Below are 288,358 nucleotides of genomic sequence, written 5' to 3' on the forward strand. Positions count from 1 at the left end.
TCGGGGCACACATTTTCAGCTGTCCACATCAAGGTATATCAACAACACTTGAGGTCGTCAGTTAGTCATCATTTATTCCAGGGAAAAGCTTCACGGTCATCAACAGTAACTGTTCTTTCGAGAACAAGTTACTGTCTTCGTATACAAACTGCAGAATTTTGAGAGTAAAATTTGCTACACACAGTAAGTTTTCTCAAAAGTCTTTGCTGATTTAATGGAAGCCACTATCTTAATGTATCATAAAAATAACACTATTTCATCAGAAGATGAATTCAATGGGAAAAACAGTACAATGACAAGGCAACAGAATAGCTGGCCAGTACTTACCTCCAAGAGACAAAATTTCTTTTACTCTTTAGCTTTACAAGTACAAAAATAGCTATTATCTATCTTGTGGAACTGTTACTTGCTTCCTCATGAAGGAAGGATGAATAGGTTTGAGAAGGTTTGGAAGGAGTGACTAGTTACTCAAATCACCAGTTGAGAGTGATTCACTTGTTGTGAGGTGCAATACAACAAAGAGGAAATGGAGAACAAGGCTGGGTAAAGGATACAGGAAGTGACAGATGAAGACCAGAAGTGTAACCCAGAATATGTAAGGGCAGTGACTTATTCAGAAAACAAGTTGGCATATCTTCCAAAAATGTCTCCCTTCCACTCACAGCACAGCAATGCCACATTTCTGAACCAACAACTGCAGTTCATCAGATTTCTGTGGGATAAAACATCTACTTGGAACAAATGTTTCTGTTATTACATACACATCATACGATATGATATATATAACAACTGCAAAATTGAAAATTGTGAGAATCTCCTTTAAAAGAATAATAATTTACAAATGCATTTTTCCTTGATGATCAAATTCAGTGCTGGTATGGATAATTACAAGGTTACTGAAAAAGGAAGAATGACTTTCATGAAAGTGTGCATTCTTAAGAAAAAGAGCTACACAATACAAGTCAAATTGTATGCATTCTACAGATACTTAAATTTTTTCCCTGTCCTACAAATGTTTTACATTGCTCAGATAGTGACCCCTCCTTCACAGTTGTAGAGAGACTGCTGTTGCAAGATACATTATAATGCACAAAATGCAATATTCCATAACAAACTGTCGGTGTTCTCAAATTTGCATCAGTTAGTTATGCTGTCGCAGTACTTGGTAATTTTTGAAGAAGATTTTAACAAATACATAGATCTCAAGAACATCTTTACAGGGCCAGTTCAAGGACCAAGCAACACAAGTGGCTGGTTGGGGTACCAGAGGTGCACAAGTGAAAAATCTGTATAATAATAATTAGAAGTGAAACGTGGCATTGGTAAAAGTATGTTAATGAAGGGGGCCAAATGATATGTAGCTTGAGTGGACAAATGGATGGGGTGGGGGGGAGGACTGCCCTGTAGTAAGCTGCTTATGTGGAAAAACATTCTCAAACCAGTCCTGCAACTGTAAGATGTTATGATAATTGCAGGTCATTGTGAATCAGCATACAAGCAGTATTATAAAAAGGATAGGTTCTGCTCACTGTAAAGATGACATGTTGACTTGCAGACAGGCACAATGAAAAGATTGTTGTGTGTTCAGCTTTTGGCCAAAGCCTTCTTCAAAACATTAAAAATTTACACACACTCAAACAAGCAAGTACACTTCATGTATACAGACTTTCCACTCTCTGTATTTCAATTTCCATCATTTGTGTACAAGAAGTCATGGACAATTGCTTATTTCTAGGGAAGACAAGGGGATAATCATTCAAGCATGCTTTCAGCAAAGTCCATAGAAGTCCTGAAGTCCTTATTTGAAGTTAGCTGTTATATTTTGATCTCTCAGGGTGTTCTATGTCTCATTGTGCTTCTTCAGTGCTTAGCCGTAATGACGCAAGGAGTGGCCATAAGGTTTTGAAGCTATGAAAGAGTTTATGGAATATGTTGATATCATCCTTTCGTGTGCAGGCGTTCCACCAGAGCAGCCATGTGTTCATTTGAGAAACAGACTGGCCTCATGAATGATTTGACCTCTGACGAGACCTCCCTATGATGAACACCTTGTGTGGTGTGTGATTACAGAGCTTAATTTTTGTTTTAAGAAGACAGTGTTACAGGACAAGCCTTGCACAACGAGTAAAGAACTAGATTCTTCCTTTCACTGCAAGCACACTCATATCACTTCATTCTCCACCACAATGGAGTACTGCCACATTAACATAATACAGCTGTTGAATTACACTCTACCTCAGTGACAGATTGGTCAAAATGGGACTCAGAATCTCACTTTCTGTGCATGGAAGCCGATATCCTTATGTTTGCAATGTCTTCAAGTTAGCACAGACCAAGGAGGATATTTCTGTTTAACCTTTACCCAATAAACAAGGAAAATCAAAAAACTGAGTCATCAGAGCAATGAGAAAAATTATCCTACTATATTGATATCAACATCTTCATCATCATAGATAGTCCACAAGTCACCATATGGTACATTGCTGAGGGTACTGTGTACCACTAATAGTCACTTCCTTTCCTGTTCCACTTCCAAACAGAGTGAGGGAAAAACAACTGTTTGTAGGCTTCCGTAAGAACCCTAATTCTCTTATCTTCATGGTCCTTAAGCGAAATGTTCATTGGTGGTGGCAGAATCATTCTGCAGTCAACTTGAGATGTCAGTTTTCTAAATTTTCTCAATAAAGTTTTGCAAAAAGAACGTCGCCTTCCCTCCAGAGACTCCCATTTGAGTTCCTGAAGCATATTCAAGTACTTGCATGTTGATCAAACTTACTAACAACAAATCTAGCAGCCTGCATCTAAATTGCTTCAATGCCTTCCCTTATTCCACCCTAGGGGGATCCCAAACAACCAAGCAGTACACAAGAATGAGTTGCATTAATTTTCTATACACGGTCTCCTATACAGATGAACTACACTTTCCTAAAATCCTCCCAATAAACCAAATTCAACCATTTGCCTTCCCCACCATTGTCTGTTCGTTCCATTTCAAATCGCTTTGTAACATTATGCCTAGGTATCAAACCGACATGACGGTGTCAAGCAGCACACTATTACTGCTTTGTTTGAACATTAAAAGATGGTTTTTCCTATTCATCTGCATTAACCTACTTGTCTACATTAAGAGCAAACTGCCATTCATCACAACAACAACAAATTTTGTTTACGTCACCTTGTATCCTCCCATAGTTACTTAATGATGACATCTTCCCATACACTACAGCATCATGCATTATCTGCAAAAACAGTCGCAGATTTCTGCTCACCCTGTCCATCAGATCATTTATTATACAGAGCACTAGTAGTCAACCTGGCTGGCACTGCTCACTACTGGACATTCCTGCTTCTATGGTGTATGGTAGGCAATAGGGACTTTAAAAACTTTCTCATTAGGTTCTACAAAATTTTTAACATAAAGTATTTGGTAAGTAATTATTATTAGATGGTTTAGGTTTCTGTAACTCTGCTTTATAAACTTTATAAAGTATAGTTACTTCCCTACTAAATGTGGAACTAGTGGGTGGTTGGAAAATTTTACTGATAACAGAGATGCAAAAGTGGGCGCTAGGTAAAAATGGTTGATTACCTCTAGTATACAGAATAAGAGTGGTCCTATCTCACTACCCTGGGACACTCCTGGTGATACCCGTGTCTCTTATCAACACTCACCATCGAGGACTATTTACTTAGTTCTTTACTTACGAAGTCTTTGACCCACTCATATCTGGGAATTTATTCTGCAATGCTCATACCTTTGTTAGGAACTAAACTGCTCATTATGGCTATGCAGAACACTTATGGGGACATGTTAACAGATTCTTCCTTCAGTTCTTGGTGGAAGCATTTCATATATAAGGTTGTAAACAACAACAAAAAATCTTTTATTGCACTAATATTTGCTTATCAATAATTGGGTTTTGGCTTATAAGGCCACGACCACATATCAACTCATTGGTAAAGCCTGTGGCACTCATTCCATAAACGGGCTTATAGCCTAACAGCAGGTAGTGTGTAGCCTTTAGTTCGGTGTGGTACGAGATGGTGTGTAGAGTGGGGAGCCCATCATCCTCGTCACTATTTAATGCGACGCTGACTGCAGCCTAAGTGGACTTGGGGCTGTTTTGGAGACTGGAAAGGGGAAAAATCCCCACTCTATTTGGGTCCTCCAGGACTGGAGTCTAGTGCTCTACCCACTACATCAACATGGCCACAACTTATAGGAATGCATATAAAATATATCAGTGGAATTGTGTGCTATAGATAATGCTTTATATGAGGGTTGGAACTTTAATAGTGGCAACTATTTTTTTACAGCTCGTACAAAATAGATACATGTTTCAAAATGAGATTTTCACTCTGCAGCGGAGTGTGCGCTGATATGAAACTTCCTGGCAGATTAAAACTGTGTGCCCGACCGAGACTCGAACTTGGGACCTGTTTCAAAGTTTTACTGACCTTAATAGTAGTCACCAGCATTGTGTATAACCCGTTGCCAGCGATATGGAAGTCGTAGGATAGTCTTAGCAGTGCCAGTTGTGTTGACAGTTCGAGCGGCGTGGTCTATTGCCTGACGAATTTGTTGCAGTTCTGAAGCGAATGCCATGAAGTGTTTCCTGCAGTTTAAAAATCGAGTTGAACTCATGAGGGCTTAAGTCAGGGGAGTGCAGTAAGTGGTACAGCACTTAGCAGCCCCATCAGTCAAACAAATCAGTAACAGCTTGCACCGTATGTGCTTGAGCATTTTCCTGCAAAATGATGGTGAGGTCCTAAAGAAAGTGTCATCAGTTCTGTCTGTAAGCTGGTCGTAGGTTGTGTTCCAAAAATGACTTCATAGAGACAGAAGTGATGACACTTTCTGCAGGACCTGACCATCATTTTGCAGGACAATGCTCAAGCACATACAGTGCAAGCTGTTACTGATCTGTCTGTCTGATGGGGCTGATAAGTGCTATACCACCTACTGCTCTCCCCTGACTTAAGCCCTCATAAGTTCAACTCGATTTCCAAACTGAAGGAAACACTCCATGGCATTCACTTCAGAACTGCAACAAATTCGTCAGGCAATAGACCACACTGCTCGAACTGTCAACACAACTGGCACTGCTAAGAGTATCCTACGACTTCCACATCGCTAGCAACGGGTTATACACAATGCTGGTGACTACTTTGAAGGTCAGTAAAACTTTGAAACATGTATCTATTTTGTACGAGCTATAAATAAATAGTTGCCACTGTTAAAGTTCCAACCCTCGTAATACTTTCATTGTTTTTAAATAACAGTGCAAAACAAACTGCACAACCTTGATTCAAATTCACAACCACATCTTACCAGTCTGAAGAAAGTGGCTGTATCTGCACTGAATGGGCATGCCTCAAGAGAGCATACTGAATGGACAATACAGGAACTGATATGGCAACAGATGAATCAACCATGAGCTGATAACAGTGCACAAGGAATCAAAATAGATGACGAAACATTGGTCATTTTGCGAACACTGGAATGCCCTGTTGAGACAAAAGTTAGGTTATGTTTAGTGTAAAATTTCAGTTTTCTGTTATATGATAGAACTACTACTATCCTGTTTATTTTCATTGTGACACACAGTTATCTCATCTCCCTTCTTTTTAACCTCATTCTCCATTCATACATAATCTCCTCCTCCTTACCCAACTTTCTATTCTCTTATTACAGTACTCACACTTCATCTCATCATCTTTCCTTCCTTTTTAATTATTAACTCTTCGTAAATTCACACCATTTTACCTGTATTACTACAGTCTACTGACTCACCCATCTCATAACATGTAAGCTACACTCTCAGAAATGCTTACCATTACACTGTCATTCTGTCTCACAATAACATGTTGAGACAGATGTGCAGTAGATTATGGCTCTAATAATAAAAATAAAATACGTAACATACCTATGTGAAACACTTTTTTAATCATTTGAATTTTCTATTAAATAATGCGTTATGCAGAAGTTTTAGTATCATACGAAGGCTGCTGAGGTTTGCTTTCCAGTGATGATGTTCACTATTCCCAGCTGTACATTGAAATTTCTAAAACATAACTGAAATTTACACTAAAGCTTCAAAAAACATCACTGACTGCTATATATGTAAAGAGTAACTGGCAAAACACACTCACAGGCACAAAGGTGAGAAAAGGAGTGGAAGAAACAATGGTAGCACACAAGAGGTACAGTTACTTTTTACAGCTTATGCACCTGACAAGAATGTGCAAAACTATAGGTTCTGTGATTATTGTAACCCCAACAGCCAACAAACGGAATTAATTGTGCCTATATACAATAAGTCATAAAATTGTAAAGTCTTGATAGGGTGTGTAAATTAGATTAAACGAGCTAAGCCTCAATTCTTTAAAGAATTGAACTCCCATGTATAAAACAGCTTCAAGCAACTGATTACTTTACAAATGAATTAATGCATTAAATATTTGATTTTAAGCATATAAGAAAGAAAATGTTTGGATTAAGTTTGAAATTATACTTAAAAAGTCTGCTGGAAGTTGCTAAGTACTCTCTTTATGAAACACTGAATGAACATAGTAATTTGTGCTCCACTTTATGCTAAAGCTAGTTTTTCAGGCAAATCAATGTTTATGACATCATAAATCATGAATTATGTTCTACAATGATTTATTTTTGCAGGTACATTCAGTGATATATGTAGATACTGCCTGCAAACTGTGTTTCAAATAGAATCGATAGTACAGCAGAAATAAAACAAAAAATCATGTCTAACATAACAATGAAAAAAATCAATTGATACAATTATTGAATTGGATAGATAAAAAATCTACTCACCAAGAAGCGGCAGAACAAACACATAAAAGACTATTGCGATTGGTGTGTTTTCTGCCACCGCTTGGTGAGTAGATTTTTTATCTATCCAATTAAATAGAAACATTGTGTCTGAACTTACGTTTGACTGAATGAACAGCGAAAATGTAGTATGTGGTAAACTCTTTTCATTTCATCATTTTGTGTGTGTGTGGGGGGGGGGGGGGGTGTCAGCAAGAAAAAGTTTTGTAAAGTTTGTTGGAGATGACTAAGTGCTCCAATTCTCAACCACACACACACACACACACACACACACACACACACACAAACTTCTAACTGTAGTAACTGCATTATTGTGTTAACCTTTAACATAAGATTGTATCTCTAAACAAGCAGATTATGGTAGCTTTTTAAATTTGATCACTAATCACATAAAATGTTGAAAACCAAATTTTGCTACCTCTAGGAACAGTCAGATAGGCAACCTATAACTAGTACCACATTAAAGATTTAGTAATATAGACTATTAGTAAAATACATGAGTGAATAAAAAGAATACATCACAGATACATCACACAACAATATTAACAGTTCACATAATTTTGGGCTTCATTTCGCAATGCCTAGTGTCAGTCTAAATGCTTGTGGGATGGGGGCAGAGGAGGGGATGGCAGTGTTCAAAGACACAAAAATTCAACTGTGCTTTTAACCTCAACACTGAAAATTATGACTGTTATGGTTCATGCCCAAGTTTATGTCTGTTTGCTCTGTGTACCTTCTGCAAAATGAGCCCTTTGACAGCAAGAGTTTCAATCAAATTACTGTTTAACTCGCCGACCCCTTTCTACTTTAGGAGATTTCAACACACACACACAAAGAGAGAGAGAAAGAGAAAACTCTGAGGTGACAAGTCTTGGAACACCTCTTAATATCAAGTTGGACCCCCTTTCGCCTGGCATAGTGCAGCAACTCAGCATAGCACAGACTCAACAAGTCACTGGAAGGCCCCTGCTGCCTTTATAATCATCCATAACTAGTGTTGCTGGTGCAGGATTTTATGGAACGTCCCATAAATGTTCAGTGGAATTCATGTTGGGTAATTTGGGTGGCCAAAGCATTCGCTCGAATTTTTCAGAATGTTTTTCAAGCGAATCATGAACAATTGTGGCCCCGTGATGTGGCACATCGTTGTTTGGGAACATGAATGAGTGCAAATGGCCTCCAGGCAGCCAAACACAACCATTTCCAGTCAATGATCCATTTAGTTGGCCCAGAGGACCCAGTCCATTCCACGTAAACACATACCACCACACCATTATGGGGCCACCACCAGCTTGCACAGTGCCTTGTTGACAACTTGGGTCCATGGCTTTGTGGGGTCTGTGCCACACTCAAATACTACCATCAGCTCTTGCCAACTGAAACTGAGACTGATCTGACTAGGTTTTACAGTTGTTTAAGGTCCAAACTGACACAGTTACTAGCCCCAGAGAGGCACTCCAGGTGCATGCTGTTAGCAAAGGCATTTTTATAAGTTGTCTGCTGCCACAGCCCATTAATGAAAAATTTTTTCGCAGTGTCCTAATGGATCTGTTCGTCATACGTTCCACATTGATTTTTGTGATTATTTCAAGTGATGTTGCTTGTCTGCTCTCACTGACAATGCTACACAAACACCACTTCTCTTGGTCATTAAGTGAAGGCCATTGGCTACTGAGTTGTCTGTGGCAAGAGGTAATACCTGAAATTGGTGTTCTTGGCACACTCGTGACACTGTGGATCTTGAAATATTAAATTCCATAATGATTTTTGAAATGGAGTGTCCCACAAATCTAGCTCCAACTACCACTCTGCATTCAAAGCCCATCAATTCCCTTCGTGCAGTCACAATCACATACAAATGACAGCTCCGCCAATGCACTGCCCTTTCATACCTTGTGTATGTGATACCGCCACCATCTGTATATATGCATATCACTATCCCATGACTTCTGTCACCTCACTGTATTGCTATGTGGTTCTACCACTAACTGCTCCTTGGTTCAAGTAATTTACTGACTCACACAAACCGAGTTCATCCTATTAAGAAATGGGATATGTTATTCATTAAAGTACTGCTACATAGTTTTATACGGCTAAATACCTTTCATTCTGCTCAATTGCCCTTGCAGACACTGTTCAGTGGGAAATGGATCACAGCTTGCACGAAAGTGCCACCCCCTCCCTGTCCCATCAGATGAAGCACATCATGACTGGAATGCCATTCTAAATTCAAGGATACATTGTACAGCTATGCACAGGTTCAAGCAGTGCCCCACAGCCAAAGAAATTGTAACTGTTTTACTGGCTGAGTGGCAATTAGAATAATTCGAGAGAGTAATGGAAGCTCTGGCAAGTGATCTTTAACTTCATCAGTACATCAGCTTCTCGAATTTAAGTACGTGAATTCATCAGACGATTTCCAGATGCTATCCAAGTTTACTATCAGCAGCTGCACAAGATCATGCTTGTCTTCTAACATCACCAGGGTAAATCACCTGGACTATGGTTGAATTTTATAAGAACATTATGGCTAGCTTCAGCCAGGACCTGGCTTTCACTCATTATCAGGTGATCACGTTAGCTGTTCAGTGATACAGATTGGTATCAGTAGTGTGTAACTGTAATGTTCACTTTATTTAATTTTAATACACACATTTAATCCTATCAGAAGCACCACTTTATCAGTTTGTACCTGTGGCTGCAATTTCTGTACCACCAGACACTGAGGAATAAAGATGCTTCTCCACACTATGGCATCTGAAATATGCATTGTCTGTATCTTGTGACACTATACCTGCTACAGCTCAATAAGGTACAGGGTAAAGTTGTCATCAACTTGAAGGTTGGTTTCAACAATGCAGTGCTGTACAACACATTGTCCAATGTCCAATTAGAGATAGTATTCCATTACCCTCCTCTGAACTGACTGACCAAGGGGGATCTACAGTTCAACATGGATTCTCAATTAGGTGCAACTCAACATTTTACACATTAACAAATGTTGTCAGAAGTGGCAGACAAAAATCCTAGGACACACTGGGGATAAAACCTGAGAAAGTAGGATCTGATTTCTTCGTAACAGTTGAATCAGCAATCGAAGGAAACCTTTCTTCAGCTTTTTATTGGAATTTGGCTAGCAGGAATATTTCCTTGACTACTGGAAAGAGACTATTTTAATCCCCTTTCAAAATTCTTAAAAGACAACCCTGACCCAACAGCTACTGTAGCAATGCTCTGACTAGCTGTGTAGAAAAGACATGTAGTGAATCGTCATCTAGTGTCTAATGTGATTTCTCATATCACGATCACTATTAAGTTGCTTCCAGTGTGAGTTCAGGAAGAATCATTGCACAACTGATAACTTTGCACAGCTGGGAGTGTAAATTCAATAGGCTTCCCTATTGTTTCTGTGGTCTTCAATCCACAGACTAGTTTGATGCTGCTCTCCACGTTTGTCAATCCTGTGCAAACCTCCTCTTCTTTGAATGACTACTGCATCCCACATCCATTTGTATCTGCTTACTGTATTCATGCCTAAGTCTCCCTCTGTAATTCTTATCTCCCACACTTTTCTCTATTACAATTCCTTGACAGCACAAGATGTGCCTTGTCAACTGATTCCTTCTTTTAGTGAAGTCGTGGCATAAATTTTCTTTCCTCCCCAGTTTCATTCAGTACCTTCACACTAATTATTTGATCTATCTATCTTATATTCAGTTTTCTTCTATAGCACCACATTTCAAAAGCTTCTATTCTCTTGTCATCTGAACTGGTTATTGCCCATGCTTCACTTCCATACAAGGCTACAGTCCACAGAAATACCTTCAAATTCCTATTTTTTCATAAATGCTTTTCTTATCACTTCCAGTCTCTATTTTAATCCTCTACTTTGGCCCTTATCAGTTATTTTGCTGCCCAAATAGATAATCTCATCTACTACTCTTATTGTCTCATTTTGTACTTTAATTTCCCAAGTATCACCAGTTTTAATCCAACTACATTTCATTAACCTTGTTCTACTTTTGTTGATGTTTATCTTATAATCTCTTTTCAGATGCTATCTGTCCCATTCAACAAGCCCTTTGCACATGTCAGAATTACAAAAACATTAGCAAACCTGACTTACGTTTGCTTCCAAAATTTTTTTCGTTTCCTTTGCTGTTTTCTCAGTGTACAGAATAACTAACATCAGGGATAGTGCACCTTCAGCTGCCACATACTGTGGTCATGTGTGTGTGTGTGGGGGTGGGGGGGGGGGGGGGGTGGGGGGGGGGGGTGTTTTCTATTTTTGACAAAGGCCTTGTTGGCCGAAAGCTTATTTTGAGAGAGTCTTTTGTTGTGCCTATCTGCGACTCAGCATCTCTGTGAAGTATTTTTGTTGTGCCTACCTGCAACTCAGCATCTCTGCTATATTGTGAGTGGCAACTATCCTTTTCATAACTGTTACATTCCACCCTGGATTTCACATTGTTTGTTAATTTACATTTGCTTTTCTTCAATCTATCTTCTAGGATAAAACCTAGGGTCAGTACTGCCTCACATGTTGCTATATTTCTCCAAAACCCACCTTCCCTGAGATAGGATTCAATAAATTTTTCCATATTTCTGTAAATAATCCATGTCAACACTTTTCTACCATAAACCAATAGTTCTGTAGTATTCACATCTGTCTTCATTGGAATTGGTACTATTGTATTATATATTAAATCTCATCTACTCCAGGAGACTTGTTTCTACTAAGGTCTTTCAGTGCTCTGCCAGGTTCTTCTAGCAGTATCACATCTCCCATCTCATTTTCTCCTATTTCTCCTCTCTTTGTATAATGTTGTTCTCATATTTACTTCCATCTTTTAATTCTTTGCTTAGTACTGTCTAGGCATCTTCTCTTCTCTTCCCATAATATTGTTCTCATATTTACTTCCCTATACATTCCTTCCATCTTTCCATTCTTTGCTTAGTACTGTCTTGCCATCTGAGCTTTTGATATTCATATAGCTGCTTTTCTTTTCTCCAAGGTCTCTCTAATTTTTCTATACGTGGCATCTACCTTTGCTCCAATCACGCATGTCTATACACCTTGGATTGGTTCTCCAGTTACTTCTACTTAGTCGTTTCATTTTTTGTCGGTTTCATTTGTTAGATGTATGTGTTTCCTTTTGCCTGCTTCACTTCTGTATTTTTCACCTTTTGTAATTTAAATTCAGTATGTGCCAGTGCTATCCAAGGATTCCTACTAGGCTTTGGCTTCTTAGCTATGTGATTCTTACTATTTCTTCTAATCAAACATACCCATTTGTCTTCTACTAAAATCCTCTCCCCTGCTTCAGTCTACATTGGCTACAGTTATGTCTGAAAATCCAAAGCTATGTTTCTTTCAATTTATCCAGGTTTCATCTCCTTAATTTTCTACCTTTCTGCAAATTCTTTAATTTTAATCTGAAGTTCATGGTCAATAAATCATGGTCAGAATACACATCTGTTCCTAGAAATGTCTTAGTTTGAAACCTGGTCTCAAAATCACTGTCTTACCATAATATAATCAACCTTAAACCTTCCAGTTGTCCCAGATATTTTCCATATCTTCATCTTTCATGGTACTAAAACCAAGTATTAACAATTATTAAATTATACTATGTGCAATACTCTATCCAGCAGCTTCCACTTTCCTTCCATCCTCCCAGTCCATGTTCTACTACTCTTCCTTTTCCTACTACTGAATTCTAGTCAACCATCACAGTTACTATCATTTACCTCATTATACAGTCTTTCAATTTCTTCATCGCATGTAGGGCTAGTTTGCATATAAACTTGTACTATTGTGGTGGGTGTTGGCTTTGTGTCTACCTTGGCTACAATAATGCCTTTATTATGCTGTTCACAGCAGCTTACCCCTATTCCTATTTTCTTATTATTTAAGCCTAGTCCTGTAGTGCCTCTATTTCATGTAACCTTGTACTCTTCTGCCCCAAGTCCTGTTCTTACAGCCAACACACTTCACTATTTCCCACTTCTATATCTACTTTTAAATGATTCATTTTCCTTCTGAAAGTGTCTGACCTACAATTCTAAAATACTGTTCACCCCAAACCCATAGAATGCCAGTTCTGTATTATCTTGATGATGAAATATTTCTGCATAATCCCCAACTGGAAATTTGAATGGGGAAGTATTTTATCTCCAAAACTTTTTATCCAAGAGGACGCCATCATCATTAAGCTGTACATTAGAGATGCATGCCCTTGACAAAAAAAAAATGGTTGTAGTTTCCCCTTGCTTTCAGCCATTTTCAGTAACAGCACAGCAAGACCTTGTCGGCTATGTAACAAGGCCAGATCAGTCAGTCGCCCAGATTGTTGCCCAAGTAACTACTGAAAAGGCTGCTGCCTCTCTTCAGGATCAAGGGTTGGTCTGACCTCATCAGAGCTAAGCTTCCATTGTGGTTGCACTTACAGCACAAGCTCTCTGCATTGTTGAGATACGCAAGTCATCCCATCCAGACAAGGTCCATGGCTCATGGAGGGCAGGCTTTCCTGTGCAAGCACAACCTTATAGGTTTATTCTTTGATCAGGAGAAGGCTTTTATATTACCTGGAGGCATATCATTCTGCTGCAGCTCTGCAGGTGGAGCCTCTGTAGGTGTCTACCCATCTTCATTTTGGTCGGTTGACTTTAATGAGTTACAAGGTTGCTCATGTCACCCAACCCCAATAAATTGGTCCATTTTTAAATGTATCTGTCCACCCATTTTATAATAGATTTTATCAACAGTTACTCTATGTTGTATTGCCTGTGTGTTGTGCAACTAGTTTTAGTGTCCTCCTTTAGGTCAGTATTGTATTTTTAAACCCTGTTTGGTTTTTAGATATTTTTATTGCCTCAAAGAATTTTAACCACACTGTCCTATATTTATTTTATGTAAGGGTACCAGTAATCCTGCTGTAAAACACAAAATGAACTGTGTGAGGAAACACACTCACATCACTAAGGTTCTGGAGCCACATCTCACTACTGTCATGTATGCCAAACAATGCACAGCCACTCCATTTATGTACTTCTGTGCTGTCAGGTCCCAGCCACTGGGCTTCTTGTAGCATTCTAAATTATCAGGTGCTATTTGTCAGTGACTGGCAAGAATAATATTTCTCTGTTCCCACACAAAGCATGCTGTTAATTCCGGCACTAAAACTATGGTTTTGGTATGGTGTCATAAATGAGGAGTTGTGGACTGCTGATCATTAAGTGCTGCATTAATTTCAGAGACAGCTCTTCTTTCAGCATAGCACACATGATGAGCACTGCTGAGTATCTTGACACTTACTTCTCATGGGACAGGTTAAACCTCTCACCAACAACTCTGTCCATATGTAAAATGTGTGTGGACACCTTGCACTAGGCTAAGGTACTCTTGTGATCAGTAAAATATATCATTTTTCTCTTGGTGGAACATGTATTTGATCAGCTCAAATGTTAAGTCTCATCCATTGTCAGACACCATGGTATTGCCCTAACTGTGACAGCTATGAATCATGTTTTGGCATAGGACGCAACACTTTTTCAGTGCCATTCTGAACCATACTGGACCATGTAATCAAGTCTGATAAAATGCCACATGGCAGTAACTTGATACAAACATGGTATTTGTTAATTCCAGGAGTCAGTCTTACATCTGATGTCATTCTATAGAAATTGTTACACTAACATAACCTACCTTCCAAAAAATATCTCTACTGATAAAGCAACACTTTGTACAATTTAAAATACAATGAAACAGTTCTCTATTAGTCACACAACTCTGTAATTAGGCAGGACAAGTGTCTATGTGTAACATGGTCTTCTCCTGACATATCTATTACTTTACCAACTTGTTTGTGTCTGTCCCCTTCAGTTTAAGCAAACAGACTCATTGTGGTGTAAAACTTGTGGAAACTCTCCTCAACTTATAAAGGCACATTCTATAATACTCCATATCCATTGTCAGAAAGGTAAAGACAAAATGGTATCTAGTACATAAAAGCCCTGAAGTTATGTAAACATTTTACAAAGGATTGTGGGAATGCAATATTTGTGAGACTGGAAAAAAACTGAAAATAATGAATTATCTCTGTATTAAGCTACAATCGAAAATTGCAAACTCATCACAAATAATTTACAGGCATGTATGTATCTTCACGCAGTTTCCTCGTAGTATGGATCAAACAAATTTATGTAACACTCTTCCTGATTGAGAGGGCTACGTAAAATATATGTAGCATCATCTATCTGTACACCAACAAAAGCATACTCAAATTAACTGGAGAGGCCCTTACAGTTCATCATGGCCAGATAGATATACATTAAGAGATAGTGAAATCAAAATTTTCTTTCGACATTTGCGAATTATATGTGGACACATCAGCTAACTCTACCAAAACTGGAAACCGTAACCTTGCAAAGAGATAAAACCTAAAAATAACCACACTTGCAACAAAAATGAAAGTTTTACACAAAATCTTGGGAATATATTGTTATAATTAGGAAAACTACATTTATGAAATATCTTGAAGTTTATATATGTCGTTATAAAGGTGCTGTTCATCACTATATGAAAAACAAATACTTAATATATTTAGAAAACAAATCTTCCACAAGTATTTCAAGCCATCCAAGTTATGAAGTAAAGGGATGTAGGGATTAAGTAACATGCAACCACAAACACAGACCCCTGCCATTGCTGTGAATGCTGCTACTAATCCTGAAAAATAAGATCTAACACGAATCTTGTAAAGTCACATTAACCACACGTGATTATTTGAAAAACAATTTTCGTTTACAGAGTCCAAACAAGTCTTAGATGGAAAAACAAACTGAGATATGGACCTTAAATCAATTTCACAATTGAAGCATCTGTACTACCAAATAACATGAAGACTGGCAAAACTGCCAATAAGACAAACACAGACTATGGGAAAAGGTATAAGGACTGAAACCCAGCACATACTAATTTGAAACTTGGTCCAGAAGTAGAATATTTGGACTCTGTGATCCTCAGCAGAAGGACAATGAAAACAAAACTCTTGTACATTACTGATGTGCATGAGTAAACAAAATCAGAAACAACATTGTAATCCTTGCACATGAAAACACAGATGCATACAACAGCAGATATGAGGTGGCATCCAAAATTTTTGGGACTGGTGCTGCCATCTGGAAAGTAGGAGTAGGAGATCTTTGCAACGCTAAGTGGCGAGAGCTGCATATCTGATGTGTCAGTGTGCGGACTGGCATTCAACTGGGGGGACGTGTTGCGTGTCCACAATGATTTCCGTAATACTCTGTGTCTGGTGTGTGGTGATTTTACAATGGATCCGCGAACAGAACAGCGCGTGTGTATCAAATTCTGTGCAAATCTTGGGAAAAGTGCTACAGAGACCCTCGCAATGATTCAACAAGTGTTTTGGAGAACATAGCGTGAGCTGTACACGTATGTTTGAGAGGCATGCTCAGTTCAGCACTGGCCGTACAGACATCGAAGATGATGCTCACACTGGAAGGCCAGTTAGCCGCACAGCGCCAGACACTGTTGCCAAACTTCAATTGGTTCGTGCAGATCAACGTCAAACCATTCAAGACCTTGTGGATGAAGTGGGTATTGGTTATGCGACATATCAACGAATGTTGACTGATGAATTGGGCATGCATCATGTCGCTGCAAAATTTGGGCCAAGGATCTTAACTGCCAATCAGAAGGCACAGCGTGTTGATGTGTGCATGGACCTTCGTCAGACCGCATCTAATGATCCAACCTTCTTGTCATGGGTTAGCACCGGCGACGAGAGCTGGATTTATGGTTATGGCTCAGAGACAAAGCAACAATCATCCCAGTGGAAGAGCCCGGGCTCTCCAAGACCCAAAAAGTGAGACAGGTGAAGAGCATGATCATCGTTTTCTTTGATACCAAGGGAATTGTGCACAAAGAATACGCCCCACCCAACCAAACAGTGAATTCCGCGTACTAATGTGACATTTTGCGATGGCTCCATGAAAACAAGCAGCAATGATGGCCCGAACTTTGGCATCAAGGGAACTGGCTGCTGCATCACGACAATGCGCTCTGTCACACGTCCTTGCTCACCAGGACCTTTTTGGCAAAAAACAACATGGCGGTTGTACCCAACCCACCGTACTCGACAGATTTGGCACCTTGTGACTTCACGCTATTCCCAAAACTGTAACTCAAGTTGAAAAGCCGTCGGTTTGACACTCTAGAGAGGATTCAAGAAGCATTGCTGGCGGTGATAAACACCCTCAAAGAACAAGACTTCCAGAAAACGTTTGACCAGTGGCAGATGCGCTGGGACCGGTGTGTACGTGCGGATGGGAACTACTTTTGGGGTGATGGTGACCACTAGCCCAAAGGTAAGGTTTTCAACAGATGGCAGCACCAGCCTCGAAAATTTCGGATAGCACCTCGTACAAGCAGTACAAGGTGGCTGTTTGTAGTTATTGGATGTTCAATTGAATTTGAATAGCAGTGTAAAACATGAATGTTCTGTAAATAACTGTGCATACAAATGCTTACTTCTTCACTTTTTTTTCCCGAACACATTCAAGATCACAGTGTCATTATGTGATATTAAAGCACTATTGCTGAATGTTTTCCATTTCCTTTAGGTAAATAAATTATGTATGCACTGACTGACTTACAGGAAAATATCTGGGCTTAATCAACTTTAGTGATGATAGTTGCCATCATACCTTCCTTGCTCTTATCACTGCAAATGAGGAAACACTCATAAGTGTGATCTTTACTGAGCAGATATCTCATTTTCCTGACTGTAAGCTACACTGTTGTGTTTTACTTCAATATTAGTATGCCAGTCTACCAACATGAGATACTTAAAGAGGTAAACTCTCACAAATATTAGCATTCTAACCACAATGTTTCCTTTAAGTACTGCTCATTATAAAAATCATGGAAGAAACACAATTTCATTTTGATAAGCATTTTGCCACACAGACAACATTATGTGCATATTAAGTGCTTTTCTAGAAGTGAATCAAATGCTTGGGTAGTGGACTTTTCTACTGTGCACAAACAAATGCATTTAAATGAGTATGTGGAGATTATAGGAAAATGAGATGACATTGGATGAAGGCTGATCACAGTTACTGTAAAATGAACAGCTTTTATTTCAGGTGTCAGTTATGACACTTTTCTAGTTGGCAATTCAACAAGCTCAATTATGTTTTTTTAGAAATTCATGCGAATGAGTTCTACATCAAATTAAACACCAATGATTTTTAAATGTTATCTTTTCAGTCAGTATTATTACTGTACCAAATGTAATAAGCCATAATCCATACAGCTAATGTAATACTTAAAATTATAGGGAATGAAACAATGGAAAATCCATTATGGAATAATGATAGTATTATGAAAAGGATAGACTGTTACTCACCATATAGTGTAGACATTGGGCCACAGACCAGGCAGGCACAACAAAAAGATTACTAAAACACGTATGTTTTCGGCCAGAAGGCTGCCTCCTAACACACACACACACACACACACACACACACACACATACACACACACACATTCACGCGAAAACAGCTCACACAAATGACCATTGTCTCCGGCTGCTGATGTCTCAGCAGCCAGAGACAGTGGTCAAGAGAGTGTTTAGTAGTCTTTTTGCTGTGTCTGTCTGTGATTCAACATTTTCACTATATGATGAGTAGCAACGTAATCCTTTTCACAATATTGTCAATATAAGAAATGAACTTACAGAGGGAGAATACAGATTTGTTAAGTGTTTGTCAGCACAGTAAATTAAGCACATATTAGACAAAGTGACAAAGAACTGTGCTATCCTTTTCAAGTAATTTTTTTTATTACTAGTACCTTATTTGTTGGATCAACAACGGATTTACACTGTCTTCTTAGAAAAAGTCATTAGCACAGGATAAACAAACAAGAATCAAATTGCGCATTACCACACAGAAACATCTAGATTAAAGTTTGGGCACTTTTCCTTAAAATTTACTCCCAAATTGTCAGTTATACACAAAAATGAAACTAGTTTACCTAACTCATTACAGTGTAACGTTACTGGTGGTCTGTCTGCCAAATTACAGACCAAGAGCTTTAATTTGAGTCTGCTGCAAGATTCTTGAGCATATTCTAAGATCAAACATAATGAGTCTTGTAAACAAATGAAAACTATTGTCCACAATCAGGGTGGATTAGAAAGCACCACTTGCGGAAAACACAGTTCGCTCCTTTTCACAAACAATATCTTGCAACTATTGGTCAGTCAACACGCACATTCTATAGTCCTAGATTTAAGAGAAGCATTTAACACTGTGCCACAGTATAGACAAAGCTCAACATGCATAGCAGATTCTCAGATACGTGACTAGCTCGGAAACATTGAGTAATAGAACTTAATGAATCACACTTGTTGTTGAGGATTCATCAGAGAGAAAAATATTGTCAAGAGTGTCAGAAATAAGCACAACAACAGTGCACCTGTTCAACAACATATATAAATGTATCGCCAATCAGATAGCACTGACAGGAATCTGAGACTGCTGATGATGCTATTGTACATGGGAAAGTGTTGTTTAGAGATTGTTGGGAGATTTAGGAAGACTTGGATGCAATTTCTATTCCATGTGACTAATGGAAAATTTCATTAAGTGTGGACAAATATAAGTCCATACAGATGGGAAGCAGAATAATTCAAATACAATATTACTTGTGTGCTGTTTGGCTAAGCCATATAGTTAGTCAATATTTAGACACAACATTGTGAAACAAGAACATAGGGTCTGTTGTACAAAAGCCAAATACTCAATTCTTTACTGGGAGAGTTCAGGGAAAGTGTGGCGCACCTTTAAAGGAGATGGAATGTTGATTGCTTGTGTGACCCATTCTTGTGTAGTGCTTAAGTGCTGCGGATCCTCACCAGGTTGTATTAAAGGGACACATCTGGAAAGGAAAATACAATCTCTTTTCAAAAGACTATTGAAGAAGTTTAGATCTTGAGCATTTGCAATAGACACGGCAATTCTAGAGCCTCCAATGTTCATCTCATGTAATAACAGGCTCTCGCAGAGGCATACAGGAAATCGTTTACAAGGAGTGACAAGCAAGCTGACTATGAGCTGTTATTTCATAACATGCGATTATTAAAAACACAGGTTTATACGTGATAGTTACATGGGCCACGAGAATAGTAGTTATTGATGGTACCCATCTTTTTGGCAAAGATTCGAGGTAAATGCTCAAGCTATTTTTCTTCCAAAGATTTTGTGAACCTGTACAGAGATTAAAAACACTGCTGCTAAAAGTGCAATCTATAATACTAAATGGCAAACCACGTTCATAGTTCAAAGCACAGATTTTCAGTTGCAAGTTGTCTAACAGTTTCCAGGGGCTACAAAAATTTGATTTTCAATGTGCCATGTAATTATTGACCAAATCTAAAAATTTAAAATACTGTCATAGTCTATTCATTAACTTTTGACACAGTAAGACAAGTGTTACAGTTAAAAACAGTGTAAATCTTCAGGCAGTGTAAATTATGGTGCACAAATACCCAGACTATACTCAACAAATATTTGAGAATGAGAGCTCTTGGTGAGTTGCACAAAGTTTACACATAATTTCAAACCTTTACAAAACTTTTTTTTTGTTGACAGCTGCCCCCCCCCCCCCTCCTTCCAACAAATTGAAAGAAAAAAAGTTTATCACTTATAACGTGTTCATTGTTTGTGCAGTGAAACTGCTGCATCAGGCATAACATTTTAATTTATTACCTCGTTACTACTAATTCTATTCAAAACACATTTTACAGACAGCATCCACATACATCTGTGATTGTACCTGCAAAATTACATCATTGTATGACATATAATTCGAAAGATATGATGTTATATATAAAAACAAAGATGAGGTGACTTACCGAACCAAAGCGCTGGCAGGTCGATAGACACACAAACAAACACAAACATACACACAAAATTCAAGCTTTCGCAACAAACTGTTGCCTCATCAGGAAAGAGGGAAGGAGAGGGGAAGACGAAAGGAAGTGGGTTTTAAGGGAGAGGGTAAGGAGTCATTCCAATCCCGGGAGCGGAAAGACTTACCTTAGGGGGAAAAAAGGACAGGTATACACTCGCACACACGCACATATCCATTCACACATACAGACACAAGCAGACATATTTTGTTTGTGTTTGTTTGTGTGTCTATCGACCTGCCAGCGCTTTTGTTCGGTAAGTCAGCTCATCTTTGTTTTTATATATTGATATATTGAAAGATATGATGTCATCAACATTGAGATGTTTGAATAACTAGCTTCTGCTACAAACAGAGCACAAATTTCCTATACTGTACTTGCCCCAGTGTTTGATACTGAAATCATTTTCAACAAACTTTAAACACAGTTTCAAACCTTTTCTAAACCACTACTCACTCACATGCTTAACATCAACATCTAATATTTAACACATTAACTCCTCTGTAAGGTAATCACAAGTCTGAAGCTGTTTTATAAATACATGGAATCAAAGTGTTTACTGGTAACCAACCAACTGATCACACTGGATGAGACTGAGTGTGGTATATTATATAAGCTGAGGAGGAGCAGTAGGGTTTCATTCTTAAGCCAAAGGAGAACAGCCCTGGATAACTCTTTATAATATTCAACCTTAGTCCGCTACTTGTTTGTAGTCATGTTCTTTCCAACATCTTTTTCAGGATTCTTATGGAACACCGTATTTGAAACCAAAAACAACACTGCATTTCAGTAATGATATATAACAACACATACTTGTTGAGAATACTGCATTATTTCCTGTATGAGCAAGAAGAGGGATACCCCATTTCATAAACAAGATCGAAAACTGTTAAACATCTTTCATTGCAAGGAGACTTTCCCCAAGAGATAAGAAAACGCCATTGGCACTACATGCAGTACACTTCCACAAACTTGATTACATCCATATCCATATCACTAATGTTCCCTCGTCATCCAAAAAACACCACAGATACAGCAACAATGGTGCATGATCTCTTTAGCTTAGTCAATTTTTTTTTTTTTTTTTTTTTTTTTTTTTTTTTTTTTTTTTTTTTTAATGGAATCAATATTAAACACAGTTTAGTCATGCTGGTAATGCCATTGCAAAAGCTGCAACCCTGTATGCATAAGAGTTTTATGGTTACAATACCTTTCAACCAGATTACACTTTGCTTGTGAACAGCTACAACCATGTTTCCAAACTGTATCACAATATTACTGACTATGTCATATTTATTTCATTTATTAACAATTCAGTTCTTCTAACTACGGAAAATATTTGTCTTCTTGACCAGATGAAATAATAAACATTACCAGAGCAGTGATGGAACTGATTGCTGGTAAAGATGTCCAGACTGACTGAAAGGTTTATGCTGTAAAAATTAATGCATGCATAACTACAGCTGCACAGCCCTGGCCTTCGACAAAAAGCAGCTCTCTTCTTTAAGTTTAAATGCATATAAGGCAACCAGAAACTCCCTATCCATCAAGACGCAGCTATCCTAGAAATAAACCAGCTTTGATCGACAAAACCATCCATGGAACTGTACATCTCAGACCAACTTCAGTGACTTACGGAAACGAAACTGAACAGTGGTTTCCCTTTCGTATTGTCAGAATTTTCCTAGAAAAGTGGACTCTCTTTTTAGATGGGATACGGCTTAATCTCCAAAATGTGAGTGTGAAGCAACTATGCAAACCATTTGCCACACTGTTATATAATTTCCCAGCAGGACACATCATGGAACTTTCAATGATTTCCTGATGGCAATGAATGACACAACTTACTATATTTAAAATTTGTGTCTGTTCATAAATTACATGTGATACTGTTTGTATTTTATTTACTATTATGCTTAAGAACCAAATGATACATAAATAAAAGTATTCAAATCAGCCATGTAAGAAGATTGGGACCATTCAGATTACTCCAAGTTATGGTTCTATTAATACAAGTTGTTATGATGAGAGAAACTTAATTGTAATTTAGTGGTTATAAACTGCTCGATAACTATATTTTCTTTTTTTTCCAGACATGGAACTGTTCTGACTTTAGATGAGCAGATAAACATTCAATAATTGTTGTGGTCTTCAGTCCAAAGACTGGTTTGAAGCAGCTCTCCATGAAACTCTGTACTGTGGGAGCCTCATCACTACCGAGTAACTACTGCAACCTACATACTTCTGAATCTGCTTACTGTATTCATCTCTAGGTCTCCCTCTATGATTTTTACAACCCACACTTCCCTTCATTGGTGATCCCTTGATGCCTCAGAATGCCCTACCAACCGATCCCTTCTTCTAGTTGGGTTGTACCACAAATTTCTCTTCTCCCCAATTCTCTTCAGTAACTCCTCACTAGTTACATGATCTACCCTTCTAATCTTCTGCAGCACTGTATTTTGAAAGTTTCTATTCTCTTCTTGTCTAAACTATTTATCGTCTATGTTTCACTTCCACACATGGTTACACCCCATACAAATACTTTCAGAAAGGACTTTCTGACACTTAAATCTGTACTCAATGTTAACAAATTTCTCTTCTTCAGATATGCTTTTCTTGCCAATGCCAGTCTACATTTTATATCCTCTCTACTTCGATCATCATAAGTTATTTTGCTTACAAAACACCAAAACTGATCTCATTTCCTAATGTAATTTCATCAGCATCACCTGATTTAATTCAATCCATTATCCTCGTTTTGCTTTTGTTTATGTTCATCTTATATCCAGCTTTCAAGACACTGTCCATTCCGTCCAACGGATCTTCCAAGTCCTTTGCAGTCTCTGACAGAATTACAATGTAATCAGCAAACCTCAAAGTTTTTATTTCTTCTCCCTAGACTTTAATTCCTACTCCGAATTTTTCTTTTGTTTCCTTTACTGCTTTCTCAATACACAGATTGAATGACATCGGGGGTATGCTACAACCCTGTCTCACTCCCAACTCAACCACTGCTTCACTTTTGTGCCCCTCGTCTCTTATAACTGCCATCTCTGGTTTCTATACAAATTGTAAACAGCCTTTTGCTCCCTGTATTTTACCCCTGCAAGCTTTAGAACTTGAAAGAGAGGATTTCAGTCAACATTTTCAAAAGCTTTCTCTAAGTCTACAAATGCTATAAATGTAGGTTTGCCTTTCCTTAACCTATCTTCTATGAGAAGCCACAGGGGTCAGTATTGCCTCACGTGTGCCTACATTTACTGATCTTCCCCAAGGTTGGCTTCTACCAGTTATTCCATTCTTCTGTAAAGGATTTGTGTTAGTATTTTGCAACGATGACTTATTAAACTGATAATTCAATAATTTTTACACCTGTCACCACTGCTTTCTTTGGAATTAGAATTATTATACTTTTCTTGAAGTCTGAGGGTATTTCGTCTCTCTCATACATCTTGGTCACCAGATGGAAGAGTTTTGTCATGGCTGGCTCTCCCAAGGCTATCAGCTGCCTACTCCTGGGGCTTTGTTTCGACTTAAGTCTCTCAGTGCTTTGTCAAATTCTTCACACAGTATTGTATCTCCCTTCTCATCTTCATCTATATCCTCTTCATTTCCATAATATTGCCCTCAAGTACATCTCCCTTGTACAGACCCTCTGTATACTCCTTCTATTTCTGCTCTCCCTTCTCTCCTTAGGACTGTTTCCCAACTGAGCCTTAGATATTAATACAGGTGGTTCTCTTTTCTCCAAAGATCTCCTTAATTTTCATGAAGGCAGTATCTATCTTACTCCTAGTGATGTATGCTTCCACATCCTTACATTTGTCCTCTAGCCATACCTGTTTAGCCATTTTGCACTTCCTGTCAATCTCATTTTTTAGACATTTGTATTTCCTTTTGCCTGCTTCATTTATTGCATTTTTATATTTTCCCCTTACATCAATTAAATACAGTATCTCGTGTTACCCAAGGATTTCTACTACTCCTCATCTTTTTACCTACATGGTCCTCTGCTGCCTTCACTATTTCATCTACATCTACATCTACATGATTACTCTGCAATTCACATTTAAGTGCTTGGCAGAGGGTTCATCGAACCACAATCATACTATCTCTCTACCATTCCACTCCCGAACAGCGCACGGGAGAAACGAACAGCGCACGGGAGAAACGAACACCTAAACCTTTCTGTTCAAGCTCTGATTTCTCTTATTTTGATGATGGTTCCTACCTATGTAGGTTGGGCTCAACAAAATATTTTCACATTCAGAAGAGAAAGTTGGTGACTGAAATTTCGTAAACAGATCTCACCGCGACGGAAAACATCTTTGCTTTAATGACTTCAGTCCCAACTCGCGTATCATATCTGCCACACTCTCTCCCCTATTACGTGATAATACAAAACGAGCTGCCCTTTTTTGCACCCTTTCGATGTCCTCCGTCAATCCCACCTGGTAAGGATCCCACACCGCGCAGCAATATTCTAACAGAGGACGAACGAGTGTAGTGTAAGCTGCCTCTTTAGTGGACTTGTTACATCTTCTAAGTGTCCTGCCAATGAAACGCAACCTTTGGCTCGCCTTCCCCACAATATTATCTCTGTGGTCTTTCCAGCTGCAGATGTTCATAATTTTAACACACAGGTACTTAGTTGAATTGACAGCCTTGAGAATTGTACTATTTATCGAGTAATCGAATTCCAACGGATTTCTTTTGGAACTCATGTGGATCACCCCAAACTTTTTGTCATTTAGCATCAACTGCCACCTGCCACACCATACAGCAATCTTTTCTAAGTCGCTTTGCAACTGATACTGGTCTTCGGATGACCTTACTAGACGGTAAATTACAGCATCATCTGCGAACAACCTAAGAGAACTGCTCAGATTGTCACCCAGGTCATTTATATAGATCAGGAACAGCAGAGGTCCCAGGACGCTTCCCTGGGGAACACCTGAGATCACTTCAGTTTTACTCGATGATTTGCCGTCCATTACTACGAACTGCGACCTTCCTGGCAGGAAATCACGAAACCAGTCGCACAACTGAGACGATACCCCATAGGCCCACAGCTTGATTAGAAGTCGCTTGTGAGGAACGGTGTCAAAAGCTTTCCGGAAATCTAGAAATACGGAATCAACTTGAGATCCCCTGTCGATAGCGGCCATTACTTCATGAGAATAAAGAGCTAGCTGCGTTGCACAAGAATGATGTTTTCTGAAACCATGCTGATTACGTATCAATAGATCGTTCCCTTCGAGGTGATCATAATGTTTGAAAACAGTATATGCTCCAAAACCCTACTGCAAACCGACGTCAATGATATATGTCTGTAGTTCGATGGATTACCCCTACTACCCTTCTTAAACACTAGTGCGACCTGCGCAATTTTCCAATCTGTAGGTACAAATCTATCGGTGAGCGAGCGGTTGTATATGATTGCTAAGTAGTGAGCTATTGTATCAGTGTAATCTTAAAGGAACCTAATCGGTATACAATCTGGACCTGAAGACTGCCCGTATCAAGCGATTTGAGTTGCTTCGCAACCCCTAAGGTATCTACTTCTAAGAAACTCATGCTAGCAGCTGTTCGTGTTTCAAATTCTGGAATATTCCATTCGTCTTCCCTGGTGAAGGAATTTCGGAAAACTGCGTTCAATAACTCCGCTTTAGCGGCACAGTCGTCGGTAACAGTACCATCGGCACTGCGCAGCGAAGGTATTGACTGCGTTTTGCCGTTGGTGTACTTTACATACGACCAGAATTTCTTCGGATTTTCTACCAAATTTCGAGACAATGTTTCGTTGTGGAAACTATTAAAGGCATCTCGCATTGAAGTCCGTGCCAAATTTCGCACGTCTGTAAATTTTAGCCAATCTTCGGGATTTCGCATTCTTCTAAACTTCGCATGCTTTTTCCGTTGCCTCTGCAACAGCGTTCAGACCTGTTTTGTGTACCATGGGGGATCAGTTCCATCTCTTACCAATTTATGAGGTATGAATCTCAATTGCTGTTGCTACTATATCTTTGAATTTGAGCCACATCTTGTCTACATTTGCATAGTCATCTCTCAAAGCTACCCATTTATCTTCCACCGTATTCCTTTCCTCTGTTTTTGACAATCGTTCCCTAACGCTCCCTCTGAAACTCTCTACAACCTCTGGTTCTTTCAGTTTATCCAGGTCCCATGTCCTTAAATTCCTGCCTTTTTGCAGTTCCTTCAGTTTTAATCTGCAATTCATACACAATAAATTGTGGTCAGAGTCCACATCTGCTCCTGGAAATAACTTACAATTTAAAACCTGCTTCCAAAATTTTGTCCATTACGTAATCAATCTGAAACCTTCAAGTGTATCCAGGTCTCTTCCACGTATACAACCTTCTTTCATGATTTTTAAACATGATTAAATTATGCTCTGTGCAAAATTCTACCAAGCGGCTTCTTTCATTCCTTTCCCCCAGTCCATATTCACCTACTACTTTTCCTTCTCTTCCTTTTCCTATTACAGAATTCAATTATAAAAAATGACATGAGCCTATGAACATCGACAAAAATGGTACCAACTGCTCATTCACAGTGGAAGAAAACAATAAGAAATAATACGGCAAGGAAAAAAAAAAAAAGCATACCAATATGTCAATTGTCACGAAAAAGTCACAATTTATGCACATTGATGAAAATTAATTAGAATCAGCAAGGTTCCAAACTCTCTCCAAAGCTGATGATAATTACCAGTGAACAATAGTAAATATACTTTTCCCCTACAGTGAATTACATGAAACTTCTAACCTAGTGCAAAAGTCGTAAAAAAGATGATCATACTAGCTACTAGACAAACAGAAGTTGTGAATTTCATTTATTTGTGACAAATTAGTGCGAATACAAGTTTCAGAATTGTATACCACCTTACTTTTCACAGCACTGCGAAGCACTACAGAGTATCAAAAGCTGCCAGAAACATAAAACAGTTTTACGACCCACCAAACAAAATGAAAATAGATCATTCTGTAGCCTATCTGCATATCAAGACATTCATGTTATCATAGAAGTCCAGAACAAAACATAATCATTGGAATATGCAGACAAATTAACCATTCTTACACACATCTGATATAATTGTTTGTTAACAGCTTTTAGAAACAGGATTCACTTATTTAAAAGCTTAAAACAAGAGGGGCACAGGACACACTCGTAGAAATGGTGACAGGAAGAACAAATTTAGAGTCAAGACTTCCCAAATAATTCACTTTACAATACTTTTGCCTCCCCTCACACAAAATCATTCTCTTTTTAGACCTTTCTACACTTCCCTGTCTTATTCCCACCTGACTCTGTTGTTTCGCTTCTTTACGAACCAACCTTTTACATGTTATCCTAACTGTGCATCGTTTAATATGCCATTCAGTGTAATTTGGATTTTCTTTTGAAAACCTGCATTTCAATTCCTTTTCCTGTATGGCTTCCAAGAAGGTAACCCTTAATAACATAAGTTTAATGCCATTTATTATGCATGGTTATTAGTCAAGTTCCAGTCCTTATACTCTTTTGCAAATGCAATACTTTTCCAATTTTCCAAAGAGCTTATGCCAAATTAAATATTTTATTGTTTTAATATTTTCATTTCAGCTGAAATAGTGTTTTGTTAATTTGCAAGGGCAGAAAATCACATAATAAAAGACTTCTGGAAACAATGCCAAAATAAAAATTTGTTTACTGCATATTAGGTGGTGTATTGCACAAATGTTACAGGACATGTTGAAATATCTTTTTTCCCCTTTTTTCTTTCTTCATGTGGATGTATGTAAAATCATGAACATGGGACTTGTTGTTTCAGGTCTAAGGGAAACAAAACATAATACCATATGCCAAATACCTATTGTATTGGATATTAACAATTTTTTACAAAGTACATATAATTGACACACATGTACAAAATCACTGATAAAATCACTCACTCAAATACCAAGTATGCAACTCAGTGGTGACAACATTTTATGTATCTTACTTATTATATGAAGCTATGATACTTTATGTGCATACTTGCATCCATTCTTTTCATTCCTGTCAGCACAAAAAGACATTCACATTACATTCAAACATGTATACAAAATGGTCAGGCACCTCATATTCATATAACCTCTGTCTTATGCACATACACATGAACACACACATACAAATGTATATATATCATAGTTACCTTTTTTAATAAAATATGTTCACCATTCAATATTTTCAGCCTACACTGAAATTAATAATTTCATATTTACAACAGTCATAAAATAATAAAAATTTCATAAAAATGTTCCTATAGGATTTGATATAAAACAAAATCTGACACTATTCTGATATCTGACAGGAGACATATTTACAGAGAGATTCTAATATACAACACAATAAAAGAAAACCACAGTCTTACTGATTACTGTCACACCCTTTGGGTACAAAGTAAGAAATTTTCTTGTTTCATTTTACAAACTCAAATTTCATTAATAACAAGACATATATCAGCTGGGTGAATGAAAGATGTGTGGAGACTAAGCACTGTTACCTCATTTTTGAAAGTGCTCCTCACCTACGAACTACTATGGTACCCAAACAATATCTATAATAAAAATCCTTTAAAACTACGCAGCAATGCTACATGAACAATACAAATCTACATACAAGTAACACCACTTTAATGTATGAAAAGTAAAGGAGTCTCTCAATTTTGAGCTCAATTTAGTTCTCTCATGTAACTTATAGCATAAGTAATTTAACTTCAAAACAATTTTAAGTTTGATGAGATCTCAAACTCATGTTCGAATACTAAAATCAAGTAAAAGACGAATAAAAATATTTAAAAAGTTTCCATGTACATTATGCTGGTATTTGTGTGCAGTTTTGAATTATCAACTAAAATCTTTCCCACTTACTGCAGCTGCACTCTCTCTATTTTTGAATGACAGCTTGCAATTTACTTAAAATCATGTCATTACCTTTCACTTTCTTCTTTTGCTGGAGCAGTTTCTGAATTATTCCCACTTTCGGCCCACACTGATGATACGATTTGGTGACCTCCGATAACTGCAGTGGAACTGGAATTTGTCTCCTCAGGTATGCCTGAGGTGCTTTCTGCATCTTCGATAGCAGCCAATTGATGAGTTGACACATTCGCATCCATTAACATGTTTTCTGATGTGCTTTCTACACAGTTCACAGATGACTGGTCTTCATGATGTGGTGATTGTTCTTCCTCAGCAGCTGCAGTATCTGAAGCTTTTCTAGCAATTGCTTCTGAAGTGCTCTCTAGCTGATGTGAAAATACCACTGGAGTGCTGGTTATGTGGACAGAAGAACCTATCCCATCAGAACTATCTTTAACATCTGTGACATATGATGTAGAGACAGCTTGGTCAGTCAGCTTTTTTGTACAACACGGTGTTTCTGATGTGCTCTCTGGCATCTGCTGAAATTCTGGCTGGATGCTGTTGAAATTGACTGTATTTTCCTGAGGAGATGATATTTCAGGGACTTGTGCAGATGCTGCTTCACCAAGAGAACTGTACTTTGAACACGAATTTCCAGCAACCTCTGAACTTGTGACTCCCTCAGAAATGTTCTCAAAAGAAGGTAACACTTTATCTTTTTTTTGTGAAGCTTCAGCTGAGCTAGAAGGGGGAACAACTGTATCTCCAATTTTATCTTGCATTTGTGATGATTCACTGACCTCTTCAGAGACATATTGCACAGGTAGCTGCAAACTGGGCAAGGCTTTCATCACTGTCGAGCTGGAAACAGGAGACTCTGTTGATGGTGCTGTTTCTGGGGCATAATTTATTGATGAAAATGCAGAAGTAGGAATAACAAGAGATGACTGAGTCAACTGCATTGATGTGGAGGGCGGTGGTGGTGGTGGACTTTCAAGATGAGTGACAGCTGATGGTACTTCCAATGGAGTCATTATTGGCTGGTTGAGTGTCAGCGATGTCTCTAAAACACCTGGAGCTGCAGGAGGCAGCCCAGCAGTTGTGACTGACGGAAGCAGCATAGCAGCTTGATGCAATGTTGTGGATGAAACAGTTAAGAGTGAGGACGACTCCAAAAGTCTTCCAGGACTTCCAGGGTGGTTGATAGTCAAAGCATCACCTACAACATTAGTGGATTCTGGCTGGAAAACATCAGTATTGGCCAAAGCAGCTGCTAATATGTCCTGATTGCAGGCACCTGGAGCAGCTGTCTGGCTATTATTAGCAATACTGAAGACAGTGCACTGCTGATCGTGTGAAACTGAAGGAGAGTGCTGTTCCATATTTACAACACCACTTGTAGTAGCAGCTTGATTATTTATCGTTAATATCAATTTATCGAGATCATTCTGAGATCCCAAAGTTGATGAATCAATATACAGAGCATTGGCTGCTTTAGAATCTGGTGCAGCTGATGTATCGTATGCCACCAGTGTTGAATTGTCAAAGGGTTGTAAATTACCTGATTCATTTATTGTAACAAGTACCAAAGTGCCAGAGTCTGTAGCAATTTGTCCTGATGTCCCCATCATTTGAGCCAGTTGTTCTGATGTCAATATGGATCCAGACGATGGTGAATGTTGGATGTTTACTGTCGTACCAGATGATGCCGATGACGGAATAAGAATATTGGTTCCACTTACGGGGTGTTCAGCAGCTTCAGCTGGCACTGCTGCTTGAAGAACTTGGACAGATTGCAGTGACTGTGATACACTTGCAGGCTGTAAAATTTTTGCTGGTAATTTCTGTTTTGCATTTTGTATTGCCAGTACTCTTCCTTTTGGGTGTATTGTCTGAATGGTACCTTTCTGCTGTGTGTGAGGTAATATTTTTGAAGTATTTGGCACCTGACCTGTACTAATACCTGATGTTGTCTTTTTAATACTGTCAGTAGAGACAACAACAGTTGCTGATTTTGGAACTTGTAGCCTTTGCACAAGCATTCTCTGCTGTGAAGAAGGTTTTGTCATTATTGGTCTCTGCTGTTGTGGTTGGAGTGAAGACTGTGTCCCAGTAGTCAGAAGAACACGCTGTAATGATGTTCCAGGCGAAGGGATTTGTTTACCTCTTACTAACTGTGGTTTCAGGCTTACTTGAGGGACACTCTGAGTGGAGTGACTACTCGAGATGATGCCTTGTTTAGATTGCACAGATGATGTAACCTGTGGTGAATGAATCAATATTGTACTGCTCTTTGATTTACTGGTAGTACCCACAATTCTCCCAGTCGAAGTCTGTAGCACATTAACTTTCTGAAGACTCTGCATAGAGGGTAAGGAGACTTTAGCCTTGGTGCTCTGCATAGCTAATTTGGGTGCAACAATTTGTTTCTGTTTTCCAGTACTTGTAAAAACTTTTAATTGCTGTTGAGGCATGGGCACTATCTTTGCACCTTTTGGTAAAACTGCTTTACCAGAAGGAACTGCAGTGACAATTGCACCTGAGCTTGTGATCACTCGCTGCCCAAATGTTGGAATCTTACTGCTCGTTGTAAGTACCGACTGGACCTCTGAAGAGCCAGTGCTCTGTGAAGTCTTCATTATCAATAATTTCTTTGTTGAACCATTGTTTCCCTGTTGCTGGTTTATAGTTTTTAGGGTAACACATTGCTGAAGAGGTTTTCCAGGATATCGCACTTGTTGACCAGGGCTCTGCTGTATAATTACATACTTACTACCTGGTTTATGTGGTAGTACTGACTTTAAACCACTAACATTTGTACCTTGAGCAGGAGAAGATTTTATAATCTTCAAAACTGTGTTACCACCATGCGCTGTTTTCACCGAAGAAACAGGTGTCATTAAAGATCCACTTTCAGCAGAAGCTGGAACTAACACTGATGCAGAAGACAACTGTCCATCAATATTTGCTGCACTAACGACAACTGGCTGTATAGCAGAAAATTGTTTAATGGTGTCTTTCACATCTAACTCCTCCTTAATAACAGCATCAGTCATTACTACAGGCATGGAGTTTATATCAAGTTCATCATCATCATCAATCGTATCAGTTTCCTGGAGAGAGAGCTTTTCACTGTCACACACAAATTTCTCTTCTGTCGTTTCAGAAGAATCTTTCCCAACATCTGGTTCGACTTTGTCCACAATATCAACATCAGAAACTTGATTATCTATTACTGGACATGACACTGGCTTTGAAATTTCTTCTTCTGATAATCCAGCAAGCACTTTGCTGCCAGAATTTCCTTGATTCTCACTTTCCAATTTGTCAGTAGTTTCTTTTATTTGCAAAGACAGTAACTCATTCTGCTCTGTAGATTCAGGGATCTCTTCAGGATTTTCAGAATCAACCTGATCATCAGTATTTATATCTGATGTTACTTCTCTTTCATCAGTTGGCAGAAAATTTTGCATATTTGAACTATTTTCTGATACAGGGAGTACAGAGTTTTTATCTGGAGAAGATTCCTCATTTGCAGCCAAGTTTTGAACATCTTCATTTTCACTTGTATGACACATCTGATCTGTCACATTTGGCTCTTTAAACTGTTTCTCACTGCTCTCAGCAGGGTGGTCTTTCACTACTTCCAGATTTGATAACTCATTTTTCTCAACATAAGTTTCTGATTCAAAGTTTGATTCCAGTAAATTTTTCTCCTCCTCAGTTTCTGAAAATTCTGTCTTCAAGGTGAGAGATTCATCTTTATAATCTTTTTGTTCAGATAAAAAACTTTCATTTTTTTGCTCATGCTGAGGAGAATCGTCAGGTTTTGTACTATAATCACAATCATCACCTCTGCCATCTAAGGATTCAGTAATTCCTTCATCTAGCTCAGATACAGAAAGAGATTTTCTTTCTGAAAGGAGTCTATTTTCTGGCACTGTTGGCAGATCAGGAATAACTGTTTCTGCCATAACAGTTTCAAATTCTGATTTCAAATCTTCCAACTCATTTGAGTCTTCTGTCTTAACTTTTATGCCAGAGTCCTCACCACTACTTGGGTTTTGTGGCACATCCATTCCTGTGTTTTCCAGAAATTTATGGTCAATGTTCTCTCCGTATGTATTTGTGAAGCTCATTACTTCTGAGGGCTTTTCTTCCGTTTCTGTACCATTGCCACTCACCCTTTCATGTGTGCCAGTCATTATTTCCTGCACATCTTCATTTGCCAATATAGAAGATGATTCACAGTCCTCTGTACTCACTGTTTCCTTGTGGTGTCGCTCATGCAACAAAGATTCATTATTGTCCACAGCTTCTGCAGTTTCCTGTGACCACGTATCAACCTCTCTAGTGACAGCAAATGAAGACTGATGTTGTTTCACTTCAGGGTTCTTTTGTTTCTGTACCGAATCTCTGTCCTCTGTGACTCTGGGGAACCTGAGGTTCTCTGCAAACTTTTTAGCTCTCTCTTCAAGCTCTACATCCAACATTGAGTCTGCACTCTCATCAAAGTCAAAGCACGACATCTCTTTAGCTCTTGTTGTATTTTCTGGTTTGGAGCTCTTGTTTAATACTTGTTTTAATAGCTCAATTTCTTGTTCTTCCTGTTCATCATCATCATCATCTTCCCAATCTGCCAACAATTTCTCTCTGATTTCTTCATTTGTCTTCTTTTTCTTTGGTGGTATTTCTTTTTTCTTTGAACCCTTTCTCTTTCCAAATATAGGTTTCCTTTCCATTTTTTTTTCTGACGGCTTATCAGCTTGTGGTTCAGTTCTTTCATTAAGCTTGTCACAAGCTGAACTGTCTGGACTTATATCCATTTTGATAACTTTGTCTTTAGTTCGAACTATTTTTATAGGAGGTTCACTGTCTGAATGATAATCTCTTTCCTTCGACCCATCCGTAGATACGTTGCTCTGACTCTGCTTCATTCGACCTTTAGCAGTTCCTCTCCCTGCTGGGGATCCTAATGAAATGTCTGCTTTTAAAGAAACTTTTCCTTTACCTCGACCACGGTTAGCTAGTGGCATATTTGAGTGATACTTGTTATGAAGTATGATTACATTCAGACGGTTACTAGTGAAATCACATGTTGGGCAATGGTAGGGTGCACTCTTCTCTGAAGCACTATTGTTAACAGAGGGCTGCGGCCTGATCCGTACTTCATGATCTGCCTCCTCACCTCTCAGTATTCTGAGAAGACGTGGGTGGGTTATACGACGACGAACAGTAGGCTTATGGCTTTGCACTTCTGGAGTAACTGCTGAATTCTTATTCATTTTTGCTGGCTTTGGAAACCACTCAGTGGGAGAAACAGGTTTCTTATCTTCACAAAATATTGTCTTCCAAGTTGTTTTCTCCTTTGGAGCAAACTCACTGTCTGACAGAATCTGTGGATCACCACCTGTCATAGACTCAGCCTTTTCTACATCAGCAGGAAATTTATCCATAAAGGCCGAGCCTTCTTTCTTCTTGGTACGGTACATATCTGTAACACCAGAAATATTCCTATTTAGGTTAGGAAATTTGTGAATGCACAATTATAACTAATTCTCACATTGGTAATGTATTAACTTTATAGAATGTTAAAGAATTTTTTAGAGTTACCATAATAAGCAGTTGCAATATTTAAACATACATATTATGAATACGTTTCTTAATACAATACTGGAAAGTTCAGGGTAGAATATAAAGTAATGGAAGGAGTAGAGATAACTACTCATGATACTGAGGAGATATTGAGCAGTCAATATTTGAATGTGCAGATATAATCAACATCATAAATACAGTAATGGAAAGTCACTGGTAAAATATAAATAGTTTTAGGGGTAAAAGTAACAACTGGCTGAATAATTAAGGGGCTGACTCATCAATTGGCACACAAAGAAGAGTGAATATTTGTAGCTTTTGGGCAAATCCTATTTAAGAGCTTTAGGGTATAAGTTCATGCGCGCGTGCGTCCACACACACACACACACACACACACACACACACACACACACACACACACACACCTCTAAGGCTACACTGTTCCTGCTGACTACATTGCGCCAGCACTCCAGCTGCACTAGGTTGAGAGGTTGTGTCGAATGGAGTGGGTAAGGGAAGAAAGCAGATAGAAAGTGCAAGGGAGGGTTGGGAATGTGGCCGACAGCCAAGAGGTAGAGGCAGGAGATGCATGGGCTGGAAATGTTACACCAGTGAACTCGTTCTGCCTACAGGTATGGGGAGTTGTCCACAGTCTGCAATGGTGTATAGGACTGGATCGAGAGGAGGAAATAGAACAGAGGTAGAGGGAGACTGCAGAGAAGAGGGTGTGAGTGCAGGATGAATGAAGATGGGTCATGGGGCAGGGATGGATGCGAGTGTGAGGCAGACACTAGCAGAGACTGAGGCCAGGAGGGTTACAGGATCGAATCCCCCATCTCATTGCGTGCTGTACACAACTCCCCCCAGCCTGAAACCAGTGAAAAGCTCTTTGGTGTCAAATTTATATTTTGTGTGGCTGCTGGTCGTGATCAGCAACCCTTCCTCAACCCTCCCTCCCACTACCAGTGGCCTTTCTTCGTTCCGCCATTCCACTCGACACAACCTGTTACCCTAGTCAACTTGCAGTGTTGGCACAACACGGTCACAGTACAGGTGTACGTATGTGTGTATGTATACTATACAGCTCTGAAGAATGATTTTTCTGGCAGCTAGCAACATCCCCAGTTTGTTTAATGTGCCTTCAACTGTTTGCTGAGTTGTTACCATTAGTCTTTACACAAATCAATGTCATAAATATTTAAAGAGTTATGATAGCTTCTCTCACCATAATATGCAAGTAGTTATAATGAATAACCTGCGACATCACAGTTATTGGTTTCGTACAAAACACAGTGACCAATCATCAGACAATAGAAAATGCCAAGGAAATGTTTCTGAAAAGAAACTGGGGTGATGTTCACAATGTCTCAGAAGATAACTTTATCTTGCAACTCTTCCACTTGGTCTGTGTTTGCGCAGAAAAACCACAATATGGGAATTGTGAGTCTGTCTTGATGCAAAACACTTTGTTTACTTATTTATTCCCCAAACTAGTTTCAGTGACAAATATCGCCATCAGCGGTGGGTTCTTTAAATCTAAAACATGCAGAAAATTGAATAGTTATACAAACACTGTAACATATTATTACATTTTAACCATTTGGTTTTTGAAATATAGTTTTATGTGGATATTTTCATACTACCTTATTTATTGTACATTATGGCATGTTTTCTGTGCTTTTTCTGTTGCTGTTTCTCTCAGCATACATCAGGTCATTTGCAACTGTGTGAGCAGCTGTTAGTAAACAAATACTAAAAGGTGAACATACTTATGTCAGCATTATACACTTGGTGTGCAGTAGTGCTATGGATAAGGTTTTGACGTGTACTGGGCTGTTACTTAGTTTGTCGTGTACTCACATTTGTTAGAGGGCATGTAGCTAATTCTATACACAGAAAAGCAAAACTTTTGCACTTTGTTTACAATCCAAAACATTATGCCATCTTGCTGTTCACACATGTGTCGCAAGAAATGTATCGCATGTTGTGAGAAGGCTATGAAAACTATAGTGGGAGTTTTGATGACCTTCGTTCCTTATTTATGTCTCTGTGTGTGATGGGGAAGTGGTTCTTTTGTGTGTGTGTGTGTGTGTGTGTGTGTGTGTGTGTGTGCGCGCGCGCTTGTGTGTGTGTGTGTGTGTGTGCTTTCTGTTCTGTGTCCTGGGTCAGTTCTCTCAGAGCAGTAAAGAATGTGTTGTTGCAAAATGTTGTGTTTTCGTTTATTATATTTTTCCTTTCCACTATAGCCTTTTGTATGCAGTAATTTTCTTCTGTTGTTACTTGATCGGCATAGACTGTTGCTGTGTTTCAGAACGTGTAGATCACTTTCAATATTAGTGGCGTTATGGTTTTTGTATACAAGAAATTATTCAGGTAGTGAAGGGAGACGAAAATTTAATAGTCATGGGTGACTGGAATTCGACAGTAGGAAAAGGGAGAGAAGGAAACATAGTAGGTGAATATGGATTGGGGCTCAGAAATGAAAGAGGAAGCCGTCTGGTAGAATTTTGCACAGAGCATAACTTAATCATAGCTAACACTTGGTTCAAGAATCATAAAAGAAGGTTGTATACATGGAAGAATCCTGGAGATACTAAAAGGTATCAGATAGATTATATAATGTTAAGACAGAGATTTAGGAACCAGGTTTTAAATTGTAGGACATTTCCAGGGGCAGATGTGGACTCTGACCACAATCTATTGGTTATGAACTGTAGATTAAAACTGAAGAAATTGCAAAAAGGTGGGAATTTAAGGAGATGGGACCTGGGTGAACTGAAAGAACCAGAGGTTGTACAGAGTTTCAAGGAGAGCGTAAGGGAACAACTGACAGGAATTGGGGCAAGAAATACAGTAGAAGATGAATGGGTAGCTCTGAGAGATGAAGCAGTGAAGGCAGCAGAGGATCAAGTAGGTAAAAAGACGAGGGCTAGTAGAAATCCCTGGGTAACAGAAGAAATATTGAATTTAATTGATGAAAGGAGAAAATATAAAAATGCAGTAAATGAAGCAGGCAAAAAGGAATACAAAGTCTAAAAAATGAGATCGACAGTTAGTGCAAAATGGCTAAGCAGGCATGGATAGAGGACAAATGTAAGGATGTAGAGGCGTATCTCACTAGGGGTAACAAAGATACAGCCTACAGAAAAATTAAAGAGACCTTTGGAGAAAAGAGAGCCACTTGTATGAATATCAAGAGCTCAGATGGAAACCCAGTTCTAAGCAAGGCGGGGAAAGCAGAAAGGTGGAAGGAGTATACAGAGGGTCTATAGAAGGGCGATGTACTTGAGGAAAATATTATGGAAATGGAAGAGGATGTAGATGAAGATGAAATGGGAGATACGATACTGCGTGAAGAGTTTGACAGAGCACTGAATGACCTAAGTCGAAACAAGGCCCCGGGAGTAGACAACATTCCATTAGAACTACTGACGGCCTTGCGAGAGCCAGTACTGACAAAACTCTACCATCTGGTGAGCAAGATGTATGAGACAGGCGAAATTCCCTCAGACTTCAAGAAGAATATAACAATTCCAATCCCAAAGAAAGCAGGTGTTGACAGATGTGAAAATTACCGAACTATCAGTTAGTAAGTCACAGCTGCAAAATACTAACGCGAATTATTTACAGACAAATGGAAAAACTGATAGAATCCAACCTCGGCAAAGATCAGTTTGGATTCCATAGAAATGTTGGAACACGTGAGGCAATACTGACCTTACGACTTATCGTAGAAGGAAGATTAAGGAAAGGCAAACCTACGTTTCTAGCATTTGTAGACTTAGAGAAAGCTTTTGACACTGTTGACTAGAATACTCTCTTTCAAATTCTAAAGGTGGCAGGGGTGAAATACAGGGAGAGAAAGGCTATTTACAATTTTTACAGAAACCAGATGGCAGTTATAAGAGTTGAGGGGCATGAAAGGGAAGCAGTGGTTGGGAAGGGAGTGAGACAGGGTTGTAGCCTCTCCCCGATGTTATTCAATCTGTATATTGAGCAGGCAGTAAAGGAAATAAAAGAAAAATTTGGAGTAGGTATTATAACCCAGGGAGAAGAAATAAAAACTTTGAGGTTCGCCGATGACATTGTAATTCTGTCAGAGACAGCAAAGGACTTGGAAGAGCAGTTGAACGGAATGGACAGTCTCTTGGAAGGAGGATATAAGATGAACATAAACAAAAGCAAAATGAGCATAATGGAATGTAGTCGAAGTAAGTCGGGTGATGCTGAGGGAATTAGATTAGGAAATGAGACACTTAAAGTAGTAAAGGAGTTTTGCTATTTGGGGAGCAAAATAACTGATGATGGTCGAAGTAGAGAGGATATAAAATGTAGACTGGCAGTGGCAAGGAAAGCGTTTCTGAAGAAGAGAAATTTGTTAACATCGAGTACAGATTTAAGTGTCAGGAAGTCGTTTCTGAAAGTATTTGTATGGAGTGTAGTCATGTATGGAAGTGAAACATGGACGATAAATAGTTTGGACAAGAAGAGAATAGAAGCCTTCGAAATGTGGTGCTACAGAAGAATGCTGAAGATTAGGTGGGTACATCACGTAACTAATGAGGAGGTATTGAATAGGATTGGGGAGAAGAGAAGTTTGTGGCACAACTTGACTAGAAGAAGGGATCGGTTGGTAGGACATGTCCTGTGGCATCAAGGGATCACAAATTTAGCATTTGAGGGCAGTGTGGAGGGTAAAAATCGTAGAGGGAGACCAAGAGATGAATACACTATGCAGATTCAGAAGGATGCAGGTTGCAGTAGGTACTGGGAGATGAAGGAGCTCGCACAGGATAGATTAGCGTGGAGAGCTGCATCAAACCAGTCTCAGGACTGAAGACCACAACAACAACAACAACAACAACAACAACATGGTTTTTGTTCATTAGGTGTTCTGTGAAAGCTGAATGTGTGCTGTCACTATTTAAAGCTGTCATGTGCTCTGTGTATCTCGTTCAGAAATTTCTGCTTCTTTGTCCTATGTGTGTTTGGGGAATAAATATGTAAACAAATGAAGTGTTTTGCATCAAGGCAGACTTACAATTCCCATATTGTTGTTTTCTCTATGCAAACACAGACCAAATGGAAGAGTTCCAAGATAAAGTTGTTGTTTCGACGCCATGCGAGGTTTTTACAGTAAAGCTCTTCAACAAACTTAAAAAAATGAGGGTGAAACTACATCAAACAAACATGAATCTCAAGTACAACAAAATCTTCTCACTCAACATCATCATTCCTAATTATATTAAAATTAATGTAAACAACATGTCACCTGCAGCACAAATGCCAAACAAACAGCTGAAAGAGCTTAGCTGAAATATGAAATTTTCTCCCTACACTCAACGAAACAAGAACTGAACATTAGCTTATACAAATTACACGTAGAATTAGCAAACAAAATCACCAGTCCCTCAATACTGTATGACATAATGGTAAGAATAAATCACCACTCACAGTCAACAATGGAAAAGAAATGGCAGCAACAGGAACAAAAATTAAATGGAATTAAGAACAAAAACAGCTCTAAAACCGCTCGTTCGTTCGTTCGCTCACTTGTGCGCGCGCACGCGCGCGCGCGCGCGCGCGCGCGCCCACACACACACACACACACACACACACACACACACACACACACACACACACACACATGAATACTTGATTAATTTTACTGACATAACATTCACAAAAGAAGATCAGCAGCTACTTGAGAAAGGCCCCAAATACAATTTGAACGCTCACATAACACATAGAAAATCATATTATTGATACTGAATACATCATAGGACAACATGAAAAAACTCTCACACCAGACTTCAACTCAGGCCTAAACAAGAGAACTAGTGACAGAGGAAATGAAACAAATCATCAGAAAGAATAAACCATCCATAACCACAAATACAATAACATCTGATGAGAAAACCATAAACAGTATACATAAAAAATTAAAACAAGATAACACACTCACCACCAATGTGGACAAAGGGAATGCTCTAGTTTAATAACACACACAAAATACATTGAGAAAACAGAAAAAATTCTGGAAGAGAATAAAATAAGCAAGCTAACCAGTGACCCAACACAAACATACCGAAGGACAGAATATAATCTGTCTTGTAGATGAAACACAAAAAAGTATAAAGAGCTACACAGTAACATCAACACAGTACACCCACAAATCCACTTGACAATGGAAATAGAATAAAACAGAAATTAAATTTCTTGGATCTTACAATCACAAGAAACAACACCAACATGAATTCTCCAGCTACAGAAAACCCACATCCACAATCACTGTTATCCATAGCTCATCTAACCACCCGACAGTGCATAAATATGCGAGTTTCAGACACATGCTCCACAGGATAAACACGACAACTCTTAAACTAGAAAACTACACACAGGAACTAAATACAATCAAACAAATTGCTGTTGAAAATGACTACAAAACAGACATCATAAACAAACTCGACAACAAGATAAAAATGAAACATAAAAATAAGTACTGAAAACCCAGAGGCAGAGCACACAGAACCCAGCAGACCACACCACATCAGGAAAAAGAGACAGATGGTACACATTAACATACAACAACAACAAAATCACAAAGAATTGGAAACATGTTGAAAGAGCAAGGGAGCCCACTAACATTCAGAAGAAACAACACAGTTCAATAAAAGGCTTAAGATCAGATAAAAAAAAAAAACCTCTGACTAATTCAGCAATGCTGGAATATATCAACTAACATGTAACTCCTGTCAGGCCCAATACAAAGGACAACCAAGCAGACATTTCTGAACGAGATACACGGAGCACATGAGAGCTCTAAAGAGTAACAGCACCCATTCAACTTTCGCAGAACACCTAGTGGACAAAAATCATAACCCCACTAATATCTAAAGTGATCCACACATTCTGCAACACAGATACAGACTATACTGATCAAGTAACAATAGGAGAAAATTATTGCATACAAAAGGTTATAATGGAAGGGAAAAATGTAATAAACGAAAACACAACCTTTTTGCAACAACACTCTCTTTGCCACTCAGAGAAAACTGACCCAGGACACAGAACAGAACGTACACACACACACACACACACACACACACACACACACACACACACACAAAAGAACCACTTACCTATCACACACAGAGACATAAATAAGGAACAGAGGTTATCAAAACTCCCATTATAGTTTTTATAGCCTTCTCACAACATGCGATACATTTCTTGCGACACACGTGAACAGCAAGATGGCATAACGTTTTGGATCATAAACAACATGCAAAAGTTTTGCATTTCTGTATATAGAATTAGCTGCATGCCCTCCAACAAATGTGAGTACACTACAAACTAACAGCCCAGTACACACCAAAACTGTATCCACAACACTACTGCACCACAAGTGTGTAACACTGACATATGTAAGTTCACCTTTTATTATTTTTTTTACTAACAGCCACTCACACAGTTGTAGATGACATGATGTATGTCATGTATGCTGAAAGAAATGCCGCAAGCAGCAACAACAATTTTTAAGAACATAATGTACAATAAATAAGGTAGTATGAAAGTATACACAGGAAACTATATTTCAAAAAATGAACAGTTAAAATGGAATAATAGGTTACAATGCTTGTATAAGTATGCTATTTTCAGCATGTTTTCAATTTACAGAACCCACTGATGTGGCGATATTTGTAGCTGAAAACTAGTTTGGGGAATCAATTATTATTATTATTATTTTGAGCTTTTCCTCATTACAGAGGCTTATCTCCAACATAATAATTTACTTGGAAATTACAATACAAACAATAAACGTTCTTAAACTATATTTTCAAAATATTCTTCCAGGTGTTTCGATCTTGTGTGTCCTCTTCCTCTGCGCCCATTCTCCTCATTGTGTGCTGTACATTTTCGGAGCCAAGTGGTCATAGGTCGTCGTCTTCTTCTTCTCCCCTCCGGTTCCCACTCCAGTATCAATTTTAGTATTCTGGTTTTCTCCATTCGTCATACATGCCCACATCCCTGTAATTTCTTCCTATCTATTACGTCATATATTCTTTCTTTTATTTCCATTCTCCTTATTATTTCGGTGTTCCTTATCTTTTCTTTCCTGGAGATTCTTGCCAATCTTCTCCAGAAGTCCATCTCTAGAGCTTGTAATTTTTTAATGTGCTTCATGTTAATTGTCCAGGTCTCCGTTCCATACAGAACCACACTCTCTAATATGGATTTGTATATTAATTTTTTAGTTCTGCTCATTACATTCCTGCTCCATAAGACTGAGTTAAGCATCCCAATGACCCTCCGTCCACTACTAATTCTTTTATTGATTTCTGACTCTGGTTTTCCCTCGATTTCTAAAATGGATCCCAAATAACAGAAAGTGTTTATCTTTTTGATTTTTTTTCCTTCAATGTACAGCTCATCTGAATCATTATTCAAGTATTCTGTTTTTTGGTAATTAATCTTCAAACCCCAAGTTTTGTATGCTACTGCTAGTTGATTGCACATATAGTTAGCATCTTCCCCATCTTGTGCTACGACTACTTGATCATCAGCAAACAATAAATGATGTAGGTAAACTCCATCTCTTATTTCTAATCCCATACTATTACATTTACGAGACCATGTTCTAAGGCTAATATCTACATAGATTTTAAATAATGATGGTGACATGGGACAGCCCTGTAAAGGGCCTTTGCTTGTTATAAATTTCTGTGAATGTTTATTACCAACTTTCACTTGGCAAATGTTATCTTTATACATCTGTTGTATTATTTTAATCAAGGAAGGGTTTATGTTTGCCATATGTAGTGCTCTCCAAAGAAATTTTCTTGGAACAGTATCATACGCTTTTTCTAGATTTATGAAAATTAATCCTATATTTTTTGATTTTTCCCTATGTTTCACCAAAATCTGTCTTAATCTGAAAATATGGTCTACACATGATCTCCCAGCCGTGAATCCACATTGTTCTTCTTGGGTTCTAAAATTTTTTTCCAGTTTATTTTTAATTACTTTCGCAAAAATTCTCATTAATGTGTTTGTAACACAAATTCCTCGATAGTTTGAACAAATTTTCCGATCCCCTTTCTTAAATATTGTATTAATGTAAGCTAGCTTCATCTCATTGGGTATTGAATCTCCATGTATCATTTTGTTGAAGAGCTGTGTTATCAGTTTCACAATTTTGTCACCACCATATTTCAGACACTCCAGATTGGTATTGCCTGGTCCTGGTGATTTACCATTCTTTCCTGTTCTCAACGCCTGAAGTACTTCACTTTCTAAAATTTGGATCTCATCATCTTCATGTCCTTTTTCTTCCACCGTTCCTTCATCTAGATATTCTTCTCTGTCCTCATTTAATAATTTTTGGAAATACTCTTCCCATTCCTTTTGTGTCATCAGTTGGAGATTAGTTTTGCTTTTTGTATCCTGTCGGAGCCCTTTTAATACTGACCATGCTTCTTTTGCTCTCCCAAATCCAAATTTGCTATTCACCTTGGCACATGTTCTTTCCCATTTTTCATTTTTTGCCATCCTTATTTTTTTCATCACTTCATTCTTCTTTTCCTTGTATATTGATCTTGTTTCTTCTGATTTATCATTCAACCACTGAAGGAACGCATTTCGTTTTGTTCTAACGAGGACCTCTAGTTCCTCTGACCACCACTCTGCTGCACGGTTGTGGTTGCTATCTTTTTTACCCAACACCTCTGTTGCTATGATTTTCACATTAGCTTTTATATAGTCATATATTTCCTCTGTACTTCCTTCAAATGATTCAACCAGTTTCCTTTCCATCCTGGCCGCAAAGAGTGTTCTGATACTTTCGTCTTGTAGGCTGTCAATATTAAAAGGTAAATTTTCATCTTTCTCAGTCTGGTTCATTTTATTTATGTTACTTGTATCGTTCCTTGCAATCTTCCATGGCCAAAAAGACTTCATTTTTACTAGACAGTGGTCTGATCCACACTGGGCTCCTCTATAAGATCTGACGTCTACTGCCTTGAAACTACTTGTTTGCCTAATGATAATATAATCTATTATAGAACGAAGTTCTTTAGTGTTCTGTTGCCAATTATATTTATGAATGTCCTTATGTTTGAAAAATGTATTGCTAATTTTTAGATCAAATTGTTCACAAATTGCAATCAATCATTCCCCATTGTCATTATATTCGTCCTCTCCATGTTTTCCTACTATTCTACAGGATTCTCTAATTCCTACCCTTCCATTCAGATCAATAAGTAAACAAATAAATAAGTAAACAAATAAAAAAGTGTTTTGCATGAAGTTGGACTCACAATGCCGATATTGTTGGATGTCTCAGACTTTAATTGAAGTTTTAATGTTTTGGTAGATAAATTTTATTTGTCTTTAATAGGTGTTTCCAATTGAATGAAAATACTACTAAAACACAAAAGAAGTTATGGGTTACATTATGAATCAAAATACTGAGAGACAGAAAACAGGATTTGTAAGAAATACTGAGGATTAGAAAATATGCAGGACTGATTTCATTTCATTAAAAAGACAATGTTCTGTACTTGTATATACAATAAAAAAATCACGGAGCTTGAAACAAACAATTCTAAAAATGAAATTAAAGGTATGCAACTAACCAAAAGAAAATGATTCCTGACAGGTCAATAAAATTTGAAGTACAAAACTGTACTTTTGTCCTAATCATTACACTCGCTTGGAAATAAAATCGAAACATGGTTTGATTTCTTTTCCCCTGTTAGTTAGCTTAGCAAAAATACTACATGCAAAAGTTCAGCTGCCAACATGAACTGGAAGTTACTCACTCAAAAATAATGATGAAGTATAACATTTTTCTAAACAGGTTCTATATCTGTAACTATATCATGTACTGCCCTGAATTCCTTTACTATGTGACATGGCCTTCTCTTGTCACTTCGTCCACTGAACTGCACTGAACTGCTGACTGAAAGGCGTCACAAGTTAATAGTCTTAGCTCCACCTTATATTTTGTTCGTTAGGCTCATTGCAAACTGATGAAGAATATATGGTAATAAATACAAGATACCACCACCACCACCACCACCACCACCACCACCACCACCGCCGCCGCCGCCCAAAATGGCAAAATTAATTTTATTTCTCATAAATAATACAAAAATATGAAGTAATGATACAATTCACCAAGTGTATTTTTATTTGTGCACCATGAACTTAAGTTAAGGATGACTTTTGACAGCTTGTGAATCACAGAGACTTCATATTTTGGTACAAAACTACACTGGAGTCGATCATTGTTATATTTTGAGGATTGTTACACATATTTAAACAGATTTTGAAACCCGAGAAGAGGAAGACTGAGAGTGCACTACTGATTACTTATTGAGGATATTATCATGATGGTGGAATGAAAATCATATTGCTCAATCCACCGTAATTTTCTCCATTAATGATCTGTAAAATTCCTTCACGTAACAGAAAAATTCTGTGTAACAGTTGAAGAACATTTGCTGTAGTAGAAGGAGTCTGATGAATCTGTATTTGTTTCTCAGTGTGATCGATAAAACCAGCTGATGATGGGAGAGAACTCATATGACCTAAGCAATACCAAGAAAGAGAAATAATTAATTTCCTTTCTAATTTTTCCAGGTTTCTATGAGTCTCAGACTTTACAAACATACTATGTGATCAAAAGCATCCGGACACCCCCCAAAAACGTAAGTTTTTCATAGTAGGTAGAGATGGGTCATTCATGAACTAACGGCTCCAAAGAAACGGTTTACCAAGATGAACGGAACGAGCAAGGAATGAATTCTAAGGAACGGCCTTTCATGGTTCACTTCGCTTATAGTTCCTGGGAATGGGAAACGGTCGGTCTTGTTCCTGCAATGGCACGTCGGCCGGTTTCGTTCCAGCCTCAGTCCTGTTCCCGTCTGTCTCAGTCGTGGTCTCGCTCGGCCGGACTCATCCTTTTTCGCGTGACCACTCATCGCAGTTCCACTGCCGACTGCTCATAGTTAGTTCAGTATCGAGTTGTTCATTTCGATCACTTCGCACACCCATTCTAGATCTGTTTCAAGCCTGTTTTGAACTCTGAACTTCTGGTTCTTTTCGTATTCTATTCAGCATCCATGACCGGTAATTAAATTGTATTTTATAATTACGTGTTATGTAATACATGCATCTTTCGAGGTAACAAAACTGCGTATCTGCTTACTTCTCTATTTTGATAAAAATCAGAAGAAATATTTGTAAAAAGGCGAGATTTTTTGTTATTACACATGCAAAGAATGTTGGCACAGCACACACGAGTGGCCATTTTCTGTCCTTTTTTGATCCAAGGTAAAAGAGCATGTTCATTGTTATGAAAGCCAGACTGACTTACAACCAAATGAAGCCTGTGCTTTGTAATCGAGTGTATGGTGTCACATTATGTAAAGAGAATATGATAACTCCTACAATATTATTTCAGTGCTACAGGGGGCGCGAGAAAACTCGGCCGCAAGTACTAGACTGCTCACTGTCACCCACCAATCGTCATCTATTGTTTCAAAGTTGTTTGCATTAGCTTATTTGTTACTTCTTCACTGCCTAATTATTACACGTTTATCTATTCTGCTCGTAGCAGTCATCAAATCGTGCGTAATTGGCAAGCAGTCTGTACTCAGGGCCAGGTTTCCATTCGCCACCTTAAGTTATTTCACTGCGATCAGCCACATAACGCTACAGGTGGCTAAACGAGATGTTTTGCAGAATGACAAAAATTACAGGTGTGTGAGAATTCTGTTATGAATAAAAACTCTGTACTCTAGGGGGGAGGCAAGTGCCCCCTCTTGGTACCTTCCATTTTCAGTCACCTATGCTACTAATTTTCAATTTTTCATAAGAACCATACACCAAGCACAATGGACGGTGAACGAGTAAAAATGAACAGTTCCCAAAAAAGAGCGATCACCAGTGAACTAGTTCTCAAGGATGAACATCTTTGCCCATCTCTAATATTAGGTGCACTGTGCTGCCACCTACTGCCAAGTACTCCATATCAGCAACCTCGGAAGTCATCAGACATGGTGAGAGAGCAGAATGGGGCACTCTGCAGAACTCGCGGACTTCGAACATGTTCAAGTGACTGGGTGTCACTTGTGTCATACATCCGTAAGCGAGATTTCCACACTCCTAAACATCCCCAGGTCCTTGTTTCCGATGTGATAGTGAAGTGGAAACGTGAAGGTACACGTACAGCACAAAAGTGTGCAGGCCAACCTCGTCTGTTGACTGACAGAGACCACCAACAGTTGAAGAGGGTCGTAATGTGTAATAGGCAGACATCTATCTAGACCATCACACAGGAATCCCAAACTGCATCAGGATCCACTGCAAGTACTATGACAGTCAGGCAGAGGTGAGAAAACTTGGATTTCATGGTCAAGTGGCTGCTAATAAGCCGCACATCGCACCGGTAAATGCCAAACTACACTTCGCTTGGTGTAAGGTGTGTAAACATTGGACGATTGAACAGTGGAAAAACGTTGTGCGGAGGGACAAATCATGGTACACAATGTGGCGATCCAATGGTAGGGTGTGAGTATGGCGAATGCCTGGTGAACGTCATCTGCCAGCGTGTGTAGTGCCAACTGTAAAATTCGGAGGCGGTGGTATTATGGTGTGGTCATGTTTTTCATGCAGGGGACTTGCACCCCCTGTTGTTTTGCGAGGTACTATCGCAGAACAGGCCTACAATGATGTTTTAAGCACATTCTTGCTTCCCACTGTTGAAGAGCAATTTGGGGATGGTGATTGCAGCTTTCAACACAATCGAGCACTTGTTCACAATACACGGCCTGTGGCAGAGTGGTTAACCTTAGGCCTACTGATGCAAAGGCGTTTCTTACCATTTTCGTTGATTCAATACACCACCACTTTTTCTTTAAGGAAATTTTAGTTTTTGACTTTTCTCTTGGAGACAGTTATTTATCGAATGTGGTACTATGATTTGCAGAATCTTCATAGAAATAATTATCTTCAGCTTCCTCATGGCTGTGTACCCACAGCCTGTCTTATTACAATATTTAAATATCATTCTAACAGTTTAACCACCATTTCATACAAAACAATCTTTGCATGTTTCTTGTTGATGGCTTCAGTTGGTGTCTGTTGTACATCTCCACATCAATTATCAAAACATTCCCAGGTTCCTTATGACTTGAAAGGAGAGACTGAATGTACAGAATAATTTTTGGAGTGTGGATTATGAACAAAATGATATATTTCCTAACATTTATCAGACATTTAAAACAAAGAGCTACAAAAAATAAATATAACTTTTGTTTTTAACAAAGCATTGAAGCAAAATTCCCCTTCAACAAACACTGTCCCACGATAACATGACTGCATTTCCCCAACCCTGTGCAGTACCAGTCACTGTGACAAATGGTAAAAAATCCAGGGCTGTCCATCTCTTAGTTGCAGGTGTCACAACAGGAAATATCAATCTATGAAATTATTTTAGATAAGTTGAAATTTATTGACAGATGAAACATGATGCAAGGATTTTAAATGTTGACTGTAAATGGTAAAAAATCCACAGGAGGTTTTGACAAGCAAGTCTGCTCATTCTCTTGTTAGTCACATACGAAATACTTTTTCACTCAGAAGTTAATGTTCACATAGACTTAGGAGATAGTTAATAGAACAGACAAATCTTAACTAGATCCACTGCTCACCGCCTTTCCTGATGCAAATCACTTCCAAATAGGATACTTAATTTTAATTTGGAATTCTGAAGGGTATTTCTACATTTACATGACTACTCTGCAATTCATGCTTAAGTGATTGGAAGAGGATTCATATAACCACTTTCAGATTATTTCTTGACCATTCCATTCTTGAAATGCATGTGGGAAAAATTAACACATAAATCTTTCAGTGCCAGCTCTGATTATTATTTTATTGCAATGATCATTTTTCCTTACGCAGATGGAAGTCAACAAATTATTTTCACATTCACAGGCAAAAACTGATGGTTGAAATTTTGTGAAATCTTACGACAATGAAATAAGTGTTCATTTTAATGATTGCCACCTTAGCTCACATGTTGGAATCAATTACGCATGCTCTCCTCCCCCCCCCCCCCCCCCCCCCCTCTTTCCCTATTTCACAATGATACAAAATGAGCTGCACATCTCTGAACTTTTTTCAATGTCTTCTGTCAATCCTAACCAGTAAGAACCTCACAATTAACGGCAATACTCAAGATGAGATGAGCAAATGTAGTGTAAGAAGTCTCTTACCCCCCCTCCCCCCCCCCACATGTGGAGGACCTTACATTTCTTATGGTGTTTGTGGTCAATTGCCAATCTTGGATAAATTATTTTAAAACTGGTTTTTTATCTTCTGATGACTTTACTAGATGGTAAATGATAGCATCAGCTGTAAAAAAAAAAAAAAAAAAAAAAAAAAAAAAAAAAAAAAAAAAAAAAAAAAAAAAATAAGAGGGCAGCTCATATTGTTTCCTAAATCGTTTGGATTAGGAACAGCAGAAGGCCTATAGCACTTCCTTGAGGAACTCTACTTACCGTTTCTGTTTCACTTGATGAATTTCCATCAATTATTTCAAACTGTGATTTCTCTGAGAGGGAATTCATTGCACAACAAAATCTGATTAGAAGCTGCTTACAGTGGAACAATGTCAAAGGCCTTCTGAATATCTAGAAATACTGAATGAATTTGAGGTCATCTGTCGATAGCACTCATTACTTTATGTGAATTAAAAGACACTTGTGTTTCAAGAGAATGATATTTTATAAATCCGTGATGGTTGGGTGTCACCAAACTGTTTTCTTTGAGATATTTCATAATGCTCAAAAACAGTACATATTCTAAAGTCAAAGAGCAAATCAATGTCAATTATATGGGTCCACAATTCAGCAAATATTTCTATTGCACAGAATATGGTACTGTTCAATTCCTTGTCCACATAATACAATGCTGAAATGACATAACACAAAACCTGATATATCCTGTGATTTATTTTAATTATATGATTGCTCCATTCACAGCATTCTTTTAGGGCAACATATAGCAAATACATCAGGGATGTAGTGAGTATTGGATATCAACTCACTTATCTAACAGAATCCCAATAAGAAATTTACACTGAAATCTTTTTGTTGACACTGTGGGCCTTGCACTGTTAACAGCCACAAACAAAAGACTTGTTTTGTTGCACTATACATTTTGCTGTTTTTGTGAGAATGTATACCAAAGAGTTCATATTTGGCATGCTAGTGTAGAAAGTGTCATGAAACTAGCTATGTGCAAAATCTGTGCATTTAGCAAGTTTGTTTACCTATATCTATGTATACAGGCTGCACTGGGAGAATTTCTGAGAACCCTGTACTAAAAATCCCAAAGGTACCTCAAGTGCTATCCTCTCCTGTGGATCCTGTCTCCTCTACAGGAAGTATGGGATCTGTCAATACTTGTTCACTTGACAGTGAATGGCATATCAGTGATACAGCTACGCACCCATACATGGCGTGGTTGGAGGAGGGGGGAGGGGGGGACATGGTTTGTGGATAACTCAAGGTGTTACACCCAGTTGTGGCAAAACAAGCACCTTATCATTTGAGAGATACAGAGGCGTGCGAGTGTGCCGGGACTTATCCCAGTCCACTACTAGTAGCAAAACGTCACCAGAACGCACGTATCTCTAACAGACTGCATCATAATTGAGAATGAAATTAAAAGTTAAAGTTGCTTTTTCAAACTTTTTCAACATACGATTTAGTGTAATAATGTTTGAACTGTCAAGTATCAGATTGATTAGGTCAATATTTTACCTAAATACATCATTTTAAGAAAAAAATAAGTGGCACTAAATAATAAATCTAGGAAGCCAGAAATTGGTCGTAATTTGCTGATGTCTGCTAAACGTGATTAAAGCAATATTTTGGTCAGATTCCACGGTTTTAAGAAAAATTGAAGGTGCTAAATATTAGACTTAGAAATATGTAAATTTGTATGACGCTTCATTTCAACATAAAAATAGTAACTATGTGACCCCATTAAAGCACTCTGTCTTCAGGCCACAAGTGGCCCATCTGGACCATCCAACCGCCGTGTCATCCTCAGCTGAGGATGTGGATAGGAGGGGCGCGTGGTCAGAACACCGCTCTCCCGATCATTATTATGGTTTTCTTTGACCGGAGACAGTACTATTCGGTCAAGTAGCTCCCCAATTGGCATCACAAGGCTGAGTGCACCCTGAAAAATGGCAACAGCGCATGGCGGCCCGGGTGGTCACCCATCCAAGTGCCAGCCACGCCTGACAGCACTTAACTTCGGTGATCTGACAGGAACCGGTGTACCCACTGCAAGAAGACCGTTGCCACATGACCCCGTTAAGCCGGCTCTAATAGTTTTTGAGTAATTAGCTGAAAACTAAATTTGGAACAAAAAGTCCTTATTTGTAGTAGATCAAGTATCTGTTATATTAATGCTAGAAAGGTTATAACACGTGATGAAACCTATTAAATAATACAGCTATAACAAGTTTTAGGATCTTGATGTTAATAAAAACCAATACAAGGTCTCTTAAAATTGTAGTTCAGAGGTCATGTTCTACAGTCAGTTCGGTTCTAAAAATTCTAGAAGGCAAAGTTTTAATGCAGGTGAGCTAAAGCTTTTTCTGTGATTTTAAGCATGCATGCAAAAATTATGAAGAGACTAAATTGTTTCATAACATTGTTACAAATTGTGTGTCTGAGAAAGCAGCCATTAGAGACAACCACTGTGTGCATATAGCGGATGACAGCAGGTGTTCCCTTGGCTGTTCACTGCAGCACATGTATAAATACAGCCTGAGAGGCAATACTAGGTTTCACTTCACACCCAGCAACTGTAAGATCCACGTCAGACAAATACCAGACTGTGCTCTGCCTCGGATGACGTCAGGGACAGACTGTTAAAAAATGCTTATTTTCAGTAATAATAGAAAGTGAACTCGCAAGGACTGTACACTATACTGGATCGCATAGATTTCACAAAAGTACCCGTTAGTGTGCCGCCCGTAATGTTAACAGATCCACGTGGCAAGAGATTGTAATTATTTTCCCCTTTTGTGATGAGCATTTATTTTGATCATCAGTAGTCAGGGCGAAAGACAATTTGGTAGGAACTTACCGCAGAGGTCGCCTCTGAACTGCTCATAGTGCTGTTTAGGATAGAAAGATTTCCTGTCAGTATGAACACAATGAATATTACAATGTTGTGCATGTTCAACTTTAGCAAATATATGTATCAATTAGAACTCAAAGTCTTCATTTATAATCATAGTCCTGATCCCGCTGACCATAGAGAAAATAGAAACATTTCTTTCAGTGGGCTGGACAAGAATGTGGACTTGCAGACTGGGAACTATGGTCAGTATGTTCTCCATCGCTTTCTGGCTGACCACAGAAATAGTTGCCAGGCTCTCGTAAAAGATGACGATCAATAATTACATCTATTCCAATTTCTTCCTATGACTTATGATTATTATCATTTTTCTCATCAACCGGCCACACACAGTCTACTAACTCAAGTCCTGTTATGTATTGTGTCAAAGGAAGACAAATGCAAAAGGATAGGGGTCTATTATTAGTCAGCAGTTCAAACATTCAATGAATGATGGTACCCCTTGAGAATTGGCAGCAAGAGATGGGAAGGAAAACAAAGTGCACTTAGTGTGTATTTACAGCAGTGTCCCTAGAACTGATTGTGGCGTCCTTGTTCTGAGATGAGTGGAAGGTCTGAATCGCAGATCTTGAAGCTTCTGTGACAAACTATGCTGTGTCTCTCCAGAAGATGTTCACTACACATCAGAGGTTGCTACACAAGTAGCTAACTTATGTGTGGAGAACACACAGGTCTTTATTTTATTTTTTTATTGTTTTTTAGATTTGGCAACTCTCCATTCAGTCAGATAACAATAGCTATAAGAGATCAAGAAATATTATGAGTAAGATCTAAAGAAATGACCCGCACGTGGAAATATTAAAATTCTAGTGATTAGCTGCCAAATCAATAACAACAAAGTGCTAGAGGTTGAAGTGCTCCTAAAAAGCAATGGAGCTCACATAATTCTAGGTACAGAGAGCTGGCTGAAACTCAAAATTGATAGTAGTGAGTTTTCAAGGAAAATTTATGACTATATCAAAAGGGTAGACTTAGGGATGAGTGAGTGCTGTATTTATAGACAATATAATCAAAACCACCAAGACAGTAATTGAAGGTACACATGAGATCGTTTGGACAAGATTCAGTACGAAGGGTGAGCACAAATTAGATCATTCTATTGACCACCAGACATCCCTCCAGAAGTGACCAGAAAGTTCAGAGAAAATTTCTCAGGGTGTATACGGGGACAATGAAAAAAAGTTCCCGGATATGCTTTTTCCGGGTGAAAATACACTTTTTCTGTGCTAAGTTAATGGTTAATGTTTTATACACTCGCATAGAACTTCCTGCAAAGGGGAGGGGGGGGGGGGGAATTCTGGAAAGACTTTTAATGGAAAAAAGGAGAGAAGCTTTGGAAAGACCTTTGATTTGTAGTACGAAAGTATAAATTCGAATTGCACCAAACACAGCGCGTTTGTTTCTGGAGCGTTGAAACCGAAGTTGCGATGTCCTTTTGTAAGCCAATCATATGCCCCGTGATCTCGCCAGCCCATGACAGCAGATATTCAGAGCATAGGACACGTGTTATAGTCAGCTAATAGCAAGATCACTGGTTATGTAGCACAAAGACACAAAGAGGAAAAATTAATGGTTTACATTAATGTACATGGTATAGCAACAAGAAAAGTTTTCATATATAATATTGGTCTCTAAGATTAACAAGCTATAACAGAAGCTAAGCTTCCACGTGTAATATCGATGTTTTTTTGCGTGTGTTATACTTTAATATACATCACACAAATGTGCCAGTAAATTTAAAATTATGGCATAAATGTCTGGGCTCAAAATTCTTGTAAGTGGCTTGCCCTCAAACTGTTCAGTTTTAAACGCTCTGTGATCTAGAAATCCATCCCACTTTCTCACACGTAACATGATTCATCTTGCGTAAAAAGAAATTTACTTTGAAAGTAACGCTTTTTGAACCACCGTTCACAATACTATCCGGAGTCTGTTAGAAATAGGTTCGATTTACCAGTTGCCAGACAGCACCAGAAAACAGGCATTATTTCGCATGCGCAGCTGCAGTGGTGTAGGAAGCCTGTATGTTCGTACGTATAAAGCACTAAGAGAGCTTACATTACACCATAAAAGAAACAGGACATCGGAGGATACTCCCAACAGCATCAGAATTTTGTAAACCATACTAAAATGCATAATTCTGCTTGAAGTGCACATTGATTTTTTCCAGATTCACAATGAAGTAGGTCCCATCTGATATTAAGCTTTTCACTGTGGTTTTTGGGATGTGAACTTTCTTGGAGTACCAGTACTCTACAATCTCATTTTTGGTACTTTATTATGGCATAATGCCATACATGGCAGAAGATCATTATGTGCACTTGAAATTCAACGAACAGTTGGAACTAGCCAATACTGCGGAATGAAACACTTCATTTCAAATAAAATTATTGCCTCAGCAGAAAGATTAATAAAGCAAAATTTCTTTAGCAAACTTGCAAGAATAGCTTCATTGTTCTGCAAGGCGATTAATGCTTGACGGCCAATAACTTGTAAATAAAATAAAATCAGAAAACTGAAACTAATAACATATTTTTGCCCTCCATATTTACGTGAATGTATTTTAATTCACTTGATAGCTCCCGGCCACAAAAATCCATTTGTTTTCATTTGACGTGGGAGCTGTAAACGAAGAGAAGCAGTGAAATCACTTAACATAAACACGGGTCACGTGGAGACTAACCCCCTCCCCATTACAACTCAGTGCATGCACGAATCTGGCAGCTAGGACGCGAGAGAAAAATTTTTCTTGTTTGCATCTGGCAGCTTGCTGCTACTGCCAATACAGCTAACAGCCACACTTCAAGTAGCGGGAAGTGGGAGAAGGCGCTGCGAGTAAACTGCGCATGTGCATCAGCCCGCTGGCAACTGGTCAAACCTAATGTGAACAGTTCTGACGTCATGCTCGTAGCAAACAGTTTATTGTTATGAAGAATTACATAATCTTCACCCTACAGCCTTTGACATATTTTTGCTATTTGCGGACACTTGTGCGTGCATGCTGTTCTGTTGTTGTAAATTGACATTTCCTTTGCCACTGAAGTTTTATTTTTTTCCCCTTTCGTTTATATTTTATTGCTGCAGCATCATTCTCCAGTAGCAGGATACAGTAACATTCTTTGGTAGAGAATCAATTATTACCAGTCAAAATTACAAAAATTTAACTGAAAGCTAAAACAATGAAAAATTCCTGGAATTCTGGAAAATTCCCGGGTTCCCCGGTTTTCTTCCAGATGAAAAAATTCCCGGGTTTTTACCAGATTTCCTGGGTCGTATACAACCTGTTTCTGTTCACTAGTAGCTAAATTCCCCAATTTTATCATAATCGCCAGAGCAGATTTAAATTATCCAACAATCAATTTGTTAAATTACATGGTTGTAAGTGGTGGGCATGACTAGTCATCATGTAAACATAACTAAAAGCTTTTCTTTAAACTATCTGTAACAGCTAGTTTTCAAGAACACTCATGCTAAATGGAATGCTTTTGGCTGTCAAGAGAGCAAAGTGTAAAGCATTCAAGACTACTGTAGTAGAATATTATCAAAAGATGTCTCATAAAATCTAAAGATGTTATTGTCATATGTAAAGGCTGTTCATGGCATGCAAGTAAATGGCCAGATACTTAAAGATGAGAAATGAACTGAAATTAAGGGTAGCAAAGCAAAAACAGAAACGCTTATCCTTGCTCCTCTGCAAAGATGAGTGAAATTGGTATTAGTGTCAGCAGTGTTGAGAATCAGCTGAAATTACTAAACTGAACAGAGCTCCAAGACCCAAATGAATCCCTATCAGATTTTATACAAAATATGCAGCTCAGTAAGCCCCTCTTTTAAAAATAACCTTCCACAGATCCCTCAACAAAAAAACCATAACCCAATAGTTGGAAGAAAGCACAGGTCACGTCCATCTACAAGGAGAGAAACAAATGTGATACAAAAAACTACTGTCAAATATCCTTAACATCCATTTGTTGTAAAACCTTGCAACATATCCTGGCTCAAATGTAATGAAGTATGTCGAACAGAATGAACTCCTTCATGTCAGCCAGCCTGGTTCCCACTAATATCAATTATGTGAAACCCAATGCTCTTTTCTCACACAACATCCTGAGCATCATGGATCAAAACAGTCAAGCAGATACAGTATTGCTTGACTAATGAAAATCATTTGACTGAGTGCCACACCTAAAAATCAAAAGTACAATTGTGTGGGGTATCAAGCAAAAATTGTGACTGGATTGAAGATTTCTTGGTGCGAAGAATCCAACAAGATGGACGTGACACATACTTTGCAAATAATATTCATAGTAACCTCAGTCATTTTGCAGATGATGCAGATATACAGTAGGATCTTGAAAAGATTTCAGAGTGGTTCAAAGATTGGCAACTCTCTTTAAATGTTCAGAAATGAAAAACTGCGCACTTCACCAAATTGGAAAAAGAGTCCTATGACAACAATATCAATAAATCACAATTAGAAACAGTCAACTAATACAAATACCACAATGTAACAATTTGTAGGAACATGAAATGGAGGAATTATCACACATGCTTAGTAGTAGGTAAAGCAGGTGGAAGACTTTCTGCTTCATTGGCGGAATATTAGGGAAATCCAATCGGTCTAATAGGGGACTATTTACAAAACATTTGCACGACTGGTCTTAAAATACTGCTTAAGTGTGTGGGACCCATACCAAACAGTATTAACTGGGTACGAACACATACAGAGAAGGGCAGTACGAAGGTCACAAGCCTCAGCAGCCAGAGGCAGTGGTCAGGGGTGTGTGTGTGTGTGTGTGTGTGTGTGTGTGTGTGTGTGTTGTCTATTTCTGAGGAAGGGTTTGTTGGCTGAAAGCTCACTTTCTGACAGTCTTTTTGTTGTGCCTATCTGTGACTCAGCATCTCCACTATCAGGTGAGTGACAACTATCCTTTTCATAATATTGTTACATATCATTCTGGATTTTCCATTGTTTAACTTATTTTGTCTATCTTCATTATATAATGTCTTACAGGATAATATATTGTGGAAACTCTACATTAAACAGTCCACCGCTGTAGCAGAATGGTCAGTGTGACTGACTACCATGTGTGAGACCTGGATTCGATTCCCTATACCTGAAGGGATTTTCCCTTGGTGGGAGGACATGTATGGTGTGTACTTTCAGCATCGTCCGGTCAGCAGAAGAGATACTTGATCAATTAGTAATGGTTCCACGGTAAAGAAACCCATCAAAGACAAGAAAGTAGTATGCTGACCACCTGCCCTTCAATACCAAATCCAATGGCACCAATGGCAGAGGATGACACAGCAGTCGGTAGGGCCCGTTTGGCCCATCTACCGCCATAATGTGGAACTTTACCTTACCTTATCTTCATTAAAGAAGTAAATACTCAACACTCAATAACATGTAACAAAGGTAACACATGGGTTTATGTAGACAACAGTGTGTTTATTATTTTATCAAGTTTGCTAATCACAATGCACAAAAGAAGTAACATGTATAAATAATGACATGTAAGATGATTTATGCTATCCATTATTTAGTATCAGCATGATGGGAGTAATATCTCAATTCTGAACAGACTAACATAAAATTTTAAATTCCTGAGCATTTGGTAATGTGCCATTATATCTACTATTTTGTAAAGTTAAACTAAAAATTAACACTACTTATTACTATCAACTGCTAAAAAGGTTTGAAGATAATTATATAAATGACCAGCATCTATCTGTAACACATCCTTTTGTTCTACGATCCTTGTGGCTTCAAGAGGACCCTGTTCTACATCAATACCTGTCCCATTCCCAAACCACCTTAAGCTTAATTCACTGTGTTGTTCTATTCCCATGAGTTACATTTGCTCACTTTATGAAAGACTCTTGGCAATTTGGCTGATGGCAGGAACTGAACTGACATAAGGAAAGATTATGTCTAATATACCATGGATGTAATCAGAGATCCAACACAAGCTCAGACTGCAGAGAACTGGAAAGGAAATCAAATGTGTACTAGTTACAGGAACCATCACAACATTCAGGGAAATCGTGGAAACCTTAAATCTGGATGGATGGACAGGGAATTCCCTGCTCAATCCGAACACGATAAACCAATATAAATCAAATGAGGTTGACTGGTATTGATTTTTCCTGGTCATTATCAACTTAGCAAGCAGACGACACCATGTTTAATTCAACTACATTGTCTATAAATATTGCCACAAGCTGTGGTGTATGCACTGTGACATGGTGGTTAGTGTCGTTGGCTTGCGTGCTGCAGGTTGCCAGCTTAAAATCCAACCACCACCAATTATTTTTTATTATACAGCTCAGTCACATTAATATGACCCAGTTTGACATCAACATTGAATAACCACTCACACACAGTGCAGGTGGCACCCCTGGCAGTGGAGGGCATACAAAGCATGTTGGCACGTGACCGGGGGGGGGGGGGGGGGGGGGGGGGGGGGGGGGGGGGGGGGGGGGGGGGGAGTAAGCAGTGCAGTCATTGTTGTAATGCAGAAACAGAGCGATTTTGTTGTGACAGTGCCACGACATTTAACGGTGCCGCCATGACAGTACGCGCAAACGGTGATAGAGGCACTCTGCAACTCGGATGAGCGTGGGAGCACCACCTAGCTACGAACGGCGCCGGCCGCATGTCACGGCACGGCAGTCAAATAAGAGATGCTGAGTTGTTATCATGTAACGAGCTATTGTTTCTAAGTGAGTGTGTTTGAACATCCACGCAATTATTGGTGATTAAAGGTTATAATACTTTTTGGCGACGAGGATGGGATATTTTCACTGCATTGTGGATTTGTGTGTTCGTGACGGGGCAGACATGGAACAGCTTATGCAAGCGCTCATTGAACAACAAACACAGCTGACGGCTGCTATTCAGGCACAACAAACACAGCTGACGGCTGCTATTCAGGTGTTGTCAACGTCGCTTACTCATCGCCTGTCTTCCTCTTCTCCGCCTCCATTCCCTCCTAACGACGACACCGCTGAAGATTGGGAGGATGATGAGAAGCGTTTGTGGCAACACTTCTTGGCTTTCGGCATTGTCGACGCTCCTATGTGTAAGTCGTTATTTCTATCTTGGATTTCCCCACGGATCTATCAGCTGCTATCTCAGTTAGCCTCTCTGCGGGAACCTGCCTCTCTGTCCTTCCAAGAAATGTGTGACTTATTGTCTAACTATTACCGAAAAAACACCCACATTGTTGCCGCCCGCGTGACGTTCTACCGGTGTCGTAAACAGCCCCATCGATCTTACCGGGCTTGGGCGCGGAACTACACGGTCTGAGTAGGAAATGTCAGTTTGTCACGGACACTCATCATGAGTCTTATGCTGATTCAATGGTTAGGGATGCTATTCTACGGCTTGCTCCTGATAAAGAAGTTCGGCAACGTGCCCTACAACTGCCAAACCCGTCGCTGTCGGAAGTTCTAAGCATCGCTCAATCCTTTGAAGTGTCTCACGCTGCTGGCGCGCAAATAGATGCGTGGTGTGATGTAGACGCTGTACAGTCAACTTTCGACACGGACAATTTGCCTGTTTCACAGGAGAACGAAGATGTGGTAGCGGTTCACTCACGTAAACAACACCACAGAAGCAGGTTCGTTCCGCACTTCCTTCTTGTCCACGTTGTTTCGTACAGCATGACAGGGTCGCGTGTCCAAAACGTTGGGCCATGTGTAATTCATGTAGGAAAAAAGGCCACATTGTTTCTTTGTGTCAGTCCCCTAAAGTTCCTGTCGACGAGGACGAAGCATCGGACATGGGTGTTAACTGTGTGCTTTCTCAAACACATAAGTTGTTTGTTACTGTTTGTGTTCTGGATAAAGACATTCGCATGCAAGTGGACACTGGCTCTGCAGTAACTCTCATTAATTCTCGCACGTATTTGGAGTTGGGCTTCCCTCCCTTGTCTCCAGTTACGCGAAATCTGAGAACTTATAATAAACAGAAAATTCCTATCATTGGCCAGTTTGATGCTTCCACTGCCTACAAGTCTGTTGTTGGGCCCCTCACGTTTTATGTGGTGGATCATGCGGGCACTGAAAATCTGTTCGGTTATGATGCTTTCCAGTTGTTCGGGTTCTCCATTGATGATGATGTGCACCTCATATCTGAGGATATTCCGTATCAACAGCTGGATGGATTGTGTTCTGAATTTTCATCCGTGTTCTCTGCTGGTCTGGGTCGTGCCAAGGATTTTGAAGCCCACATTACTCTTAAACCTACAGCTCGCCCTAAGTTTTTCCGAGCACGCCCTATTCTGGTGGCGTTGCATAAACCTGTCAAGGCTGAGATAGACAGGCTAACAGCACCTGGGATTCTCCTTCCTGTTACCTCCAGCGAATGGGCATCACCAATCGTGGTGGTTTCTAAACCAAACAGGAGTCTGCGATTGTGTGGTGATTTTACAGCCACTGTCAACGCTCAGAGCCTCATTGACACTTATCCTCTTCCCCGTCCTGAGGAGTTATTTACCAAGCTCGCTGGGGGCCAGTTCTTTTCCAAACTTGACTTATTGGAGGCGTACCATCAGTTGCTGTTGGATGCTTCTTCCACGGAATTTCTCGTCATCAACACTCGTTGTGGGTTGTATCAGTACCAGCGGTTACCTTTTGGCGTCACTAGTGCGCCGGCCATTTTTCAGCGGTTTTTGGAACAGCTCATGGCTTCCATTCCCGGCTGCATAAACTATCTGGATGACATTGTTGTCACGGGGGCCTCCACTGAGGAGCACCTTCGCAATTTGTGTTCACTGTTTCGGGTTTTGCATTCGGCTGGGTTGAGTTGCAATATGGACAAGTCACAGTTCTTCCAACCCTCCATTGTGTATCTTGGTTTCCACTTTCCCGTGAGGGTATACGTCCTCTACGTCAGCACGTTGCGGCCATTAATGCTCTACCCCGGCCGTCTACGGTCAAAGAACTTCAGGTGTTTCTAGGCAAGACTGCTTATTATCACAAATTCATTCCATCCGCGGCGGCGGTAGCTCATCCTCTGCATCAACTGTTACGCAAAAACGTCCCTTTCTGTTGGTCCGATGAGTGTGAGCAGGCTTTTGTCCACCTGAAGGCTCATTTGCAGTCGGCACCTTGTCTTGCCACATTCCGTCCGGGTCAGCACTTGGTTCTGGCGACTGACACGTCACAGTATGGCCTAGGGGCTGTTCTCGCCCATTGGTATGAGGATGGGTCGGAATGACCCATCGCCTATGCTTCCAAGACCCTCAATGATGCGCAACGGCGTTACTCTCAAATCGAAAAGGAGGCGCTCGCTATCATTTATGCTCTAAAAAAGTTCAGCGTTTTTTTGTATGGTTCTAAGTTTCACCTAATCACCGACCACAGGCCGCTGGTCTCTCTGTTCAGCCCATCGGTGTCGCTTCCAGATAAGGCAGCTCACCGCCTGGAATGTTGGGCCTTATACTTGTCTCGTTTTCACTATGAGATTCACTATCGCCCCACGGCCCAGCACGCCAACGCTGACGCATTGTCGCGATTGCCGATGGGCCCCGACCCGGTTTTCGATCTTGATGAACTACTCTGTTTCCACATTGATGAGGAAGACCGTCGTGCGGTCGAGGGTTTTCCACTTACAGGTTCGCAGGTCACGTCAGCTACTGCGCGGGACCCAGTCTTGCATCAGGCGATCAGTTTTGTTCAATGGTGTTGGCCGGACAGGACCAAGGGCCAGGCATCGGATCCCCTTCGCAACTACCATGCCCTGCACCTTCGTCTGTCTGCTCGTGATGGTGGTGTTCTTCTGGCCACGGATGGCGCATCTCCACGGGCCGTGGTGCCAGACTCTCTTCGCAAAGATGTTCTCAAACTGTTGCATGAAGGCCATTGGGGTATTTCTCGGACTAAGTCCCTGGCCCGCAGGCACGTTTATTGGCCTGGTATTGATTCGGACATCGCCCACATGGTTGCTGCGTATGGTCGGTGTGCTCAACAACTGACTGCACCTCATACTATGCACTCTCCGTGGCCTGATCCGGCGCAGCCATGGGAACGGGTGCACGCTGACTTTGCCGGCAACTTTCTCGGTACTTATTGGCTACTGTTGACTGACGCCTTCTCAAAGTTTCCGTTTGTTGTTCAATGTCCGTCGCCCACCACTGCGGCGACGACGCTGGCTTTGTCCAAAATCTTTGCGCTAGAAGGTCTTCCATCCACGATCGTCATGGACAATGGCCCTCAGTTCTCTTCGCAGGCCTTCCGTGATTTTTGTACTGGACAAGGGATTCATCATGTTACAGCACCGCCCTTCCATCCGCAATCAAATGGGGAGGTCGAGCGTCTTGTCCGCACTTTCAAAAGCCAGATGAAACAATTCCTCAGTGATTTTTCCACAGATGACGCTCTGCTGCAATTCCTGAGTTCTTATCGCTTCACACCTCTGGGTGATCGCAGCCCTGCTGAACTCTTGCATGGCCACCAACCGCGCACTCTACTGCACCTGCTTCACCCCTTCAGGCCTTGTGCTGTGTCCCCTAGTGTGGGAAAATACTCGGTGGGCGCCGACGTGTGGGCACGAGGGTATGGATCTCGCCCTAAATGGATTCCAGGGGTGGTCCAGGCTCTTTGCGGCCGCCGGCTTTGTGAAATATGTACGGACGACGGCATGGTTGTTCGCCATTACGACCAGATGTGCCCACGAGTGGTGGCCGCGCCGGTGCCACCGCCCCTTCCTTCGCCTCCACCAGCCCGAGAAGCCAGTCCTGTCGCTGCTGCCGATCTACCGTACGTGTTGATGCAGACGACGTCGCTACGACTTCCGAGTACGCCGGAACCGGCCCCAGTCGCGACGCCGCCTTCTCCGGGACCCATCTCGCTGGAACACACCCCCAGGTCCACGACACCTATGGATGCTGCTCCGGAATTTTCACCCATCATCTCGTCCAGGAGGCACGTTCGACGCACAAACTTCTGTCCTGGACATTTTCAACCATACTCTCGTGTCTCTCCACAGGATCTTCTCGGGGCCTCACAAGGGGGGTAAAGTGTTGTGACAGTGCCATGACATTTAACAGTGCCGCCACGACAGTACGCGCAAACGGCGATAGAGGCGCTCCGCAACTCGGCTGAGCGCGGGAGCACCATCTAGCTACGAACGGCGCCAGCCCCATGTCACAGCACGGCAGTCGAATAAGAGATGCTGAGCTGTTATCATGTAATGAGCTATTGTTTCTAAGTGAGTGTGTTTGAACATCCACGCAATTATTGGTGATTAAAGGTTATAATACTTTTATCTGCCATTAAAAAAAAGAGCACGATCCTTGGCGTTTAGACAAAGAGTGGAAGCATTCCCAAAACTGCTGAGTTTGTACACTGCTCATGTGCCGCCCTGGTTAAAGTATCAAACATGGCAAAATGGCACTATCCAAAACTGGCGCAAAGGCAACTGTGGTGTACCATGTGCCACAGATGACATGGTTGAATGACGGCTGCAGAGATGTGTACCGGTGAACAGGCATGCAACTGCTGAGCAACTAAGCACCAAGATGAACCATGGGGCTACCAATAGTGTCTCCTCAATGACTGTTCAGTGACTGTTACTGCGTATTGGCATCTGCAGTAGGCACTTGGTTCATGCACCCTTGCTGACTGCTATTCACCAACGACAAAGGCTGGAATTATACCACAACTGGATATCCACTGAGTGGCGACAGTCGGCCTTTTCAGATGAATCACATTTTGAGCTCCATCGAACAGACGGTCTTTGCCTTGTACAGCAAGAAATGTCTGAAAGCAAACTCCCTGCGACAATCGTTATGGTCTGGGGAATATTTACGTGGTGTTCCTTAGTGATCTCATTCTTGTAGAAGGCATAAAGGATCAACAGAAGTATGCATCTATATTTGGAGACCACGTATGTGCAGTTTGTTTTCCTTGGCAGAATGGCATTTACCAGGCAGACAGTGTAACATGTCATAGAGCTTGCAGCGTTCGTGCATGGTTCGAAGACCACCAGGATGAGTTTACGATAGACCCCTGGCCACCAACCTCACTCGGGCTGTTCGTGCTACTGGTCCTCAACCAACAAACCTAGCGCAGATGGCCACAATACTGGAGTTTCCATGGCTTCACATCCCTGTCAGTACCTTCCAGAGCCTCACCGACTCTCTTCCTGCACATCTTACAGTGGTCTCCACTGCAAAAGTTGGAATCTCAGGACTTTAACAGGTGGTTATATTAATTTGACTTGACAGTGTAGTATTTGTCATATATGGAAGGTTCTTGAAACACATTATATTTGTAATGTTTGTATATTCTAGAACATTCCATGTTCATATAAATAACAGCACTCTGGATATTCGATAATTATATAAAGGCCGAACTATCCAGGCAGAAGCCGAGTTCTATTCAGGCTGTATAATGGTGGTCATAATAAACATGCTTTTAGTGTTAATTTCCCTGATGGTCCTGTTTTCAGGTTTGGACTTCAGTGTGGTTACAAAGCAACACTGGTGGAGATGCTGGGTACTTCAAAACATTTACATCACCATCGCTCAAATTAGGCAATGAAAAAGCCATCACATAGACAAGAACCAACATAAACACATTCCATTGTCTCCATAGTCCGTATGTACAGGAAATGGATGCTTGAATGAAGCAAGGCATTTCTGTAGTATGGATATGCACACAGGTTTTGGGCAAATCGAGGCTGATGAGGCTGACCAGGAAAAGATTGCCTTCATTATTGCTGATGAGATTTATAAGTTTAAAGTTATGCTATTTGGGCTGTGTAATGTTCCAGTTGACTTTGAACATATTAAGAACAATGTCACCTGGCAACTGTGTCGAAGCGTGTTCAGACTGCAGGCCTCCACCTGAACCCAGAAAAGTGACTCTTCACCACCCAAGAAACAAAAATCTTGGAGTATCTAGTGAATTGCATCAGAGTTCATCTTGATCCAGAGAAAATAAAAGTTGTCACAGATGTCCCAACTCCTTGGCATGTTCATGATGTAAGACGTTTTCTTAGAATGTGCTTGTATTACAGGAAATTCATAAAGGACGTCTTTACCAGACACATCCCTTGCAAGAATCACTGCATGGCGATGAAAAATTTTCCTGGTATTAGGTGCAAGGAAGATTTTTTTCCCTCATCTTTAAGGAGGCTCTAACATCTTTTCTAGCACTAGCATTGTATAACAAGAGAGGAGAGAGAGAAGTTTCCACTGACATTAGCAGTTATGGGATAGGTGCAGTTCTAGTGCGAATTCAGGAAAGTACTGAAAAAGAGTTATGATAGAGAATGTCTTGCATCTGTTTGAGTCATGATCAAGTTCTGCCCATATTTATTCAACAAATCATTCACCACTGTGATGGACACTATTCTCTAGCCAACTGACAAGCCTGCAGGATCCGTCAGGCCAACTGCCAAGGTGGGCACTTAGGCTTCAGAGAGTACAAAGTCACGATGGTATACAAAAACGGATACAAACACAAGGATGTTAACTGTCTTTCAAGGAATTCTTTGATGGAACACTGCAGCATGTAGGAATCTCCGTCACCTGGGATTAATGAGGACTATAAACAGAATGAGATGCAGGTATCACTGGCCAGGGCACTACGAATCCATTAGACACTACATGAACCACTGCAAGGAATGCCAATGATTGAGTTAGATGTCACCTTCTGGGTATCTGGTACCTATTCCCCCTGTAGCAGTGCAATTCCACTGAATTGGATCTGGCATTTTGGAGAAATTACCAAAGTTAACAAACAGGAATCAATGGATAACAGTTTGCATGGACCACCTCACCCACTACACTGTCACCAAATCTGTGCCAACTGCCAAAGGACCAAAGAAATTGCAAAGTATCTTGCAGAAGACATCATTCTGAAACACACAGCACCCCTTTCATGATCTCTGCTTGTGGACTAGTTTCAGAGGTAATTTCACAGTGTGATATCACTGACAGGACGAGAACTGCCTACCATCCACAGAAGAATGACCTCAAAGAATGCTTTAATACAATGTTGTGCTCTCATTGTACATTGATGCCAAACAAAGGGATTGGACAATATTACCCATCCTCCTGACTTCACATAGAACACAGTGAAACAAAACACTACAAGCTTCACACTGTTCTTCTGCTCCACATGAAAATGATACTGGAGACATTGTTCATGTTTCAAGCACACAATAGATTTCTCATTTCCGGGCACGATGAGAAGTAGTTGAAACCTGGCCAAAGAAGAAGACTCAGTTGCTCCACCGCTGGGTGGTACACACTCTTCTCCCCTCCCTCTCAGCACAATTTCTCGATGCTGCAACTTGTAGCCCACTATCCTGTCTCCACCACATACTTGCATACTCTCAAAGGAAACACTAGTGTCTTCCCATATCCCTACCCTGCCATCCCTCCTCTAAACCACCATCCAGCCCAGTAAACAACTTGCTCACCAAACATGGAGTCAGGCCTTAGCGTCCACAAATGACAGTGGTCATGTGTAAGTTATGCATATGTGAATGTGTGATGTGTGGTTCCCCCCCCCCCCCCCCCTCCCCCCACATGTGATGAAGGATTTAGTCCGATAGCTACTAAAATATCTAGCAGTCTTTTTTCATTTGTCTTGTAATGGTGCAAATGTTCATGACAGTCAATGAGAGCAGCTGATATGCACCCTTACTGTTGAATTGAGATTGCGAGATTGTGTGTGCGTGTGTGTGTGTATGTGTGTGTGTGTTTTTTTTTTTTTTTAATGAAATATATATAAAGCTGATAACTGAATTGTGCACGATTATGTTTAAGTCATAATAATTACAGGTAGAAGGATATTAGGTTCTGTTTGGACTGAAGTGATTTATTCTGGAGATATTCGGGGGGGGGGGGGGGGGGCAGATGGCTGCTCATGATGTCAGAGCAGGCTGGGGCTCAAGAGTCTACACAGCAGTGTGGTACTGCCATGGAGTTCCACCCATGGTGAAGATCTGCAATCATGGTACTTGGTAATTATGTGTAACACAGAACCAAATTTGACTCTGAATCATAATGAGAGGCCGTTATTGTCATTGGTTGTATGAATTTGTCAATCAGAAGTTAAACCGATTTGTAATTGGGATAAAAAAACTTTGTTTGTGAATCTACCAGCACTTGTTACTGCATAATAGTAGTCACTTCACAGGAAAAGTCTGGTGGAAGGTGGCCAGTAAATGCAGTGAATGACCTGTTTGACTTCACCTAGGCCACTCACACACATCCTGGTATGTTCAAAGTTAGACTGAATTTCGAAATCAATAGACAAGTTGTTCCACTAACTTCTATTATACACTTTTATTTGTTAGCAAATCGTAATGTCTTTTAGTTCTGCTGCACATTCTATTTTTTTCCATCCCCTGTTCCCCATACCCCCTCCCACTCTTGTGTGGCTGAGGGTCTATAAGCACTCTTACAAGATTCTCGACAGGGTGACCAGCAAAAGTAACAGAATTGAAGCAAATCAAATTTCACTAATCAGTACTGACTGCTTTCTTGTCACTCCCAAATTTAGTTCAGAAATAACATTGTGGTTAGTGCATCTACGTCAATGAAATGAAAAGTAACATGCGGAGTTAATGATTGTTGAAATGTTACATATAACTGGGTTTGAAATCATCATATTTATGGACATCTTAGATGCTCTATGGGAGACATTTGTGTAGAACAGAGGTACTGTCAGTGGTCTGTACGCCAGATAAGGACAGAGCTTTCTACGTCGGTGTTGGAGAGGTGAGGGTTAATTCTGGAAAGGAAGGTTATCAAGCAGAAGATAACCACATGAAATGGAGACATTCAAGACAGAGCACAATTTAAGACTGTGAAAGGTTGGGCAACAAAGTTGGACATGTCCTCTTTAAAGAAGCCATTCCAGCATTTACATTAAGTGATTTACTGGGCAGGGTGCGAAGGTACTACCAAATGTGAGCTCACTGCCTTAACCCCAGTATAACTTCACTCATTCCAAGTGAAATTGATAGGAGGAAAGATGTTAACACTTTGACTGCCAATCCCATCAACTGTGGGGATGTGAAAATTCTGGTAGCTGCTGTGCCAGTTATTTGACAGGGTACAGTTGCTCCCAGTTTCAAATAAAAAATCATGTATATTGATGTGGTTGATCAGTCTTCATTGTGTTGCAACAGACATGTTTCTCTAAAGCAGACATTTATTATATAAAGTGAAGCTGCTGGAGGATGGTAGCTATTTGTTCAGTCAGTAAAAAAAAACAAAAATCATGGCTTCATATTTTCTTATGGATGATGAAATTTTGTGAGAATTGGGACAAGATTCTATTGACAATGACAATGAGGGTGACACTATTGATGATTCAGATGATGACCACAACTTTGCGCAAGAAGAAATGCATCAAAGTTCAAGTGAGCATTTCTCATTTTGATCTCATAAAATGTTCAATGAAACATTGTGTTCTTTTCTGATGTGATGAGCAAAGAGCCTTGTTTCAAAGTGTGTCACGTAAAAAGCTATGCTGCTTGAAAAAATTTGAACAATTTATAAATATGTTTTTGGGTTGTAAGATTTTAATTACTGAAAGCAGATTAGTGGACTAGAATGATAAATAAAAACTACTTTGACTTTGCTAAATCTTTATATTGCTTGCTAAACCTAACATTCACTTAAAAAAACTACACATTCAAAAAAGCTGGAAGTATATAATCTAGGAGCAGTAGTTTCAGGTTTAATAAAAGGTTAGCATCACAGTTAAATGATAGCTAGCGCTCTTAATAAAAAATATTGAAAAACCAGAGGAAAGAGATCAGAATATACTGGAACTGGGTCCAGCTTTTGGTGAAGAATGGTTCCTCTAGCAAGCTCACATACATATTGGTACATGACAGAGGCATGTGCATGAGCTTGGTTCATGTTTCATGATCACATCCTCGACACAGAGGTCTTGCGAAGTGAAACTAACCAGAAAAATACATATACTGCATTTCCTTAGCTTACCTGTTGGACCAAGACATGCCACCTGGCTCTGGAGCCAGCAGAAGTCAGAACAAATAAACACATGAAGCATCTCTCTTTGTGCAATCATAAGAGGCCAGCCCATGTGATCTACCAACATCACCAGGCTTTAATGTTGTACTTGGAGCCGCTCGAAAATAGCTTTTACGAAAACGTTTACATCATTATGGTCATATTTTTGGAAAAAAAAGGAAAAAATTTGTAAGAAAATAAACTGAACCAGCATTTACAGAGTTGACTGATCATAATGCAGATCTACATCTACATTTATACTCCGCAAGCCACCCAACGGTGTGTGGCGGAGGGCACTTTATGTGCCACTGTCATTACCACCCATTTCTGTTCCAGCTGCGTATGGTTCACGGGAAGAACGACTGTCTGAAAGCCTCAGTGCGTGCTCGAATCTCTCTAATTTTACATTCGTGATCTTCTCGGGAGGTACAAGTAGGGGGAAGCAATATATTCGATACCTCATCCAGAAACACACACTCTTGAAACCTGACGAGCAAGCTACACCGCGATGCAGAGCGCCTCCGTTGCAGAGTCTGCCACTTGAGTTTGCTAAACATCTCCATAACGCTATCACGGTTACCAAATAACCCGTGACGTAACGCGCCGCTCTTCTTTGGATCTTCTCTATCTCCTCTGTCAACCCGATCTGGTACGGATCCCACACTGATGAGCAATACTCAAGTATAGGTCAAACGAGTGTTTTGTAAGCCACCTCCTTTGTTGATGGACTACATTTTCTAAGGACTCTCCCAATGAATCTCAACCTGGTACCCGACTTATCAACAATTAATTTTATATGATCATTTCACTTCAAATCATTCCGCGCGCATACTCCCAGATATTTTACAGAAGTAACTGCTACCAGTGTTTGTTCCGCTATCATATAATCATACAATAAAGGATCCTTCTTTCTATGTATTCACAATACATTACATTTGTCTATGTTAAGGGTCAGTTGCCACTCCCTGCACCAAGTGCCTATCCGCTGCAGATCTTCCTGCATTTCACTACAATTTTCTAATGCTGCAAATTCTCTGTATACTACAGCATCATCCGCGAAAAGCCGCATGGAACTTCCGACACTATCTACTAGGTCATTTATATATATTGTGAAAAGCAATGGCCCCATAACACTCCCCTGTGGCACGCCAGAGTTTACTTTAACGTCTGTAGATGTCTCTCCATTGATAACAACATGCTGTGTTCTGTTTGCTAAAAACTCTTCAATCCAGCCACACAGCTGGTCTAATATTCCGTAGGCTCTTACTTTGTTTATCAGGCGACAGTGTGGAACTGTATCAAACGCCTACCGGAAGTCAAGGAAAATAGCATCTACCTGGGAGCCTCTATCTAATATTTTCTGGGTCTCATGAACAAATAAAGCGAGTTGAGTCTCACACGATTGCTGTTTCCGGAATCCATGTTGATTCCTACAGAGTGGATTCTGGGTTTCCAGAAACGACATGATACGCGAGCAAAAAACATGTTCTAAAATTCTGCAACAGATCGACGTCAGAGATATAGGTCTATAGTTTTGCACATCAGCTCAATGACCCTTCTTGAAGACTGGGACTACCTGTGCTCTTTTCCAATCATTTGGAACCTTTCGTTCCTCTAGAGACTTGCGGTACACAGCTGTCAGAAGGGGGGCAAGTTCTTTCGCGTACTCTGTGTAGAATCGAATTGGTATCCCGTCAGGTCCAGTGGACTTTCCTCTGTTGAGTGATTCCAGTTGCTTTTCTATTCCTTGGGCACTTATTTCGATGTCAGCCATGTTTTCGTTTGTGCGAGGATTTAGAGAAGGAACTGCAGTGCGGTCTTCCTCTGTGAAACAGCTTTGATTCAAATGGCTCTGAGCACTATGGGACTTAACATCTATAGTCATCAGTCCCCTAGAACTTAGAACTACTTAAACCTAACTAACTTAGGAAAAAGGTGTTTAGTATTTCAGCTTTATGCGTGTCATCCTCTGTTTCAATGCCATGATCAATCCGGAGTGTCTGGATATGCTGTTTCGAGCCACTTACTGATTTAACATAAGACCAGAACTTCCTAGGATTTTCTGTCAAGTCGATACATAGAATTTTACTTTTGAATTCACTGAACGCTTCACACATAGCCCTCCTTACACTAACTTTGACATTGTTTAGCTTCTGTTTGTCTGAGAGGTTTTGACTGTGTTTAAACTTGCAGTGAAGCTCTCTTTGCTTTTGCAGTAGTTTCCTAACTTTGTTGTTGAACCACGGTGGGTTTTTCCTGTCCCTCACAGTTTTACTCGGCACGTACCTGTCTAAAACGCATTTTAAGATTGCCTTGAACTTTTTCCATAAACACTCAACATTGTCAGTGTCAGAACAGAAATTTTTGTTCTGATCTGTTAGGTAGTCTGAAATCTGCCTTCTATTACTCTTGATAAACAGATAAACCTTCCTCCCTTTTTTTATATTCCTATTTACTTCCATATTCAGGGATGCTGCAATGGCCTTATGATAATCGATTCCCTGTTCTGCGCTTACAGAGTCGAAAAATTCGGGTCTGTTTGTTATCAGTAAGTCCAAGATGTTAATTGCTCGAAGTAATTTTCGGATAGTGCACTCAGTATAATGTCACTCGATGCTCTGTACCTACCACCCGTCCTAAACATCTGAGTGTCCCAGTGTATATCTGGTAAATTGAAATCTCCACCTAAGACTATAACATGCTGAGAAAATTTATGTAAAATGTATTCCAGATTTTCTCTCAGTTGTTCTGCCACTAATGCTGCTGAGTCGGGAGGTCGGTAAAAGGAGCCAATTATTAACCTAGCTCGGTTGTTGAGTGTAACCTCCATCCACAATAATTCACAGGAACTATCCACTTCTACTTCACTACAGGATAAACTACTACTAACAGCGACAAACACGCCACCACCGGTTGCATGCAACCTATCCTTTCTAAACACCGTCTGTGCCTTTGTAAAACAGGATGACTCCATCCAACAGCATTCCTGGGAATTTTGACTTTATGGCATGTCACAGTTTCTGTAGTGTCTTCATAGCACTAAGCATTTATTGGGGTTCCACACTCGAGAAACCCGACGAGCAGAGGTGATCTACAATCAAAGACGAGGGTCATCATGGCCTTATCAGAACTTGTGTGAACAGCTTTGGATTTCTTTGATGGAAGAAGCATGGGATGTTTCCACTGCTGTTTTTGCCGTTTGTCCGCAGGCCTTCACAATGCTGTTGGATGGGATCACCTTATTGCAAAACACCCACCCCCCACACCTCAAATCAGATGAAGGCTACACTTCAGCAATTTGTTTTGGGAAACACTGCAACATCCTCCATACAGCCCTTATCTTTCTCTCTGTGATTTTCACATATTTGGTGCCAAAGACAGACATGCATGGACATCTGTTTCAGTAGGATGAGGAAGTGCAATAGTGAGTGCAACTGTGGATCTGCTGGCAGCAGACTATGTTCTATGAAACAGGAATTGGTCGTCTTGTCTCCCACTGGAATACATGTCTCAAGGCATGTGGTGATTACTTTTGAATGTAACCATTGCATGGTCCCATTGTGGCGGGTGTTCCGTTCTCATTTACATGTGATACAGTACAGCATATACATTTAAAATGATACATCAATGATGAATTATAAGATGCAATACAAAAAAATGTTTTCTACTCATACAATTTGTATGATCTGTACATCAGTTCCTAGCATACTGTTTGATAATGACCTGTGGAGGAAATTGCAATAGTGGTGGAAAATAAGGCAGAATAACATGTTAGTCTTAATAAAATACTGAAAGATTGTGAAAAGTTAATCATAAGTAGGTGAAATACAACACTTAATTAAAATAGCTGTATAAATCAAAAGTCTCAATCATTTAATATATTTGTTGCATCATTTAGTAGATTTTTTACATGTCATACTTATATTATCGACTTCTGATGCTTCCTACAATGTAAGAAACAAAAAAAAAAAAAGAGTAAAATGGACTCCAGTATTTTTGTTAAACATGGTTTTCGGAAGTATGTCTCTAATGCATCCAAACTGGAAAATTCACAATCATTAAAGCATCCATTTTGACTTATGGCAGTGAGACACTGACTTTTAATGCAAAAAAAAGTTGACAAACAGTGAGCTTCTCAATGAGCAATGGAGAGATGCATGAAGGAGTTACGAGGAGAGAGAGGAAATCACACAAATACAACAGTTAAGAGACTGGAATGAAATACATAATTATTTCATTTATTTATTATTGCATCAGCAATATAAAGTATATAATCAATGAAAGGAAATTGATTATTGACATTAGTTTGTACATTGATTGACCAGAAATTGGGCACGTCGAGGGCATTAAGTGTCACCCTCATCAGGTCTCTCAAGGTGCATTTGTCTAGAGATGAAGAACATTGCAGTAGATGGTTATTAGTCTGCACAGCACCACACTTGCAAAAACTTGATTCTAAAAAAATGCCCCACTTCCATTACTGCAAGTTGGTCTTGCATCTCTTGATACTACTACAGCGTAGTCTGTTGAGAGCCTTCCATGTTGTTCACAACTCTGAACGGCCAGTGAACTTCTGTGTTCTCCATCTGCTTCTATGCCCTTGAAATCCCACAAAGGACCTCAGGTTCTGGAGAAGGTTTCTGATATTGAAGTTTTTGATGAGGTCATACACATTTGTGAAAAGAAATTGATGACTGACTGTGTCATACGCTGCAGTGAGATCAATGCATACAGTGCCAGTGACAAGCCATTTCTCGAAGACATCCTCGATGTGCCATTTCAAGTCTAATATCTGTGATGCATAGCTTTTTCTTTCTCTGAAGCCAGCTTGCTTGCAATCCCTGAAAAACAAGCCTTTCCAGGACATTGTACAGGTGACAGAACAGGGAAATAGGTCTTTAGCTTTTAGGATCCAGGCAATCTTTGTGCGATTTAGGGATAGTAGTAACTCAAACCTTCCACCAGACTTTGGGGATATTGCAATTCTGGAAACAGTTGTTTGTTACATCTAGCATCCAACACATTTTAACAGGATCAAATTTCTTAATTTCTCTACTCATATGTCATATAATCCAGCTACTTTACCCCAATTTGCATTTACTCAGCTTCAGTAAATGGTGGAGACAAGATGTTACTTTCTTGGTCATACTGCTGTGTTATTGGTTCTCACTTATCTTTCTGTATTGAGTTAGTTTTCCATTTACTAGCAGCTGATGGACAATCATATCAGCTTGCTAGCTTCGGTGTTATCATTACCGAGGTGGCATAATAGTTTCTAGGCCTTCTGATTGCTCTTACTCATGTCACAATCCGCTATTAACTGAAACCACTCAACTATCTTAGCCACAGATATGAAGGAAAGAACACTTTGTGTGAAAGTTTTGCAGATCCTCTGAATAGACACCCTTAAAGAAGCCTGGACGCTGTCAAGAAAATTGTTGTACTCTTCAGGAATTAGAACAATGCTCAGAATTTTCTCATCCAGTATATCAGACAATTTCATCCAGTCAGCCTTCTTGAAGATGCATCTCCACTTATAACAGACTTCCTGGGGTCTTAGTGATGGCAAAATTTACACATGATTGGCCTGTGTCATTTGTTTGGTATTGGACATATAGCTTTGGAACATTTATGTGCAAAAATTTCATTAACAAAAAGAAAGTCTGGGTTACAACCTCATCCTCATCTTTCACAGCTAAAAGAAGGAGGAAATTTGCTATTGTGGATGAAGGTAAGTTGAAAAGTTTCAGCCCATGACTGAACTCCTCCTTTACTTTTGTCGTCATGTGCATAAGCCCAAATATGACTGTGGCTGTTGAAGTCACCTATCACAGAGGCGGCTTTACCTTTAGGAAAGTTTCTGGTGTGGAACAAAGGAAAATTTTGTTGCAGGAGGTTTATAAACTGAGGTAACTACACCGCTACTTAATTGCACAGAGATAATTTCAATATTGTTTTCATCTGATTGGCAAACACTGCAGATTTTCAAACTGGGCTTTACCAAGACATTGCTTCCATACCATGCATGTGATCTTTCAGCAACCAGTTCATGCTGGGAACAAATGTGTGTCACTGCTGCATATCTCAGTGTGTTTTCCTACCACACAGAACATCACACTGCAAGTCACGACAAAAATTCGTGCAAATGCTGTTTCTTGCACGATGATGTAATTATACATATTTTGCATATGAAATGGAGATGGGCAGATGAATGGACCAAGGAAATTCGTTGCAGGCTTCTAAGGGCTAAGAAAAGTTCAAGGTGACAACAACAGAACATATATAGCATTAGAAACCATGAACACGGATATGTGGAACTCAACCCTTAAAAGGCACGGAAGAATCAGAGGAGTCCACCAACCAACAGTGGATTTGGAATGGTTACTGAAATTGCTGACTGTGATGGTATGAAAGGATTGCCAATGTGAGTGTTAAAATTAAATGTGCATCTGCATACAGTGTTCCCTAGATGCAACAGTTATAAGCACTGACTCCATACGATGACCATAAAAACCAGAGAATTCACACAAGTTTTATAACTATCCCACCAAATAATCAATACATACAGTGAAACTCATAGCTATTCCTTTCAAGGAGATTAGTGTGAAAAAATTATCATCAAGGCTTCAATAATATATCACAAACTTTTTACCAGAAAAGTCCTATTGTTGCTTTCCTTTTATCATGCCATACTTTTCCAACACACAGTGAGACAGGAAAAAAAAAATATTGTTAATGCTTTAAGAAGGAAAATCAGAGTTTTAACTATCACCTCAAATAAACAAACTTATGTCATTATTATTTTGTTTGTAGGTAAGTACACACACACACACACACACACACACACACACACAAAAGCGCTCGCGCAGGCATGCACGCACACGCGCAGGCATGCACGCACGGGCGCAAAATCCTCATGCCACAGTACCAGAGCAAGCCACTAGAGGAGCCACAAAATAGTGCAGCCCATTGATAAAGTGGAGTATCAGGCAGTCATTTATTTTCAGCAGTAGTGAAAATGCTGCAGCTGTGTCAGGCCAATCTAGACTGCTAAACAAGTAACATGAATTGGCCTGAAATTATTGTAACATTTCTGCAACTGCCAAAAATGGATTACTGCATGACACTCCACTTTATCAATGGGCTGCATCATTATGTGGCTCCTTTAATGGCTTGTTCCATTACTGTAGCATGGTGATTTCAATGTGTACCAAGGCTGTAGATAGGTATCTGAAAATTAACTATGTAACTTTCTTTTTTCAAGGTGATACCTAAAACTTCATGACTTCTTCTCACAAACCTCCAATAAAGTTATAAGATATGCTGAATTAGAAGAGTGTGTGCATATCAACCATGCAGAACACACAACAGTGTCAAAGGCACATTCGTAAAAGATTAATGGTAGTTGCAGACAGGCAAAGTAAAAAGACTGTTAAACAAGTTAGCTTTCGGGCAAAGGCCTTCTTTAGAATTAAACTCTCTCTCTCTCTCTCTCTCTCTCTCTCTCTCTCACACACACACACACACACACACACACACACACACACACACACACACACGTACGCAAACAGAACTCACAGAGTGGCCTCTGCCAGCCAGTGGTCATGTGTGTGTGTGTGTGTGTGTGTGTGTGTGTGTGTGTGCGTGCGCGTGCTCGCGCACACATGGAGAAAATCCTTTTGGCCACAACTAACTTGTTTAATAGTCTGTTTGTTGTGCCTGTCCGCAATTCAACATCTCTGCTATATGGTGAGTAACAATCTATTGCTTTCATAATACTGTCATTATTCCATCCTGGATTTTCCATTGTTTAATAGCAGTTGTACATTTACAATACAGCAATACAGATGTGCCACGTACCTCTTTCCTCACTTCCTCTTTTCAACAAGATTTAAGACTGGGAAATCTCTAAAATTTCCAAAACACTGTCTTGTATCTGACATGCAGTTTGCTGAGCAAATTGTGGGGAAACTAAAGCAATGAGATTGATGAAATGAGGTAAGAAATGGGTTATATTACAGATCAAATCTTGCAATGATAAGCATCAGAGAAATGACAATTGAAAAGTATTCCAAATGCCATTTCACTGTATTCTAACTTAATTCCAGGATATGTGCTTGACAACTACAATGTGGACAATTACATACCAAATCTGATAAGCTACTGTTACAGGTAATGCGCCGCATCACTTTTTAATTTTGCTATTAAAGGTTGTACAGTCAACATTAAACTGGATTTTTGACATTTTTGAAATAATGTGATAAAAACATCTATGTACCTATGTCTGTTGTATAAAGTCACAAGTTCTATGCACACCTTTACCAAAGCAGTTTCAGATACCACACTCAAATTCTAAGTGCTAAAAGGTAATGCAACTATATTCAGTTGGAAAGTCATGAAGCTGTAACTGAAAATAAATTGGGAAAAAATGTAAGCATTTGGGATGATTTTGTTCAACAGAATCACATACAACAGTGTGTGTTGCAAAATGTATTCCTAAGAAATTCTAGCATATTAATATTATTCACTCTGTGGCTGACAGGTAATAGTACTCCTAAGGAAAATTACAACACTTCATAGGTAAACAAGGAAATACTGATATACTACATTTTTTTAAATATATACCACTTACCCAAACCTCTCTTGATAAACTCCATTTTCCGCCTGCAGTTGTACATGCAAATGTGATCCAGTTTATGTACATATTCACTGGAATGAAAATAAACAACAAAAATTACAGCATTATCTGATGGAGTAACAAGGTGGTTTTGAAGAAATGGTATAGGGTTAAGATCAACTGTGGTAAATGAAAAATTTGAATAGTGACATAACAAGGAGACATTAAAAACATATATCGAAGTGGTTAACAAAGACAAATAGCAGTTTTCCACTTGTACACAATTTCACCTAATTAAGTGAGGAGAAATCATTCACATAACGTAAATGAAATTATCATTGGTACAAGCAATAAAAAATGGTGGACTAGGTTAGAATGGTTAATTTTTGTGAAACATAGTCAATTTATACAATTAAAAACAGACACAGTCATAAGGTCAGCCCTTTCAGTAAACTGTGAAGAGGGTTAGGGGTTGAAAAGAAAGAACACAGAAACTGAAAGCAACCAATTCTTAGTGGCAGCCCACAGTTTTAGCTCTTGTGATCAGCACATTTTCACTGGTAATCAAAGCATGACAACTAGTTACACCTATTCAATTTAATCAAATGAAAATATATTAACTGTCTACTTATAATGAAAAGGATGCTAGTAGGTCCAGAAGGACAAACTGATTAACACACAGAATGAGCAACTTTATTTTTTGGGTATCAGGAGAACTTAACAGTTATTGCTCTTTCATCTCTGCTGGACTAGACCTTTTTATTACTTTATCCTGAATAGTTATTAAAGAAAGGACAAGAAACATAAAGACATTAATTAGCTTTTGACGAATTTACACAACAAAAAGGTCCAAGATTAAAACATATTGGTATATGAAAGATTATTTAAAATTTATTAACCATGCCAATAGAAACTTACTATTTATCTTCATCAAAGAATTTGACAGCTGCAATAAGATCTCTCCGCAAATCTTCTCGCACCTCTTCTGGTAGTTTTGTAATATCCTGTACCTCACCAGGCCACCAACATGAACCCAATTTCACCCACACAACATCACCTTCTAAGTACTGTACCTCTGTTTGCTCACACATGCCCACCCTATATACAAAAGGAAAAAAATGGTAACAGTAACACATTTTTAGAACATTATTTCAAATGTATTTTATGATAAAGCCATTACTTATAAGTTTACTCTCTAACAACTGCTGTATTTCAAAGTAAGGTTACAGAATTTTAGCTCTAATAGAGATATATTTATTTTTCCACATACAATACATATCAACAGCACCATAAAAATGTAATATCTAATACGTGAAAAGTAATTTTCAATGCACCAAAACACAAATAAGATAGAGACCTTTGATAAAAAATTATACTGACAAAATAGGCAAATGGATATACAACATAGTCTTCAAATAGCTTCAAAGTATACAGGGGGTAATAGAATATTTTATAGTGTTTCTAAAGAAAAGACTAAATTCTTTACAATTTGAATAACAGCACAATGGTGACATATTGTGATAGTAAAAATAAGAAAAGATTTAGACACATCAGGTCATATTCACATGACAAAAACAATAATGAAAAATCCAGGTTCAAACAGGCACACTACAATGAGTTAAGTATAGTGGAGACATTACGCAGAAAGAAGCCACATAAAAAAAAGTTTTATATCATAGCTCAGATTTGGACTTGCATTCCTCATGTGGTTTTAGCAACCAAAAAAATTAAAAGGTAGTTAATAACATCAGTAAAACATTTAGACATAAGAAAATAAATGGATAAATTATACAAGTGATGAGATCTGATCTAACAATGTCACTTAAGAGTGAAACATGTTGACATATTTCAGTACCCACTGCTTCAGTTAAATGGAAGTGCAAATGAAACCTCATGCATGCGAAGCTGTTAGGTATAGAGAAACAGCAGAGAGACCATCCAAAGCTTCCCAGATGTTTAAAAGCATATAAGATTTTAGATCAATCCTAGCTCATTAGATAGGGCATTATATAACCTTTCGCAAATTATGGACCATTTAGTGACGAGGTAAAAACTGTAGCTGTGGTACTCGGAATAACTATGCACAAAGTGCACTACTGAAGTTGCAAGGTAGGCAAATGATGCATCATGCACATGAAGAGAAAGAAATACTTTGTGACAACACCAGTATGATTTCTGCTGCATGCCACATGCTCCAGCTGTTTTCTACTCTGGCAACTAGAAAGTCGATGTATTCTCTATATTTATACAGCATGATTTTTTCCACCGTGTACAAACTCTAGAGACTGATCACTGAGAGGATAAAGAACAAAAAAGTTATAACGAACTTACATCCGGAAACGTGTGGTTTCCTTGCTAGCCACAGTTACAGTATGCGTGGTTTGCTCCTAGAGGGTGGTAATGTTCCTCATATGTCATGCCCTAACCCCTTCTCCTGCCAGTCATTGGTAATGTGTCTGATTCACATCTCTTGCTGACTCACCTTATAATAGATGTGATACAGCGTTGTACACAATGATTCTGTATTCGAATCGAGAACTTGCCAACACGGTATTTACTTATGAAAAGGCAAGTGGCAACAGGCAGCAAGGTTGTGTCAGGAGACTTATCCCTGCCAACAACAAGCACAGCACTCAATGTTTGCAACAGTGTTTCGCCATTGGTCTGAGACAGGGTCATTTCAGGAAATCATGAAGGACATACCCTAAACGTTTGGACACCAGACATGGAGGAAAATGTGATTACACTGTGAAGGCGACCGCTGTGTCAGTAACGGGCAGCTGGTCCGTCAGTACAGGGTAAGCCAGGTGACCATGCGGAACATTCCCCATGGCAATTGTTACTACCCTTATCATTTACAGTGTGTGTAGGGCTTACTAGCTACAGACTTTCCACTCTGGGAGCAGTTTTGTCACTGTTTCCTTTACCAGGCAGTTAGGATTATGATATTTGTGTCATCCAACCTACTCACAGATAGGCCACCTTTACGCGGAGTGTTATCTTCAACTATCTGTTATCTTCAACTATCTTTTGTCTTCAACTATCTTTTGTCTTCAACTATCTGTGGGATAGTATGCAGAGCCCCCACGGTATGGTGACAGCAAATCGTCAGCATTGGTGCAGCAGGAATGTGTGGGCCAGGATAACTGATGACCGCATTTTGGGACCAGTCTTCCTTCCACATCACCTAACAGGGTGAGGCTAATGGTGTTTCTTGTGGGTGACTTTGGGTCCCCTGCTGGAAGAAGTGCCATTGATGAGTCAAATGGTTATGTGAGTGCTATATGATGGTGCTCCAGCCCACTTCGCCAGTAACCTTTAATGTCCGGACGCATCTCAATTGTGTCTTCTCTGGTCAACGGATCAGACGATGGAGTCCAATTGCATGGCCTGCTCGTTCATTGGCTCTCAACCCGTGTGATTTCTGGTAGTGGGGCCGTCCAAAAGAGTCATGTCTGCAGAGCCCATTCCAGGTGTGGAGACAATGGAGCAGTGTATTCAAGCTGCCTCTGACATTATTCGGATGCAGCCTGGCCAATGTGATCATGAGAGACACAACATTCTAAGGCGTATACACGCATGTACAGAGGCACGTGAAGCCATTTTCGACACACACTGTAACTGTGACCACATGGTACAGTGCATATTAGACCACAATCTCTAAAGCAATGTGTGATTGAAGAAATGTTCTCTAGCACGGGAACCATTCATTTCCAAACATAATTTCATTAGACCTTTTTTATTCCTCTCATCAATCAATCCCTAGGCCACTAGAGTTTGTACATGGTGGAAAAATCACCTCTATACTTGGTAAATTATTGCTATTATTTACTGACATAATACTTGTATTTTATGTCACAGCAGTAATCAAGTCAGCCATGACTAAAAAGCCTCATTATATCTAAATTAATACAAAAACCAATGCTAATCGCTGTAAATTAAGACCACGGCTCAAGCTACTACAGATAGACACCGTAGACTAATGCCATTCGTGAGTGAGTCACATGGTATGTTGGTCCCCTGCTATTGTGCATATTTTACTATACCTAATATAATTTAAAAATAATCATAAGTTAAGCAGCATATATTGGTTATAAATCATGGAAGTTCAGTGGTTGATGAGAATTTAAAGATCAATTAAGAAGAACAGATTTTTTACATGATACAACTCTACCACATACAAACCACCTCCTCACTATAGTCCTTAAGATGAAAGAACAGCCCTGACAGTCACAGTGGGATTGGCACAGTTGTGTCATGCATCTGTCACAACCATTCATGTATCGCAATTTTGTATACATCTCTTCAGCAATGTACCAGTGTTGTTCCAGCTGTCTGGATGAGTACTGTTTTTAGTCACATAGCTTTGGTGCTGACAGCAGCCTTTCGCACTTTGCATCGGAAAGCTGACAACAGGACTGATAACTGTCAGGGTTCTTCTTTTTACTATATAAAGTGTAGAGCTCATGCCAACGAAGTACTATTGTTCTAAGAATCTAAAAAGTTTGTTCTTAGACAAATGATTCACAAAGGAACCAAGTGTCAAAAACATTTTGAGGGGCTTATTCAGGGCGATGTCAAACTTCTATGAAAGCATCATGAATTTAAAAATATACTGTAGAAATAAGTATAACTCTCTACTATGATAATTAATGTCTTACTCTTCTGGAGTCTGTTGTAGGAAGTATCAGTATAAGAGCTAATAAACTGAAAGGGTCATTCCAATGTGAGTACAGGATGGTTTCTTCTAGGCATAGGCTGACATGTTCCTAACATGATCACCATCATCCTCGTTTCCTGGCCATTGTTAAGAACTGAAAATGAGTACCATTTACAGTGATACTGTTGTTATTATTTCTTACTGATTCAGTGAACTTAGTTATAAAGCACTTAATGAACTGACATGTTACATGGCCCTACACGAATGTTACAATGGTCACGTAGAATAATACACAATATGAATAAAGAGCTTAGTTAATACAAACAATGGTCACAAGGAATAATACACAATATGAATAATTAACTTAGCTAACACAAAGTTATCAGAGGCTGAGAAAAATATATAAAGCTATAAATATTGGATACATTGTACGCAAAATCATGGTTGAGTGCTTAGCATTCACTGGTGATTTATGAATCAATATTATCACTAGGATCCAGTAAGCTCTAAAACAGGAATTAATTATGAACCTTGAAGCTTTCTCCAGTGTTCTGAACACTCAATGACATTCTGGGAGTGCAGCCAGTCGACATTTATTAAGACACACAATATTTTGTCTGCATTCCTGCCAGACATCTTCAGGTGGGTCATCAAAAACACAATGAATGTCTATGTCACACAATTATTTACAGTGTTGTACATGTTTTGTTAATGCATCAAGATTGTAATTGCAAGACTGATTGTACTGCTAGCAGGCAGCATTTTTTATGTTGAAAATGTGATACTGTTTTCTGATGGATTACCACAACCCTTAGTGTACTCCATTATTTTTGTTCAGAGCATATTGTGGAAATAAGGGGATTCCACATGTTATCCAATTGATAACCGCTTTTCCAAATAATACAGTTTTCTGCCATGTGTATCTCATGAGACTCTTTAATAACAGAATCCCAAAATTAATAGGCAGTAGACAAAATCAGTGTTGTATCATATTTCATTGTATGCCACATGGATATACAATGATCAGCAAGGGAAGATTTTATGGCATGAAAAAGGCAAGTACATCTTCATCTATACTCTGTAAACCACTGCACCAGTTATTAGGGCTTTCCCCCTTTCCATTCACATACGGAGTGTGGGAAGAATGATTGTTTAAATGCCTCCGTGCATCCTGTAATTAATATATTCTTGTCCTCACAATCCCTACAGAAGCAATGTGTACGTGGTAGCAGCATACTCGTAAAGCCATAATTTAAAGCCAGTTCTTGGAACTTTGCAAGTAGGTTTTCTCGGGATAGTTTATGGCTATCTTCAAGAGTCTGCCAGTTCAGTTTCTTCTCTCTATCACAGGTCAAACAAACCTGTGACTATTTTTGCTGCCCTTCTCTGTATATGTTCAATATCCCCTGTTAGTACTATTTTGTACAGGTCTCACACACTTGAGCAGTACCCTAGGATGGATTGCACGAGTGATTTGAATGCAATCTCCTTTGTAGATTGATTGTACTTCCCCAGTATTCTACAAATAAACAGAAGTCTGCCAGCAGTGGTGATGTTGGGACTGCTGAAGCCCAGGCTATCCGTGATCTGAAGGCTGACCGGTCCATCATCATTCTTCCGGCAGACAAGAGTTCCATGACCGTGGTACTTGATCGTCGGGAGTATGTGGCTGAGGGACTGCGTCAGCTCTCAGACAACACCACATACAAAGTTTGCCAAGGTAATCCCATTCCTGATGTCCAGGTGGAGCTTCAAGGAATCCTCAGAACCTTAGGCCCCCTTCAAAACCTTTCACCTGACTCCATCAACCTCCTGACCCCACCGACACCCCGCACCCCTACCTTCTACCTTCTTCCTAAAATTCACAAACCCAATCATCCCGGCCCCCCCATTGTAGCTGGTTACCAAGCCCCCACAGAACGTATCTCTGCCTACGTAGATCAACACCTTCAACCCATTACGTGCAGTCTCCCATCCTTCATCAAAGACACCAACCACTTTCTCGAACGCCTGGAATCCTTACCCAATCCTTTACCCCCAGAAACCATCCTTGTAACCATTGATGCCACTTCCTTATACACAAATATCCCGCACGTCCAGGGCCTCGCTGCGATGGAGCACTTCCTTTCACGCCGATCACCTGCCACCCTACCTAAAACCACTTTCCTCATTACCTTAGCCAGCTTCATCCTGACCCACAACTTCTTCACTTTTGAAGGCCAGACATACCAACAATTAAAGGGAACAGCCATGGGTACCAGGATGGCCCCTTCGTACGCCAACCTATTCATGGGTCGCTTAGAGGAAGCCTTCTTGGTTACCCAGGCCTGCCAACCCAAAGTTTGGTACAGATTTATTGATGACATCTTCATGATCTGGACTCACAGTGAAGAAGAACTCCAGAATTTCCTCTCCAACCTCAACTCCTTTGGTTCCATCAGATTCACCTGGTCCTACTCCAAATCCCATGCCACTTTCCTTGATGTTGACCTCCACCTGTCCAATGGCCAGCTTCACACGTCCGTCCACATCAAACCCACCAACAAGCAGCAGTACCTCCATTACGACAGCTGCCACCCATTCCACATCAAACGGTCCCTTCCCTACAGCCTAGGTCTTCGTGGCAAATGAATCTGCTCCAGTCCGGAATCCCTGAAGCATTACACCAACAACCTGACAACAGCTTTCACATCCCGCAACTACCCTCCCGACCTGGTACAGAAGCAAATAGCCAGAGCCACTTCCTCATCCTCTCAAACCCAGAACCTCCAACAGAAGAACCACAAAAGTGCCCCACTTGTGACAGGATACTTTCCGGGACTGGATCAGATTCTGAATGTGGCTCTCCAGCAGGGATACGACTTCCTCAAATCCTGCCCAGAAATGAGATCCATCCTTCATGAAATCCTCCCCACTCCACCAAGAGTGTCTTTCCGCCGTCCACCTAACCTTCGTAACCTCTTAGTTCATCCCTATGAAATCCCCAAACCACCTTCCCTACCCTCTGGCTCCTACCCTTGTAACCGCCCCCGGTGTAAAACCTGTCCCATGCACCCTCCCACCACCACCTACTCCAGTCCTGTAGCCCAGAAGGTGTACACGATCAAAGGCAGAGCCACGTGTGAAAGCACCCACGTGATCTACCAACTGACCTGCCTACACTGTGACACATTCTATGTGGGAATGACCAGCAACAAACTGTCCATTCGCATGAATGGACACAGGCAGACAGTGTTTGTTGGTAATGAGGATCACCCTGTGGCTAAACATGCCTTGGTGCACGGCCAGCACATCTTGGCACAGCGTTACACCGTCCGGGTTATCTGGATACTTCCCACTAACACCAACCTATCCGAACTCCGGAGATGGGAACTTGCTCTTCAATATATCCTCTCTTCCCGTTATCCACCAGGCCTCAATCTCCGCTAATTTCAAGTTGCCGCCACTCATACCTCACCTGTCATTCAACAACATCTTTGCCTCTGCACTTCTGCCTCGACTGACATCTCTGCCCAAACTCTTTGTCTTTAAATATGTCTGCTTGTGTCTGTATATGTGTGGATGGATATGTGTGTGTGTGCGCGCGAGTGTATACCCGTCCTTTTTTCCCCCTAAGGTAAGTCTTTCCGCTCCCGGGATTGGAATGACTCCTTACCCTCTCCCTTAAAACCCACATCCTTTCATCTTTCCCTCTCCTTCCCTCTTTCCTGATGAGGCAACAGTTTGTTGCGAAAGCTTGAATTTTGTGTGTATGTTTGTGTTTGTTTGTGTGTCTGTCGACCTGCCAGCACTTTCATTTGGTAAGTCACATCATCTTTGTTTTTAGATATATATTTCCTACGTGGAATGTTTCCCTCTATTATATATATATATATATATATATATATATATATATATATATATATATATATATATATATATATATAGCGAACGATCCATCAGATATGGTGGACAGCTGCGAATAAGGGGAAACCCAAATAAGCAGTCCCGGACCGAGGCGGCAGCATCACGAGGGTGTGGGAGGGTGACTTTTGGCAAGGGTCACACTCATTCAAAAACCACAGAACCCGAAGACGTTGCTGTGTCATGGCGAGTAAGTGCCGCCATTACAATAAGCACTGTCAACACCCAAATCCAGGACGCGTCTGAAGTGGGAACCATCGGCATCCTGGTCAGCGTCTGTTCACACAATGTGCGGCTGGTCATAATGCGCCAGGAACTAACAATCCCTGGTTCTAAACACCCAGTGGAAACACTGGACCAACTTGATTACAAGCAAGTATGACTCGTGCAAGTAATAACAACATTACCCCAGGTGGTAACCAATCCACCCATCAACAGATGGCAACCAGGAATTCGGATTCTGGGGAACCTGGACTTACACGATTACATCAGAGAAAGTCGGAGCTCTCTGGCAAACTTCCACTTAAAACACCTACATACATTGGAACCTTTAACATAAATACATTAATCCAACCAGGAAAACTTCTAAACCTTACAACAGAACTTGAAAAGCAAAAGATAGTAATACTAGCTTTACAGGAGACACGTTTTACAGATGAAGAAACATCAGATTATGGCAACTATCGCATCTTTAAGAGCAAGACGGATAAACGAATCGGAAGAGGAGCCCCCCATCTCGGGATGGCGTTTATCATACACAAGAGCGTGCTCAGCTCCATCAAGGAAGTTACTCCCGTAAATAATAGGATAATGACGATGCGCTTACAATGTGCCAACAAAACATACACAATGGTTAATGTTCATGCTCCCACATACGGAGACAACAAGAAAAACCCCATAGAAACAGAAAAGTTCTGGGAAAATTTGGAGAATATAATGGCCAAGATTCCAAAAGATGATACAAAAGTTCTACTCGGCGATTTTAATGCCCAAATTGGTAGAGAGAAAACCCACCAAAAAACCGTAGGCAAATATCCTGCACATAAATTTACCAATAAAAATGGTACAAGGCTCGTCGAACTATGTAAGCAGAATAACCTGAAGATAATGTCAACATCTCTAAGAAAATGTCCAAGAAAACAAAAGACATGGAGATCTCCTATACAACAAATTGGCGAGTTTCAAATAGATCATGTGGCGATTTCATACCCAGTACAAAAAGAAATTTACGACGTCCAAGTACGCAGAGGAGCAAACATTGATTCAGACTATTACCTAACTAGAATTAAAATCAAGTTTACAGCACGAAGAAGTCATCAGAAGAAAACAGAAATACAGAAATATGACACCAAGAAGATTAAAGAATCTAAAGTAAAAGAAGAATGGGAGAAGGAAAAGGCAAACACATGGGAAGAATTTCATTCTAAAATCACGCGAATAGCTAAGGAAACTATTCCCTTGAAAAAGATATTCAAACACCCTTGGTGGGATTCAGACTGTGAAAATGCATTAGAAAGGAGAAAAAAGGCATTTCAAGAATATAACAGTAAAAAATCACAAGAAAGTCTACATTTATTTAATGAGGTTAGAAAACAGGTTTCAAAATCTATTAGGCAAGCAAAAAGGAAGTACACAAAGGCACAACTGGATGCCATAGAAGAAAATTTCCAAAACTATAATACAAGAGACTTCTACAGAACTTTCGCAGATAAAATACGAGGATATATCCCTCAAAATTTATGTTTCAGAAAAGCAGATGGTAAATTAGCCCTAACAAACCAGGAAAACTGTCAAGTATTGGCTCAATATTTTTCTAACCTACAAAATTGCCCAGAACCTAGTTTAAGGTTTCCCAAAGAAATCAGTGCCAACGCTCAACCAGATTCATTACCACCAACACAGGAAGAAATCAAATGTCACATTAAAAACTTAAAAAATAATAGAACATCTGGCGAAGATGGCATTGTTGCAGAGCTATTAAAAAACCTAGGACCAAAGACATTGCAAGAGCTCACAAAAATAATAACAAAAATATGGGAAACAGAAAAATTACCAGAGGATTGGAAATGTGCCCTTATTCACCCGTTACATAAAAAAGGAGACAGAACAAATGTCAATAACTACAGGGGAATCTCACCTACAAAATTCTCTCAACATGCCTGCTGAAAAGAACACAAGAGCAGCTGGAACGCCAAATTGGTGATTATCAAGCAAGCTTCCGCCCCGGTCGCTCATGCATAGAACAAATATTTAATTTAAAGACAATATCAAAACACAAAGCAATTAGAAATGGCCCCATAATTTGTACATTTGTAGATTTTAAGAAAGCCTATGACTCAATTGACCGGCAATCTTTGTTTAACATTTTAGAGGAACTTGGACTTGACTCCAAAACACTAAGGCTTATCAAAGAATCACTGACAGACACTGTATCTAAAGTTAAATTCAGGGGAGAAATCTCTGAACCTTTTCTCATAAAAACTGGAGTACGTCAAGGTGACGGGCTATCTCCACTTCTGTTTAATATAGTCCTGGATAAAGTCATTAAGGAATGGGAAAAAGAATTAAAAAATCAATCCTACTGGAAACCAATCCATCTTGGTAGAACCAAAGACAACGTGGAGATATCTTGTTTAGCATTCGCGGACGACTTGGCCATACTTGCAGATGATGAAGAAATCGCCACCAAACAAATAGAGATCTTTAAGGAATGCGCGGATAAAGTAGGTTTACAAATTTTGTTTCAAAAGACAGAATTTTTCTGTACGAAATTCCATTTACACAGTTTGAACACACAATATGGAAAAATAAATAGAGTAAAACATTTTAAATACCTAGGTGAAATTTTGGAGCCAACCGGAGGAGAGAAAGTTGCACAGAAGATCAGACAACAGAAAATGAAGAGAGCATATGGTATGACACATTAAATATACAATAAAAAATGCATGTCCTCGAACACAAAAATCAGACACTACTGCGCAGTAATTAAGCCAGCAGCACTATATGCTAGTGAAACGCTCACACTCCACACAAAATGTGATTTAGAAAAAATACTAAAAGAAGAACGCAAAATTATGAGAAAGATTTTAGGTCCAAAATTAACAGAAGGAGGATACCGGATACAATCAAGAAGAACCACAGAAACTATATCAAACCTGGCAGCAGACATAAGAAGGCGAAGATTAAAATTTTATGGACATGTCACTAGACTTCCCCCCACATGACTCACCAACAAAATTCTCACTTACATAGAAAAAGTCAAATCAACAACACCATGGATTAGCCAAGTAAAATTAGATTTACAAAAAGCAAATATTGAACTTAAAGATGTCAAAGATAGAAAAACTTTTAGAAATAAGGTGGAAATGTGGATTGTATTGTCAGAAAAGGAAGCACTAAAGAGACCAGGAACAAAATGGACAGAAGAAAGAAAAAGAAAACATGGAGAACGAATGAAAGAAGTATGGAAGAAACGACGTCAGAAAGCTTTGTGTGATCCTTCTGGGTCCATTCGCGATAAGTATATATTTGAAACGAGTTGCCTATCTTTGAACCATTCTGAAATCTTATCAAGATCTGACTGAATATTTATGTAGCTTCTTTTTGACAGTATATACTGCAGATAGCTGCACTGCCTGTTAAAAGTCTGAGGTTACTATTGATATTGTCTGCAAGGTCATTAATGTACAACATGAACAGCAACGGTGCCAACACATTTCCATGGGGCACAGCACAAGTTACTTCTACATCTGTTGATGACTCTCCATCAAAGATAACTCGCTGCATCCTTCCTACCACAGAACCCTCAACTGTCGCAAATAATGCTTGATACCATATACAGTCATACTTTAGTAATCAGCATAGATATATTAGTGAGTCAAATGCTTTTTGCAAATCGAGAAATACTGCATCTTGATCAATGTTTTCAGAATTCAAGTTTGTTGGCATGGAGGAGATCATTCTATTAAAGATATCTCATTACATTTGAGCTCAGAATATGTTCCAAGATTCTACAACCAATTGATGGCAAGGATATTGGACAGGAGTTTTGAGGATTAGTTCTACTACCCTGCTCGCAGATGTGTGTGACCCGTATTTTCTTTTCAATTACAAGGCAAAGGTTTTCTTTATCCCTATCTACAATACAATATAGTTAAAAGAGGGGCTAACTTGGATCCAAATTCAGTATAATACCTGACAGGGATTCCATCGCGCCCTGGAGGTTATTCAATTTTAACGATTTAAGCTCTTTCTCAGGACCACTGCCAGTAATATCTATTTCATTCACGTTTTCAATGGCACTAGAATTAAATTGGGACAATACCCCTCAGTTTTCCTATGTAAAGGAACATTGAAAAATACCAGAGTGCATTTGTGCTTTTACTTTGCTTCCCTCTTAATTTCAGTTTCTGTCTCAACCATGAGTGGATGTGGACTTTGGTGGCACAACAGTCTACATACATCAAAAATTTCTTTGGGTTTTGTGAAAGATCATTTGACAATATTCTGCTACAACAGACACTGAAGGCTTCATTCATTGCTGTCTAGACAGCCAAAGACATTCCATTCAGCATCTCTCTCTCTCTCTCTCCCTCTCTCTCTCTCTCTCTCGTTCTGCTGGGTACATATCTCTCCAGAGTGAGGTTAACTACTCTTTTTATCTTGAGCCACTGTTCCCCTACATGCTCCTGCCCTATGCTAAAAATTTACATGTCGTCATTGCAGTGTAACACTACTCCTTTTGTTATTTAGTTTACTGAACATGCAACACTTTCTACTTGTTTTAGTTGCCCTTTGCACTTTGATAACCACATCACGGTCACTCACAACCACCTTATGGTCACTGATATTAGTTATGAAGTGGACATCCTTATAGAGATGAAGTCTATTTGTTGCCATTCGGTATAATACAAGTTTATCATGAGTGAAGCTCTGAACTATCTGTTCTAAGCAGTTTTCAGAGAACGCATTTAGTATGGTTTCACAGGATATCTTGTCATGCTCACCATGAACAAAACTAATTTTCCCAACTGGCTGATGAATGGTAAAGTCTACAATAAGTCTTGTCCATATAATCTTGCATGTAGTTTAAATTTCTATTTCAGTGCAGCATTGATGTTCTATGCAACATCCTTTCATGGTTTGCATATGTAGTCTGATCTATGTAAGCCACATTACTCTTCACAAGGAATTTGATATACCATAACAACAACTTATACTTCAAGAAATGGAAAAACCAGGAAGGAATGTAACAACATTAGAGAAGGAAAGTTGCTACTCACCATATAGTGGAGATGCTGAGCTGCATACTACTCAGCATCTCTGCTATATGGTGAGCAGCAACTTTCCAACTTATACTTCAGCAATCCAATATCTAAAATCTTATATAGAGGACAGAAAACCACTTGAACTTGAAGTTTAAAGAGAATGATGCTATATCCAACAAAACATTAACAATAAATAGAAGAAAAGCTGTCGATTTTGCAGGTGTACTATTCTTCTTGTTCGATTGCTGGTTTTTTGCTTCAACAGCTACTGCCCTGTTGATTCACTTAAGAACTTGAAGACTGTAAATATAAGTCCGCAAGAGTGGGCTTCCGGTAAACTGAATGACACAGAGCATCACCACTCTTACAAATATCCAAAACATCAAAGAGTGTCAGACAACCATTTATTTCTGTTTCTATGGTGAAAACAACGCTCTTACTAGTGGAGTTGAGATGGTGCAAAAATTTCATTACTTCGCCACTCCTGGGGTCCTACAATGAAAGTATCAACAACATACCACCAAAAAACAACATACCACCACAAAAAGGCCGCTTAGTCCAGAACCAGACACTACAGTGAATCTACACAAAAACAAACCTCCAAATACTTTGCAATGAAACATTTTATGTTGAAAACCTGAAATAGTACACTTAGAAATGTGACGCATGAGTCTTCCATAAAATATCTTCGAGATATGCTGGTAACAGATTTCGAACAGAGTGCAAACTTAAAATGAGTCTCAGAACTCCAAAAAGCACAAAGGCTGCTGCAGAATTACTAGAGCAACATTACATTATGCAACACAGTTGCATATGATGTGTGCTCTAAAAGGGAATGCAAAATCACAAATTGGGCTATCATTTTCAAGTGCCTACTTAAATGCCTTATGGATGGTTATCATTAATCTGTTCACTGTCTTGCCATCACAAGATGTTCGTTTCACCATAAAAACTCCAAACAACTCATAAATACTGAAGGTCACTCTAATTTTGTAGGCACTGAAAAGCAAGAACTGTAAATTATACAAGGTGTACAATTTTGCTTCCACCGCTTGCCGATAGGTGGCAACAGTGGGAAGTAGCAGTCAAAAGAAACAGATTGCACACACCACGCAGTTAGTTTGGATCTCGGTCAACATAGCCTCATTCAAACATTAGTTGATTTGTGTCAGCATCATAAAGTTGTTCTTGATTGAAAATGTCGGTTTACGAGCCGAATTCTCGTCATTTGCGGGAGGTGTTACTGTTTTGTTTCAATATGAAGAAAACAGCAGCCAAGTCTCACTGAATGGTCTCAAGTACGTATGGTAAGGACACTATTAGTGAAAGAACGTGTCACGAGTGGTTTCAACGCTTCAGGAATGGTAATTTTAACATCCTAGACCAGCATATCAGGAGAAAGAAAACTGGCATTCTACGGATCGGAGCGTGGAATGTCAGATCCCTTAATCGGGCAGGTAGGTTAGAAAATTTAAAAAGGGAAATGGACAGGTTAAAGTTAGATATAGTGGGAATTAGTGAAGTTTGGTGGCAGGAGGAACAAGACTTTTGGTCAGGTGATTACAGGGTTATAAATACAAAATAAAATAGGGGTAATGCAGGAGTAGGTTTAATAATGAATAAAAAAATAGGAGTGCGGGTAAGCTACTACAAACAGCATAGTGAACGAATTATTGTGGCCAAGATAGACACAAAGCCCATGCCTACTACAGTAATACAAGTTTATATGCCAACTAGCTCGGCAGATGATGAAGAAATTGATGAAATGTATGACGAGATAAAAGAAATTATTCAGGTAGTGAAGGGAGACGAAAATTTAATAGTCATGGGTGACTGGAATTCAAGAGTAGGAAAAGGGAGAGAAGGAAACATAGTAGGTGAATATGGACTGGGGGGAAGAAATGAAAGAGGAAGCCGCCTTGTAGAATTTTGCACAGAGCATAACTTAATCATAGCTAACACTTCGTTCAAGAATCATAAAAGAAGGTTGTATACCTGGAAGAATCCTGGAGATACTAAAAGGTATCAGATAGATTATATAATGGAAAGACAGAGATTTAGGAACCAGGTTTTAAATTGTAAGACATTTCCAGGGGCAGATGTGGATTCTGACCACAATCTATTGGTTATGAACTGCAGATTGAAACTGAAGAAACTGCAAAAAGGTGGGAATTTAAGGAGATGGGACCTGGATAAACTGAAAGAACCAGAGTTTGTAGAGAGTTTCAGGGAGAGCATAAGGAAACAATTGACAGGAATGGGGGAAAGAAATACAGTAGAAGAAGAATGGGTAGCTCTGAGGGATGAAGTAGTGAAGGCAGCAGAGGCTCAAGTAGGTAAAAAGACAAGGGCTAATAGAAATCCTTGGGTAACAGAAGAAATATTGAATTTAATTGATGAAAGGAGAAAATATAAAAATGCAGTAAATGAAGCAGGCAAAAAGGAATACAAACGTCTCAAAAATGAGATCGACAGGAAGTGCAAAATGGCTAAGCAGGGATGGCTAGAGGACAAATGTAAGGATGTAGAGGCTTGTCTCACTAGGGGTAAGATAGATACTGCCTACAGGAAAATTAAAGAGACCTTTGGAGAGAAGAGAACCACTTGTATGAATATCAAGAGCTCAGATGGCAACCCAGTTCTAAGCAAAGAAGGGAAGGCAGAAAGGTGGAAGGAGTATATAGAGGGTTTATACAAGGGCGATGTACTTGAGGACAATATTATGGAAATGGAAGAGGATGTAGATGAAGATGAAATGGGAGATACGATACTGCGTGAAGAGTTTGACAGAGCACTGAAAGACCTAAGTCGAAACAAGGCCCCAGGAGTAGACAACATTCCATTAGAACTACTGATGGCCTTGGGAGAGCCAGTCATGACAAAACTCTACCATCTGGTGAGCAAGATGTATGAGACAGGCAAAATACCCACAGACTTCAAGAAGAATATAATAATTCCAATCCCAAAGAAAGCAGGTGTTGACAGATGTGAAAATTACCGAACTATCAGTTTAATAAATCACAGCTGCAAAATACTAAGTGAATTCTTTACAGACGAATGGAAAAACTGGTAGAAGCGGACCTCGGGGAAGATCAGTTTGGATTCCGTAGAAATGTTGGAACACGTGAGGCAATACTAACCTTACAACTTGTCTTAGAAGAAAGATTAAGGAAAGGCAAACCTACGTTTCTAGCATTTGTAGACTTAGAGAAAGCTTTTGACAACGTTAACTGGAATACTCTCTTTCAAATTCTGAAGGTGGCAGGGGTAAAATACAGGGAGCGAAAGGCTATTTACAATTTGTACAGAAACCAGATGGCAGTTATAAGAGTCGAGGGGCATGAAAGGGAAGCAGTGGTTGGGAAGGGAGTGAGACAGGGTTATAGCCTCTCCCCGATGTTATTCAATCTGTATATTGAGCAAGTAGTAAAGGAAACAAAAGAAAAATTCGGAGTAGGTATTAAAATTCATGGAGAAGAAGTAAAAACTTTGAGGTTCACCGATGACATTGTAATTCTGTCAGAGACAGCAAAGGACTAGGAAGAGCAGTTGAACGGAACGGACAGTGTCTTGAAAGGAGGATATAAGATGAACATCAACAAAAGCAAAACGAGGATAATGGAATGTAGTCAAATTAAATCGGGTGATGCTGAGGGGATTAGATTAGGAAATGAGACACTTAAAGTAGAAAAGGAGTTTTGCTATTTAGGGAGCAAAATAACTGATGATGGTCAAAGTAGAGAGGATATAAAATGTAGACTGGCAATGGCAAAGAAATCGTTTCTGAAGAAGAGAAATTTGTTAACATCGAGTATAGATTTAAGTGTCAGGAAGTCGTTTCTGAAAGTATTTGTATGGAGTGTAGCCATGTATGGAAGTGAAACATGGACGATAACCAGTTTGGACAAGAAGAGAATAGAAGCTTTCGAAATGTGGTGCTACAGAAGAATGCTGAAGATAAGGTAGGTAGATCACGTAACTAATGAGGAGGTATTGAATAGGATTGGAGAGAAGAGAAGTTTGTGGCACAACTTGACTAGAAGAAGGGATCAGTTGGTAGGACATGTTTTGAGGCATCAAGGGATCACAAATTTGGCATTGGAGGGCAGCGTGGAGGGTAAAAATCGTAGAGGGAGACCAAGAGATGAATACACTAAGCAGATTCAGAAGGATGTAGGTTGCAGTGGGTACTGGGAGATGAAGAAGCTTGCACAGGATAGAGTAGCATGGAGAGCTGCATCAAACCAGTCTCAGGACTGAAGACCACAACAACAACAGACCAGCATAGTGGTGGAAGAGAGAGTGTTTTCGAAAATGCAGAATTTGAGACATTTCTGAGGGAAGACTCGCATCAAACTCAAGAAGAATTGGCGAGATGAGTGGGAATGACACAGCAAGCGATTTCAAAATGTCTCAAAGCTATGGGCGTGATTCAGAAAGAAGTAACTTGGGTCTTGTGTGAGCTGAAACCAAGAGACGTTAAACAGCATTTGTGTGTTTATGAACAGTTGCTTCAGAGGTAAAAATGGAAGGGTTGTCTTTATCACATTGTGATGGGGGATGAACAATGGGTTCATTACATTAACCCTAAATTCAAAAAATCATGGGGATACCCCGTCCATGCTTCCACATCAACAGCCGAATCAAATATTCACGGTTCGAAGAATCATGCTCTGCATTTGGTGGGACCAGCTCAGCATTGTGTACTATGAGGTGTTAAAACAAAGTGAAACAATCACAGGTGCTCGTTATCAAACGAAATTAATGCATTTGAGCAGAGCACTGAAAGACAAATGGCTGCAATACAGCGAGAGGCACGATAAAGTGATTTTGCAGCACGACAACGTTCGATCCAACGTTGCAGAAGAGGTCAAAAAATACTTGGAAAAGTCCTACCCCACCCGCCGTATTCTCCAGACATTGCTCCCTCTGACAATCACCTACTTAGATCAATGGCCCAAGGGCTGCCTGACCAACACTTCCGATCTCATGGAGAAGTCATAAATTTGATCGATCCGTGGATCCCTTCAAAAGATAAACAATTTCTTTGACGGGGGATTCGTACACTGCCCAGAAGATGTAAGAAAGTATGGCCAGCGATGGAAAATACTTTGAGTGATACACATGTAACAAATTTGTTTCATTAAAGCCTAAAATGTTGGGGAAAAATGGAGGAAGCAAAGTTGTACACCATATATATATATATATATATATATATATATATATATATATATATATATATATATATATATATATATATGCTGTCGACCTGCCAGCACTTTCATTTGGTAAGTCACATCATCTTTGTTATATATATATATATATATATATATATATATACAAAGATGATGTGACTTACCAAATGAAAGTGCTGGCAGGTCGACAGACACACAAACAAACACAAACATACACACAAAATTCAAGCTTTCGCAACAAACTCCTTCCCTCTTTCCTGATGAGGCAACAGTTTGTTGCGAAAGCTTGAATTTTGTGTGTAAGTTTGTGTTTGTTTGTGTGTCTGTCGACCTGCCAGCACTTTCATTTGGTAAGTCACATCATCTTTGTTTTTAGATATATATTTCCTACGTGGAATGTTTCCCTCTATTATATATATATATATATATATATATATATATATATATATATATACAAAGATGATGTGACTTACCAAACGAAAGCGCTGGCACGCTGATAGACACACAAACAAACACAAATATACACACAAAATTCTAGCTTTCGCAACCAACGGTTGCCTCATCAGGAAAGAGGGAAGGAGAGGGAAAGACGAAAGGATTTGGGTTTTAAGGGAGAGGGTAAGGAGTCATTCCAATCCCGGGAGCGGAAAGACTTACCTTGGGTGGAAAAAAGGACGGGTATACACTCGCGCACACACACATATCCATCCACACACACACACACACACACACACATATATATATATATATATATATATATATATATATATGTGTGTGTGTGTGTGTGCAAGTGTATACCCGTCCTTTGTTCCCCCTAAGGTAAGTCTTTCCGCTCCCGGGATTGGAATGACTCCTTACCCTCTCCCTTAAAACCCACATCCTTTCGTCTTTCCCTCTCCTTCCCTCTTTCCTGATGAGGCAACAGTTTGTTGCGAAAGCTTGAATTTTGTGTGTAATTTTGTGTGTATGTTTGTGTTTGTTTGTGTGTCTATCAACGTGCCAGTGCTTTCGTTTGGTAAGTCACATCATCTTTGTTTTTAGATATATTTTTCCCACGTGGAATGTTTCCCTCTATTAATATATATGCCACAGCAAGTCAAACACTGTTGTGTTAAAATCTGCAGTTAAACCGCTAAACATTTTTCATATTTTTTCTTGGATGATGGTTTTGCTTTCCATTTTCCACAAACAAGAATGCCAGAAATCAATGAATTTTTTTTAAAGATAGAAAAAACACACAAAAAAGGAAGCAAGAAGGTGTCTAACAATTATCATGGCATATGTTCATTTAGCAGGGTGTACGAGAGGATTTTAAAATCAAGAATAGAGAAGTTTGTAAATGAAGTGGAAGAACAAAATAGCTTTAGAAGAGGCAGGTCATGTGCAAATAACATCTTTACCTTAAGACAAATCATGGAGAAGAGAATGGAAAGAAATGTAAGCAGTTATTTGGTCTTCATAGGTCTTGAGAAAGGAAATGACACATTGCCACTAAAGCTATTATTGGAGGTGCTGTGGCCAGGGGAACTACCAAAAATTTATGTAAAAAGTATTATAAATTTCTACAAGTTAGCACAATGTGTCATTAAAATGTGGAACAAAATTTCTAGAAAGGCCTTCATCCACCCTCATCATCTGCTTCTATCGCTGATGATAATGGTGCCTGAAGGTGTGAACAGCTTAGGTTTCACCTGTAATATATGATATGCTTTAGATGCCAAACTTTTATCCATGAGGTCAAATGGTTAAATGGTTTTAAATACAAACTACCTTCTCGACAAGTAATTAACATAAAAAGTAAAGACAACAACTCAATGAACAGTTGTGGCATTGATAGCCATATGAACAAGACTGAGAATGTTGCTAGCTTTTGGATGAATCATGAATCATCCTTCAGATCTAGTAATCCCCCCCCCCCCTCCTCCTCCCAAATAGCATAATACACCTGTCCTGTGACACTGTTAGCCAGCCAGGAAAAACTAGCTATGTACATACCCTACAAGCCACTATATGGTGCATGGCGGAGAAGACCTTGTACCACCACGTCATTACAAATGGAGTAAGTGAAAAACGAGCTACTATATGTTTCTATACACAATGATTTCCCTTCTCCTGTCTTGGTAACCCTTATGTGAGATGTACATTGGCGCAGTAGAATTGTTCTGCAGTCTGTCCCGAATGCAAGTTCTGTTAATTCCCTCAATAGTGTTTTGTGAAAAGAACATCGTCACCCTTCCAGACATTCCCATTTGAGTTTCTGGAACATTTCTCTCATACATGTTGATCAAACCTACTAGTAACATATCTAGCAGTACACTTCTGAATTCCTTTAATGTCTTCCTCTAATTCAAATTGGTGGGTATACAAAACATTTCAGTAGTACTCAAGGATGGTTCTCACATGTGTTACATGTGTAACCTCATTTATAAGTGAGCTACGCTTTTCTAGAATTCTTCTGATAAACCAAAGTCAACCATTCACTTTCCCTACAACCAATCTTAAAATACTAAATAAATTTCATGTCAGTCTACATTGTTATGCCTAAAATTTAATGGACATTGTGGTTCAAGCAGCACACCACTGACACAATGACCAAACATTACAGGATTGTATTTCTTGTTCATTTGAGTTAGATTACAATTTTTCACATTTAGGGCAAGTTGTCCTTCACATCACCAAACAGAAATTCTACCAAAGTTATCCTGTATCCCCCAACAGCCATTCAATGCCAACATTTTTCCATACACCACATCAACAGCAGCAGCAGCAGCAGCAGCAAACAGTTGTAGAGTGCTGCGCACCCTATCTGTCACATTGTTCACATACATAAGAAACAACAGAGTTCATATCGCGCTTCCCTGGGGCACTACTGCACACTAAGTTCTATTACTTAAAAAGTCTTTAAGCCACTCAAATAGCTGAGTACCTATTCTGTATCCTCAGAACTATGTCAACAGTCTTCAAATGGCTCCGTGTCAAACACTTTCCATAAATCTAGGAATCTGCCTGTTGCTCTTCATTCATGGTCTGCAGGATACCGTGCCAGAAAAGGGCAAGCTAAGTTTCGCATTAGTGATACTTTCTAAATAATTTTTGATTTGTGGATAGAAGTTTTTCTTTCTTATAGACACTTATGATAGTCAAACTTAAAATATGCTCGAGAATTCTACAACAAGTTTACATTAAGAATATTGGTACACAATTTTGTGGAACCGTGTTTTTACACTCTTATTTAAGGGAGGCATCTGCCTTATATCCAGTCACCAGTGATAAATTACATTTCAGTCTAATGGATAAGAACCGTGATTTGATGTGAAACAACTCTGCACTTCAACATGTAAACCTTTCTCAGTTATAATATATAGATCTTCTTGTGACAAATATTACACAGTGATCTTTTGTACTAGTGTGAGATGTGTTGAATAATTATAATTGTAAGTAGGAATAACTTGAAACTGCAAAACAAAAAACACGATAATAAATAGCTACATTTACTGCAGTTCTGATGCGCAACACACAGTGTTATGGGAGGAAAGGGGTGCTGGATTGATGTCGTCATGACAGTGTTAAGCTATGATTATATCACACATGATGTGCAGTACCACTATATGTCTGTGAAACTCAGTCTAATGATATTTTAAAATATAATCTGAACTCGATTAAGTCAAATTAAGGGATGACAGGCTGCCATCTAAATTTTTTTTCGATCTCTTGTGCTACCTTGAACATCAATATTAATGCAAGCATTTGCAGCTAAGAGATTTGAGGAAGTGCGAAGAGAAGCTTGTTAAAGTAAAGTAAACATAAGAGAGAAAAGACATGTTTCCTGCATATTAAAGTTTTCTTTCACCACTAGAAATACGCAATGTACAAACCTTTTACTATTTGACAAAATAAAGAATTGTGCTGCAAAATCATGTAAGAAACTAGAGATAAAAGTTATGAACAATTAAAACTGGAACTATCACTTAGAAAAGGTTGTGAGGAAGGCAAACCATCAATGAGATTTTTAAGCAAAACACTTATAATGTGCAATAAATCTACTAAGTGACAGCCTACACTACCGTTGTCTATCCTCTTCTGGAGTATTGAGGTGTGGTATGTGATCCTTACCCGACACGATTGTCAGAGGGCATTGAAACTGTTAAAAAAAAGGGCAGCTTGTTTTGTTTAGTCATGAAATACAGAAGACAGTGTCACAGATATGATAAATGAGCTGGGGTGACAATCATTAAAACAATGTTGTTTTTCATATTGGCTAGATCTTTCATGAAATTTTAAATCAATATACTCCTCCAAATGCCGTAATATTTTGTTTACTCTCACCTTCACTGGGAGAAATCACCATCACAATAACATAAGACAAATCAAATCTTTCATGGAAAGATTTAGGCGGACAGATTAGATGACAAATTTCAGTCAAGAAATGTAGATTACACTGAATGTAATATGGCAGATAACCTGTTGCATCCTGGAACTTTCATATGCTCAGACTGAATTTTAAATGTGATAAAGTGGTACCGTTATTGGATTAGAAAAGACATCATCACTTACTCTGAATTTCGAAACGAGTTACGTTGCATCACAATTACCTAATTGTTGAACGTTACAGTCTCAATTTCTTTCCAAACTTCCAAACTCTTCACTATCACACTATAAATTTTTTTAGAGATAACACACAAGAAGCACACTTCATGTGCAGCATTTCACTGAATTTGCCATCAGTGAATATTTAGCCCTTCCTTAAAACTTCAAAATTAGGCACACAAAACCCGTTCCATGGTCAAAACATGAATTTTCATTAAAATTAATTCATATTAAGGTAAATCAGGTCTGATTTTGTTACCTTATTGGTCTCAATAAATTAAAAGTTTTATTGTACGCACATGTTTTCTTTGGCACTAGTTGAATTGAGAAGTGGGGGCAGAAGATGTTTAAGCTGCCTTACTCCTGTGGAGCTGCCAACAAAAGAAATTGAATTGTTTTATTTATTTTTCACAAATTATCTTTGGGATTTATTTCCCATAGACCTTCAGCAAAACTGAATCCCTAGAGTTGTGGTGAGTCACTGTGATTACAATTGCCTTTTCAGTCTTTATAATGTAATGTGTGAAACAAAGAAGAAAATGCAAAGCACAATGCTTTAAAAGATTCTGCCAAACTATCTTGCATCAACACAAATATCACCAGTACATCTCTAATGTTTTCTGAGTTCAGTCAATTCAATTCTGTGTAAACAAATAAAACAGATTTAAAACAGACAGGTTAATATGAATTTTGTGTAACCTGTTTGCAAAGAAATTATATTTTTTTGTTAACAAGAATGTCACAAAAGTCATCAAGTTGTATAAGAAAACTAGCAAATAAGGACTCATGTACATTGCAAATAGCACAAAAATTGTATGTATACAACACAAACACCAGGACTAAATGCCTTTTAAAATCACTCCTCCATTACTAATTACAAGACAAAAACAGGAGCTAGGAAAATATGTGGTAAGGAAACAGAAATAATATGGCCCAAGGGAAAATGATTCAGATCTGAGTTGAGGAGCAGAGGGGGGGGGGGGGGGATATTTATGGAGTATGAAGAAGAGACCCACAGCTAGGCCTATATAGGCCTATTTCTGTTACCTATTTGTATTTAACTTCTCTCTTTTTTATGTTTTAAATTCTTGGTGAAGGGGTGAAACTCAGCTATGTATTTAAAAAAGGGTACTATTAATTAATTACTAATATACTAGTTATTTGGATAGCTCAACACATGAAAGACATTGCTACTAATTATGCATTTCTGAGAAATGTGAAATGAACTTCTGAACTGTACACACAAAGCTGCCCAGTTTTACAACCAAGAAAGGTGCCTCCTTTGGGACAACCATATACCACAAAAGGCAAATCTAACCAGCCTTAATCACTGGATACCTGTGCACTGAAAGAGAGGACAACCAAATCCAAGCTGCTGAAATGAAGTTTGCTGAGGCGAATAAAAAGGATATGGTAACGACTCAAAACAGGATGGATGCATGTGTCATAGTGTACTGGAAAAGCTCCATTAATCTAGATTAGGAGGGTATGGTCATGAGAAACAGATAGAAGAAACTAGGATAGACAAAGAAATGACTATAAATGGCAAAAGACATGTTTGTTAGCCAAGGAGGAGGTGGATCAATACAGTTAAGAAAAGTGTCGCCAACACTTGTCTCCTTTGGAATAGGATCTCTCTCTTTTTTTTCTTCTTTTGGGAAAATCACATTGAAATTACTTCTTTATATACAGGGTGTTTCTGTAAGAGTATGCAAAGATTTAACAGGACATAAAGGATGCTCCACTGAGCAGTTTGAGGCAGGGAACCTAGGGTCGGAGAATCCAGCTTAAGAAGATAATAGAACTAAAATCACATGACTGTGTACCTTTTTATTTACATTAGTTACAGTTAACTGCTAATACTATCACTGACACAATTAACATACCATCTGTGCTGTATCTTAAAAAATGTGCTGAAACCTCAATGCAAGCATGACATCAGTGAACAAGATTCTGACACACTCTGACAAACATCCCTCATGTGGTCCTCTAATTGCTGAGTCCCTCGTTTCTTCTTCCTAATGAACCAGTGACCCATATTTGTCAATTGAGAGAAATAAACACTCGCCGTGACGGATGATGCCTGATAGGAAATCGTTCCCTGCACAGCCTTTCAGCAGCAAGAGCATTGCAACAAACATGGGCCTGTCATTGATTCATAGCACATTCTGTCATGGGACAATGTAAATATGATACAACAGAGCCACCTTATGGACAAGTAAAGTAAACAAGATCTGCATCGCGACTTCCTAATAATCAGGCTTGTCCTCGTTGTTCCTTGTAGAAAATAAGCAGCATAGTATGAGTAAACTTGTACGCATGTTAGCTGGAAATAACCTGGGGAACAACAATGCTAGACAAAGCAGTAGATAAGTTTATTTCCATATCTCCTTAAGCTGGCTTTTCCAAACCCAGGTTTCCTACCTCAAATTGTTCATGGAGCCTTCTCTCTGTCACATGGGAAAAATATATCTAAAAACACAGATGATGTGACTTACCGAACGAAAGTGCTGGTGGGTCGATAGGCACACAAACAAACACAAACATACACATGAAATGCAAGCTTTCGCAACAAACTGTTGCCTCATCAGGAAAGAGGGAAGGAGAGGGAAAGACGAAAGGATGTGGGTTTTAAGGGAGAGGGTAAGGAGTCATTCCAATCCCGGGAGCGGAAAGACTTACCTTAGGGGGAAAAAGAACAGGTATACACTCTAACAACACACCCATATCCATCCGCACATACATAGACACAAGCAGACATTTGTAAAGGCAAAGAGTTTGGGCAGAGTTTTGTGTGTATGTTTGTGTGTCTATCAACCTGCCAGCGCTTTCGTTTGGTAAGTCACATCATCTTTGTTTTTAGATATATTTTTCCCATGTGGAATGTTTCCCTCTATTATATCCATACATACATGTATACACAACACATACACACATATATAGGCCTACATAAATTAGCAAAAAGTCTATAATCACTGCATGGAAAGTAATTTGAGTGTTGCTGACACAAAAAGCCCAACTGTGGTCATATAGTAAAACCTGTACAAAAGGCAGTTACTGAACAGATTAAATGAAATCCACATGATTTGTGTATTAATAATATGTTACACCACAACTTAAATAAAAAGCTATATTTTAATCATAATTAAAAAAGCAGTGACGTACAAACAATGTTCAATAAAAAGATGAAAAGCAGTCTTGATTACATAAACAGATTTATTTAAAAGTGGCAACAGGTTTCAATCTGATTTAGACCCTCAACAGCAGGAGTTGACATCCATGTCTCGTACACACAGTGCTAGTTGCTGGTCCGAGTCACCGCCTCTGCCTACCACCTTTGGAGTATATTCTGATGATAGTCTTAAACAGATTCAAATTGGTCACAATTTTTAAATAGCCTAAATGTGTTTATTCACCCAAGATTGCTGCTTAATTTTTATTAATTTCAAGAAAAAAGTTCAGTAGGCTACTGGGGGAGCATGCAATACATACAAACAAATTTACTTAATGAAGAGGCATTATCACACACACATCTTTATACAATAATACCGAACTGTGTGAACTATCCTGCATTGTTACAAGCAACGAAAGCTACAGTTATCCATCCGTTACCCAAACTGGAAGAAGAAGAAACTTTCATTAAAGAAAAATTTAGCTTCGCACCACAAAATAAAGTAGGTCCATGAATAAGAACAAATTGAGTAGTTTTACCTACTCCTCCTACTTCATTCAGAAGTAGTAGGAATCAAAGTCTTCAACAACCTACAGAAATAGCTTGTGTTTTACATACATACCTTGTTGTCACACGAACTGGAGTATAGTACAATGTGTTTTATTGTAGTACGGGTCAATATTGTATCTGAGGTTCTGTATAGCAGTTAGCATACAATTTCACACAAAAAAATATCATCTGTCAAAGTGAACAACTCAGATGGTCAATAGTTAAATATGCAACTCGTAACCATACCCATTCAATCCTGAAAAATTTATTTCCTTAGTGACTAAAGTTGTCAATACAGTTGTCAAACTATAATGTACAGGCAAATGAATATTTTGTAGGCAAATTAACCACTCCTAGACCATCACATATTTGTCCTGTATTTTAGTGCATTGTCTACTTTCTCTGCCCAGGAGAAATAAACAAGTACACATTATTATGTCGTTCTGAAACATAAAATATTGTGATGAGCATATTTTATGCAATTTTTTTTCCTTTCATGGGTACGCCTACCAGTGGTAAAACATGGACTGGTAACATAAGAATATTCAAAATTCGTTTCTCTCTTAATACAAGACTGTGGCATTACCAGGCAAGAAATGGCAGGTGCAATAACTGCATACAGTTTTTGGTATGATGATGTGAAATATATTTAAAATAGCAAATATTGACATCAAGTTGTCTGTGCGATCCCCACACTAAATTGCAAAGAATGAACTGTAGTTGCAAATAAAAGGCGTTTACATGATGCAGCTGATTATCCAAAACATGAGAAAAAAACTATCTGCAGCGTTAATCTACCCTAACACTTAAGCACAAAATGTGCAAACCTGATACCACATAAAGTAATCAGCAAACATTTCAATAGATGTATCATGGTACTCATAGAGAAGTCTCAAGAAAAGTCACACAGATTTTCATGGCAAAAGATGACGCAGATGTGTTACTGGTGCTAAACCGACTGTGGTGAGCTTCCCATTACGTCTCAGAAAACAAAAAAAAATATGACGTTTACCACAAACAAAATAGCTACGTTACGTATGAAATTACTTAATTTCCTTAACTTAGCACTGACGCTAGCTTCACATAGGTGACACACAATTTAAGCCTGCCGCACATCTTTGGCGCAAACACACATTATTTACATACAAAAATTGTAGCCGTTCTCTGGCAGTGACGCTTATAATATTGTATTACTTCCGACACAAGCAAAAATTATTCAAGGGTTTAAATGATACTCAGACATCACACCAAGCTCTAATTCTCTGGCAGCACACAAATATAACAACAAAACGAACTTACACACTGACACACACGCGCGCTTCGTATCTAATACACCGCTTTACAAGTTGGTGGACATATTCCTTTACCCACAATGCATTGTAGGTTACAGAAGCCTACCCATAATGCCCTAGGAAAAAACAGTAACGATAATAGTGTAGTGGTGCGACCTGTGTTGCGCTTGTTGTGACAGCTCGAGGCGGAAGTTTCATTGAAGTGTTGTTTGCTTGTGTTTCTCATAAGTGTACTTACATTGCTGAGAAATTTAACCCTTTTAAAACTGAGTCTGATTTGTTACTTGATACACCATGGCGACGGCAGTTGCTTCACGATTTGCTGTTCTTACTGTGGAAGGCGAAGATGATTATCCGAAGAAGAGTCAACAGAAGAAAAAGACTGACAATAAAAAGTCAGCTTCGGGCACCCAGAAGTCGGATGCAAATCAGAAAAAGAAAAATAAGAAACAAGAAAATGGAAAGGTAATCATTCAATAATTTTTATTGTATCAGTATTGTTGTTTCTGCAGCGAAACGATAATACATTTCCATAACTATTATTTCATGCATAGATTGGCATGCATTTATCGTGATATTCATTTAAAGCTAAAATATTATATTAAAAGAAGCCAGTATCCTAGAGTTTTCTATTGTGATACCATTTTCAGCTATGTTATGAAATATCGCTCATACCATGATATAACTAAAATCAACCAAATAGTATAAAGAGCGGGTCAGATGTGTGAATTGCATGTGTGAGAAATTAGTTCGCGATATTCACTACAGGCGTAACACTAAAGAAAAAGGCATTTACGAGTCAATTTTCGATTTCTGTGCCAGATACACATTGTACTACTTAGTCTTGAAATGCTATTTATGGTCATAAGATAATCAAACTTTTAATTCATCTCTTATCCTATCATTCACATTGTACACAGCCTACCGTTCTCCACCCAGCAGTGGTGCATGTAATACAGTGTGATGTGCCTGTAAACCTGATGGAACAATTGCATTGAGTGCTTGATGCTAATCGCCTTGGAGAGTTTCTTCATGGGTCAAAACAATTAGGAGCTTAATCAAGTTATCCTAATACTTTCTGGGTAAAATGTATTCGAAACAATTTGGAGTACAAAGATTCAGTATTAGGGCTAATACAAGAAGAGGGGGAAGAAAAGCTCAACCATTCTGTTCACTGAATAATATAAGCAAGAAAGTGTCTATTACTCAAGAGTTGATAATCTGGGCCTCACAAGTGTTAAGCACTAGTTTTCATTTCAGTAGGAGTACAGATGATCCACTTCTAAACTAATGTTACTGGAATATGTCAGCAGTTTAGTCGAGGTGGACGCACTGGTTCCCATCAGGTAACCAAAGTTAAGCACCATTGGGCATGGGCAGTATTGGGACGTGTATCCATGTGAGTATGCCGCATGCTGTTGTTACTTTTCCCTTTGCCTTTATGGCAGTAGGGACAGGAGTGGTGGTGGTGGTGTAAAGTCCCTTATCACCAGTCTTTGCATCAGTCTCCTGGATTCAGTTCCAAACCTCTCCACTGTCTTTCATGAAGTGAGAACATGTGTCACTGTTGCTGGCGATATATCTGTTAGATGAGGCTGTTAAGTACGGTGGCCACCTTGGTGCTGTTTGAAGGGAGTAGGCTAAATGCAGCACCGTGATTCACCCTCTGCCTTTTCTCATCATCTCCAACATGAATATGGCACTACACTACACACACCATTACAGTTGCCTACATGTAACAGATATATATTGTAGCACAGAGCTCTTATACTCCATGAAGGAATGGTGCCTGCTGGCACAGGGGATACGGAAAAACTTACCAAGTAGGCAGACCATTTTGGGGGCTTCCAGTCATTCATGTCTTATGACATAACTGCTCTTTACTAGAATATTAGGCATGATTATCTGGCAGAATGATTTACACTAGAAGGTTACATTCAGAGGTAGCAAAAGCCTTGTCCTTAACGTGTAATCTTGCAACTGTCACATCTTATTTTTAAATAAAAGGAGTCTAACCATATTCTGTCCTATGTCACAGAATCCCAAGAAGCTTTACAAGTTCTTTCATTGTTCTTGCAGCAGATACAGCCCCACTAAGTAATTTCATCCTGCTGGAATTGCCAAGACAATAGTCTTCTATCTCAGTAACCTTAACACTGAGCAGAAACTGAACTTCATGCGTTAACTATTATCCCAGAAATGCTAGTTCCAAAATTCTGTGAGGGGCATGTGGAGTTTGTAGGGTATAAATCTTAACAAGGTATGCTCAAGTAATGTGCAGGCTACAAAAGACAAGCAATTGGAATTAGAGTCCAAGTGTGCTCCACTACTTTAACCTCTCATTGAATAATTCAGTAATTATTTGGAGGGTGTCATAAAACAGCAATTTAATGTGCCATTATAGAAATAATCACAAAGCCTAACAACATTGGTTTGAAGTGGCCAGCTTTGACTTGTAGTGTGATAGACAATGACATATGTAATATAGTACCATGAGCATTGTGAATATCCTTAAGAAATAGAGCTACATCTTGCGTAGATGCAGTAACTAAGGTGGGTCAATGCTGTGCTGAAGCCTATACAAGATTATGAACATTCTTCCCCTTCCTGAAAATTTGTGATGCTTTTTGCAGTTGTCTAGACTTGAACCATTGTAGGACTGTGTACCTGTCTTTAATTGACTGCTGCTAAAAGCATCAAAGCTTTTCAGGTAGGCCTAGTTAGGATGAATAAGTACCAGATTTTTAAAGAGAACAAGAATTATCATAATCTTGTATAGGCTTCATCACAGTGGACTCCCAAGCAAAGAAACACTTCTTTCCATTTGATAACTGACTACTTTCACAGTTGTGCTAAAGACTTGAATACAACCACATCAGTAACATGATTTACTGAGCTAATACTGTGATTCCTTATTCCTGAAGTCTAATATGGTATCCTGCTTCTCAACACTGCCTTGATACTTTAACACAGACGTGTACCTATGCAGTGTCCAATTTACCTTATCAATGCTAATTACTTTTTGATGAATACGTATTGGGAAGGGGTTACAGGGCTGCTCAATTGCTCTGAGGCTGGAAGAGTATGGATCAGCAGAGGCAGCCATTGTTGTTAACACAAAGAATCAGAACCTCATGTAAAAGGAAATAGATCTGATTCTGAGGTCTACCTACAATAAATCATTAGAGGTAATGCAGTAAGACTTAAGAAGATGTGTTACTGAAGTAGATAAAAGAATAAGCTTTTCAAGAAGGATACATGTGCCTCAGAATAAAATTAAAACAATGTGAAGTATATTGAGAACAGCTTCAGAGAAGCAACAGAAAGATTCAGTTCTAAGTTTACCAAAATGAGAGGATTAAGATGAATACTGACTTTCATGAAACATGAAAAATCTTGTTTATTCTGGGTGAACTGAACAATACTTTTTACACACTCATTCGATATATTTCTCATACGAACCTCTTTAAAAAGCACATCAGAAGATGTGTTTACTGGAGACTAATAGAAAAGAAAATATGGCTATGATTAAGTCTCTGAATAGTGAGAATTCCCAAAGTGTAATACTTAATTATTTATTAAGAATATGTTAACATGGATAGTACACCACATTGAATAAGGCAGTAATGATTCCTGTATAAGAACCTGTCAACTACTCCACCAGTCCGGACATTTGAGTGTTGACCTCACCAGTTGCATAGGAAAATTCTTTGGGAAATAGTGGACCATGGCTTTGTGGGTATTCTCAGATCCCAAAACATAAATTTGTAGTTGCTGTATGTTAGTATTAATAGACTGCATATTTTGTTGAAAAACTGATAATTCTATTTTTCTATGTAGGATTGGTAAGGGTATCTATATTTCTGTTGAGTTTATAATTAAGATTTCTTAACCATTAATGGTGTGTGTGTCTTGCACTATGGTACAGTGTATTGTCTCTGTACCTGTTGAAGAAATCTCTGAACTGGTTGAGACACATTTTAGGTAGAGGGACCTTTTATTATGACCTATTGTAAAAAAAGTCCTATTTCTTGTACCCATGGCAATGGGGATTTTAGCTCCAGCAACTTTTACTCTCCAGTCCTAATGTGGTGCAGGCCACTCCTAGTGAAACCTCATCACCTGGTACGCCCAACCAACACCAATGCAATGTGCACCATTTCTAGCTCCACATTAACTCACCATACAGCGAAGCCAGCTACGGCAATGGAACAGCTGAATAATCAAACAATGGAAAATCCAGGATGGAATGTAACAATACCAGAGAAGGAAAGTTGCTACTCACCATATAGCGGAGATGCTGAGTGGCGATATGCACTACAAAAAGATTCACGCAATTATAGCCTTCGGCCATTAAGGCCTGTGTCAACAGCGGGCACACATACACACACGCGCACACACACACACACGCACACACACACTTACGCAAACACAACTTGCACACATGTCTGCAGTCTCAGAGAACTGAGTGTGGTTTCAGTTCTCTGAGACTGCAGACGTGTGTGCAAGTTGCGTTTGCGTGAGTTTGTGTATGTGTGTATGTACGTGTGTCTACTGGTGACAAAGGCCTTAATGGTCGAAAGCTATAATTGTGTGAATCTTTTTGTTGTGCCTATCGCGACTCAGCATCTCCGCTATATGAACAGCTGAATAAGGTACACATGTGTGCCACCAGTTGAGAAGGCTTTGATACTCAAGTTACATGCCCTGTCTCTCTCCAACCTGTTCCTTGCCCCAACCACTATTACTACCTGATTATCTTTAGTGCGTTCTTTACGCAAAAGACCTTATGTCCGCTATCTCCTTTGAGCCCAGCACTTGACTTGAGAAACTGGTGACCTTACACACCAATCCTAACTTCTCCTGTAACTGACACCTTACACCTCTGGCATAACCACTACCTAACAGCAGTACTTCTGTCTTCCTGACATTAGTGATATTCTGAGTTCTTGAGCATGGACAACATCTGATGCTTATTTCTCATGTCTACTCTTGCGTGATGCTCCTCTCCATTCAACTCTGGCAGCTGAAACCTTCTTCTGGTGCTTCCAACAATCTGTCAGACTGCATCCTTCCCCTTCCAGCCTTCGTACCAGCTGCCAATTCCAATCACCTTCAAAATTATTGTCAAAGTAATTAACTATAGCAATAGAATAATCCAAAGTTTGTTAAAATGATTGAATGTTCTGAAATTTGCTGTGTTTATTCAGCTATAAAAATATGTCATCTCAAGGGAATGTGCTACATTTGTTCGAGTGCAAGTTTGGGTACATCAGCCATACGTATGCAAACAAAATGCAAGGCCCACATCGCACCTAACTGAAATTCAAATGGCACAGCATATTTAATGAAAAAACAAACAAAAAATCAGCAGAATGTCAAATTTTAACTTGTTTGGCAAAAAATGACACTTGTGCATATATTCATGACAGTGCATATATTCATTACAAGTGTACACAAAAATATGTGAGAATCTGCAAAGTTTATTATTATGAGTGTGTGTCAGTATGCTGGCCGTACATAAACAGATCTCAGTCAAATCTAATGCAATTTCAGTATATAATATTAAAACTATTACAATACTAAAGAAATTATCTACAACGTGAAGCATGTAAAATAACAAATAAAACACAATTAAAAACTCACACTTTAATGAGCTCAAAATGTAAGCCAGCTCCTGAGTTTCTATTTGTGCCCACATGATCAAGATAAATCAGCCATTACTATTAATTCTGCAGTTTTGTCTACTGTACATTTGCACTTGGTTACATTGTTTGCATGCAGCTCTTGTGGTTGTTTAGTTTTCCCATAAGGTTATAGGAACATTCCTGAAAAGTGATGTTTGTGCACCAAGTTTCATCGATTGTGGACTATGTTGTGAGGATTGTGACTGCTAATTAAATTAAGATTCTGGTGATTGACACAGATTTATTTATTTTCAATTGGCTATCATGATACAGCAAAAAATCTTAGAGATATGACACATCTTTCATTTAAACAGCAACAGAACCAGCAGAAAGTGAATGCAAAACCAAAAGCTAAGTCTTCTACCAAGGGGGACGGAAACAAGCAAGCAAGTTCCACAAACAAAAAGAAATCTGCTACACAAGACAATCAGTGGGATCAGTGGAAACAAAAAGATTCAGAGGTAAGTGTATAATGAAGCAGAATGAATTCATTAGTCCATAAAGGGACTGTCAAGGGGGAAAAAAATTAATTTTTGTTAAATATCTTACTACACTTGTTGCTTCACTGTCATATTAAAAAAGTTAGTCACAAGCTTAAGCTTGTGGCCTTTATTGCCTAAGTGTCTATCATCTAGTCATGTTTTTCTTTGCAAGGCCATAATATTTGCATGATAGTGGCGGAGTGTATGCAGGTCAGCATCTTCATAAAAAGGGGAAAAATGAGGGGAGGATTGTGTTTTGTCATAGGTTTAGTTCAGTTGCTTCCCACCAGTGACAAAATAATTGGAAATTAAGAATACTTAATAATAATTTAAGAAGGGGAAATTTGTGAAGTTTTGGTTATTACAGCATGGGAGACAATTTATTGTAGAAGTACTAACAAACCAAGTCAAGTAATTAAATGTGGAACAGGTAGAGGATACACTGGTTGTGTAATGGGTGTTAAAATAAATTGATGGAGTTTGAGACGGGCAATACGTAAAAAGAAAACAGAAATGGTTAATTGCAATAGATGTAATCTTTCCTACTTTCTCAGCGAAATTGATGGTTTACAAGTTGTGGGTTGGCGGCTGAGTTGTCAGATGTCATCTCTACACCGTATTATAACTACTTCCATGCTTGTCTTTACCAGGTGTTGAGTAGTTTTCATTACTCACTGTTTTGCCTCAACCAAATTGTGAACATTACTCACTGTGAGCTACGCAGAAATTTTTTCCTGGTACTATTAAACAGTAAACTTTCTATACATTTATTATGTTGTGATAATACTTACATTAATAGAAGGTGAAATATTTTTGACTATACAAAACTGGATGAGCTGAGTTGTTTCACAGTTTCAAGCTACTCCAGATGTGCATATATGCTCCCACATAGGCCTATAATAACTTTACTGTAATGCAAGCAAGCAAAAATTTGTCATTACATGCATTTCTTGTTGTGTACATACTGGAAAATGTGAATGTAATTTTACGTATGAAATTTTGCATGACAGAAAGGCAATTAACTTGACAGAAATAAAAATTACATTCATAAATATTAAAACTGCCACTACAACTTACACACAAAGATAAATGAAAATACTACTAGATTTCAGTTCCATGGGTTTCATTTGGAAGGGGAGCGTAGATGGTAAATTTGATAGGCTGAGACCGCTTTTTTTTTTTTTTTTTTTTTTGGGGGGGGGGGGGGGGGAGGCAGGCAGGCAGGCAACCCACCCACCATACATGAGAAGGAAGTGAGAAATGTGTGGCATACTCATACTTCTGAATCATGACTTAAATAGTCACTTAGTAACTTCCCAACTCCTGACATAACTTCGTAGGCTTCCCATCTCCTCATTTGCTGACGAACTGAAATGAAGATGTCCTCTGAATAATAAAGTGCATTCACTCACTCCTATGGTGAGCTAATTGCACTTAACAAAAGATGCGCGTTACTCTTATATATTTATTAAAATTACAGTTTACACAGAATTGCCCAAAGAAACGATAGTATTATGTATCCTAATGACTGGTGTAGATGTTGGTGTCATCTTATCTAGGTAGTCCTTCAAAACTGGAGTCAGGTTTCTTAACTAGCTGGAAAAAGTCCTGTCATGTATCATAAGGTTGCAGTTTAAGTAATGAATCAATTTAAAAATGTTATTTCATGGTTTAAAATTTTACTATCTCCACTTTCCTCTCAAAACTCCATACAGATTGTATTGTAACTGTACTCAACTGCTATTGATTGTACAGCACTCACTGCCTTACATCAGTCTTTTAGTTCATGTTATATGCATTTTCATAGAATGTTGTTCACTGTGTAACAGGTGGTGGCGTTGTGTTGTACAGTGTTTAGTAAGAACGTACAAATTTGGCTGGTACTCTTGGCCGTAGAGGCAGTATTGAAGTTCGCTTGATTTACTGCTGATACAATGTGAAAACGGACAATTTATATTATGAATCATGTAAAACTATTTCAATTGTTCAGGGATATATAAACAAACAATATTTTCCCAGAAAACAGCCATTTTCATAGTTGAATAAAGATTTGTATTTTGACAAAATCATCTGACCCCTTGCAGTGCCCAATTGAAATATATGGTACAAGTAATTTATGAATTCAGTTATAAATTCAGTTTTCACAAAACATATTAGAAAATCAACACACGTAACTCTACTGTTACAACACTTAATATCAGTGTTATCCAAAATGTCTTACTTGTGATTTGTAGTACAGTATGTTTCAAATGACATAAACAAAATAATTTCCAGAATAAAAATACAAGGTTCTGAAGCAAATTTTATTGTAAACAGAACCTTATATCCGAAGTACTGCGTCTTTATAATGTTAAATCAGTGCAAAAACATTTTGAAAATATATCATAATTGAATAGATAGAAAAACCTAAACACCAAGCAGCAGGGGGAGGACTGGTGAAATTTGGCAAGTGGAGAAGGTTCAGAAAAGTCTCCCAGGCCCTGGGCCAGGGTAGATTTACTGGATGCGATGAGAAGGAAAGAAGTCTTTCCTTCTGTTCCTGTCTGATAAGTCTCCCCTGTCTCGGGTTGTGGGCAATTTTCACAAACTCACTCCATTTCCTAAATCTCACCAGTCTTTTTCCTTCACCCCTCTTCCTTCCCCTTCAACGCTTCTGCCAGGAGAAGGAGCCACTGGCTCTGAAAGTTTGCAAATTTTAAATACCTTTATATGTGTGTTATCCTGCCACCACTTATTTATAATGTTAGTTATTCTTCATCTGAGTCTACGTACATACTCTGAAAATGACTGGGAAGTGCATGGCAGAGGGTACTTGGCAGGCTAGCATAAGTTGTGGTTTCTTCTTGTTCCAATCATGTGTAGAGGGTGGGAAGAATTTCTTTAGTGGTTACAGGACCGAGAAACAGATGCAGTTTATGGACAGAGAATTCAAGTATTTATTTAGTCTGCAACTAATGTTAACAGTAGACTTGAAAGTTGAGGTATATACAGATACAGAGGTTTAAAGTTCATTCATCTTCAATACAATGACTATTCCATAGAGAATGAACCCTGATTGCTCTGAAAGTCCGTATATGTTATGAGATGGCAAACACACAAAATGGGCTCTGTGGAATGATGATTGAACTTCAGTAGACCCACCGCTAAAGCTCCAGAGAGGGGACACTGGCATATCATTGGTAGCAGCATAAGCATTCGTGGCAACGCTCTCATGCCACACTGGAGGCTGTAGGAAACACAGCAGTATGATTGGCGGCATGTGTATTTTAAAGTGCGGCCGACCGGATGGCAGCCAAAACTGCAGAAACTTTGTAAGTGGGCTTTCTGTGAGATATTTTACATCTATCTTTAATAGCTTCTGTCCAGTGAGTCAGACAAACCAACGACCATTTGTGCTTCCCTTATATTTATAAATTCAGTTAGTCATATTTATTTTGAGTCCCATACAGTTAAGCAGTATTCCAACATGGGATAAATAACTGATTACTTTATAATGTTACTAGCAAACCCAGCAATGCTTCACATATGCTGAGTATTTATGGAAATCGTATATACATCCCAGCCTCCTATCCCCTCTCCCCCTGTCGTGTCAGGGGCTAGAATAGACCCATGGCCCTTCATTGCCTTTCATAAGAGGTGACTAATAGCAGACATTTTTATTGGATCAATTTTTTTTAAGTGTGGGCCATTTGAGGAAGGATGCCTTACTATGGTGCATTACTTCTCCACTGTGCACTGTTACCTTCTGCACCAACCGATCCAGTTCAGTAGCCGGTCCGTCACGGTGAGATTGTCATGTACCTTCTCAGTGTTAGCCCCCTGACAACGCAGGTATCGCACTGCTGATGCCTGAGCTGTGACCTCCCCATGTCAGCCTCTCCACTTTGGGGTACCAGGACTCCGTACAGCATCTACTGTGCCAGGTGGCCTTTGCCTGGGTGGGGTGGTGCCCGTGGGGAGGGCCTCCAGTCGGAGTGAGTGGCATTGGTGCAGATGATCTGCAATGAAACGGATCAAACTTAATAGTGGGCTTGTCAACACGGCCATCTCATCAGTCAGGATCAGTGATTTTAATGCAGAAGTTTATAATCCTACAGCGTTTTCATCATTGACCATGACTCAAGACGAGAATCAGCTATGAGAAATGGACATGGACAGTTTGCCAAGTTCTTGGTTTGTTCCTGCACTGACAGCGGCCATTTCACTTCAATAAAGCCAATGTTTTTCATTGAAAATATTGAAGATCGATTTGGGGAGGTTGTGGCAATAGAGGTGAGAAATGAATCTTTGCTGATCAAAACACCACACGACAACCAATCAAGAGCACTTCAGGCCTGGGTCAAGTTAGGAGATGTACCAGTCACCATTTCTCCTCATAACAAGCTCAGTGGATCCAGGGTATTATCTTCCATTGGGATCTAATGCTACAAACCAGTGAAGAGATGCTTACTAACCTGGCGTGGCATGGAGTCCATTTTGTTCACTGCATCCAGAAGGGACTGGTGACAAACAGACCCGAACTATTTGAACCAGTTAACACAGAACAGGGAATCAGCGATCATAAAGCGGTTGCTGCGTCGATGATTTCAGCCGTAAATAGAAATATTAAAAAAGGTTGGAAGATTTTCTGTTTAGCACAAGTGACAAAAAGCAGATTTCAGAGTACTTGATGGCTCAACACAAAAGTTTTGTCTCAAGTACAGATAGTGTTGAGGATCAGTGGACAAAGTTCCAAACCATCGTATAATATGCATTAGATTACATCGTAGGAGATGGGTGGTACAACAACCGAGTCAGAAAACTGCTGCGGAAGCAGAGGGAACTTCACAGCAAACATAAACATAGCCAAAGCCTTGCAGACAAACAAAAATTATGTGAAGCGAAATGTAGTGTGAGGAGGGCTATGCGAGAGGCGTTCAATGAATTTGAAAGTAAAGTTCTATGTACTGATTCGGCAGAAAATCCTAAGAAATTTTGGTCTTATGTCAAAGCGGTAGGTGGATCAAAACGAAATGTCCAGACACTCTGTGACCAAAATCGTACTGAAACAGAGGATGACAGACTAAAGGCCGAAATACTAAATGTCTTTTGCAAAGCTGTTTCACAGAGGAAGACTGCCTTGTAGTTCCTTCTCTAGATTGTCGCACAGATGACAAAATGGTAGATATCAAAATAGATGACAGTTGGATAGAAAAACAATTAAAATCGCTCAAAAGAGGAAAGGCCGCTGGACGTGATGGAATATCAGTTCGATTTTACACAGAGTACATGAAGGAACTCCCCCCCCCCCCCTTCTTGCAGCGGTGTACCGTAGGTCTCTAGAAGAGTGTAGCTTTCCAAAGGATTGGAAAAGGGCACAGGTCATCCCCGTTTTCAAGAAGGGACGTCGAACAGATGTGCAGAACTATATCTCTAACGTCGATCGGTTGTAAAATTTTGGAACACGTATTATGTTTAAGTATAATGACTTTTCTGGAGGCTAGAAATCTACTCTATAGGAATCAACATGGGTTTCGAAAAAGACAATCGCGTGAAAACCAGCTTACATTATTCGTCCATGAGACTCAGGGGGCCATAGACACGGGTTCCCGGGTGGATGCCGTGTTTCTTGACTTCTGCAAGGTGTTCAATACAGTTCCCTACAGTCGTTTAATGTACAAAGTAAGAGCATATGGACTATCAGACCAATTGTGTGATTGGATTGAAGAGTTCCTAGATAACAGAACGCAGCATGTCATTCTCAATAGAGAGAAGTCTTCCGAAGTAAGAGTGATTTCAGGTGTGCCGCAGGGGAGTGTCGTAGGATTGTTGCTATTCACAATATACATAAATGACCTTGTGGATAACATCGGAAGTACACTGAGGCTTTTTCCGGATGATGCTGTGGTATATCGAGAGGTTGTAACAATGGAAAATTGTACTGAAATGCAGGAGGTTCTCAACGAATTGACGCATTGTGCAGGGAATGGCAATTGAATGTCAATGTAGACAAGTGCAATGTGCTGCGAATACATAGAAAGAAAGATCCTTTATCATTTAGCTGCAATATAGCAGGTCAGCAACTAGATACAGTTATTTCCATAAATTATCTGGGAGTAGGCATTAGGAGTGATTTAAAGTGGAATGATCATATAAAATTGATCGTCGGTAAAGTAGATGCCAGACTGAGATTCATTGGAAGAATTCTAAGGAAATGCAATCCGAAAACAAAGGAAGTAGGTTACGGTACACTTTTTCGCCCATTGCTTGAATGTTGCTCACCAGTGTGGGATCTATACCAGATAGGGTTGATAGAAGAGATAGAGAAGATCCAACGGAGATCAGCGCTCTTCGTTACAGGATCATTTAGTAATTGCGAAAGTGTTACGGAGATGATAGATAAACTCCAGTGGAAGACTCTGCAGGAGAGATGCTCAGTACGGGCTTTTGTTGAAGTTTCGAGAACATACCTTCACCGAGGAATCAAGCAGTATATTGCTCCCTCCTACATATATCTTGCGAAGAGACCATGAGGATAAAATCGGAGAGATTAGAGCCCACACAGAGGCATGCCGACAATCTTTCTTTCCACGATCAATATGAGACTGGAACAGAAGGGAGAACCAATAGAGTTACTCAAAGTACCCTCCGGCACACACCGTCAGGTGGCTTGCGGAGTATGGATGTAGATGTAGATAATAGAGTAGACGATGGAGCTTTTATCCTACCCGTCAATGGCAACATTTTGCCTGAGAAGGTTAAGGTCATGGCTTATAGGTGTGACGTGAGGCCTTACTTTCCTCCTCCGATGAGATGTTTTAATTGCCTAAGGTTTGGACACATGTCCGCCTACTGTTCTAATGAGGCTATCTGTAGGGCATGTGGACAGGTGTCCCATAAAATCAGGCCTTGTGACCAACTCCTTCAATGTGTCAACTGTCTGGAACTGCACCCTCCCCGATCACCACAATGCTTATTGTTCAAGAGGGAGAAGGAAATTCAAGAGCATAAAACCCTTGACCACCTGTCTTACCAAGATGCAAGGAAAAAGTTTGAAAGACTTCATCCAACCAATATGGTCTCTGATTTTGCAACTGTCGTGTCACAGTCCACACCTCACACGATGAGTATGTGTCACATGACACCTCCAGGCCTTGGTCATATTCCAGGACCTGCCCTGCAGTTGTGGCAAGTAGCGTCAGCTCCCTCATACCCTACACCTATAGCACCAGTGGTTCCTTCTCCATTGGGGTGGCCAGAGGTACCTAGTCATTCTCTGCCATCAGGGATGAAGACACCTGTTAAGGTGGCCCCCTCTGAAGACAAGGACCAACAGCTACAAGCTGGGACCAAAGAAAAGTACAGTCCTCTTCGCTTCCAGAAAATAAAAGGGGGAAATCTTCACAGAAATTGAAGTCTTAGAAGGATAAGCAGAAAGGTAAACTACTTTCTGAAGCTTCGAATGTTCTGCTCCCCAGCCCTGCAGCAGTCTAGCCTGTCCACATGGATGATCGATTGCGCTGTCAGGTGGACTACAACCTGGTAGCAAAGTAATCACACCCATATTTTCCATTCGCCACTTTCACAGTCCTGACACCAATGCTCCTTCAGTCGAACTGTAATGGCTACTAGCACCATTTGACCAAACTCTGTCATTTAATGGCTACTTACTCCGTAATTGGCATAATGCTTCAGGAAACACAGTTTATGCCAACACACCTCCCAGCTCTGAAGAACTACCAACCCCACTGTACTAATCACATTAATGTCAAGAGGCTGTCTACTGGGGTCATATGCTCTGATATTTTCAGTGAGCAGGTGCCACTTACTGCTGCACTAGAGGCTGTGACCGTTAGTGTCTACCTGTCAGTTTGGATGACAGTATGTAATGTTTAACTACCCCCAGAAGACGTTTCCATTATTGCGAGCTGTTACAGATAGTAGCACTGCTCCCCACCCCTTTCCTCTTATTGGGGTACGTTAATGCCCATAATCCTCTGTGGAGAGGTGACACTATATCAAACAGGGGCCAAGTACTAAGTCACCTCCTTTCGGAATTGGATGTCTGCCTACTCAATGCTAGAGCTGCACCCCATTTCAGTGCAGCCCACAAAGCATTTTCAGCTATTGATCTCGCAGTTTGCAGCCCCATTATCTTACCTCTGATCCAGTGGTGCACCTATGGTGATCTTTGTGACAGTGACCATTTTCCTATCATTCTCTCCCTCTCCGCTCACAGACATCTAGAACATGCTCCATGTTGGTCACTTTAGAAAGCCATTTGGCAGGCTTTCTCCTCTGCAGCCACTTTTGCAACCAGTCATGTGATGGATATCAACAAATTGGCACAGGATACTATTAATACTATTACTCATGCTGCAGCAGAACCAACACCCTACTCCTCTGGCTCATCCTGACGACCACCAGTGCAATGGTGGTCTGAAGATATAGCCACAGCTAACAGGGAATGCCCCAGTATACTTCAGTGGAACAAGTGCCATTCCTGTATGGATAATTTAATAGCATTTAAGAGACTCCAGATGAGAGCACAGTTTTTAATAAAGAAAAGGAAGCAGAAGTGTTGGGAGGGATCCCACAACCCATCATCTCAAGTATGGACTCAACTCTGCAACATTTGCAGCCACCCAGTGCCCACAGCAGTTCCTGGCATCCTTGTCAATGGTAACATCTGCACTGATCCCGTGGTACTTGCCAAATGTTTTGTGGCACACTTTGCTGAAGTGTCCATCCTCATTTAAACACCTTATTGAGTGCCGCCTGCTATCTTTCCAAGCACACAGCTCTCTATCATACAGTGTCTATTTTAGTGAATGGGAGCTTAGCAGCATTTTTGGCAGAGTGTCGTGGTATGGCCCCTGGACCTGACAAAATCCGTGACCAAATGCTCAGACATCGTCGTGCTGATAGCATGAAACATATCCTTGAGCTTTTTAATTGCATTTGGCAGGAGGGAATATTTCCCTCTCAGTGGCAGGAAGGTATTATTATTTCTGTCATGAAATCAGGAAAGGGCCCACATATTTTAACTAACTGCTGGCCAATCTCTGCAACGAATGGGCTGTGTAAGCTATTCAAATGAATGGTCAACCACTATCTCTGTTGGTACTTTGAAGCCAGTTCCAAAGTGGCTTTCAGGCTTTCTGGTCCACCACAGATCACCTGGTTTGTTTGGAATTCACAGTGCACATCGCCAACATCTGATTGCTGTGTTCCGTGACTTGTAGAAGGCGTATGATACCACCTGACATCATTACATCCTCTCTACACTGGATGAGTGAGGTTCTGGGCAGTTTACCCATTTTCATGCAGAATTTCAGATCTCTCAGATTTTTTTGGGTCTGGATAAGTTCGACCTCAGCAACCAATATGTACAGGAAACTGGAGACTCTCAGGGATCGGTTCTGAGCATAACACTGTTTGCTATCTTTATCAGTGGTTTCGTAAATGCAGTGGACCCCACAGTCTCTCCACCACTGAACCTGCATGGTCTTTGCCAGTACTATGCCTTTGCATCACAGCGCATCGCTGAGCACCAACTTCAGGGGGCTGTCTGGAGAGTCCATGACTGGGTTCTGAATCGCGGGTATGAATTTTCTTGTGCATAATCACAAGTTATTCATTTTTGTCAACTCTGGACTGTGCACCCGCACCCAGATTTTTATCTTAGTGATTTTGACCACAAGGTAACTTGGCTGCTGCATGTCTGCTGGCTAAAGGCAACTTCCATGAAGAAGCTGAATGCTCTCAGTTTTCGTAGTCACTCGTCGTGGGGTGTGGACCGTGCAGTTCTTCTGAGATCTTACAAAGCACTGATTACAACCCGCTTGATCTCATGGATGTATTGCCTATGGGTTGGCAGCACCATCCATACTGAGTGCTGGATCCTGTTCACCACACTGGCGTGCGGTTGGCAACGGGGGTCTTTCGTACAAGCCCTGTTGACAGCCTCCTGGCGGAAGGTGGTGTCCCACGGCTGTGAGTTTGATGGCAGCAGCTTCTGACAAGTTAAGGAGTCACAATCTGTCAGATGCCTACCCACCCACATCACTCAACTCTGTTCCACAACCAGCAGTTCAGACGGTTTGTGCATAGCCCAAAACTGGGCAGACCAACTGATACTGCTGATCTTACCCTTCTCCACCACCTGTTTCTTTCAATCCTCCATGATTATTCTAATTCAGTATGCATCTACACAGATAGATCGAAAGGCAATGACAGTGTCGGTTATGCTTTTGCATATGCAAGGGGCAAGAGAAGCTCTCTCTGCTGAGTGCTTGCAGTGTATACACTGCATAGTTGGTTGTCATCTCTCAGGCTTTACACTACATAAGATCCCAGATGAACTTTCTGATGTGTAGCAATTCCATGGGTTGCTTAAAATACATAACTCTGTGCTGTCCCAAAAATCTTGGTCGCCAACATCTGGGGCCTACTGGCTCACCTCTACAGCTATGGAAAGATGGTGGCCTTCATCTGGACAGTGAGCCACATAGGCATTCCAGGAAATGAACTCGCTGACTGTCTAGCCAAAGACACAACTACAGGAGATCAGCTTGATGTTGGGATATGGGTCAGACTTTAGATTACAACTTTGACTCAATATTTTGAGGCTCTGGAAATTGGAATGGCAGGCTACTACAACCGAAAACAAGTTGAGAGTGATTAAAGGGTCCACTAAGGTGTGGCATACATCTTTCCACACCTCTCAGGAAGATGCCGTTTGTGTTGTGCCAACTACGCATCAGCCATACAGGACTCACCCAGGAGTTCTTTCTGCGACGGGGGGTCTACTGATGATAGAGCCCATGTTCTTACTGAGTGCGCCCTGTTGGCTAATCTGTGGTACGCTCTCAGCTTGCCTACCTCACTGTATCAAATAATAATAATAATACTTACCCGTGGAGGCCCGGGAAAAGAATAGGCCTTCGGTATGTTCTGCCAGTCGTAAAAGGCGACGAAAAGAACAAACCACTAATGGGGCTAACCCCCCTTTTAGTGTGATTAGTTGGTTCAGGACAGAACTAATGAAGCCTTGGACAAGCGCTGTCATGGTCGGGGACGACGCTTGAACCCTATGCCCGTCCACAATGGTAACGACACTGCTAGCCACACGGAAAATGATTTAAATCCAAATAGAGGTGTTTTGCAGGATATGCTACCTGCAACCACTCTAGAAGGAAAACAAAGGCAGAGGATGAGACAGTCAGATGAAGTTAACCGACACCTCATATTCTGTTATTACCAAGCAACAAACTTAGGAACCAACACAACTGGATACAGATCACAAGTATACACAAAATTTATTACCAGATACCCAGAATTAAAATTTTTAACAGAACAACGACTAGCTGATCAGATCCGTGTAGTAATAAAAAATAACAGGATACCCCAGTCAGAATTAGAAAACATCAAACAACAAGTACAACAAATACTGGAACAAAATAATGTGCAATCAGAAGAAGAAGAAAATACAGTAATTGACTCAAACATCCCAGAGCAAACAAACAAAGAACAACACGCATCAATTAAACAATCAGAGGAAAATGAAATCTTAAGACAGCCACCAGAAAAGCACAAATAGAACACGAAGTGACACACATGTTAGATATAGAAGAAAAATTTCAGCTAACATATATAGAATACAAAGACACAAATACAGATATTAGACCATTCTTGCATAGACCACCAAATAACCCACAAGTCGAAGCAACAATAACAACTATCAACACAATCATACACAACAAAATAAATGAAAATACAACTGTGGAAGAGTTACAACTACTGGTTTATATAGGAGCACTCACTACACTAAATATACACACTAGGCAGAGATCAGAACAAACCAACACACAGAAGATACCCACAAAACCAGCATGGCAACACAGGCTACAGATCAGAATAGAAAAACTGAGAAAAGACATCGGACAGCTAACACAATTTATAAGAAATGAAATATCAGACAAAAAAACAAAAAAGGTTAGGTAAAATCTCACAACAAGAAGCAATAGAGCAAGTAGATGAAAAGAAGCAGAAAGTACAAGCATTGGCCAAACGACTTAGAAGATACAAAAAAAGTGAAAATAGAAGGAAACAAAACCAAACATTCAACACAAACCAAAAGAAATTTTATCAGACAATAGATAACACACACATTAAAATAGACAACCCACCAAACATAACAGACATGGAACACTTCTGGAGCAACATATGGTCAAACCTGGTACAACATAACAGGCATGCATGGTGGGTACAAGCAGAAACAGACACATACAAGATGATACCACAAATGCCTGAAGTGATAATTTTGAAACATGAAGTCATCCAAGCAATTAATTTTACGCACAATTGGAGAGCCCCTGGAAAAGATAAAATAACAAATTTCTGGCTAAAGAAGTTCACGTCAACACATTCACATCTAACTAAATTATTTAACAGTTACATTGCAGACCCATACACATTCCCTGATACACTTACACATGGAATAACTTATCTGAAGCCTAAAGATCAAGCAGACACAGAAAACCCAGCAAAATATCACCCCATAACATGCCTACCAACAATATACAAAATATTAACTTCAGTCATTACACAGAAATTAATGACACATACAACACAGAACAAAATTATAAATGAAGAGCAAAAAGGCTGTTGCAAAGGAGCATGAGGATGTAAAGAGCAACTGATAATAGATGCAGAGGTGACATATCGAGCTAAAACTAAACAAAGGTCGCTACACTATGCATACATTGGTTACCAAAAAGGTTTTGATAGTGTACCCCACTCATGGTTACTACAAATATTGGAAATATACAAAGTAGATCCTAAATTGATACAGTTCCTAAACATAGTAATGAAAAATTGGAAAACCACACTCAATATCCAAACAAATTCAAATAATATCACATCACAGCCAATACAGATTAAGCGTGGTATATACCAAGGAGACTCATTAAGTCCTTTCTGATTCTGCCTTGCTCTGAACTCACTATCCAACATGCTAAATAATACAAATTATGGATATAATATTACTGTAACACACCAACACAAAATCACACATTTGCTGTACATGGATGATCTAAAACTACTGGCAGCAACAAATCAACAACTCAACCAATTACTAAAGATAACAGAAGTATTCAGCAATGATATAAATATGGCTTTTGGAACAGACAAATGTAAGAAAAATAGCATAGTCACGGGAAAACACACTAAACAAGAAGATTACATACTGGATAACCACAGCGACTGCATAGAAGTGATGGAAGAAACAGATGTCTATAATTATCTAGGATACAGACAAAAATAGGAATAGATAATACAAATATTAAAGAAGAACTAAAAGAAAAATATAGACAAAGACTAACAAAAATACTGAAAACAGAATTGACAGCAAGAAACAAGACAAAAGCTATAAATACTTATGCTATACCAATATTGACCTACTCATTTGGAGTAGTGAAATGGAGTAACACAGACCTAGAAGCACTCAATACACTTACACGTTCACAATGCCACAAATATAGAATACATCACATACATTCAGCAACAGAAAGATTCACATTAAGCAGAAAGGAAGGAGGAAGGGGATTTACCGACATAAAAAACCTACATTATGGACAGGTAGACAATTTAAGAAAATTCTTTCTAGAACGAGCAGAAACTAGCAAAATACACAAAGCAATCACTCATATAAATACATCAGCTACACCACTACAATTTCATAACCATTTCTACAACCCTTTAGATCACATAACATCAACAGATACGAAGAAAGTAAATTGGAAAAAGAAAACACTACATGGCAACCATATCATCTTACACAGCCACACATCGATCAAGACGCATCCAACACATGGCTAAGAAAAGGCAATATATACAGTGAGACGGAAGGATTCATGATTGCAATACAGGATCAAACAATAAACACCGGATATTACAGCAAGCATATTATTAAAGATCCCAATACCACAACAGATAAATGCAGACTTTGCAAACAACAAATAGAAACAGTAGATCACATAACAAGCGGATGTACAATACTAGCAAATACAGAATACCCCAGAAGACATGACAATGTAGCAAAAATAATACATCAAAAACTTGCCATACAACATAAACTAATACAACAACATGTTCCCACATACAAGTATGCACCACAAAATGTACTGGAGAATGATGAATACAAATTATACTGGAACAGAACCATTATAACAGATAAAACAACACCACATAACAAACCTGACATCATACTCACCAATAAAAAGAAGAAATCAACACAACTAATCGAAATATCCATAACCAATACAACCAATATACAGAAGAAAACAGGAGAAAAAATTGAAAAATACATCCAACTGGCTGAGGAAGTCAAGGACATGTGGCATCAGGATAAAGTTGACATTATACCAATTATACTATCAACTACAGGAGTCATACCACACAATATCCACCAAACATCAACGCAATACAGCTACATCCAAACTTATATATACAACTACAGAAATCTGTAATTATTGATACATGTTCAATTACCCGAAAGTTCCTAAATGCAATGTAACATATACCGTACAGTTAAAAGGAAGTCATGCTTGATCAAGGTCCGTGTCACCTTCCATTTTTAACCAGACCTAAGGTGTGAGAAAGGAAAGAAGATAATCATAACAATAATCTTCCCTCTCTGTGTCCATCTCCTCCTCCTCTCACTTTACCACTCTCCTCCTCCTCCCTCCTTTTTATGTCCATCACCTTGTCCCCCCCCCCCCCCCACCACCACCACCACCACCACCACCACCACCACCATCTGTCTGTCTCCTCCTCACCTCTACATCTCTCCACCTTCTTCTCTGCCCTCTCAGTGTTCGTTTCCTCCTTCCCTGTCTATCTCTGTCGATTCTCCCTCCCCATCTAATCCTCCCCTTCTATCTGACCTTCAGCCTCGCTTATTGTAATTAAGAGTGAACTTCAGTTGGGAAATGATGTTCTTGAAAAGAATGGGTAAATTGGTTGGGCTCTGAGCACTATGCGACGTAACTTCTAAATTGGTTGGGATGATTGGTATACAGCATATGAGAGATCCCGCCTGTTGCTGGATCTATCGTGATAGTAGCATCAATGGCAGTATTTCACAAGAGTTTTAATCTGCAAATCAGTAGGATTACAAAGTTTCAGATGATTCAGATTCCATAGTAGTATTCAAAAGCTGTTAAGTCATAAATAAAACTTTCTTGTTTTTTGTTAAAACCGAGTGTGAGGAGAAGGGTGAAACAGCATGCATGTGTGTATACAATTTTTGTGGAAAATTATAAGAGGGTTGGAACTTAAATAGTGGCAACTATTTATTCACAACCAATACAAAAGAGTTACATGTTTGCACCTGTTTGTCCTTCAAAGTAGTCACCAGCATTGTGTAGAACCTGTTGCCAGCGATGTGGAAGGCAAAATATACTGTTAGCAGAGCCTGTTCTGTTGATGGTGCGAATGGAGAGATCTACTGCCTGTCGAATCTCTGGAACAGTTCTGAAGCGAATGCCATGAAGTGGTTCCTTCATCTTCGGAATCAAATGAAAGTCACAAGGAATTAAGTCCTGGGAGTATGATGGATGGTACAGTACTTCCCAGTCCCATCGACCGAACAGAGCAGCCACAGCTTACGCTGTTTGCACTCGCGCATTGTCGTGCAAAATGATGGGTGGGTTGCACAGAAGTCTGCTGTGGAGGAAAGTAATGCATTAGGATAACGCCATCACAGTCAAACATGAGAATCACCATAACTTTCACCATACTGGGGCTCTGATGCACTTTTGATTTTCACAGTGATGCATATTGACACCATTCATTGGATTGGCGTTCCAGTTTTGGCTCTTACGATTTGGCCCATGTCTCATCCAGTGTTACGATACGGTGTAAGAAAGCCTCTCCTTCGCACTCATAGTGCTCCAAGTGCGTTTGAGCAGCGTTGTAATGCATCCATTTCTGCATCTCTGTCAAGTCATGCGGAACCCATCGTGATGCTATTTTTTGCATGCCCAGGCATTCCTTCAGGATGCGAAGCACAGTTGTATGCGCTAATCTGGTTTCGTGGGCGAGCTCACAAATCGTATGGCGTCATGTCCACTAACGTGGCAACAGCATGCACTTCTTCTTCAGAGATTCTAGGACGACCTGCCCAATGTATGTCTGCCACAGTTTGTGACCGTCATTGAAGGGTTTTACCTAACATGCCACTGTTCTGTACAGCAGTGCCGATTCCCTGCACGCCTCTTGAAGACCTTGATGACACTGTTGTGCTGTGCGACCTCTGGCACATTCAATCTTGATACAACTCTGTTGTTCCTGTTTCAAAAAAATAGTGACACTGTTACGTTAGACTGCTCGCTCACAAGTGACTGTTTTCACCTCGATTGTGCGCATGCCGGTGATGTGAGAAGGGCGAGTCCATTTGCTTGGAGGTAAGGTAGGTATTTCAACAACGTGTGCTATTAGCGACAATAGTAAATTCCATTGCATAGTGTCTCCACAGCAGTGTTGCCACTATTTAAGTTCCAACGCATGTATATAAGAAGAAAGAGTATATGAATATATAGTAGAAACAATTTGTTTAATGGTTTCAAAGCCCTGCTGTTGTAAATGAAACTGACCGCAAGAAAGAAAACAAAACCACACAATTTCACAGCACCAGGTAGCACAGCATGACCAGAAAATATGGTTGTGCAGGTTTCACATTCTGGACTTACATTAACCAGTGGTCATGTATGAGACAGACTAGACTGATCTACCTCTTTTCCTTTTTGATCAGTGCAGAAATGTGTTCTTCATAAAGGACATCCCAAATGTAACTTTATAGAGACAAACCTTGTGGTCCATTTCTTATAACATCTCTTATTTCATACAAACTGTAATCAGAAGCATGCAGTAATCATTGATGTAGCGTCCATATAAATGTGTTGTATATCTGGCAGGGACGTGCAGGTTGGCAACATCTATAATAGACATTGCTATTTCATTTCAAGATAAAGTCAATTATTTTTGTGGTTGTCTTGAATACATCCTAGGTGATTACTGTTATCTGATTTTTCCAATCTTTGACATTTACATACGTGTTTCATTTTACGATTTGTACAAGATGACACAGCATACATGCAGGTCACCTATAAGGTGACACATGATACAACCACACGTCTTCCTTGGCATGAAACTCATTCATCAGTGATCACATTCAGCATTTAATATCTAGTTTTGAAAATTGCAATTTTATGCACATCATCAATGCAATCATAAGTCTAGAAATATACTGTATTTGTTAAATAATGTGTGTGTCAGGAATGTTAGCGAACATCTGTCTGTGTAGTGGCTTCTTTTCTTTTTCACCTTTGAAATAATATTGTAATGCAGTCGAGTGAACACGAGTTAAGAATAAATATAAATTGTGCTGTGAAAACTGTGTAAAAAGACTACATAACACTTTTCAACTTTTCAAAACCATTATCTAATAATGTTGATATTTAATTTTCCGCTGTTCTGCAGTTTGTAGAAGAATCATATGAAAGAGATCTGCAGCAGGCCATCCTCCTCTCAAAGCTGGACTATGAGGAAAAGAAAGATGTTTACGAGCAGTTGAAGAAAGAATCACAAGAACAAGAAAAACGACAGGCAGCTAATGGAGGAAATAAACGGGCAAAAAAGCAGCAGAACCGTGCACAACCCATGTCACTAGAGCAGTTTAATAATATGGTGGAATCCGATGGTCTTAATGCAATGGGTGCTGTAGAAGAGTCTGAGTCGGAACAGCCATCAATAATTTCATCAAATCAAATAGAACATGATACTACATTCTTTGAAAGAATCCAGAGTGATACCAAGAAAGTTCTTGATCGTGAACACTCTGAAGAACTACGAAAAGCACGTGAGGTGAGTAAATGTGTTTCCATATGTATATTGTAGCTCCAAATAAAACTTCTATTTATGAGGTGACAGTAAGCTTAACCATAAATAAAAACAAAACAAAAAATGTATGTTGAAACAAAAAGTGTTTTGATATGTCAGAAAGGAGGAGGGATTGTAGGAAATTAAAATATTAAAATATTCATATGTTTGTAGCATTTTATTACTAATTTCTCCTTTGATCTGTCATGTTTCTGCCTTATTGTGGGAGCTCGGGATGGCTTTCCTAGGTTGTCGTTGTTGTTGTGGTATTCAGTCCTGAGACTGCTTTGATGCAGCTCTCCATGCTACTCTATCCTGTGCAAGCTTCTTCATCTCCCAGTACCTACTGCAACCTACATCCTTCTGTATCTGTTTAGTGTATTCATCTCTTGGTCTCCCTCTACGATTTTTACCCTCCATGCTGCCCTCTAATACTAAATTGGTGATCCTTTGATGTCTCAGAACATGTCCTACCAACCGATCCCTTCTTCTAGTCAAGTTGTGCCACAAACTTTTCTTATCCCCAATCCTATTCAATACCTCCTCATTATTTATATGATCTACCCATCTAATCTTCAGCATTCTTCTGTAGCACCACATTTCGAAGGCTTCTATTCTCTTCTTGTCCAAACTAGTTATCGTCCATGTTTCACTTCCATACATGGCTACACTCCATACAAATACTTTCAGAAACGACTTCCTGACACTTAAATCTATACTCGATGTTAACAAAATTCTCGTCTTCAGAAATGCTTTCCTTGCCATTGCCAGTCTACATTTTATATCCTCTCCACTTCGACCATTATCAGTTATTTTGCTCCCCAAATAGCAAAACCCCTTTACTACTGTAAGTGTCTCATTTCCTAATCTAATTTCCTCAGCATCACCCTACTTAATTCAACTACATTCCATTATCCTCATTTTGCTTTTGTTGATGTTCATCTTATATCCTCCTTTCAAGACACTGTCCATTCCATTCAACTGCTCTTCTAAGTCCTTTGCTGTCTCTGACAGAATTACAATGTCATCGGCGAACCTCAGAGTTTTTATTTCTTCTCCATGGATTTTAATACCTACTCCGAATTTTTCTTTTGTTTCCTTCACTGCTTGCTCAATATACAGATTGAATAGCATCGGGGAGAAGCTACAACCCTGTCTCACTCCCTTCCCAACCATTGTTTCCCTTTCATGCCCCTCGACTCTTATAACTGCCATCTGGTTTCTGTATAAATTGTAAATAGCCTTTCACTCCTTATATTTTACCCCTGCCACCTTCAGAATTTGAAAGAGAGTATTCCAGTCAAGGCTTTCCTAGGTACTTGTTATATTTTAAATATTTTAACAAGTACCTAGGAAAGCCACCCTGGGCTCCCATAACAAGGCAGACATGAGACAGATCAAGAGAGAAATTTATAGTAAAATTCTATAAACATGTGAGATTTGAAATCGAGTAACCAGAAGTGGCAAGGGGCAGTCAGGTGGAAAAAAGCAGCATGGATTAGAAGGATAGATGAGATTAAGAAGAGCAATGAGAGAGAAAAAGCAGAGATGAAGTAAATTGTGGAAAAGGCATTAAAATAAAGACACTAATTAAAGCCACAAAAGATGACATGAAAGTGGAGAAAAAATACATGATAAGGTTTAGAAGAGGATGGTAGAAATAAATGTTGGAAGGAGGATAGGTCACAGTAAGAGAAATAGCAGTTGTTGGTGATTGTTGGGTAACGTAACTGGGGATATCTTGTTGAGCAAGCTCCCCTTAAGACATTTGGGAAGAAAGACTCAAATTTTCCATTGTCGTAACCACCAGTGTTGTTGCCTGCTCCACAACAGGAAGTTTTCACCAGTTTAGATTGTTTGTCTATGTTCATTAATCTGTACTCTTAGTGTAGTGGTTTCATACAGAGAGATAATGGTGAGTACATTCAAAGTTAACTATTGTATGGCATAGGTTCTTTTTCATGTAAGTGTTTTGTCAAAGTAGTATGTAATACTAGCAGTTCATCTGTGTAACATATCATTCCCGAGCCTGTTGAAATGAGGGTTCAGAGTTAAACTTACCTGAACTATATTGTGGTTGGGACAGGGTGTTCAATCTTTTTGAGTCTGCTATAACAGGTGGCCACACTGTGGGGTCATCTTGGCTGTTGTAGACACATCTGGTGGAATTTGACGGTGCCAGTCTGGATTTGATATGCTGGTTTGTCCTTAAGCTGCATAAAGTGTATTGTGGTTGGAAACTTACTAGGCTGCCTAAGTGTTGGAGATTTCCCCATGATGACAGGTTTTCTCCTGGGATCTTTTAAGTTGGAAATAACATGCTAGAAGTTCTGGTAGGGAGGAACACTTTTCAAAGGAGTCTAGCAGGTGGAGTAAGGAAGGAGCAGTGAGAATCATTACATTTTTCCTGGGGCAGAAAGGCTTGAATATGTAAACAATTACAGGAACTTCTTGAAACTTGAGACATCAAGAAGATGACTGGCAGTCTTTCTGAGTAAAGAAGGCAAGTCATGGGCAGCGTAGGGCAAAGTTAGTGTTTAAAAGTGTTTGATGATTCTGAATTAAGGAATTAGATATATACAATGGTCATTAAAGTTATTCTGTCAGTATTTAAAGTTTTGGAGACTTTGGAACTTTGTCCCCATGAGCAATGCAGCTTAGAGAGTATGCAAGTGACTGGTAAACACCACCTTCCTACCAGATCATGGGGCTGTTACCTATCTAAAGTAAGCATTCAGTTACAGAAACAGAGTTGGTGAGATCCAGTTGAAATCAGTAAGCTGTGTATATTTTTACTGTGACTGTTGTCCGAATTAGCAGTGAACTGTTATCCTACCTTAGTCTTTGTGGAGATTTTTCCATAAGTTACAAGGAACCAGTTGACATGGTGTATTGATTGGTAGCAGTGTACATTTTTCCATCCAGTGGTCATATCTCGGACTCTTCCTGAATGCATTTAGTTTGTTAAAGGTATTCATCATTGGATTTGGAGCAATGACAATTTTAACATTGTCTCATAGGTCAAAGTGAAGATGAGAAACCTTACGAAAAGTAGTTTTACAAGTACTGCAGTACCAGTAATTGATCTGGGTCTGCCAATATATGCTGTATGCAAAACTTAAGGTTGAAAGTAACTTTTGTGTGATGTGTTGCTGCCAAGTAACATATCTTAATGAAACAAGGGGTAGCCAGATGTCCTTCCTGTCACCACCCCATTATCTTCCCCTCCCCTACCCGGGACAAAAAATGTGTGTCTTCCGAACTATCAGAATGTAGTGTTATTATCAGAATGTAGTGAGCAAAAAATTTCTACATGTAGTATTATTCATGTGAAAGTGAGCAAAAAGTTTCTGGATGTTTGAGATTTATGTAACTGAAGCGGGACTCCAGCACCCGCCCAGTATTCACCTAGTGGGATGTGGGGAAACTTCCTAAAAACCATGTCCAGGCTTGCTAGCACACCGACCCTCATCATTACTTCACTAGGCTAGTTCAATCCAAGCCAATGCTGCAACTTTCCTTTTCATAATATTGTAAGACAAGATTGATTTTTTTTTTGTTTAACTTTCCATTGTGTTGTAGTAGCCCATTGATACTGTAAGTATAATTACTGCTCCAGAAGTTATTAAATAAACATTTTCCTTTTTGTTCTTATTTTTAGCCTTTTCTTAATGAACTACTACTTGTAGCTCAGTTACAAGATGCTCTAGAAAAGAAAAAAGAAGAAAATGAGTTATTAAAACAAGAAATTGCTGAATTAAGAGAAGAATTGCTTAATGTGAGAACAAGAAACAAGAAACTCTGTCAAATCCTTGCTCATGGTGAAAGTAAGTAAAAGTTCATTCATTGTAATATTTAGTTAGAAGAATTCAGTGAGAAATATTATAAAGTGTATAAGGTGGTAGTCTCGGTCCGGCACACAGTTTTAATTTGTCAGGAAGTTTCATATCAGCGCACATCCCGCTGCAGAGTGAAAATCTCATTCTGGAAACATCCCCCAGGCTGTGGCTAAGCCATGCTTCCACAATATCCTTTCTTCCAGGAGTCCTAGTTCTGCAAGGTTCGCAGAAGAGCTTCTATGAAGTTTGGAAGGTAGGAGATGAGGTACTGGCAGAATTGAAGCTGTGAAAGATAGGTCGTGAATCATGCTTGGGTAGCTCAGGTGGTAGAGCTCTTGCCCGTGAACGGCAAAGGTCCCAAGTTCGAGTCTCAGTCCGGCACACAGTTTTAATCTGTCAGGAAGTTTCATGTAAGGTGGTAGTTGTTTAACTGATAAAATAGGAGTCTGCAAAGGAACATCAAATGCTATGAACAGTGTGAAAGTTGTTTCAGCTTATCATTTGCGGAACCTCATAACGCCTGCCAATGGAGAGACAAATTCCAGAAACAACCAAGAAAGGTGAGTAGAGAATGTGAAAATGGAAATGTCTATAAATAAGTGAATATTTGCAGTTAGTAATTACATCTACTGGGTAACTAACAATTAAATTGGAGTGGTGTAGGATGAATAACAAGTCAGAGAATGTTCAAAAAAATTATGTATTTTATAATAAAAAAACCTATGATAGGGAACTGCCTCCTATTTTAACTATCATAGTTTATTTGTCAGTTTTAACCAGATTGGTCTCATAATATATTAGTATTGGAGGGCAGTGCGGAGGGTAAAAATCATAGAGGGAGACCAAGAAATGAATACACTAAACAGATTCAGAAGGATGTAGGTTGCAGTAGGTACTGGGAGATGAAGAAGCTTGCACATGATAGAGTAGCGTGGAGAGCTGCATCAAACCAGTCTCTGGACTGAAGACCACAACAACAATATATTAGTAAAGATGCTGCTTTGAATGCATCACCTCTACCACTGTCAGTAGACTACCTACTGATTGTTGGAAGGAGTGAGGGGGAAGGAAGCCTAATCAGAGATTGTTTGGGGGGGCAGAGGGGGGCTGTTGCCAGCAAGCAAACATAGTCACTGATTTTGTGTAATGTGAATTAGATATGTATCTTTCAGCAAAACCTTTAAGCAAGTATGTATATAGATAGAGTGGGAAGGTGTTATGGCATGTTGTTTACAAAGAGAAGCAATTCATTTATATTAGAAGTCCTAAATATTTGTCCAGTTTTATAGATCTTGCTTCTTGAAAACAATTTCTTTCTTTCAATTTTGAAAAAGAGATCACTTAGCTTGGAAAGCATTAGCTGTACTTTTCTCTGAGACTAGTTATGAACTGTAGTTCTGATTTACTGTAGACAGCAATACCAAACAGCCATTGACATAGCTCTCATTATTATTATTGTTATTATTTTAGGAGTACTGTGCTTTTACATGTTTCTTTTTAGACTCCAAAAATTGTATATACGATTTCCAAACATAGATTTCCATTCCACGGGTGAGGAAACAAATTCTTTCATGACAGCTGTAAGGTTAATTTTTCCAGCCCTTTCTAGATGAATGTAACAGAAGAGTCTCAACTGTATCAGTGTCAATCTTGGGCAAGTTTTAAGTTTTCACAAACTTAAAACTTTAATGAGATCAACATGACGATTTTCATTAATTTAGGAAGCATGATTGGACATTACATCACAGTTACACCCTGCCCTCAAGCAATCAGCAGGAGAGCTGTACTATGATGTGCTACCATATACTGGAAGGAAAATGTGTTACTACCAGTCATTAATTCAAAACTCGTGTGTTACAAATTACTCCTTGTAAGAACTAGGCCTAGCCTCCTCTACCAAGTTATTATTGAAAAGTTGCGCACATAAAATTCTGACACTTCAGTAGGGTGCACCCTCTGCCACACATCAGTAGGCAGCTGTCTCTGCCATGCAACATTGGTAAGAAGTGCTGTTCGCTATGCAGCCTTGGAATGAAGCACCCTCCACCACATAACATTGGTAAGAAGCATTCTCTGCAACACATCAGTTGGATGCATGGGTCAGTCCATGTGAAATCAACCAGTAATGTGGATCTTGAAATCTCAGAGTTTGATAATTTTTTTTTTATACATTTGTTGTAGTAGTTGTTTGCATGAAATGTGTGGTCTTTTCTTCTATCATTTTTTGAAGAACTTCCAGAAATATATGATTTTTGTCATGTTTAGAAAACTTAAAATCACCATATTTCAGAAACTGTTTGATTTACAGAACTAAAATTTGTACCATTTTATTCAGTGTATTATAAGCTTTAAAAGTACATCCTACTTTGTGTTATTCATAACAAAACAGAATTTTTCCAAACAGACTTTTTTTTAATTTTGAAAATCTCAAAATTGATATTATTTATTTACTTATTTATTGGTTTATTTTTTTTAAATATGTTAGTTGCATATTGTCTGTTGATGTACCTGCCAAATTTTGTGATGGTGCTCCAGTGGGAACATATTAAAATAAGTTTTATTTTTCTGGTGTGCACAGCACCTAATGCATATTCTGTAGAGCTTTGGACTTATTACTAAGTTTTACTGCAAACCTTGTATCTCAGAAATCAGGTAAGGCTGCCAAATCATTATTATTTTTATGTGGTGACAATAAATTTAGTACGTTATTAGAATTATAAGTGTAAATTTAAATTAAGATGTGTCTTTCCTGTGGAACTCTTTTATCATACACCGTACACGTGGTCAAAAAAGATTATGAATAATTTACTTAGCCTTTAAGTACGTGCACTGTTCTTAGTAACAAAAAGTCACATGTGGGATCTACATATACCCACACAGAGTTTAGGTATGCTTATAAATAATTATTGGAAATAATATGCAAATTTATGTTTTAATAAAAAATATATATTTATTATTTAAATCATATAGTCTTAACAGAAATTGTAACTTAATTACAAAAATATGTTTTTGGTTTGTTATTTTTAAAGGTTGGATAAAATGACACAAAAATCATCTCAAAAATTAGCTTCTAATTTAATTTTTTTTCAGAATGGGAACATGAAATTAAAATTATAAAATGAAAAGAACTAATAATAAAAATGATTGTAGCAAATTATTGTGTGCCTACAACCTCATTAGTTTTCTTTGAGTTCACAGGACAAACGACAATTGATTTTCTCCAAATGAGGCTTACAAATATATTTTTTGCAAGTTTTACATATTAGAGAGCTCTTTTTATCTTTTGACCTCAGGCAAATATAACCCCTTTGCTTTTTAGAAGCACTAGGACCAGGCTTATCCGCATTAAGCATTGATAAAATGTGTTCTCTGCCAATCAATTTGCACATTATTTCCCTTACATCTTTGGCCAAATTTGGGTTATTTTTTAATTGATGCAAATGTATGCAAGATCTATAAAACTGGACAAATATTTAGGACTTCTAATATAAATGAATTGCTTCTCTTTGTAAACAACATGCCATAACACCTTCCCACTCTATCTATATACATACTTGCTTAAAGGTTTTGCTGAAAGTACATTCAATTCATCTTGTCTTCTTGGTTATGAAAAAGAAAGTGCTGGTCCACAAGGATGCATAAATAAAAGTTGTACTTTTCCTTTTTCTCCTTTTGATAGCCCACAAACCATCCATCATTTGCATAGGCCCATTGAAGAAGTCCTGTAATTTGTTCAAAAGCATGCTATCGTCATCTAGACTCACATGAATTATATGAATAGCAAAATCCTTAAGATGAGAAACAGTATTTGCTTATATGAATAAATGTTCGATACTTTGTGTCCCTGTGACTGTTATAGCTTTATAAAATCTCTTTGCCCTGCTCCTTTTTTATGCTGCATGCTCATCATTTGTCACATAGAAAATGTCTGATGGCATCTATACTTCAGTCAGACAATTGGAAGAAAGTTAATATTTGATCAGGTTTTGCTTTGTTGTTGTTGTGGTCTTCAGTCCTGAGACTGGTTTGATGCAGCTCTCCATGCTACTCTATCCTGTGCAAGCTTCTTGATCTCCCAGTACTTACTGCAACCTACATCCTTCTGAATCTGCTTAGTGTATTCATCTCTTGGTCTCCCTCTACGATTTTTACCCTCCACGTTGCCCTCTAATGCTAAATTTGTGATCTCTTGATGCCTCAGAACTTGCTTGCACAATTGATTACTATAAGTATTAAGAAAGTCTCCTCAAATGTTATTTTAGGTACATTTGTTAAGCCTCTGGTGTCATTCAGTATGAACGTTCTCAGATGGCAGTGTCATAATTTAAAGCCCTTAATTGCCCAGTAAAATGTAGAAAGGCAAATTTAGGAGTACAGCAAATACAGTACTCCACTTCGTTAGCTGTGCTTGGTACTTGTATTCCAACATGTGTCTTTCTACATTTTATTGGACAGTTAAGCATGTTAAATCATGGCAATAACATTTTTCTGCCTATTTATCCCCTGCGCACATGTGCTTAATGACTTATACATACAAGCAGTAACCAGCTCCTCTTTCCCTCACGAGTGCTTAACTAATTTGATCTCAGTATTCATGTTTACTCAAGTGAATTACTGTCAAGAGAAGTGAATGTTTTTTGTTTTATTATACAGGGTATCCATAATTAAAGCTCCAGTTTTAAAAGACTTTAGAAAGAGAACTAGTGCTCAGAATGACATCAAATTTAAGCAGCATATTAATGATACAAGAGGAAATGTCATGGAACAAAAACAGTCAATGAAACTTTTACCAACAGATTGCACTGTGAGCATCTTAACTTATGTGGAATCAGCTACAGATGACAGACAAATCACAATATGATGACTATGGTTTGAGTTACACATTACACCATTCACACTGATCAATGTGTGTGACTGCACAAGTTCAGCAGTCAACAGGTATGACACTAATAGGTAAGTGCATCCATCGTGGCAAGGTCATACCACATCAGATGTGAAAAATTTGTTTTTAAGTGTCCTGAAGCTGAAAACTGCACAGAAAGAAAAACAACAGTGGTTTTTAATTGTCCTGGGACCAAAAACTGCATGAAAAGCAAAATGAATTGGTTTGTAATTGTCCTGAGGCCGCAAATGCATAAAAAGGAAAATATCACTTTATAATTGTAATGAGAATGGTGCAAGGCATGTACAGTAAGCTGTCCACCATTCTCTGCCACAAGTTGAATTGAGGAACAGCATGTTACGTAACAGATCAGAGTGCCTCGGAGGTCTTGTTCAGAATGTGTTGCGCAGTGTGTGCCTTCAGTTCAGCTATATTCATAATTGGAGCACTGAGCTAATGTCTTTCAGATTAGCCCACAGCCAGAAGTCACGTGGATTAAGATCAGGTGATCTGGACGGCCTGTCTGTAGGGAAATGACAGCTGATAATTCTAGCACTACCGAAATGCCTTTGCTTCACTGGCTGTGCAATGTGCAGAGTACTACCATCTTGCATAAAAATGATCCTACCCACACATACATGCAGTTGAAGGGTTGGAATGACATTGATGCACTACAGGCCCTCATAGTATTTACCAGTGATGGTATAGGTAACAGGACCTGCAGGACTCATCTCCTCAAAAAAATATGGCCTACAATAAATGATGCCGTCAACTTGCACCACACAGTTACTTTTGCAGAATGAAGTGGTACTGGTTGACGTGTGTGCAGATTTTCCATTGGCCATATTCTGCAATTATGCTTATTGACATGCCCTTGAAGATGGAAATGAGCTTTGTCTATCCACAGAATGTTCCATGGCCATTCATTGTCCATTTCTATGCGAGCGAGAAATTCCACAGTGTTTGTGTTGCTGGTAGGTCAGCAGGAAGCAACTCCTGAATGTGGATGATTTTGTATGGCTAGCAGTGCATGGTGTTTTATGGGTTTTTGTGCACTGTGCTCACAGGCATGTCCAACGGTTGGGCAGTGCCCCGTTCACTGCATGTTTGCATGCCACCATTTGTCCTGTCCTGCAATGCTGTGGCCACATCTTCACCTGCTGTGGCCATATTTTTGACAGGTGTCGGATGACCAGCTTTCCTCCCTCTGCCACGTTGCACTTCAAAGGAACCTGTCTCTTTGTTTGCTGAATATGGGCTTGGCGACCCCAATGTTCCTGAGCTGGGGACTGCTAAGCGCTGCCATTCCTCTGTCACTGTAAGCTCTGGGCATGCTTCAGCAAACACCATGTGGCGCCATGTTGGAATGTTGTGTGTCACAGGGAGCGGGGATTTTGGCTTGACCGTGCGGATCTCAAGGATGGAATTAAAATTTATATAAAAAAAAACAAACCTCAATTCCAAGGTGTGCTGTGCGCTAATGGGATGCATGGCTGTTGAGGTGAAACAGTCGTTAACAGACAGCCTCTGGGGAACCTGCCGCACCTAAGTTGTATAAGGCTTACTCAGGCAGGCACTCTGTGGACCCGTATTTCTCTAGCTGCTCATGGGACCGAGATGAAGCCCTCAAAATCTTCTTCTTCTCCTCGCAGTGGGAAGTGTGTAGTGCCTGGGAGTATTCATACCCACTCATCAAAAAGAATGAGGGAGGCTAGTCCTCCTGATTATCAATTTGTTGTTAGTAACAGGACTCAAGGAGTCATGAATCAGAACGTCTTTGTAGTGATCAAGAGGAAGGAGGGGATGTTTGAAAAAGTGTCCCACTTCTATATTTATAAAGGCTTAGAAGGGCTCGCTGGTACTCTAAAGACTATTAAGCGGTTGTGAAATGGTTCCTTGCTGGTTGAGACTAACCGGGCAAAGAAGGTAGAACTACTTAAGAAGTCACAAAAATTGGGTGAATATTACATCATTGTTGAGTTACATAACACTCTTAACTCCAGTAAAGGTGTGGTAACCTGTGGTGATATTATGGACATATATGCTGCTGAAATCAAACAAGAATGGGCACCACAGGAGATAATAGATGTGGAGCAAAGGATAGGTATGAACAGTGGAGAAATTGAGACGAATGCCACCTTCATTGTGACCTTCAGTTCTCCAACACTACCTGAACACATCATGGTAGGTTTCCTACGACTTATGGTTAGGTCCTATGTACCTGACCCTATGTGCTGCTTCAAATGCCAGCAGTTTGGCCATACAACTTTTATAAGGCCTTTGTGTGACCCCGGCTTGAATACAGATGCCAGATTTATGGGTCAGCAAGGCCTTCATACCTTAAAATGCTCGATGCAGTTCACCACGAGGATATTAGGCTGTCAACAGGGGCCTATTGCACGAGCCCTGTTGCTAGCTTTTTTATTAATTAAAATTAAGTTTAATGAGATTTTACGTTGCCATCCAGATTTTATTACTGTCTACGTAGATGGTTCTAAGCAGGGAGATTTTTTTCAGTTGCTCTGTCATGTTCCCCAACATTGTCCTCAGGATAGGGCTCCCAGAGCAGTCTTCAGTTTATTACGCAGAACTGTTTGCTATCCTGAGGGCAATCGACTAGATGAGACAGTGCCGTGTCAAAAAATTTATCATCTGCTCCAATTCTCAAAGTGCTCTTCTTGCTGTTGGGCAGATGTATGCAGCAGATTGGTTGGTGCAACAGGTGTAAGATGCTCTCCTTCTCTTGCAAAGGTATAACAAGGAAATCATTTTTTTGCTGGGTTCCAGGCCACATAGGGAAAATGAACTCGCTGATGCAGCTGCCGAGGAAACTTGCTCGCTTCCTCCTCCTGCTCACTGTTCGGTCTCTCTGTGGGCTGTCACTTCATTTGTGACCAAGAAGGCCATATGTTGGTGGGAGCCTCAGTGGCTGGAATTGAGGAATAATAAAGTACGTTCCATAAAGACTTCAGTGCGACCATGGATTACCTCCATCCGCTCGCGATGGTGTGAAGAAGTAGCCCTTACTCAGCTTAGAGTGGGACATTGCCCATTGATGCATGGCTTCCACTTACGTTGAGAGGAGCCCCCAGTCTGTCAGAGAATGCAGGACACAGCTGTCAGTACAACATATTTTAAGTGAGTGTGTTTTATATGATGATCTGAGGGTTGAACTGGGCATCCCACAGGATCTTCCCTCTGTTTTAACTGATGGTGAGGCATGTGTTGTCCTTATCTTAAGATTTTGTGTGGTGTCCGGAATTCTTCCCAAAATAACTGGGTGTGAGATATTAATGTGTCACAGAGTTGCTGGGTCATGTATTATTTCTAAGTCATCATCCAGACATGGTTGTCTATCCCTTTTTTAACAGCATCTTTATAGGTATTTTATCAATTATTTTACTGAGTTATTCAGCTATGTCTTGTTGGCATTTTATTATAGATTTTTCTGAAGCTCGCCTTCTCGGGGTTGCTTTATGATTCTTGTGGTGGGATGAAACGTAATTTTCCAGTTTAGTGATCTTTCTCCATAGATTTTTCCCAATCTTCTTTGGTATATCATTAATGCAAGGGTGCTGATGACCTTGCTGTTTAGCATCCTCCACCATAAATCATCATGACGACCACCCACCACCACCAGTCTCTGAATTTTGTAGTCATTTTCTCCAGAACCTTTGCAGACACCAGAGCAGTGCCTTTTTCGTACCTCGAATATGTGGAAGTTCTGCAGGGCTATTGGCACACACCCACCATTGTAAAGGAACTTTACCACCAGAGCGCATCCTGCGTGGAGACAGTCATGTTAGTCATCTCAGATGCAAACAGAGGAACATCCATGTGCCGTGTGTCTGTTAGTCTGCATATTCTAACCCTTACAGACTTTTGTTAAATGCTTTTTGTTATGTGGGGTTCCCTCTGCATCAGTAGTATGCTGTTCAAATTTGACATCATTCTGGTTCTCTTTCTACAGTGTTTTGAAATGGGAACACCCTGTACAGGGCTATTACAAATGATTGAATCGATTTCATAAATTCACTGTAGCTCCATTCATTGACATATGGTCACGACACACTACAGATACGTAGAAAAACTCATAAAGTTTTGTTCGGCTGTAGCCGCACTTCAGGTTTCTGCCGCCAGAGCGCTCGAGAGTGCAGTGAGACAAAATGGCGACAGGAGCCGAGAAAGCATATGTCGTGCTTGAAATGCACTCACATCAGTCAGTCATAACAGTGCAACGACACTTCAGGACCAAGTTCCACAAAGATCCACCAACTGCTAACTCCATTCGGCGATGGCATGCGCAGTTTAAAGCTTCTGGATGCCTCTGTAAGGGGAAATCAACGGGTCGGCCTGCAGTGAGCGAAGAAACGGTTAAACGCGTGCGGGCAAGTTTCACGCGTAGCCGTGGAAGTCGACGAATAAAGCAAGCAGGGAGCTAAACGTACCACAGCCGACGGTTTGGAAAATCTTACGGAAAAGGCTAAAGCAGAAGCATTTCTTAAACAGGAGATTGGAAAACCGATGGATCGGTCATGGTGGAGATCATGATCAACAATTCATGTCATGGCCTCCACGCTCTCCCGACTTAACCCCATGCGATTTCTTTCTGTGGGGTTATGTGAAAGATTCAGTGTTTAAACCTCCTCTACCAAGAAACGTGCCAGAACTGCGAGCTCGGATCAACTATGCTTTTGAACTCATTGATGGGGACATGCTGCGCCGAGTGTGGGAGAAACTTGGTTATCGGCTTGATGTCTGCCGAATCGCTAAAGGGGCACATATCGAACATTTGTGAATGCCTAAAAAAAACTTTTTGAGTTTTTGTGTGTGTGTGCAAAGCATTGTGAAAATATCTCAAATAATAAAGTTATTGTAGAGATGTGAAATCGCTTCAATCATTTGTAATAACCCTGTATATTGGTAATATGTATATGTAATTTCTCTCGTTCTGGAAATAGGAACTAAAACTAAATTAAAACTATATGAAATGGAAAAGGCATATCATCCCATACATTATTTACGTTAATTGTTATATAACATAGTTTAGTACAGTTTTAAAGTGATAAACTGATGTGTCCTTAATTAATGCTCAATAATTTCTTTTTAACAAGTCTTATGAACCAGCTTGCAAATCATGCAGTTGAGATACAGTTTGCAATGTGAATTGCAGTAAAATAAAATTTATTTCAATATGTTCCCTGTGGAATACCAGCATGAAATCTGGCATATACATTAACAGAGTACGCAGTGGTTAGCACACTGGACTCGCATTCGGGAGGACGACGGTTCAATCCCGTCTCCAGCCATCCTGATTTAGGTTTTCCGTGATTTCCCTAAATCGTTTCAGGCAAATGCCGAGATGGTTCCTTTGAAAGGGCATGGCCGATTTCCTTCCCAATCCTACCCTAACCCGAGCATGCGCTCCGTCTCTAATGACCTCGTTGTCGACGGGACGTTAAACACTAACCACCACCACCACCACCACCACCACCACCATTAACAGAGTACAATTAACATAGATAAGCAAATCCAAATATGAAATTTTAACATTTAAAACATTTTAATTTGGGGAAATTTAGCATTTTAACAAATTTGGTCAAGTAACAAATGTTTTAAAGCCTATAATAAACTAAATAAAACGGCATACAATATCAGGTCTGTATGGCAAATAGTTTTTGAGACATGACCATTTTAAGTTTTCAAAACATGGCAAAAATTGCACAATTCTGGAAACTTTAAAAATTAATAATTTGAAAATGAAACGTCCCAAAAAAAATCTTTTTTTATATCTTATATTATTCTGATAGATTGAATAAAATGACAAAAAATTACAAAATTCTAAATAATCTAGGTTCAAATTTATTTCTTTATTTATCTATTTAATTGGCTGATTTCACATGGAATGATCCGCACCCTCTACCATGCAACAATGGTACAAAGGACACACTGCCATGTAACATCAGCAGGAAGTACTTTTTCGTTCAACATTGCTAGGAAATACACTCTGCAATGCAGCATAGGTAGGAAGTATTCTTTGCCACTCAACATTGGTAGGATGCTCTCACTGCTAGAGATTGTCGGTAGGATGCACACTCTGGCAGAGACGGTCGGTAGGATGCACACTCTGCGATCCAACAGCAGTACAAAGCATCCTCTGCCACGTAGCATCGGTAAGAAACACGCTCTGCCATGTAACTTCAGTAGGATGCACCCTTTGCCACACAACATCGGTAGGATGCACCCTCTGCCCCACATCATTGGTATGATGCAACATTGAAAGTAGTAAGTAGCACCCTCTGCCCCATAACAATGGTAGGATGCACCCTTCTCCATGAAACGTGACACTGTTCCTTTCTTCTTCACATACTCTTAACAGAACTGTTATGCTCAACTTTGTATCCACAGTGCTACATCAGCTTAATTAGTTATGTGTTAATCGCATCTGGAACAACTTAATCCTTAGCAATATATTAAGTAGTTTTAAATTATGAAAAGAAGAATTAGCTTATTTAGTAGATAATTAAATGAATCTGTATAATGCTTATTTTAAGTTTAATGTAGCCCTTAGATGTCTTCATGTACTGTGGGTGCTGGATTGCCCTCCGGGGGTATGGGTATCCCAGTTGTGTAGCACAGCTCTAGTTCAACTACAGACTAGTTTCACTAAAAAACAATGAATGGATAGCTCAGTCAACTAAATCACTAAAGAGTTTTTGCAGATGAGAGAACAAATGCGTGGTTCTACTGAAGAAAAAATTAAACTGGTTTTGTTTGAAAAGAAAGATTGAGTAATTCAGTCAGTATGCAGGACTTCAGTGGACTGACTGTTGTCATTCAGGTGCTCCTATAAACTTCTTTCATCTGAAAAGAATGAATGAATAATAATCCAACCAATATATAAAACTAAAATACAACTGCCTGAATCAGTTGTTTTGATTGAGTTGCTCCCATAGACTGGTTTCACACAAAAAATGAATTAATAATTGAACTTACATTTAAAACTACAACAGAATGTGTCGTCGTACCAATTGCCGTGCATTTACCATGGTTTGCAGGGCATAGATGTAGATGAAGAAGCTGTAGACAGTGTATTTAAAACTATTTAGAGGATTTTTCCCCCTTAATTTTAAGAGAGGATCTTGATTATAGATGTTAAAGAAACAGTAAATGCTGTATAGATTGAGATGAATGAGAAATAGCAAGATAGACATTGTGAAAGGTGTGAACAGTTCTTCAGCAGGATGGCTACTTGTCTGGAAAATCAGGAATTCTCAGTGAACGGAAAAATTCGGAAACTTTTAGAGATTCTTGGAGGAAAAGAATGGGTTGTTACTGAAAGGAAAAGTACTGAACAGTTTTGTTACAAATCACTGTGAACTTCTGCTTTGAAAATGATCAGTTGTGGATTCACATATGGAAGGAATCGTTGTTGTGTTTGTTGTTGATCCCTGCTACCCCTGATGCCTTCACCAATCCAGGGAAACACTGTTACTGTCTTTGGGTCCTTGGAGTCCAGGTCTGTCTCTCTATGGTATGATTGTAGGTACAAAAGAAGATAACATGTGCTTGAGAATTTGTCATGTAGATGTCAATTCGTCATTCACATAAAAGCAGTTTAAAAGATATACATATTTAAATACCATTTTTGAGTGTTGTGGGTGTTTTGTAGAGCAGCTTCAAATATTCATTCTCTGGTTCTTTTTTAACAATTCCAGTTTATAGTAGAACTGTACTGACTTTATCACAGTGTCATGAATCAAGTTAACGATGACCATTGGTTGAAGAGTGTCTGATTTGAAACATGATCTATTGTTCCTATCAAAGTTTATTGATATTGACAACAGTTCAAAGAGTGTTCTTGCAAGAATTTCTCATGTACGTGAGGATATCACACAGTAATATTGCGTGGTATGTAAAGGTGACAGACAGCGGCAACAAAGGAATTTCCAGGTGCAGCAAGAGCTTTTAACTTAATAGAATTGAAGGTTCTTGTCACATTAAAACTGTGTACTGGACTGGGAACTGAACCTGAGTCCTTAGGAAACAATTCTCGAGGCTGTAACTAAGCCATGTCTGCATTTTCCTTCCTTCCAAGAGTGCTAGTCCTGCAAGGTTGCAGGAAAACTTCTGTGAACTTTGAAAGGTAGCAGAGGTACTGGCAAAACTAAAGCTGTGGGGGCAGGTTGAGAGTCATGCATGGATAGTTCAGTTGGTAGAGCACTTGACTGTGAAACACATAAGTCCCACATTTGACTCCTGGTTCAGCACACCATTTTAATCTGCCAGGGATTTTCAGATCAGTACACACACTGCTACAAAGTTAAATTTGTTGTGGAAACTTGCAGAATCAATACATATTGTGCATGCGTGTGTGTGTGCGCACGCGCGCGTGTTTTCCATATCTCCTCCTAAACCACTGAAACAATTTCAACAAAACTTGGTACAAATATACCATATCATCAGGTGACAATCACAGAGGCAATAAGAACCACCTACCTGTCAAAGTTGTGGGTGTGGGGGTCAAAAAGAAATGTAGCCTGCAATGTTTGAATTCCCAGATGTCATTCATCCATTTTTTGAGAATGAGAGCATTTAGTGACTTGAAACAAACTTTACACATAATTTCAAACTTCGACAATTTTTTTTTTTCTCTTTCTTTCATAATGATAAAAGGAGAAATATTTGTCACATACTACTTTTCCATTGTTCATGCAGTAAAAGTACCACATCAGGCGTGACATTATGATTTACTACTTCTTTGCCACTAATTGCATTCATGACACATTTCACAGACAGTATGCACATTTATAATTGAATATAAATGCAAAATTATCTCATAGTAGGACCTACAGTTCAGGAGATATAAATTGAGAGAGTCATGAAAAACTGTCACACTCCGCATGATGTTTAAATTTATTAATTCGTTGCTACTAACTGCACTTGCAAAACATGTTGCAGACAGTATCCATGTATGCCGCTGAATGTACCTACAAAATTGTATCATTGTATGACTCATAGTTCAGGAGATATGATGTCATAAACATTAAGCACAAGGCCAGACATTGCACGGTATTGGCATGATGCACAACTATAGATAAATATCTGGGCAATGCCAGATTTCTCCACTAGTTGTTGATAAAATTGAATACACTACTGTTTTGTTTTCATTGTATTGGCATCTAGTTTGTGATTTAGTCACAAACTTCTCCATCAGTATATTCAGGTAATTTATGTCATAGGATTTTCTGATCATTTCTGTAATATGATTAGTTTTGTCATACTCAAGAAGTCGTACAACATAATTAAGAGTAGGTACTAAATTATTTTGACAAACGTATGTGATGTGCTTTCATTTGCCACTGTTGCTGCATGTTTCAAAGTGACTGCTCCATTGCATTGGCTCTAGAATAAGTTTAATTATGAAAACTGTCTTTACTCTGGAAAAAAATGAGGGTGCTATCAAGGTCTTGCTCTTTTCTACTGTGGAATGAGCAGAGTTGTCCATTGGTAAATTTATTGTCAGTGGCTTTACTTTGTTTCGTTTGATATTGTAACAAGAAGCAGATTCATGTGTTCTGACTGCTTAGTTAATGCTATGGATCTGAACCATAAAATAATAGGGACTGTATACCCAGTAACCAAAACGTTTATTATAAAACATTTTAAATTTATCTGCAGTAACTGTGTTACAAAGTATTGCAATTGGACACTTGAACAACCTAAAATTCTCTCTTTTGTGTATATGTTGTTTTCAGTTCCATCTGTGCTTGGAATAATCTCAGTATGTCATGTGGCACCTCAAAAAATGTGATAACAATTAATCTAAAAGTTGCTCTATACACAACAAAAATTGCTTTGGGGGAATGTGAAATTTCTACCTGGAAAACTTTTAGTCAAAGTCGCTAACTTGTTCATGTGTAATCAGTAGTGAAATTTTTGTTGGTGCTACATATTGCTGTGGGCTGTAATGTAGCAGACACTGAAATCATCATATTCAAATTTCAAATTTTTATGCATAAATTAATTTAATGACAATGTGTGAACAACGATTTGTTTGCACATGAGCCATGAAAGAAAACTAAAGTGTCCACATAGTGCAATGTAGGCTATGAAGGAAAATTCTTGTAAATTGTTCTTCATATAATTCATTTGTAAGTGCTGTGATCTTTAGTATTGATGCAGTATTTTTGACCATAGTTACTATATGTAAGGATCATTTACTTTTTCTGTTATGTGTGTGCCTAAGCAATGACCTTCACACCATGCCCTTAACTTTAAGTGAATAATTTCAAATAGTTAAAGTGACATTGAGAGAACAGTTTAAAAAATCAAACACTGTTTTGCACATATGTTGACAAAAATTCTTCGATAACTACAATTAATTTTCTGTCGTGCTAATTCTGTATGAAAATGAAAGAGGCATTTTTTTAATACTTCCCTGTGACGTAGCAGCATAAATGTAATGTTTTGTGACCATAGGTTTTTGCATTTTTTCGCTTTTTGTGGTGTATAGTAGTTGTGATTTTGGAGTGCAGTTTAATTAATGTGAATCATTATTACAGTGAAAGATAAAGCAGAAGTTCTCCTAGAAGTTGACCGCCTCCAACAAATGAGGGATGAACTGTCATCAGAAGTATCCAGTCTTCACACTTTGTTAGAGCAAGAACGTTCAAAAGTACGGGCCCTAACTTCTGATACGAAAAACAAATCCCAGGTGTGTGTCAGTAGGCTTTCAGTTACAAATGTTCAATTATTTGTACTTCCGGATGTTTAATTATAAAGAAATTGTTTGAAAAATCATTGTAGAAATGTAAAATAATAAGTATCAAATCACTAAAGAGACTATGTTGATAGTAACTGACTGCCATTCATTTTGTCTAACACGTGGTCAATGTTTGTTTTGCAGCTGCTCAATTTTCTGGAATGCTGTTATTTTAAAAGAGTTGGAAAAATTTTCTTCTTTTACTATTAGTTTGATGCATTTAAATTGTTTCTAGTCACTAGTAGTATTTTAACTAACTGTTTCCTTTTCATCACTACATGTCTACTACACTACCTACATACTACACAATATTGGTTTGCTCCAAAAATTTCTCTCCTCTTTTACCCCTTCCAGTACAAGTAAAATGCTCGTTGTTGCCACAGCAGATATTCCAATAATGCCACCTCCTCTTGGTAATATTATTCATCAACATATTCTCTCCTATTCCTTCGAACAACATTTTGTGCATCAGTTTTTTGCCTAATGTGTAACAACTATAAAATACACAGTTTCTTCTAAATTCCTGTTGCCCATATTTTTGTGCACACTTTGCAGTCCACAATTTAGTCTCTAAATCTTTTTGTAACTGTGATATCCACTTCACTTAATTTTTGAAAGTAGAAATCTACATTGGCCGGAAACAAATTTCTGACTGGCATAGAGAGGAGATCGATGACATTCTGTGTTTACATATATGTTAAATAACTCAAGTGTCAACTTGATCTGAGGAACTGGTTTTAGAAAAACATTTCTAATCAAATGGGAAGTTTGTGGCTGCCTTAGAAAGGTTTTCAAAGATGTTCCAGAATTGCAATTAAAGTATGTTACCTACCCTGTGGAATAATGTTGGATGTGGTGCACTGAAGTAATAGGGTACTGTTTCAACAGAAAGATGCAATTTTTACTTGATAATTATGCTCCTTGCGTTTTGTTGGAAAACTCCAGAAGCCTCTCTTCTCGTATGTATTTCACCATTCCTCTATCTCCCATAATTCTACCTTTCTCCTCTCCCCTCCCCCTCTCCCCTCAATTATAGTCTAACCGTCTGACTATCAGATTTCTTAATTTTTCACGTATTCTATCAATTGTTTAACATTAAATTTTGGTGTGGTTCTGTAAACCTGCACGATGATGGTTGGTATTGGGTTTGTTTCAGTCCTCATAAGTATAATTTGGACAGGGTTTTGTTTGTAATAGCTCTCTGTCAGTTGCCATAGTGACAAACAGCAAGATATTTTCCAGTGCTTTTGTTGTTGTACATCTATTTCCCTTCCACCAGAAACATTTTGTTGTGTGTTAAATACAATGACCCATAAGAATATTAGAACTCAGCTTGTGAAATTTTGTTGTTATTCACACCACAGATATCCAATGCTTGCGCGCACAGAACTCAGCTTGTGAAATTTTGTTGTTATTCACAGCACAGATATCCAATGCTTCTTATGGGTCATTGCATGCGAGTGCGCGCCCACACACACACACGCCCACACACACACACACACCTCTCTCTCTCTCTCTCTCTCTCTCTCTCTCTCTCTCTCTCTCTCTCCCTCCCTCCCTCCCTCCCTCCCTCCCTCCCTCCCTCCCTCCCTCCCCTCCCCTCTCTTCAGCTCCAACATCCACCTCCCTTAATCCCACCCCGCCCCCCATCCCCAATATGAAATGTGAAGACAAACAATATACATGGCCATTGCTGCTCCCTTTGCACAAAGCTTTCTTAAATTATTGATTTGTGTTAGTATACTGTTATTTATTTTAAGTGGGGAACTTTTGACCATTTTTTTTTTTTAATTTTTTGTTGTAGAACAAGAAACGGAGTGCAAGTGAAACAGCACAATGATGGCAGAAGAAGAAACTGGGAAACATGTACCAGAACTAGTTTCCTGCAGATTTGTTGTGGAACTGTTTTTGCTGTCTCCAGATAAACTAAGCAAGAAATCAAATTGCTCGCTGCATGCCATTTATGGTGGAGTCTTCAGGTCTGCAGCAAAGCAGAACACTTTTGAACAACTTTTATATGTCATTTTGTGTCTTGTGACTGGATCAGTATCTTTGATAATTGTGTTTGTTTGGTTTGGTATCAACTTTAAGGGTTTCATCTGGGTTAAAATATGATGATAACTTTAAATGTATGCTTTTTAGTAGATTTGAGAGAAAATTTTCATTGGTATTTATGTTATTCTTTCTTTATACGCTGCCAGATACAAGAGGAACACAGTTTAGCAACAGAAGGCATTGGCTACTGTCCTAACATAATATTCATGCTTGGGCTCATTTGGCATTCTGGATACCACATATTCTTACTATTAATAATAGCATGCATCATTATAATGAGGTCTGCCTTTTTTTGGAGATTTTGAAAACACCACCCATTTAAATTTGCACAATTTTGTTGCATTTTTTCTGAAAATATTAATTGATAGCTACAAGTTACACCTCAGTGGTTTTTATTTTGATCTGGTGTTCAAGAACACCACAGTATAGAGAATACCCCTATGAAAACTTTCCTTTTTAAGGTTTGGTGCAAAGTGTTGTTGATAAAGTTGGAAACACTAGTTTTAAAAAATTTCTAATCATGACTCATTTTTTCTCAAAACTTCTGTTAAAGAGCTGCACAAATGTTTAAAGCTGATGAAAACTGATTTGAACGACAGGTGTAAAGGAAAGCAGTTGTCATTATGGTTATGGGTATAAACACAATTGAACAAGATGCTGAATGCTACCAGATTTGGATTTTACATGTTCTGTTTAGCCAGCCAGTTGGTCATTGCCATCAATATTTGAACAGCCATCTTTAAACTAAAAGTGTGAGACACATGCTGTGCCAGTGTAAGATATTACATATTTGTATGAAAGTTAAGTTTCTAAATAATAGAATTCTTCCCTAATGATACCCTTTCTTACTATTTTTCCTGTTCAGCAGTATTTGTTTAATGCATTTTTTAATTTGAAAACTTTTGTTGTAAGTAGAAAACAATTTTGGTGCCAAATATGTTAGGTCATGTGTTGTAATATATTGGTTAAATTGTTTTTTCTTTCTGTTGTATGATGTATACACCAACACTATATAACAGGCATAGGAACATCTTTGTGCTAGTTTCTAAGGTTGTAATGTGTTCCAATTACAGAAATATGCCATTGAGAACATTAAAGTTCCTTCAGAAACATATCATTGTTTCTGTTCATGAAGAGTTTATAAACTCTTCAAGATATGCAGTTTTAATGCCATTATTCTGTATTGTTAATATGGCAGAGAGGTTGATTGTAAATATTGGAGTGTTTTCTGTTATTATGTTGAAATGGCATGTTTGAGTCTGTTGATTCTGTTTATGTTCATTGTTAGCTGCCCTTCTGAGGCAAAATTTTCTTTTCTTTCATCTCATGTAAATCAATAAAGTGATATTGTTGTGTTCTGTAAGAAATTATTGCTTTGTGTGATTTGTTTAGTTAAGTTCACCAGTCATTTAACTATGCCTCTTTCTTTCCCAGTGATTCTCTGGCGATAAGTTAATTGTTCTCAGTTATGATTAAGGTTTTCTTATTTTGGTTATATTCAATAAAGAACTGTGAAATATATTTCTTGATCTTTTTTCCTTTGCTCACGTTTTCTTTTGAAACCTTCAGCTCCAAGAATAAATATTTAGCAGTGCATTCAGATAGTCATATATTAATTTGTCTGCCCTTAATATAATTGTAATTGTTTTTATTTTTTATCTTAGTGTACAATTTGTGCATAGTACCAGTGTATTATTGGCCATCGGCATTTCTTATGACACCCATATGATGCACAAGTTTTTAATGAACTTCTCCATAATGTGTACTTAAGTTGTTCATGTGTGATGCAAGCAGTGTCTTTTTTTTGCTATTGTACAAGGGTCACTCTAAAAGAAATGCACACTATTTTTTTTTAATCCATCTTTTATTCTACATGTTTGAAAGTTTTACAATGTGGAGATACATCCTTTAGGAACAATATTTTCATTTCTCCATATAATTTTCACCCCTCTCGACTGCCTTACGCCATCTTGGAACCAGTGCCTGTATATTCGCATGGTAAAATTCTGGACCAACCTGTTGGAGCCACTGTTTGGCAGCGGTCACAAGGGAGTCATCATCTTCAAACCTTGTTCCACGAAGAGAGTCTTTCAGTTTCCCAAAGAGATGATAATCACATGGAGCCAGGTCAAGACTGTAAGGCGGGTGTTTCAGTGTTGTCCATCCGAGTTTTGTGATCCACCTCCATGGTTTTTTGACTGACATGTGGCCATGCATTGTCGTGCAACAGCAAAACATCCTGCTTTTGCCGAGTAGTAGAACACAACTCAGTTGAGCTTGAAGTTTCTTCAATGTCGTCATATATGCATCAGAATTTATGGTGGTTCCAATTGGCATGATGTCCACAAGCAGGAGTCCTATAACTTTTCCAGTAGAAGTTGTGGTTTTGAATTTTTTTCTTGGGTGGATTTTCATGATGCCACTCCATTGATTGCCTCTTCGTCTCTGGTGAAAAATGATGGAGCCATGTTTCATCACCTGTCACAATTATTCCAAGAAATTCATCTCCACTATTCTCATACTGTTCCAAAAGTTCGCTGCATACCGTTTTTCTTGTTTCTTTGTGAGCCACTGTCAACATCCTGGGAACCCACCTGGCACAAACCTTTTTTAACACCAACACTTTCAGTATTCTGCAGACACTTCCTTCCCCTATCCCAACGTAGCGTGACAATTCGTTCACTGTGATGCATCTGTCAGCAGTCACCAATTCGTTAACTCTCTGCACATTGTCTGGAGTGTGTGCAGTATGAGACCTGCCGCTGTGAGGATAATCCTCAATCTTGCCGTGCCCGCTTTCATCACGTAACCTGCTTGCCCACCGACTAACTGTACTTCGATCAACAGCAGCATCTCCATACACCTTTTTCAACCTCTTGTGGATGTTTCCCACAGTCTCGTTTTCACAGCACAGGAATTCTGTGACAGCACATTGCTTCTGACGAACGTCAAGTGTAGCAGTCATCTTGAAGACATGCTGTGATGGTGCCAATCATGGGAACAGGTTGAACTAAGTTTGAAAACAAGCAGAAAGGGTGTGTCTACACACTGTAAAGCTTTCACACATGCAGAATGAAAACTGTATTTTTACAAAAATAGTGTGCATTTCTTTTGGAGTGACCCTCATATCATAGGACCAATAGTTAACGACATGGAAATTTCACATAAAGTGATAACGGGTAAAATAATGTGGAATTGGTATTTTTTGCAAAATGGCATATAACGGGGCATTTCCCCTGTTCCTGTGTAAAAGTGTCATAAATCTGGGAAACAGTTTATTGGTATTGGTAACTGATAGTTATTTAATGTTGAAATTGGACCTTCACTGTTTCCTCAAGGCTGAAGTTCAAGCATAATTTTAAAATGACCATTCACTTCCGGTATAAAGAACTAATGCCCTACATGTAATGCTAAATGAAAATACCCTATTTCCATTTAAACATGTTCTGGTAACAGTTGTACTTGGGCAAACATAACATTTCCTAACCCTATTTCACAACAAAATGTACCACAAATGTTGAGCTTTTGAGAGATATTTATGTGATGCATCAATTAAACTACTGCGTATTTTTTAAATATGCATGTATAAATAAAAAATCCTCCAAATAAAACACTTTGCCTCACAGATAGGTAAATCAACATGGCACCTGCTATGTTCACTTCTATCAACCAATTGCAGCACAGGACAGCTGTCAGGCACTATGCTGGTCTACATGTTGGTGAAGCTAAATTGCCAATTTCACTGGTTTCATATTTATACTTCTGTACTATACAGATATGCAATTTAATTGATCTCTCAAAAATGCATCATTTCCGGTGCAATTTATTGTGCAAAAGTATCAGGAAATGTGACATTGGCATAGCAGACTGTTAATTCTATGAGTATTCCATGTTAACACACTTCAAAGATGGCTTCATTATTATGGGAAAAGGCATTTTTTCATATGAAACCAGCAGGCTTAAGAAAAATGTGAAGAGGCAAATACATGGGGTAAATGTAAATGTCGTGTGGCTAAGGCCTCCCGTCGGTTAGACCATTCATCGTGTGCAAGTCTTTCGATTTGACGCCACTTCGGCGACTTGCGTGTCGATGGGGATGAAATGATGATGAGTAAGACAACACAACACCCAGGCCCTGAGCGGAGAAAATCTCGGAACCAGCTGGGAATCGAACCTGGGCCTTTAGAGTTGACATTCTGTTGCGCTGACCACTCAGCTACCGCGGGTGGACGATATATGGGTTTATGTTATGTTACATTAACCGGGGACCTAGAAACAACAGAGAGGCTCCATCCCCGCTGCAGCTGCAGTGGTCTGCAACACCACGACGACCACCGCAGACCACTTCACCCCTCCGCTGCCCCACACTGAACCCAGGGTTATTGTGCGGTTCGGCCCCCGGTGGACCCCTCAGGGAACGTCTCGCACCAGCCGAGTGTAACCCACATGTTTGCGTGGTAGAGTAATGGTGGTGTACGCATACATGGAGAAGTTGTTTGTGCAGCAATCGCCGACATAGTGTAACTGAGGCGGAATAAGGGGAACCAGCCTGCATTTGCTGAGGCAGATGGAAAACCGCGTAAAAACCATCCACAGACTGGCCGGCTCACCGGACCTCGACACACATCCGCCGGGCGGATTCGTGCCGGGGACCGGCGCACCTTCCCACCCGGAAAAATACATGGGGTAGATGTGAAGGAAACAATGAAATACATTGCTTTACACCTTCAAATTCAGCTGACAACTCTTATAACCACAAATTCATGCAAGTCTATGTTCGCAGACTTAAGTTCTTGTCTCAACACTAGAATGAGAGTGATGAACTTTGTTAATGCTGATGTAGCAAAGAGTCTGTTATGCAGCCTGGAATGGCAGGGCTCAGCAGTGTAGATTCTCTAAAGGGGTACAAATACTTTCAGAATTTAATGGAAAAGGGGCTCTCCATTCCATCAGGAAATGAGGACATTGTCAAATGCCTGCTGTTGTGCTGAAGGCAATTTGTCTTCATTCAAATATAGGCTTTGAACAGTCTGAAACTCTGAACACAATAAAAGACACTGTTGTAAGACTGTCATATGACAGCATAAGTGCAATATAGTTTAGAGAAAATATACAAGACTGTCAGCTGGAGTCAGTACATGGCTTTATAAGAACCATTTACGCTCCAGGCTCTGCTTTCTATCAACAGCAGTTGATGGAGTCATCGGAGCAAGGTTGGCAGCCTCTGGTGTACGCACAGAACAGCAGAACAACACACTACTGAAGAGAGTGCAGATAATGATATCTGACATGGTAGTGGTGACAGGGGTGCAATAATGTGAAGGTCACTACACACCACCTTCCTTGCAGAAGAGCAACCAGATGCTGGCTCCTCCATGGTACACTGATGATTGACGCCTCCATATTGTCTGAAGCAGTTGTCGCTAGTGTGAACAGTTCACGATCCGCATGAACCAGTAATTAGAGATAGAAGTGGTACGAGTGCAAACACGCGTGCCTTCTGCCCTATCCAGACACGCGTGCCTTCTGCCCCATCCAGGGGAGTAGGTGGACAACCCCTGCACCTCATAGACAGAGGTCATGTCGATATCAGACTCTTCTCTAGGTACCGTGAGCTGGAGAGCCGTGTTGTCCGGAAGTAATGTAGGCAGTACTGGCAAGTGGGTGTCAGGCATTGGTATCAGTGCAGGTGGTACCTTTGTCAGAGCAGAAGGCACCAGCATCAGTGTAGGAGGTGCCTGAGTAGGCACAGGAGGTGTCTATAGGTGCATTGATGAAGCCCCAATGCCCCCCTTCTCATGGAAATAGGAGCTGCAGTGGTGTCAAGAGGTTGGTCCACTAACGAAAGAGCCAGAAACTGTGTCAGGACGAAGGCTGGGCTCATCCCAGACAATGTGCTGCGCACAGCGACCTACTATAATGGAGTAAGTGGCGCCATTGCAGTGGTCCGTAGGGAGATGTCTGTGCCAACCCCAGGGCACAGCTGATTGTAGTGGTGAGTCACAAGGCACTCGTAGATACGCAGCACGATCATACGACACCTACACTGGCTGTGGATGATGCCTGGAATCAAATGAGGGAACATGTGGACCCATGGGACCAGACTGGAGTTCTGGTTGCAAACCATGATGATGTCTGTGCTGCTGCAGGACAACTGCTGGCAGCAGGAGATGGAGCAGCATCCACAGCTACTGGCCATGCAAGGGTTCGGCCAGGCTCTTGACCCCAAGTGGAGTTACTATGTAAGAATTGAGAAAGAATGCAAGGGCCTCCTCCACTGGAAGTTTCATGACATGTTTGTGCATTTGCATTTTGAAAGTTCCCACGAGAAGATCTGCTTCACCACTGAATTGCAGATGAAAGAGTGGCAACGTGACGTGGTGGATGCTATTGGACGAGCACAAATTCTTTAAAGAATTGAACCAAAAAGTGAGGAAATTAGTGTATAAGGAAGACCTTTGACAGAAAATGTTTTTGACAGCACCTGACAGTCATGTCTGCTCAGGCAGATGGACAGTGGATGGCATTAGGAAACTTGCAAAAGGCATCAACAATCAGTAACGAAAAAAGTTTTTATAAAAGTACCAGCAAAGTTGATATAGATTCTTTCCAAAGGTAATGTGGGCATTGGCCAAGGGGGAAAACCTAGTGTGGGGCCACTTGCTTTTGAATTATCACTTGCGGTAGGCCCCACCAGGAGCTTCACCTCACAGTCAATACCTGGCCAGAACGTGCCTATGTGCCAGTGGTTTAGTGTGGGAGGCTCCTCAATGACCTTCCTTTTTTTTACTTTCGAATAATGATGCTAAGCTGCACTGAGCATTCTGAACACAAAAGTGGTAGGTTGCTCAGAGCCATCTCCATGACAGAGGTGCAGAACTGCTCCCACCCAATACTGGAACCAGACTGGAAGGTATGGAGTCAGAAGCCAAGGTACAGAGCATAATTTATTTTTCAGTTGCACAAATGCATGCTCACAGGCCAGTGAACACTTTAAAGGAACACTTTTATGAATCAAATTGTGCAGAGGGTGAGCCATAGTGGCTGCACCCAAAATAAACCTGTAGTTCCTGCAAATTGGTCATATGAAGTAAAGCTGTAATAGTGGCAACATGCTAGTCCAGGTCGTCGAACACCCCACCTGGCTACACGCTTCACAGGGTGGAAAAAATTATGACTTAGTAAGATTACACTCAAGGCCTACGGTTTGCAAAACAGCAAAGAGAAAATGGTGGTTACGTAAATGATCATCTGTTGTAGAACATGTTTCTACAGTGTCATCAAGATAGTTGCTGCAGTGAGGAATATCTGCTACAAGTTGACCAAAAAACATTGGAAGGTAGTCTGGGTACAAGCCACTCCAAACATTAAACTTATATGTTAGTAAAGACCAAAAGGCATGTTCACTACAACCATTTGACTGAATATGTCATTCAACTGAAGCTTTAATTAGGCCTTAGCTAAGTCAATTTTGGAAAAGAGTTAGCCACTAACCAATTTTGCAACTAATTCATCAGCTCAAGGCAGAAGGTGTATGTCAGTAACAGTGAGCATTTACGATAACTTTAAACGCTCTCAAAGTCGGAGCTGACTCAATCGTTTGTTTTACAGTCTCTAATGTTGTGGGCCACTCACTTATTGAAATTGGTAGAATGATGCCTAGTGACATCAACTGATACAATTCAGATTTAAATTATTTGCTAAGGAGGTAGGTATGGGCTGCACCCGGAAAAAATGTGGCCAGAATAAGTTTAAGCATGATCGGCACTGTGAAGTCGTTTGCACACCCTAACCCCTCAGAAAACAAATCTGAAAATGCAGAACTCATTAATGCACAGTGTCAGTAATAGAAAATTCAAACGCATCCAACCCAAACAAATTTTCAGTATGAAGTCCATAACCTAAATATGTGAGAGAAAGGACTATACATTTGTAAACGGTGGCAGCAGTGAATTGACCAAGAACGGAAATGTGCTGTTTATTGTAGCTTACCAGATGTCATTTGGTGGGAGCCATAGGTGGGCAGCATAAGCTTAAGGGTATGCTTAAGAGTTGAGAAGTGAAACAACTGCTCTGATGTCCACTTGTAGTGATAATGGTTTGTTAAGCACAGCTACTTCATTAAAGAACTCATTCTGACTTGCAGACAACGATGAATTAGAATGAATGTGAAAGTCTATTTGGTCTGAGGAAAGCTGAGAATGAAAAAACCGATGCAATGTGGCCTTCAGAATGAAATTTCCTCTCTGCAGAGGAGTGTGTACTGATACGAAACTTACTGGCAGATTAAAACTGTGTGCTGGACCGAGATTCAATTGGGACCTTTGCCTTTTGTGGGGAAGTGCTATACCAACTGAGGTACTGAAGCATGACTCTCTACGCATACTCATGGCTTTACTTCCATCGTACCTCATCTCCTACATTCCAAACTTCACAAAACCTCTCCTGCGAAACTAGCAAGACTGGCACTCCTGGAAGAAAGGATATTGTGGAGACGGCTTAGCCACAGCCTAGGTGCTGTTTATATTATGCAGCAACAGAGTGCTTGCTGATATGAAACTTCCTGACAGAATGAAACTGTGTGCCAGACCGAAACTTGAACTCGAGTCCTCTGCCTTTTGCGGACAAGTGCTCTACTGACTGAGCTACCCAAGCAGAACCCATCACCACAGCTTTACTTCCACCACTATCTTGTCTCCTACTTTCCAAACTTCACAGGAGCTCTCCTGCAAAACTGTGAGGATGGTTCAAGAGTCACACTAGGATAGCTTGCCCACAAAAGGCAAAAGTCACAAGTTTGAGTCTTGGACTGGCACGCAGTTTTAATCAGCTAGGAAGTTTCATATCAACACACATTCTGCTACAGAGTAGAAATTTCATTCTGGAAACAGCACCTAGGCTGTGGCCACGCCATATACGGTATCCGCAATAACTTTTCTTCCAGGAGTGACTGTCTTGCAAGTTTCGCAGGAGAGCTTCTGTGAAGCCTAGAAGGTAGGAGACGAGGTACTGGTGGAACTAAATCTGTGAGGACAGGTTGTGAGTCATACTTGGGTAGCTCAGTCAGTAGAGCACTTGCCTGGAAAAGGCAAAGTTCCCTCATTCAAGTCTCACTCTGACATGCAGTTATAATCTGTCAGGAAGTTTCAATGTGACTTTTCTAGTGGCACAATGCCCAAGCCCTGGAGCATACAGCTATCTCGAGTTGCACAAAGCAAGAGGGGTACGACAGAAGTGCCACACACTGTCCTTGTTGTTGCCAATGGGTTTGTCTGTTGCAGCTATGTCTACCAGATTGAAGGGCATCAACTTCCTCTTTGCTAGGCGAGCTTGTTGTTATATACCAATGGGTTCACTTTCAATGATGATAACAGCACCCTTTGTTTCAATTTGGTGGCCTGCAGGGCGAGTGACTTCAAGGGACGGAGGAATGTTTAAAACATATTCCAAGGACAGATCCTTATGGTAAAGGGCTCTCAGATAAAACTTCCTTATTGGGTGCTAGGAGCACGATCACATTTCTAACCATGGAGACTGCATATGATTCTTTTGATGATTATTAATAAAGCAACACTTATTTCTCAAACTGTGGTGCTCAACTCCCTGAGCCCAGTAAGACTGATGTGGTTGCTTGTGGCAATAGTACAATACAATGCGAGTGGCAATGACATGGGTGCAGTTGCGACGATACAAAGACAACAAACTACACATTTTGTTGAAAAAGATTGAGGATGATTCCTGCAAAGTGGCTCATTGACATGTTGGTACATGCAAGGAGGAATTCGTGATAAAAACAAAGCCTTAAATGTTTCTTTTGCCTGTCGCCCTAAATGCAACGAAGTGCTGGCAGAGCCATTTCTCTCAAGCTTCGTGGGTCCACCTGAGATGGTGAAGCTCAAACAGTCAACATAGGTCTGAGTCTTTTCAAGATGGCCATAGTAAATTGCTGCTGCTGGAGAAGTGATTGAAGTATCACATCCATGGATAAGTCACATGAAAAAACAATCACCGAAGTTGAGCACAAGAAAGTTCTACTCACTGCCACTCGTATTCTGACTCCAAATGCAATAAATGACATGATCATAAGAAATGAACTATTTATTGAATCACGGCATGACAGCATAAGAACGTACACAAGACTGCCAGCCAGTGCCAGTATGTGGCTGCATAAAAAGCATTTGCCCATCAGGGGTCATTCACTATACACTGAAAGCTATAAAGGTGCTGTACCAAGGTTGGCAGCCAAGGCAGGTGGGGGCCTGGAGCAGCCAAATGGTACGCTACTCAAATGAGTGTGTGTATTGGCATGCATCATGGTAGTGGTTGCAGAAGTGCAGTAATGTGCAAGATGAGTACTCAGAAGAGTACTTTGAAGTTATGACAATTTTTCCTTTGAAAAACTGAAAACTATGTGCATTTGCACAGCTACGTTTTCTTTGTGAACTGTTGCAGGTTGAATTCTTTGTTTTCAGCCCACTTCTTTCCCACTGTTTTCATGAAGACCATTAGGGATAATTTTCGCTTTCTTTCCTTTGCAGAAGCTATTGAATGGGGACGCAATAAATTATTGGAAAGGAAGTTTATTTCAGTGTGACAAAATCTTTGAGCATGTGAGAAAAGCTGTATATTTTATTTGCTCTGTCAAAGCAAGTTTTGTTGACAGTACAGTCATAGATCAATTCTGGTTTCACAATTTCTGTTGTGTTGTCTTTAGCCTTTACTATGGTTGAAGCAACAATGGCAATGAAAACAGCTTTTACGCTTTCAAACAAGCAAGTGGAAGAATGATCTCACTTTATAAAGTGGATTATGCTTTTCTTCATCTCTGTTGACATAAGCAGTGTCACTCAAATGTAGCAATGAGAGTATTACAAAATATGAGATGTTTAAGGAGACAGTAAATATTTTAGGAGGTAATAGTACAGACATTCAAACAATACGTACCATTTGACATGAGCCCAATTTTTATTGCTTAGAGAGGTGAAGCAGTAAAAATGTAATCCAAACAAATACTCACAGAAAGTCTTATGCAAAGGTAAGTGATTAAAATCTAGGTTGATTTTTATAAATCCATCTTGGACATGCGCTGCACTTTCGCTGACAATACTATATTTCAGTTTCAATTTCAATTTATTAGTCGTAACATGTAATTTTACATACATGTGCAATTTCATCTAAGTATAAAATTTTTACAATTACATTTTTTTTAGTTTACATTATTTCTTGTTATATTATAATTCATGATAAATTCAAGCTGTAAGGGTATTTTTGGATAAGTCACTGCTTAACTCTCTTTTTAAAAGTATCACCTGTAAATATCTTAACTTCATTTGGTAAGAAGTTATTAAAAACAGCTCCTTTGATGTAGGGGCTTTTTGCTGTTAAAGTTAATTTTCTGTTAACCATAGGAAAGGTTTTTCCATGCCTTGTTTCGTAGTTGTGAATATCCATGTTTCTTTTTGTGGTCTTGGTGTCTTCATTCACTGGCGTTATAGTTTCTAGTCTACACATGGTATTAACTGTGAGAATATTGTATCTAATGATAGGGGTTTGAAATAAATTCCTGGTTTTACATTTGCAATGATCCTCAAGGCTCACTTCTGCAGTATGAAAACCCTTTTCATATTAGTTTGGTATGCCCCACCCCACATTACTAATCCATTAAACAAGAAGGAGTACAGCAATCCATAATATACAGAATCAGAATTAAGGTATGGTGATAACCTTAATACATTTAGACTGGATGTTACATTTTTACAGGCATAATCAGCTTTCTGCTTCCATGAAAGACAATCATCTATGCATAAACCCAAAAATTTACAATCTGTACATGTTTTTAGTAGATCTGTACAGGTTCTTTGTAGAATTTCATAAATCACAGTATTTTGTCTGTTCCCCGGATGGAGCCTCCTGGCCAACAATGCCATACACTCATTTCATTTCATTTCATTTCATTGGATCATTTGGTTTAAAATTAATAATATTAGTATTTTCTATGTTTACTTTTGGGTTGTCTCTTTTAATGTGAGCTCTTGCCTTTTCAGTAAAGTTATGTTTCTCTTCAACTAGGCTGGGCTCCCTGTCTGCATAGCAGACACCTGATGTATCATCTGTATACATAATGAGCTATTGCTGATTGCCAAGAGAACTTGGGAAATCATTTACATAGCATGTGAATAGGACTGGACCTAAAATGGAGCCCTGAGGGACACAAAAAATGGAGCCCTGAGGGACACAAAAAATGTATATTTCTTACGCGTGACCTTCTCCTCTCCAGTGTTTCTCCGTTAGTGTATATAGTCTCCATGACTGCTCTCCACCCTTTAAACATGTTTCTAGCAATTGCATGAGTTTTCCAGTGACACCACTCTTCCCAATTTTTGATAAGCACGTCGTGATGCACCCTACCAAAAGCCCTTGAGAGGTCTAGGAATACTCCTGCTGTTTGGGATTTTTCATTTATTTTTTTCATGTATATGATTGAAAATTGTACAGCTGCCTTTTTTGTGTACTGGTTTAACTACAGCCAGTCTCATTTGTCTTTTTTTTTTTCCTGGGGCTATCAATATGCTCCAGAATGTCATATATGCTTATACGGGTAGTGTACTGCAATTTTGTTTGTTACTAAATTCAAATGTGTGTTGTATCCTGTTTCATAGAGACAACAATTTTGATAGTACCTATGAAATAATTATTAAAAACATTGCCGACTAGAAGGGGATCAGAGGCATCACAATTATTCAGTTAATTGTACATTATTAATTTTAGTTTCTATTTCTTTGCTTCTGATTTTATTTACAATTGACCAGCAAGTCTGTGAAACATTATCTGAACCTTGTATCTATTGGCTGACTCTTCCTGATTTTAATCCCCTGACTTCTTTCTGGTATTTATTTTTGTACTGCTTGTAGAGTTCTTCATGTAAGTCTTTGAGTTAGTTTGTGTAAGCTATAAATATTTTCCATTTTTCTTTCAGATCTTTTGTTTTAAAATCTAATTGTGGCAAGTTTTGATTTTGAAGGCTGATTTTTCTGGATACTCCCTTTTTTTAAAGGCATGGCTCTATTTAAGTGCTCCGCCAGAATTTCTATGAACATGTTACATTTATTGTTGACCCTAATGGTAGTCATAACTGATTCCCATGATTCCTGTCTTGAACTGTATTAGCGTAGCAATGTTGTTTGCAGATAGTATTTGCCTGTGCTCGTACACTTTTCTTGGTTTGAATTTGTTATTACATTTTAGCACTGGTATTTGGCTTTAATGATATGAGAGGTGACCATTTATGACATCTGCTGTTATGTGGTCATAATTTATAACAACATGATCAATTGAACTATTATGTGTGTTAGCTATTCTGGTGGGTACTAGTCCAAGAAGATCTTTAGCCCCATAAGACAGGATACAATCTGTAAAACATTTACCTTTCTAACCATCATGTAAAGTGATGATGTTCAGATCTCCTAATATGACAAGATTTACATTTCTACAACCTGACATTAAATTACTTAAAACTCCATCAAGTGATTTCAGAAAAGCATCAAAATTTCCACAGGGGCACCTACGAGCTGTGACAATAAAGTAATGAGACTGATGTTTAAAAAAATGTTGCTTACCGTTTTAGTCAAGTTTAGTGTTGTCTCCTTCAAAGTAGTTTCCTTCTGATTGTAAATGCTTTTTCCAGCCCTTCTGCCATTGATCGTAACATTTCTGGAACTCATATTCTGTAATATGCTCCAAGACCCTTGTCACAGCTTTTTGGATGTCTTGTGTTGTTTGAGGATGGTGTCCCTTGACCACCATTTTGACTCTTGGAAATAGAAAAAAGTTTCACAGAGAGCGATATCTGGCGAATAAGGTGGCTGTGGTAGTACTGAAATTTGTTTTGAGGTTAAAAATTGCTGTACTGACAGAGCAGTATGGGATGGCACAGTATCGTGATGCAGAATCCAATTATCAGTTCAGTTAGTATTAGACGAACCATTTCTTGATTGATGTTCAGTTCATCTGCAATCATTTTCACAGATAATCTTTGATCAGATCATATGAGTTCACACACCCTGGCCAAGTTGACATCCGTCCGTGAGGTTGATGGTCGTCCACTGCGGTTTTCATCTTCAACATTCGTTCTGCCTTCACTAAACATTTTATGCCAACGAAAAACTTGAGCTCTTGACATAACCTCCTCTCCAAAAGCCTTCTGAAGCTTGCCGTAAGTTGTCACCACATTTTCACCCATTTTAATGTAAAAAGAAATGGCATACCATTGTGCAATATTTTGCTGTTCCATTTCCATGATGAGAGACACAAACACATGTTAGCTTATTACAGCACAACTCATGACTGAGAAGTTGCATCAATGTGCCGCTTGGTCAGAAGTAGCTTATAGACCAAGGTCAAAGATATTGTGCCTATGCAAGCCTGCAGGGTTGCCACATCTTGTGAAGAAAACCATTCTCATTACTTTATTGTCGCACCTCGTCATATACATCTACGACATAGAAAGGAATAGTGCAAAATGTGAGTTTAAGAATTGCAATTTCAAAATCTTTGTCAACACAGAAATTGTTCCCCCATAGCACTTTTTCCATGGTGATTATGAACTTATAGTGTAATAAATGAAAAGCACCAGTTTGCTTTTGTTCTACAATATTACTTTTATTGTAAACCGGTTTTCGGCTTACAAGGCGATCTTCAGACATTTACTGAGTATTATCACCAATTTACAATAAAAGTAATATTGTAGAACAAAAGCAAACTGGTGCTTTTCATTTATTTTAATGTTGTTCTACCAAGAATGGATGGAAGATTCTGTTAAACTTACAGTTTCTTGAGTAGATGGCAACACCAGCACCTTTATTATGTGTTCTACAGTAGAATTTAGCTAGGCTGTACCCTTCTAATTTGCAATATTGAATATTGTCCACTTTTTTATAGTATTCTGTAACTACATATGGAGATAGTTTTGTGATAAAAGATTCAAAAGCATCTATTTTTGTTCCTAAATCCTGTACATCATAATGCAAAAGTGATAAATTATTTTCATGTGGGCTGAAGTCTATTTGGGGCACATACGAAACACATACACTTGCATCTGGTGTTGCACTGGTGGAAGGTTTTATTGTTCTAAAAAACATATCTCTTGTACTGCTGATGTATTGTTTTACTGACCTGGCATTTCATGGTTGATTCTCCCAAGTATTTGTTATTTTTGTCCTTGAGAGGGATGGCCTCTGTAGCACAACAGTGCACATTGAATTTGCTGTTCACTACTTCTTGGATCCATGTTATAACTAAATCCTTTCTGAGATGGTCTTGGCATTCTTCTATGAATGCAGTGTTACTCATAATCCAAACGATCAATTAACCTCTTGTACTTACTTTGACTTTGTCATTTTTACCTTCCGACTATTACTGCGGACAAAAATACAATGTGGCAATGTCCGGGAATCTTTTTGGGCAACAATAGCGGCCATTTTTGCTGCTCCATCTTTCAGAGCATGTTAGGTTTAGGTGATGTGTCAACTGTCAAGTGATCCCTAGTTTGACATGATGGTGTGTGTACATTTGGAGTATGATTGCTGTACTGTTGCTTCTTAATCCGAGGATTACTGGGTTAAGTTCTTCCTTCTCTACAGTGAACTTCTTTACCTCTGCAACTGCTTCCGTGTTGGAGGCTATAAACTTTACCTAAACGCAAACTCTCTACTAAAGAATAGAAAGCACATCATAAACACTGATATACTTATCCTTATTTTACAAAAAGAAGTCACTTCATATATAAATGAACATACATTAATTTGGCCTTTTCTCAGTAATATGGTCACTCTGTACAGCTCAGTACAAAATCTGAAAGCTAATCTTTGACTCACTTCCACATTGTTCCCTTCCACTATCATGGTTCTTGTTGTTCCATGGCATGCAGCACACCTCCAAGCCACTGCATTATGGAATAAACTGCCAAACCAGCAGGTACTGTGAAGTGCAGTAAAGCCGTGTATGTGCACAAATAAGAATAAACTTCCAAAAAGCAGTCATTTCTAAACTCATCCCTTAGCTAGTAAAAATACTTTACAATGTTGTAATCATTGTTCGTTGATTTGGTAGACATTGGGTAACATATCAATTTATTGAAGTGACATGTTACACAGCATATTCCCCTTTCTGGACAAATGATGTTGCCATATTCTTATTACATAAATAAACAAAGAATTTCATAATAATGGAGAGCTTTTGGCATTCACAAATTGAAAAACATTTACATGTGGCACTTATATTAAATATTACTTCATGTACATCTGTTTTCAGTCATCTCCAATCCTGACGCAGACAAAACTTGGCTAAACTATTACATGTGGACTACTCACAAAGGATCAGGAAAAATCAATTACTCCAATGTACCTGACAATAAATTCCTCTGAACAAAATTACATAAACAACATTACAAAGCATCCACTCACTCAGTATGTCTTTAAATTCTTGAGGTAACATACATTCCTCATGTACAGTTCAGAAAATATTTTTACATTGTCTATACTTGCTGAGTGACTAGTTGCAAAAAGTTATTACCAATTATGTAGTTAGATTGGGCGAGTGTTGAGTGATTAATCATGCAGATAGAATCCTTCAGTAAGTGTCATCTTCTATTATCCATTTAATGCTGTTTGATTACTTTCAGAAGCTACTTGTGTGTGCACTACACGTCTGGCACTCCTATGAAAACAGATTTTATTATATGGATAGCAGAAGGGTTTCCACAATGGAAACTACTGAATATGAAAGAGGGAGGATAGGCATGGTACTCCTGGGGACAGGAAATAAGGGAAAGGAGGGACTAGGAATGTTAGAATTGAAGAAGAACAGAGTCCCTAAAACCAGATGCCCATCCCACTCCCCACTACAAAGATTTCTCCTTGGGAGATACTTCACAAGTGGGCCAGAGGACGAAGATGTTCATCAATCCTACAGAACTGACACGACTGCCTTCACCTCCATAGGTTCCAAAAATTGGTCCTGACATCCTACTACTGACATATTATGAAGAGAGTAGATGCGTCTCAACTTTGCTAGGTATTTCTCAGAAGTATACGGTACAGTGCAGTCTTTTAGTTAGCATTTAGCAATTTTCAGTCAGCACAACTTCCTTCAGTTTAGCAGATTCATTATGTCAGTGCTGCTCACCCTTCACTATTTATTCATAATATTTCACTATTTGTTCATGGCATGTAAAAAGTTCACAGGTCCAGTGGTTGTTTGCACCAAAAGGGGCTGTCTTAGTCTAGCAATATATCATCACAACTCTTTAAAAATTAATGGGAATGACACATGGAACAGTGAGATTTATCAGTACCTATCATGTAGTCGCATAATCAACAGGTACTACAAATTTGCTATGGAATGATATTACAACACCATGCAGAAAGAATTTAAAGATTCACTTGATGATGAAAGAACAAAAAATTATAGTAATCAATAGACAGGATTCACTGTTCTGTATGTCAAGAACCATTTTGTGCTACATGAGCATGTGATGAAATGCAAAATGGAATGGATAAATACAGGTCCTGTATGGTTTTCAGTAGAATCTTATGCCATTATTCTCAGAAAGTAGTGGAAATGATATGGAGTTGGATAGTGATTATGCATTCTTGTCTCCAAAGTAGACTCCAAAGGCTAAACAGTACTAAGATCATGTGACTGTGCTGGCCAGGAGACATGTACTTGATGATGAAAGAACAAAAAATTACAGTAATCAATAGACAGGATTCACTGTTCTGTATGTCAAGAACCATTTTGTGCTAAATGAGCATGTGATGAAATGCAAAATGGAATGGATAAATACAGGTCCTATATGGTTTTCAGTAGAATCTTATGCCATTATTCTCAGAAAGTAGTGGAAATGATATGGAGGTGGATAGTGATTATGCATCCTTGTCTCCAAAGTAGACTCCAAAGGCTAAACAGTACTGAGATCAGGTGACTGTGCTGGCCAGGAGACATGTGACAATTCTTCCTCATGCTTACAAAACCAGTCCTAGGCAATGTGAACTGTGTAAACAGAAGCACTATCATCTTGGAATACAGCATCACCATTGGGGAACAAATATTGTACCATGAAATGGATCTGATCAGTCAAAATGGCCACGTACTCCTTGATAGTATTGCGATCTTGCAGAATATCCATGGGGACCATGGAATACCATGATACTGCTGTCCAGATCATCACCAAGCCCCTGATGTGTTTCACTCTTAGGATTTAAACTTGACCAGAAGTTGGAAACAGTTTGAAACAAGACTCATCTGACCAAACGACATTCTTCTATTGCTCATAGACCAGGTTTTATGGCTTTGCCACCATGGTTTCCAGTCACAGATTCTGTTGCTCATAGTTCAGGTTTTATGACTTTGAGGCAATTTGCTGCTTATGGATCTCCCTTCATGTTGTTTTGGTGCTGACAGGGTTCATGAGTGTAACATTCAGTTCTTCAGTGATTTTCGCAGCTGTCGTCCTCTTATTTGTTGACACAATCCTCTTCAGTGACTGTCTGTGACAATCACTCAAGGCACACTTTTGCTCTGTGTTGTGACTTAGTGGTGATGCTTTCCAAAGCCATGTTTGTGGTGTAAATCTTTGATAGGGTGCCTCTTGAAACACGAAACACTTCAGCTACCTTGGTTACAGAAGGACCCATAATACAAGCACCAATAATTTGCCCATCTTCGAATTCACTTAGCTTTGACATAATACACTCACTACTAAACAGAACACTGTTATGACCACAACTGGCATGTGCAACATATTAAGGACATTACACAGGTGTCGTTCATGGATAAATACAACAGTGCAAACTGCAGGCTTGGCTAGCATCTGCATTTATGTTTTCACAGTGTTTCTATAGTTTTATCCAACCCCTGTATGTATTGAAAAGTGCCCATAACCTTTGTGTATATACCATACAGGATAACTAGTGGCTAAAATCAGTACTGCTACACATTTTTCCATTGCTTTGATAACCGAACAATTCTCCAAAATATAGTATCACTATACACCGACCACTTATGTTTCTCACTTTCAGTTAGTGACAATTGGTTACATAACATTACAATAGGACCAAAATACTCATTAGATTGTAAACTATCTCTCATTTTTGGTGCTACTAATGCTACATCATTATTACAATATCTTACTGGAATAAAATTTACTCTAAATGTGGTTCTTGGTCCTACAGTTCTACTTTTATTGTCCATATCCAATGGTAGTCTAAATAAAGTATCAGGCACTAAATTAAGTGAATTATAGATGTAGATAATCTCTTACTTAAATTCTTATAAACAATCTCATTAGTCTATTATACAACAGTTTACTTTACATTAAGAAAGATAAAATCTGATGGTCCATATATATCACTATTTTGGAGCCCAGTAGTGCAGTGTGGAACATTTGTGGACTTCAAACAGTGGACAACAATTCTTTCTCAGCAGATGAGTAATTCAGCCCGTGTTTATTAAGACTTCAACTATTGCTTGATGGTCACCCTCTTCCAATTCCCTTCTCCTTTGAATAGCTCACAACATGAGCCATATTCCAAATTCCAACATTTGTGGCCAAGTGGCTAATTTAAACACTTGATACATTTTAAAATCATATAAAATTTTGGATTCTGAAAGAGCTTCCCTAATATTATTACATGCTTCCTCTGTACGGTAATTCCAGATCCAAGCAGCTTTTTCTTCTAATAAATTTAATAAACAAGGCCCTTACATATCTTCCATAGAAGCTGGCTCAACCTAAAAATGATCACAAATATATTACGTATTTTGGCACAGAACAGACTTTTATAGCTTCTATCTTTTCTGAATTAGATTGTATGCCCTTTATTTTGACAAAATGACCTAGAAACTTCAATTCTTGTCACCCAAAGTGTGTCTTTGAAAGTTTTATTGTTATCTGCATTTCTTCTGGTTGTCTTAGGGCATGAGTCAGTAATTCTCAATGATCTTTTCACGTCCTAGAGGCTTGTACCAAGTACATGGCTAGTGATTTATCAAAAGTGCAAATGTAAACTGCCAGTGAAATGCTCAGACTGAATGGTATGTGCTTAGTACAAGTGTTCTGCAGTTATGTGAATAAATAGTCAATATTTTACCTGCAAATCATATCCTCTCAAATATAAAAGCCATGTATAGTCATGGTTATTCTTATAATGGGACTTACCAAGTTGAGAACAATTCAACTTCCTCCAACCTACACAACAGCTCTTCTGTATTCATGGGTCTATCCAATTCCATTTCTATGTACTTAGCACAAGTGTTCTGCAATTATGTGAATAAACAGTCAATACTTTACCTGCAATGTCATTCCTACTGCCAACCTACTTGGAATACCCAGGTTTGTAAGTGCATGCTGTAGGAGCAGAACAAATACACAAATCTCAGAAAAAAGTAAAGAATATTATAATTCAGATGGTTACCTGAAAGTAAAATGGTATCATATTATCCACAAGGGACTATTATGTAGTAGAAAATCTGTGTGTAAACAAGATTGAAAGTTATGTTTCTCTGAGTGACATGTGGATAGATTGATTAACTATCTACTATTTCAGAGCTATGGTCATTGTTGTTGTTGTTGTTGTTGTTGTTGTTGTGGTCTTCAGTCCTGAGACTGGTTTGATGCAGCTCTCCATGCTACTCTATCCTGTGCAAGCTTCTTCATCTCCCAGTACCTACTGCAGCCTACATCCTTCTGAATCTGCTTAGTGTATTCATCTCTTGGTCTCCCTCTACGATTTTTACCCTCCATGCTGCCCTCCAATATTAAATTGGTGATCCCTCGATGTCTCAGAACATGTCCTACCAACTGATCCCTTCTTCTAGTCAAGTTGTGCCACAAGCTCCTCTTATCCCCAATTTTATTCAATACCTCCTCATTATTTATGTGATCTACCCATCTAATCTTCAGTATTCTTCTGTAGCACCACATTTCAAAAGCTTCTATTCTCTTCTTGTCCAAACTATTTATCATCCATGTTTCACTTCCATACATGGCTACACTCCATACAAATACTTTCATAAATGACTTCCTGACATTTAAATCTATACTCAATGTTAACAAATTTTTCTTCTTCAGAAACGCTTTCCTTGCCATTGCCAGTCTACATTTTATATCCTCTCTTCTTCGACCATCATCAGTTATTTTGCTCCCCAAATAGCAAAACTCCTTTACAACTTTAAGTGTCTCATTTCCTAATCTCAGCATCACCCGACTTAATTCGACTACATTGCATTATCCTCGTTTTGCTTTTGTTGATGTTCATCTTATACCCTCCTTTCAAGACACTGTCCATTCCATTCAACTGCTCTTCCAAGTCCTTTGCTGTCTCTGACAGAATTACGATGTCATCGGCGAACCTCAAAGTTTTTATTTCTTCTCCATGGATTTTAATACCTACTCCGAACTTTTCTTTTGTTTCCTTAATTGCTTGCACAATATACAGATTGAATAACATCGGGGATAGGCTACAACCCTGTCTTACTCCCTTCCCAACCACTGCTTCCCTTTCATGTCCCTCAACTCTTATAACTGCCATCTGGTTTCTGTACAAATTGTAAATAGCCTTTCACTCCCTGTATTTTACCCCTGCCACCTTCAGAATTTGAAAGAGAGTATTCCAGTCAACATTGTCAAAAGCTTTCTCTATGTCTACAAATGCTAGAAACGTAGGTTTGTTTCCTTAATCTTTCTTCTAAGATAAGTCGTAGGGTCAGTATTGCCCCCCAACATTTCTACAGAATCTAAACTGATCTTCCCCGAGGTCAGCTTCTACTAGTTTTTCCATTCGTCTGTAAAGAATTTGCATTAGTATTTTGCAGCTGTGACTTATTAAACTGATAGTTCGGTAATTTTCACATCTGTCAACACCTACTTTCTTTGGGATTGGGATTATTATATTCTTCTTGAAGTCTGAGGGTATTTCGCCTGTCTCATACATCTTGCTCACCAGATAGTAGAGTTTTGTCAGGACTGGCTCTCCCAAGGCTGTCAGTAGTTCTAATGGAATGTTGTCTACTGCGGGGGCCTTGTTTTGACTCAGGTCTTTCAGTTCTCTGTCAAACTCTTCACACAATATCATATCTCCCATTTCATCTTCATCTACATCCTCTTCCATTTCCATTATATTGTCCTCAAGTACATTGCCCTTGTATAGACCCTCTATATACTCCTTCCACCTTTCTGCTTTCCCTTCTTTGCTTAGAACTGGGTTTCCATCAAAGCTCTTGATATTCATGCAAGGGGTTCTCCTTTCTCCAAAGGTCTCTTTAATTTTCCTGTATGCAGTATCTATCTTACCCCTAGTGAGATAAGCCTCTACATCCTTACATTTGTCCTCTAGCCATCCCTGCTTAGCCATTTTGCACCTCCTGTTGATATCATTTTTGAGATGTTTGTATTTCTTTTTGCCTGCTTCATTTACTGCAGTTTTATATTTTCTCCTTTCATCAATTAAATTCAATATTTCTTCTGTTACCCAAGGATTTCTACTAGCCCTCGTCTTTTTACCTATTTGATCCTCTGCTGCCTTCACAATTTCATCCCTCAAAGCTACCCATCCTTCTTCTACTGTATTTCTTTCCCTCATTCCTGTCAATTCTTCCCTTATGCTCTCCCTGAAACTCTGTATAACCTCTGGTTCTTTCAGTTTATCCGGGTCCCATCTCCTTAAATTCCCACCTTTTTGCAGTTTCTTCAGTTTTAATCTACAGTTCATAACCAATAGATTGTGGTCAGAGTCAACATCTGCCCCTGGAAATGTCTTACAATTTAAAACCTGGTTCCTAAATGTCTGTCTTCCCATTATATAATCTATCTCCAGGTTTCTTCCATGTATACAACCTTCTTTCATGATTCTTAAACCAAGTGTTAGCTATGATTAAGTTATGCTCTGCGCAAAATTCTACCAGGTGGCTTCCTCTTTCATTTCTTAGCCCCAATCCATATCCACCTACTATGTTTCCTTCTCTCCCTTTTCCTACTCTTGAATTCCAGTCACCCATGATTATTAAATTTTCGTCTCCCTTCACTACCTGAATAATTTCTTTTATCTCATCATACATTTCATCAATTTCTTCTTCATCTGCAGAGGTAGTTGGCATATAAACTTGTACTACTGTACTATGGTCATTATGGGACCAGAAAACACCGGCTAAAATACAGGAAAAAGTAATATTTAATAATTTGTGGAGAAGAGTCAAGAAAAGACTAGCTGGAAGTGATAAATGTCAAAGAGTGAAGACCCACCACCATATCATCAAAATGTTTAATGCGTTCTGTCCTTCCTAATGCTCCAAAAGAACTAATTTCTGTAGATTTGCCAGGACCATTACCTACTTCTACTGGGGACACAATTTTGCTGTGTCAAATACCTTTTCAAAACATTTAAAACTTTATTTGATAAGACCAACACTAACACTAAAGTAGAAAAATTGGAAACAGATTATTTACGTAATGTGAGGGTGCTTAAATCACTTCCATCAGACAGTGAGCCTCAGTTTATTTCTAAAAGATTTATGCAATGTATTGGAATGATCAAAATAAACCAATAAAGGTATCCACGTATTTTCCACAAGAGAATATGAGTGAAACAGTAATGAAAGAGATCAGTAGGCCATGCTGCATGTATTGTAGCAAAAACATACAAAGTTTTGAGACCATAATAAACAACCTATGGGGTGAATCTTTGGGTTTGCTCCTTGTGAATTGATGTATTGGGAAAAGCCTACCATCATTATTGGAGAAGAGACTGAGTTTCCAATCTTACATGAATTAGCTGAGGATGAAAAAGTTACAATGGCAAAAGATGTGATGAAGAAAAGGGCAATGGAAAGAAAAATGAGACATGATGCTGAAGTAAAACCAACTAGTTTCAAAATAGGAGATTTAGTATTGGTAAAAAAAACTTTAGTGAACACACTATTTCACAACTAGTGCCTTCCCCATCTGGGTAGCACAAAATTCTTTTTTTGGATCGATCTATTCCCTAACTATCCTATCCACATACCATTAGAGGAAGGTAATTATCTTCTGATACTTCCAATACATATGCATACAAAATGTTCACATCAGTAATGGAATTTTCTGTGCACCAAACATCATTTAAAGAGGACAGAAGCTAATGTTATGTCAGTTTAAGATGCGAGAAATGTCTTATGTTATATGCACACCAGTTATGATAGAAATTGTGTGGAAAATAATGAATCTTTTAATGAGTGATGTTATGTAAAGTTTGAAGCAAGTCAGGAATGTAAAAGAATTTGGAATGTGTTAAAAGTGACATTGAATAGGCAAAGATAAACAATAGGACAATTTGTACAGCAGCAGTAGATAAATGTTTTTAAAAATTAATTTAGTACTATTTTTATCTATAATAATTTTGGTGAAGCAATGAAAGCAATATTCTGGACTTAGTCAGAATGAGAAAATGAGCGGGAAGTGGGATGTTTGGTGCTGTTAGGAGAAAACCTTTGAAAGAAAAGACTGTTACCTGGGAGGTTTCAGTTCTCAAAAAACCTATGCCTAAGGCGGACACTAAACTCAAACTAACTACGGTAACAGGAGACTGCCACAGTTAAACTGACAGGCATTGCACCGCCAAAGGGAGGAACTAGTGGACACATCCAGTTGCAGAATGAGCTGGTAGGCAAGAGAGCATTCTCTGTACCAATGCACTCTCACCAGCCCATCAAATGCACTCCATATGACTACCCCCCCCCAGTCCTTCTACTGGTAGAGAGAGGGTGCACCAGTGCGAGTCCCTCCATCAATGGTACCCAATATATCATCCCAGTCAATGGTACTACTGTGGGATGATGTTCATGTCGACTGAGAGATGGTGTTATGCAATACATTCGCCACTATGCTGGCCCAGGCTCAGCCAAAGGCTTACCAAAAAGGCAGTATGTCATATGAAAGTCAATTAGAATGGAAAATTAAAAAAAGCTGAAGAACCATTTTTCCTCGCAATAAAACTGCTCACCACACACATTTCCTCCTCCTTCTGTGGAAGCGATTTTGTGAATCTTAAAAATGAGTTACAAATCATAAAACTTAATGCAAAATTAAATGGCACCTGTGGAAAGTTCTGCTACATTTAGAGTAATATGGGACCTTACAAATTTTGGGAGGATTGAATTATAGCAAATCAGTTAAAAAGATCATGGTTTAAAAATCATATAATTGTTTACATTGAATTAGTTTTGACATTTGTGAAAGTCAAGTGTAGAATGACTTCATGCAACCTGTTACAAAATTACACAAAATTACAGTGAAGTGGCCCTGTGAGTTGGGTCTTCACATGAGGTCGCTAATGTGATGCCATCGGTGTGAGGATAGTGTCAGGAGGATGACTGCTGTCAAAGCGAGTGGATGGTGTAAGGGTGCAGTCAAGGCAGCCAGCAGAACAGCGGCTGAGTGGTGCGCAGGGCCGAGTGGCACGCAGCAGGCTGTGGATGAAACTGAAAGGGTTTGTGCTACCATAGAGGGATTGTCAGGCTTGGTGAGTAGTCTGGTACCTCACGCCACGGGATTTGAATCCCCACCAGACGTCGATGACCCATAGAGGTCTCTGTACCATTGCGCCGTAAGCTGCGGCAGCGCGCACCTCCTAACCCGCATTTAGAGTGAGGGCGCCACAGTGGAACGCATGGTTGCAACGGCCAACAGCGGCATCCCCGATCGAGTACTTAAGCGCCTGCCTGTCGCTCAGCCTGCCAGTCTAACCTCGTGTACGTCTCAGGACATATCGCCCCGCATTAGACAGCATATTGACTTTCGTGTGCTTTACGATTGGATGTGGTTGTCTTGTTTGGTTCATGACTCTGTTGTCTGTTCTTGTTGTGTTGTAAGGTCCTTTGTTGGTCGTGTCCGTCCTCTCCCGTTGTGTTGTTGTTTGCAGGCTACTCCGCGGGTCCCGCCGCGTTTCCGTCACTACAACACTGTGACTGTTCCCGTCGCCATTACAACATTTTGGTGACGAGGTAAACGGTGGTCATTGTTGGTACGGAGGCACAGCTGGCCTGTCTGCTGGAGCAACAGCAGCAGCTCATGCAGCAGCAGCAGCAGCTCCAGTTAGACATCTTACAAAAGTCGCTGCAGTTGTTAATGGACAAAGTTGATGTCCGGGACACGTTACCGCAACAGCTTCAGAGTCCTCGGGTGTTCGATGCATTCCTGCGTCTGCCATCGTTTCAACCCTTTAATGACGCTAAAGTGGACTGGGAAACCTACTTACATTGGCTGAAACAACATTTCAAAGCTTTTCAAGTCACAGACGACTCCTTGCAGCGGTCGTTGTTTTTGTCTTGGGCCTCTCTGGACACGTTCTTTCTTCTCTGCAAGTTGCCACCGTTGTCCGATCCTGTGGCTCTCTCTTTCCGGGAGATCTGCCTTTTGCTGACAAACTATTATTCTCAACGATACCATGTGGTCGTCGCCTCTCGGCTGGAGTACCACCAGTACCATAAACAGCCTAGTCAATCGTATCGTACCTGGGTCACGGACTTGCAGGGTCTCAGACGTTGATGCGATTTTACGTACACCAATCAGCAGTGTAAGGCTTTGTATGCAGAATCCCTGATCCGGGATGTGGTGGTTCAGCTAGCTCCCGATGCCAAATGATCATTTCATTTTTTTCATTAACATGAATGCCACATAATTGGCTTCATTCAACAAATAAAGAAAATTAGGCAATCTCCATGACTGTGATTTACAAAAATGTAAAATCATCTACATTTCTTAACAAAAATTGCAAAATAAGCCTTGTGCCTGATATGCAGGACTTTTAATGTTCAAATACAAAATTCTTTGGTACACAATTATCCACTATAGTGAATCTGCATGACCCCACAATAAGACACAAAATTTGACCATTTAGGAGAAACATCAGTGTAATAATACAAACTACTAATCTCTATGTCTTAACATAAGGAAAGGAGACGCCTAACATGCCCCTCGGTATTAACCTCGATAATCGCCCAATGGATTTTGCTCAGGAATTGGTTCAGGTCATGGGTTATATAATAGCCACAGGTATACAAGCTCCATACACCAAGGCAAACAGAGATTAGAGTGAGAGGGACATTCATAGAACTGGGAATAATCACTTGGTGCATGTAATCTTTGTCATCCATTCCATGATATGAGCAATCAGGAATGATTTCTCTATGCTCTTTAGCTAATAATTTGTTAACTGCATCAAAAGTTGAGTCTTAGACTTGTTGGATAACACTGGCAAGCTGTTTGTGTGTGGTAACACAGTAGGTACGTCTGGCAGATATAACATAAAAGGCTTAAGACCAGATTTTTGGGAGCAGATTAAATAATCAGGAAGCTTAGTAGTGGGCACAACAATGTTGCAAGAAAAAGTGTTATACAGTAATCCACTGTTAGCTATGATGAACCGGTAGATTTAGATATGAGTATAGACTAATAGCAGGTCAAAACTGCTGAGATAGTTTGTGGCACAGAGTACAACAAACTGTTTCTGACAGGGACAAACCAAGATTCATGCATCATAAGGACGGTACAAGAGCAAGTAGGAGTTTTAGTTTATTTTAGAACAGTGCAATTTCACAGTTCCGTACACCAGTATTAAGTGATAATGTAGAAAACCTACAATAATTGCCTTGGGTACAAGACTGTAAGGCTGTAAGAGATATCATCACATGTGTTTGATGATGTTCACTAATGATCAGGACATCCTGGGTCTGCTGGAGGATGTGTTTTATGAGAGGCTGACCAGGCACCTGGAAAGAGTGTATAGATGGTAACACTTGAATTCACAACTGGCGCAAGTGACAGGTAGAGGTATTAGTGACTGTAAAAAAATGTTAGTAAGCATTTGCAAGGACAGTTCAGCAGGCAGTAAGCTAGGGCTAAGTTCTTAGTTTAAACCTAGCTGAATAATAGCATGACAAAAGCGGCTAAGTTTGACAGCTCCTGGTGAATAGTAACCGACTCATGCTGGATTGAATTTCTTGTTCCTCATATTACTGTAAATGTTCAGTAGCTACACTATGAACTTGTATTGTGGTAGACAAAAGATTGTCCTCAATAAGTGTGAGTGCTGGCATACGAGGGTTTCAGAATTTTTGGCAGTAAAAGAAGTGAACTATCGAAGACTTTTAACCCAACAACCAGCACCAGTTTGGTCAGGGGTGTCGAATATTGTTTTCAACACTGTGCTGCCTACATTGAACCCACCTCACTTGGTATGTTGCAGCAGCATGGCGTACTTGCAATTGTTCCTGGGTGGTAATAAGCAACTGTTCCATGTTCCATAAGGTGCGAAGCATTCTGCTGTGGTCAAATCTTCATAACAATGTTTCACATGCCATAAATGATTGGTAATTTATTTTAGAGCTACTTCTTCTTCTTTTAAAATCATTATGTGCACACCAGCCACAGATGACTTAGTGAGGGGTGAACAGTACATTATCCAACTGCTCAGATATCAAACCCTATGATGATTGGTAGGTTTGGAATGGTGGGGCACTAGCAATGCATGTAAGTAGGGCAAACATAATACAGCATCTCGTGGTAAGGATTGGCAGCAGCTGATGAGAGTTCAACGGTACTGAAATGTCTTGGTGAATGTGGTTATCACTTGTTTATGATACATTAGTAGCAACACCATCTGATACTAGCCTCAATGCCTACAATAATACACACTATGTTACATTAGGGCAAGTAAGTCCTAGCACTGTTTCAGTTCAGCAGCTTATAATGCAGAAGAGTTATTTCACATAAGATAACTGGCAGCAGGGAGAATGTTGGCAGATAGTTACCCATATGATGAAGCAGGCTATGTCAAATGTGGCAGCATGAAACACTGAACTTGGACAGCAGCTCATGGAGTGAGCCACGTTCACATGTGTGATGATAATACTTTGCATCCACTCAGAAGTGGAAAAGAGGGGGCGGGGGGCAGTGGGAGGGGGGTGGGGGAGAATATAAGGCATTGTGCAGTTCTGAATGCTTACAAATCACTTGAGATGGTGTTCATGTGGAAGCAGGTGTAGTCTGATGCCTGGAATTATTTTTCTTATAACCTATACATTTGGTCAGCAAAATTGATTGAATGATGAGAAGTGCTGATTCAGACTGGAAAGTAATGGAAAAATCCAAGCAGTCTCAGCTGCAAGCTTGGGTGTACAGTTAGACAATAGTGTATATTTCCTAACAGTGGTTACGAGAGAAGCAGGATGCTCATACAGGTAGTTCAGCAAAATGGATACCAGGTAGCAAAGTAGAACTGGGTCTAGCATAGTCTTCAGGCAAATTCTCACTAACAATAGCCCTAATCATGGCACCATCAATCAAATCATCTATGAAATTCATTCTTCCCAACAGACATGAACTTGAATCTTTAAATACTTATGCAACAACCTACTAAACAATCGTTTGGCAAGATGGCATCCTTTAACCCACCTTCATACACAATATAATCGTCACAATAAATAACAGAACTGTTCTGTTCACTAAACTCGTTCAAATTAATATCTACTTGCACAGTCCTCATTTGTACAAATACCACAACTGTAACCACTTCTTCTTACGTAAATGAAAATAATGATGATTACACCTATGACTATTCGGCAACTCTTCCAACTCCAAATACTTCAATTGAAATGCATCCAAAAGTTCACCAAAATTAGGCTTCTCGCCCCAAATTTCTGGATGACTCAACAAACACAATGAAGCACTCTGTTAATAACAGAACTGTTCTGTTCACTAAACGCCGGCCGAAGTGGCCGTGCGGTTAAAGGCGCTGCAGTCTGGAACCGCAAGACCGCTGCGGTCGCAGGTTCGAATCCTGCCTCGGGCATGGATGTTTGTGATGTCCTTAGGTTAGTTAGGTGTAACTAGTTCTAAGTTCTAGGGGACTAATGACCTCAGCAGTTGAGTCCCATAGTGCTCAGAGCCATTTGAACCATTTGTTCACTAAACTCGTTCAAATTAATATCTACTTGCACAGTCCTCATTCATACAAATACCACAACTGTAACCACTTCTTCTTACGTAAATGAAAATAACGATGATTACACCTGTGACTATTCGGCAACTCTTCCAACTGCAAATACTTCAATTGAAATGCATCCAAAAGTTCACCAAAATTAGGCTTCTCGCCCCAAATTTCTGGATGACTCAACAAACACAATGAAGCACTCTGTAATCCTGTTTCCATATAATAACAATGCAATATTGTATGTTGCTCCTTCTGGATCTCCCCACAGATAGTGGAAGGAATGGTACAGGACAGCAGGTAAATCAGTAAACTCACACCAGTTGCGTTCAAAAAAGTCCACAGCAGACATTTATTCTGAAATTAAACACAAGAACTTGATGGATTTCTGGTACAAAAAGTTACAAAATAATCTACTTTCATATAAAAAGAAATACTTTTTCTCAGAACATTTGAACTATCTTTAACAGGCTCAAGGCCATCTCTCAAAACACCTATAACAAAATTTTTAAACTGTGTATTATACAATTGGTTGTGATCTGGTACTTGACACTTAGCCTCTATATTAGCTAGAACATTGTCCTCTTTAATAGCATCCAATAAACTAATAGCACCTTTAGGCTTGAAATAATTATAAAATTTACCCATTAGTAGTGGTGTTCTGATGCTGAGGTATCATAAATTCAGTTTTTTATACCTTTAGTAGTAGAATTATAGCAATAACGCCAAATTATTATCACTGAACAAAATTAAAGGACTTTTTAGTGTAAAGTGTTGTGGTGTGCACAGAGTGTATTTGGTAGTGTACTACGGAGGTGCAGAGTAATAATATATAGAAGATAATTGTCGAGTGTGACCAAATGGCACTACCTGATATGTTGGAGTAAATCCAGATGGCACTCCCATTTCAGAATGCCATCTGTTTTGCAGAGGATCTTGTACAGGTGTTCTTTACTGTATGACAGCAATGTCCCTTTTAACATTCACAGTATCAAAATTAGTCAAGGGGAAAAATTATAGGTGCAGAGTAATAATATATAGAAGATAATTGTCGAGTGTGACCAAATGGCACTACCTGATATGTTGCAGTTAATCCAGATGGCACTCCCATTTCAGAATGCCATCTGTTTTGCAGAGGATCTTGTACAGGTGTTGTTTACTGTATGACAGCAATGTCCCTTTTAACATTACAGTATCAAAATTAGTCAAGGGGAAAAAACTTGTCACACCACATTACTGTATAAGTGTCCAAACACACAGAATGCATAAAAATGAAAACATGTATATCAGTAAAACAAATAAAAACCCTGATTTGCAAGACTTTGAGCATATGTGAATACACTGCATCTTGCAGATGAAACAGGGCACCGGTATGAGCTGAAGATGGCCTAGCACATTCTGTGTGTAGATAAGGGATGAGCGTGTTGTGACCAGTTCGCTGGTATACTGTCTATGTTTTACTTTGACTTTTTTGCCCCATAAAGTGATGAATTAACAAAGGGGTCACTACCCTTGAGCAAAAGAATTCTACTCTATTGGTAGTTTAAGCCCACAGAGACAAGAACTTGCGTAGGTTCTTTAAATGGCCTACGCATATAAATAAATATTTGCACCATCTCTGTATGGCAAAGATATCATAGGGATGTATGATTATATGTATGGTGATAGAAAATTGAAGAACAAAAATTGCAATTATTTTATGTACCTCATTTGTCTTTTTTCACCAATCTTGGTGTCTGTTGGTTTTTTGAACCAGTGTGAGAAAGACATATGTAATAGTGCTCACTCAGTACTGAGTTAAGTAAAAGCTATAATATGCAGGAATTCCAAGTTTTCATTCTACTGCCAAGCTACATCCTACTTTCCTTCTCCTGATGTGATGATGACTTACATTTTTAAATGGACACTTTAAGTGGCAAAGTCAACACATAGAGAAAATAGCTGTCGCAACCATGACAGCACTGTAGTGCATCATTGGGGAGAAAAGGTAAATTACCAAGCCACACACTTAACTGAAAGATGTAAATAAGAATTTCATGTTTTAGTTCTGCCACAATGTTCTTAACATGCACACATCTATGCATATGCACATTTCTGGGCAGACAATTTTTGGTGTGGCTTAACGATAATTACTGCATATGTCTCTCTCCCCAACTGATATAAGCTCCATCATAACATTTTTGACAGTTTAGCTAAGGGTTCCACTGAGATATATAGCTACCTGGAAGTCTGAAAGAAACTAGGAATATTGTTATGTATGTGCATAGTCACTACCCAGTGAAAATGATAAAGGATACAGTTGAGAACGCTGTGCAAGGTCATAGACAAAGTGAGAGGTCACCTCAGGAAAGGTGGAGTAATTGCAAAATGAATTAAAACTGCCCGTGGGGTGATATTTTCTGCCAAGGGTAAATAAAACAAATACTGCCTTCAGGGCAGATTATGCTCTTTATGGACATCTCATTAGCTGAGAGCCCCATCTACATGCCAGTGCTTTCTGTACCTAGAACAAATGATTGTGTAGCCATCTAGGGAGCAACTGCAATAAGTCAGTAAACAAGGTATGTACGCTATGACTGAGGGAAACAATTTAGTGCTTGTAGAATACATGTTAGACGTAACAAGAGGTATACACAAGTTTTAAACCAATATATCATATTAATGACCAATGGGCATCAGTGACGTCCATAGGTCATGAAAAACATGAGGGGCTGAATACACATGTAGAGTTATAATTCTGCTGGTCAGAACACCAAGTTTCGACACAAGAAGGACTGACTGACTGATAGCTCTTTCCAGTGTATAATGCTTGATCATTCCATGATGATAGAGTATCATACTGATGAGATGTGTTGGGTACAAAATTTTGGGCGGTAACTGAAGGACTGCAAACAGGGGACAGTGGCTGTTATGGCTATGCATACGGGCATTAACCAGCAGAGTGGTACACTGTCTGTGAATCTTTTGAATATACAGATGCTGAGTGCAGATGAATTGTTGCAACCAGTAAACACTGGCAAACATAACTAGAAGAGGTATCAGATGGACCTGAGATTTTTTTTTTGTGTGCGTGGAGCCACTACAGTCTAATAGGTGCGGCATAGCACTCAGTGGGCAGAGAAGACATGTGTATCTCTGTGCGAACAGCAGGGCGGCAGAGAGTAGACAGGCCATAGTATGAATATGAAGCAGAAGAAAATACAATGAGCAGTTCAGCATCTCTGCGGTTGCTACTCATACCATGCCAGAGCACATGCCTGGAAGATGGGAGAGTAATTGGAAACCCACAACTCATTCAGTGCATAAGTGATACAGCAAAAATAGTGTCATTCATTATCCGTTACTCAAGCTATAACAATTGACTAGGCCACTTGGTTTTCCTCAAAATAAAAATAGCTAATGGAAAAAGCAGAGATGTATGACAGCCATTCATATGTAATTGTGGAGGACAGAATGTAGAGTAATTGGAGTAGTATCGGCAGGGAGTAAGTACAGCCAGCGAAAGATGTGTCAGAGGCCTAGTGTGAGCCACAATCAAAAGGTTTCCTTTCCTCCTGAGAATTGCCCGAACATATACTGACTGTCGTCAATACATTGTTTTGTCCTGCAACAGATTGGTCATCTGCTCTGTTGACAGACTGAGATGTCACTCATTCCTCCTGGTAAACCAGGGTGAAACTAAATATGAAATGCTGCAGTAAGGGAGGAGCAATATCTCATTGTCATTGGATGGAAAAGGTGAGATAAATTCAGTGCTGTCAGAGCAACGTAGTCCAGATTATCCTTGGCTGGCCAATCCTTGACAGAAGAAGGAAGTACAGAGTAGAGTTGGTAACATGGCGGTAGGGTAAGATATACTGAGGGGGGCTCAAAAAATTACTATGGTGGCATGCAGTTATGAGAATCCAATCGTCTTTCACTGGCAGAATGGATACGCACACGCCATGCACCATTAGTAGTGTAAGGAGCCACATTAACAAAAGTTCATTCCAGTTCACTCTCTTGACCAAACGCTCTCACACACATCAACCAGAAAATGCTGTATCACAAAACTTGACCATTCCCTAAGTACTGTGCATCATTTTCACTCAGTGAGCCTACGGTAAGGTGATATGTTTTGGATGGTGCCATTAGTGCAGTAATGTTATTAATTGAATCACCCACCACAGACTTTCCTTGTCACAGTTGACTACTGCTAGTTCTTATAGAAATACCCTATACTAACTTGTGCTCAGTAAGAATTGTTGCCGTAGGCCAAATCAAAGGGCAATATCTCAATTCATGTTAGGATCTGCATGTTCCATTTCAAATCCAACAACTTAAGAAGGCATGGATATCCACCATGGAAAACAGTAAATCACTGAATCAGTCAAAGCAGTGGAAGTGACATTAAAGTTAGAGGGAAGTTCCTCCCTGACAGTGTTATTTATAGATGGACAAATAAGAACTGACATACTCTACCCACTTTTATTAAAATAATATTCACTCATATTGAGCAACACCTAGCTGCATTAGGCAATTCCTTTCATTAATTATCAGTATACACATGACATAAAGCATACTTAAGTCTATTGCCAAGCTCAGAGGGAGGAGAAAACTGTCTCTCTTTATGTAACAAAATCATAAAATCTAATACACACAAATGCAAAAACAGCAAGGTGGAGCTTCATTATTAGTAGCTAGAGCAGCAGTGGGCATAGTCAATTCTTCCATTATAAATTTTGATGCAATTTCCTCCCATCTTTTATTTCTTAAACTCTCAAACTTGTGGAGGTAGTCTGTAAATGTCTGTTTCCTATGAAAGTACTGCTTGACATCTTTACAGCTCATGCTATCATTGCTCCTTGAGTCATGTTAATAATAATAATAATAATAAATATTTTCTTGCTTCCTTATGGAACCTCCATTATGGAACCTTCTATCATAGTCATTGTTACTGGGTCAGGGTGCCTCTATTTCGAATGTGAATCCTCATGTGTTTTTGTACTTCAGTCATTTGTGCTCAGCTTACCTGCAACTGTAACAATCAGCTATGCTCAGTCAACAACTCTTGTAGATAGCATTGACAGTCCTTCAGTGATGAACTTACCTGTGTAGATTGGAAGTTTCAAACTGATGCGACAAATAATGGGAGCTCAGTAATAAACATAATATGCAGTGTGGCCTCTTAAAGTAGCACTGGACTGGTCTGGTGCAAAATACATAAGTTATGTCTCGCTCATGAATATCTAGTTCATGACTAAGTGTGAGTGTATCGTGGTACTAACAATAATATAATAACAATCAGTTTTTTTTCAATATTGGGTTTATGTGTAGTGCTGTAACACATGATTCATCTGTAGCGTTTTCAGTGGTTCTGTACGTCTTCCATTGTCATATTTTGTCATATTGTATAAAGCAATAGCATAGAATGTACAAATTCAAAGAATATCTCCAATTTGGTGGGATACACTACTAACCATAAAAAATTTGTAACAGCTTTGGTACTGTGTTTGAACACTAAAGTTCAACTACGTCTCCAAACACATTATTCCAGTGTGCTGTGCTAGTATTCTTTAGTTCAAAAGGTCAGGGGCTGCCTAATTCCAGGGCATAGGGGACACACTAACAACAGGCTAAAAGTTTGTAAAACCTCCTTGGAGTCATAGTTTTTGCCAGCAAATCCAGTGCAGGTACTCCAATGAGCACAGGGATAAGCATATTAAGAAGGAATGTTGTATCACTTGGGAGCTAAACAGTGCACAGTGGAAAAGTTTTTAAAGTTGAGTGCACTGGGTCACTAGTGTGCTGTTTAGCACCTGGCTCATACCAAAGTGCATGTGCCACCTCAACAGCATCAGGTTTTGCACCACTCAGGTGGCTCATGGCAGTGTGTTGCTTCAGCTCCACAGGCAGATGTTATGAAGAATATTCATGGCTAGTAGGCAGCAACATTCCATTTTATTAGGCGGCATCAACACCTGTATTCATTCATTGTATGTGCAGGAAGCATATGTGGAATTGCTTTTTATGCTAATACAGAAAGGTATTCAATCAGTATTTATAACAACAAAAATAATCCATTATTGATAAAATCATTTAATTGAATTTAATAGAGGGAAACATTCCACGTGGGAAAATTATATCTAAAAACAAAGATGATGTAACTTACCAAACGAAAGTGCTGGCATGTTGATAGACACACACACACATACACACAAAATTCAAGCTTTCGCAACCAACAGTTGCTTCATCAGGAAAGAGGGAAGGAGAGGGAAAGACAAAAGGATGTGGGTTTTAAGGGAGAGGGTAAGGAGTCATTCCAATCCCGGGAGTGGAAAGACTTACCTTAGGGGGAAAAAAGGACAGGTATACACTCACACACACACACACACATATCCATCCGCACGTACACAGACATGCTCCAAGTTACTAATCCTTAATGCTACAACTTATACTACAGCACAGCACACTTACATGTGATAAAATGGTGCAAGTATACTATTCTATCATTTTGAAGGGAGGCATGCATTTCCATTGCAATTGAATCTGTCCATCTGATACATGTTTATAAAGACAATTCAAATTGTTGTATCAGACTTTTGATACAACCATAGAAGAAGATTTTCCTCATCGCCACCCCAACTATTTATAGTGTGCTGAGGGAAACACTATGAGAGGAGAATGAGGAGAACAGTGAAATACTGATAATGATTAGTGACAACAACAAACAAATTTATTGGCACACACTCAACTTGATAGAAATCAGTGCAGGCAGCAGATCCTGAATTTCCACCAGTATTCCAGAAGATAAAGCTGGATAGTAAACAATTCTTGTCCTACTAGTATTTTCACTGAAGACGGGCTGTTGTGGACTCACTAGAAGCAGATGTTGCTGCGCAAAGTACACAAGTAGAAGGGGGTTCTCTGTAGTTGCGCTGACTTGGAACTGCCCACCAGGCTGTTGCACTGGTGCTTATCGCTTCTCTAGTGACGCCACTACTGAAACTTCTTGGTGCCGCAATTCCTCGACTATACACTGCCTCTAGAATGCGTTGTCGACCTATCGACACCTATGGCACTGCTTGTTGGTGCATGCTGTGCTTATGACACCACACCCCTCCCCTGCCCCCCCCCCCTCCCCCCCCCCCCATCCTCTGCAATATCTCCTGGTTGTTGTGCAAACTGATGGTGAGGGGGAAGTCTGGGTGCAGGTGCAGTAGATGGGATGGGAACCAGTACTGTAGCCAGTGGCAGACTCCCGTGACTGCCCTGACATTTGCCCTGAGTCCCCATGGGAAGGTCTTGCAAACTGCAGGGAGAGCACACCTACAATCAGGGCAAGAGTTTTGAATGCTCAAGGGCTCCCCTCAGAGAGGACAGTGGCAGGGCACAGAGGCATCACCCAGGGAAACATGGGGTGCTGTGATCATGGCATCAAGGATGAGAGTGTGTCCACCTTCATGTGAAACACCTCAGCCTGAGATGCTTTGTGGTCCATGGTGGACAGCTGCAACCCTGGCTCCTGGTTGCATGCTGAATCTGTAAAACAAAATGCGGTGGCAGAATCGCGGAGTCTCAAAGAGGGAAGCTGGATACGATGTCTTTTGAGCAGTGACCCTCTTGGGGAAGAAACCAAGAACATGTTGTGTCCAAGAACATGCAAAACATTCCCCTGTTGTCATCAGTGTCTGGGCTGGAAGATCCTGAAGAGTTCTGTGTCCTGGATTTGAAAATGAGAATCTTTGCACTGACCAGTTCAAAAAAATGGTTCAAATGGCTCTGAGCACTATGGGACTCAACTGCTGAGGTCATTAGTCCCCTAGAACTTAGAACTAGTTAAACCTAACTAACCTAAGGACATCACAAACATCCATGCCCGAGGCAGGATGCGAACCTGCAACCGTAGCGGTCTTGCGGTTCCAGACTGCAGTGCCTTTAACCGCACGGCCAGTTCAGCCGGCTGCACTGACCAGTACTTCTCATTGGTGGGTGCAGCAGATGAAGTAGCTTGCAGTGCCGGTGGCAGTGCAGGAGTTTGGCCAGAAAAGGTCCATCTCGAGGCATTGCATTGTAGGTGGACAGGGACAGCTACAAGGCCTGCTCCTGTGAGTGAGGTCCACAGAATTTATTCATCTGCACCTTGAATGTTTGCACGAAACATTCAGCTTCATCATTTGTTGTGGGTGGAATGGCGCTGTGGTCACATGTTCAGTGCTCTTGACAGTGCAAAATTGTTCAAATTCCTGTGAGGCAAACTGCTGTTCATTATCAGACAATAAAACTTCTGGGAAGCCCTCAATGCAGAAAATTGAAGTAAGTGTTGTAATAGTACTGGCTGACATTGTAGCATTCATCAGAACCACAAATGGAAAACAACTAAAGGCATCCACTACACAATAAGCCATCATTTGTTCCAGCAAGGTCCAGCTAAATCAATGTTGATGCATTCGCATGGACTGCTGGGGCATGGGCAGTCAGAAAAGCATTGAGGAGGAGCTGCCTGTTGCTTCATGTAAGTGGCACAGTGTGATGTCACGTCTTCAATTCTGGCGTCCATCCCTTGCCAAGAAAAATGGCATTGAGCAAGCTGCTTTGTCCTTACAATACCCCATTGTCCCTGATGCAACAACCTTAATACATCTTGCTCAAGGGTACACAGGATGATGACCTGGGAGTGGTCATTTTCAGTGTGTAACAGTAAAACACCATGCAATACTGACAAGGCTTGATGGTGAGCAAAGTATTGACTTACCTCTGGCTGAATGATGTTGTTCATGCTCCTTTGCCACCCTATGTGCATTTTATTCAACACAATGCTTAAACCTGCGTCCGCAGCTGGTTCTTGTACTACACAATGAAAGTGCATGGGAAAATTGTGCATTCAGAGCTTCTATCTGACATGATGCTTCAGAGGAGGCGAACTGATCATCCATGTCCACCAGTAACCTTGACAACACATCAACATTGTAGTGTTGAGCCATAGGGCGGTACAAGATTTCATAGTTGTAGTTCAACAGCAATTAAGCTCGTTGTTGCAATTTCTGTGCCATTTGTTGCAGAACAGGCTTGGTTGGATGGAAGAGTGAAGTGAGATGCTTATGATCCTTCACCAAGTAGAGCTTCCTTCCATAGAGGTAATGATGAAACTTGGTTACAGCATAAATGATCATCAATGCTCCTTTTTCAATATGACTGTAATTTGTCAGAAGTTTGGAGGCAAATGGTATTGAATGATCCATTGATCCAACAGAACAGTGCCTAGGCCAACAGCAGAAGCATCAACTGCTAAAACTACTGGTTTAGCTGCATCAAAATGTATGAGGCATGTGTCACTAAGCAGTGCCAATTTCAATTGATGAAAAGCCAACTGACATTCCTTGGTTCACACAAATGGTACATCCTTACGCCATAAACTGTGAAGCAGAGTTGCAATGCCAGAGGAATGAGGAATGAATCTGAAGCAGTAGTTTAGTTTGCCTAACACTGCTTGCAGTTCCTTTAGATTTTTGGGAGCCAGAAAATCTTTGATGGCTTGCAAGTGAGTCTGGGTGGGGTGAATACCCGGCATATTAATGACATGTCCTAGATATTCTATTTTTATGTGGGAAAAGAGCAATTGTCTTTGCAACATTTTAGGCCTGCCCATAACAGTACTTGAAAAGGCACTCAAGATTGGTTAAATGTTCTTCTGCAGAATATACAGACATGACAGTGTCATCCATGTAATTTGAGTGCAAAGGCATCTTGGCAGTCACTTGTTCTAAAAGCACTGAAAGCTCCCCAGTGTTGAAGCACTACTGAAGGGCAGACGTTGAATTTCAAATAACCTGATGGTAGTCATCGAAAGGCAATTTGAGGTAAGCATCCGCCAAATCCACCTTGGAAAAATAATGACCCTCACATAGTCTGTCCATCAGTTCCTCTGGACAGGGCAAAAGGTACATGTCTATCACTGTCTGCGAGTTCATAGTCAACTTAAAATCAACACACAGTCAAAGACATTCTGAAGGTTTGTGAAGGATGACTTAAAGGTGGAAGACACCTTTAAGCTCTCAGGTTTTTAAATCTCACCTGGTGCAGTCCCCAACAATCAATCTTTCCTTTTCATCCCATCTGGTAAGTCACCTCTGACCCAAGGTTTTGGATAACTTTCCCGAACTCTACCCCTTTTCCCAAATCTCTCCAGTTCCTTTCCCTTCACCCCTCTTCCTTCCCCTTCAATCCTTCTGCTGGAAGAATAAGCCACTGGGTCCAAAAGCTTGCATAAGTGAAATCCTTTTTTTATATGTGAGTTCTCCTGCCGCCACTTGATGAGTAGATTTTTTTATCTATCCAATTACATTATATTGTCAAAAATTGATTTTTTCCCTGTCATAAAAATAATAAATGGCATCGCAACTTGGGCACTGAGCATGCTTATGGTGACTAAAGCACTTTGGGAAAGATTTTGCTATATTTTTCTCTCTACCAGCATTCTGTGAGAGTGGCATGGCACTGTTTGTCTCTGTATGTGATGTCACATGCTGTGTCTCACAGGCCGAAGGGCCCAGAGCTCTTGACATTCCACAGCACTACTAACACTGTCATTATGCAATTCATTAATATTTGACATCTGCATCTCACACTTAGCTAAATCATAAGTGTCGTGAGCCTCAATTAACTGTAACACTGTATCTAAAGAAGAATCAGGTTGTTTCAAAATAGCAGCACAAAATCTATTGTAACAAGTATTTTGAGTTATAGCATCATGCAGCATGACATCACTGTACAATTATCCACAATGACACAAAAATTTGCAGTGCCTAATTAAACCTTGTAGTTCAGTGATCCACTCTTTGAGTTTGACCTGCTGCCCACCGAAGATGGAAAAACTTGAACCTTGCAGCAGCCATGAACATCTGTTCATCAAAGTAAATGGTTAATTTGCCAGCTAAAGTCTCAAACTGATTGTTTGTCAGGAAACAATTTCACTATGAGCCTGTAAACTTCCGTGCTCACTATGGAAAGAAAAAATGCTTTGGTCTTTATACCTTGCAATTGGTGTCCTCCATGTGATTCATCAATTGAGCTAAATATTCTGACCAGTCCTCATGCTGTTTGTTGAAACTGCGGAATGGTGGAATGGCTCATGGAGGCTACGGCTGAGGCTGCTTGTAGATTCTGTTGTGATAGCTGCATCACAACTTCAATAACATACATTAGAGAGTCGTATGGCATGCACAAGGCATGCCTGTAAGGAATTTGGATTAGATGTTGCAGACAAAATAACACACTCATCTCAGTAGTAGTGCCTGTTCTGAGTCAAAACTCCAAACACTAATGTGCTAGACATGTAAAAAGAAACAGCAAGGAATAAATAACAAGTAACGAGGGTGGGTGGGTAAAAACAAAAATTAATCCTGTAAGTTACACAGATCCTAAACCTCTTTGGACACAGCTGTTGTGTCAGACTTTTGATACAACCACAAAAGGAGATTTTACTCATTGCCACCCTCAACTATTTATAGTGCACTGAGAGAAACACTATGAGAGGAGAAATAGGAGAACACTGAAATACTGATAATGATCAGTGACAAGAACATGCACATTTATTGATGAACACTCAACTTTGTACAAATCGGCTCAGACAGCAGATCCTGAAGTTCAACTAATATTCCAGAAGCTAAGGCTGGATAGTAAAAAGTTCTTGTCCCACTAGAATGTTCACTGAAGTCAAGCTGGTGTGGACTTGCTAGAAGCTTATGATGCAGCACAAAGTACACAAGTAGAAGGTGGTCTTCCTGGTAGTTGAGTCGATTTGGAACTGCCCGCCCAGTTGTGCTGCTTGTACATTTGACTTCCCTAACGGCGTTGCGGCGATCTCTCAGCTATACACTGTCTCTGTAGTGGGTTGTCAACCTATTGACACCACGTGAAACTAATATGTTATTAACAGTATTAAGAAAAGGATAGTTACACTCACTATATAGTGGAGACTCTTGAGTCACAGATAGGTGCAACAAAAAGTCTTTCAGAAAGTAATCTTTCCACCAACAAGGCCTTTGTCAGAAGTAGACAACAATACACACACATGCACCCCCTGCCCCCCCCCCTACCACACATACACACACACACACACACACAACACACACACACCGCAGTCTCAGGTCAAGGAACTGCATAAAAAAAATGGAGGATAAATACACTACACAAAGGAGGGAAACCACATATAGTTTTGTCTGACAGTGTGGGAGTTCTTCACTGGAAGGTCGGGGATGAAATATCATTCTAATTTGGGCATACAATCCATCCAGTAACCAAGCATGAAGATACATGATGCAGATTATGTTGAACCTATTGCAGTTAGAAGCACCCAGCTTGGATTGAGCCTGTTACATATTTGAAGATGTGAAGAATAGTCTACAATATTTTTCTACAAGTTTTTCACCATACAAGACAATGTTTCACAAAAACAGAGTAAATATGTTGAATGAGCTTACTGAATGCATATCATTTAAGTCAATCTACGTTCAAGAAAAGAGAAATGACAGCCAAAGAAGTTATAGAAAAACAATATGATAATGGAATAATTCACTCAACTGAAGGTGGGAGATTTAGCATTTGTGAAAACACATGACAGACAGGTTAAAGTTAGTTACTACAAAATTGAAGTATTTTTTGATATCTACATAATGTATTTTGAAACAGTAGGAAGCCCCCACTCAAAAGCATATTGGTTGGTCTGTCCCATAATTAGAAAGTTATTTGGTTCGAGGAATATAACAGCAATGAAGTCCTACATACAAATGGCTTAAGCACATCCGCTGTTATTTGATGACTGCTGTGCTGAAAAGAAAAAGAAATCACATACATTTGACCTCAAGGGGCACTTATCTTTGAATGCAATATGCCTGGCAAACACAAGGACCCCAGCAGAAAATGTTATTTTTCCATGAACATCAATTTTGTGTTTTGATTTTATTAGTGAAAAATATTGTTCTATGTTGTTTTATAAATGTTTTGTAATTCAAGTCAACCTCACACTACCTCAGATGAACAAATGGAAACTTCAGCATAAGAAAAGTCATTGATCCTTTATGAGCATATTTCAGCTACCCACAAATGATGTGTTCTTATATACAGTGGTTAGTTTACTGCAAACTTTATTGATCTCCTTATAATTCATTTGATTGCTAAGATACGATGGTGTTGTTCTTCATTTTCTTATGTGTCTGACCAATGCGATATTTATTTAGAGATAAGTTTTATATATGTGCTTGTTTCCTTTTGTTTTATTTTACGGCAAATCAGTTTTCATGTTGTAGTGAGTAGCTTGCTTAAACTTCATGTGGAAGCATAAAATTTGATCTATGTTAAGATCAAACTTCTACAATGGTTTAAATCACACCATAGTACATAAGAGAGCCTCAGTGGAAGTTTATTGATAATATACTAATACCAAAATGCTAAATAATTTTACATATTTATTTGAGAAACAAAGATCAGATTTGAATGGAGAAAAACAAGAGTAATTTAAAGAACTGATACAAACACTGTAGTACTTGCCTATTTGGGTGAATTCTGTTTTGTCCCAAAGAAAGTACAGTAGAAAATTGAATATATTGTTAAGTAAAATGTTTTGTTTTCTTTACTTGAATAAATGTAATGTGATCTGCTTGAATAATATTCCTTATCTTACTTTCCTTTCATATGTTTAACTGATTATGATTTCTGTTTTCTTCCTAATTTAAGTTCTTACTTTTGTGTTTGAAATATTGATCAACTGACTATAGTACATGAGATTTCTTTTGTGGGTAATTGCTAATTTTGACAATTTGTTTTGGGTACATTTATGCCTTATGAATTTTAGATTTAAATCTGTTGTTTTTTTCTATACTCCTTATTATTGATAATTTTATCTAATGACTATGATTATGACTAAGGAGTTTTGTATTGCCCTAAGGAAAGAGCTGAGCTCATTATCAGAGAAATTTCATTTCACTTTTTATTTTTATTTATAGACACATACCCATTCTTTCACTCAATATCTTGGCTAGGGAGATTCCACTTATATGCTTGTAACTAGGACAATCTGTACTCTGTTGCTGGGGGAGGAGGGGGGGGGGGGGGGAGTATATCACTGTTGCAGAACAAAATCACAGTACTGGAAAAACAAACTGAAGAGGAAATGTCTGTGGAAATCTAGAGGCAAAAGTGGAGAGAAATGAGAGGGACTTTCATATAAGGATGAATCAAGCTTCAAGAGACTGGATGAACCAATTACAGAGAGGAGAAACCAAGGTTTTTGTTAATCAAGAAAATGTGAAGATTTTGTGACTTCCTTTTATTTTTTAAATTACCCTGAAAAATTTTACCTTACAGTGTTCCACTTAAGCATGTCCATATTTTAAATAGCATTAGTAATAATCTAAATAATTTTACATTTTTATTATAATGATTTGGTATTTAAATATGTAGTAGTTTGCATTTACACTTAGACATACAGAAACTTAAAAAGTTCATTATTCTAAACATGGTAACAAACACAGCTGTTATTTAATAGTGGGTAAGACAAATGCCAGACAGATTCATTCAAAGAATCCTCAGGAAATTTAGTCCGTCAACAAAGGAAGTAGCTTACAAAACACTCATTTGCCCAATACTTTCAGTATTGCTCTTCAGTTTGTGATCTGTACCAGTTAGGATCAGTAGAGAAAAACAGCAGCATGTTTTATTACAAGTGCATTTATTATCTACAGAAGTGTCATGGAGATACACAGCCAACCCCTGTGGCAAACACTGCAAGAGAGGCATTCTGCATCATGTTGTGGTTTATTGTTAAAGTTCCAAGAGTGTATGTTCCTAGAAGAGTCAGCCAACATATTGCTTACTCCCATATATATCTCGTGGAAAAATCACAAAAATAAAATTAGAGAGACTCGAATCCACACAGAGGCTGATCAGCAATTGTTCTACCTGTCAACAATTCATGACTGGAACAGAAAAAACAGGTAATGAGACTGGTATACAAAGTTCTCTTTGCCACACTCCACAAGGCAACTTGCAGATTATGCTCTCTGCCACATGCACTAAAGTGGACTGCAGAGTGTCAATGTAGATGTAGGTAGATGGAGATGAAGAAAATTTTGGGTTCATTCCAAGATCTTAATCCCATACAAAATGTTTGGGACTATTTGGAACATTGGATGAAATTTAGCAACCAACATTTCAGCTGCTTGATAGTTCCTAATCATCAATGAGTGACTTCAGCTGGATATGAGATATCTGAAGAAACTTGTGCTCCTATTCCTCTTTTAATTGAGGCCATTATCAAGCCCAGAGGCAGTATTACACAATATTAGTATGATATCAACTGGAGGTGACTAATTTTTGGTCTGGCATATTTATTACTGATATAAATACTTACAACACATTTGTAGCATTAGTATAAAGTATGCATTATGTGACATTTCACTGATGTAAATTGTTATAATTCTACAAGTAGAATGACAAAAATGTTACAATCTCACCATTTTCTTGACCTCAATTAAAAATTCACCACCTTAGTGAGGACTCAGTTCTAATAGAATTCTTTTACTTTTCTTTTTAATTGTTAGTCTGGTGGCTCCTTGATACACTGGGGTATGACACTGGAGAGTTTAGCTGATTTATTTACAAAGCACTCCTGTATTTTTTTGTGAATACATTGTAATGATACCAGTTAATGTTTTTCCCTGTTATTGTATGTATGGCACATATCATACTTCTACTTACTACAATAGCTCTCCTTGATAAGTGTTGTATTCACATTTTCCCCAGAACAGATTGTGGTCCCCTGGTTCTGAGTGAAAGGCGAGCTTGGCTGATCTTCTATACTTGTGCCATAGGGTTGAAAACTGTAGGGTCTTCCTAAAAGAGTGAGGCATGCACCACAAGTCAGAGGCTAATATCCAAATAGCTCAATGTGTGTGGGGTACACATAAGGGTTTTTTACCACAGGCAACTCTCCATCCAGTCCAGATAATGATAGCTGTAGGAGTGTCATTATAAAATGACTCATATAGGCTAGAGTATTAAAATCCTAGAAATTAACTGCCGAAGAATTCACAACGAAGTAACAGATTCTGAAGTGCTCTTAATAATAACTGGAGCTCACGTAGCTGATAGCAGTGAGATTTTTGAGAAAAATTGAAGTGTATATTGAGAGCATAGGCTGATGGTAAATGAAGTTGTGCGTTTGGCACTGCAGATAAGGGACTCAAATCCACTGAGACAGAAACCGAAGCTGTATGTGAAATTGTTTGCGGTTTAAACTTACACTCAGATCCTTCTATCAGTCAACAGGCTCACCTCCGGACATGGCCAAAAACATTACGTAAAACTTCAGTTTGCTAGTACATGATTTCCCCAGTCACACAGTCATTGTCAGAAGACATTTTAATCATCCAACAATGAATTGGGAAAATCATAGTTTTTAGAGGGTGTAGGCCTATACGCGGACAAGGAAAAATAATTCCCGGATTTTTTCCGGATTTCCCGGTTAAAAATACACTTGCTCCCGGAGGAAGATACACTTTTTTTTGTGTTAAATGACAGGATACTTTCCCTCGGATCTGTAAAACTTATCAATTCTTTGACGGGTTAAGGTTTCATGCACCCGCCGGAAAAAAAATAAATTATATGCAGCCACAAGTACGCTGAATATTTTCATATTACAAAAGTATAAATTCGAATTCCAAAAACTCGGCAAGTTCATTTCGGAAACATTGAAATCGAGTTTGCGATGCGCTTTTGTAAGTCAATCAGCTCATGCCACGTGATCTCACCAGCCAATGAAAGCAGTTATTCAGAGCATAGAACATGTGATGTAGTCAGTCAACAGCAACATCACTGTTAAATAGCGCGAACACACGAGTAGGAAAAGTTAATAGTTTAAATTAAAATACAAGTGTGGCTGCAAGGGAAGCGACGCTTTCACATATAGTACTGGTCTCGAAGATCAATTAGCCACAAGAAAAGCTAAGGTTTCACGTATAAATTGGTCTTATTTTACGAGTGTTGTAATCCAAGAGCATCAGAATTTTGTAAACCATACTAAAATACCCAATTCCGCTTAAAGTGTACATTCGTATGTCCAGATCCACAATGAAGTAGACCCCAACCACTTTTCGGTGTGGTTTTCGGCATGTAAATTTTCTTGGAGTATCAATACTGCATTATCTCGAGTTTGGTTCTTTATTAGCATGGCATCGAATGAAATAAAAGACTTGCACCTGGGGGCCGAACTTCCCCGAATAGGGGCCTCCCAGCCAATGATCCCATACGCTCATTTCATTTTGTCGATAGTGTCATACGTGTTAGAAGATCAAAACGTGCACTTGAAATCCAACAAACGGTTGAAACTAGCCAGTAGTATGAAACGAAACACTTCGTTTCAAAGAAATTGACTGCATCAGCGTAAAAGATTAATAACATCCAAACTTTCTTTAGCAAGCCGACGAAAATAGCTTCACCGTTCTGCAAAGCGGTTAATGCTTGACTGTTAGAAACCTGGAATTAAAGTAAAATCAAAAAACTGAAATGAATAACGTATTTTGGACTTCCATAATTATGTGATCTATTTTATGTATGAATCTACGAAATCCATGAATTGATGTCTCCCGGCCACAGAAATTCGTTTTGTTTTCATTTGACGTGAGATCTGTAAATGAATAGGAAACAGCAAAATAACTAAATATAAACACTGCGTCCCAGAAAAAATTTCCAGGTAGCATCTGGCTGCTTGCTACAGCCACACTTCCAAGTAGCCAGAAGCAGGAGAATGTACTGTTCATACGCGACTGGCATCTTCTCTAACGAAGCTAACGTAAGCAGTTGTGACGGTACGCTCATTGCAAGCAGTTTGCTGTTATGAAGTATTGCATAGTCTTTCGTCCTAATGCCTTTAACACGTTTTGTTGTTGGCACACGTTTGCATATGCAGTTTGTTTTGTTGTAAATGGCATATTTCCTTTGCAACATCAGTTTTACTTAATTTTTTTCTCCCGTTTATTTTGATTGCTGCAATATAATTCTACAGTAGCGAGGTAGGGTAATATTCTTTGTTAGACTGTCAGTTATTAGCAATCAAAATTACAAAAATTTAATTGAAAACTTAAACTCTGAAAAATCCTGGAGTTCTAAAAAATTCCCGTGATTTTCCCGGTTTTCTCTCGGATGAAAAAAATTCCCAGGTTTTTCCCAGATCTTCCGGTTGCCCCGGGGTGTATACACCCTGTTTTAAGTAGTGGCTTGACAATACATCCTGCAAAATAACGTTAAATACTTTCTCTGAGAACTAAATAGAACAGATGGTTTGGAAACTAATTGTGATTGAAATATGTTAGATCTAATGGCAATGAATAAACCTAACCCCTTTGAAGATGTTCACATGGAAATTGGTATAGGTGATTTTACTTGTCTGTAATAAAACAAAAGGAAAGGGAAAGCTAAAATTGAGATATTCCTGATGTAGCATTCTTCTGAATCTTGAGTATTCAGAAGTAAGGATGAAACACATTGATACGAGAGGAATCATGTACGAAAATCAGAAGCAAATCAAGTAATGCTGAGACACTGCAGTTTCTACTGTGAATGGTCTCTTATGATTGATTTTGCTATCAGAAGTGCTGCTAACAAGGCGCCAAACCGATTTTGGCAAGCACATAAGTTTCGTGACTGCAGACTGTGTTTGTATTATATCTGATGCAACAAATAATTTTACATTATGTGGTATAGCAAGGACTGCAAAGATTGCAAAGGTTCGGCTTTTCTGAGGTGTGCATACCTACTCAAAATGACGTGTGGTTGGTGCAAAAATCAACATACCTCAAAACTGATATCCTTCCAGCTTCAATTACACTAAAAAATACACTACTGGCCATTAAAATTGCTACACCAAGAAGAAATGCAGATGATAAACGGGTATTCATTAGACAAATATATTATACTAGAACTGACAAGTGATTACATTTTCGCGCAATTTGGGTGCATAGATCCTGAGAAATCAGTACCCAGAACAACCACCTCTGGCCGTAATAACGGCCCTGATACGCCTGGGCATTGAGTCAAACAGAGCTTGGATGGCGTGTAAAGGTACAGCTGCCCACGCAGCTTCAACACGATACCACAGCTCATCAAGAGTAGTGACTGGCATATTGTGGCGAGCCAGTTGCTCGGCCACCATTGACCAGACGTTTTCAGTTGGTGAGAGATCTGGGGACTGTGCTGGCCAGGGCAGCAGTCGAACATTTTCTGTATCCAGAAAGGCCCGTACAGGACCTGCTACATGCGGTCGTGCATTATCCTGCTGAAATGTAGGTTTTCGCAGAGATCGAATGAATGGTAGAGCCATGGGTCGTACACATCTGAAATGTAACGTCCACTGCTCAAAGTGCCGTCAATGCGAACAAGAGGTGACCGAAACGTGGAAACAGTGGCGCCCTATACCATCACGCCGGGTGATACGCCAGTATGGCGATGACGAATACATGATTACAATGTGCGTTCACAGCGATGTCGCCAAACACGGATGCGACCATCGTGATGCTGTAAACAGAACCTGGATTCATCCGAAAAAATGAGGTTTTGCCATTCGTGTACCCAGGTTCGTCATTGAGTACACCATCGCAGGCGCTCCTGTCTGTGATACAGCGTCAAGGCTAAACGCAGCCATGTTCTCCGAGCTGATAGTCGATGCTGCTAGAAACGTCGTCGAACTGTTCATGCAGATGGTTGTTGTCTTGCAAACGTTCCCATCTGTTGACTCAGGGACCGAGACGTGGCTGCACGATCTATTACAGCCATGTGGATAAGATGCCTGTCATCTCGACTGCTAGTGATCCGAGGCCGTTGGGATCCAGCACGGCGTTCCGTAGTACCCTCCTGAACCCACCGATTCGATATTCTGCTAACAGTCATTGGATCTCGACCAACGCGAGCAGCAATGTCGCGATACGATAAACCGCAATCGCGATAGGCTACAATCCGACCTTTATCAAAGTTGGAAACGTGATGGTACGTATTTCTCCTCCTTACACGAGGCATCATAACAACGTTTCACAAGGCAACTGCTGTTTGTGTATAAGAAATCGGTTGGAAACTACAATACGACCTTTATCAAAGTCGGAAACGTGAAGGTACGCATTTCTCCTCCTTACACGGGGCATCACAACGACGTTTCACCAGGCAACGCCGGTCAACTGCTGTTTGTGTATGAGAAATCGGTTGGAAACTTTCCTCATGTCAGCACGTTGTAGGTGTCGCCACAGGCGCCAACCTTGTGTGAATGCCCTGAAAAGCTAATCATTTGCATATCACAGCATCTTCTCTTCTCGGTTAAATTTCGCGTCTGTAGCACGTCATCTTCGTGGTGTAGGAATTTTAATGGCCAGTAGTGTAGAAATCTTGTTATTATTATTGATGAAGGATATCAAGAGTGCTTTAAAAATGAAACATAGACAGAAGTATCTATTATAATAATTGTTTTCCCATTCCTTAAATAAATGCAGAGATGCTTACATGCTAAGCTGCTGTAAGCCAGATGGCTAATGGAGAAAAAGTGACAAATTTTCGAAATGAATCATGCCTCTCTTATTTACAAAAGAAAGTCATAATTCATACCAGTGATTGCTGTAGAAATATAACAGCAATATCTGTTTATCAGTAAACTCTTCCGGGCTAAGTTGCCGTGGTCGATCTGTAGAACTTCTTCTCCCTGACGTTTCGTTCTCAACTGCGGAGAACATCTTCCGAGGTGAGTCGTCGACTCACCTCGGAAGATGTTCTCCGCAGTTGAGAACGAAACGTCAGGGAGAAGAAGTTCTACAGATCGACCACGGCAACTTAGCCCGGAAGAGTTTACTGATAAAGACGCCGGCCGTGAAAGCCTACATGGAATGAGCAATATCTGTGTTTCATATTGAAATAGTTATTTACACTGCCCCCCCCCACCCCTCCCCCTTGAATGGTGATGACACTATTGGCAAAACAATATTGAAAGAGCCATGCAATGGTAATCACTTGGTGATTTACTTTGACATAACATGGTACATGTAAGTTGTAACAGTTGTTACTTTGTGACATCTTGTTAGGTAAGCCCTTATATGCTTCCTTCAAGTTGGTGACGTCAGCAGAGGCTGGTTAAAGAAGTGGGTGGGGCCAGTTGCCTAGAAGAGAGAGAAGACCCAGGGGTCCCCCCTTGAAAGTTAACGGAAAAAATCTACAAAAACTACTGTTTTAAGCTGTTTTGATACCAAACAATAGCAAACGTGTTTTATTTCAGAAAAGCAAGTTTTAAATTTCTTGAAATGGGCAGCATTCACAATCTTTTTCTGAGTAACTTCTATTCTATAATTTTATTATTACAGCGTAAAGTCAGCACTGGCTCGCTTTTGTACATGTTCAGCTAAGAATCTACCCATGTACAAAACCAATACTTCTTATCATGACTATGACACACGAACAAAACATGACTTTCATGTTGACAGAAAAAACTTGAGTCTGATACAAAAGGGCGTATACTACTCAAGTATAAAGGTGTTTAATGCACTCCCATCTGACATAAAAAACCTTACCAGTGAAATGCCAAAATTTAAGAGTAAATTGAAGGAATATCTTCTGGAATAAGCGTTTTAATCTCTTAATCAATTCTTTAATGTAACATTGTAAGTTAGATGTAATACTTTACTTGTAATATTTGCTATTGTCACTTTGTGACTTAATACATCTTACACCAGTATGGGAATTCGTGTTCAGGCAATTTGCACTATCAAATTCCTGCTAATAGTTTGAAATATGGAAAATTGTAATTTATTATTTTATTGTTTTATACCTCTGTTTTACCATAGAAAATGCTTAAGCCTGAAACTATTAACATACTTTGTTTCTTATACACCAATTGCAATTTACATTTGTTAGCATATACATGTAGGCTACTGTGTTAATTTATATAGTGATTCGTTCCATATTCATGCAATTCTTTTGTATACCGGATCTACGGAACACGAATAAATTCTAGTCAGGAATGACAGGGAAGAGAAGGCTGTGACAAGAGGTCAGCCAACTGCACACTGACTGACCTCCCTCCAGCACAACAACGTGACAGCAGCGGCCCCTAGGTAAAGACGACGTAAGTGCCACGCCCGTCTGATGGCAGCCCCTTTGACAGCAGCTTCAAAAGTAGCCACTTTGTTCGCCGACGCATCATAGCCTCTCCATTAGTAATCTCTACATAGCACAGATAGAGATCAGCAGTCATTGCAGTTCAGTTGACAGACTTTTGTTAGTAGCAGTCGCTAGGACCGGAAGTGTTACTTGTGTTTGTCTATTTTAAAGAAGACTGATTGTTTGGTATGTCGCCCTTTGCTTGTGACACATCTGTGTAATTGCACTTGTGGGTGATCATGTATAAAGGACTGCAAGAGTTCTCAGATCAAAGTGAATTATTTGTACTTGTCTTATAGTAATAAGACACATAATTGCGAGTAGTTTGACTGTTTATCTAGCGAACTGAGTATGCAGAATTCCTAGACACAACAACATGGTGAAGAGATGTATGAATTACATGGTGCCGACGATGTAGGGTCAATAACACAGTGACAACCTGTTAACGCTTCGAACCCAGAGCCACCAACTGCCACAGATTGTTTTGTTTTCTCTTGGGCTTTTGCGTTTTGCTGGCACGTACCTTGTCTTTTCTTTGCAGGGGTGTCTCTTATAGCGTTTTTTCTATTCAGTATTTTTATGTGGGAATTAAATAGTTGGCAGCCGGAGTGACCGAGCGGTTCTGGCGTTACAGTCTGGAGCCGCGCGACCTCTACTGTCGCAGGTTCGAATCCTGCCTCGGGCATGGATGTGTGTGACGTCCTTAGGTTAGTTAGGTTTAAGTAGTTCTAAGTTCTAGGGAACTGATGACCTCAGAAGTTAAGTTCCGTAGTGCTCAGAGCCATTTGAACCATTTTGTTGAATAGTTTTTCTTTGCTTGTGTACTTATTTTTATTGCTTGCATTGTCTGTTTATTGCATTTGCCTATTCCAAAATGAGCAACCCATCTCTCCCACCCCCTGCTCAGGCGACGCACCTGCAAGCAGTAGATGCAATGCAGCTAACACAGATGTTGCAGTTTCAAAGGCAGCAGTTTGCAACCCTTCCAAATACAGTGCAGCAGTTACTGGCCAACGAAGCAACAAACACAGTGCGACCAACAGACCAACATGCAACAGCTTTAGCTCCAAGTGCCATACCACGTTTTCTCCAGCTTAACGAAAGAGAAGTGGAATGGCTCGAGTGGCTGCAACAGTATGAAGCCCACATAATTGCTCACAAAGTATCAGGTACTGTAAAACTCCATTACTCTTTGTCAGTGGTAGGAAGTGCAGTCTTTCGTCTCATTCAGAAAGTGCTCCCTATCGCCACTCTGAGTGGCCTTTGCTACGATCAGGTTATAGGTTCTTTAACTGTTATGACCCAAAAGTGAATGTAGTGGCATTTAGATACCAATTCTTTAATTGCAAGAAAAGGTTAGTATAAACTTATTGGGAGTGGATAATAGATTTGCAGGATATGACGAGGAAATGCAAATTAAAATGTGCTTGTGGTGCTCTATATTCATATGCCGTATTGCGTGATGCGTTCATGTACAATGTAACTGATGTCAAAGTTAGAGAACAAATTTTGAAACAGTCAGATCCATCATTTCATCACATAGTGCAAATTCTAGATCAGTGTGATTCAGGTGCTGAAGCAGCCGATAAATTTGAGCAGCCACCAATTTGTCGGTTTGAGTCATCCCTTGCTCACGACCGGCCCAGTAGGCAGCAACAGTACATGTGCACCAAGCGATGTAAACAGTTCTCTAAGCAGGCAGCTGTGTCAGTACATAGAATGAAGTCAGTGCCCTCAGTGCTATTCACGGCACAAACACCAAGACTGCCCATCCAGACAAGCACAGTGTCACGCTTGTGGCAAGAAAGGTCACGTACAATCCGTATGTTTGCAATGGAACAAACATACTAATTCTGCCCACTCACAAAAATCTAGTCACAAGGCTCATCTAATCAATGCAGTCTGTTCAAAGCCTGCTGTAGGCAAAACTAGCAAGCAAACAGTTTCTTCAGTACAACGCCAGTCCAACAAACTTTTTGGTTATTTGCATATTAGTGGAAAATGTGTGAAATTTCAGTTGAAAATGGGTGCCTCTGTTACATTGCTGAATCATAACAATATGAACTGTTAGGTTCCCCATGCCTATCTAAAACTAGCACGAACCTGACAGCTTACGATGGACAAGACATTCCCGTTATCGGAAAATGTTCTTTGCTTGCCATGTATTGCTCACATACCAGAACTGTGGCTTTGACTGTGCTGGGACACATTTGGCCTTGATTCATTGGATTTGTTTGGCTTTCAGATTAAGGACAATGTGTTGTCAGTGACTGCATTCAGTGCCAAAGACAGTTTAGCTAGCTTGCTGAAAGAATTCCCAGAACTATTTTCTGAAGGTTTAAGCAAGGCTAACAATTTCGTTGCACATACTACTATGAAAGGCAATGCTCAGACAAAATTTTGCCAGGCCAGAACTGTTCCCATTGCACTACAGGGCAATGTGGCTGCTGAATTTCAAGAATTGCAAGATAGCGGAGCTATTGTGCCCATACAAGCTAGTCACTGGGTAAATGTACTGGTTTTACTCCGCAAACCTTCAGGTCGCATTCACCTCTGTGTTGACTTTAATTCTACAGTCAACCCACAAACTGTGATTGATACTTATCCATTGCCACACCCAGAGAATATCTTGGACAGATTAGATGCTGGTCGCTACGTTTCAAAAATTGATTTGCGCAGTGCATATCTTCAAATACCACTAGATGAAGAATCTCAAACTGTGTGTGTTGTGAACACCCATTTGGGCTTGTTTAAATACCTGTGTTTGCCTTTTGGCAGTTCTTCTGCCACTCGCCATTTTCCATCAGTATTTGGAACAGCTGACTGCTCGAGTACCAACCTGTTCAAAACATTTGGATGTTATTGTCATAGCAGGTCGTACACCTAAAGAACACACTGCAAATTTGCATGCTTTTTTTCAAAATGGTTCAAATGGCTCTGAGCACTGTGGGACTTAACTTCTGAGGTCATCAGTCCCCTAGAACTTAGAACTACTTAAACCTAACTAACCTAAGGACATCACACGCATCCATACCCAAGGCAGGATTCGAACCTGCGACAGCTGCGGTCGCACGGTTCCAGACTGTAGCGCCTAGAACCGCTCGGCCACCTCGGCCGGCTGCTTTTTTTCGTGTTTTCAAGTTGACGCTTCTGCTTACGGAATTGGTGCAGTGCTTTCGCACAGATTTGGTGATATAGACAGGCGTATTGCTCTCACATCAAAAGTGTTGTCCAAAGCTTATTGTACCTATTCACAAATAGAGAAAGAGGCATTGGCTATTGTGTATGGTGTCACCAAATTCCACCACTATTTGTATGGCAGAAAATTCTACGTAGCAACAGATCACAAGCCACTGCAGTCCTTGTTTCATTTGATTAAGCCAGTTCCTGTACGAACTGGCCAAAAATTGCAAAGATGGGCTTTGTTGTCTCAACATCAGTACGAAATTGTGTATCGTCTGACCGCTCAACGTGGTAATGCAGACACACTTTCACGTCGTTCAGTACACCCTGATAGAGACTTTGACGTTTCTGCTGCATCCTGTTGTCACATCGATGCTCACGATTTTTGAATTGCTTCAATCCTTTCCTCTGAACTATAGGAAAATTGCACAGGCCACGGAAGCTGATTCAGATTTGAACATTTTGCTAAAATACATTCGCACATCTTGTCCTTGCTCATTGCATAGCATAAAGAACTCTGTAGTGTGTCAATACTTTGAAAATCGGCATAGCCTCGCTATACAGCAAGGTGTGATTCTTGTTCAAAATTACAGTGGACAGTCACGTGTGTTGATCGCCAAAGCTTTGCAAAAAGATTTGTTGCAGTTACTTCACCAAGGACACTGGGGAATTGTTCATATGAACAGTTAGCGTGTTAACACTGTACTTTGGCAGGCTATGGACACCCAAATAGAACAGATGACGTCACCGTGCCACGCATATGTGGAAAATCAGTCCGCTCCACCACAAAAATTCTCTGTTTGGCTCAAGTCGCAATCACCATGGCAATGTGTGCACATAGAATTTGCAGGTCCTTTTTGGAACATTCATTGGTTGATTGTGGTAGATTCTTAGCAAGTTTCCTTTTGCTGTGGCAATGAACTGGACAACGTCACATAGCACATTTCAGGCATTGTCCTCTATTTTTTTTGCCTCGAAGGTTTGCCTGAAGTCATAGTATCAGACAACGGTCCTCAGTTCACATCAAATAAATTTGAGACATTCTGTGAACACAATGGCATACAGCATCTACCTAATGCACCATTCCATCCACAGTCAAACACTGAAGCAGAATATTTTGTCAGAACCCTCAAGCAGCAAATGGCCAAATTTCGCACCACACACACCAGGGATCAAGCATTGCAACTGTTTCTCGCTTCCTATCCCCAAAGCTTTGTAAAAAGAATTGTTGCAGTTACTTCACCAAGGGCACTGGGGAATTGTTCGTATGAAACAATTAGCGTGTTAACACTGTACCTGGCAGACTATGGACACTCAAATAGAACAGATGACATCAGAGTGCCACGCATATGTGGAAAATCAGTCCGCTCCACCACAAAAATTCTCTGCTTGGCCTAAGTCGCAATCACCATGGCAATGTGTGCACATAGACTTTGAAGGTCCTTTTTGGAACATTCGTTGGTTGCTTGTGGTAGATTCTTATAGCAAGTTTCCTTTTGCTGTGGCAATGAACTCGACAACGTCACGTAGCACATTTCAGGCATTGTCCTCTATTTTTTGCCTCGAAGGTTTGCCTGATGTCATAGTATCAGACACCGGTCCGCAGTTCACGTCAAATAAATTTGAAACATTCTGCAAACACAACGGCATACAACATTTACCTAGTGCACCATTCCATCCACAGTCAAACAGTGAAACAGAACATTTTGTCAGAAGCTTCAAGCAGCAAATGGCCAAATTTTCGCACTGCACACACCACGGATCAAGCATTACAACTATTTCTCGCTCCTATAGTTCGCATCCACGAGATGGACCTTTGCCGGCAGAACTGCTTCATAGCCGCCACCATCGGACACTGGCCCACCTGCTCCACCCTCCTCAGCATCCAGCGCTGAAGGAAGGCTGCAATTATCGCTTCACGCCACATGATATTGTGTTTTCAGGGTTTTTAGTGCCAGCAGACGGTGGGCGCAAGTTGCGATCCTTCATCGACTTGGCACATGCATGTATCTCATTTCAAGCCCAGACGGATTACAGGGCCGACATCAGAATCAAATGCGCCACTCTCATGTGCACGGTGATACTTCTGCATCTCTTCCCTCAGATTCATGTATCCCGAGGACAGCACAGCGACAGCAGCTGCCAGAGGGTGTCATCACAACACCACAGGATGACCCCATGGAGTCAGAGCCTTTGCCTCCTCTTGTCCTACTGATGGAGCTGGACCTACCCATGCTGCAGCAGCTGGCGCCTTCTACATCTTGGTATTGGCCTCAGGAGGTGGACGTGTACCTTTCTGGGTGTTTGCTGGGGGACATTTCCATCAGAGCAAAGGCCGGATGGCAGGATACAACCAGAAGTCTGACATCCTCTGCAGCCACAGCTTCCAGTTCATCGCAGCATCCGTGCTTCTCCCTCCCCCTGCTGTCGTGCTCCATATACGATGATGGTCCGTCACTTTGGAGGTGGGGGGGAGTGTTACAGCCTAAAGTCAGCATCGGCATGCCAGTCAGGAATGACAGAGAATAGAAGGCTGTGACGAGGGTCAGCCAATCGCATGCTGACCAACCTCCCTTCATGACGACAACAGGACAGCAGCGGCCCCTAGGTGAAGATGACATAAGCGCCATGCCCGACTGGTGACAGCCAATTTGATAGCAGCTTCAACGTTAGCCACTTTGTTAAGTGATGCATCAGAACTTCTTCATTAGCAGTCTCTATGTAGCACAGTTACAGATCAGCAGTCACTGCAGTTCAGTTGACAGACTTTTGTTAGTAGTGGCCACTAGCACCAGAAGTTTTTCTTGTGTTTGTCTATTCTGAAGAAGACTGGTTGTTTTGTATGTTGTCCTTTGCTTGTGACACATCTGTGTAATTGCACTTGTGGATGATGATGTATAAAGGACTATGAGAATTCTCGGATCAAAGTTAAGTATTTGTACTTGCATTGTTGTAATAAAACTCATTAATGCGAGTTGTTTGATTGTTTGTCTAGTGAACCGAGTATGCAGGATTCCTAGACACAACAGTTATGTCTCTCTCTCTCTCGCCCTCTCTCTCTTTATATATATAATTTTTTTTAAATAATTGCGAAGTCTAGAGTAGATACACCATTCTTTTCTAAGTTTTATTTTCAGTACAATTCACAATGATACTCTTCTTAAACAAACATAGCGGGAATAAAAATGCAATATCCATATTAATTACATTTGCAAAACAATTGTTTGAGACTAATACCTCCAAAGAAGTACAATGTAGACAGTGAGAATAATATTACATCATTATAGTAGCTCAAAGCTTACTTGCAGGTACATAATGCCAGTTTGAATGTAATATTGTGTTTCTTTGAAACACTGAGTGGTTAAAATCTAGCAAAGAAGATCTTTTTACAAAAACCAATCGTGTTTATATTTTTCATTTTATTTCTCTACACATACTGTGTATATGTGGCATGCTTTTTTCAATTCAATTCAATTTATTAGCGTCCTTGTAGTACATCATCGAAATGATATAGGACTTATCAATAACATTACAATTTAAAATACATATACATGAAAATTTGTAATTGAATTTACATGTCACTTAGACATTACAATTTTAATAGAACTTTTAGAACATTAACATAAAAATACACAAGTAGGATAACAATGTACAAAAAAAAAAGTTACTAATTCTCACATCAAAGATTATTTACATTCTTACATTAACAGTTTCACACTTTCATAGAAACAGCAAGTATTTAAATGTGAGCAATTACACATATTTAGTATGTCAGGGAAATATTAACTGTGCTTTTATTGTCAACGATTCACAAACTCTTCAATACTGTAAAAACTATTGCTTAATAACATGTTTTTTAATTCTCTTTTAAATATGTACAGTTTTGGTATTATTTTTAGTTCTTTGGGGAGAGCACTGTAGAGGATTTTGGGTTGGTATAGTACACTTTTGTGATACATAGCTGTTTTATGAATTTCTCTGTGGAAATCATTCCTATTCCTTGTTTCGTAGTTGTGAAATTCTCTGTTTAATGTAGAAAATTCCTCGTGTTCTTTTAAGAAACATATGCTTTCATATATGTATAAAGATGGTAGTGTCATGATTTTTAATTCTTTGAAAGCTTGCCTACAAGAGTCTCTATATCCTATACCTTTTATTATTCTGACTGCCTTCTTTTGTAGTCTAAATGAGTGTTTTGTTAGACTGATGTTCCCCCAAAACTGTACGCCGTATCTTAATAAACTGTGCATGAATGAGAAATAAACACATAACACTGTTTTAATATTACATGAGCTTTTAAGCATTCTAAGTATATAACATGTTTGACTTAATTTTTTGTTCAATGATATTACATGCTTTTCCCATCTTAAGTGTTCATCAAACCACACTCCCAAGAATTTAGTGTATGATGCTTGTTCAATCTTACACGTACCCAGTTCTACTGTAAGGTTAGTTTTTATTTTATTTGTAATATGTCTGAAGTTGATCCACATTGTTTTTTTGGCATTCACAATGAGTCTGTTTTCATTAAACCATCTGTCTGCTTCGTCTGTTGCTAATGTGACTTTTTCCTGTAAGTCAGCTTCACTATTTGCTTTAACAAACAAACTTGTATCATCAGCAAACAGTACTGCCTCTGCTTCAGATAGATGACTTGGTAGGTCATTGATAAATATTAAAAACAGTAATGGCCCTAATACAGATCCCTGGGGTACTCCATACAAAACTCTCTCGAATCTTGATGAATATGTCCTATCTGTCTGGCTTATCTCCACCTTCTGATACCTGTCTGACAGATATGATTCAAACCATTTGTGGGCAACTCCACGTATCCCATAGGCATATAACTTCCTAAGCAGTAACTTATGGTCGATGACATCAAAGGCCTTTGATAAGTCTAAAAACAATCCACAATTTAATTCCTTTCTGTTTATGGAATTTAGAACAAGTTGCAAAAAATTGAAGATAGCTGTTTCAGTTGATTTATTTTTACGGAAACCATTTTGCGCATTAACCAATATTCTATTCTTAATAAGAAATTTGTATAGTCTCTGATACATTATCCTTTCTATTATTTTTGAGAAACCTGACAACATTGATAAAGGCCTAAAGTTACTAACATCATATTTATCACCATTCTTGTAAAGTGGCTTTATAGTAGACATTTTAAGTTTTGATGGGAACACCCCTGTCTTAAAAGATTCATTTATGATTTCAGTGAGATGCGAGGCTATGTTTCTTGCACTTTGCTTAATGACTTTGTCAGGAATCCCATCACACCCACATGACATTTTATTTTTTAACTTATTTATAGCATTTAGTACCTCTGAATCAGATACTGGATAAAGGAACATTGTCATGTCATTCATGGGGATTTTTTCCTTGCTATTGGAATTGCATTTAGTTTTAATTAAATTTATGGCTATATTTGTGAAATGTTCATTAAATATGTTGGCAATCTGAAGTGGGTCCTTAACAGTTTTACCCCCACTTTTAATGACAAAGCTGTTATCTTTTCTTTTGTGTCTACCTATATTTTTATTTATTACCTCCCAAGTTGACTTCATTTTGTTGTTACCTTTCTCAATATAGGTATCATTATCAAGCTTCTTAGCTGCAATTATTACTTTCTTGTACAGGCTTCTATAACATTTCACATGTGCTTTCAGTACTACATTCTTCCTGGCTGAGTTATTTAACTTTCTGAGAGTGTCTGATGACTTTCTAATCCCCTGTGTAACCCATGTTTTGGTTTTATGTTTAGTTTTGACTCTTTTTATAGGAAAGGCAACATCGAAGCAGTGTTTGTAGCTTTCAAGAAATGAGTCAAACTTTCTGTTGACATCACCACTTGATTCACTACCCCAGTTGTTATTTTCCAGAATGTAATTAAAAATTCTTATGCTGTCATCATTTATAAATCTTCTTTCTCTGTAATTGTTATTGATAACAGGGTCCTTGTAAGATGTGACATTTAAACTCAATTTGATACCCTTGTGATCCGAGAAACCAGTGTCAATTACTTCAGTGTTATATTCACACTTGTCCTTGTTTATAAATACTTGATCTATTATAGTTTCAGACATATTTCCGCATCTGGTAACTTCATTTACAGTTGCGATCATATTATGACACAAAAACAGATTGCACAGTTGCTGTTGTTTACTACAATCATTCTTAAAGTTAACATTAAAATCACCAAGAACAATTACATTATGTTTAAGTTCATTCAGCAGTCCCTCAAGGTTTTCCATAAAAATGGCAAAGTTGCCCAGTGGTGATCGGTACAAACACACAATAGTAATTTTTAATTTGGTTAGCTCACATATACTGTATTCAAAATCTTTTTCTATGCATTTTAGTTTACATTTAATTTCTTTTGATTCTACCCCTGTCCTAACATAAATACATGTCCCACCCCCTTTATGGTTGATTCTACAAAATTTGCTAATCATTTCAAAATTTGGAATAATTATGCTAGACGCTTGCATTTCTTTTACCCAGTGCTCACTTATGCATAGTATGTTAATGTCTTTTAGATAGTCAGTTAATAGAACTTCTATTTCAGCTAATTTACTTTCTAGTCCTTGCACATTTTGGTATACAACTGTTAAAGTTTCATGCACATTAGGATCTGATTCACACTTTTTTCAGTTTTTATACAAAATTGTACTCTAAGTGTGTGAACGCTAATTGCTCGATCTTTTTACATCACTGAAGAACAACTACCGTTACATTGAATATTATCTGTACTTAAGAAGACATATTTTTTCTGTTCTTTCCACGCTTCTCAATATATCTATCTATAATTTTTTCTTTGTTGATAATCATATCTCTGTGGACATACAACAAAGCAAGCCTTGTTAAGCATGTTTGCCCACAATGGTTTCTCAACCAATTCTTAATGAGTCTGAGCATTGAGGAAGATGTTTCTGCTGTTGTCGTAGATACAGGAAGAGAAAAAAGGATCAACATCAAAGATCTAACTGTATGAAAAATGTTGGGAGCGCAAAACTGCAAACACTCAACTACATAGCCCAGTAGAAGTGTTTTGTTTGAGTCTTCCTTTTTCCATTTTGCCACCCACCGCTTGATCTCTGCCTTCAGGTTAGAAATGCAGTCATTTTCACCCTCTCCAATTACTCTGTAGTTCTTTGTAGCTAGAGTTTCTGCATCCCTAATAACACACATTGTTGAAGATGAGCAGATTTTTGGCAGAAGTATGTTGAGATTACAGAGACTGAGAACGCCTTTAGCGAATCTGTTTCCTAGATCAGTTTTTATGGCGTCAAGAATAGGAATAAAGACATCACCGTAAAATAGTTTCCGCACTTGATGCAGCAGTGTTGGGCCTGCTGACTTATCGAGATGTGATCCTGGGTGTTTGAATGATGCTGCCTATATCATCTGCCAGTTTTTTTACTTGACCATACAGCAGTCTGAATTAGGCAACCACATTTTCTCCCTTTTTTTTCGTTGCTGAAAAAGTATCAGTCAACATCTCAGTTGCTTTGCTAAAATCAATGGTCTCTTTTTGGAAAAACCTACTGAAAGCTATCCCTAGATCTACGCTATGTCCGAACTGCTGGGGCAAAATTTGATAGTGGCAACCGCCCCCTCCACCCTCGTCCACAGCCTTACGCCCCCCCCCCACCCCCTCAAGCGTTTGATATAAGACAAAAAATTTTAAAAAAAATCGATTTTTCAAAAATATGTTCATGTTTTAGCGCACATCTTTCTGAGAGTTTTATATATCAAACATAAATGTTCAAGGAAATATAAGACATGTTATTTGGTTTGCTGGTTGGTTGATTTGGGGGAGGGACAAAACAGCGAGGTAGGATGGGGCAGGAAATAGGCCGTGCCCTTTCATAGGAACCATCCTGGCATTTGCTTGAAGTGATTTAGGAAAATCACGGAAGACCTAAATCAGGATGGCTGGACGCGTGTTTGAACTGTCATCCTCCCAAATGTGAGTCCAGTAAGCTAACCAATGCGCCGCCTCGCTCGGTGTTGTTTGACCTGAAGTGTGCCAAAGTGCAGTGCCATGTCTCTTCATACAGCATACTTCTGTCACCTGCCACTGTATTTCGCTCTGTGGAATTAAAACATATATATTTTGTAATGGAGGCCATCAAACCTATATTCAAGACAGTGGAAATGAAAATGTCCTAAGGCGCTTCTCCTGCTCCCAGTCGGCCGGTTTGACGTCCTACCCCCTTTTTTTTTAAAAAAAAAAAGAAAAAGAAATTACTAGTTGGGATTATTTGTGATCGGGAAATAGGAACTCTTCGGAAAATTTTCACTCTTTATTGGTTATTAGCTAATAGCTTATTCTTTTGTTGACATAAAATTAAATTTCTTCAATCCTTAGGCCGCAGCATTTTTTTTTCTTTTTGACTGTAATCTTGCTACAGCTTTCGCGTGGTGCTTTCCTTTCTGCGAATCTAGTACCTCATCAAAGTTCGTCAAACGTTTTGCTACGTGAAATCAAAATGTTGTTGTTTAATACCAAAAAGCTATTAATACAAATAGTACCCAAGATTGGTGTGGTTTCTCGATTTGATTACGTCTGTTTTGTCACTGCCTGCTTGATAAAGCGAAATAGGGCTTCCTAATATTATAGCAATTTTAACACACGCCAAATAAGCGAGACTTTTTTGGCACAATGTCCGTTTTATGTACCTCATTTACACAAATAACATGACAGAGTATAATTCACGAAGTACCAATGTCAAATGCCTGTTAGGACTACTACAAGCAAAAAACTTTACGTTAGGAAACAGCCTCACATTTCATTCATGCGCTTCAGGTTATCAATCGACATCGAGAAGTAGTAGCACGAAATTTTTATAAAAATTTACTATCGTCATATTCTCCCATATAATTTGAGGAACGTCCCCATTTCGTATCCTCTGTTCTTCTTCTTCTTCGTTCTAATAAACAATATTGTCATCACTAATTCTGTAAATATTGCTGCCATTGTCAAAACTTATTCTACAGTTAACTTCGCTAACCCTGCCATAATCACCAGTTTAGTTATCCAGCGTTTATTCTCTGATTCGGCATTATTGTGTGTTCGTACAATGCATTTTCCACGCTATTCCGAGGATAGGAGGCTGCTAACCAGGGACTGTAAAACTGGTCCTTAGTAGTGTAGCGACCTGGCAAAAATTTTCTGTTAAAATTTTATTTTCTTGGATACACCGAGAAGATAATACGTAATCTTCCTCACCTGTTATTACTGTTATAGTCGTTTATTTCCACTCTAATAGTGTGAACCCATGGATTTCGCTGATTATTTGCACTCCCACTCAACCACATCAGCAGATAGTGATTCGCATTCATCCGTCCGGTTTCATTCGGCACAGATCGTATAGCCCAGTCCCCTTTTGTCTGCTTTTTTTATTTCTAGATGCGATGGGGATTCCCCTGATGGCATTCAAGAATCAACTTATGATTCGTTCAGAAATCAACTTAGAATGTGTTCAAGAATGTTCTACATCTACATCTACATTGATACTCCGCAAGCCACCCAACGGTGTATGGCGGAGGGCACCTTACGTGCCACTGTCATTACCTCCCTTTCCTGTTCCAGTCGCGTATGGTTCGCGGGAAGAACGACTGTCTGAAAGCCTCCGTGCGCGCTCTAATCTCTCTAATTTTACATTCGTGATCTCCTCGGGAAGTATAAGTAGGGGGAAGCAATATATTCGATACCTCATCCAGAAACGCATCCTCTCGAAACCTGGCGAGCAAGCTACACCGCGATGCAGAGCGCCTCTCTTGCAGAGTCTGCCACTTGAGTTTATTAAACATCTCCGTAACGCTATCACGGTTACCAAATAACCCAGTGACGAAACGCGCCGCTCTTCTTTGGATCTTCTCTATCTCCTCCGTCAACCCGACCTGGTACGGATCCCACACTGATGAGCAATACTCAAGTATAGGTCGAACGAGTGTTTTGTAAGCCACCTCCTTTGTTGATGGACTACATTTTCTAAGCACTCTCCCAATGAATCTCAACCTGGTACCAGCCTTACCAACAATTAGTTTTATATGATCATTCCACTTCAAATCGTTCCGTACGCATACTCCCAGATATTTTACAGAAGTAACTGCTACCAGTGTTTGTTCCGCTATCATATAATCATACAATAAAGGATCCTTCTTTCTATGTATTCGCAATACATTACATTTGTCTATGTTAAGGGTCAGTTGCCACTCCCTGCACCAAGTGCCTATCCGCTGCAGATCTTCCTGTATTTCGCTACAATTTTCTAATGCAGCAACTTCTCTGTATACTACAGCATCATCCGCGAAAAGCCGCATGGAACTTCCGACACTATCTACTAAGTCATTTATATATATTGTGAAAAGCAATGGTCCCATAACACTCCCCTGTGGCACGCCAGAGGTTACTTTAACGTCTGTAGACGTCTCTCCATTGATAACAACATGCTGTGTTCTGTTTGCCAAAAACTCCTCAATCCAGCCACACAGCTGGTCTGATATTCCGTAGGCTCTTACTTTGCTTATCAGGCGACAGGGCGGAACTGTATCGAACGCCTTCCGGAAGTCAAGAAAAATAGCATCTACCTGGGAGCCTGTATCTAATATTTTCTGGGTCTCATGAACAAATAAGGCGAGTTGGGTCTCACACGATCGCTGTTTCCGGAATCCATGTTGATTCCTACATAGTAGATTCTGGGTTTCCAGAAATGACATGATACGCGAGCAAAAAACATGTTCTAAAATTCTACAAGAGATCGACGTAAGAGATATAGGTCTATAGTTTTGCGCATCTGCTCGACGACCCTTCTTGAAGACTGGGACTATCTGTGCTCTTTTCCAATCATTTGGAACCCTCCGTTCCTCTAGAGACTTGCGGTACACGGCTGTTAGAAGGGGGGCAAGTTCTTTCGCGTACTCTGTGTAGAATCGAATTGGTATCCCGTCAGGTCCAGTGGACTTTCCTCTATTGAGTGATTCCAGTTGCTTTTCTATTCCTTGGACACTTATTTCGATGTCAGCCATTTTTTCGTTTGTGCGAGGATTTAGAGAAGGAACTGCAGTGCGGTCTTCCTCTGTGAAACAGCTTTGGAAAAAGGTGTTTAGTATTTCAGCTTTACGCGTGTCATCCTCTGTTTCAATGCCATCATCATCCCGTAGTGTCTGGATATGCTGTTTCGAGCCACTTACTGATTTAACGTAAGACCAGAACTTCCTAGGATTTTCTGTCAAGTCGGTACATAGAATTTTACTTTCGAATTCAATGAACGCTTCACGCATAGCCCTCCTTACGCTAACTTTGACATCGTTTAGCTTCTGTTTGTCTGAGAGGTTTTGGCTGCGTTTAAACTTGGAGTGGAGCTCTCTTTGCTTTCGCAGTAGTTTCCTAACTTTGTTGTTGTACCACGGTGGGTTTTTCCCGTCCCTCACAGTTTTACTCGGCACGTACCTGTCTAAAACGCATTTTACGATTGCCTTGAACTTTTTCCATAAACACTCAACATTGTCAGTGTCGGAACAGAAATTTTCGTTTTGATCTGTTAGGTAGTCTGAAATCTGCCTTCTATTACTCTTGCTAAACAGATAAACCTTCCTCCCTTTTTTTATATTCCTATTAACTTCCATATTCAGGGATGCTGCAACGGCCTTATGATCACTGATTCCCTGTTCTGTACATACAGATTCGAAAAGTTCGGGTCTGTTTGTTATCAGTAGGTCCAATATGTTATCTCCACGAGTCGGTTCTCTGTTTAATTGCTCGAGGTAATTTTCGGATAGTGCACTCAGTATAATGTCACTCGATGCCAAGTTTGATACATTGCGGAATCACATAAATAATCAATAGACTGCATGCTAGGTGCTTTGCGAAACAAAGTTTTTTTCTTCAAGAATATGAATTTGGTGCTCCGTGAAATTGCCGCCCAGGGCAGATACCCTGGTTTGCTCCTCTCCCCTAGATCCGGGCCTGCTGAGAGCTAATGTTTGGCCGAGCAGATCAGCAAGGCACATGAGAGTAACGATGCACTTCCACTGCTGATTGCATATGAAAGGATCCTAGCTGTTATGCTGGAGGTATCACTTGAAAAAGGTGACCATTGCGAAATTTCCTCAAGGCATGAGACAGTTTTTTCAATTTTTTTTATTATTTTTTTTTAGAATAGACGCTGCAGATAGATACCTTTCTACCCACCTTGTTTCAGACATAGAGACTAGCTGGTACCTTACATGCTTTATGAGCACAGCATTTCTTTTTGGCTAATCTGTAGAAAAAGAGACAACCTCTCTCATGATACCAATTGAGCTCTGCACTAATTGCACCTCAGAGCACTTAGACATAGACAAGTTCAAGGAATGGTTAAAACAAGGGGCTCATTCAGCATTATTACATGCTGCCTTTGGATTAGGCTATCAGAAATTGAAGAGAAATCTTCGTTTACTTTATTTTTGTTGTGAATTTGGATTATTTGTTTGCACAATTTTTTTCTGGCTCTCGCGGGCTGATAAAACGTATGTGATCTTCTCTGAATATACGAGGGGGGACCCAAAAATAACCGGAATTTCTTTCTAGAAAGCATATACTTTATTGTTTTCAAATACAACCTTAATCTCCTTTGAAGTACTCTCCATTAGCATTAATACACTTGTCCAAAAGTCCATTCCAGTGTTCAAAGCACCTTTCAAATTCGTTCTCTTTGATACCTGCTAGCACTTTCACGGCATTGCGTTTTATGTCTTCCACATCCGTAAAGCACTTCCCTCTCAATTCCCTTTTCATCCTCAGGAATAGGAAGAAGTCCGAGGGTGCTAAATCCAGTGAATAGCGCGTGTGGGTCAAGGTAGTCGTCTTCGTTGAGGCCAAAAACTGGGGAACGCTGAGAGCCGTGTGCGCAGGAGCATTGTCGTGATGCAGGTACCACACGCCAGAATCCCACAAAGCCGGATGTTTTCGTGACAAACTTCTGCAAAGCCATTTCATAACCTCCAAATAGAATCGTTGGTTTACTGTCTGGTTTTCAGGGACAAATTAAGAGTGTACGATCCCTTTGATGTCAAAAAAACAGATCAACATCGTTTTCACATTCGATTTCACTTGCCTAGCTTTTTTTGGTCAAGGTGAGCCAGGTGACTTCCATTGTGATGACTGTTGTTTACTTTCTGGATTGTACCCATAGCACCATGACTCATCGCCTGTAATGATTTTGTTGAAAAAATGTGGATCATCTTTGAACGCGTCCTTCATTTCGAGACAGGCTTGAATGCGATGATCCCTTTGACTTCCGGTAAGAAGCTTTGGCACGAATTTTGCTGCCACTCTTTGCATCCCCTAATCGATGGTCAAGATGCACTGAATTGAGCTCCAGGACAACCCAGACAAGTTCTCAAGTTGATCGATTGTCCTGCATCGATCTTCACTGATGAGGTCACGGATTTTGTTGATGTTGTCTTCGCTTCGAGCAGTTGAAGGTCGACCAGAATGGGGCTGATCTTCAACCAGAATTTCTCCCTTTTTAAACTGAGAAAACCATTCATACACTTGCGTTTTACTAAGAGCATGGTCTTTGTAGGCTGTCTGAATCATCGCAACAGTTTCTGCTATGTTCTTGCCGAGCATGAAACAAAACTTCACTGCCGCACGTTGTTTGTAAGAACTAGCCATTTCCCCATGTCATGTCTGCACTGTACGCACACTCAAAGAACTGCCAAAGAAACCACACTTCTCACTGTTGGGTGACGCTGCATGACAGAATGACTCAGCAGAGCTCCTACTACAACCCTCTGGCGGCGCAACCTGCTACTACAAGTACACGATGTGCAGCATTACGATTCTGGTTACTTTTGGGTCCCCCCTCGTACACTGTATCTACTTAACACTATAGAATTGTAAGTGACAAACATACACTAAAAATGATGCAACATTTTGAAAAGGACAGATTGCTACTCCCCATGTAATGGAGAGATTGAGCCACCGACAGGCACAACAAAGAGACTACTAAACAAGTGAGCTTTCAGACACACACACACACACACACACACACACACACACACACACACACACACACACACACACACAGAAGAAGGTTGGAGCTAGGGGGTTACGGGAACGTAGGATATATTGTGAGGAGAGTTCCCACCCACGCAGTTCAGAAAAGCTGGTGTTGATAGGAAGGATCCAGATGGCACAAGACTGTGGAATCCAATCATTAGTATAGTAAAAATTTCTGTAGTTAAATTGAACGATGATAATGCTTTAAATTTTACTCACCAAAACCAGTAACAGAAAAATATGGATAGCTCCTCTCTCACTCGGTAGAAACAAATGACGTTTGGTAAAAACAGGAAAAGAGGAGGAAAGATGAAGAGGGAGAGTGGAGAAGGGACCATGGAGAGGGGTTGGGGGAGGGAGGGAGGAAGTGGTGTGATTGTGATAACAGAGGGCTGGTCAAGACAGCAGGCGACATGTGGCAGTATGAGAGGTGCCTAAGCCAATTGCACAGCCATTAAAATTTCATTATTCTACCTTAATTATTTTTAGGTGTTGAGAATTTTTCTCATCAATGTATTACATGATATGATATGTGATGTGACATGGAAGCAACCCGTATTGGTGGATCACATAGAAAAGTAGTTGAAGCAACTTAACTGGTTCACACTGAGATGACAGTAATACGATGCTGACATGTGTCTCTATTGTATTGCCTGGCACAAATGAGGAGTACTTGTTGCTCCACACAACTTTTTTTGTACAATACAAATATTGAGTTTTCTGCACGAATGGCCACTGTGGCCATGAAATAGCCAGACCACCCAGTTTCTGAGCATGCTGCCCAACACAATGTTCTTCATGTTGGTGACTGAGAACTGGGTGGTCTGGCTATCTCATGACCACAGTTTGCCAATGGCCATTCATGCAGAGAGATAGGTTGTTGGTTGTCATGCCCAAGGAGACTGCAGTACAGTGGATGCAGCTTAGCTTGTAGATTACATGACTACTTTCACAGGTAGTTCTGCCTTTGATGGGATACGTGATGCTTGTGACTGGCTGGACTGGAGAAGGTAGTGGCAAGTGGATGTATGGAACAAGTCTTGTATCTAGGTCTATTACAAGGATATGAGCCAAGAGTCGAGTGCTTGAGAGCAAGGCTGGAGTAAGGATGAATGAGGATGCTGTACAAGTTCAGTGGGTGGTGGAATACTGCTGCAGGAGAGATGGAAAGGATAGTGGGTAGGATGTTCCTCATTTCAGGGCATGGCAAGTGGTAGCCAAAACCCTAGTGGAGAATGTGATTCAGTTGCTCCAGTCCTATGTGGTACTGAGTCATGAAAGAAGTGCTTCTTTGTGGCCAGGTATTCTGTATCTGGAAGGTGGTAGGTAACTGGAGAGACAAGGAATGGATCTGTTTCTGTAGAAAGTTGGGAGGGTAATTTCCATCTGTGAAGGCCTCTGTGAGACCCTTGTTATATTTGAAGAGGAACTGCTCGTTATCACAGCTGTGATGGCCACGAGTGGCTAGGCTGTATGGAAGGGACTTATTGGTATGGAATGGATGGTAGCTGTTGAAGTGGAGCTACTGCTGGTTTGATATGGACATGAGGTACTGATGTAGCCATCTTTGAGGTGGAGGTTAACATTGACAAATGTGGATTGTTGGGTTGAGGTGGTCCAGGTCAAGTGAATGGGGGAGAAAGTGTTGAGATTCTGGAAGAATGTGGATATCGTGTCATCACCATCGAACTGGATACTGAAGATATCAAAAATGAATCTGAACCAAGTGAGGGGTTTGGGATTCTGGGTGGTTAGGGAGGATGCCATTAGACAGCCTGTGAGTAGGTTGGCACAGAATGGTGCCAAGCAGATGCCCATTGCTGTATCATGGATTTGTTTGTAGTGTATACCTTCTAGGGTGAAGCAATTATGTGTGAGAATATAGTTAATCATGGTGACCAGGAAAGAGGTTGTAGGTTTGGAATCCATGGAGCACTGGGTCAGGTAGAGTTCAATAGTGGCAAGGCCATGGACATTTGGGGTGTTAGTGTAAAGTGATGAGCAGGGCAGTATGTGAAACAGAAACAGGAACTGTGGAGAGATGGTAAAGGAAATGGTTGGTGCCTTTTGTATGGGGGGAGTTGGTTGCAGGAAATAGTCTGAAGGGCTTGGTCTATGAGAGCAGAGAGTCTCTTAGTGGGGTCTCAGTAATCGGCCACAAGGGGGCATCCTGGATGGTTGTGTTTATGAAATTTAGGAAGCATGTAGAAGGTAGGAGTGTGGCAAGTGGTAGGGTTGAGGAGAGAGATAGACTCAGGGGAGAGGTTCTGGGATGTTCCTAAGGATTTGAGGAGAGACTGGAGACCCTGTTGGCTTTTTGGAGCTGGGTCACTGTGGCAGAGTTTGTAAGTGGATGACTCTGACAGCTGGTGGAGACATTCCAGTAGGTAATTCCTGCAGTTCGAAACCACAATGGTGGAGCCTTTGTCAGCATGTAGTATTATAAGACTGGTATCAGTTTTTAAGTGGTTGATTGCAGTTCTTTCTGAAGATATATGAGGCGTGATTGGAAAGTTTTAAGAATGGATCTGCTACTGCTTACTGGTTTGGCGGGCAGGTACACGGAGGGTGGGGAGTGAGTCATTGCCTTTTCCTTGAATGCCCTCTGACAGGAAAATGCATTTCCTTTATTCAGTTCATTGTGGCAGCTGGTTAAGTGCAGGTCTGTTAGGGCTTGTTGTCGGATTCTGCCTGCGTGAAAATGGACATAAAAATGGAGCAACGAGTTTGTGTCAAATTTTGTTTTAAAACCAGGAAATCAGCTTTTGAGACTTACAAACTATTAAAAACAGATTTTGGAGACAATTTTATGAGGCAGTCAAATGTTTTTGTCTGGTTCAACAGATTGAAAGATGGCCACGAATCATTTGAAGATGAACCATGGCCCGGCCGTCCATCCACCTCAAAAATGAATGAAAATGTTGTGAAAGTTCGCGACTTAGTGTGCTCTGATTGTACATTTACAATTAGGGAGCTGGCTGATGAACTTAATTTATGTTTCTATGCAGTTCAGTCGATTTCAACTGAAGATCTGAACATGCATCGAGTGTCCGAAAAATTCATTCCAAAAGTGTTGTCAAGTGACCAGAGACAATACCGACGAAGTGTGCCAAGAACTGATTAATCAGACTAAAAATGACCCAGATTTGTTGAATAGGGTAATTACAGGTGACAAATCATGGGTATGTGGACATGATCCTCAAACCAAAGAGCAGTCTTCTCAGTGGAAGACTCCAGGTTCACCACAATAAAAAAAAAGCATGGCAAAGTCGGTTGAAGGTGAAGACAATATTGGTGATTTTTTCGATTCTACCAGTATTGTGCATCATGAATTTACCTGCGGAGGACAGACAATTAACCAAGAATACTACAAATGTGCCCTTGAGTGTTGGAGTGAAAAGGTGCAGAAGAAAAGGCCAGAATTGTGGAAAGACAGGAGTTGGGTGCTACACCAGCTCATTGTGCCTTCTCCATCGTTGAATTTCTGACCAAATTCACAATTGCTGTGCTTCCACAACCGCCATATTCCCCTGATTTTTCCCCTGTGGACTTTACCTGATTCCTTAACTGAAATTTTCGCTGAAAGGGAAGCAATTTGACTCGACTGAAGACATCCAGGAAATATGGAGAGTGTCCTTAACACACTTCAGGACAAAAATTTCTAGGAATGTTTCAAAAAGTGGAAACACCATTGGAGTTGGTGTTTTCAGTCAGAATGGGATTATTTTGAAGGAGATGTATCGCAGTAGCATTTAAATACCACCATTGTACAATTTCAAGCCCATTCTTAAGACCTTCCAATCACATCTCGTAAAACTAGCTTGCATGTTGAGAGATTTGGGGAGTGATCCTGATGCAAGGTTTGAGGTTAAGAAATTGTGGAATGTTAAGATGGGTGATTTGAGGGCAGTGAGAGAGGATCATAGTTAGGTGGATGAGTGAACTGAGTCAGGCAGCGTTCAACGTCGGTTTTGAGTTGAGTCTGATTGGTAGAGTTGGTGGCAAAAAAGTGTATCCACTGTAGGGATTTGTTTTTCCATTGTTTGATTCTACAAATGATACACATTTACCACTGATGATACCTCTTTCTTTCTTTGTCTGTGATGAAGTTGCCTTTCAAGTGAAACTGACTCAGGAATAATATTGTAGGGAGGTCACTGAAGCTGGAGGTAATAGAATGTATAACATAGGTTGCACACTATAACCTCTTAAATTACACACTATCTCTCAGAATTAAGCACAAAATAACAACATGGAGAATACTGCCAGCAGAGAGTGATCCAAAATCCTTCAGCTACAGTTATTTCACACTGTCTTTAGTTTGTTCATCTGGGTCACTACATCACCTCCCTTCCCCCCCCCCCCCCCCCCCCCCCCCCCCACCCTGTCAGGGAACAGTGTGGGCAGATCTTCTAGTGTTTAGAACCAGTTCCAGTGGGAGGGAGGGTGCTTCTCACTGGTGATAGCTGATCAGGGTGTGCTCCTCTCTGCTGTGCTGTCGTGGTGATGTAGTTGGTGGTACTTGAGTGGTGATCTCTATTGTCTTCATGCCCAAGTGTGGTGGCATCAACTGCTCAACAGAAAACATTTTGTCTTGTCTGCTGCATCAACTGTAATAGTGTGTGGTCCACAGTGAAGAACCTTTTACAGGCCACTATACGGTGGCACAACCAGTGGGCCATCCGAGTCATCCTCCAGTCAGATGAAAGGTGCACTGTACAATGCCTTGTTTATGAAGATGTTCCTGTGTCCATGTAACTGCGGTATGGACAGGTGTATTTGGGCCTTCATTTTTCACTGGTGTTGATGGAACTTTGTGATGGAGGCTGTTAGGAGGAGGTTCGAAGGCTTGTCAGTAATTAGTTCTGCCAGTAGGCATAGCTCTTGGCTATAAATGAGTTGTCCTGGTGAATGTTGCAGATCCTCTTTGACTGGTGATCGCAAACCCAACAGGATGAGCAGCATTGGCTCTGACTATGTAGTGTTGGCAAACATCAATGCTGGCTTCAAGGTATAATGGTACCTAGCCACCATGTCACTGATGATTGGACCGTAGCTGGTGTGGTGTATATGGGAACAGCCACATAAACTTACAGCTTCCTGAAGTAAGGACACCATGAACTGCCAGTCCTTGTCAGTCATAGTGACATGCAGCATACCAAACCTTATGATCCAAACCCCTAATATATTCTTTGCCACCGTAGCTGCTATGATGTCTGTCACAGAAATGGCCTCTCACCACCAAATAAAGCGATCCACAAAGGTTATTAGCTAACAGAAGCCAATGCAATATGGAAGGGGATCCACGAGGTCTATATGGGGGCCAAAGACATGGTGGCTGATTTTGCTCTGCTGACACCAGTCACCCTGCTTTACCCACATGGGGCAATCTCTGTGAATCCTGAGTCACACCACCTTATTCTTCGCTCATTTTGCTGTAGCCAGTACTCCTGGACGCATGAGATCATGGGAAGACAGAAAATAATTTTCCAATAGTTGCACAAAATGTAGACATATGTGCTATCATGTGCCACATTACACAACAGAGTTACATTTGCCTGTGCTGATTTGACTTCCTGTGATTGTAGGCTTGAAATCTGCTTCTCCTGTTGCATGCCTAGCTCCTTGTCCATCACCTGAACATGTGCAATGTGGTCCCACCGTACTGTCCTAATATTCACGCAACTTCTGGATAAAATGTCAGTGGTGATCTCTTGCGGCTTCTCACATTGGTAGTAAACTGGGAAATGAACCCCTGTCTGATCTGTTGAAGTGAACCATTAGGCGACTCAGTTTGAAACAGTACAGTGATATGGGTGTGGCCTGTGCAAATTGTGGCCTCTGCCTTCCACCCACTAGTGAAAGTGCTTAACAGCCAGGTAGACAGCATACAGCTCATGATCTATGTCAACAAAGATGATCAATTTTTGAAAATATAATGTAAATGGGCAGGTAAGAAATATACTCATCATGCCTTGACAGGAGAACACACATGTTAAGGTATTAAAGTTTGCAGGCTTTTGGAGCCAGTGGCTTTTCTTCTAGCAGAAGAGTTGTCAGTTTTTTCCTTCACTCCTTTTCCTTTCCCTTCCAAATCTACTCACCAAGCTGTGGCAGCAGAATGCACATGTAAAGATATTAAAGTTTGCAAGCTTTCGGAGTCATTGGGTTTTTCTCCCCTTCAATCCTTCTACCAGAAGAAGGAGACACTGGCACCTACTGGCAGCTGGCTTGTGTCCACCATAACAGCTGTCAGTGCACTTTTTTGTGCAGATGATTCAATAGTATGGCATGTGCAACATATTCTTTCACTAACTCAAATGCAGCTATAGTTTCCTCTCTCTAGGGCCCTTCCTAATACCTGCTCTGTGTTTTCCCTTAAGTAATTCAGTCAGTGGCGCCAACAATGGTACTGCATGAGGTAGGTAGCACCGGTTGTAGTTGAGCATACTTTACAACTGTCTAAGATCCTTGAATATCCTTGGTTGCATCTCTTCCTGAATCACGCTGGCTTGTTTTGCTATAGGGAAGATGCCTGCTATCAATACCTCAAACTTGACACTACCCTGGACAAAAATGTATTTGGCTGTGTTTACCATAACTCCTGCTTGTTTGAGCATTCAAACTATAATTGTAGGTTTTTAGGATGCTGAGCCAGTGAATGAGAAAACATGAGAATATCGTCCGTATAACAATATAAACCTTTTAGACCTCAGAGGACTTGGTGGATGAAATGCTGCCGCATCTGGGCATTTTTTTTTAGCCCATGTAGCATGTGCAATTTAGGCCTATGTCAATGCACAACCTCTTCTCACTATATCCTGAGATGGGTCTGCCATGATGTGGAGGGTAGTGCCCATACAGTCTGTTTGAAACAATGTCATTGGTAAACTGTTGATGCTGACCCAGTGTCCACTAAAAACTTTGTACCTGATATTTTGTTCATCATGAAGATTCTTTTTGATATTTTCTATGAGCAGGTGAAACCAATAGAAAATGATCTGCAGCTGTGGCTCCATGTTAAGATGGCACCTGGTATACAGTGTAACGAAACATTGCTCTGCCACAAAAAGGAAAAAACAATCAGTTCATTGTATAAACAGTGTAACAAGCAAGTTATGAAAGGTATCTTATGCATAAAGTGCAATTTCTGGCTGCACGAGAAGTGTGTAAAAGTAAATCTAAAACTCATAAATGATAATTCTCTGTGGATGTGCCCAGTATGTTTACAAAGTGAAACAACATACATAGAAAGTATGATCAAATCAATGGACAAAATAATCAAACTGCTGCAAAGTGATATTGAATTACTTAGAAGTGAAATTGTGTCTCTCAAGGAAGCAAACGCAAAGTTACTAAGTGATTTGGCACCCTGTGCTTGTGGGAATCCAGTAGCCTACCAACCATGGAAAGAAACTGTGAAATTCTAGTGTGCAGTCTATGAATCCCGTGCCTAGTGTGGAAAGCAACAGTGAAAATTCTCATGGGCAAAATACGATCGAAAAAGGTGCAGAGATTTTAACTGTGGAAAATTGATAAGTAAATACACCTGGAAAACAGTGACATATAATAAAAGGGTGAAACGTGAAATTACTTCACAAATGCAGATTAATGAAAATGAATTCTTTGTTATCGGCAATTCTATATTAAGAAATGTAGTTTCAGCAAACTGTGAAATTGATGTTCACTCTGGTATCTGACCTTAGCAGCTCAACAAACATTTTAAAAACCTCTTATGTGCAAAACAGTCTACAACTAAAATTGGAAATGATCTAAACACCAGTTACAAAGGTTTTTTTATTCATTCTGGGACGAATTCAATACAAAGCAGCAGTCAGGAATAAATTGTCTGTCCCGATAGCTGAGTAGCCAGCGTGATAGATTGCTGTCCTACGAGTCCAGGTTCGATTCCCGTCTGAGTTGGAGATTTACTCCACTCAGGGATTGGGTGTTGTGTTATCTTCATCATGATTTCATCCACATCTGGCACGCAGGTCACCCAATGTGGTGTCAAAAGTAATAAGACCTGTACCAAGGTGGCCGGACCTGCCTCACAAGGGGCCTCCCGGCCAATGATGCCAAACGATCATTTCATTTCCAGGAAGAAATTGTGAGTGAGACGAGAAACATCATTCGATTAGACAAAGAATTGTACACAAACTCAAGACTGGTTATAAGTGGAATTCTGCACAAATGGTCAGTTAAGCAATTCTTATACAAACAACATAAACAATACTATCAGGGAACAGTGCGACAAACTCAGCACAATATTTGTTGACCCCAACAAATTTTCAAGTGACAAATGCTTGTGAAAGGATGGCATGCATTTAAACAGGCTAGGCTCAATGAATTTCAGTAAAATGATTACAGACATCTGTTAATTCATTAAGAACAAGGGAAACTGATACCGTGTGAAGGGGGTGAAAATTCAAAAGCGAAAATTGAAACTAAAAAATATCTTTCAGACAAAATTTCCAATATAAATATAAGTACTAAGGACAGTAAGTTTCAGAACTTGTGTTAACTCCAAACCTGATGGTATTTCATCAAAATGTACAATCGCTATCCAACAAAGTAAATGAATTTCATATTTTGTTAGAAAATGACATGAAAAATACTTCTGTATTATGTTTACTGAATAGTGGCTTGACAAAGAGAATGTTCATATGGTATGCATTTCAAATTTTGTATTGGGTAGTAATTTTGTTGGAAATTGTATAAACATGGTGGTAGTTGCATTTATGTTAAAAATATCATAAATTTTAAATGTATGCCTTACATAGAAAAATTATCCATAGAGAGAGATACTGAGGTAAATGGAATTGAAATCATGGATGAAAAAATTACTATAATTTGTCTACCCAGGGCACCAACTGGCAATATTAACATCATGTTAAAGAACCTTGAAAATATCGTATGCAAGACTACACAAAAAAATAGAAAACCAATTATACATGGGGATTTCAACACTGACTTTGCAAATGAGTCCAAACAAAAAACTGATTTACCGAACCTCTTAGCAACTTTCAATTTAAAGGCTACTGTAGAAACACCAACACACATCACAAAATCATCAGCCACAATTCATGATCAAATATTTACAAAAGTGCCCTTGCAATATTCAAAACAACATGGCCCAAGAAATTAGTATAAGATTAGGAAAACAGTTTGGTTCAACTGAATGTCTAATGACTACATCTAGGAAGTATAATGACCAGAATATACAACATTTCGTTAACTACCTGAGTTAAGAAACTTGGGAAGACTTCTATGAATGTAAAAGTACAAATGATAAATTCAGCAACCTCCTAAATAGTTTTAGCTATTATTTTGAACTTTGCTTTCCACTCCATAAAAAGGCAGTCACAAAAAAGGATCTGAAAATAAAATGGATCACAATAGGGATACAAATATCTGTGAAGAAAAAGAGATTACTTCATGAAATATCTAGACAGCACACAACATCCCCAGAATTTGAGAATATTTCTATGAGGCAGCTGAGATTCTGGTGAAGCAAAACTTTCAATATGTTGCCACTGCAAATCAGATTAAAACTATCCCTAGTAACAAGTCTCTCTTCCTATACCCAACAGATGAACAGGAAATGCTAAAAACAATAGGGGAGCTAAAATCAAAATTTTCCTCTGGCACTGACAAGATACCAGACCATATCATTAAAAAATGTGCACCCTTAGTAGTTAGGCCCATGGTAGACATATGCAATAGTTCACTTTCTCAGGGAATCTTCCCAGAAAGGTTAAAAATAGCTAAAGTGAAGCTATTGTACAAAAAGGGTGAAAAACAGATATAACAAATTATAGGCCAGTCTCTCAACTATCTGTTTTTTTCCCTAAAATAATTGAAAAGATCTTTTATAAAAGACTTGTAGATTTCATTGAAAAAAATACATTTTCTCAGCTACACATCATGGTTTCTGAAAATGTAAATCCACTGAGATTTCTTAAATGAAGCTTTAAATGCATTAGATAAAAAAGAACACATAGCAGCAATATTCCCAGATATTTCAAAAGCATTTGACATTATTAACCATGGTCTATTGTTTAGAAAGCTAGAAAATGTTGGTGTTAGAGGCCCAGCTTATGAGTGGGTAAAGTCATATCTACAAAACAGACACCAAATAGTTGAAGTCTTGTACAAAAAAGGAAAAAAATTCAATTTCCTATCAATCAGAAAAACAGTGTGTTGAATACGGTGTGCTGCAGGGTTCCGTACTGGGACCAATCTTGTGCTTGCTGTTTGTAAATGATTTGGAAACATCCAGCTCTAACTATAAGCACATTAAATATGCCAATGATACAAATATACTTGTCGAGGAAAGAACCCAGAAGAGCTCCAAAATGAAATAAAAAAGAACACTTCACATTTATCAGAATGGTTCGCAGTGAACTACTTAATAATAAACACACATAAAACAAACACTATGCATCTAAGACTTGAAATTGTAAATAGCACAAAATTTCTGGGAGTTTGGATCCAAGATGACCTAAGATGGCAGAAACACACACAACACCTATGTAGTAAATTAAATACCATTTGCTATAGTATAAAAATTCTTGCTGGATGCACATCAATGCTAGTCATAAAAAATGTGTACTATGCCCAAGCAGAATCGCTACTAAGATTTGGTTTAATTTGCTGGGGAAATTCACCACCCAGCAAAAGCTGTTTTATTGCACAAAAAAGAATTGTAAGAGCCATGGAAGGCACAGCATCTCGGTCTTCTTGCAAACCCTCATTTAAAAAGCTGCATATTCTTCCATTACCATGCATATATATCCTAGAAACAATAATGTTTATAAGGAAAATCATAGATGAAAATAGCAAGATTGATCCAAAAAATCTAAATATCCATTTATACAACACAAGGAATAACCAAGATTTACATATGCAGTTTTCACGTGCAACGCTAAAACAAAAAGGACCCTTGCAAGCAGGAAAAAACTGTATAACAAACTACCTAAAAAAATTAAGGCAATAACTGGCATGCATAAATTCAAGACTGCAGTGAGTGACTACAGAATTGCTACTATAGTGTTGATGAATTTTTATCTACAATGTAAATATTTGAAAGTTTTAATAGTTTATACAAATAAGGCCAAAATAAGAAATGTGTACATGTAGATTTATCTGTGTATTATATGTGGTCTGTTACATATATTTGGGTATGTGATAATCGAGGCCGAAAATAAGAAATGTGTAAGTGTAAAATTTACTTCTGTATTTGTGAAATGTTATTCCCATATGTTAGATTTATATTGCTATATACTGGAAACCATACAACAGTTTTCTGTTAAACTTTATTCCAATTATTTGACTTGTCATATATCATTATGTATGATTCACATGACCAATGAATATACAGTACAATACATTTAGTGAGTAGTGAACAATGTAAAATCTCAGTTCTTGCAGGTGAAGTTTTCACAGCCAGGCAGGATGATAATGTAGTTGCCGCACATGTGTATCACATTTGTGGCAGGAATGGCTAAAATGTTATTTTTCTTGTATGTGATCGGCACGACTACAATATTATCATAATATATGTTTTGCACCTAAAGTGAAAACTTAGTAATGAAAGTATAGATGGTGAGATCAGAATATTTCATGTTACTGAAAGAGTCAGATACTCATTTCAAATTACATTTGTGGAGTGATTCTGGTCAATTCTAGATGATCTATAGCTGCTCATGATGTTGAATTTGTATGCATTGCAAAGTTTGTTGAATACATGTATGGATTATTGTTACTTATTTGTATTTCTTTATTGGTCCTGTAAATCGTGTTTAGGTACATATTTTGCACAAACGAAATATTTCACACACTCACACACTCACACACTCACACACTCACACACTCACACACTCACACACTCACACACTCACACACTCACACACTCACACACTCACACACTCACACACTCACACACTCACACACTCACACACTCACACACTCACACACTCACACACTCACACACTCACACACACACACACACACACACACACACACACACTCACACACTCACACACTCACCCCCCCCCCCCCCCCACACACACACACTATCATGCAATTTACACACGAAATTACCTCATAAATCTACTAGCACTGATTTGACTAATATGTTTGTTATCTGTAAATACATTTTGTAAGAAATGCTGAGTACTGTTAGTACTTTGAGACTTAAGAGTGTACACCTATGCAAGTTACATATGCATTAATCATAGAGATTTAGATGCTCACACGAAAACATGAAATATAGTATATGAGTACCCTGATTATCACTGCAGTTATTGCTCATGATGTAAATGCTATGCTGTGAATATACCATGAAACTGTTATACTACTGATACACTTAGAAAAACTTGTACCTTACAGCATTGCAATTAGTATGAGATCACATTTATTCTGAATAAAGAAGGATTGTAAAATTATGCACTACACAGAGTAAGTATAAGAATTTACATGAATTTTCTTAATAAGTATGGTGTTTCACCAACTTGGATGATAGTTCTGTTACGAAGGGGGTCATCCTTGTTATTTCCTGACTTCCTGGCCATTCCTACCTCATTGCAAATAATGATCTACTTATTTAACAAAATCCATTGACTGTGTTATGATAAAACTAAAGAAATACTCATGTCACTACTTATTGACAGAATTATTATATGAAATGGAAAATATGCATCTTGAAATTAAATAGATCAATCCGAAAATGGAAAATTAACACAGCAATATGTATCAAAGAATCTGTGAAAGTTTATGCCATATTAGTTCTTGCCAACACAAGATAATTACATTATGGATAAATGAAAGAAATGTGAAACACCCTGAACTTGGATTTCATTACCTTGTGAAATTATATGGGAGAAGTAAGACACATACAGTTATAGCTTCTGATCAATATCTCTGTGAAAGCAGCACTTGCATAAGCTTGTATCAGATGAATCAGAATTGATTTATACTGTAATTTACATGTACACGTGTTTGACCATACATCTGAAATGACTTGTGTCTCAACTAATGAAGATGAAATTTACTGTAACATTATGAAATGAATATTATACAACAAGACCATTCTTGATTAAGCTACAGAAATTACAAATATTGAAAGTTATACTCTGACACTTATCTGATATAAAGTAAAACTTTTGAAGAGTATTCATAAGAATGAAAGGATTTACACATTATCAAGAGAAACTATAGCTCATATATTTCCTGATAAGAAAATGATTATTATATTTGTAAATACATGATTTTCATGATGGTAGCTTATAAGTGGTAGATATACCTATGTTGTGTACATAAAAGTTGTGCTTTTCAAAAATGAATTACCAATAGTTATCAGTTTATATTATAAACTTTGGCTCCACATGTCTCACATGCATCCTCATTGTTAGACTAAAATACTCCAGGTATTTAAGAAGCAGCATGTATGACATAGTTTTGCTATATACAAATGAACATACATTGTACTGATATTAGTTGACTGTAGTGATGAAGTTCAGTAATCTGGAAAGTATTTAACATAAAATATAATTAATATGTCATTATATCTAATCAATAACTGAAGTAATGTAAAAACCACTGTAAACAAATTTTGAAACCAGTATTTATAAAATTCATACACAGAAAAATAGCAGTAATTTTTATTCAGCTAATCATAAAGACAAATTATTGATATTAGTATCTAAATAAAATCTATAAAGGTGAGGTTAAGATATATAATTTAAAAATTATTGAGGAAATGTATTTCCTGTAATTTGGCCATAATGATCTTCGGATAAAGGGCACGTGTTAATTCATGTACTTGTATTATTTTTGTGTTCGTGACCATGTTTCTGGCTTCTCTACAACTAGTTAGGTTCAGTTTTTATTATATTAAGTCATGTTTAATATCTGTATTGATCATTCAATTCAGCCATGGTGGTTACCCTCTCCATGTTTAACATGAATGGCCGGACACTCAGGTTTTGTTGACCACAGAGCCAGAGCATGCATTTACTTACCAACCAATGTCCTGTAGTCTTGGAAATTCACATACTCAAGAGTGTCCACTGATTACTGGAGCTCGAAGGATGCCACCATCTATTGATGACACTGCAAAGCTCATGTGTCTTATCGAGCTCTGCCTGGTTTGCCGACCTACCATCCTGACTGTCAAAACATATTCTGGTCTGACTGCACTTGCTCCTGACATAACAACACATTGCATATGCATGCATGGTCATATCTGTTTTTAAAGTTTCTACTCCCAACTACAGGGAGTACCCCAACTCCATACGTATAGTGGATGGTGTCGCAAGCAGCACCAATACTTTGATATACCCACAAAAAATTATATTCATATCTTTAAAACAGAAAATTTATGAAAAATGTATCAGCTAACTATTGCAGAAGCATCTTCTTCCTTAAACATTATCTTGAATGTATTTAAATATTGATATTCCTGTGCATACCAAAAAGTCAGCACATACCTGTAAACAACAACGTATATCCTAGTAAACTAATTCTTCTAAACTTACACACATTTGTGTGTATGCGTGACTACAACATGTATGGCAAAGACAATACAGAAAAGAGAATCAAGAATTTCACTTCTGTAGTTGCAGTACCACCGTCAAATTGTTTTAATATAACACTATCAAGCTGCTTAAAGTTCACTATATATTGTTCTTTTCTTTTTGTAATAACTTATCAGTTTGATTATTTATGTCATCACACTTTTCATATACATTTTTGTTACACAAGCAAAACACTTATCAGAACACCATTGCTGTCTTCTTATGTGCTTTGTAATATTACCCTTGCACACATCACTATTACAATTTTTCTTAGTGTCTTCATTATTTTCAAATGCTTCAAGAGGCATAAAATATACAACAGAAAAACTTTTTGCTGATCTTCATTATCTCTTGTTGTTGGCTCCAAGTCTTGCATCTACGGGATACATTCTTGTGGCTGAAATTTTGATTTGATGTTGTGGGTTCCTGATGACTAAATAACTGATGAAGATTTGCCTGTATATTTCTTGAATTTTATTCTTTGTCTCATTATTCAATATCACACCATTTTTTACAATATCCGCTTAATATTCCAAATTCATTGTTAGTGTTGATCATACAAATACATCTGTCTCCCATCAGAGGCATGCCCCCTACTACTTAAATTCTCACAATAGTCTGAAGAGTTTACAAAGCAACAGAGTTTATATACATTCTTGATGAAAGAAGAATCTTTACTAAGCCACATCCTTATTTTATAAATGAATCCAGAAATAAATTTAATAATTTGCATTAGATTGTGAAATTAATAACATGAATTTTAAGTATGCCAGAAATTTTGTAATTTCAAACGTTTCCAAAAAGAGAGTAATTTTTAACCATAAGTACATATTGATTGTAACAAATTAATTTCTTTTTATACATTTAAGCCTGATATATAGTACACCATGTAAAAAATCATGTGAATTCTTTTAGTGAAACAGCTGAGATAATTTTAACATACACAAGATTCGATAGTATAAATGGTGTCAGTTATTTCAATAAAAAAAAGGTAGTGTTAGAGGAGGGTGTCCCATTACAATATCCCCCCTCACAGAATTTGGAAACAATGTGCTTACAATATTTTGTGACAGACTATAAGGATTGCCAAACAGTGAACAAAATGATGCCCAGGATCGTATATAGATGTATAGAACTATAAGATACATAACATATTACAGGAAACGTAAGAAAAATATATACTATACAGATCATAAACTATATGTATATCAGGATATGACATTCAGATTTTCAGATTAGGGGAGCATACTGAAAATACAAGAAAATACTACAAAATCAAAACTACAGCATTGCATCACTAAACTATAGAAATAATAATACAGAGAAATGTAAATTACTAAAATAACAAATTTTAAGTTTAATCCATACAATCAAACCTTCAAAAATCTTCAAAAGATAAGAGAAAAATTTCAGAGTCCAAGTGCACAATGAGTGAGCCGACTTGAAAGACTCACAATGATGGGTACAGACCAGAAAAATATGCTCAATCATGAGTAGGAACCTATCAACCCTCCTAAACCATAGTATTCAATGATATGCTGACTCATAAAAGAACAAAATAATGGAAAAATATTGGGGCTTAAGTTTACAATGTAGGGATTGACCCTGAATCCAAACCACAACTGGGTGCAAACCAGCAAAAACGTTTCGCCACAACCAAAATGAATACTGTTCATAATCATATCAATAAGTTCAATTATATGCAAAGAGTAATTGTAAGAAGCATATAGCCTCAGTCAATGGTTGTTCGCTCTCCTTGAGTTCACACACACACACACACACCACACACACACACACACACACACACACACAAACACCACACACCACACACACAGTCATGATATCCAGGGGTACCCAAAACAGAGCTAAGCATGAGTGTCCACAACTCAAGTTCCAATCAAATACATTATTGCAATACCCAGGATAAATTAAGGTAAACATAAAATGTTGTGTGACTGGGGTCTCTCATTGGGTAGACCATTCGCCGGGTGCAAGTCTTTCAATTTGACACAACTTCAACCACTTGCGCATCGTCAAAATTCAGGTAAACATAGTCATAAATAGCATTGAATGAAGATGCAATTCAGTAGTTTGAGAACAAAATTAGAGTATGAAAGCAGCCATGTATATATCTTGTTATATTGTTTATACTAATAGATGTCTTCCACACCATTAGCTAATTGTCCATACAAACTAACCTACATATACAAAGACCTAGAAGATTCATTCACAAATGATAAAAAAATAAAATACTGATTAAAGCTACATAATGTATTGGGAAGTCAATCCCTCTATTTAAAAAACATGCATGTATGCTGAATAACACTGTCTTTAGCAGTCTTGGCTACAATTCACAAATATCAGACACAGCACTGATTTAGTTGACAGATGCTCACATACATTATCCAGCACCTATATTCTCCTGGAAGTCGACTGGTCTGGCATTTTCAGAAATAAAGTTAGCTGGTCTGCAATTGAACATGATTTCAAATTGTGAAAAAACCTATTGAAGAATGTTGTAAGCTGTTCACAATATCCTCAAAATCACTGACATACTCTATCCAACAGGTATGATTCTTACTACAATATGTTCTAAAACAGTCTTCCAATCTCTCTCATATATCATTCTGCAGGCTTGCTTGAAGGATGATACTCTGAGGTTAGAATATGCCTTATTTTTGTATGGCCAACAAAATCTTTCCAGGCTTGTGATGTAAATTAAGAACCAATTATCAGATAAAATTGTTTTAGGAATCTCCACCTGATGAAAATATGTGTTTTCAAACTCAGATATGACTTGCTTACTGATAGCTTTCACGAGAGGAAACAACTCCATGAACTTTGAAAATACATCAACCACCCACAAAAACATAACAAAATCCATTCTTGGACTTAGGTAAGGGTCCATAAACATCTGCAGATGTGAGATCTAGGTTACTACTAGGAAGTATGTTTTTGCATTTGGCCTCTACTTGTTTGCTTACTTATCATCACTCTTTGACATCTGTCACAGCTGACAATCTTCTTGACTCTTCTTCCTATGTTATAAAAATAGATGTTTTCCTGAATCTTTTGTGTACATTTGGTTGATCCACAATGACCAAAACTCTCATGTGTATAAGTAATTAAAGTATCACTACATTGTTCTGGCTAACATAGTTTCCAATCCTCTGAGTCAGTCTTGTGCCTTCTGAATAAAATAGCCTTGGGTACCTTATGATACTGTTCTGTCTTTTCTCCTCCTTTCTTACCCAACATGCTCTTAACCAATTTCCAGTTTTTATCATGATTTTGAAATCTACGTATGTCTTTGCAAATTTTCAAGATATCTTTTCCCTCCTTCACACCTCTCAAGTCCATAATTTTAAACTATTTTTCTCCTTCTCCAAAGCTGTTTGCTGTTCACTTCCTAAAGGTAGCCTAAACAAAGCATCAGCAACTACATTGTCTGTGCCCTAAAATGTATCTGATTTCATAATTGAACTGCTGTAAACACAAGGCCCAATAAGTAATTCTGTTATGTTACAGCGTACACACCTGAAGATAACATAATGCTTTGTGATCGGTATAGGTGATGACTTTTTGACCTAGTAAATAATTTTTAAATTTCTTGAATCCCCAATGTACAGCCAAAAGTTCTTCCTCAGTTACTGTGTATGTCTTTTCATGTTTCTGCAATACTCTACTAGCAAATGCTAGATATCTATTTTCAATAACACCATCAACTTCAGTCTCCTGAAATAAATGAGCACCGAATCCAGCATCACTACTGTCTGTCATATTACAAATGAACAATCTCTGACTTTGAAAACATTGTCATTTGATCTCATCAAAGGCATCCTGACACCCTTGATTCCAATCCCAAACAGTATTCTTCTTCAAAAGTTCACACAAGCACGGAGCTTTCAAAGCTTGGCTGCTACAAAATTTTCTATAAAATACAGTTAACCCAAAGAAAGATTTAAGCTGTTTTTTTATTGCAAGGAGGAGGAAAATTAACAATAGCATAAAGTTTCTCTTTATCAGGTGCAATTCCTTTTTCAGATATAACATGTCCTAAAAATTTAACTTCTTCCAAATCAAATTCATAGTTACCTATTTTCAAAGTCATACTCCCTGATTATAATTTTGAAAATGCATCTCTTAACAGATTTAAATGTTGTTCCCAAGTCTTTTCAGCAGCCAGAATGTCATCAACATACACTATTAATTTTGAACTCACTTCTCTTCCCAAGACAGAATCCAGAGCTGTAATGAATTCACCTACAGATACATTTAGCCCAAATGGCACCACACAATACTGAAAACACTTGCTTCCATACAAGAGTGCTGTATACTTTCTAGAATTAATTTCAAGTGGGATCTGGTGAAATCCAGAAGTCAAGTCTGAGTATACACGATAATGTTCACCATGAGGTTGATCGGAAGACGATGTGGACGCTATACTCCCGATTGCGTTAACGAAATTTGTCGATTTTCCCATCCTTTCTTCTGACATTTTTACAATCATATGACATGTAACACATTTCGCTTCACTATAAATGTTTTGTTTTTTACATTTTGCACACTTTTTACCTCTGTTTTTGTTCACATTTGCGGAGCTAACACACACTACATCTACACTTTCTGCCATCTTTCTCTATGTTAAATAGTTTGTTCACAAAGAATTATTTTATCACAATAAAAACTATTGTGATATACTGTTTTGTTGCTAATAAACATAAAAAATTAAAACTGAGTACATTCATACATCCCTATCTACACTGCCAAACTGTTCACGTATTTTACATAATCAAATTTGTGTAACATCTAGTCCATGTTCTCAGGATGGTCATTCTCTCTGATAAAAAATTTATTAAGATGTCTAGAGTCCAAAACAATTCTCACTCCACAATTTCTCTTACTTATCACAACTAAATGATTATTGTAAGCACTCCTACTTCTCTCAATTAGACCCCATGTTTCCATTTTTCTGAATTTCTTTCTCTACATCTTTCCTTTTTGAAAATGGTATATTATATGGCTTGAGAAGGAAAGGCTGAAGATCATTAAGGTAAAGTATGCATGACTTAGTACTTAGAAAAATATTAACACACTTGTGACATGACATATTACCGTTCATATGTACTCACTATCCCAGATCTCAAGCTTGACTGCCTCTGCTTCTGAACCAAAAATTGGCTGCCAAACGAATGCCCATGCAAGATGGCTGCCCCTATTTAGGCCTCAATTTTACATCAAGAACACACATTTCTGACTTTGCAACATACTTTTTTATTGCTGTATTTGGTTTTTATCTATGTTAAATAGTTTGTTCACAAAGAATTATTTTATAACAATAAAAACTACTGTGATATACTGTTTTGTTGCTAATAAACATAAAAAATTAAAACTGAGTACATTCATACATCCCTATCTACACTGCCAGAAAAAGAATTAGTATACTCTTTTAGATGGTAACAGTTGATGCAAGATTTATTGTTGCAGCAGAGCATATGGAGCAGACAAAATGATTACATTTACACATCAATAGCGCAAATGTTTTGAGGTACCAGATATCAACCCCTGCTGAAACATCCACATTATTATGTGGTGTAGCTTCCACAGGCAGTAGTAGAGGCACTGATTCTGGCATCTAGTCAATGATACAAGTAGTGAATATTGTCCAGGGACACATTATGCCATGGCTGCTTGACCTGTTTGCGTAGTTCTGTAAGAGCTGTCGGTTGATGAGTTGCACGAGTCACTTCTGTCCCATCATATCACACATGTACTCGATTGGAGACAAATCTGCTACTGGCCAGGGAAGTTGCTGCACATCTTACAGAGTACACTCAGCTTCATGCGTAGTGTGTGGGCAAGTATTATTCTATTGGAACTACACAGTACCTTCCTGTTGCAAGATAGAGAAAGAACGGGTCTAAAAACATTTTGCATTTACTCAGCACTGGTTAGCACCCCTCCAGAAACAGCAAAGGTGAATGAGAGTTCTAGCTTATCACACCCCAGACTATAAGACCTGGAGTGGGTCCATTGGATGATTGCGCTCTACAAAACAGTGCTCATCAGGACTATGTTGTATGTTTAAACAACCATCACTTGCATGCAGGTAAAATCTTCAGCAATGAAGACCAGAGAGTGCCATTCCATCTTCCAAGTGATCTTCTGACAGCTCTAGTTGAGCCATGCATGTTGATGCTGTGGTGAGTGTGGAAGACAGCTTAGAGGTTTTTGTGCATGAAGTCCCACTGCTAACAACCAGTTTGCAACAGTGTGTGTTGACATGACTGGGCTCACAAGCCCTCTTATATGTGCTGTGGTAGCTGTACAATCTGCCATTTCTGTCCTTACAGTACAATGATACTGGCAGGTGTCTGTGCTGTGTGGACATCCAGAACCTAATCTACACTTGTTAGAATGTTCATGTTATAACGATATGGCCTTCCTAAAGAACCATATGAAACGTCTGATACCACCTTTTTTTATATACAAATCCGGATAGTTATCGGACGAGTCAGCGCTTCCTAGGGACTTGTATGTGTGTCTTTATATGTATTATTCTGTCCAATTTGCTAAAACACTTGATATTCACTTTGCTAAAATAGCTAAAATACTTGAAAGCACATAGAATGTTCTGGAAGGATGTATATTATCATGATTGTTAGGGAATTGTTGTCATTAACAAAATTATGTACAGGCGCTGAGTTAGATGTTTAATCAAGAAATTGAAGTGTTAAATATCTGGTGGCAAATATTAAGAGGCTTTGGAAATGTTGGCATAAGTAGCTGTCACCTCTAATTACCGTAATTGCAGTTGATTGGTGGGTTGACACAGGGAACATCGTTATCTTCAGAAACGGCTTAAAAATTATTACCAAGCGATGTATTTTCATTTGTTATCTATTTTTATATCCTCCTCTGTAATTAATATCCTTTGTAATTACATTTATAATTAACTCTCCAATTGCTTACATCACACAACTTTACTATTTTCAGAATTTGAGGCCTTATTTGTGAGTTTTACATATGTAGCTGGACAAAGCATGAGATTTGTACAGTCATTGAATGTTAGTAACCAAATCCAAACTGTAATTAATTATGTAACTAAAATAATACAAAAGACATTATTGTAATTAAAGTTCAGATCAATTTTTATATTTAAAACTAGTGATGATACTATAAAAATTATGTCAATTAATATTGTATTTTATACCTTATTCGCCTGTAACATCAGTTTCTATATGTTTTGTAAATTTTAATTGTAACATCAAAAATGTACAAAATTAATAATGGGTTATTTTGAAATTTATTGTTAAAATTTTATATAAAGCAAAGCAATGATGCTGAGAAAGGGTTAATTAGTTGTTGAATTGTTGTTTTGTCAGTCAGTCAGAGAGATCTGTAAAGTATGTCAGGAAGTGTTTTGTTAGTGTGACGAATATGCAGTTCAGTGGTCAATAAATTTAGTGAAGGTGGAAACTGTTATATTCTTTCATCAAATGAACTCCAGGCAATAGAAAGTTAAGTTAAATGCAACAATCTGAGAGGAACGTTATAATGTGACCACTGATACAAGAATAATTGCACAGATGATACAGCAATTCTCTGAAAGGATCATCCAACCACTCAGAAGGCCACAAGCTGACCACCTTAAAGTCATCCTGGTAGCTGTAGGAAGCACTAGTGCATCTCTGTGACACGATTGCCTGCTTGCTTCACACTTTTGCTCCACACTAAGCCTTCTGATTGTGAAGAGTAGACACAGATGGTGCTCTGTTAGCTATGCCACTAAGCTGTCTATTAGAAAATGATGTTGAAACTATTATCAGCACATCTACTATTCCCCAGGTGGTATATGCCTTCATCATATCAAAATAAACATAATCTTTCCAGATGTACTAACTTTTTTCCAGTGGTATGTATTTAATTATTAATGCTGCCATTACTCTCAATGTTTAATTTATTATTTAGATAAAAATTCAGGCTTTTTACCTGTGGAATGTACATTCGAGGCTGCACTTTAATGTGGGCAATGTTTACAAAAACATCTGCTGTTATGTCCTGGTAATGCTCGGTGAGATCTGTCCATAGACACTTTGTCTGTGAAAAGCACTTGAGGCATTGTCAATGTATTAATTTTCAATGATTATTTTTCAATAAATAACTAAAAAATTACTCTTTGGATCAAGGGAGCATTTTCAGCCATGTTAGTGGCTTCCCTGTTACAAGCTAGGTTCAGTTTTTATTAGATTCAGCCTTATTTAATATCTGTGCTGGTAATAGTTTATCCATCTCCATATTTCATGCCAATGGCTGGATGCTTGCATTTTCCCGGCCGTGTGGCCAGAGTATGAGGTGCTATCCAAAATTTTCAGGACTGGTGCTGCCATCTGTTGAAAACATTACCTTTGGACTAATGGTCACCATTACCCTTGAAGTAGTTCCCGTCCACATGTACACACCAGTCCCAGCACTTCTGCCACTGGTCAAATGTTTTCTGGAAGTCCTGTTCTTTGAGCGTGTTTATCACTGCCAGCAATGCTTCTTGAATCCTCTCTAGAGTGTGGAACCAACCAATGGCCTTTCGACTTGAGTTTCAGTTTTGGGAATAGTGCAAAGTCGCAAAATGCCAAATCTGCTGAGTATAGTGGGTGGAGTACAACCACCATGTTGTTTTTTGCAAGGTCTTGAACGGTTCGACGTCAACCTGCACGAACCAATTGTTGAAGTTTGACAACAATGTCTGGTGTTGTGCAGCTAACAGGCTTTCCAGTGTGAGCATCATCTTCGACATCTGTACGTCCGGCCCTGAACTGAGCATGCCACTCAAACACACACGTAGGGCTCATGCTCTGTCCCCCCCCAAACACTTGTTGAATCATTGCAAGGGTCTCCGTAGAATTTTTCCCGGTTTGCACTGAATTTGATACACATGTGCTTTTCTGTTCACAGATCCATCGTAAAATCGCCACACACCAAACACAGAACATTACGGAAATCACTGTGGACACGCAACATGTTGTCCCAGCTGAATGCCACTCCACACACTGACTCATCAGATATGCAGCTCTGGCTACCCAGTGATGCATCGATCTACTACTCCTACTTTCCAGATGGCAGCACCAGTCCCAAAAATTTTGGATTCCACCTCGTATGCATTTATGTGCTAGCTAGCTAGCTTTTGGTAGCTCAACTGACTCATCCTCCTGGTTGTCAAAATGAGCCAGTTCTGCTGTGCATGCTCCTAATGTCATGGCAGGATGTATGCGTTTGGCTGTGTTTGTTTTCAAATTTTCTAGTCATAACACTAGGGGTGTACCCTCTCAAAGTTTTCGAAATTAATCACCTTCCACAAGTAGATCAAACATCCACCATAATTTCTGCTTGTTCTGGAACATTTATACCAGAAATAAGTGAAACAGCAGCAGCACCATAATTATCAGCAGAAGCAGCAACAACAGCAGCAGTAGCAGAATCAACAACAACTGGAGCAGCAACACAGCAATGCTTAAGGAGGAGCCAAAGGAAAAATACATCTGTGTCATTCAGCGATAATTTTTTATAGTTTCAAGCCAAGAAGAAAATAAAAATGTGAAAAACCAGCCTGCTAACTCACAGATAAGTCACAACAACATCCTATTTTTAAACATTCAGCGTCCTGAAAGTAAAGTTGAAATTCTGGAGGAGTCATTGCCACAGAATAAGTATTCTTTCTTATGTCTATCAGAACATTGGCTTAAACCAGAACAAATACAATACTATAGACCAGAAGGTTATAAACATGGAAACAGTTTTTCCAGATCTCAGTATCGTAATGGTGGTACTGTTATCTATTTTTCAAATGAAATAGAGTGTAGAGCACTAGATCTTAGTTGGACATGTGTAGAGAAACACTTTGAAATTACTGGGATCATATGTGATATAATGAAACTTATCATAGTATGTATCTACCATTCCCCTGACTCAGATGATAAAACTTTTTTAGATAATTTAGACAGTGTAATCTGCTACATAACGAAATGGAAACAGTATGTAACTGTAATTGGGGGAGACTTTAATTCAGGCTTTGATGTAACATGTAACAAACCCAGTGTAAATAAGTTACTGAATATGCTAAGGCAGCACAACTTCCATCATGTAAATTCAGAACCAACAAGACTACAAGCATGCTTGGATAATACTTTTGTCAACTGTGCTCGTGATATGTGCTCCACCAAGGTAAAGGAATTTGTTTTCTCAGACCACTCCATGTTAACAGTAGAGTTAAGGCATTTTATAAAAGGGTATGAGAGCAAGGCTGCACAAAAGTTAATAAAATCTAATACCTTAATATTAACTAAACACAATCTAATAAAACTAACACACCAGCTGAGCATAACAAACTGGGACAAATTATTTTAAAACTGTGATTCCAGTGCCCAAACAGTTTATGAAACATTCCACAATTACTTAACAGGTACTTTAAAAGCCCATCTTGTTCAAAAGAAATACCATAAAACAAGAAAGAATAAATTTTGGTACACCAAAGAACTGGAGAATCTAAAAAAATAAGCTACTGCTGATGAAGTGCCTTGCCAAAGTAAACAATTCTAATGAAATTAAGGATCTCGAAAAAATCACTAAGAAACTGTATAAGAAAGAGTTGCAATTGGTAAAACAAAGATACAACACAAATCTCATAAGAAATAGTAAAAACCAGTGCAAAACAGGCTGGTCAGTAATTAATACTGTTAAAGATAAAGTCAGAAACTTTGACAAGGTAGTCCCAATACCAGCAGATACATTCAATAAATATTTTGTAAGCTGTGCTGATGATATCACAAAGTTGATCAGTAAACCCAATGTAACATGTATAGATTATCTTAAGAGAGCAAACCTAAATCATAATAGGGCCAGATCATCATTGAAACACTTTAAAGAGATACGCCAACATGAAGTTCTTAAAATTGTCAAAGAAATGAAAAATTCATACAGTACAGATATTTTTAATATGTCAAACAATCTATTGAAAGGAATCATACATTACATTGCAGAACCATTAACATATTTCATAAACCTGTGTCTCATAGAAGGGTTTTTTCCTGATCCTCTCAAACTATCCAAGGTAACTCCAGTCTTTAAGAAGGGTGTAAAATCAGATCCTGCAAACCACAGACCAATTTCACTAATTCCAGTACTAGGAAAAGTCTTTGACGGCATAACATATCAGCAGATGTATGAGTACCTAGAACTGAATGGTATGTTGAGTGCATCACAGTTTGGTTACAGAAAAGGAAGGTCAGCTATACATGCCATAGAGGTCTTAGAGACATTCTAGCAGCATTTGAGGATCATGCACACACACACACAGGTAACCTTATGTGATCTGAGCAAAGCTTTTGACTGTGTTGACCACTCACTTTTGCTCTCTAAACTTGAGTACTATGGAATATGTTATAAAAGTTTAAAACTAATCAAATCATACCTCAATAAAAGGAAACAGGCGGTGAGTTCAGGAAGTCATCTGTCAAACACACTTGAGTTTCAACACAGAGTGCCACAGGCATCTAATTGGGACCACTTCTTTTCCTTGTACACATAAATGACTTACCAGGAAATATAGATGTAAAGACATACACTCCTGGAAATGGAAAAAAGAACACATTGACACCGGTGTGTCAGACCCACCATACTTGCTCCGGACACTGCGAGAGGGCTGTACAAGCAATGATCACACGCACGGCACAGCGGACACACCAGGAACCGCGGTGTTGGCCGTCGAATGGCGCTAGCTGCGCAGCATTTGTGCACCGCCGCCGTCAGTGTCAGCCAGTTTGCCGTGGCATACGGAGCTCCATCGCAGTCTTTAACACTGGTAGCATGCCGCGACAGCGTGGACATGAACCGTATGTGCAGTTGACGGACTTTGAGCAAGGGCGTATAGTGGGCATGCGGGAGGCCGGGTGGACGTACCGCCGTATTGCTCAACACGTGGGGCGTGAGGTCTCCACAGTACATCGATGTTGTCGCCAGTGGTCGGCGGAAGGTGCACGTGCCCGTCGACCTGGGACCGGACCGCAGCGACGCACGGATGCACGCCAAGACCGTAGGATCCTACGCAGTGCCGTAGGGGACTGCACCGCCACTTCCCAGAAAATTAGGGACACTGTTGCTCCTGGGGTATCGGCGAGGACCATTCGCAACCGTCTCCATGAAGCTGGGCTACGGTCCCGCACACTGTTAGGCCGTCTTCCGCTCACGCCCCAACATCGTGCAGCCCGCCTCCAGTGGTGTCGCGACAGGCGTGAATGGAGGGACGAATGGAGACGTGTCGTCTTCAGCAATGAGAGTCGCTTCTGCCTTGGTGCCAATGATGGTCGTATGCGTGTTTGGCGCCGTGCAGGTGAGCGCCACAATCAGGACTGCATACGACTGAGGCACACAGGGCCAACACCCGGCATCATGGTGTAGGGAGCGATCTCCTACACTGGCCGTACACCACTGGTGATCATCGAGGGGACACTGAATAGTGCACGGTACATCCAAACCATCATCGAACCCATCGTTCTATCATTCCTAGACCGGCAAGGGAACTTGCTGTTCCAACAGGACAATGCACGTCCGCATGTATCCCGTGCCACCCAACGTGCTCTAGAAGGTGTAAGTCAACTACCCTGGCCAGCAAGATCTCCGGATCTGTCCCCCATTGAGCATATTTGGGACTGGATGAAGCGTCGTCTCACGCGGTCTGCACGTCCAGCACGAACGCTGGTCCAACTGAGGCGCCAGGTGGAAATGGCTTGGCAAGCCATTCCACAGGACTACATCCAGCATCTCTACGATCGTCTCCATGGTAGAATAGCAGCCTGTATTGCTGCGAAAGGTGGATATACACTGTACTAGTGCCGACATTGTGCATGCTCTGTTGCCTGTGTCTATGTGCCTGTGGTTCTGTCAGTGTGATCATGTGATGTATCTGACCCCAGGAATGTGTCAATAAAGTTTCCCCTTCCTGGGACAATGAATTCACGGTGTTCTTATTTCAATTTCCAGGAGTGTATATGTATGCAGATGACACAACTTTTCTATCTGTAAACCATGTACTTGATAACCTTGTAAGTGATATGAAATTGGCAAAAGAAAATGCAACATCATGGTTTAATGCAAATGGTCTGCTATTAAAAGAGGAAAGGACCCAGAATATGTGGGTCAGTCTATCAAAGACTACAAAAATAGAAAATAAAAGGCAAAGTTTTTAGGTATCGTACTTGACAACAGTCTAACATGGAACTCTTATGTTGATCACATAGTGGTTAGGTTGTCAAGAGTTATATATTTGTTGAAGAGACTGATGTGTTGTGTGACATTTGAGTACGTAAGGACAGCGTACTTTGCCTTTTTTCAATTTGTTTTAAGGTATGGGTTAATATTCTGGGGAAAAAGCAGAAAAATAAATGAAATCATGGTGATCCAGAAGAAAGCAATCAGAGTACTGGCTAAGGTAGATAATAGAACACATTGTAAACCATTGTTCATTAAATATAGAATTTTAACAGTTATTAATTTATATATTCTTGACAGTATTAACTACATAATTGCTGAACTACCTAATTTAAGTGTAACAAATCAAAGGCATGACTACTATACAAGAACCTGTACTTCTCTGCTGTTGCCACAAAATAGATTAGCTAAAACTAACAATAGTCATAAGTATACGGCAATTAAAATATATAACAAAATTGTCTAAAAATGGGTCAATCAAGCCTGACAAATTATTTAAAGACAATGTTCATAACTTCTTGTTAACTAATCCATTTTATTCATTAGAAGAATTTTTAGAAATGCCTAATATCAACTTACATATGTAAAAATTTATTTTGTAAAATTAATAGGTTAAGTGAACTGATGAAGTCTATTGCATGTAATAATGCTGAATGACCAATAAAGAATCTGAATCCATCAGCATAGTACGTATCTATCTCCACCTATTTTAGCCAATGTTGAACAAAACAGACAACACCTATATCAAAAACCTTATGAGATGTTCCATAACTACCTGTTTATTGGCTAAAGAGTGCACATTCCAATAAAGAATATTCACACTACCATATTTCTTTGAAACAAGTTCATCTACATCTTCAGAATTAGCAGTTTTACAGTTGTGAGTTCATTTCCAGAGAAATGTTCTGTGAGAGTTGAGCAACTTTTTTGTGAAATAACTGGCACTGAGTCCAGTAATATTCACACTTTTGCAGGTTGTTACTTGTGCCCTGCAAGATGCTGCTGGTGGTGATGGTGGTTCGGCTGATGCTGGTGATTCTGGTGATTACCGATCTCAACTGTTTTTATTATGAGTTCAAATTTCATTTCCATGATCTTCATCTTTGAAAATTATAGCATAAAATTTAAAAAAAAAATGTTTGCCACTGCATTACTGACCAAGATCTCTTATAACATTAAACAGTACACAAATCAAGCACATTAACAGTCCCCTAGCATTACTCCATCAATAAATACTATTAAATTACATGGAGCTTTGGCATGAGGTCATAAGAGGTTATCAAATAGATCAGCTATTCCTTCCATTTCAAGTGGGTATGGCAGTAGTAGCGGCAGTAGTAAAGTTGGCCTCACAAATTTCACTTAGTTTCCCAAACTTTCAACCAAATTTAATACCTTTCATTAATATATGATGAGCAACAAATCCCAATTAAAAGTCTAGTAACTTTGTGAGCGGGCTATAAATGAGTAACCAAGTCCATAAACTATTTTTCTTTGTAGAAGTGTTTCCAGCATCAATAATGATTTTGAACTTCATACATTTAATATCTTTCACTTTAAGAGAACATAAGCCTGGCATCATTAGTAATAGTATTTGAAGAATTAGATGAAATATGTGTGGTTGTAATACTTCATTTTCACCGGTATTTGACAGAGAAACAATTTTTGAAGAGCATATTGTAATGCTTCCATCTGCAATATCAGTTTTTTTCAGGTTTGCCTTAGTCCATGTACATAAAAAGATGGAGTTAAAGCCAAACTAGAGTAGTTAGACTCCAGAAGTAATCAAACCATAAACGTACAACCTGTTTGCCATTTCAGTGGTAGTGACTGGAAAAACAAAATCTGCAGTTACATACGGTATGTATGGCAATGTTAAAGTACTATTACTGAACACACAGTCACTGACTCGCACTCCATTCCACATCAGATGAAACATTTGTTAAGTTAAAAGGGAGAGTGTGTTCTCAAACACAGACATATACAGTGACCAGCCAGAACATAATGACCACCTATCTAATAGTTGTCATGTCCACCTATGCAGGGATAACAGCAGTGGTGCATCATGGCATGGAAGCCATGAAGCCTTAATAGTTTGCTGGAGAGAGTTGGCACCACATTTGCTTCCGCAAGTCAACTAATTCTCATAAGTTCTGGGGAGTGGGATGATGAGCTCTGACACCACTTCCAATCACATCCCAGATGTTTTGGGCTCAATCTGGTGAATTGGGGGACTAGCACATCAATTGCAATTTGCCACTGTGTTCCTCAAACTACTCCATCACACTCCTAGCTTTTGACATTGTGCATTGTCTTGTTGAAAAATGCCACTGCTGTCAGGAAACATGCTAATCATGAAGGCGTGTGTGTGGTCTGCAACCAGTGTATGATATTCCTTGGCTATCATGGTGCCTTGCGTGAGCTCCACTTGACATATGGATGCCCATGTGAATGTTCCCCAGAGCATAAAGGAGCCACTGCCAGCTTGTCTCTGCCCACAGTACTGGTATCTAGGAGCTGTTCCCATGGAGGACTATGAATTTGCACCCTCCCATCGGCATGATGAAGAAGGTGTTGGGATTCATCAGACCATGCAATGCTTTGCCACTGTGTCAACATCCAGTGCCAATGGTCATCTGCCCATTTCAGTCAGATGCACTGGAACACTTATAAAAAGTCTCTGCCAAAACAGGTTTACAGATATCATGAGAAAACACAATACATGGAAAGAAAGAATAACAACAAAGCCATGTACACAAAATACGGAAAGGTTAACAGAGTGGAAAAATTCAAATATCTTGGGGAATATATACAAATAGGAATATCAAACAAGGCATCCACCATAGAATGACCAGAAAAACTTCAGAAAGCATATAACCTGACATTTAAACACTACAATAAAAGAAATATTTAAACACAGGTCAAACTTGGGCACTGCAATACAGGTGTACTGCAAGAAGCACTGTGCACATCACAAGTGACCATGACTGGTGCATCAGGAATCACAGAGAGAGAAAAAATAGAAAGTAAAAGTCTCAAAAAAATTTTTGGATTAGTCCACAGAGATGGATGAAGAGCCCAACCAAAGAAGTATACAAATACTGACAGGGAGGCTCACATACATGATCAGAAAATTCCAATTAACATTCTATTGACACATACGTAGAATGAACAATGACAGAGTCACAAGAAGAATTTTTAATGTGATAAACATTTCAATAAAAAAAACCAAGAAATAGAAGAAGACCTAAAACAAGCAGGGATCAGCCCTGAAATGATAAATGAAAGAAAGAAACAAATTTAGAAACGAAATTATGAAATGAAATTTTAAGTGAAAGAAAGGAAGCAAACAGGCAAAATATGGACAGAGCAAAGGAAACAGGAACATAGCTAAAGAATAAATAGGTTTTGGGAGGAGAAAGAAAAGAAGGAAACAAAAAAAATGAATGATCATATGAAACTCAAATTAATCAGTATATATTTACAGGTAAATTCTTACAATATTTATAATTATGCCATATACTGCCACTTTATGTGGGCCTATGTGTTATTTGTGTTTACTAAATTCCGGAATAGTCCCCCATTCAGATCTCCGGGAGGGGACTGCCAAGGGGGAGGTTACCATGAGAAAAAGATTGAATAATCAACGAATGGATAACGTTCTACGAGTCGGGCGTGGAATGTCAGAAGCTTGAACGTGGTAGGGAAACTAGAAAATCTGAAAAGGGTAATGCAAAGGCTCAATCTAGATATAGTAGGGGTCAGTGAAGTGAAGTGGAAGGAAGACAAGGATTTCTGGTCAGATGAGTATCGGGTAATATCAACAGCAGCAGAAAATGGTATAACAGGTGTAGGATTCTTTATGAATAGGAAGGTAGGGCAGAGGGTGTGTTACTGTGAACAGTTCAGTGACCGGGTTGTTCTAATCAGAATCGACAGCAGACCAACAACGACAACGATAGTTCAGGTATACATGCTGACGTCGCAAGCTGAAGATGAACAGATAGAGAAAGCGTATGAGGATATTGAAAGGGTAATGCAGTATGTAAAGGGGGACGAAAATCTAATAGTCATGGGCGACTGGAATGCAGTTGTAGGGGAAGGAGTAGAAGAAAAGGTTACAGGAGAACATGGGCTTGGGACAAGGAATGAAAGAGGAGAAAGACTAATTGAGTTCTGTAACAAGTTTCAGCTAGTAATAGCGAATACCCTGTTCAAGAAACACAAGAGGAGAAGGTATACTTGGAAAAGGCCGGGAGATACGGGAAGATTTCAATTAGATTACATCATGGTCAGACAGAGATTCCAAAATCAGATACTGGATTGTAAGGCATACCCAGGAGCAGATATAGACTCAGATCACAACATAGTAGTGATGAAGAGCAAGCTGAAGTTCAAGACATTAGTCAGGAAGAATCAATACGCAAAGAAGTGGGATACGGAAGTACTAAGGAATGATGAGATACGTTTGAAGTTCTCTAACGCTATAGATACAGCAATAAGGAATAGCGCAGTAGGCAGTACAGTTGAAGAGGAATGGACATCTCTAAAAAGGGCCATCACAGAAGTTGGGAATGAAAACATAGGTACAAAGAAGGTAGCTGCGAAGAAACCATGGGTAACAGAAGAAATACTTGAGTTGATTGATGAAAGGAGGAAGTACAAACATGTTCCGGGAAAATCAGGAATACAGAAACACAAGTCGCTGAGGAATGAAATAAATAGGAAGTGCAGGGAAGCTAAGACGAAATGGCTGCAGGAAAATTGTGAAGACATCGAAAAAGATATGATTGTCGGAAGGACAGACTCAGCATACAGGAAAGTCAAAACAACCTTTGGTGACATTAAAAGCAATGGTGGTAACATTAAAAGTGCAACGGGAATTCCACTGTTAAGGGGCTCCGGAAAGGCTCAAAATCATGAAAAGTTCAATTTTTACTTTTTTGCGTTTTCTGAATCTGCAGACTATTACCTTTTAATAGATATATAATTTATTCAATTCCGAAGACTACAACTATTTTTAAATTTTTTTGGAAATGTGTTCTACATGGGCGTGACCCACGGTGGCGCTGTTAAACTGCTGTCAAATGGTGTTGTTATTAACGTCCGTGTTCATCAGGTACATTTTAGTGATGTGAGATAAAGTATGTGTTGTGGCTAACCTGTGATGGTTCAATATATATCGCTGGTGTGATTGTCGATTGTTTCATGTTTATTTACTCTGTCGTTATCTCGAAAATATTCGTAATTAATTCTGTTTCTTGAGTCTCTGTTTTGTTGAAGTACAATAATGAGTAAAAGTAAAGTTATTAGAAATACTCTGAAAGCTTTTAAGAAAAGGAGAAATGTTGGAAAGCCAAAGGTATGTGTTATTACTGTAAACAATAAAGACGATAACCAAGTGAGTGAACCTAACCTCTCAAGTACACCTGCCCATAGCAGTCAAAGTGGGAAAGAAAATGCTTCACAGAAGAAGCTTGGTTCAATGAGTGAAAACTATGAATGTTTTATGGGCGAATCGGATGTGAATGAAATATTTGATATGTCGGTTCTCAAAGGAATTTTTTCAAACTGTGTAAGATGTATTCATTGTAGTGAAGTTGGTCTGGAACTCTCCATAATAAAGCATGTAGGACTTGCTAGTGAAATACAACTGAAATGTGATAAATGTTCATACATGACCACCTTTTGGAACAGTGTTGCAGTAACTGCAACTGAAGAAAATGGTAGCAAAATCTATGAACACAACAACGAGCAATGCTTGCTTTAGACAAGGAATGCCTTCGGGCTGCAGACAGGGCTGTAAAGAGTCTAGAAATACAAGCAAGAGTAAACAGGAGGAGGAACAAGAGGAAGCTGGAGGAGGAGTTTGCAGAGGATGAAGATAATCCATCCTATGGACCTGGAATGCACTAAAAAGTTAATCCAATCTTTGTCGCTCGATTCCCAAAACTTTTATTTTCTCATACTAATTACATGTTTTCTAAGGATCTTCCAAACATATTTGTTTCAAACTTTCAGTAAATGTTACACAGTACCTTCTGCATAATTTAACACAGCCTTTTTCCAAAAAACTGTATATTTTTGAATATATAAATAAAAAATTGCAAAAAAATGTTGTGAATATTCATTACAATTGAAAAAAAATCATCTTTAATAACTGAACTAAAATTTTGTAAAATCCCTGTGTTAAGTTGTAGCCCATATTCCAATAAATAATCTGTAAAAAGTTCAACTCCCTACCTCAAATACTTCGTGAGGAAAGATGTAATTTATAAGCGTTATTTTAACATTGCAAGTATAGGGTGTTCCAGAGCCCCTTAAATGTAGAGGAGAGAGCGGATAGGTGGAAAGAATACATTGAAAGCCTCTATGAGGGTGAAGATTTGTCTGATGTGATAGAAGAAGAAACAGGAGTCGATTTAGAAGAGATAGGGGATCCAGTATTAGAATCGGAATTTAAAAGAGCTTTGGAGGACTTCAGATAAGGCAGAAGGGATAGATAACATTCCATCAGAATTTCTAAAATCATTGGGGGAAGTGGCAACAAAACGACTATTCACGTTGGTGTGTAGATTATATGAGTCTGGCGACATACCATCTGACTTTCGGAAAAGCATCATATACACAATTACGAAGACGGCAAGAGCTGACAAGTGCGAGAATTATCGCACGATCAGCTTAACAGCTCATGCATCGAAGCTGCTTACAAGAATAATATACAGAAGAATGGAAAAGAAAATTGAGAATGTGCTAGGTGACAATCAGTTTGGCTTTAGGAAAAGTAAAGGGACGAGAGAGGCAATTCTGACGTTACAGCTAATAATGGAAGCAAGGCTAAAGAAAAATCAAGACACATTCATAGGATTTGTCAACCTGGAAAAAGCGTTCGACAATATAAAATGGTGCAAGCTGTTCGAGATTCTGAAAAAAGTAGGGGTAATCTATAGGGAGAGACGAGTCATATACAATATGTACAACAGCCAAGAGCGAATAATAAGAGTGGATGATCAAGAACTAAGTGCTCGTATTAAGAAGGGTGTAAGACAAGGCTGTAGCCTTTCACCCCTACTCTTCAATCTGTACATCGAGGAAGCAATGATGGAAATAAAAGAAATGTTCAGGAGTGGAATTAAAATACAAGGTGAAAGGATATCAATGATATGATTCGCCGAGTGAAAGTGAAGAAGAATTAAATGATCTGCTGAACGGAATGAACAGTCTCATGAGTACACAGTATGGTTTGAGAGTAAATCGGAGAAAGACGAAGGTAATGAGAAGTAGTAGAAATGAGAACAGTGGAAACTTAACATCAGGATTGATGGTCACGAAGTCAATGAAGTTAAGGAATTCTGCTACCTAGGCAGTAAAATAACCAATGATGGACAGAGCAAGGAGGACATCAAAAGCAGACTCGCTATGGCAAAAAAGGCATTTCTGGCCAAGAGAAGTCTACTAATATCAAATACCGGCCTTAATTTGAGGAAGAAATTTCTGAGGATGTACGTCTGGAGTACAGCATTGTATGGTAGTGAAACATGGACTGTGGGAAAACCAGAACAGAAAAGAATCGAAGCATTTGAGATGTCGTGCTATAGACGAATGTTGAAAATTAGGTGGACTGATAAGGTAAGGAATATGGAGGTTCTACGCAGAATCAGAGAGGAAAGGAATATGTGGAAAACACTGATAAGGAGAAGGGACAGGATGATAGGACATCTGCTAAGACATGAGGGAATGACTTCCATGGTACTAGAGGGAGCTGTAGAGGGCAAAAACTGTAGAGGAAGACAGAGATTGGAATACGTCAAGCAAATAATTGAGGACGTAGGTTGCAAGTGCTACTCTGAGATGAAGAGGTTAGCACGGGAAAGGAATTCATGGTGGGCCGCATCAAACCAGTCAGTAGACTGATTTTTTTTTTTTTAAAAAAAAAAAAAAAGCTATCTATAATTATTCTAAATACTCGTTTACCTTGTGACAACTTTTACTTAATAAATATGTTTTTAGCTTTAGGCTAATGATATGAATCGTTTACACCTTCTATTTCCTGTGGCAGCCTGTTGTTCCGTTTTAGGCTATTATATAGCATACTGTTCTGTGTTTCAGTCTTGTTTTACCTGTTTAGTTATAAGTACTGGCTGGATCAAGTTTCATGGTCATGTATTGAGCTTGTGGCGTCAGAAAGCGTCTTAGTGCGGTCACGTCCAGAATGCAGTGCACGGGGCTCACATTGCCTGGCGGAGTATGCTCTGTCGGCGGCGTGTAAACGTTCATTTACTGGCCTATCTTCATACGCAGAGATTGCAGTCTGGACAGGCAAAGGCAATTTTCAGTCCAGATTTCTGTGAGCGTGTCATCAGGCATAACTTGTGCATCGACGAGAAGACGGATGCACCGCCACAGCTGGGACGGAGACCTGTCGCCGAGACGCTCTTCGCAGATGAGCTGTTGCACATTTTCTCTCCTGGTTTTAGAGACGCGCTCCAGTATCGTCTGTTTCGCCACAGCATACTTCCCTGCTAGGGGGGGGGTGCTTTGACCAGATCATAAATTAAATCGACGCGGTTGTGAAGATGGTTCATGAGGCAGGCGAAGCGTGCGTCATCGTCCAAAGCACAGACATTGAATGTTTGCTCAACCAGGTTAAACTAAAACTCCGGGTGAGCCGGTTTGAAGTCTGGTAATTTCGGCAGATTCGGCACTGCAGTCACTGCGGAGGTGTGCCTATTACTTCGGATGGAAGTAGAGCATGCAGAAGATAGCAAGTCCGAATTATTGGCATCCCGTAATGCGGGAATCGCGAAATTCACCTGACGCTGGGGGGGCCGCTGAGAAGCGACGGATGCTCGAACGGTGTGAGGATCATAGTCAAAATGTGCATTCTCATTGACGTGGTAGCTCAGAGAGAAGCCACAAGTGCTTAAGTATGCAGGTGAATGTCTGTTATGCACACAGTATTCACTCGACCGTGAATGGTGGGGCTGGTTGTAGATGTCGGAGTAATTACTGTCCAGCACAGAATTGTTGACTTGATTAGAAGCAACACAAGGATCCCACACACGTACACTAGGATGCACACTCGGTGTGATATTTGCTGTTTGGCGAGCATTGAACACCTGTTGACTAGCTGGCGCGGAAGGATACACACGTGGCGGGAACTGATTTGAGTTTGAATTTACTACTGGATTTTCCAAAGTAGCAAAACCTCGCTCGACGTCACAAACTGTATTGAATTGTGCGTTCAACACAGGAGTAGGAATGTTCCGACCAACACTCTGTGGAGAGCACGTGGGAAGGTCTAGGCTAACAAAGCCAGAGTCCACGACCGTTGGCGGTTGGAAGAAACTGGCTTTACTGTATGGTTAAATGATGATTGTGTCCTCTTGGGTAAAATATTCCAGAGGTAAAATAGGCCCCCATTTGAATCCCCAGGCGGGGACTACTCAGGAGGACATTATCAGGAGAAAGAAAACTGGCATTCTATGGATCGGAGCGTGGAATGTCAGATCCTTTAATCGGGCAGGTAGGTTAGAAAAATTAAAAAGGGAAATGGATAGGTTAAAGTTAGATATAGTGGGGATTAGTGAAGTTCAGTGGCAGGAGGAACAAGACTTTTGGTCAGGTGAATACAGGGTTATAAATACAAAATCAAATAGGGGTAATGCAGGAGTAGGCTTAATAATGAATAAAAAAATAGGAGTGCGGGTAAGCTAGTACAAACAACATAGTGAACGCATTATTGTGGCCAAGATAGACACAAAGCCCAAGCCTACTACAGTAGTACAAGTTTATATGCCAACTAGCTCTGCAGATGATGAAGAAACTGATGAAATGTATGACGAGATAAAAGGAATTATCCAGGTAGTGAAGGGAGACGACAATTTAAAGTAGTGGGTGACTGGAATTCGAGAGTAGGAAAAGGGAGAGAAGCAAACATAGTAGGTCAATATGGATTGGGGGTAAGAAATGAAAGAGGAAGCCGTCTGGTAGAATTTTGCACAGAGCATAACTTAATCACAGCTAACAATTGGTTCAAGAATCATAAAAGAAGGTTGTATACATGGAAGAATCCTGGAGATACTAAAAGATATCAGATAGATTATATAATGGTAAGACAGAGATTTAGGAACCAGGTTTTAGATTATAAGACATTCCCAGGGGCAGATGTGGACTCTGACCACAATCTATTGGTTATGAACTTTAGATTACAACTGAAGAAACTGCAAAAAGGTCGGAATTTAAGGAGATGGGACCTGGATAAACTGATTAAATCAGAGGTTGTACAGAGTTTCAGGGAGAGCATAAGGGAACAATTGACAGGAATGGGGGAATGAAATACAATAGAAGAAGAATGGGTAGCTCTGAGGGATGAAGTAATGAAGGCAGCAGAGGATCAAGTAGGTAAAATGATGAGGGCTAGTAGAAATCCTTGGGTAACAGAAGAAATATTGAATGTAATTGATGAAAGGAGAAAATATAAAAATGCAGTAAATGAAGCAGGCAAAAAGTAATACACATCTCAAAAATGAGATCAATAGGAGGTGCAAAATGGCTAAGCAAGGATGGCTAGAGGACAAATGTAAGGATGTAGAGGCTTATCTCACTAGGGGTAAGACAGATACTGCCTTCAGGAAAATTAAAGAGACCTTTGGAGAAAAGAGAGCCACTTGTATGAATATCAGGAGCTCAGATGGAAACCCAGTTCTAAGCAAAGAAGGGAAAGCAGAAAGGTGAAAGGAGTATATAGAGGGTCTGTACATGAGCGATGTACTTGAGGACAATATTATAAAAATGGAAGAGGATGTGGGAGATAAGATACTGCATGAAGAGTTTGACAGAGCACTGAAAGACCTGAGTCGAAACAAGGCACTGGGAGTAGACAACATTCCACTGGAACTACTGACAGCCTTGGGAGAGCCAGTCCTGACAAAACTCTACCATCTGGTGAGCAAGATGTATGAGACAGGCGAAATACCCTCAGACTTCAAGAAGAATATAATAATTCCAATCCCAAAGAAAGCAAGTGTTGACAGATGTGAAAATTACTTCCAATCCCAAAGAAAGCAAGTGTTGACAGATGTGAAAATTACCAATTTATCAGTTTAATAAGTCACAGCTGCAAAATACAAACGTGAATTCTTTACAGACGAATGGAAAAACTGGTAGAAGCCGACCTTGGGGAAGATCGGTTTGGATTCCGTAGAAATGTTGGAACACGTGAGGCAATACTGACCCTACGACTTATATTAGAAGCTAGATTATGGAAAGACAAACCTACGTTTCTAGCATATGTAGACTTAGAGAAAGCTTTTGACAATGTTAACTGGAATACTCTCTTTCAAATTCTAAAGGTGGCAGGGGTAAAACAAAGGGAGCGAAAGGCTATTTACAATTTGTACAGAAACCAGATGGCAGTTATAAGAGTTGAGGGGCATGAAAGGGAAGCAGTGGTTGGGAAGGGAGTGAGACAAGGTTTAGCCTATCCCCAATGTTATTCAATCTGTATATTGAGTAAGCAGTAAAGGTAACAAAAGAAAAATTCGGAGTAGGTATTAAAATCCACGGAGAAGAAATAAAAACTTTGAGGTTCGCTGTTGACATTGTAATTCTATCAGAGACAGCAAAGGACTTGGATTCTGCAAGAGAGAGCATCGTAATTGTAACTGGAATACCTCACAGACACGATCTGATGACTACTTCCGGCGTAAATTTCGAAATTAAAAAGGCAAACAGGCAGTTCCACAAAATCTGCAAAATGTACCCAAATGCACATTTTCTTAGTGTGGACTTTCTTCAAAGGTGCAACTACACAAAACATGGAATGCATCTGAACAGAAGTGGCAAAAGGTTATTCAGTGAAAAAATTGTATGTGCACTAGAAAGACTCAGTTTGCAAGATAACAGTCTTCACAATACAGCCATCCCAATGATGTATCCAAAAACAGTCGAGCAGCTATCAGTATCAGTTGATTACCACTTCAAAAGCAATGGTACTGTAAATACAACTCCTGCTGACATGCCAACAGAGAGAACAGTGACAGAAGCAGTAGGTCTACCTGAAAAGGTGAAGTCAACAATATCTACATTAACAGGAGCATCAGTACCAGCAATGACAGAATCACCCAGGCAGCCAATAGTATCACCAGCAACCACAAATGAGAAGACAACTACAACAGATAGAATGGTGTCTAGTGGAAGAAATGTCGTGCCGCCTTCCCGTTTCAATGATTTTTTATGTGCAGGCCTGAAGAAGAAAAAGCCAATACCCTAAACAGTGTCAAATGTTTACTACCACATGACTTTAGGCAGACTCCTCTGGAATCTCAGTCAAGAAATAACAGCACTGACAAAATAAAGAAGGTAGGGTTATCAATTTTTCATCAAAATGTGAGAAGTCTCCCTAACAAAATAGACCAATTGATTATCAACATTTTATGAGAAAGACTGTATAAATAATGCCCAGATATTGTGCTTCACTGAGCACCATGTTACTAGCAACTGCATCATGCCCTTTTTACCTAGTTACAACTTAACAACCCAATACTGTAGAGTAAATAAAGAAATGGGGGGAGTGGCAATATATGTTAAGGAAAATTTTGACTACAAAGTAATTGACATTACAAAATACTGTATGGACCAACATTTTGAAGCATGTGCTACTGAAATAAAAACTAATCTCAATTCATTAATAGTCCTGGCTGTTTACAGGGCACCATCAGGAAATATAAAAATGTTTTTTAGTCTCATGGACCAGGTATTGTCAGTTTTATTTAAGAAAACAAAGGATATTGTAGCCGTAGGTGATTTTAATGTAGACTGTATGACTGATAATAACAATAGAAGTAACTTCCAGAATGTGATGTCCACTTATAATCTGAATTCAATAATCAATTTTCCTACTAGAATCACACCAGATTCCCAAACTATGATAGACAATGTATTTTTAAATGTAAGTAGATACCAGAACATTAATGTAAACCAGATTATAAATGGTCTCACAGACCATGATGGTCAGTTAATCACTCTTTACGGTGTTAACACTCTAGTTAAACTATCTTCCCAGTGGAAATGTATAAGAATAATGAACAAAGAGGCAAAAGAATCCTTCAACTGTAAGTTGCAGCTAATGGACTGGTCCTTTATTTACAACATTGATAATGCTAATGACAAATTTAACTGTTTTATAAATGATTTTTCTGCTCTTTTCGAAGAATCTTTTCCAAAGAAATGGGTCAAAAATATTAATCCAAATTCCGTAAGTAAGCCTTGGATCACAGAAGGTATTAAACAGTCATGCCGAACTAAGAGAGAAATTTATGCTAAAATCAGAACAACTAATGATACACAAAAATGGAATCATTATAGATTGTACTGCAAAATTTTAAAGAAAGTAATACAGAAGTCAAAAGCCCATTTCTATAAGGAGAAAATAGATAAATCTAATAATAAAATGAAAACAATTTGGAACATTGTAAAAAGTGAGACAAAGACAAAAACAAGCGACACAGATGACCTAAAAATCAGGCATGGGGGTAACTTAACAGAAAATTAAAAAAGTGTGGCTGAAATTTTTAACAAACATTTCCTGTCAGTAACCCAACAAATTGGCTGTAGGAAGCTATGACTTTATGTCAGGATGCATACTCCAACATAATACCAGAAATGTACATTAATCCTATCACTGTAGAGGAAATTCAAACAGTCATCTGGTCTTTAAAGTGTAAGAACTCTGCAGGAGTAGATAATGTATCCAATAATTTATTGAAATTTTCATGTATATGGATTAGTGATATTCTGTGCCATATTTTTGATGCTTCATTTCAACAAGGCATTTTTCCTGAAAGACTCAAGTATGCCATTGTGAAGCCCCTACACAAGAAGGGTGATAGAGCTGAGCTCACTAACTACCGCCCTATTTCACTGTTAACAGCCTTCTCTAAAATTCTAGAAAAATTAATGCACAATAAAAATACTGAACACCTCATAATGAACAGACTTATCAACAAGAGCCAGTTTGGCTTTCAAAGGGGCTGTTCAACTGAGGATTATGTGTATGCACTTACAAATGAAGTGCTTGAATGTCTAAATCAAAAAATGATAGGAAATGGTGTTTTCTGTGACTTATCAAAGGCATTTGATTGTGTAGATCACCACATTCTCATGCAGAAAGCCAAACTACTTGGAATAAGGGGTGTCACAGGTAACTGACTGCAATCTTATCTTCAGGAAATAAAACAGAAAGTAATTTTAAACAGCTCAGATGGGTCAAGGGATATCTCCGCTCAGTCTGAGTGGACTTCTATTAGTTGTGGTGTGCCTCAAGGCTCAATTCTGGGGCCACTGTTGTTTTCGATGTTTATAAATGATTTTATAAATGTGTGCAAGCCTGCCTTGCAAATTTACTCTTTTTTCTGACGATACTACCATCTTCATGAGTGGAAAATCAGATGTTAATTTCAAGGAGTCAGTTAACAACATACTCTCTGAAGTGATTAACTGGTTCAGTGTTAATGGTCTCTCTCTATACTCAAGTAAGACAAATTTTATCCAGTTTCATACAAAAACAAAAAAAGTGAGAGAAATAAATGTAACATGTGGAAATCAACCAATAGAAAGAATGGATGTGTCTACATTTCTTGGAGTACATATTGATAGCAAAATGAACTGGTCCTTCCATATACAACAGACCCTAAAAAAATTGAGCTCGGCTATGTATGCTATCAGAATGATGTCTTCCATTGGGGATTTAACCACTATGAAATCCGCATACTATAGGTATTTTCACTCCGTTATGTGTTACGGAATTATCTTCTGGGGAAATTTAGCTTTGGCAAAGAAAATTTTTGTGGCCCAGAAAAGGGCTATTAGAATTATGTGCAGGGTACCCCCTAGGACATCATGCCGTAACCTTTTCAAAAAGCTGCAAATAATGACCACTGTATCCCAGTACATATATTCGCTGATGTGTTTTGTAATTAAGAACCCTGCACAATTTCCATCAAGTAAGAGCTATCACAAATATAATACAAGAGGGAAATAAAATCTACATTGTGAACTTAAGAACCTGACAGTTGTTTGGAGAGGTGTCAAATGCTCAGGAACAAAAATTTTTAACCATCTCCCTGACCAGATAAAATGTTTAAGAGAAAATGAATCTCTTTTTAAAGCAAAACTAAAGGAATATTTGTTAAATATGTCTGTTTATACATTAGAAAAGTTTTATGATGCAAAAAGGGAAGTAGCATTTAGATAGATTTATCCATCTTGTTAACAAAGAAATGTGCTTGCAATTTTTCTCCAAATTAAAACATGAAATTTTGTATTAACACTCAAAGAAATCTGCTGTTATATGTACAATATCTGTTTTTCTCTAAACTTTCTATTAACTATATGCAGTTATGTAGAACATTTTTTATATATTTGATGAAGACTGTTTTGTATCTTTTTGTATGTCTGTTGTTTTGCATGTTTGACTTGTTCCACATCTCATGTGACGTGCTCACAATATGAGATCTACGGAACATGAAATCAATAAATAAATAAAAGAGCAGTTGAACGGAATGGACTGTGTCTTGAAAGGAGGATATAAGATGAACATCAACAAAAGCAAAACGAGGATAATGGAATGTAGTCGAATTAAGTCAGGTGATGCTGAGGGAATTAGATTAGGAAATGAGGCACTTAAAGTAGTAAAGGAGTTTTGCTATTTGGGGAGCAAAATAACTGATGATGGTCGAAGTAGAGAAGATATAAAATGTTGACTGGCAATGGCAAGGAAAGCGTTTCTGAAGAAGAGAAATTTGTTAACGGCGAGTATAGATTTAAGTGTCAGGAAGTCATTTCTGAAACGTGGACAATAAATAGTTTGGACAAGAAGGGAATAGAAGCTTTCGAAATGTGGTGCTACAGAAGAATGCTGAAGATTAGATGGGTAGATCACATAACTAATGAGGAGGTATTGAATAGAATTGGGAAAAGAGGAGTTTGTGGCACAACATGACTAGAAGAAGGGACCGGTTGGTAGGACATGTTCTGAGGCATCAAGGGATCACAAATTTAGCATTGGAGGGCGGTGTGGAGGGTAAAAATCGTAAAGGGAGACCAAGAGATGGATACACTAAGCAGATTCAGAAGGATGTAGGTTGCAGTAAGTACTGGGAGATCAAGATAGAGTAGCATGGAGAGCTGCATCAAACCAGTCTCAGAACTGAAGACCACAACAACAACAACAACAACCTCTGGTTATCCATATATCTTTTTCCGATGTTGTGATTGGATGCAAAGTTCTCTGGTTATCCATATATCTTTTTGTGTAGTTGTAATGGTATGCAAAGTTTTGGGGAATGCTTCTTCGAAAATCAGTTTAAAAGCTGACATGAAACTTTTAAACATTTTGTTCACATTCGTTTCTGCATAGACTCCCTCCCACTCTTCATATTGTATCTGGGATGAAAACTCATGCAGGTCTGACTTTGAAAAGAGCCTTTTGTATAGGCTACTTTTGTGGAAGGCATTTGGTGCTCCGTATTTAGCTTTTGGTTTCATGAGAAATGCTCGAAGGGTCTATCAAACGATTTCGTGCGGTCATGTCGAGTGATTACAGAAAGATGCCAACAAGAATTAAAAAAGATTTTGAGGGACAAAGATGATTTCACATCTGATAAGGAAAGATAAAGCTCTGAGTGAAACATGCGCAAAAAACTGCCTCTTAAGAAGATCGTTGTTGTTTGAACAACTCGGATGTAAACAGTGACACATGACGCCGACCTACAAATAGTGTTTCACTAAATGTGCGAAACAGAACTAAAAGTGCGAACATATTAAGTATCACGAATTAATTCACTGCTCTTGGTCCGAAAGAAAAAAGGCAGCGAAATGAACGATGATAAAAGTGATTGGGGTTTTTCCGCAGCTTTGGGGGAAAATATGTTTTTGGGAGTAAGGTTTGGGAAAACAAAAACTTTGGTGAAATTTTTGGAGGAAAAAATTTCGGCAGTGGGAAACAGGGTATCTATTTTTTCTGCGTAACCGTACTGCTAATGTCATCTCTGATATTTTAATTAAAAAAACACGTATTTAGTTTTGTAGATATGTTCTCCCTCTGGCTTTCTCAATCGCTCCAAATAAATCGATACATATTTCCTTTTTCGTCTGTGGTGTTTGGTGTTAGCTTCACATTGATGGATGCATGATATAATTACAATTGTAGCAAATATCGATGTCATGGCTTGTTCATACAGTGCTAGCCGAAGCTAGCAGCCGATGCAATGGCTAATACGAGTTTTTATGTCTCCCTCAAGGAACTAAAGAGAGATTTATGATTATGATATATAGTTTTATAGGTGTGGAAGATAGTAAGCAATGATTTCGATCGACATTTGACCAGTGCTTGCCATTTCTCCAAACTTCAGTACAACAATGCAGTCTGTATTGTAACACACTGCATCCATTTCTGGCTCTTTTTAAAAAAGGGAATAGCAGAAGTAGCAGCGGTTATCATCCATGAAGATATAAGAATGACAACTTACAGTATTGCCGATTATCCACATATCAATGACTTGATAGAGAATGCTGAAGTTATGGTTCCTGACACTATACAGGAATTTTTGAAGGGTGTAGTTTTGCCAAAAAGGAAAGGTAGCGATCTGTCCCCTTTAAAAAAAATGTTCAGCAGTAGCCCTTGCGATTGTGTCAGCTACCAAGCCGTGTTCATTTACCTCCTCACTGCAACTTGGTCGTGCAGTGTACTTGTTTTGTAAAATGCGATCAAAAACATTGTTGAAGTTGTCTCGAATGTGAGTTTCTGCTCTTCATATAGCTCTGTGGCTTTATTTGAGGCTTCTGCCGTTCAGTTCTGGAAACCAAATATTTAAAATGAATCGTTCTCGCAGTTCTTTTTCGAGAATGCTGACTTTAATATTGCAGCAACTACAGGCGAAGGTATATTACATGTCAACAGTGGAAACATGTGTAGGATTTCTGGGAGCACGATAGAACAGTAGAAAGAACCGAAACTCCCTGTAATGTCAAGCTCTACTGGAACATAAGTGCCCAAAAAATTAGTCTATTAGCATTCCGAAGGCAGAATAGAGTAGGAATTGTTCTGCAAAATGTCTACTCAGAACAATCATTCACTAAAGCAACAATGTCTACCGATCACGATTTTACTGGGACGATGAGAAAGATTTTACAGCTTTCTATTCCTTCATGGCAAGGTTTTATGGAGAAAATCATAACTGAAGAACTTTATACGCAATCAAACGTATTAGCGCTTCCATTCATCAACAACCAGCCCATAGATTGTAGTACTATTTCAACTGCTTTACATTACGCCATCACGAAGAGTAAGAAGACGATACAGCAAACATGTATCGTGACGTTTGATCAACCACTCTACATGAAAGCTAAAGATACAGTTGCAGTGGAGGCTAATGGAGGGAATGAGCCATTCACTAATGTAGTTATTCGATTAGGAGGCTTGCACTTGATAATGTCTTTTCTGCGGACAATAGGGTTCTCAATGAGAGACAGTGGACTCTCAACTTTTGGAGACTGTATATGCTGCAGCTTCTGTTCCCCATATACTTTCTGGTCGTGCATACACGAGGCTCTCCCTGCGGTCATGTGTGCTCGTTCCATCGTAATACTGGAGGAAATGGCAACCCTGGAGGAGGAGAAGCAACATATGAAAGACTGTATTTCTGATTTCAGTGCAAACGATGCATCTTTCGGCTATTTGGAAAAAGATCAAATGATTGGAAAGGCGAAAAGTAAATTTGTCAACACACCGGATAATATTAAGCAAAGAGGGAAAAGTTCCCAGTTACGGATACAGTACATTCAGCTTGTCATCTTGGCATTGCATTTCATCATGGCAGAGCGTATGGGGAATTGGGAACTCCATACAGAATGTGTGAGGGCTGTGCCCTCAGTATTCCATGCAACTGCTTTCCTTATGCTAAGGCGTGTCATTTGTACCTCCAGCAGATAGAAAAAACTGGAAAAAACTATGAAACCCTCGGAGTTCGATAAATTAACCAAGGACAGCTTCTTCACGGTTCGACGCTCTGATAAGTATTGCTGTGGAGTATGGACCGACATGACGGTAAGAATAAACGCTTTTGAAGAATCTGAAGAGTGTTGGAGGTGTTTCATACGGAAGAGGTTTCGCCGACAGCGTGTTGAACCGATGGACTAGCAGTATACCAATAGCCCATCACATATGTGAAGCTATGGAACAGTTCTGCAATTTACATTCGGTTTCGAGCGATCAACATGTTGAACTGAGGAGAGGGGGGATAGAAATTGACGAGAAAGTTAGCAGAACATTTCAGCTAGGGTTGCAACAACACACACCGTTTGTTTATAAGGAGCAATTGCATTCATCAGGATCTGTATTAGTAGCTTCTCAGGAAGCTGCTACTAAACTGTGTCTGTTGGTGAAGAAGCTCTTCGAACAATAGTGACTGTCTCGCCAAAATTTGGTTCTCTGAAGCTTAAGCGATCCGGTATGGATAGGACAATGTGCTTGTCAATTGTTAGGCTTGGAAAAAAAAAACTGATGTAAAGTAGATACAAAGCAGTCATTTCAGAGAATGCTGTGCACATTTCATTCACCTGATGATTTAAAGGATTGCTTCATGTACATATTATCGAGTGTACCAATGTCTCTGTTTGACAGCAGTGGATTAATGAGGAAAACAAAAAAGTCGTCGCTGTACAATCTTTTCAATCAAGTACCTGAAAGGAATGTTGACAATAATGAATCGAAGTTCTTTGTTATACGAGGGTCACTCCAAAAGAAATTTACACTATTTTTGTAAAAATACAGTTTTCATTCTCAAACTCAAACTCAAACTCAAAATCACAGACATCATCTGTCTGGAGATGGGGGAGGCTAAGCAGCGTGGCTGCTGTTCCTCCTTTATCAGCGCTGTTGTCATCTTTGTGGCCTCTCGGTGGAATTGGCCTCTGGCTACCTCGCTGAGTTTAATCGAGCGAAGTAGTCGGCTGCTGCTTGGTCTTCTGGGGCAGGCTGTCGCCTGCCGGAGCGAAACTCTTCTTGCACCCACTTCGCTGTGACCTCAGTGATGTGGTCCCAGTCCGAAGGGGTGAAGATGGGGTGGCTGTTCAGCAGTTTGAGTTCCTTCCGTGTTACCGCGTCGTGCAACATGCCACGCGAGTGGCGAAGGTCGCACGGTACGTGCGGAAGGGGTGGCTTCGCGTGCGCCGGCGTGAAGGGGTACGGATTGTCCCCGTGAGGGTACGTCCCGTCCTTCAGCGACGCCACGATCTTCTTCAGGAAGGGCTGCACACTCCGCTCGTCAGGGAGCGGGAGGGGCAGTCCTTCGGTTTCCGCCTCTTCTTCATCCTGCGAAGAAGCGGTCGGCAAGTCGTCGTCGGATGGTTCTTCTTCTGCCTCTGTCTCCAGGCGGGGAGACGGTGCAGGTGTCCCGACGTCCACTTCCATGCGACACGCCGCCTGCATTGCTGCAGGAGGCGAGTCGGTGGACGTCTGCGTGGCGGCATCTACCAGCAGTGGCCGCCTCACAGGGGCGGGGGGAGCTGGCACAGGCGGCGACTTCTTGAGAAGCCGCAGCTCCTCCCGCAGCTGTTGAAGCTGCCGGTGGACGGCCACGAGCTCGTCCTTCGTTGCGGCCCTTTCGGCCGCGATGGCTGCTTGCAGGTCGGCCAGCGCTTGGTCGGTTGCCGCTTCGACGCGGCACGACGGGCGCCCCTCGCCGGAGGGGGGAGGCAGTGCGGCCGCCTTGGCGGCAGGCACCTCAGAGCTTGCTGTGGTGTGCTGCCGGCGGTAGCTACAGCTGCGCGAGTTGGCGGCGTGAGGTCCGCCGCAATTCACGCATCTGTTGGCTGCTCCACGTGGTTTGGGGCAGTTTCGGGTGTCGTGTGCCGCCGCGCATTTCAAACACGCGGCTGCGTTCCTGCAGACACCCGCAACATGCCCCAGCTGCTGGCACCTGTAGCACTGCACATGTTGCAGTGACCGCCGCTTGTGCTTCGGCTTCTGTGGTCGCCTGCGGCCGCGGGAGCTCCCCAAAGCACTGATGAGATGCTCCAGCGCGGCTGCTAGCTTGTTCCCCTTGCGTCCTGCCATAGCTTGTGGTTGGAACGAACAAAGGCGTGCGCGAGCGACGTAACGGTGCGAGCCGTAGCGCGTGCGTGCGTGCGTCGTCGCGTGCGTCGCGTGCGTTTTCATTCTGCATGTGCCTGAAAGTTTTACAGTTGTAGATACATATGACACTTTGACAGATGCTGCCCTGTTAAGAAAATACAAATAGTGTTCACCCATAACCAAAGTGCAAAACCAACAGACTGATACTTCCAGCAAATATGATAAAACTCAGGCAAAACATCCAGGACCAGGATGTGTTACACAAGTCAACAAACCTGCAGGTTTTTAAGGCCAAGTATAACGAAGCCAAGAAAATCTTTAAGAAAGAGCTTTCAAATCTAAGAAAACAGATATACAGCAGTGAAATAGCTCAATCAGACAATATAGCCAAGACCTCATGGAGAATTGTAAATCAATTTCGCAAAGCCACACCGAAGCCAGAAACTGAAATTTTAATTATAAGACATGAAGGAAACACAATTAAAGATCCTAATAATGTCTGCAATGTTTTCAATAAATACTTTATATCTGCAGCTGTTAGTCCAATTAATAACACAGTTGTGATTAGTGAGGTAAAGCTCTGCCCCTTTGAAGAGCCGCCTTTTGAATTCAAACAAGTAAGTGAAAAAGAAATGTGCAGGATAATAAATAACCTAAAGAATAAGTTCTCATCTGGATGGGATGGTTTGAGTAGTATCGTGATTAAAAAATGTAATAAGGAATTAGTTAAAATAATCACCCACCTGGTAAACTGCAGTATCAGAGAACATACATTTCCAAATGTATTGAAATGGAGCACAGTTAAACCAGTGCATAAAAAAGGATCCAAGGAAGAGGTTTCAAATTTCAGGTCCATATCATTAATACCTGTCTTCAGCAAAGTATTTGAAGCTGTGCTGCTGACACAACTTAGTGACTATTTCTTGAAAAATAAGTTCCTAACAGAGACACAACACGGATTCCGAAAAGATCATAGTACTATCACAGCAATTACAGAATTTCTTCACAAAACGTATGGTGCCCTTGATCAAGGAATGCAAACAGCTGGTGTATTTCTAGACCTTACTAAAGCCTTTGACTCGGTTAACCATGAGTTACTTTTAAGTAAACTTGAGTCATACAATGTAAATGCTGCATCCATGCAATTGCTGGCTACATATTTATTTAACCGCATGCAGTGTACAATGCTGACTTACAAAATCAATAATCAGATCATTAATTTCCAGTCCAATTATGAGACAGTCACACAAGGTGTACCCCAGGGCTCAATTTTGGGCCCTTTCCTTTTCCTAGTGTACATAAATGATATAGAGCAACCTTTCGACTCCCAATTGGTAACCTATGTAGACGATACCTCACTGTTATTTTTTGGTAAACAAAATGATGAGTTAACGTTGGTAGCCACTGAGGGACTACAGCAAATAACTACTTATTTCCAAGATCAAGGTTTGAAAGTTAATATCAGTAAATCTCAGTTATTGCCATTTAAACTTACAAACTCATACCAAACCTCTATCAGTAACATAGGTGGAATTGAAGTAGTGGACACAGAAGGATGCAGATTTCTAGGTATTCACCTAGGTGAAAATCTAAGATGGGTAAACCATATCAAATTTTTATGCAATAAAATCAGCAGTTCATTACATCTAATCAGCCAGCTATCAAAAGTAGTTCCACATCAGACATTAAAAACAATTTATTATGGAACCATTTTTCCACAGATTAAGTACGGGATAGAGATATGGGGTTGTGCTGCTGACATACATATGAACAGAATATTAACCCTACAGCAAAGAGCAATCAGAATTATCCATGGATTAGGGTATAGAGATTCATGCAGGGAAATCTTTGTTCATCATAAATACCTCACAGTCTACTCACTGTATCTTTACAAATTAATTATATTTTTTGTGACACATCAAAACAAAGAAACAAAGTGCTCTGATATGCATGCCTATAATTCAAGAAATAAAGACTGCTACTACAGACAAAGAACAAAATTAAAAACAACAGACCATAGTCCATGCATTAGTGGTCAAATATGGTACAACAGATTACAGAGCTCTATAAGGTGCCACCAAGGGAACTTATTCAAAGTGAAACTGAAACATTTCTTGATTGACAAATGTTTATACTCTTTAAGTGAATATTAATATTAAACTAAAATAAATTATTGTATATATATATATATATATATATATATATATATATATATATATAGTACTAAACTTGTAAAAAAATCCTATGACGTTTGCAAAAGACACCAGTTGGTGTCTCCATGCAAAAAAAATACAATAAATAAAAAAAAAAAAAATCTTTCCCGCTTTCAAACTTAGTTCAACCTGTCCCCGTGAGTGGCGCCGTCACAGCATGTCTTCAAGATGTCTGCTACACTTGACGTTCGTCAGAAGCAACGTGCTTTCATAGAATTCCTGTGCTGTGAAAATGAGACAGTGGAAAACATCCACAAGAGGTTGAAAAAGGCGTATGGAGATGCTGCTGTCGATCGCAGTACAGTTAGTCGGTTGGCAAGCAGGTTCGTGATGAAAGCGGTCACGGTAATATTGGGGATTGTCCTCGCAGCTGCAGGTCTCGTACTGCACACACTCCAGACAATGTGCAGAGAGTTAACGAATTGGTGACTGCCGACAGACGCATCACAGTGAACGAATTGTCACGCTACGTTGGGATAGGGGAAGGAACTGTTTGCAGAACACTGAAAGTGTTGGCGTTAAAAAAAGGTTTGTGCCAAGTGGGTTCCCAGGATGTTGACAGTGGCTCACAGAAACAAGAAAAACGGTATGCTGCGAACTTTCGGAACAGTACGAGAATGGTGGAGATGAATTTCTTGGAGGAATTGTGACAGGTGATGAAACATGGCTCCATTATTTTTCACCAGAGACGAAGAGCCAATCAATGGAGTGGCATCATGAAAATCCGCCCAAAAAAAAAATGTCAAAACCACAACTTCTACTGGAAAAGTTATGGCTACGGTGTTTTTCGATTCCGAAGGACTCCTGCTTGTGGACATCATACCAAGAGGAACCACCATAAATTTTGATGCGTATGTGACGACACTGAAGAAACTTCAAGCTCGACTGAGTCGTGTTCGACCACATCGGCAAAAGCAGGAAGTTTTGCTGTTGCACGACAATGCACGGCCACATATCAGTCAAAAAACCATGAAAGCGATCACAAAACTCGGATGGACAACACTGAAACACCCGCCTTACAGTCCTGACCTGGCTTGATGTGACTATCATGTCTTCGGGAAACTGAAAGACTCTCTTCGTGGAACAAGGTTTGAAGATGATGACTCCCTTGTGCACGCTGCCAAACAGTGGCTGCAACGGATTGGTCCAGAATTTTACCATGCAGGTATACAGGCGCTGGTTCCAAGATGGCCCAAGGCAGTTAACAGGGATGGAAATTATGTGGAGAAATGAAAATATTGTTCCTAAAGGATGTATCTACACATCGTAAAACATTCAAACATGTAGAATAAAAGACTGATTAAAAAAAATAGTGTGCATTTCTTTTGGAGTGACCCTTGTAGATGGAGGTTTCTTATCCACCAAGTCATCTGACCCGAGTATGGAACTTTTGGTGACATTTATAAAACCTTAATAGCCCATATTCAGAGATAATATAGAGATGATGATGCTGCTGTGTTTGGCAGATATTCAGAAAGTTCTCTGAACATAAAAATTATTGAACGCCAAAGCCGAATGATGGAGCCGACCTCACGAGAAATGTTCTTTAATGACGAGACGTTATCTGTTGAATCACAGTCCACCTTTCTTAGTAACTTCAGCAATAAGGAAATGTTTATTGCACAGCTTGTGCAAAAACTACACAGTTTTCGTATTGAAACCAGGACTGCAGATAACGGTGCAGATGTTGAAATTGTTGCAAAAGCAATAAATGCCTCAAAATGTTATCAGCAAGTTATTATAGTGGGTCAAGTTGTAGCTCTTGTGCTACTTATCGCTCTTGCTTCTCTTGCTCCAGACGACACCGATATAATCCTGATAAAGGAAGGTAAAGGTAGCACCAGAACAAGGTGTTACAGTTTTAAAGATATACGTAAATACTCACTCATTCATGAATGCAAAAGTTCAATACTGTTTCTTTATGCAGTAAGTGGTTGCGACAGCGCTTTAGCGTTATTTAGGAAAGGAAAGCTACGTGCTCTCCAACTCCTGAACCGGTAACCCCAACTTCATAATATTCCACGGATATTCAGCGATCCTGCTGTCGCGTCCCAAGCGTGGGTATTGCGAGGGATTGAGCGACACGGTTCGTGGATGGGATTTTAGCCGGTTGACCGTAGTGAGAGGGAGACTTTTTGATCTGGCTAAGATGTAGAAATCCCTGGTTTTCACAAGGCTAGGAAGGTGGTAGAAATTAAAGTCTTGATAACTTTAACAAATTGCAGTTTATTCTAACTGAATACAGCTCACCCTAACTGCGCGGTGATTGCATTCACAGGAAGGCCAAGTCTAACACAGAGACGGTGACTGACTCCACCGTTCCGACTGCCTACTAGAAGTTCTGCAACGTTTCCTAACACCCTACGTTAGAGTCCCGCGGCTACGCCCTGACGCGCTCCAGCGACTATCTCCGGCTGCCTGCCTACAGCCCGTCCCTCAGCCAATGTCGGCTGCTGCTATCACTCTCTAACTCTTCGCCCTCACCAGACTAGACCCGACACGACAAGCCCTCAGAGTGGCGTGCTCTCGGGTTTTGTTAGCGTTTCCCCTTCGACCCCCCCAGCGGTTGGCATGACGTAGCGTCGAAGGCAACTTGTCCTTATTTGGTATCGTTAAAGCATTGTTGTTGCTATTGTTCTTCAGAGGCTGAGTGGAGGGATAGAGGCGCCTCTCCCTATATGGTCATGCACTGCGTCCTGAGCCCTTCATTGGCTCCTTATGACGTAGCGCTGTCCCCACCAAGGGCCCTCTTTCTTTCTCTCTCCACTCCCAGACCTCTCTCTCTAGCCAGGAATGCTTACTGTTGATACTCTTAATTGAATGCTTATCATGAGTCCCTACACAGACCTTCGTTTGTATCTGCTGGCTGTTTGCTTTCTTATCAAGCGCCGCTGCCCAGCAGTTTGACTGCGGCCTCGGCTGACCCTTCGGCCACGCCTGGCGTCCAGCGCTACAACTTTAACTTCTTCCTACGTACTATTCTCAAGGTACTGCAGTTAGACTTGGCTTGTTCCTGTGGTTACAACACTGCTTTCTCTCATGATACCATTACAAAAGCAGGAGAGAAATTTATACTCTCTTCCCACACAAAAACAGTAGAGAGTCCTGATGATGGAAACTTAAATGTCATTCGATTAAAATGTTTTAATGAACTTGTGGGTCAGGCAAACGATGCTGTCATACGCTCTCGTTTGCCACCCACTACTGATGCGGGATGTCTCCACTCTTACCAAGTTTACCTACAAGTCCAGTATGGCTGGGGAACAACTTGGATCCCAGAAACTGGGACTGGAGGGAATCAAACTCATCCCTCTCCCCGAATCACATGAAGCGACCACCTGCTCCAGCGAAAATACTGTTACTGATTTCATGCGGTTGCACTCAAGGCTGCGGAAGAAAGTGCGGATGTGTGAAGGCTGACCTACAATGCACGACAATGTTCAAAAACTGTCTTGGAGAAAGCTGCACTAACCTCGCATAAATCTAAAGTAAAAGACTATAAAGCAAAATTGTTCCGTATAAATAAAAGTCGGTTTTGAAAGAAATTTCACTTTTCTTATCTTCAAATTTTACACTACTGGCCATTAAAATTGCTACATCAAGAAGAAATGCAGATGATAAACGGGTATTCATTGGACAAATATTTTTTATACCAGAACTGACATGTGATTTCATTTCCACGCAATTTGGGTGCATAGATCCTGAGAAATCAGTACCCAGAATAACCACCTCTGGCCGTAATAGCGGCCTTGATACGCCTGGGCATTGAGTCAAACAGAGCTTGGATGGCGTGTACAGGTACCAGCTTCCTATGTAGCTTCAACACGATACCACAGTTCATCAAGAATAGTGACTGGCGTATTGTGACGAGCCAGTTGCTCGGCCACCATTGACCTGACGTTTTCGATTGGTGAGAGATCTGGAGAATGTGCTGGCCAGGGCAGCAGTCGAATATTTTCTGTATCCAGAAAGACCCGTACAGGACCTGCAACATGTGGTCGTGCATTATGCTGCTGAAATGTAGGGTATCGCAGGGATAGAATGAAGGGTAGAGCCACGGTTCGTAACACATCTGAAATGCAACGTCCACTGTTCAAAGTGCCGTCAATGCGAACAAGAGGTGACCGAGACGTGTAACCAATGGCACCCCATACCATCACGCCAGGTGATACGCCAATATGGCGATGACGAATACACGCTTCCAATGTGCGTTCACCGCGATGTCGCCAAACACGGATGCGACCATCATGATGCTGTAAACAGAACCTGGATTCATCAGAAAAGATGACGTTTTGCCATTCGTGCACCCAGGTTCTTCGTTGAGTATACCATCGCAGGCGCTCCTGTCTGTGATGCAGCGTAAAGGGTAACCGCAGCCATGGTGTCTGAGCTGATAGTGCATGCTGCTGCAAACGTCGTCGAACTGTTCGTGCAGATGGTTGTTGTCTTGCAAACGTTCCCATCTGTTGACTCAGGGACCGAGACGTGGCTGCACGATCTATTACAGCCATGTGGATAAGATGCCTGTCATCTCGACTGCTAGTGATACGAGGCCGTTGGGATCCAGCACGGCGTTCCGTAGTACCCTCCTGAACCCACCTATTCGATATTCTGCTAACAGTCATTGGATCTCGACCAACGCGAGCAGCAATGCCACGATACGATAAACCGCACCGCGATAGGCTACAATCCGACCTTTATCAAAGTTGGAAACGTGATGGTACGCATTTCTCCTCCTTACACGAGGCATCATAACAACGTTTCACAAGGCAACTGCTGTTTGTGTATAAGAAATCGGTTGGAAACTTTCCTCGTGTCAGCACGTTGTATGTGTCGCCACCGGTGCCAACCTTGTGTGAATGCTCTATAAAGCTAATCATTTGCATATCACAGCATCTTCTTCCTGTCGGTTAAATTTCGCGTCTGTAGCACGTCATCTTCTCGGTGTAGCAGTTTTAATGGCCAGTACTGTAGCATTCATGAACTAATTACCTTGCTTACAACATGAATTTGACCTTCTCTGAGAAGAATTTCACCAGTAATATTTTCTGTCCTATAGATAACTTCGTTTAATGAACCGTTTTTCGTTAAGTTTGAAAGAGGAAAATAAATTACATTAAGGGGCGGGGGAGAGGGAAGCTTCCTCGATAGAGGAGGGAACTTTTCTGTTTTTTTACTTCCACGTCCTCCAAGAATGTTTTCCCACAGTTTCAAATCAGTTTTTCCCCCAGTTTTTCCTAAGTTGCGTGGACTAAGCCGCTTCCGCGGTAACCCCAGCAACGCCATCCGGCGTACACATGGAAAATAGCAACATACTTCTTCTACGGGCCAATCACGCTATGCCACGCCACCGCGAGCTCACCGGCGGCCTGTGTATTCCTGCGCGCCCGGATAAAAAGAAAAAGCCCCGCCTCGGACGGCAGTGCGAGTCGTCGCTCCGGCTGCGCGCAGAGATGTCGTGGGCTCGCCCGGGGTTTAGAGGATCGCTTAGCAGAGCAATGGGTGTGGCGGATCGCCGTTCGGCCGAGCCCGCTCGGTCGACGGCCCCATCCGGCCCCCGAAATACGACGACTGGAGATGTTGGTGTGGCAGACCGCCGTCCGGAGGAGCGTGCTCCCCCGGCGGCCCCGTCTGACCCGCCGCCTAGGATGACCCGGCCACCGTCCACGGACTACGACATGGACGACGTATCTGGTGAAGATGACATCGTAGTGCACGGCGCACTACCGGCCGACGAGAGGGCGCGAAGTATAAAGGCCAGCGCGCAGCAACGCCCAGCGGGCGAGCGGCGCAAGAGGTCTTATACTACCGCAGCAACCGGCGCCAAAAAGACGCCCAAGAAGAGGAGGCAGCTCGCTGTCTCAACTAACGGGGGCAGACGGCGCGCCCTACCAGACGATAGCGGTGCTGGATCGACATGGACGACAGTCACGTCGAGACGTGCGGCCAGACCACGGACGACACCTTCACCGCCGCCTACATCGACCGCAAACCGTTTTAAGGCTCTTGCGGTCGAAGAGAAGACCGAGCAGCCTACACCAGAGCAGTCGGCGCCCACGGCCGCTGCCCAAGCAAGCCGCTCGAACGACGAAGACGATGAAGAAGCCGTCCCCACCACCGGACGGTCACACCGGAGGCCGCCGCCCATAGTCTTCGAGGTGGCAGAAGACTATAAAGGCTTCCTGCAGCGTGAGGCAGTGGACGACTGCAGACTTCACCTTGCGAGCTGCGACAGGGAACCTTGTGCGGCTACAAGTCGCCAACACCGAAGACTACATCCGGGTGACGAGCGAGGCGTCAAACCAGGGCCTCCACTGGTTCACACACGCCGCCGTCCCCGAGCGACTACTGAAGATAGTCTTCAAAGGGCTACCCATGGCGGCTCAACCAGAGCTGCTACAAGAAGAACTGGCGGAGCTCGACTTCCGTGTGCGCAAGTGTGCGAACTGCAGCGGCCCACACGTGGCGAGCTACCGCGGCTGCGAAGTCTTCAAAGCCGCAATAGATCGCCAAAACGGGCAGAAAGCCATGACGACTGCCGACCGCTCCCTCCACCGTCCGCGCCCAGGCGCAAAACCGGCGAGGCGGCCGGCACACGCAAGACAGACGCCGGCAGCCAATGCTGCCAACTCCGGCCCCACTGAAGGGGGCAACAGCAGCTGGCGCACTCGCGTCAGAAAACGTGCGCGCGAGCGCACACCCGAGGACCAGCGCGCCTTCCACGTCCAAGGGAAGGCGCGCAGAGAAGACCACGCTTCGACGGGAGGCGAAAGGCGTGGTAACGCGCCAGCCGCCTCACGTCACCCGGCAGCAACCAGCCAAGGCGCCACTACAACAGCGCAAGAAGGAGGGCTGGCTGCAGCAATCTCCGCACTCTCTGCGGCAATTGACAAGGTAACACACCTTGCCGACACGCTGCAGAGAGTTGCGGAAGCCGTGATGATCGCCGCACCGGCGGCTGCTCAGCAGCCGTCGAAATAAGGCGCTCCCTACGCCGTCCGCGCTGGGAGCAGCGAAGACGGCCTGTCATGGGCCCACCCAGTGTCTGCAGTGCAGACGCCAAGAAGTTTCAATATCCTGAGAAGGGCCTCAAGAAGACACGAATCAACAGAGAAGAATAAACCACACCAAATAAGAGAAGACTTGGAGGCACAGTAGGGCAAGCCTACTAGGACTCCGCCAACCAGGGGTCGGGGGGCCCCTGCAGAAGCCCAGCTCGTTCGGACGGCAGTGCGGAGTCAGGCTGCAATCTCGCGGGTGTTTGGACTCACCGCTTGTAACTACGGACATATACAGACTTGAACTTACAGTGTTGTATGATTGTGGTGAGGACTCAGAGTGCGATTCCCTATGACAGTGTTTATATTCAGATCTTGTGTGAACTTCAATTCATAGATTAAACTCGTTCTTTTTTCCACTCACGCCTCCAGTCTTTGTTGTTCCGCACGTACTGGATAGAACAAGACTAAAGTCGCAAAATCGAAGAAAGTCATTGTTGAGAGAACACCCTCTTGTATGCTAAAAACATTCTAATATTGCGGAACATACTACTATTACACCAATAAAAAAGTTCCATAATGTGTTACAGACATGAAGAAACGGTTGTATAATGTAGCTAACCGGTTGCAACAAGATTTTACTTTAGCCTGGGTGGCTTAATCAGAAAATCCAAGAAATCACCGAAAAAGATTACGAAACCATTAACGGAAGAAAAAACAAGAATAGATGGCTGTGATACCGAACACATTTATGAGGAGACTATACTCACATCTAGTAGCAGGTGAATAGATCTCTCATGTAGAGTACTTCGAAACAAGTCGCTCCATCGGTTAACAATAAAGAAATCAGCTGCTTACATCAGAAAAATATTTCAAAGATCATATAAATGTTAATCTCACGTGTCAACAGCCAGTATTATGCAAACTGTGCTGAACAATGTAAAACAATTATTCTGTACATTTAGTGCGAAAACGAGTTGTAATGTAATAAATAAAAGGAGAGGGAAAGACGATATTGCCGGCCGAAGTGGCCGTGCGGTTAATGGCGCTGCAGTCTGGAACCGCAAGACCGCTACGGTCGCAGGTTCGAATCCTGCCTCGGGCATGGATGTTTGTGATGTCCTTAGGTTAGTTAGGTTTAACTAGTTCTAAGTTCTAGGGGACTAATGACCTCAGCAGTTGAGTCCCATAGTGCTCAGAGCCATTTGAACCAAAGACGATATTTTATAGTCTACTCTGAGGAAAGCGAGGAGTCAGTTTTAGGCGTTTCTACATAAGGACTTTATGCCCCTGAAGACATTTTTATTATGTAGCTGCAGCTCTTCATTCAGAATGAAACCGTCATTAAGGGACAGGTGGTAGAAAATTTATAATTCTTCAATGATATCGTGTGAAGCCATTCTTTGCTGTGTGTAAGTTACTGATTATGGTCTGGAATTATTAAATGATCAGCAAAGGACGAGTTATATATATATATATATATATATATATATATATATATATATATATATATATATATTTGTAACTCTTTTGCTAAGATATGTTCTTTATATCAAACAGTAATTGCTCGTCTTGTTTTTCCTATGTGTGTAGGCTGGACATGTGTCACAACTAATCTTATACACACTTAAGTTTGGTAAGGGCGAATGCACTGGTTTCAAATTATGAGTAAGATTTTTTTCAGGCTGTTATAGGCAGAAAATACTACTGTACAGTCGCATGTCTTTTGGAGGAGGCATTGAATCCTATAAAAAAAGTTTCTGTGTTTTACAAATTTCAAATTGATGTATTTTGGACTCACATTAGCAACAGCTTAAAAAATTGTAAACAAATCATCCTGAATGGGGATGAAAAGAAATTAAGTAAGCTTTCTTGCTTTGTGCCTCTAAAAAAATCATGTTATGCTGAAAACTTCCAAGAAATCAGCACAGGATGAGTACATTTTGCTCATAAATTTGTTCATTTGTTGCTAAATAAGAGTATAGTATCCTCACAAATCTGTCCGGCATAATAACTTCCTACAATTATTCTTGGTTTTCCTCTATGTTATTAGTTTTGTAATCTATTTAAGTAAGAAATAAATTACCAGCCTGTTAAAAGAAGTGTTGGCCGTCCAAGGAAAAGATGGAACGGCAGCCTCAGATAGGCTGAAGGGTGCTAAAGGAAACGGACTTTAGCCTAGGAAGGTAGGAAAGAAGAAAAAGAAAAGGAGATATTGGGTTCGTGCAGAAGCTCATAGCATTTTTCCATAAGTTTAATAAAAGCAACAGATTCGCATAACAGAGACTTAGTGATCACTAATATATTCTGCTTCACTATTCACAATAGTCTGCCAACGCTGGGGTAATTCTTCGATTCCGCGTTTGTGGACAGCGCGTGGTTTTGAGGCGAAAACTCATCTATCCATGTTCGGAGCACATTTTCATCCGAAAAGGAAGTTTCTTGAAGGTTCTTTGATAGAGAGCCGAAAAAGTGAAAATCTGAGGGCGCAAGGTCAGGTGAATAAGGTGGGTGAGGAGTGCCTTCCCAACCCAACACCTGTTCAGTCTAACAATGCTGGCGGGCGTTAGCCTGGATTAGCATCACTTCATGCAGTCTTCCTGGTGTTTGTCCCTGGATTGCGTGTGCAAATCGTCCCAGTTGTTGACAGCAAATGTCAAGAGTGATGGTTACACCTCGGGGAAACAATTTGTGGTACACCACACCGTCGCTGCTCCACCAGATGCATAACATCATCTTCTATGAATGAATGCGACCTTTGTAGGGAGAGCTGTTGCTTTATTGGGCTCAACTTTTCCTTTCTTTTCCTTATGTCAGCATAAAGACACCATTTTTCGTCATCAGTGACGATACAGGATAGGAATAGACAGCGTTGTTCATGAGCCAATCGAAGACGAGCAAGCGGAGATGCACCTTTGGGCACCCACTGAATTTTGTGATTTTGGCCTTGAGCATGCGCTGCCCACACACCCGATTTTCGAACCTTCCCCACTGCATGCGTATCTACATCTACATCTACATCCATACTCCGCAAGCCACCTGACGGTGTGTGGCGGAGGGTACCTTGAGTACCTCTATCGGTTCTCCCTTCTATTCCAGTCTCGTATTGTTCGTGGAAAGAAGGACTGTCGGTATGCCTCTGCGTGGGCTCTAATCTCTCTGATTTTATCCTGATGGTCTCTTCGCGAGATATACGTAGGAGGGGGCAATATACTGCTTGACTCCTCTGTGAAGGTATGTTCTCGAAACTTCCACAAGAGCCCGTACCGAGCTACTGACCGTCTCTCCTGCAGAGTCTTCCACTGGAGTTTATCTATCATATCTGTAACGCTTTCGCGATTACTAAATGATCCTGTAACGAAGCGCGCTGCTCTCCGTTGGATCTTCTCTATCTCTTCTATCAACCCTATCTGGTACGGATCCCACACTGGTGAGCAGTATTCAAGCAGCGGGCGAACAAGTGTACTGTAACCTACTTCCTTTGATTTCGGATTGCATTTCCTTAGGATTCTTCCAATGTATCTCAGTCTGGCATCTGCTTTACCGACGATAAACTTTATATGATCATTCCATTTTAAATCACTCCCAATGCCTACTCCCAGATAATTTATGGAATTAACTGCTTCCAGTTGCTGACCTGCTATATTGTAGCTAAATGATAAAGGATCTTTCTTTCTATGTATTCGCAGCACATTACACTTGTCTACATTGAGATTCAGTTGCCATTCCCTGCACCATGCGTCAATTCGCTGCAGATACTCCTGCATTTTAGTACAATTTTCTATTGTTACAACCTCTCGATATACCACAGCTTCATCCGCGAAAAGCCTCAGTGAACTTCCGACGTTATCCACAGGGTCATTTATGTATATTGTGAATAGCAACGGTCCTACGACACTCTCCTGCGGCACACCTGAAATCACTCTTCCTTCGGAAGACTTCTCTCCATTGAGAATGACATGCTGCGTTCTGAATGCGTATGTTGCATGATGGTGGAACGGGCACAGCTCATTACATTTGACAGTTCTCGATACACTGATTTGGATATTCATGGACTAATGCGTTTAACAGTCGTCCTGAACGTGGAAAATCACTAACCTCAAAACCATCCTCTTTAAAACGAGAAAACCATTTTTCTTGCCGTGCTTTGTCAATCCCCACACGCAGCGCAACTGTCTATTGGTGCCTCCGTCGCTTCTATTGAAGTCAAACAGAATACGTCGGAAATATTCCGATTTGTCCACTTGGTACCCCATTTTATGGTGTCCGTAACTTCACCCACTATCTCCAAACGACAGAGTGACAATATGTAAACTCAAATACCAACCATGAAGTACAAATAAAAATGGAAATGAACTAATAAACCCATAGCAACCAGGATACCGACGTAAAAAAAAAAGAAGCTACGTACTTGTGCACCAACCTAATAGTTAATTTAAGTAATATTTTTCAACAATGCTTCATTTTTATTGAACGTAGGTACAAAATAATAAACTTTGCTGAAACTGCGTAGAGTAACAAGGAGAAAGGCAGATGTAAGGCGTTAGGGAGGGGGCGAGGAAGCTGTGGCAGTTATGCCTTGGGCACTGGGCCACCTCAGTTTCGAGAACTGACAGGAGTCATGGGGTAGCAAAATACACATATACAGATAGCGGTAGTACAGCGTACGCAGGGTATGAAAGGGCAGTGAATTGGCGGAACTGTCGTTTGTGCTCAGGTTCCCGACATGATTATGGCCGTACGACGGGAATTAACAAACTTTAACGGCGGAATGGTAACTGGATCTAGACGCATGGGGCATCCCATTTTGGAAACCGTTAGGAAATTTAGTATTCCGAGATTCAAAGTATCAAGAGTGTGCCGGGAATATCAAATCTGAGGCATTACGTCTGACCACGTAGGGTTGTCAGTGCTAACAGACAAGGAACACTGTGTGAAATAACCGCTGAAGTCAATGTGGGACGGACGGCGAACGTATTCCTTAAGAGAGTGGAGCGAAATTTGGCGTTAATGAGCTATAACAGCAGACGACCGATGCGAGTGCCTCTGTTACCAGAACGACATCGCCTTCAGCGCCTTTCCTGACCTCGTGACCATTTCTGTTGGGCCATAGACGACTGGAAACTGTGGCTTGGTAAGATAAGTTCCAATTTCAGTTGGTAAGAGCTCATGGTAGAGTTCGAGGTGGCGGACACCCCATGATGCTGTAGACCCAAGTTGTCGAAAAGGTACTGTGCAAGCTGGCGGTGACTCCATGATGGCACGGGCAGTGTTTACATTGAATGGAATGTGTTCTCCGGTCAAACTGAGCCGATCATTGATTGGAAACGGGCATGTTCGGCTACTTGGAGACCAGTATGAGATTTTCACTCTGCAGCGGAGTGTGCGCTGTTACGAAACTTCCTGGCAGATTAAAACTGTGTGCCGAACCGAGACTCGAACTCGGGACGTTTGCCTTTCGCGGGCAAGTGCTCTACCAACTGAGCTACCCAAGCACGACTCACGCCCCGTCCCCACAGCCTCACTTCTGCTAGTACCTAGTCTCCTACCTTCCAAACTTTACAGAAGCTCTCGTGCAAACCTTGTAGAACTAGCACTCCTGAAAGAAAGGATATTGCGGAGACATGGCTTAGCCACAGCCTAGGGGATGTTTCCAGAATGAGATTTTCACTCTGCAGCGGAGTGTGCGCTGATATGAAACTTCCTGCCAGATTAAAACTGTGTGCCGGGGCGAGACTCGAATTCGGGACCTTTGCCTTTCGCGGGCAAGTGCTCAACCAATTGAGCTACCCAAGCACGACTCACGCCTCGTCCTCACATCCTATCTTCTGCCAGTACCTGCAGGAGAGCTTCTGTAAAGTTTGGAAGGTAGGAGACGCGGTACTGGCAGAAGTAAGGCTGTGAGGACGGGGCGTGAGTCGTGCTTGGGTAGCTCAGTTGGTAGAGCACTTGCCCGCGAAAGGTTAAGGTCCTGAGTTCGAGTCTCGGTCCGGCACACAGTTTTAATCTGCCAGGAAGTTTCATATCAGCGCACACTCCGCTGCAGAGTGAAAATCTCATTCTAGAAACATCCCCTAGGCTGTGGCTAAGCCATGTCTCCGCAGTATCCTTTCTTTCAGGAGTGTTAGTTCTGCAAGATTCGCAGGAGAGCTTCTGTAAAGTTTGGAAGGTAGGAGTCGAGGTACTGGCAGAAGTAAGGCTGTGAGGACGGGGCGTGAGTCGTGCTTGGGTAGCTCAGTTGGTAGAGCACTTGCCCGCGAAAGGCAAAGGTCCCGAATTAGAGTCTCGGTCCGGCACACAGTTTTAATCTGTCAGGAAGTTTCATAGTTGGAGACCGTTTGGAGCCATTCATGGGCTTCATGTTCGCAAAGAACGATGAAATTTTTATAGATGACAATGCGCCATGTCCCTGGACCACATATTGTTCGCCATTGTTTTGTAGAACATTGTGGGCAATTCGAACGAATGATTTGGCCACGTAGATCACCCGATATGAGTCTCATCGAACCTTTCTGGGACGTAATCGAGGGGTCATGTCGCACACAAAATCATGCATAGCCAATATTTCGCCATTATGTTTGGCTAGAGAGGCATCATGGTTCAATATTTCTGAAGAGGACTTCCAATGACTTGTTGAGTCCATGCCACGTCGAGTTGCTGCGCTATGCCGGACAAAAGGAGATGCGATACGATATTAGGAGGTATTCCATGGCGTACAACTGAATAAGTAAGACCTCTATTGCTCTCACATGTCGCCGTTTTTGGAGACAGTTGCTAACCGCCATTTCGAGGTGAGGGCTTTCAGCCGACTCTAGAAGCTGCCGCGAAAACTTGTTTGGCGGCCGGTGAGACGTGCCGTGCTGGCGCGAGGCCAATGGCGGCTGGGAGCTGTGGCCGGCGGCGCACGTTCCCTGACCACCGTCCGCCTCCAGTAGCCACGCTTTCCTCCAGCGGACGCTGGAGCTGGAACTGGCACTCGTGTTGCGAGCTCGCAGTCACAGCGAGCCAGGTAGCGTGGATTCCCAAAACACCAGTCATGTTGAAAGATTCTTGTTGAATTATCAGCATTAATGGAAATACAAATCGTTGAAGGTTTCTGGGGGCATAATTGACAAAACATGTGAATACCTAACAGCTGATCATTCCCGAACTGTATGAGTATATAAGTGTCTTACCTCATCAGACACTTAATCTATTTTTTACTATTTCGAATCGTTCATCAGCCATGAGTACTATGGCTTTACCAGGCTCTGTCGACAGAAAAATGAG

General features: G+C 39.7%; 2 protein-coding genes across 4 annotated transcripts; one reads left to right on the forward strand and one right to left on the reverse strand.

Moving 5' to 3' along the window:
• Positions 1–28,545: 28,545 nt before the first annotated feature.
• Positions 28,546–107,921, reverse strand: LOC124622306 (mucin-17-like). Of its 3 annotated transcripts, none has more exons than XM_047147979.1 (5): positions 107,859–107,921; positions 83,888–84,040; positions 80,145–80,324; positions 79,242–79,318; positions 28,546–35,262 (listed from the first exon to the last, which is right to left on the reverse strand). In XM_047147979.1, the coding sequence occupies exons 3-5, from the start codon at positions 80,315–80,317 to the stop codon at positions 29,834–29,836; spliced, it is 5,679 nt and encodes a 1,892-aa protein (XP_047003935.1). In that variant the 5' UTR covers positions 80,318–80,324; positions 83,888–84,040; positions 107,859–107,921; the 3' UTR covers positions 28,546–29,833. The 3 variants fall into 3 exon arrangements, with proteins under 3 accessions (XP_047003935.1, XP_047003934.1, XP_047003936.1); XM_047147978.1 differs by lacking the exon at positions 83,888–84,040 and adding an exon at positions 103,138–103,209 and having other exon boundaries at positions 107,859–107,873; XM_047147980.1 differs by lacking the exon at positions 83,888–84,040 and having other exon boundaries at positions 107,859–107,915.
• A 72-nt stretch (positions 107,922–107,993) lies between these two features.
• LOC124622549 (G kinase-anchoring protein 1-like) lies at positions 107,994–155,004 on the forward strand. The gene is made up of 6 exons (XM_047148285.1): positions 107,994–108,316; positions 113,853–113,999; positions 131,544–131,927; positions 135,604–135,769; positions 151,229–151,380; positions 153,233–155,004. The coding sequence occupies exons 1-6, from the start codon at positions 108,146–108,148 to the stop codon at positions 153,266–153,268; spliced, it is 1,056 nt and encodes a 351-aa protein (XP_047004241.1). The 5' UTR covers positions 107,994–108,145; the 3' UTR covers positions 153,269–155,004.
• Positions 155,005–288,358: the final 133,354 nt, after the last annotated feature.

Source organism: Schistocerca americana, chromosome 7 (assembly GCF_021461395.2).
Source record: "Schistocerca americana isolate TAMUIC-IGC-003095 chromosome 7, iqSchAmer2.1, whole genome shotgun sequence".
Taxonomy (NCBI): Eukaryota; Metazoa; Arthropoda; class Insecta; order Orthoptera; family Acrididae; genus Schistocerca; species Schistocerca americana.

What these genes read in the sequence shown, in the direction of transcription:
- LOC124622549 (XM_047148285.1), top strand. Translation starts at nt 108,146, where the DNA reads ATGGCGACGGCAGTTGCTTCACGATTTGCTGTTCTTACTGTGGAAGGC. An exon ending in AACTACGAAAAGCACGTGAG is followed by an intron (nt 131,928 to 135,603) that starts GTGAGTAAATGT and finishes TCTTATTTTTAG; the next exon opens with CCTTTTCTTAATGAACTACT. An exon ending in AATCCTTGCTCATGGTGAAA is followed by an intron (nt 135,770 to 151,228) that starts GTAAGTAAAAGT and finishes TCATTATTACAG; the next exon opens with TGAAAGATAAAGCAGAAGTT.
- LOC124622306 (XM_047147978.1), bottom strand. An exon ending in TTCTTTGATGAAGATAAATA is followed by an intron (nt 79,319 to 80,144) that starts GTAAGTTTCTAT and finishes TTTTCATTCCAG; the next exon opens with TGAATATGTACATAAACTGG. An exon ending in GTTTATCAAGAGAGGTTTGG is followed by an intron (nt 35,263 to 79,241) that starts GTAAGTGGTATA and finishes CTGGTGTTACAG; the next exon opens with ATATGTACCGTACCAAGAAG.